We start from the raw sequence: 248739 nt of genomic DNA, 5'->3' as shown, positions 1-248739 counted from the left end.
ATCGGTCCCGTTTATATTCTCTATACCAATGACTGATGATTTTTTTCTATGTTTTTTTCAATCTTTTTTTTATAAATATTTTTTTATTGTAAAAAAATTTTTCCTAAATCTATTCTTTTGCCTGTTTATGTAATTCAAAATTACTTAGCTTTTTTCTTCCACATTGACTCTTTATTCTCTCTCTCATTTACTTTACGGAAGATCTCCGTTTCGCACCCATATATTAACAAGGGGCTTCTTCAGGAAAACACCAAAGGCCACTCGTGATGTCCTTAGTTTGGTTCTACTTCTTTTCTATTTTGAAAAAGAATCTCTTTCCTCGTGGGATTCTCCCAGCATACATAGCAGAGAAGAAAAAAGCTAAGTAATTTTGAATTGTAAAAGAAAAAAGCTAAGTAATTTTGAATTACATAAACAGGCAAAAGAATAGATTTAGAAAAAATTTTTTTACAATAAAAAAATATTTATAAAAAAAAGATTGAAAAAAACATAGAAAAAAATCATCAGTCATTGGTATAGAGAATATAAACGGGACCGATGATAGCTCATAACATCAGTCAGTGGCTTTGAAGTATATCTCAAGCCTCTGGCCGTGAGCATTTGAGACCCCTGTTTTTCTCTAAAATACCTATGCAAGATATTTGTGTGACAGCGTATTTATACAAGTGGTTAGTGTGATACACAATTTCAATTTAATTAGTTTACAACAAACAAAAACTTACAGGGCCATTTTACTAAAACTTGCACTTAATGCCGGGATTTCCCAAGTGCTAATTGCAAATTTACCACTTTCTCTTAGTTGGGGCATTTTTCTTTTTCAGGTCAAGCACAAAAAATTCCATTGGTTCACGAGACCTATTTAGGTGGTGCTAAGTGCTCCTACTTTAACTCTGCATTAACCGGTTATACTTGCGAATAGCACATTAGCTGCTTATTTATTCAATTTTCTATACCGTTCTTCCAGGAGAGCTCAGAACGGTTTACATAAATTTATTCAGGTACTCAAGCAGTTTTCCCTGTCTGTCCTGGTGGGCTCACAATCTATCTAGTGTACCTGGAGCAATGGGGGGGATTAAGTGACTTGCCCAGGGTCACAAGATGCAGCGTGGGTTTGAACCCACAACCCCAGTGTGCTGAGGCAGTAGCTTTAACCACTGCGCCACACTCTCATATACCCATTCCCCACCCTTGCTACATCCCTTCCCATAAGTATCTTTACAAAATTATTATGGCACAGCTTAGCATACAAAAACACACAGTGATTTAACATGCCTTGCAGACTAATTGTGTGTTAAGGGCTTAGTCCCCTTTAGTAAAAGAGCCCATACGTAAGTGCCTTACAGCATTTGCACAAAAGTTGATGAATAGCGGGATTGCAATTTCAACTGCCATTACTAATTTCTTATATGGAGCTTAAGTGCATACAGGGGACATTCAATTTACAGTGTTACAGATTGCATAAAACAGGTAACAATACAACAGGAACAATAAACACAACTACAAACATCTAGAACTCACTCAATTCAAAATATAGCAGTATAAAAGTACATAAAAATATAATTTTAATTTAAAAAATGCAATATAAGCAATGGCTCAGAAACAAACAAAAAACACCTCTATTATCTTACACCAGATCATCAAAAATATTTTTTTCAGCTTATGTTAAAAAAAAAGTGTTTAAACAGATGTTTAGGGATTAGTACTTTTGCAGCCTCACATTCAAAACATATGACCCAGCGTTCGGCTTTAAGTTCCATAAAGCTCCAATTTAAATCTCTGCTAGTGTTAGCAATTTTACCCCTTAAAATTAAAACACTGCAGTCTATTAATCCAATTATTCAATCTAAATGCAAAGCAAACAGAATGGAGAAGGTAAAGAGACCGTGCTCTCTGTGATAGCAGTCGACTACAAACTGGATATGAAGATGGGCACCACCCCCCTATTTCACTAAGCAAAAGGGAAAAGCAGCTACTCATTTAAAAAAAAGGAAATAGCTCACACCTTCATGAAGTCCAGACTACTGCTATGCAAGTTCTCTTAGTTCTTTATTTTTAAAAAAAAATATATCCTCAGAAAGCACCATTTTAAGGGCTGCAGCCAGCGCCATAGCCATGGGGTGGGCCTAGGTGGGTCTGGCCCGCTCAGGCCAAGCCACAGGCTGTTGGTGGATGACTCTGAAGCCTTCCCTCTGACACATTTGCATTTTTTGTCAGGGGAAAGGCTTCCTGTCAGCTGCCGGCAGCGTATAGGATCCGCTGCCAGCGACTTGAAGAGAAATAGAAATGCTGCATAGGCTGGGGAAGGAACGAGAGAGGCTGCTGCACAGGTGGGAGGAAGGGAGGGAGAGAGAGATATGCCCACCCACTTTGGGTTCAGGCCCACCCAAAATTGGCTGTCTGGCTACTCCACTGGCTGCAGCAGAGAGAGCAGAAAGGCTTACTGGACAGGTGCTATGAGCCAACAGCAGTGCTCTTCTTTTGGCCTTCCTGTCACCAGTATGGCAGTGGCCATGGATATAAGAAGATACTGTGCAAGAAGCAATGCTCTTAACAACAACAGGAATATACTACTACTACTAATAATAATAATAATAATAACAGCAGTTTATATACTGCAGGACTGTGAAGTTCTATGCGGTTTACAATGATTAAAAGATGCTACAAATTGAATGGAATTAACAAAGTTAAAAGCTAGTGATTAACATCTCTACGGATCAGTAATTGTGGAATAAGATTGTGCAGGTTAATTGCCTAAATACTTCAGGAACAGATATGTTTTTAGGAGTTTCCTAAATTCCCCATAAGTAGTAGACGTAAGCAATTGTTCCAGATCTTTACCCCATAATGCTGCCTGATGTGAGAAAAGATGTTGATGGTGTCTTTTAAATTTACATCCTCTAACCGGAGGGGAAACAAAATTCAAGTGTGAGCTTCTCTTATGTATGGTGGCTGAGAAAGAGAAAAGGTCAGATATATATTTAGGGGCTAAACCGAATAATACCTTAAAGCAAAAAACAACCAAACTTAAACTTCACACTTGCCTCCATCGGCAGCCAATGCAGAAGTCGGTTAGAAGGTGTTACGCGATCGAACTTCTTCAACCTGAAAATTAGTTTGACCGCTGCATTTTACACCAGTTGCATAGTATACATTTTTTTTAAAACTGGCTTTCAGTAGCAATCCATCTAGACATATTCCACAGATTAAACCTGTTTCATGCCACATATATCTCGTGCAATGGCTCTGTCCATTAGGCCAGTGTTTTTCAACCGCTGTTCCGCGGCACACTAGTGTGCCGCGAGATGTTGCCTGGTGTGCCGTACGGTGCAGACACTGATTAGGCCTCAGGCCGGGTCCCGCACGTGCTCCCATGAGACTCCCCCGGTCCCCGCTGCTGTTCAGTTTCGATCTTCTGCTCTGACACAACCGGAACAGGAAGTTGCAGCAGAGCAGAAGATTGAACACTGAGCAGCCGCGTGTGCGCGGCTGTTTGGGAAAGCGTGCATGTCGCCGAAAAACAAAACCTACAAACTAAGGTGAGGCGAAGGGAGAGAGCTGGCTAAACAGTAGGATCGATTGGGCAGGCGGGTGGTGGCTGCGGGGACCGTGCGATCGCTCGTGTTCCCGGCTCAAATTGGAAGGAGGGAGTGAAAGGGAAAAGGATTCTGGGCCAAGGGGATGAAGACGGAAAGAAAAACCCACAGCAGGAAAGAAAGGGAAGGACAGGCAGGTGAGCCAGATGCTAGAAGCAGGGGGGGGGGGAAGAAAGAGGGAAAAAAGCTAGATGGGGTTGAAAAGAAGAGACACACTAGTATGGAAGAGGAAGATAGGGGAAATCTGGACAGAGGAAGGTAACAGAAAGAGGGGAAATTATGTGCATGGGGCATAGGGACAGAGACATAAAGGGGACATGCCATGGGGATGGTATATGGACACAGGGGGGGGGGGCAATGGCAGATACATAGGGGAGATATTAGAAACGGGGAAAATAGGAGCACAGAAGCGAGATGGTTTATGGGGATGGGACAGGGACCGAGCTCGCAGGCTCCAGTGGCTTGCACAAATTACATTGTAACGTGCCATGAAAATAAGAGGGAGGAAGGTAGATAGATAAGCCACGTGAGAGGAGCTGAAGGGTAGTAGAAAGGAACAGATGGTAAAGGAAGGAGGGAAGGGTGGTGGTGGAAAGGAATAGGACAGACATTGAAGGAGGGTGGAGAGGAACAGACCCCGAAGGGAAATGTGGAAGACAGAGTGGGAAGAAGACAGATGCCAGACTATGGGGGAGCGGAGGGAAGAAGATGGGTGCTAGACCAATTGGGGGGGGGGGTGTGAAGGGAGAGGCACTGTAACAGCAAATGGAAGACGTAGAGAGAAGACACACAGTGGATGGAAGGAATTGAATGAGAAGATGTGGAAAGCAGAAACCAGACAACAAAGGTAGAAAAAAAATTATATTTATTTATTTATTTTTTGCTTTAGGATAAAATAGTATATTAGTTGTGTTGATAAACATTTATAAACAAAGCCCTGCCAGCTGAACATCTCTTTCTCTAGTTCAGCAGCAGGAACTTTGATTTATAAGAAAGGAATAAGCTAAATATTACAGTACTAAGGCTTATATGGATGCAGCGGGGACGGTGACGGGGCGGTGAATGGGATGGCAGTGGCGGTGACGGGGCGGTGAAAGGGATGGCGGTGACGGTGACGGGGCGGTGAAGGGAACGGCTGTTGACGAAGAGCTACGTGTGTGTCTTTCTTCGATTCCAGCCAGAATATCAGCTTTGTGTTCAGCCAAACAGGCCCAGGTTTCGCACTGAATAAAGTATTTTATAATTTTTCACTATTCTGTTTACTTAATATTTCATAATAAAGTAATTATAAAATACTTTCTTTGTGTTTATTTGATTCCTATTCAAGAGAATTACTTTATATATAGTCAATATAGGCACAGAGTTAAATTTTTTAACATTTTCTAATGGTGGTGTGCCTCGTGATTTTTTTCATGAAACAAGTGTGCCTTTGCCCAAAAAAGGTTGAAAAACACTGCATTAGGGCCTCAGTGTGTCAAAGCAATGAACAGCAGGCTCTGCACTGCCTTAGACATAAATCTGCTTCAAACCAGTCATGCTTTCACTATTCAAAGATTATGCTACCTCCAAATATATTCTGACTGGGAATCTCCATAGCTAAGAAATGAGGAAAAGAAACACGAGTGGATATTCTCATTGGAAGACACAGACTGCAAGTTAGACAAACAGAAATGGACGACTGTAGGAGGACTATGTTTACAGGTATAGCAGAACATGCTTTATGAATTTGATTTCTTTCTGAAACTATTAGTCTAATGCAATTTACTTCTGAGTGACAGGGCCATTGGAAATCCTGTTGTTTTACCTTGTAAGTAACATTAGTTGTTATAACTAATGTAAGAATCATAGGCAAACTCTGTTTGAATATATTATTGTTTAAGTAAAAGCTCTATAATCTTTTGGCGTGTTTAAGGGAACTGATTAATCTTTGCAAATCCTTGCAAATAAATGTTAATTAAAAATATATTTTATTGTATCGCATCTTTATATTATATTCATAGTAGTAATCTCAGGGACGAGCAGCTTCCAACAGGTGATGAAAGCAAGATACAAAGCCTCAAGCCTTTAGCGGGGCATACATAACCTTCAGAGTGTAAACCTTTCACATCAATTTTAAGGTAAAAGAAAGTAAAAGAAACAATTACACATATGTTATAAAGATGGTGATAATCATTCAATGTATTGGGAGCAGACCAATCAAAATGCAAGGTTCCCACCACAGCACTCCAAGCCAGAACCAGGAAGTTTATAGTAAGTAGGATATAAAGTATTTTACATTTAAGGGTAGGTTTTCCCTTTACTGCCCAAAAAAGAATCATGCCAACCAAGCAGCAAAGAAATCAAGAAAATACGTTGATTTAGAAAGGGTTTGTCCAGATAAATTTGTGACCACCCCTGGCCAGCTAAATTTTACCTGGACAATAACTTGCCCAGAGATAATCTAATTGGACAAAAACGTGATGCTGGGAGCACTCTTGGGGCCTAATTTAACTTTAGATAGTCTGCGTCAATATTCAGTTACCCAAGTAACTTTGAGAATATTTGGTATAGGTGCGTCAACTTTGTCCAGTTAATTTTAGAAAGGATATTCTGATCAAACTTACCTGGACTGAATATCCTGTTAAAAGGTAACCGAACAAAGCTGCAGGGTTATTTTTATTTATTTGGATTTTGGCTCGTGCCATTTTCAATTGTAGCTCAAGGCAAGTTATTTTAACCCATATATGTAATGAACCAATAGCTTTTAGAGAGATTACAAAAGGCCAAAAGAGATTTTAAAATTGGAGCTAACTGCATCATCTAAACTTCCTGCTCAGTATATACAATACACTGGGCAGGGACCTTAGATTGTACAGTTCTAATAAAAATAACTGTATATAATACATAATTATTCATTCATCAATCAACTGAATGTCAACAGGATACATACAAGGGGTTGAGATTGTTCAATAAGTCACTGCTATTGCAAATTAGTGTTTCTGCTTTAGTTTGACAATGCAAAAATTCATGTGTACATCACAGTCACACCCAGCAGTACTACAATATAATCAACTAATGTAGTATGAGAATTAACATTACTGCATTAGATAATCAGGGTCTTTTACTAATGCTGTTAACATGTTATTTGCTACAGGGTCCACTGTATTACTAGTATTAGCATGCACCATCAGCAAATGACCCTGGATATGTCTATACAGTTAATTACTCCCATAGCCTGAACTAGATACTTATAACTTTCAAGTACTGTAGTGTAGTGTAGCATTCCTACATGTAGAATATTACCATTGTTGTCAATAATTACCAGATTAGTAGTAAAGACAGGTTAACTATGCTGACATGGAAGAGTTAGATTCACATGTTCAAAATATACTACATAGTGAGGAAATTAACATATTCTTTACTAAAGTAGGAGATACAAGGATTTCAAGTATCATTGCTTAATCCTTTTAGGTCCTTTAAGTTCCAAATTCTTATAAACATTTTATAATTCATTTTTTAAAAGCTCCTTACTATGCCAGATGGCATTTAAAAATGACAGGGAACAATATGATACATGTTCCATGGCACTGGGCCTATTCTACAAATTCAAGTGATCTGTTAACACAATGGCCAAATGTATTTGTTCCTGTTGTTCTGAAGTATTTCTGTAACTTTAATATGTCAAATAACTAAGGGGTCTATTTATTAAGGATGCTAAAGATTAGCAAGTGCTAAATTGGTTAGCATGCCTTCGCAAAAGGACCTCTAAATGATTTTGTATTATGATCCGGGATCCACGTTTTATCACAGGTCCCTGCTGAAAAATCTGTTGAAGAAGCAGTGTTCATAAGTTGCTTCTCTTGCACTCCCTCTTTGACCTCTCTCCCCCCTCATCTCAATCCCTGGGCCAGTTTCTGGTGGGCAAAATGAGAACGGGTTATATAGAAACATAGAAATAGACGGCAGATAAGGGCCATGGCCCATCTAGTCTTCCCACCCCAATGATCCTCCCCTACCTATCTCTTTGAATAGATCCCACATGTCTATCCCATTTGGCCTTAAAATCAGGCACGCTGCTGGCCTCAATAACCTGAAGTGGAAGACTATTCCAGCGATCAACCACCCTTTCAGTAAAAAAGAATTTCCTGGTGTCCCCGTGCAGTTTCCCGCCCTTGATTTTCCACGGATGCCCCCTTGCTGCCGCTGGACCCTTGAAAAAGAAGATATCTTCTTCCACCTCGATGTGGCCCGTGAGATACTTGAATGTCTCGATCATGTCACCCCTCTCTCTGCGTTCCTCGAGTGAGTATAGCTTTAATTTATCCAGCCGTTCCTCGTACGGGAGATCCTCGAGTCCTGAGACCATCCTGGTGGCCATTCTTTGGACCGACTCAAGTCTCTGCACATCCTTGCGGTAATGCGGCCTCCAGAACTGCATACAGTATTCCAGGTGGGGTCTCACCATGGATCTATACAATGGCATAATGACATCAGGCTTACGGCTCTTCTCCTCCACCAATCCAGAGTTTGAATCACAATGCCTATTGCAGTTTACAGGGATCTGCATAGTTCAAACTGCAAAAACTAAAGCTCAAGGACAGAAGAGAGATACAGATAGGAGGCATCCAAATATCACGCTGGGGGGGGGGGGCAGGAGGAGAAATAAGAGAGGCTAAGAAGGAAAACAGCAACAGCAATATAGAACAATACTTCTTTCCCTAATAAATTTTTGGGCAGGAACATATGCAGATCACAACCCAAAGTGTGTCATCATCCAGCAGAGTGCTCTGATGTGAACAGTCAGTTTGAATTTTAATAATGGCTCAAACATTTCTTCTAAGTTTGCATTGTGGAGCAAGGTATTTCAACATAATACTGTATATAAGAGTTTTAGTATACTCAAAGAACAAGCCTGAGCAGCTTATAATTCAAACTTATTCACATGTGGAAAACCCTAATATAGAGCTAATAATATTCAAAACACACGGTTAGATCCAGGAAATGCTATATCTCTAATCCCTGATAGCTGGTTAGCTAACTTCAGCAATCACCGTATATTTCTCTGCTGCATAAACTTCTTTTTGCATCTGACTGAGGAAAAGCCAGTAAACTGGTCTCAAGTTGTCTCCATTAAAAATCAGAATTACTTAAAGGCCTCAAGGTGCTTTTAAGTACTACCGACTTGTCCACTCGTTGCACAAATCATTCTTTTTTGTGTCCTTCTCTTCAACTGCAAACTGTGGTTCCACGTTGCTACACCGGATGCTTTGGAAAGACTTCACGAGTCAGTGTATCATTGCTCCATCACTGTCTTTATTCAAATTCAGTCTTATGAGCCCGTTCCGAGGCTACTTTTAAATCTTAATCCCTGATTTTTATGCTCACAGATATGTATGATTTAACCTTTTTTTTTTTTTTTTTTACTGAGCTTCCCAGTCTCCCTTTAATGTATCTTTGTCTTAATTAGACCATAAACTCTAAAAGTGGGATTGTCTCTGATTTGTATCTGTACAGTGTTGCATATATCGAACAGCGTTATGCAATTAATAAGTAGCAGAAACAGAATTTAATCTTCTGGTAGGAAAAATAAAGACATTTTCACAGAATCTTCCGAACTGTAGTCTCTCTGTTATCAGACACATAGCAATACTGAAATGGAGACCAGGACACAAAACAGAAGGCTTTCTATTGTTCCAGCCAAATGTGAAGTACGTGAGAAAGAAGAAACTGTCACATAGATGCCAATATTTGATATTTCATCTCTAGTAAAAATCATCATTCATGTCTGGTAGTGCAATGGATACAAGTTTAAAAGCTGCTACAAAATAAATTTTAAATTATATTTTTCCACATGTTCCTTAGACTGGCTGTCTTTTTTAAAGGAAAAAGAAGGTGCAATGAAGGCGGTGTATACTTCAGTATTAGCTATAATTTGTGTGTGTAACATTCAACGTTAAAAAAACAGTCAAAAGAGTGAAGGTATAGCCAATTCTGTTGATACTTTTAACGCCCATCAATAAAGGTAGATGTCACATTGAAGAAGGATTTACAAAGTTAATCATCTGATTTGCTCTGAAACAGAGATGTGAATGACCATCCTACATGGGTAGGTTTGAGTACGTCCTGATCTTCCTCAGGAGGAATCAAAAAGTGTCTAGAATTAATAGAGCAGGGACTTCCGAAAGATGCATTTTCACTGTTACTATCGGTGGATGAAGCCGAACATGGAGATTCTACATTCCAAGTATTTACATTTGCTTGAGGCCTATAACCTGCACATTGTTCTAGCTCTTCCTGTGTAGGTATGTGGCTGTCTGTTTTCACAGTATTAACAGAAAGCTGCATTTGAGGTTTGTAGCCTACTGTGTCCACAAATTCATTTTCTGATTCTTCCTCAGACTTTGCTTGAGGCTGGTACATGGACTGAATGTCGAGATAAATTACCTTGGAAGACCCCACAGCTTCATCTATTGTTGGATTGGAGATTTCCTCATCCATGATTGGTGGACAGTATGATATGACAACATGATTTCCACTTTCCATGTCAGAATTATATTCAGGAAGGTGAGTACCTAGATCCTCGCTTTCACTGATAGGTGATATAATTTCTGTATCCATAACTTTAGGAACTGTTGATAGGTTTTCCACCACTTCTACAGCATTGGGAGTACAAGGGTTCATCTCCAGTGTTTTCACAGCAGCATTTTCCTAAAAATAAAGCAAACATGGATGTAGATGAAATATATTGCTCTGAACTCAGAAGATGACAAAGCAAATATCAATAAAAAAAGAACAGTCATCTACTCAAAAATCGGTACGTGAGACCACAATAAGTCAAATAAAGTGATTAAAAATCACTGATATAATATTTTACGACAAAAATACAACAAATATATATACCAGGATCAGAAAATTTCTAAATACAGGGGAGAAAATATCAGAACCCCTCCTCTACCCTACTGAGAACAGGTGGTAGGATATCTTGGATAAAAACCTCATTAGCATTAAAAAAACCCACAACTGAAAAAAATGCATCCAATGATCAGTGCAATAATTATGATTTACAGGATAGACCAAGAAAAAACATGCTTATCTGTACCAGAAATCAAACACAAGCTGTCTCAGGGTGTGGATGTGGTACACTCATAAGCACCAACAATGTGGTATCCCCTCTGTAGAGCACATCTACATCCCAAGGCAGCTTCTAAAGCGAAATGCTGGCCCATCACTGGGCACTTTTTGGGGCAGTCTATCCTGTAATTCACATATATTGCCTATAAATAGATCAGCTGTCACATAATATACAATAAAAATAATGACTAACCACCACCAAGTGGTAAGATAGTAATAACAAAAAAATCAGACCTCAGAATAAAATTATTCCAGCAATATAACATTGGTTGTTAATAATAATAATAATTTTATTCTTATATACCGCCATACCGAAAAAGTTCTAGGCGGTTCACAACAAGGTGAGCTATTACATGGGATACAGATAAAATACAAATTTAGAATAATGGACTTAAAAACAGATAAAGACAAAAAGCATTTACAATATAATGCAGAAAATACCGGCATGGCAGGGAAAGAAGTAATACATAGAACAGATAAACACTTAAGAACAGAGATCCCTTAGATTGAAAAAAACTGAATAACAAGAAAAGTTTAACAATTAAAAAATAAAATAAATTGCTTTGAAACAATCTCATGCAATCCTTACACCTCAGAAATGAATGGCCTAAGCCAGTGGAAAGACCCTCCCCCCCCCAAAAAAAAAGGATAGTTCATAAGATAGAGAATAGTCAAAATCTGACCAAACTGCAATAGTACATTTATGTTTCCAAAAAAACTAAGGGGCCTTTTTACTAAATCTTAGTACATGCTAGTGCACGTTAAATGCCAATATGTCCACAAGTATAAAATGGGCATCTTAGTATTTATTGCACTTTAATTCCATTAGTGAGAACTAAGATTTTAGTAAAAGGGCTCGTTTGGCAGCTAAATAGGAAGCCCATGGGCTTCTTAGCATTTAGCATGCACTAAATCCATATTAGCCCTTTCAGGACCATAAGGATCGTAGGCCAATTTTTGTGGTTTTGACGACATTTTTATGGTAAAAAGGGCTTGCAGATGCCAAAAAATTGATTTTTTTTGTGAAATATCATTATTTTTTTTAAAAAAAATCAAATTTCTGGCTTATGGACAGTGTGGCAAGTGAATCTTCTCGTCAATCTGGCAACGACGCTAATGAATGAATGTCGGAACCAGTTTGTTTACATAAAGGCAGTATCATATGGAATCCGTACATATCAAATTTAGAACTGTAGACTATCCCAATCAAAATTTATAGGATTTTAAAGTTATGGGACAAATATGTCCCTTGGTCCTGAAAGGGTTAAAGGGGGGGCACTTATTTACACATTTAATGAACATTTGCAATGAAAAAAATTCTCTCTCCAATTATCAGTTCCTAATTTTCACAGCAAATTTTAAAAATATAGGAAAGAAAATAGGAGAGAAAAAAACCCCAAAGTTACTTTTACCCAATTTGATGGCGGCACTGGTTCTCTATGCCAGCTTGCAGATAAACAGAATATTTCAAGGGATACATGGTTTTTCACCTCTATGTGTGTGTGCCCAATAATTCTAGAATAAACAAAGAAATGAAAACCTGCCTCGTCATGAGTACCCCACAAAACAAAAACACTTCTTTTAAAGTCCCCTAAAAATTTATCAAATGACAAAACTGAATGAACTGATCACCCCCTGCCAAAATATTTTTAGTTAATTGGACCCTTCTTACCTGGCTGATACTCTTCTGAAACTGTAGTGCCTTGCTGTTTTCTGGATTTGGAATATCAGGATAAAATGTTTCTTTGATCCTAAAAAAAAAAAAAAAGAATTCATTAAGGATATTTAATTGAAGTAAGAATACAGGTAGGGATGATTTGAAAAGTCTGGTAAAAAAAAAAAAAAAGTAAGTTAAGCAACGTAGCCTCCATTGAGGGCTACACATTTAGGCCCAGATCCTCTAAACCAGGGGTATCCAACCTTTTGGCTTCCCTGGGCCACATTGGCCAAAATAATTTTTTCTGGGGCCGATGAGAAAAAAAAATAGGTTGAGCAGGTCCCAAATTTGCAATCACTAATATAGAAGATGTACGTATCTAATAATAAACCTTCATTAAAGGGACACTGTGGAGAGGAACAGCAGCAGTAATATTTACCCTGACTGAGTGGTCCCTCCACGTGTACCGCTGACAGTGAGAGCAGCCACAGGCTTCCGCATCCCCATTCTGATGAGCAGGGATGGGTGGATGCGTGCTTCTGGTTCTCCCATTCACTTCTATTACAGCTACGGTGAGCCTCTTCAGAGGTGAGCTTCATCAGAGCAGGGATGCTGAATCAGCTGTCAGCAGCGCACAGGGAGGATCGTTTAACCAGGGTAAATATTACTGCTTTTTTGGGCCTCCCACTTTGAGCTTAGGCTCCCTCAAAATGAATATCTCCCCTGCTGTAGCTAGTAGGAATCCCCAAGCCTCACCAACTGACGGCCATCTCCTCCCCCTCCAACTTCCCAAGTTCTGCAGCTGGCAGCAATATTGTGGAGTGGCTGCCTTCCCTCCTCCCTGCCCCTCCTTGGCATTCATGCATGCATGAAAGCAGTGGCAGCTTGAGGATATTGCCATTGGCTGCAAAGCTTGGAGATTTGGAGTTGAAAGACTGGAGGAAGATGTCTCTAGTTGGCAGGGTTTGGGAATCCCCACTAGCTCAAGTATTTATAAACAGAACTCAGGCAGGGAGAAACTTTGGTGCCCATCCACTAATTATGGACTCCAGTCCGTCCCCCAAATCAGCTGTATATTGCCTCTGTCCACTCAAATCTTGCCTTCTTTCTCACCCTTCTTCTTTTTAAATGTTCAGCTTCCTCTTAATTCTCCATCTTCTCTCAGTTCCTAACTCTCCCATTTCACTCCTTTCCCAGCCTCCTATTTCCTGCTGTCTACTCTCCATTACCACATTTCTACCATTGTACTCACTGCTCTGTCACTCATCTTGTCATCTCCTTTTTGACCTCATCCATCTGGCTCACCACTTTAAGAATCCCCCTCCATCTCTCCTCTGGTCAGGCTATAATTCCCTGTCCTTTTCTTTCCATCTCCTAGCATCTTCTTATCCCAGCTCTCTTCCCTCCTGCCCTCCTATGGGTCCATCTCTGCTCTTCTATCCCCATGGTCCAATATTTTGCTCCCTCTCTTTACTGTTTTTCTTCTTTCCTCCTCCCCCCCTTGATGCTGAACAATGAAATGGAGGGGGGAAAAAAGAGAGATGCTGCATCTCTCTGCCTTCCATCCACAGGCCTAATATTTCTTCCTCCCTCCCTTCCATCCCCAAATCCAACTTCTCTCCCTTTCTCTTTCCAACTGCCCCCATCTCATCTCTCCCCCTGCCTGCCTGCCTTCCCCAGGTCCACCATTTCTCCCTTTCTCTTCCCAACAGTTCTCCCTTCAAGTATCTCTTTCCCTCTTCCTCCACACTACCCCAGGTCCAACTTTTCTCCCTTCAAACTATTGCCCACCATCTCTCTGGCCTGTTTCTGGCCATCATCTCTCTGTCATCTGTTTCTGGCCCTTTAAGCTCTCTCCCCACATCCAATCTAGCACTTCTTTTAATACCCTCCCCCTCTGTACTTAAAAAAAAAAGTCCAGGAATTCCACCCAGGAATCCAATCACCGCCCCCCCTCCCCTATCACCCCTCAGTTCTAGTACAATCCATTCCCTCCACTGCGAGAAATCGACCCCACACCTCCTCAAATTGCTGCCACCGCCAAGTTAGTAAAGCAGTTAGTCTATAACGCTCACAGACCTAGCCCAATTTCTCTTTCATCGGCAGCACCCCCAACAACGCTCGAGGGTGATGCGGTGTTTTCTGTCTTGCCGGCACCCTCCTCCATCTTCCTGCAGCGTTCGCTGAAAGCTGTGGCAGCGGCTTCCATGTGCCTCCTGCGGCTGATCTGGAAGCGTTCCCTCTGACATCATGATGTCATAGGGAACACTTCTGGGTCAGCCGCAAGAAGCACTTAGGATCCACTGCCCGCGGCTTTCAGTGAATGATGCAGGAAGATGGAGGAGGGTGCCGCCAAGACAGAAAACACCGCATCATCCTCGAGCGTGAGCGGGGCCGCACAAAATACTTCTTGGGGCTGCATGCGGCCCGCGGGTTAGACACCTCTGCTCTAAACCAATGGTTCACAACCCTATCCTGGAGGACCATCAGCCAGTTAGGTTTTCAGGACAGCCCTAATGAATATGCATCATCTGAATCAGCAGACTCCCCAAAACTGCAGCTTCAGGGAGTCTTGATAGCTCAGTTGATCAGGGATTCCCAGGCCACAATCAGCTAATAGCAGGCCCTGGCGTGATTCTCTAATAGGAGCTGTTGCGTGTTTGACACGCTATCTGATTTTTGCGCTGGTTAGAGAATCCAGGACATAGTAAATAACAAGTTTCAAGTTCAAGTTTATTAACTTTTAATATACCGACCATCAACTGGTATCTAGTCAGTTTACAATAAAATGTTAAAAAATAGAGATAGAAAATTATTTTATAAAAGGAGTTAATAAAAGTGTACATTAAGGACATGAACTGGACGAACTTGAGAGTGATGGTAAGAGGGGAAGGGAGGGGTAAAGTTACATAATTAGGAGAAGAAAAGAAAGAAAGGAGAAAAAAAAATGGAGAGTGAAAGAAGAATGTAGGGAGAGGATAAAACATGTAGGATGGGATCGCTTCATAGAAGCGGTTAGTTGAGTAACAGCAGATAAAGACACAAACCGTCCAACCAGTCTGCCCAACAGTCACACTCATTACCGATTCATGATTCCTATATAAATTCCGCCTCCGTGTTTCCTCGAAAATAAGACAGTGTCTTATATTCATTTGGGGCCCAAAAAAGGCACTAGGACTTATTTTCGAGTAGGGCTTATTTATTTGCATGTACATGATCATCTCTCCCTTCCTCTCCTTCACCCCAATTCTTCTTCTATGCTTTCCCCCACATGTGCAACATCTTTCCTCCCATCTCACCCATCCCCTTGTGCCTTCCCCTTTCTATCCCTCCATCCCCCTGTGCAGCAGAACCTTTGCCCAGCTTCCATCCTTCCCTCCCTCCCATCCCTCGTGCAGAACCCTTTGCCCAGCTTCCATCCTTCCTTCCCTCCCATCCCTCGTGCAGCAAAACCCTTGAGCACCCACCGCCGCACCCGCAGCGCAGAACTGCCGAACCCCCACTGACCCTCCATCCTTCCCTCCTGATTCCTGCCGACCGTGACCATAAATACCTTGCTGCAGAGGAGCGTCAGGCCAGCAGCACTCATAGGCTGCTTTGCAACCTTCTCGCTGGGGCCTTCTGTGTACTGAACTATATATGTCTTTACTAAGCCCATAATTGGAAACATACAATGCCAATAATTTTGAAAATTGACCTTTGTATGTATAACATCACAGATTTTGTTTATGAATACTATATGGTTCCTTAATGTTATTAATTCTCCAGAATGATTAATTCCATTAAGCTCTAATTCAGAAAGCAAAATACTCTCTCCATGGTTAGTTGCATTTCTAATATAACAATTCTAGAACTCTTCAATATAGAATGATACTAAAAACAAAATCAACATTTTAGAAGTAGTCTTGGTAGAAAACAGTTTACCATTCTCTCTTTCGATAGCAAATGGTACTAGTCACCACCGCAAACAATGTTGCCACGACTATTGGGATGAGAATGGCAAGGATTAATCCTATAGCTAAGGAGAAAAAAGAAAACCCAAGTTACAAATATTACAAAATAACAACATTATTTACTACTTTTCAGAATTAACCAGTGTCAATATAGGACAGACAGAAGAGCTGCAATAAGAAACATAGAAACATGATGGCAGATAAAGGCCAAATGGCCCATCCATTCTGCCCATCCATAGCATCCACTATCTCCTCCTCTTCCTAAGAGATCCCACATACCTGTCCCATGCTTTCTTGAATTCAGTCTTTGTCTTCACCACCTCTACCAGGAGACTATTTCACACATCTATCATTTCCTTAGATTACTTCTGAGCCTATCACCTCTTAACCTCATTCTATGATGTAACAAGTGACAAAGTAACAAAGAATAGGGTGCCACAGACAGCAAGGATCATCTAGTACGCTCATTTTCAGTGCCTGTACACCACAACCTCACCAATCGGTTTGACTGACAGTGCATCCATTCTACCATTCATATTACAACCGTGCTACTAAGAGATCCCACACTTCACTGAATTTGAGAATTGCTTCCCCTTTACCACATCCAGGTGAGAGATTGTTTACATACACACATGAGGTCTGACAATTAAGTTCACAAACTTGACTCTGTGCGCTTACGTTGGCAGCACTATACAAACAACTCAGTAAGGTTTCATAACCTTGGTATATGTGTCTCATAGCTGTGTTTGTGTCGACATGTGGCAGTGTCTCACTGAGTGGTGTTCATTATTGTTGTTGTGTGCCATCGCGAGAATGTAGAAACTTGAATTAGAGCAACAAACAAACTAGGCAAAAATGGAAGTGAAATCAGGGACATGTTAGTCCAAATTTATGGGGATAATGGCATGATGAAAACAGCAATGTACAAATGGATTAAACATTTTTCTGAGGGGAGAGAAAGTGTCACTGATGAAGAAAGGTAAGGGCGGCCAGTAACAAGCAGAACTGATGAAAACATTGCAAAAATTCATTGAATTGTGCAGCAAAATCGTCGGTTGACTGTGGGAAGCATAGAAGACCAACAGGCTCATAATCAAAACAGCCAGACGTCCAAAAACCTGCCTTGGATGTCCTAATAGTATCCAAATGTTGTATTATGTGGACATGTACAAAGCATGACATTTGTACTCTGGTTAGGTAAGAAGAAGAACATGGATATGGTCTGATGTGTTGTACTGCCACTGTCCTACTCCAAAATCAAACTAGGCTGGAAGGGTCAATGATGGTGTCAGGAACAGGGTTGTTATAGTTGCAATGGAGGAGAGTGAAGAAAAATTGAGAAGATGCAGGGGTGGAAAAGATGTAGGGACTATCTGGGAAGCAAAGTGAGTGAGAGGATTATGTATGAGGACACAAAGTGAACAAGAGAATTCTGGTTTGAGGAACTCAGGAAGAAAGTGTCTAAAGAGTGATTGGAGGGAGTACAGGCTACGAGTAATAAGATCAGACAGTATATGGGCTGAAGGAGTTTAAAACAAGTGATAGGATCCAAAGGAATGTGAAAGAGTGGGTGTTTGCTTGACCTCGTTTCTTCATATATTTTTTGTTGTATTCTTACTTTTGTTATCCCTTGGTTTACAATGTTGGTATATTCTTACCAGTGTTTTTTTTGCATCAGATATGGGTCGAATTATACTTACCCCACCGCTAAAAAATTCTTAGTTAGATCCAACTTTAGCCTCCCATTATTGTCCTGTTGCAAATATATCGTTGTTAACAAAGATCTTAGAATCAATTGTTTCTAGGCAACTTTCGGAATATTTGGATGAATTTTCCATACTACTTCCATTTCAACATGGATTCCGTCCAAACCATAGTATTGAAACTCTTCTTATTTCACTAGTGGCTAAAGCTCAACAACTTCTAGTCCATGGTCGTTGTGCTATTCTGTTACAATTTGACCTTTCAGCAGCTTTTGATGTCGTTGATCACGATATCTTAATGCAATTATTGATTAATATTGGCTTAGAGTGTTTTGAATTGGTTCAATGGTTTTTTGAAATTACAATCTTATCAAGTTCACACTGAGGGTAAATTTTCTCCATCATGGTCTTCTGTTTGCGGAGTACTGCAGGGGGTCTCCATTTTCTCCCATATTATTTAATATATATATGACGACACTAAAATATTTGAACTTATCTACCTCAGAATGGATTTTTACTTATGCTGATGATATTTTCATCTTACTTGATGTTGATCCATCATTGATGAATTTAACAGCAGATATCAACTCTTGCATTTCAAGACTTTAAGATTGGGCCTCCTCTGTACGTATGAAATTAAATGCCACTAAAACAAAACTTTTGTGGTTTGGCCCTACCTACAATTTGCCTTCTTCTGTACGATTAAATTCTGGTGATACTTTGAAGATTGAATTTTCAGCCAGAATCCTTGGGTTTGTTTTGGATTCTTCTCTTTCTCTGACCAATCAAATTAACAATGTATCTAAAAAATGTTTTTTTTTAGTTTACGGATGTTAAGGAGGGTTCGTTGTTTTTTTCACCAGTGTTACTTTGCTGTATTGGTCCAAGCCATTGTTTTAGCTCATTTGGACTATGCAAATTCACTTTAGATTAGTTTAAGTAAGTGTAACTTAAAGAGATTACAGCTTATTCAGAATATGGCTGCTAAATTGATTTTTGGAAAGAGTAGATATGATCACGTTACTCCATTACCGAGAACACTGCATTGGCTCCAGGTAAATTGGAGGATTCAGTTCAAATGTGCTAGTGTTGTATTTAAAAGTTTATATGGGATTTTTTTCCCCATTGCTCACTCTTTGTTTTAACTAATCTAAGGCTTGGCTTTATATATCGAGTCATCATTCCAAGAAAGCTTGACTCGTTTTACAATAGGTAACTTAAGAGGAAAAAAACCCCATAAGGAATAATGACAACCTCTTTCAACTAGAGGAATACATAAATTTAAATTAATATTTCCTTCAATTAGAGATACTCAAGCTTTGGGCAGGCTTTCACACTCTATGGCATATGCCTCGGTAAAAATTTGGAATGACCTCCCTTCAGAAATTAGACTTCTTTCCTCTCTGACATGTTTTAGAAAAACTCTGATGACGTATTTGTTTGATAAATTTTTAGCTGACAAATAAGAGACTGTAGTATATGTTCTTCTTGTCCAATTATTTTTTCCTATGCACTCTTGAGCTATCTTCGTTAACCGGTTCGAGTCCCATATGGGAATGACCCGGTATATAAGATTAAGGATTGGATTGGATAGTGTGAGTGAGATTGGGCCTAAGAAGAAGAGGGAAGTAAATAAGAGATGCTGTGGTGTGAGAGTTGGGATTTGAAGTTGCAGGTGGGAAAAGAGTCAGGGGATTATTCTTCCTATTCCAGAAGCACTGCTTTCTCCTCCAAATCCCTCTCACTCCTCTTTCTCTCTCCTTCCGCTGTGCCATGATTCTACCTATCCTCTCCCAGATACCTCTATCTGTCCTTCCACTCCTTCTCCTTCCGGCCATGCTACATGAGATCCCTTCTCTCTTTCCTTCCTCCTAGATCCCCTCTCCCTCATTTACTGCCTTCTTTCCTCCCTTCCCAGCACCAATCAATAGGATCCCCTTTGGTGTCAGGTCAAAAGCGCGCCGGGACAAAGGCGCGCCCAGACAATTGAGTGCAGCGCGGAGGCGCGCACCGCTCAAAATGACTGTTTTTAGGACTCCGACGGGGGTGTGTGGGGGGGAACCCCCCTACTTTACTTAATAGGCATCGCGCCGCGTTGTGGGGGGTTCCAACCCCCCACATTTTACTGAAAACTTAACTTTTTCCCTGTTTTTAGGGAAAAAGTTAAGTTTACAGTAAAATGTGGAGGGTTACAACCCCCCAAACCCCTCATAACGCCGGCGCGATGTCTATTAAGTAAAGCGGGGGGGGGGGGGGGGTTCCCCAACAAAACCCCCCCGTCGGAGCCCTAAAAACAGTCATTTTGAGCGGTGCGCGCCTCCGCGCTGCGCTCAATTGTCTGGGCGCGCCTTTGCCTTTCGCGCCGTTGTCTATGAACCATCCCCTTCCCCTGCTAAAAAGACAGCTAAATAAATTGGACTTATAAGAAATGCAAGAAAATTACATTTTTATGCAAGAAAATAAAATAGTATAATATGCAAATATATTTAAATCTATGGAAAACACCATATAACTGCTGAGGAATTTTGAAAAATATGCTACATTAAACTGGCGTGGCATCTATTAGCCTTCATCTGCAACTACTATTTGAGGATTTTTCTCAACTTTTTCCCCTTTCCTACCCAAAAGCTTCTAGTAAATACTATATAAAGAAGAGTGTAAAACTCAGTCACTGCACTTCCTCCTCACCAGCTGTCACTGCCAAGGGAAAATTAAATGTATACCACAATCTGCAATACCCCCACTTACAGTTATCATTTGTAACCACATACAGGGACTTCGATGGGCTTTTTCCACCTCCGGTATAGGCTTGTAATTCAACACGGTAACTTGTGCTACCTTGAAGATCAAGTATTTTAAGATCCTTTACCGAAATATTTGTAATATTCTCAATTTTTGTATTATAATTTCCTGTTTGTAAAAGAATGTAAAAAAATAAAAAGTATCAATACATATTCATAAACGCAGAAAAACAATGATATTCAAAACAGTTTAAGTGGCCATTTCACTTGTTCTTAGTGGGAAAGGCATTTTGGAACCTGCAAGAGAGGAGTGTTGCAGGGCAGAATCAGGGAGGAGACAGCAGTTATTCAGTGTGTCTGCATAGCTAAGCAGGCAGAAAGGATCACATGAAAAGCAGTCCTAATTATACCCAATTAGCTACATGGATGCCACCCTGAATATCAGTTGGCACCAGCATAACTTATTTATTTATTTGATTTTTTAGCCCGTCCATCCAAAGGAGAACAGGTTACAAATCAAGTACTCAAGCATTTTCCCTCTCTGTCCCAGTGGGCTCACAGTCTATCTAATGTACCCGGGGCGGTGGAGGATTAAGTGATTAAGTCACACGGAGTAGTGCAGGGTTTTAACCCACAACCTCAGGGCTCCAAGGATGTAGCTCTACCTACTACGCCATCTGATTTGTTAATTAATTGCCTCCAACTTCAATCTCTCCTCCCCAACCCCTTCACACTTATCCTCTCCTTTTCTGGTCTCTCCCAACCCATTAAGCTTCTAATTCCTTCGTATCCCCAAACCCCCTCCACCCTCCAAACCTGGATCTCTCTCCAAAGTGGAATCCCTTGACACAGTGCAAAACCTCTCCAAAACCCCTTTTTGCTCTCCCCCCCCCCCCAAGGAAGCAGGAAGAAAATTGCTGGTGCCTAGTGGGATGGAGCTGGAGTGGTCTCTTTTTTGGCACTGCCAATTCATAACCAGAGCCAATTGTCAGGAACGGAAAATGGCCTGCTCCAGCCCCATCCAAGGGATCTCCTCTGAGTAAGTCCTGAGGGATAAAGAAGGGTTATAGAAAGGTCTGGGTCTCAGATCTTCAGGCTTTATTTGCATGAGAAAAAGTTGTACTGAAGCAGAGAAACAAGAAACCTTTATTTTAAGTAGCCCCAAAAGCGACCAATGAGAAATTACAGTTAAGTAGGGGGTAGCTGGGATTGATAGCTTGCTCCCTGCCAATATTTCCATATAGCCTCATTGAATTTCACCATTAGTACTGAAAGTAGAGAATGATGCCAGGGCATGACAAAGAACAGTTTCATTTACTTTATTTACACTCCATTTGAATGAATACTGTACACTCACGACATTTGCTAATGCCCTTTTACAGTGTGCATTAGTATTGAGCAGTCAAAGGATAGTTACTTAGCACTGTTATTTACTTAGATCCGGAGAGCTGAATTTCACAGTATCATTCTCTTGTTTTGTCAAGTAGACCAAATAACCCTGCAAAAAGCCCTGCAAATCTTCTGCAGGAATGTCATCCCACTTTATCTGAATGGAATTTGAAGTGGTTTGCTTTATAGTAGCGTTGGGTGCAACTTTTGGAGCTAGAAAAACAAAAAAGAATATAACATTAAAACAATTAAAATGCATTTCACTTATACACAGCTTTGATTTGACAACAGAAAAAAAAGAGAGTCTGTAAGACTTATTTAGTCTGTTCATACACTACAGATATTACACAGAGATTTTAAAACAGGCCATCTGTGTGTGAAGGCTAAGTTGGTGATTATTTCAAGACTATTTTTAAAGACACATCTATGCCTTTATAAAAATGACCCCAGAAAGCTTCTGTGTTCTACTCAAACCTCTCCCCTGAACACCAGGTTATTTAAAAACTGACAAGAACTACTTTATGCCTAGGGTCATTTTATAAGAGGTCTTTTCTTGCATATAATGGTGGTTACATGAAAGAATCTACAATATACCACAAACATGAAACTATAGCCCAGTCACTCTCTACTAAGCTTAAGTGTGGTTTTCTTGTTTAAGTTCAATAGGGCTTTGAGGTTTTGGTAAATGGTACTGATCCAGATCATGATCCTCTAGATCTCTTTCTCTCTCACCACGTGCGTTTCTAATATCTTCATTTCAAGTACCTTTTATCTCTTTTTTTCCAAGTGTACAAGTATCTATCATCCTCTCTGCAATCTCATCCATATTCAACCTTTGTCTAGATTTGCTCCTAACCTTGTTACTTCATGTCACCTAAGCTTCTGACTTAGAAGAGTTCTGTCATAAATTCAAAATAAAATAAATCTTTCAAAACAATCTTGTGACATGAATATGATTCCAAAATGAGGTTCTTCTGTTCTCTGGACCAACCAATTATGTTGTGGATGAAGTATTCACAGTCCCTGGGGGAAGAGAGAGCCCTATTTGTCTTGAAATGGAAATACCCGGTAGTCAGACTGAGGGCTGATGATTAGAGTTTTCCAAAAGCAACAATGGTGCATGGCCCCTGGCTGAAGTCTTATATAATAACTAGGCTGAGTTGTGAGGGGGTATAAAATACTACCTCCCGCCCCCTCAGGTAATTGCAAATGAAAGCTCATAGAAGAAGCAGTGGCTGGACTTCCTATTTTTGTGTATAAGATGAATGAGAGATAAGAACATAAGAATTGCCGCTGCTGGGTCAGACCAGTGGTCCATCATGCCCAGCGGTCCGCTCACGCGGCAGCCCTTTGGTCAAAGACCAGCACCCTACCTGAGACAAGCCCTACCAGCGTACGTCTTTGTTCAGCAGGAACTTGTCTAACTTTGTCTTGAATCCCTGGAGGGTGTTTTCCCCTATGACAGACTCCAGAAGAGCATTCTAGTTTTCTACCACTCTCTGGGTGAAGAAGAACTTCCTTACATTTGTACGGAATCTATCCCCTTTCAACTTGTAAAGAGAGGATAATCCTCCTCAACTACATGTCTCATCAAAATTCACTTGACGGTTACACCCCACCAAAAAAAGCCAGCAAATCGCATAATGCAAACTTTCCATTAGAGTAAACTAAACTAAACCTTAAGTTTGTATACCGCATCATTTCCACAGAAGTAGAGCTCGACACGGTTTACAGGAATTACTAAAGAAAGGAACTCCAATGGGAAGAAGAAGGGCTTGGTAAAAAGGAAAGAAAGAGGGGACTAAGTAGAGTGGAGAGGGAGGGAGTGGTTACATTTTAGAGAAAAGCCAAGTTTTCAAATGTTTTCTGAAGTGTTGGAGGGAGGTCGAACTCCGAAGAGGGGCAGATAAGCTGTTCTACACATCGGTGATCTTGAAGAGGAGGGATGTTCCAAGTTTTCCTGTATGGGATATGCCTTTTAAAGAGTAGCTCTGAAAATAGACTTGTTTTATGAGTAGTTTCAGAATAAAGCAGTACCAAGCCAACAGAACCTATGGTATTATTAAAGCATGATTTTGATTAATTTATTCGTAATTAAATCACAAAGGGCTCCTTTTACAAAGCAGTGCTACCGATTAGCATGAGTGCACGTGGGAATTGAATGGGCTTCTTTGCATTAAGCAGCAGTAGTGCCGCTCAAAGTTTCTAGGAAACGTGCCAGCAAACATCTGCATACCATGAAACCCTACTTCCACAGAGTTGAGGATTAGGGTTGAAAATTTTTGTAACCCATAAAGAAGGCATAGAACTTGCATCAGTGCCAGAATTTAGCTAATCACACGAAAAACTGTGCTTTATGTGCTCTATCAAAGATCAATGGATGAGCCTGGAAGGCAAGAGTTCACGCCCTGGAACAGCACAGAGTGTAAAACTTGTTGCTTATTTTGTGCCAAATGCTGGCTCTGGCCACTTGCTCAAACCAGCTGTTCATTCTTCACTTAAATAAATCTTATATTAAAAGAAAATAATGAAGTTCAGTTCCCACAAGTATTCGTTTTCTTTAGTGGTTTAAAGTTACCATAGCTTTCTTTCCAATAAAAAAAAATAAGCCTCCGATTAATACAACAGCATATTTTATTACAAATACAAAACTTGAGGGCCAGAAACTAAATCCCGCGAATGTGATCTGGATCATATTGTAACCCTGCCAGCCACTTCCATCTAGCAGTAAAATCACTGCACAGTCTTTTGCCAGAATGGCACTCCTATGCTTGCATTTCAAAGTATTGAACATATTAACATACCGTATTTGCCGGCGTATAAGACGACTTTTTAGTACCTTAAAATCCTCCCCAAAGTCGGGGGTCGTCTTATACGCCAGGTACAGTTTACATGCCCTTACTTGCGGGGCTGGATGTACTCAGTCGCGCGGCTCTTCTTCTCCCTACCTTCTCTGCTTGCAGCACAGAGCCGAACGGAAGTCTTCCCGACGTCAGCGCTGACGTCGGAGGGGAGGGAGGGCTTAAACAAAGCTTAAACAAAGCCCTCCCTCCCTCCGACGTCAGCGCTGACGTCGGGAAGACTTCCGTTCGGCTCTGCTGCAGGCATGGCAGGTAAGGAGGAGAAGGCTCGCGGTACCAAGAGAGAGGGGCGGCCGCCCCGCCCCGGTTGCAGCACAGCCGGCCAGGTCCCCTTACTTTTGTGGCACTTCCCCGACCGACCGATAACAGCCCGGGTCCGACAATCCTCCCTGCCCTGTAGCCGCGAATCTAAATTACCTTCTTACAGCAGCTGTAAGAAGGTAATTTAGATTCGCGGTTAAGGGCAGGGAAGTTTGTCGGACCCGGGCTGTTGTCGGTCGGTCGGGGAAGTGCCACAAAAGTAAGGGGACCTGGCTGGCTGTGCTGCACCCGGGGCGGTAGAGAAGGAGGGGGGGAGAAGGACTCTGAAAGCACTTGAAGACAGAGGAGGGAGAAGAACGCTGAAAGCACATGGGGGAATACAAAGGGGTGGAGAAGGAAGAAGGGGTCGTCTTATACGGCGAGTATAACACAAAACTCTATTTTTTAACTAAAAGTTGGGGGGTCGTCTTATACGCCCAGTCGTCCTATACGCCGGCAAATACGGTAATCAACATATTAAAGTTACAGTGAGAGGTGCAGGGAGAAATGATACTGGAACTTCTGATTCTGTGTTTATGTGCTCTGTGGCTAAAGCCTGTAATTTTGAACTTACTGGGAGGGTTGTACTCTTCTGAAGCTTTCAATTACAATTTTATAACTGCTTTTCTGATTGTCATTTTGATTCTAAACAATTTATGATGAAATTTTCAAGGTGGTTTGAACAGCGACTGGCAACACATTAAAAAGCTTATGAACATAATGGAACATTCACAACTCTCTTTTGGGGGAGGTGAGAAGGATTACATACATTCCATTGTATATGCAACTAGAATCTATGTTGTGTACTTTGTTTTCATTTGCCAAAACGCTCCCTGATATTGGCATCATCAAAAAACATAATTGATTTTGGCCTGTATCAACTTGATTTTTATTACATTATTAACATTTAAAAACAAAGACACATAAACCCCAATACATTAATTTTGGCTTACAATAGCAGAGCAATATTCAAAGTTCAGTTGTGGATTAGGAATTGGTTATCGGATAGAAAGCAGAGGTTAGGGTTAAATGGTCATTTTTCTCAATGGAGGAGAGTAAACAGTGGAGTGCTGCAGGGGTCTGTACTGGGACCGGTGCTATTTAACTTATCTATAAATGATCTGGAAATTGGAATGACAAGTGAGGTGATTACATTTGCAGATGACACTAAACTGTTCAAAGTTGTTAAGATGCTTGCAGATTGTGAAAAATTGCAGGCGGACCTTAGGAAATGGGAAGACTGGGCATCCAAATGGCAGATTAAATTTAATGTGGACAAATGCAAAGTGATGCATATTGGGAAGAATAGACAATACGATGAAACCTTCTGCCCAATGTGCGGCGGCAGTCAAAAAAGCAAACAGGATGCTGGGAATTATTTAAAAAAAGAGATGGTTAACAAGACTAAGAATGTTATAATGCCCCTGTATCGCACCATAGTGTGACCTCATCTGGAGTATTGCATTCAATTCTGGTCTCCTTATCGCAAGAAAGATATAGTGGTGCTAGAAAAGGTTCAAAGAAGAGCGAAGAAGATGGTAAAGAGGATGGAACTCCTCTCGTATGAGGAAACGGTTAGGGTTCTTCAGCTTGGAAAAGAGACGGCTGAGGGGAGATATGATTGAAGTCTACAAAATCCTGAGTGGAGTAGAATGGGTACAAGTGGATCGATTTTTCACTCTGTCAAAAATTACAAAGACTAGGGGACACTTGATGAAGTTTCAGGGAAATACTTTTAAAACAAATAGGAGGAAATTTTTTTTCACTCAGATAATAGTTAAGCTCTGGAATGCGTTGCCTGAAGATGTGGCAAGAGCGGATAGCATAGCTGGTTTTAAGAAAGGTTTGGACAAGTTCCTGGAGGAAAAGTCCTTAGTCTGTTATTGACAAAGACATGGGGGAAGCCACTGCTTGCCTTGTATCGATAGCATGGAATATTGCTACTCCTTGGGTTCTGACCAGGTACTAGTGGCCTGGATTGGCCACCGTGAGAACGGGCTACTGGGCTTGATGGACCATTGGTCTGACCCAATAATACTGTTCTTATGTTCTTAATATTGTGATGGAGCATTTAATAGTTTATACACAGAATGAAGACATAGCACACATTTGCCAATAGGAAATTAATTCTCTGCATATAAATGGTCCATATGTGACTATTCATTAGCATTTAAACATATGGAGTCAGATTCTATAAACGGTGCCTCCATTAGGTGATACTAGGTGTCCTAATCAGCATTGTCTAACTTTGGAATGGGTGTAGAACTTTTTTAATTGATTAATTGGTGTGGTAACTGAATAGTTTTCAGTCAAGCAAAAAAAAAAAAATTAAATTAGCAATTAAGAGTTTGGTGCCAAACTCATTGGTTGCCTAGTGACACCTAAATGGAGGCACCCTCCGACACCTACTGATGCCCACCTGAAAAGTAGGTGTGGCTAGGGGTGGAGAATAGGCATGGTTTACTTAAGCATTTCTAGGCATCGGAATAGGCACCAGTAAATTAGGTCTGATAAAACCTGGCCTAATATACCAGCGCATACCTCACGGACTTTTAGCAACACCACTTAGATGCTGATAGTAATTCTATAAATGGTGCCATGTGGTTGATTGGCAAACAAGCCAGGCAGCACCTACAATGTAGGCACTGCTAGGCACCATTTATAGAATCTAGCCCATGGTTTAAATCTTATCCCATTTTTCTGTAAAAAATAAATAAATAAATAAAAAATTTAAGCTAAATTATTACACCTCTTATAGTTTCCAGATTTAAAAGGAAGGTACTTACCCAGCTCAGCCATATATCCAGCTAAATTATTTACTAACTGATATTCATCGTCTTTACAACCATAAACTGAAAAATTGTACCGCACCCCATTCTGAAACAGACCTATGAACAGCAACACAAATGAAAAATTCTATTACATTTAAAACATGATGATTAAAATAATGAAAATACAGTATAGAATGTGTAAACACTTGCAGGTCATTATGTTTCATACCAAGAATTACACATAGAACAGAGGCAGAGAGGTTCTCTGCTCTTCTAAAGAGAGGCTAGACAACAAGAGCTTTCAGCTCTCCAAAGTAGTCACAAATTTCCTACAAAATCATAAAACTATTACTAATCACTACTAGATTTATGTAGCGCTGTACGTATTATATGTAGGAACTTTCTCTGTCCTTAGAGGACTCACAATCAAAGTTTTGCACCAGGGGCAATAGAGAGTTAAGTGACTTGCCCTGGGTCACTAGGAAACGTAGTAGGAATTGAACCTGGTTCACCATGCACTATCCATTATACATACAGAAAATACCATACAATTGTAAAGAAAGGGCAGCCACTACAGATAAAAACCCAAAATTGTCCAAAAAAGTGGAGAAAGAGACCTCAGAACACTTAGGGCTCCTTTTTTGCAATGTTTTTATTTTATAATCTTTAATTTCAACATGTTTCATTCATTATAGTTTTACTCTGTTATTCACTGTTCATCACTCATTAATCCATACATAATTACTATTATTTTTTTTGCAAAACAAGACACATTTAATATCGTTTTGCATACACAAAGGTATATAAAGTCCGTTATTTTAGACAACTTCTCAACAATGTTTTAGTTTATAATATTGTCTTACATTTCTTCCCATTCCTTTCTTTTCATTTTCTTCCCTTCCCCCCCTTTTTCTCTTCCCTTTCTCATTTTTTATTTTTTCCTTCTGTTTTTTCCTTTTTGCTTATTTTTCCTTTTCTTCTTTTTCCCCTGTTTTTCTTCTGTTTTTTCCTTTTTTCTTCTTTTACCCCGTTTTTCTTCCTTTTTCTTTTTCCCTTACTTTCCTCCTTCTTTTCATTTTTCTCTTTCCCCATTCTACTTTGCTCCTCTGTTTTTTCTTCTTTTCCATAGTTGTATCCAATCACTTTTTTTTATATTTCTCTTATTTTTTTTTTTACACATGGTGTTCATTTCTCACACACATTGTATTTTTAAATATCTGATACACTTTTTAAATCTTTTTTCTTTTTTGATAATCTTATTATGGTTGATTTTATGTTTAGATTCATTACGAATTCATAACACTCCAGTTGTTGTAAGTACTTCTTTTCCTTCTTTCTTACTTTTTCTTTTTACTTTCATGAGGACCATTTATATATTAGTTGATATTAATTTTTCCAATTTTTATATATATAGACCCTCACATGATTATGTTCTTTTTCTAAAATGATTTCATTTTTACACTCACACACACATATATATATATCCGCTATAATAATTCCCTTAGCACGCATGCACACTTCAATTTTCGTGGCTTTGTGCGTCTGTAGCTCCGTGGCTGGCAGAATGTTAAAGGATGCGGCACATGCGCATGTTTGGGGCTGACATAGAGGAGAGAAGGAGGCGGCGGCGACCAAGCTAAGGAGCTAGGGGAGGGAAGGCCACAACCACTGGTGCTCTCTGGTCGCACGGCCTTCTCCTCTGCCTCCACTCTCCCCTCTGGGTCAGAGCACTGTTGCAGCTCGCAAGAGCCGCGCTCTCTGCCCACCCAGTAGCGAACCAACACCCCTTACCTCTGAATTTGTTCATTGAGCAAGTCAAGGATGAGAATTTGTTTATTTGCGCTGGAGGCTGGTGGCGCTATCACAGGGGGGGAGGGAGGGAAAGAGACAGAAAGACAGACAGACACAGACAGCGGCCAGGGAGAAAGAGACAGAAAGACAGACACAAAGACAGCGGCCAAAGAAAGAGAGAGAGAAAGACACACAGACAGCAGCCAAGGGGAGAGAGAGAAAGAGACAGAAAAACACACAGACAGCGGCCAAGCAGAGAAAGAGACAGAAAGACAGGCAGACACACAGACAGTGGCCAAGGGGAGAGAGAGACAGAAAGACAGACAGACAGCGGCCAACGAGAAAGAGACAGAAAGACACACAGACAGCGGCCAAGGAGAGGGAGAGAGACAGACAGACAGTGGCCAAGGAGAGAAAGAGACAGAAAGACAGACACACAGACAGCGGCCAATGAGAGAGAGACAGAAAGACAGACACACAGACAGCGGCCAATGAGAGAAAGAGACAGAAAGACAGACACACAGACAGCGGCCAATGAGAGAAAGAGACAGAAAGACACATAGACAGCGGCCAACGAGTGAGAGAGAGAGAGAGAGAAAGAGACAGAACGACAGACAGACAGCGGCCAAGGAGAGAGAGAGACAGACAGTGGCCAAAGAGAGAGAGAGAGAGAGAGAGAGAGACTGAGAGACAGAAAGACAGACAGACACATCTATTCTACCCGTTAATGTAACGGGCTTAAAGACTAATATATATATATATATATTTTTTTTTTTTTAAATCCTATACTCATTCTTATTTATTATAATATGTTCTTTTGTAACTAGCAATTTTTTATTTAATTTATTGTCCACGATTTTTGATTCATGTGTTGCCAGAGGTTGTGGTAAAAGTGGATAGCTGGTTTTAAGAAAGGCTTGGACAAATTCCAGGAGGAAAAGTCCATAGTCTGTTATTTAGACATGGGGGAAGCCTCTGCTTGCCCTGGATCGGTAGCATGGAATGTTGCTACTCTTTGGGTTTTGGCCAGGTACTAGTGACCTGGATTGACCACCGTGAGAACAGGATACTGGGTTTGATGGACCATTGGTCTGACCTAGTAAGGCTATTTTTATGTTATATATATATATATATATTTTTCCATTTTCTTATACTCTTTTTTATGCAGTTTTTAATATTCCATTTTATTTGCAGTATATTTTATGTTGTTAGTTTACATCTTTGTTCATTGTTTGTTTTTATAATTTTATAGACTCCTGATGCAGGCGTTAGGGGCCGAAACACGATTTGTATCGAGTCTTTTTAACGTCATCCATTGGTTTCTGGAATAAAGGCTTTTAACATAGTAGCATAGTAGATGACGGCAGATAAAGACCCGAATGGTCCATCTAGTCTGCCCAACCTGATTCAATCTAAAAAATTTTGGGGGTTTTTTGCTTTTTTTCTTCATCTCCTTAGCTATTTCTGGGCAAGGATCTAAAGCTCTGTCTTAGTACTGTTCTTAGGTTCCAACTACTGAAGTCTCCATCAAAGCTCACTCCTGTCCATCTATACCCTCCCAGCCATTGAAGTCTTCCCCAGCCCATCCTCCCCCAAACGGCCATATACAGACACAGACCGTGCAAGTCTGCCCAGTACTGGCCTTAGTTCTTCAATATTTACTATTATTTTCTGATTCTAGATCCTCTGTGTTCATCCCATGCTTTTTTGAACTCCTTCACCGTTTTCCTCTCCACCACCTCTCTCGGGAGCGCATTCCAGGCATCCACCACCTTCTCCGTAAAGAAGAATTTCCTTACATTGCTCTTGAGTCTCCCACCCCTCAACCTCAAATTATGTCCTCTGGTTTTACCATTTTCCTTTCTCTGGAAAATATTTTGTTCTACGTTAATACCTTTCAAGTATTTGAACGTCTGAATCATATCTCCTCATACGTCTTTTGTTGCAAACCTCCTATCATTTTCGTCGCCCTCTTCTGGACCACTTCAAGCCTTTTTGTGCCTTTTTTTAAATGTGACTCTTACCATCTAATTTGTGTGTCTCCATCGCTGCTGTTTTGTGTTGGATCTCATTACTACATAACCCATGGCGACTTAAATATTCCTTTTATTAAGTCAAGCCATGTTAAGACCCTTTAAGTTGTGTTAAGGGGCTTATAATGTGATTTACAAATGTGATTTACAAATGGAAGCTCAACCAACCAATTTCCTAAATTTTGAGCATTATTTTGGCACTGTAGCTGAAAAGAGTGTTAACTTATTTTTTTAAGTGAAAGTTTGCACAACAAAATTCTATGTTTTGACATGGTTTGAGATCATTGATTGAACCATATCCACATTCTCTTCTTGGTTGGGCTGAGAACTTTTCTGACCTCCCTCCCCCTCGGTTTAGCTCTAATATGGCTTGATAACTCCCCCTTCCAGTTCAAGAAAAACCAGTCAACTTGGGCAGCACATAAAAGCATTTTGGAAAATCTTTGCAAACAATAATAAAATTCTGTAACAATTCTTTGAAATATATAACAAATTTAAATTTTAAAGAAACATATAAATAAATATAAAGGGGGGAACAGTGAATAAGAATAAAAGAAAAATAATTAACATCCATTATATAAAACAGATGTCATTCTTAAGAGTGCTTAAACGTAACTAGTACACCATATTTTACTCCTTCTGCTGACTGTGAAACAACTCTATCCTTTCATGGTCTTGTTTAATAAGACTATTTTCCCTGTAAAAGAATTTCACTGACACCTGGCAATTGCCATAGGTTGCAATCAAAACAGATTTCTGTTCCATTGCCTCTTATCTTCTCAGTCTTACCAGAAGCTAGCAAAACACTGGTTCTGTTGGAGGAGAATATTTCCCACTGCAGGTCAAAGAGTTGATATCCAAATGAGGGCCGCCACTGAACTATGTAGCCACAATTCACATCAGCATCATAATGCCAAGTTATATTAATTCCATCTTTGTTTCCAACAAGCTTTTCCACTTTAACATCTTCTGAAATAGAGTTTAATAACACAAATTTTTTTAAAAAATGTTCTACATCTGGAAACACTGCAAATATTGCAATATACATGAGCTTGAATAAAAGTACTTTATACTACAAGTACATGTACATCTTGGATCTCTAGATTCTGGCTTGGGATGGGATAAAGGAGAGTGAGAGTGAGAGATGCAGACTTGACGGTGTAGGTGAGTGAGGCTGGCTCAGAGGTGGATGATCCTGCTCACCAACAGGCACAGAACATAGAGGAGAGATCCTAGATGGGGACTGAGTATAGAGACAGGGACATAGAAGCGATGCTGGGCATGGAGAGGGACAGACATGGAGAAGAATGCTTGATGAGGAAAGAACATTTAGACGGGGGCACAAAAGGGCTGCTAGATACAGGGACATTGTTTGAAAAGGGGTGATTCTGACAGAGGAATGATGGATGCAGTGAAATGGAGAGGGACACAGAGGGGAGGAGCTCAGGATAGAGACAGGGGGGACAGATGCTGGACAGGACAAAAAGGGACAAAATATACAATGGACAGGCAATCCTGGGAAGGCAGTTACGAAAAAAGCAAAGCAGAAAAGGGGACTCTGGGACCTAAGTGAATGGGGGGAAAAAAACCCTGCTCAAATAACAAAAGACAGAAAAAAGTTTTATATTCTGAATTTATTGAAATGTCAGCTTTCAGAAATGTTTTTCAACAACATAAAGGCAAAGTGAAGTACTATGAAAACAAACAAACTAAACTTCAGTAAGGTGGGGTTTTAAAAAGGTATGCTACTAGAAGAAAGTCACTAACCGAGAAAAACATGAAGGCTCTTCGTTTTCTCTAGTATAATTTAATGAAAATACTGAAATGTACCGAAATTCTGGATATAATAGCAAAAATATTGTTTAAATGTTGTCCAATAAACTTGCAGAATTTGGATGTTTTTTGCACAGAATTCCGCCAAGAATGAGATTTTGCAGTTCATCCTATGAAACTGGTATATGGCAATATAGAATGATTTGCATTTCAAAACATCTGCTGCTGCTGGTTGGTTGGGGATTAGTACCTGAGACCATTAAATTAGAGAGGGAGGGGGAAAGGTTGAGAAAGTCACAGAGAGGGGAAGAAGAAAAAGGGAAAAGAGGGAGAGGGAGAGATGGTACAGAGAATCTGGAGGGGCTATAAAAATATAGAGATGCAGTATAAAAAGATAGATGAAAGGAGACAGGTCTGTGAATGGAGTGAGAGAGTATAGAAATGGGAATGGAGAGGTGAAAGAAGGAAGCTAAATAAGGGGTAAAAAAAAAAAAAAATTCCAAGGAGAGTCTGAATGTCAGGGAAGAATTTGGAACTGGTTGGCGAATGAGACATGGAAGATGGCAGAAAGCGGCTAAGGAGAGGGGTAGTGGATATTAGGGAGTGAGTGAAAAGGAGAGAATTAGGAACCTGAAAAGCCAGAGGGGGAACAGTGAGAGGGCTAGAGAAGGGTGAGTGGTAGGTGAAAAGAGAGAGGCAGAGGGCTGGAAAGTGAGAAAAGCGTAGGACAAGGGAGAAAATCTAGCTTACATGGAGAGGCAGAGGAGAGAGAAACAGAAAAAAGGATGTAAGGGAAGATCAATGACAGGCAAATGTGGAGAAAAGAAATGGAAAGAAAATGCTGAAAAAAAGCTTAGAAGATTAATACAAAAAAAGTGGAAAATATACTGGCACCAGCCCAATTAGAACATTAAAATGCCCAAACAACAGGAGTAATAAAATAAAGATTTTCAATTTTTAGGGACTGGATTATAACACACTGGAGAAGTGTGGAATTTTATTTTTGCTAAGGTACAAATTTTGGGGTCCTCTTACTAAAAGTCATTAAGCCCTAAGGCATGCTTAGGATGTGGAAAAGCTTTTACCACGAAAACCGCATTAACCCTCACTTTTACAAAGCAGCACTAGCGGCTGCTGCTGCTGCGATAACTGCCCTGAAGCTCATAGAGATTTAAAAGGCTTTAGGGCTTTTGCCGTAACATAGTAGATGACGGCAGATAAAGACCCGAATGGTCCATCCAGTCTGTCCAACCTGACAGCTTTGTAAAGGGGAGGGGGGGACTTTAAACAGTAATTTTGCATTTTCCATTACACATTACTGACATATATTTTGGAAGAGGCGTGCCATGGCAGGGAACAAATATGCCTGCATTTACCAACTTGTTTTTTTTTTTTAACACCTTTATTTAATAGTCCAACTTAAATGGGAGCCCTTATCAAGGACCTAAATTGGTGGAACAATCACTTTTGGATTCACCAGTGGCTCTCATACAGATGATTTCATGTAGCAGTTTAATTGATCCTGAGAAACACCTCCACCTCCAGAGATAAGGCCTGCTCTCACCTAAAAATATAGCCCAATACTTTTCTATGGGAGAAGAATCTCCAACTTCTGCAGCATAAAAACTTATAAACTGTGAAATACAGCCATTAAGGAATTAATCCTTTCAAATTACCTCATCCCTGTTCTCTACTCCCCACCCTACTACTTCCCTTCATCTACCTCACCACCCCTATAAACTCTCTCCTCAACCACAAACATGCTTGCTTTACCCACTATTTTTGTATCACGTGAGGTTCAGTCCATGTTTAACATATGTGAACAAGATAAAGGATTCTGGTAATGCATATTCCTGTGTAGAGATTTGTAGGTCTTTTCCAATGGGACTGCCACAATGACCGAACGGTTTCCACATGGAGCCACAACACCTTTAGCACTGCACTGACTGACTTCAGATCCAGGATAGGTCTCCAGTCATCTGAGTCTTTCTTGGGCACTATGAAGCATACTGAGTATCTGCCCAAGCCCAATTCTGCAGGAGGAATGGGCTCTATGGCTTGAATGTCTATGTAAGAGTCTTTGTACTGTTGCTCGAACTCTAGCCATCTTCTCCAGCCGTCTGGCAAGTTCACAAAGTAATCCGCCAGGGAATATCTGAATCTGAGTTTGTATCCTACTCGTATTATCTTCAGCACCCAGCAGTCCGAGCTGATCTGCACCCATGCCTCCCAGTAGGCGTTAACCTCCCTCCTATCTGTGGAGGCACAGCTACTGACCTGGTGTCATTGTGACTTTTTGGAGGCTGCAGGGGCAAGTGGGCCAGAGGACTGAATATGCCTTGATAAGATGGATTTTAATTTATAAAATATGATACTTACCATTTGGAAGTTCATCACTTTTTATAGTAGCTGGTGGAGATAATCCAACTGAATTGTTTGCTACAACATTAATTATATATACTTTGTCATCATTATCAAGCGGTATCTGTGTCCTATTGTCAGGTGAAGGAACATTCTTGAATTGAATGTTCTCATCTGATACTTTCCAAGATACTACATGGGAATGCACCAGTCCATTAGCTTCATACTTGGACAAGGGCTATAAAAGAAAAAAAAAAGATATATTTTTTTATATATAGTACAATGAAAAACTTTTAAGAATTGGTAAAGAACTATTTGTTATTTAGCTTGGCTTTCAGTTGGGAATTTTTAATGCAATAAACTCACTAATGAATTTTATGCTAGTACATGACTCAACCTACATTTCTGACACACAAGCAAAGAAAATGATGGTAGGTAAGCTGTAAAAACCCCATCTGGTTTGCCTATTTGTGGTGTAATACTCAAGCTTTACCCTCACAAACATGTATACTAAGGGTTAATATGCAATGCAAAGTGACCAATAGTTATTAAGCCATATCCAGGCATCAGTATTGAATATCTGGGCCACAGGGGCCACCCAGAAGCTAAACATGTACCGGCTGATATTCCGACCAGTGTGTGGTTAAGCTTGGCAGATGAAGTTAGGACAGCCTTTTTGCCACTAACCAGTTAAGTAAAATTCCACCCAAGCTCTGCCCAACACTAATCAGACAGTGATGCAGAAATCAAGAGTCAATATTCAACAACATTGCCTGGTTAAGTGCTACTGAATATTGTCACCAGAGTGCTGTATGCCACTTTGTTATTCAATGTAGGAAAGATGCTTTGAATATCAGGACTTCAGAATCTTCTGTTCTTATCTCATGGCATTCATTTTCAAAGCAGACAGGCATCTCACAATGCCCAGAACAACATCCATTTGTCAAAAATGTCCAAACCTTGATTTTCAAAAGGCACAATTTGGACATTCTATGCTGCAAGTGCATCCAAACAGCAAGGGGGGCATGTTGTGAGTGAGTCTTGGCCAAGACTAGGGAGGGCTCAAATCGAGGCTGTCCAACAGTGATAATCAAACAGGAAGAAACATCCAAGTCAGTTCTGTTTGAATCACATCCAGAGTATAAAAAATTGCCCTGAATGAGTAGCTGATCACTGGAGGGATTAAGGCATGACCCCTCATAAATTCCCCATTGGTTACTGTTCCTCTTCCTCACACCTGAAAATGACACTAGAAAAGGAAACTAAGGCCCCTGACAACATCAGATATTTAGGTAGTCTGTAAACAGGAGCAAGTGGGTCTGAGGGGTAGCCCAGTGATAAGAGCAGTGGACTGTAAACCAGGGACACAGGTTCAAATCCCACTTCAGCTCTTTTTTTTTTTTACTTTGAAACTGTGAGCACTCCTGAAACAGAGACATAACTACTGTTCTTTAATTTTAAAGACATCTGCAAGTCTTTGGGCTGAGGTGGTGCACATTCAGAAACAGTAGGTATTCTAGTCTCTGACAGGCTCACAATGAGATGAGGAGTAGCATAGTGGTAGAGCTGCTGCCAGAGACTGTGGGATCAAATCCCAGGGCTGCTCCCTGTGATCCTGGACAAGTCACTTACTCCATTGCCCCAGGTATCTGAATATATATATAGACCATTTTGAGCAGGGATCTCAAAGTCCCTCCTTGAGGGCCGCAATCCAGTCGGGTTTTCAGGATTTCCCCAATGAATATGCATGAGATCTATGTGCATGCACTGCTTTCAATGCATATTCATTGGGGAAATCCTGAAAACCCGACTGGATTGCGGCCCTCAAGGAGGGACTTTGAGATCCCTGATTTTGAGCATGGTTGTATAACTACAAAAAGGTAGTTTACAAATCCCAATCCCTTTCCCTAAAACAACAGCATCGGAGTGAAATATGAATCTGGGTGTCCCAGATTAAAGTCCACTGTACTGACCAGTAGGCTGCCTTTCTGCTCTGCAAGGTCATCCATGTAGCCATTTTTGTACAAATGCTGACAGCCAGATGTCTTTGTCTGTAGTTTTTTGGCATTCATAATTTGGACATATTATTTTGGAAAATGATTTTCTGGATTTTCTATTGTATTTTTTGAACAATAAACCCCAACCTTTTTTCTGTTCAAAAATAGCTGCGAGATGGATAGTTTTTTTTTTTACATTATTGGTGGGATGTCCCGATTCTCACTTGGACATTCTTTCAATAAGAACATGAGAATAGCCATACTGGGGTCAGACTAATTGTCTATGTAGCCTTGTATCCTGTTTCCAATAGTAGCCAATCCAGGTCACAAGTAGCTGACAGAAACCCATGGCGAGTTTTAGCACAGGAATAACCTATAGTAAATTAATCTTGCCTAGATGAACAAAATTAATCACACAGCTCACAACTGACAAAAATAGACTGAATGAGTTTTGGAAAAGTGCTCTTCAATTTGGGATTCTTCGGTATGTTACCATTAACTTCTTTGAAGAGAAACAAGATCATATAGTAGCCTAATTAATAAATACCTTCCAGAAGATTATCAGTTTTCGTTCTTCCGAATTCCTCACATTTTCTCGCCATATGCTGAGCTTTCCTGAAGGAGCTGAATTGTTAAACAGATATTTAAAAGATGGCCATGAATCAGTGAAATGGTGCACTAAAACATTTTAGTCAAGTCTACATTTTTTAAATGGTTACTGATGGAATATAAAACATGAAATCTGTGGTTAAATTTAGGTATTGTTGATTATAGATGGGGGGGTTGTTTGTCTCTGTTGCTTTTATTATGAATGAATGAATGTTTGTGAGTTTTATGACCTATAAAATCAAATGCAATGAAATTACTGCAATTTCTGTTTACCTCTTATGGAATTCACTGTTAATGATATAACATATAAATTGGAAAGAGAAATCAAAATCTTTGGAATAATATTTGATAACACACTTTCTTTTGAGTCCCAAGTGAAAACAGTGTCTGCCAAGGTATACAGAGTTCTTTGGAAACTTAGAAGGTAAGAACCAACTTTGGGTCTGATATTTATCAAATTGTTGTGCAGTCACTTTCTTTGGCACATTTAGATTATTGTAATTCAATTTATGCGGGGTGCAAAAAGGATCTCAAAGAGATTGCAAAAATTTCAAAATATGGCAGCCAGATTGATATATCAGATACCTAAATTTGTTAGGATATCACTTTTTTAGTCAAATTGCACTGGTTGCCTATTGAAGCTAGAATGAGTTAAAAAACCTGTGTAATGGTATTTTTGATTCTTCATGGTCAATATATATGATGGACTAAATCCTCTTTGAAACACTTTCTAATCCTTCATTATACAGGTACATTGATTGTAAAATATAAGCACATCCTTTTAACTATTTTCACTTATCAGGCCACTAAGATATAGAACTCATTATCTCAAGTTTTGAAAAGTATATCTAATTATGGACAATTTTGTAAATCTTTAAAAATGCTTTTATATTAAAAATATGTCTTATCAGATATATGTGTAATGACAATAATATGGCTGTTAAGGCTGGATTGTACACATCATTAGTGTTATGTACTGAGACTTCTTAGTTTTTGTCTCTGTGAACTGCCTAAACCTGGTCTGGTAAAAGAACAGGGAATGGGGCCTTGTATACCGCCTTTTTGTGGTTACATATTCAAAGCGGTTTACTTATATACAGGTACTTATTGTGTATCTGGGGCAATGGAGGATTAAGTGACTTGCCCAGGGTCATAAGGAGCAGCACTGAGAGTTAATCCCACAATCTGAAACTATATAATGAACAATCACTCTTTCTTAAAAATAAAATTAATGATGCAAAAAAATCTTTCTACTCAAATAAAATTAAAGCAGCTAAAAACTCTTCAATATTATACGCAATCGTGAAATCTTTCTCTCCCGATTCGCAAAGGAATAACAAAAAAACAACCCTCTCAGCACAAGATCTAGCCGATGCTTTTTGCAATAAAATTTCGAAAATACAGGAGCAATTTGACACTAACCCAGCCACCGATCCTTCGGAAACATCAAGCAAACTTATACTCCCCTGCGCCAAATGTTCAAACTTTAGTATACCTACATTGACAGATATTAAACAAATCATCCAAAAAATAAACTTAAAAAGTTCTTCTTCAGAGATCATCCCTCCAGTTATTCTAAATAATTTTTTCCCTTGCTTTGGAAGGGAATTAAAAAAAGCCTTCTTACTGGGACTATACCCAACGCATGGAAATCGGCCGTAATTCTTCCTATAATAAAGGATCGTAAAATTAGTCCCGACGACCCTACCAATTATCGCCCTATTGCCAATATTCCTTTTTTAGCAAAAATCACAGAAAGGGTGGTATTCAACCAGCTCTCTGACTTTGTTGAATCTACAAACATTTTGCATCCCAATCAAACTGGTTTTAGAAAAAACCACAATACCGAATATTCATTAATAGGTTTGACTACTAAAATCATCTATAATCTTGATCATCACAATTCGGTTATTCTTTTCTCCCTAGACCTCTCAGCTGCTTTTGACACTATTGACCACTCATTACTATTAAACAGATTACAAAACATAGGCGTCCGTGACACATCATTGCAGTGGTTTACTTCTTTTTTATCCGACCGATCCTCAATGGTAAATTTCAATAATGAAAGTTCTAAGGCACTCTTATATAATTATGGAATCCCTCAGGGCTCCATCCTATCTCCACTTCTATTCAATATTTTTCTTTCACCCCTACTCATTTTAAGCCAATCTACAGGTTTCACTACTTACGCTTATGCTGATGATATTCAGCTGATTCACCCATTCAATTCCGAAAACTCTAATGAAATACTCCTAATTAATCAAAAACTAGACAAAATAAAAAACTGGCTCTCACAAAATAAATTAGCATTAAATATTACTAAAACCAAAGCCTTATTCTTTCCAATGAAGCAAGGACTAAAACTATCAGCGCCTTTCCTAATAGACAATTTACCAATCAAGATAGTATCTTCACTAAAACTACTAGGAGTCATCATTGATGACAAATTCACGTACCACGAACACATCAGCAACGTGGTAAAATGTTGTTTTTTTCGTTTACGTTTAATTCGCTCAATGTCTAAATTTCTGGAACCAAAATCATTGAATATTTTAATCCACTCTTTGGTCATATCCAAATTAGACTATTGTAATTCACTCCTATTAAACATTACTAAAAAAAAAAAACGTTTACAAATAATACAAAACACTGCAGTTAAAATCATCCACAACGGTAAAAAATACGATCATGTAACACCTTTTTTAATAGACTCACACTGGCTCCCTATAAATCAACGAATAACCTATAAAATATCACTTCTAACATTTAAAACTCTATCTAACAACGAACCCCAATTCATAGACCAACTGTTAATCCCACATAACTCGACCCGATCCCTAAGATCTACTACACAAGGGTTGCTTACTGTACCGTCCCTGAAGATCATCGGAACCAGACGTCACGATATATTCTCAGTCGCGGCCCCTCTTACCTGGAATGCCCTCCCTTTATATATCAGAGAAATCAAAGACTTGAATTTATTTAAAATCAATCTAAAAACTTTTCTTTTTAAAGCCTCTTTTAATATTTAAAACTTTTTCATTTTTTACAATTTTTACTTTTTAATTTTTAACAATCTTTTAACATAACTTTTTAACCCCCAATCCTAATGTTCTTTCCTCTACTATACTTTCACTTTCTTCTCTTCTGAGAAACTGTAATATCTATCTTTTCCGAAAACTGAAATACAATTAAATCTTTAACATACGTGCTGCTAAAGTTTGGTGTTCCTTTTCATGGCTCCACTCACTCCACTTCCAGAAATTCTCCAGAACAGAGCAACGAACAGAGAATGCATAGCCAGTAAATGGATGCAATTTATTCACTGAAGCCCTGTAATAGGCATCATCTGCCCCATCTTTAGATTCATTCCTCTGTTGAAAAATAAATTAAAAGTGATTAATTCTATAAGGCAAATCACAATTCAATGTTAAATTATGTAATTTATGCTATACATGAAGAACAAATATAAAAATGCAATGTGAATTTACAATTGTTTTATGTATGCTAGCATGTTGCTTCTAGTCAATATCTATATTTTAAATCTTGGATGTACATACCATATATACTCAAATATGAACCAGGATTCTTGGAGAGAGCAGGAGCTGGCAGGCACAGGCTCAGAACGGAATATTGGTGTTAACTTTTTTGAGCGCCAGAATGGTAAGGATCAATGCCGGGGGTGGGGGGAGAGGTTGAACAATAGTAGTGGCAGTCATCAGGGGGTGGGATAATGATGGTCATCGGAGGAGTTGAGTAGAGTGCAGGAGAGCAGCAATGGCTATCGGGGGTGGGGGGGGGGCAATGGGAGTGCAGAAGAGCATATTTGGCCACTGGGGGTGGGGGTGGAAGAGCAGTACCAATCATTGGGGAGGTATACTGGAGGAGAGCAGTGCTGGTCATTGCAAAAAGAAAGGACAAAAAAGTTGACCAGTGGGTGGACTCGAATATAAACCAAGGCCCCCCAATTTTGGGCCATTTTTTTGGTCCAAAAATCTCAATTTTATATTCAAGTGCATACAGTAATTACAACTTCAGCAAATCTGAAACCTGTCTTCATTACTCCACAGTCTTTCAGATTTTGGGGTTTACAGGACAGGTTTAGGAACCACACATTAATGTAATGTACATATTTCCCAATAGGCAAAATGGACAACTGCTCAGAGGCAACCATCCAGCCACTGAAGTTTCCTCTAGCATCATTTAAAAAGCTGCTACACAACCCATTGTTGTTTTGTGCTGACTGGCTACTCTATTTCATTAAGAGACTCCCCAGGCCTGCTGAAATATGCAGTTTCAGATTCCCTTCCCCTGCCTTGGAGCCTGCTGATTTTGGAGGAGCAGTTAGGGGAACCCAGAGGTTTACAGACAATACATAAAGATACAACTTTTGAGATTCAATCTACCATGACATTGATTGACAAAGCTATATAACACACCCATGTCCTCCCAAAGTAGGCAGACTTAGTTCAGTGGACAAATGTACACAGTACATTTGCATTATAAAATTGTGTAAATTTTCAGGCACATGCTTGTCAACTGTTTTAATGTGGCTAAATTTTTTTCATTTTGAGAACCAGCTTTCAACTCTATATTATGCTTAAGACAAACATCTTTTATTTTTCTTTTAAGGCAGCTGGAGAATATCCAATTTTTGTTGTTAGGTGGGAGGTTTTTTGGCCTAATAGTTTCATCCTAATCCTTTGGACATTCAACAAATTGAGATGCCTTGAGTCCAGTTATTACAGTGACAATCCTCAGTAAGGATGCCTCCTTCTGGAGCCCTGTAAAGCACAGCCCCTCATTCACCCTTCTAAGTGGTATCATTGTTTAATGACTGAGATGTCCCTTTTCCCTGAGGCTAGGAACACTCCCTCCACAACACCCCTTGCTTCAATTGGCCAGGGAAATGGAATACCTAACCAAGGAACTGAATCCAGGTCTTCTGACACCAAGCCTATTATTAAACTTAAACATCAAAAAGCCTAATTTCTTTTGAAGTGCAACAAATTAGTCAATAATGTCTACCTTCACAATAGGGTAAGCTATGCCATGTGAACATTTTAAAACTTATAGTAAATGTAATGAATTTTTCTATTTTTTTTTTTTTTTTTGGGGGGGGGGGACAATGCAGACAAAGAGCTGGTTTTACTACATGAAAGATCACATTAAAAAGTGTCCTTACTATTTCCATTTCTTTATTTGCCATGGAAATTTTAATTTGACACAGAAGCTTCATATGTGAAAATTTCCCGGATAATTTCCAAGACAGCTGGATGCTCCTTGAAGTACTGTCATCAACCATAATCCGATCAGTTTTTAAATGAACTACAAAGGAAACAAAATATGAGTTTATATTCAATGAGTAGCTTCTTATGATATAACCAGTGAACTTAAATATTCTAATCTTGTCTCTTTCTTTCTTTTTATAAAGATACTGTACTACTAAATAACTAATCTTAAGATATTTCCTTTTTGATTGATTGGCAGACTTCAATTTTTATTTTATTTAGATTTCCATTTCACTCAGCCACTATTAGCACTCATAGTAAAGCACAGACAGATTAGACATCCCAACCAGTTTACAACCAAATATGACCATAATGCATCATACCACTGCATGAAATTATTACTGATATTTTAGTTTAAGTTGCTGTAAAGTTAAAAATAACTATAATGCAAACAATTGCCATGACTTCTTCCAGTGATGTACCAAAGAGAGGGGAGGGGGTCCCGGGATTGGCACCATGGTCTGGGAACTTCCTCTTCCAGAAATGGCAACCTTCACAACTCACTGCTCTGCCAGTGTTGGCCTTCATCTCTGCCAGGTCCTGCCTTCGTCGAAGAAGGCAGGACTCAGCAGAGAGGAAGGCCCAACGCCAGCAGAGTAGCGTGTTGTGAAGGCTGCTGACAGAGAGAGAGGTACCCATCAGGTGGGGGGTAGAGAAATGCTGCACCATGCACCCGATTGGAGGGAAGAAGGAGTAAGGCAGAAAACCATCCAATTGGAGGGGGGAGGGAAAAGGAAGGAAGAAGAGAGAGTGATGCCAGACCAAGGGGAAGGGGGAAAGGAATGGGGACTTGTATGCCACCTTTTTGTGGCTTTGGCACTCAAAAGCTGACATTCACAGCGGTGGGCACTTGAGGATTAAGTGACTTGCCCAGGGTTACAAGGAGCAGCACTGGAATTTGATCTCACAATCTCTGGGTGCAGAGGCAGCAGCTCCACCAGTGAGCCACATCAAGGAAGAAGAGGAGATGCCAGAGTATGGCGTGGGAAGGAGAAGGAGAGATGGAAGGGAAGGAGATGAGAGAGATGCCAAAACATTGGGGTGGGGGTGGGGGGAAGAGAAGAGAAACATAGAAACATGATGATAGAAAAAAGCTAAATAGACCATCCAGTCTGCCAATCTGCAGTAATCATTATCTCTTCCTCTCTCTAAGAGATCCCACGCACATGCCTACCCCACACTTTCTTGAATTCAGACAGTCTTTGTTTCCACCACTTCTTGTGGGAGATTGTCCCACACATCTACCACCCTTTCTGTAAAAAAAGTATTTCCTTTGATTACTACTGAGCCTATCACCTCTTAACTTCATCCTATGCCCTCTTATTTCAGAGCTTCCTTTCAAATGAAAGAGACTCGACTCGTGCACATTTATGCCACATAGGTATTTAAACATCTCTATCATATCTCTCCTCTCCTGCCTTTCCTCCAAAGTTTAGAGATTGAGATCTTTAAATCTGTCCCATAAGCCTTATGACGAACACCAAGCACCATTTTAGTAGCCTTCCTCCATCCTTTTTATATCTTTTTGAAGGTGCGGTCTTCAGGATCGCACACAATATTCTAAATGAGGTCTCACCAGTCTTATACAAGGGCATCAATACCTCCTTTTTCCTGCAGGCCATACCTCTCCCTATGCACCCTAGCATCCTTCTAGCTTTCACCATCACCTTTTCACCCTTTTTGGGCAGCTTAAGATCATCAATTACAATCACACCCAAGTCCCGCTCATGTGTCGTGCACATAAGTTCTTCACCCCCTAAACTGCACCGTTCTCTCAAGTTTTTACAGCCCAAATGCATGACCTTGCATTTCTTAGCATTAAATTTTAGCTGCCAAATTTCAAACTATTCATCAAGCTTCACTAGGTCTTTCTTCATGTTAATCACACCATCTGAGGTGTCTACTCTACTGAAAATTTTAGTATCATCCTCAAAGAGGTAAATCTTATCCGACAGCCCTTCAGCAATATCGTTTATAAAAATGTTTTTAAAAATAGGACCAAGAACAGAACCTTGAGCACACCACTGGTAACATCCCTTTCTTCAGAGTGATCTCCATTGACCACTAGTCATCAGCCTTGATGAGACTCGGTAAGTTCTCCGTAACATCTTGGATTTTGGCACCAGGCAGACAGCATACCTACTGGGACATCATGTCTAGTCTGCAGACGCTTCTGTACCCTTCAGAAGGGAATCGCCAACCACCACTACATTATGCCTCCTAGTGGTCATGGATCCAGTAATTTTTGGAATTTCAAGCTTTAGTCCTTCCTCTTCCTGGGATGCTCTCATTTCCTCCACTTCCAGGGATGCATACCGGTTCTTCAGCTCAAGGTCAGGTGGAGTCACATTACCAATCTTGCAGCATTCTGTAATCTGAGTCCAGGTGCCTTCCCTCAGGCACAGCCTCTTCTTTCCCACTGCTGGAAATCTTTGTGCCTCATGAACCATTTCATCGATGTACCTCTCATTCTCACTTATGCATCTCAGTCTTGCCACCTCCTCTCTCAGTTCCTTTACTTTCTTAATGAGGGATCCAGGCTGAAGACAGCTTGCACATGGAACCACTTCCTCTACTTAGTAACATTTTCTATCTGCACAGAGACAAAAGCTGTAACCTGAGCAGCAGCTTTGGTGATACGATGTTTCCCAGCCACGGCGCAGCATAGCTTCCATGAGACGAGCATTCTACCGTCTGCCTGCACTGGAAGTCTTCATTCAGCAGTGACTTCCTGTTCCCACCTAGGCGGGCTGCCACTGAATGAAGAGTTCTGACCGGGGCAGGCCGACAACAGAATGCTCATCTCTTGGATGCTGCATTGTGCTGCCAGAACATTTAAAATAACAGTGACCGGGGAGGGGGGGAAGTCTGGAACTGAAGAGGTCATGCCACAGGGTTCCACTGGGGGGGGGGAAGGAAGAAGGAAAGAAAGAAGAACATAGTTTGTGGTCCCATATTTGCTAGGGGTTATCTGTGTTCTGCCTGTGTTACCAAGGCCAGATGTTCTGGTAAGAATGAATGTTAAGAAGCATACAGTGTGCTTTGTGTAGTTTAATTTTGTGGTTAACCATTATGTGTTGTTAATAAGATTATATTGTGTGTATATATGAAAAATGAATGGAAAAAAAATGGTATTGCAATTAATACTATCCTTATTATAGGGTGGGGTCTGACCGCTTTTGGGGCCACCCAAACAAAAAAGCATTCTGCTGCCTCTGCCTGGAAAGATCCCAAAGAATAAAACAGATTTATGCTACTTATCCTAGGAATATGCAGTGGTTTTTCCCAAGTCCATCTTAATAATGGACTTTTCTTTTAAGAAATTATCCAAACCTTTTTTAAACTCTGCTAAACTAAGTGCTTTCACCACATTCTTTGGCAAAACATTCTCGAGGCGTGGCACTGGCACTGAATATCTGGACCTAATACTGAGCACCATAAGCTGAATATAGGCCTATACATCCCTCCTGCCTCCAGAAATGACAACATGAACTGCCATAAATGCTAGGGTCTCGAGAGATATAAATTTCATGACTAATAAACATCTCTATATTCTTATTGCAATTACAGAATTCATCTTGGATGAATTTCTTCAAAAATTCCATGCTTCTTGTTGACATGGTTCAATCAATGATCTGAAACAATGTCAAAACATAGCATTACAATTCTATAATAATGCTCAGAATTTAGGAAGTTAGTTGGGCTGAGAACTTTTCAGCACCTTCTCATAAAGTGGTAAACTGGTTGTCTGACAGATGGAAGAGGGTAGTGGTTAATGGAATTTTCTCAGAGGATAGTGGTGTGCCTCAAGGATCAGTACTGAGGCCAATTCTATTCAACATATTTCTGAATGACATTGCTGAAGGGTTAAAAGGAAAAGTTTGCCTTTTTGCAGATGACACCAAGATTTGTAACAGGGTAGACTTCCTGGAGGAAGTGGATAATATGAGAAGGGATCTACAAAAATTAAAAGAATGGTTGATTGTTTGGCAGTTAAAATTCAATGTGAAGTGGTGCATAGTAGTGCTGCCCGATTCAGGAAAAAAAATTTCCATTCGATTCAGCCTACTGAATTGGTTTTTTGATTCGATTTCATTTGATTTTCCTGCCCAATTGGGTGTTTTTTTCAAACATCCTGGTGGGTTTATTTTATAGCCTCTTCACCCCCTTTGCCTTCTCCTAACCACACTGGCGCTGTGGTGTAAACAAAATAAACAAACAAAAAAGACTTTTCCTCTCTTTCTTAAATCCTAGCCCACGTTTGCGGTCTAACACCAGCTCTGGCAGGATACATGTTTCAAATCTGATATATTGTAATCACAAAACAGAAAATAAAATTAGTTTTTCTACCTTTTGTTGTCTGGTCATTATTCAAATCTTGTTGGTCCCAGGCTCTGGTTGTCTTCTGATAACTTGCTTGCCAGGGTCTCCTTTCTTCTTTCTCTGTTCTAACCATCCATCTGCCATTTCTGCCCTCCCCTTCTGTTTTCCTTCCCTTCTCTGGAGGTCTGGCATCTTTCTTTTTTTCATCTCCATCCACAGATCCACCGTTTCATCCAGCATCTCTCCCTCCTTCCCCACCACCCCAGGGTCCACCATCTATCCCTTTCTTTTCCCAACTACCCTCCTATCCAGTATCTCTATCCCCCTCCACACCATCCCTTGTGTACAACTTCTCTCCCTTTCTGTTCCTTCCCTCCCTAAATCCCATTGTTCATCATCTCTCTCCCTCTCCTCTACTTTTAGACCCATTATTTCTCCCCCCCCTCAAAGTCCGGCATATAGTTTCAAGTTTCAAGTTTATTAAAGTATTTTTTGACCGCTTATTCTAGTTTCTAAGCAGTTAACAAAATAAAATTATATAAAAACAAATTGTAAAATTACATTAAAACATATAAAGACAGGGAAAAAGGGTAACACACAAAGACATATAGCCACACAATGGGAAGGTAGGGAAGAACTACAATTGATATAGAAAAGGCGAGACATAAAAGGATAAAACAGTCGGTTGGGTAAAAATAACAGAAGTTTAAAATTTAAATTGTAAATTTAGCCCTTAAAAGGGCATTTTTAACTAAAAGCTTCTTGGAATAAAAATGTTTTTAATTTTGTTTAAATTGTTTTATATCGGATTCGTAACGTAGATGAGTAGGCAATGAGTTCCACAAAGAAGGGGCAGTAACAGAAAAGTTATTGGAACGCAGTGTATTGATTGACTTTAATGAAGGTATAACTAAAAGATCTCTTTGAACCCCCCTTCCCTCCCTCCGTGTACTTCTACACCAGGGCCCCCTCCCCTGAAGGTCTGTCCACCCCTGAATGCCTGCAGCCCTGCACCTCCCCCCTGAAGGCCTGTCCCCACATCCCTGAAGGCCTGTCCCCCCCTTAAAGGCCTGTTCCCCCCCTTGAAGGCCTGCAGCCCCCCAAGGCCTGTCCCATCCCCTGAAGGACTGCCCCCTGAAGGCCGGCCTGTCCCCCATGAAGGCCTATGCCACCATCCCTGGCCTGTCCCCCCCTTAAAGGCCTGTTCCCCCCTTAAAGGCCTGCACCCCCCCCAAGGCCTGTCCCACCCCCTGAAGGACTGCCCACCGAAGGACTGCCCCCCCCCCCCGAAGGCCTGTCTGTCCCCCCTGAAGGCCTATGACACCATCCCTGGCCTATCCCCCCTTTGAAGGCCTGTCCCCCCCTTTAAAGACCTGTTCTCCGTTAAAGGCCTGCACCCCCCAAGTCCTGTCCCACCCCCTGAAGGACTACCCCTCCCGTCCCTCCTCTGACATCAGAGGCAGGATCGCGGCGGAGGAAACATCTCAAAGCACTGCAGTGCAAAGACGCTGTAACCGCGATCTTCGGCTGCAGGCTGAAGCTGTAAGGTAAACGGTTCGGGGAGGCCAGGGGGAACACGGAGGCCTTCCCGGGGATGCGCAGTCTTTCGGGGGGGGGGGGGGCAGTCCTTCGGGGAGGCCAGGAGGGAAGCCAGACGCAGCACTTCCCGACTGACCCTCCCTCCTCGCAGCGCTGCCGCTCCTGCTTTAGGCAGTGAAGGGAGAGGGTCCGAATCGGGAAGCCGATTTTTTTTAAAATTTAAATCGATTAGAATCGATTCACTCAAAGTGAATCGGTGAACCGATTTGAATCGTGAATCGGGCAGCACTAGTGCATAGTAATGTGCTTGGGGTGTAGAAATCCTAGGGGGTGAGAGACTGACATGCACAGGATCTCAAGGCAGTGAAACAATGTGATAAAGCGGTGGCTGTTGCCTGAATAATGTTAAGCCGCATAGATAGGCATAATCAGCAGGAAAAAAAAGGTGTTTATGCCCCTATCCATGTCATTGGTAAGGTTCCACGTGGAGTACTGTTTCCAGTTTTGGAGGCTGTAATCTCTACAAGGATATATAAAGACTTGTGGTAGTTAACATAAGAACATGAGAATTGCCACTGGGTCAGACCAGTGGTCCATCATGCCCAGCAGTCCGCTCATGTGGTGGCCTTTAGATCATAGACCAGTGCCCTAACTGAGACTAGCCTTACCTGCGTACGTTCTGGTTCAGCAGGAACTTGTCTAACTTTGTCTTGAATCCCTGGAGGGTGTTTTCCCCTATGACAGCCTCCGGAAGAACGTTCCAGTTTTCTACCACTCTGGGTGAAGAAGAACTTCCTTACGTTTGTATGGAATCTATCCCCTTTTAACTCTCATTCTCTCTACCTTGGAGAGGGTGAACAACCTGTCTTTATCTACTAAGTCTATTCCCTTCATTATCTTGAATGTTTCGATCATTTCCCCTCTCTGTCTCCTCTTTTCAAGGGAGAAGAGGCCCAGTTTCTCTAATCTCTCACTGTACGGCAACTCCTCCATCCCCTTAACCATTTTAGTCGCTCTTCTCTGGACTCTTTCAAGTAGTACTGTGTCCTTCTTCATGAACGGCGACCAGTGCTGGACGCAGTATTCCAGGTGAGGCGTATCATGGCCCAGTACAGCGGCATGATAACATTCTCCGTCTGTTCGTGATCCCCTTCTTAATCATTCCTAGCACTCTGTTTGTCTTTTTCACCGCCGCTGCGCATTTCGCAGACAGTTTCATTGACTTGTCGACCAGTACTCCCAAGTCTCTTTCCTGGGGGGTCTGTCCGTGTACCGCACCGGACATCCTGTATTCGTGTATAAGATTTTTATTACCGACATGCATCACCTTACACTTATTTACGTTAAACCTCATTTGCCATGTCGTGGCCCATTTCTCGAGCGTGTTTATGTCACATTGCAGGTCTTCGCAATCCTCCTGCGTCTTCACTACTCTGAATAACTTCATATCGTCTACAAATTTAATCACCTCACTCGTCGTATCAATTTCTAGGTCGTTTATAAATATGTTGAAGAGCACGGGTCCAAGCACCGAACCCTGTGGCACTCCACTCGTGATGCTTTTCCAGTCCGAGTATTGTCCATTTACTCCCACTCTCTGTTCCCTATCCACCAGAAAGTTTTTAATCCATGTGAGTATTTCACCCTCGATTCCATGGCTCGCAATTTTTCAAAGTAGTCGTTCTTGCGGAACCTTGTCAAACGCCTTCTGAAAATCCAGATATGCAATGCGACAAAAATGGTGCTGGGTTTGTGCCATAAGACATTTAAGAGACTGTTGGATATGAATATGTATACACTGGGAAAAAGGAGAGAGAGAGAGAGATGATATGAAACAGTCCAGCGCCTCCTATACATAAGCGGCTGTTACCATCCAGACACGCCCAACACATGGGAAACATGAACGTTTTTAAACTCCACAACACAAACACCATACTTTATATTCTAACACAATATTACGCATTATTTCTTACCTCTTTGTGTCACATTTACTGACTCTGATGTTTCTGAGCTATTGAGGGGATTTGTAGCTCTTAATGTGAGGTTATACAAATTCTGATTATTTATAATATCAAAGAAGCATTCATATGATTCATTGGTTTCCTCAGGGCCATTGCATGTAGTATACAAACCAGAGATTCTAGAAGACAGCAAGAGAAATAATGATTTATAACCTACTTTACACTATTAAATAAATTTATACATGCTGCTTACAATTCACAAATTTCGCCAAAGACAAGAGATACTTGTCAGTCAATTTATCCATGTGAGCATTCATTCTGCACATCTACCTAGAGAACAGGGCTCTATGCAAGTGGCTGTCATCACCCACTTGCATGGACTTTCAGTCCTCCTTGTCCTCAAAGAAATTACTTTAACATGTCTTATGGTAAATAACCTTTCAGCCAGGCTATAATACCTAAGATTCAGAGTCCCATATAATATTCTATTTATCACAGTACACATTTTAAATTGTATCCAAACCTTAATAGCCAATCAATGCAATTCCACAAAGAGCAGAGTAGGTGGTGGTAGGGGCTCACATGGTAATGTTTTTATTGGTTGCACACTAATGGTAAAATTAGCACATGGCCATTAATTTGGAAAATGTGTCATTTTCCAGCAAAGGCACAAGTGGCCTTAGCGTGCAAGAAAGACCCATCATATAAGTGGCGCGCTTAGGCCACTTTTGCCATGGTTTTAGTAAAGGTTTGTCCGGTTCCATATGCTAGAGAGCCATATTCATTTCTCAGCGCTGCCCTTCAGTGTGACAATGGCACTTCACACCTTTACCAAAGTAATGGTGGTAGCAGCAGCATATCTGCAAACATCAGGAACAGGTCTTCTTGCAATCCAAGTTTATTAAAATTTGAAATACCGCTTGAATATTGTCTAAGCGGTGTACATAATTAAAAGGCTAAAATATAAAATTACTTGGGATATCACATTTAAATAATCAACCAGAATTCATTGGTAGACTTTTAATTCCTTACAGTCCTTCAAAATCGCTTCGTTCAATGTCACAGAACCTTCTTGTTATAACATCATTAAAATCAATCATCACGCTGCGTTCCAATAATTTTGCGGTCACTGCCCCTTCTCTTTGGAATTCACTAACCAATCAGTTGCACAGTGAATCCGTAATAAATCAATTTAAATCAAAATTAAAAACATTCTTGTTCCAGGATGCTTTTGGACAATAACTGCTCTCTTAAGGACAAAATCAAGCTTTATCGCTTTTTACCCTAACCTATTGTCTTTTTCCCTTTCATTGTGCTCTTTCTCTCACGATTATAGTTCTCTCCTCTTTTCCCTACTGTATGAAGTTAGTCCATAGGTCTTATTATGTGTCTTTTGGTATTGTTTAGTATCCCTAACTTTTAAATTTGTTTTTATGTAATTTTTATATTGTACACCACTTAGAAACCTGATTAAGCAGTTTTAAATTTTTTTTAATAAACTTGAAACTTGACAAGGAGAGGCGGGGAAAGAAATACAATATTCGATAGGAAAAAAAGACAATAAAAGGGAAACACAAAAAGGGGAAGGGGTTAGGGTCCTGTCTGGTAGGTGGATGCTTATGGCGATATTAACAATCAAAGGCATCCTTGAACAGAAATGTTTTCAAGTTTGTTTTAAATTTTGAGCGGGAGGAATCTTTACAAAGATGAGTTGACATATTGTTCCATAGCGTTGAGGAAGTAACAGAGAAAATTGATTTTCTGCTTGTATCATAAACTATGTGACAGGTTGAAGGGATCTCTAGTAATTTATGATTGCTGGATCATAAGGGAATATATGGAGTAAGATATCTGCTGATAAATCCTGGGTATTACATCATTTTTGTTTTGAAGTCTTTGCATGTTACAGCACATATGTGTAATAACACTTTTTCTAAAATAGCTCCTTACATATGTATGTTGATTTCTTTGAGTAAACATGCTTTTTTGACAGGTAGAAATAGGGTGAAGGGGATGGAACTTGATACACTGCTTTTTCTGTGTGGTTTACACAATCAGAGCAGTTTTACATATTTTAGACAGGAACTTATTTAGTACTTGGAGCAATGAACATAAGAACATAAGAAGTTGCCTCCGCTGAGGCAGACCAGAGGTCCATCTCGCCCAGCGGTCTGCTCCCGCGGCGGCCCATCAGGCCCACTGCCTGAACAGTGGTCTCTGACTAATTTTATAATTTACCTCTAATCCTGTCCCTATAACCTTACCTCTACTCCTATCTGTACCCCTCAATCCCTTTGTCCTCCAGGTACCTGTCCAGACCTTCTTTAAAGCCCTGTAGCGTGCTTCTGCTTATCAGAAGTCACAAGAAGCTGCAGTGGGAATTAAACTCACAACTTCAGGGTACTGCAGCAGCTGCTCTAACCACTAGGCTTCTCCTTCACTCCATATAACTTTTCTACAATTGTCATCTAAATACCATAAGCCTATAATTATACTATACCAGGAAGGTAATAGCATTTTAAAATATTACCTTTCATACAAAATATACTGTGTGTCACGTTTTCCATACAATCCAGTTGGTCGTCCTGGGTTCCAGCTACAAACAATTTTCCTTAGATCATGTGTTTCACATTCAAAGTTCTGTGGAATATCAGGAGGATCTGCAATAAAAAAATTTTTAAATGTGTAACACCATAACCCATATCTTACAGTGGAAAGATTTTCAAACAAAGTTGCAAAAACCATCAACCACGGCATAAGTGCAAACATTAACAAGCTGGACTTACAAATCAAAAAGTCCATTATGTTTTTCCAAAAGTATAATGAAAATTATTTAAAACATCAGAATTATGCTACACTCATCAAAATTAAATCAGGATGACATAAAAAAAAATATTTGTCATGAGGATCATAATGTAATGGATAAATTTCAGGCTGAACAAAAAATATTTGCACAGCATTTAAATATTCAAGCAAAGAATCATCATTGACAGTTTATCAATAAACACACACATTTCATTCTATGTCAGGGGTGTCAAAGTCCCTCCTCGAGGGCCGCAATCCAGTCGGGTTTTCAGTATTTCCCCAATGAATATGCCTGAGCTCTATTTGCTTGCACTGCTTTCATTGCATGCTAATAGATCTCATGCATATTCATTAGGGAAATCTTGAAAACTGACTGGATTGCGGCCCCCGAGGAGGGACTTTGACACCCCTGTTCTATGTGTATGAAACCAATTCAGCAGTGGGCTTTTCCCCTCAAAGGATTCCATTATATTTGATAGAACATCACAAAATATATATATATATATATATACATATATATATATATATAATATGACAGCAAACTACTCTTATAGCTTGTTTTTCAGAATAACAAGAATCTGGGTTGTTTACTTACTTCATTGAGGTTTTGTGAAAATTTGCCATGTTGAAACTTTTTTAATAAAGGTAATACTCCATAGAAGGGAAAATAAAGAAATGCCCCAAAAGATATTTCATATGTACATCTTGGAAGATACAATAATTGATTCAAGTAATTTATCACATAGACACATAGAAACATGATGGCAGATAAAGGCCAAATGGCCTATTTAGTCTGCCCATTCACAGTAACCATTATCTCTTTCTCTCTCTCTCTGAGAGATCCCATGTGCTTATCCCAGGCCCTTTTGAATTCAGACACAGTCTCTGTTTCCACCACCTCTTCCACGAGACTGTTCCACGCATCTACCACCCTTTCTGTATAAAAAGTATTTCCTCAGATTACGCCGGAGCCTATCACCTCTTAACTTCATCCTATGCCCTCGCATTGCAGAGTTTCTTTTCAAATGAAAGAGACTCGACTCCATGCACATTTATATTATGTAGGTATTTAAACGTCTCTATCATATCTCCCCTCTCCCGCCTTTCCTCCAAAGACTGAGCTTTTTAAGTCTGTCCCCATACGCTTTATCACGAAGACCACACACACCATTTTAGTTGCTTTTCTCTGGATTGACTCGATCCTTTTTATATCTTTTTGAAAGTGCGGCCTCCAGAATTGTACATAATATTCTAAATGAGGTCTCACCAGAGTCTTATACAGAGGCATCAATACCTCCTTTTTCCTACCAGCCATACCTTGTGACAAACCTAGCACCAGCACTAGTCTTACCCTTAATAGGATCCAGCGCAAAAGAGCTGACCAGGTTAACACTGGTGACCAACTTGAGGCTGACCTCCCTTGCCCATACGACCAGAGCAGTGGTGATCTGGATCAGGGACAGGCAGACTGACAGCAGCAGCATTCTGTGCATAAGTCAGCTAGGGCAGCCAAAGATAAACCAGTTGAGCCTAGGAAACCCAGGCAGTACAAACAAGGAAAGCCTGCAGTAGCACCAAAGCCCATCCCCCTCTACAGGCTGAAGGGGATTGACTGGGGGCTGATTAAAAGCAGGTTGAAGAAAACAGCAGGGGGAGGAGAGAGTGACGAGGGTGAGTAACTCCAGCAGCCCAAAGCAATGCAAGAGCCATGGAGCCAGGAAGCAGAGACAGAGGTTCCAGATTGGCCGATGCAGGAGGTGGAAGAAAGCCTCCCCACCTCTGACTTCCAGATCCCTGAAGGGGTGGAAGGAATGGAAGTGCAAGACGCTGGACCTATGCTAGAAAGCCAGGCAGAACTCATGGACACAAACAGAAAGGCAGTGAGTAGCTGGGAAATAGCTGGTGTTTTTTTTCTCTTTCTTTCTGAGCAAGAAATGCCTTAGGAATTTACTGCCTGTCTTTGAGCTAACCATTATTTGTGGTTTAAGAAGTATACTTACCTGAATGCTGATAACTGGCTTTCTTAAAGTAAAGTTTGGGGCTAAAGAACCTGGGAGCTGAATGAATGTTTTTTTTTAGTTTTGAAACCTTACTGTGGCTACCGTTTGCTAGTAGTGTAATCACATTATCTCCCACAGCTGTGCTGCCTTCCAGGAGGTAGCTGCAGTGAAAGTGAGCTCTTTGCAAAGCTGTGCTGTCGTTTACTGTCTAACAGAGGAAATAACCTTTTCTGCTATAAGAACTATCTGAACTTTATATGATTGCTGGAAGGCTATCTTTCATAACCCGGAGACAAATACTGCTAGGGGGAATATTAGTTTTTCTTTTGAATGCCAGTATAAATTCATTACTGAGCCAGAGTACAAGAACTCAAGCAAGACAAGCTGTATTTGGTTTTCTTTTGTACCTTTATTTTGCTTTGAAGATGGAATTTGTGACATGCTGCAGAGATGCACCTTTGTGTTACACTTTTTTGGACCACTAAAGTCAGAATAAAGTCATTATTCTTTCTTGAAGAACTCTGTCTGAGGTGTGGAGACTTGAAGCCAGTATTTACCTTGTTTTCTCCCAGGCCTAGGCAGTTTCCTAGGGCCAAGCAAAAGTCCTGAAGATACCCCTGGTTGTAGGGGACATGCCAGAGCACAAGGTTTGTCACAGTTGAGCTCCGCTCTGAGGAGTGTTTGTGACAACCTCTCCCTATGCAATAATAATCACATTTTAAAGATTATTATTAAGATATTAACCCCCTATTTTACTAACGTGTAGCACGTGTTTTAGCGCCAGCAGTAACTGCTCCGATGCTCATAGAAGGGGGAAAATTAGCATAAAAATTTTATTTATAAGTGACTTCTACACATGAAGTCATAATTTATCTAGTAACATGAGCAAACTTGCATGTGTAATTAAATACTATTCTGTACATACTTACATCCCACAAAAACAACCGATCCACCATAATTTTCCTGCAACTTGCAGTATACATTAGTTCCACTAGCTTCTGACATATTGACATTGTTGACTTGAATAGCCTTGCTGTAATTGCTGAGATGTATAGTTGAATAATTTCTGCTTCCATAATAAATAGATGCTAAATGCACTTCTTCTTCAGATACACAGCAGAACATCAAATTTGAGCCAACTGGTACAACTTTGTCTTCAGGAAAAACAGCAAGTTTTTTAAATGAGGAATGATAGCCTGTTGGAAGAGGAGACAACAGAGAGAAATGAAAGGTCAGAAAAGACTACAGACATTTTGGAAGCAATTCTATAACCTAGGTGCTCACATTTAGGGGCCCTTTTATTAAAGGACATTAAGCCTTTAACATGTGGTTAGTAAAATATGTTAAAGCAGTGTTCTTCAACCTTTTTACACCTATGGACTGGCGGAAATAAAATAATTATTTCGTGGACTGGCAAGCTACTAAGACTGAAATATAAAACCCCATCTTCGCAAGCTCGGTCCCCGCAAACCAACTGATCCCATCTACACAAGCCTCAAATAGTTATGATTTTATACTGAATGTATTTTAATAAAGTATAAAAAGAAACAATATTCTGTACAATTGTCATTTGATAAATACAGAGCAAGGATCAACAAAACCCCTGTCTTCCCTCCCCTTCACATATATCCCCTCTACTATCAAGAAAACTGAATAAGCCTAATTATTACAGAATGCTACACAGAAATATCATGCTAACAGAATACCGCAGAATAGTGTTAGGGGAGTGCAACTAGGGCAAATGCCTCCTGGTCAGAGAGAGCCCTAAGCCAGCTGGAAGCTAGAAGCACTGCCTGGGCTTTGCAGTCCCTAGTTATGTCTAACACCAGCTTTAGCAGGATACATATTTCAAATCTGATATATTCTAATCACAAAATAGAAATAAAATTATTTTTTTCTACCTTTTGTCATCTCTGGTTTCTGCTTTCATCATATTTTCACTCTCTTCCTTCTAGCGTCCACCCTCTGTCTCTTCAATCCAGCATCTGCCCCTTCCATCCACTGTCTGCCCTCTCCCCCTTTCATATGGTATCTGCCTTCTTTCTATGCCCCTCTCCCCTTTCCATCCAGCCTGCACCCTCCCCCTTTCCTTTTTGCATGATTCATTCAAGCTTCACTGCTCTCTTCATTTTTATCTCTCCTACACCTCTCTCCTAATTTCTCTGCTGACCTCCTTCCCAGCATCAATCCCTCTCTACTTTCTCATTCCTCTCTCTCTCCTCTTTCCCTCATCTGATCTCTCCATTCCACCCTGACCCCTTCCCCTCCTCTAATCTCCTTGCCAGCTGTTTCCTTCCTTTTTTCCTCCTCCCTTGTCCAGCAGTACCCCTTCTTCCTTCCCTCCTTCCCCTTATCCAATAGTAACTCTCTTCCCTTCCCTTTCCCTCCTCCCCTGTCCAGGAGTACCCTTTCTTCCTTCCCTTGCCACCAAATTTTTCCTCTCTAGCCTAGCGGCAGCTCTGTGTGCTTTTAACTTCACCACAGCTGCCGCTAGCAGTAGTTTAAATGCGGTTTCATCAGGCAGCCTTGGGGCCTTTGCTAGACTGGTCCACCTTGCATCATCGAAGTGCGCCAGCCTAGCAAAGGCCCTGAGGCTGCCTCATGAAATCACGGCTAAACTACTGCTAACAGCAGCTGTGTGGTGAAGTTAAAAGCACACAGAGCTGCCTCTGCTGGTCCTGGGGTGCGGAGACAACACGAAGGCAGGAGTCCCGGCGAAGTCAGGAGGCATACGCGGCAAAGGCAGGAGTCCCGGCATATGCGATGGCAACAGGAAGTTGCAAGTCAGTTGATGCCAGCATCGGAGCCTCTCTTCCTGCCCAGTGTGCAGTTTGCGAGGGGACCTGAATCCTTCACGGACTGGCGGTTGAAGAGCACTGTGCTAAAGCATTGTGCGTATTTTGCCAGTTTGCAAAGTTACCTCTTGTATTTACAAATATTTTTAGGAGGGAGTGGAGAATGGGCAGAGAGTGGGTGGTCCATGTTATCCAGATAGCATGTTAAGCATTAATGCATACTAACTGGACAATACAAGGCTAATGTGGTAGCATTTAGCATGTCCTACATTAAATGCTCCTGCATTAATTTTTTCCACAGCAGTTCATTGTGCTACGCTTTGGCAGGCTATTCATTGGTTTTGAATGTTCCTAATGCCAATAGCTTCTAGTTGTTGCTTCTTTGGTCTCCCGAAGATTTATTTGTCTCCGCTCTTGAAGAGTAGGAAATGGAGCTCTGTCGAAAGGAGACAAAAGGCTATGGGAGTTTTTGCCATATTGTTGGCATATCTAACACAGGACTCAGGATTCAGCTAAGTGAAATTATATTCATAGCTTTTTCAATGACTTTGAATGATTTTTCCAGTGATTTTTGAATCGAAAATTTGGACAGCTGGGTGAGTTTAGCACACCCTACTTTTTCCCTTCCATTTAGAATTCACACTGTGCAATTGCAGACTTTTTTTTACATTTTACAAATAAATATTTGAATTAAATTAAATTTAATTATATAAAGAAATTTAAAAGTTACAGTCAGAGACAATTTGTATGTACAGGGCAGGGCTTTTAGAGACTTTTCAGTCTGGTGCTTGTCATCTAACGAGTCCCTGCCCGGGGCTAAATCGCTTGTGCTGCCCGTACTGATGTCTCTATTACTTACTGATAATTAATCGATCTTTTCAGTATTTAGTCTGCCACTGTGTCTTCCTAGTGGGAGTGAAACGGTTTTCTTGCCAATTATTTTGTCTTTGTTTATTCCTTATTGGCATTTTCTAAGGTTTTTTCTTAGCCTAATAGAATATGACATATAAAAAAAAAGTTGTACAAAAATACTGCATTAAATCTGGGCTGAGCGTGCAGGAAAGTCCCACATTAAAACACACAAAGTCCAGATTTCAAGGCACCCTAGTAAAAAGGCCCCTTAATGTTTGGAATATTACCATATATGTGTTTATCTGCTAGCATGCTGCCTAGGGACTATTTGTAGAATAGCGCTTAACTTAACACACATTTTGCAAGTACAGTATACTCAGGATAGAGTGTATATACTTTATATACAGCTTTTCACTGTGCTGGTACCAGATTTTCATTGTGCTAACAACAGCTTTATTGGACAGTCTACCATAGAATTTCACTGAACCTTCCTCAGGTTTTGTACTGAAAAGCAGGTACTCCTCATGGCCATGCAGAGCTGAACTCATTGCATTTGGCTGAAATTTCTCGGAGAATCCCCTTCAGTTAACCATTACTTCTGTAACCTTAGTGTTATCAGCCAGACTGTAGTTTTTGAGCAACTTTCATTAATAACTTGAAATAAAAAAATTAACGCTCACAATTTGAAGATTTCAAGGCAGTCTAACTATTACAGAATCTTCTTATTCTACCAGCACATCCTATTCAAAGGGAAGCTGGGAGTGTGTCCACACACCTTATGGGAAATAACACTGTAATCCAGACTTAGATATTGAACCTAAGCTGTATTAGGCTAGCAGAAATAAAGGGTGAAAACCTGGTGAAAGGACAATACTAGATTCAAGTTTTCATGCAGCCATACAGTCTTACAAAATGGATACTATTCTGTCCCAGAAGATAAAGAAGGATGGGCTCAAGCTCTCTGGAGCAGGCTGGCTCTCTGGGAGAAGGAAAGCTTTCTGGGGAATTGAATCCACACAGCATACTTTACTTACATATGTTTTATACAAGAACTGAGAAACATAAACTAATGGGGGCAGAACAAGATATATAGATACAAAAAGCATGGTCTTCAATTCATAACCCTACTCCCCACTGCTCACTAATCTAGCCAGCAGACTAACCATCCCTCCTAACTGTATCCCCCCTACTCTGGCATCCAGTTTGTCTTGTCTGTTTAGATTGATGTTCTTTCGAGCAGAGACTGTCTCCTTTGTGACTCTGTACAGAGCTGTGTACATCTCGTAGCATTCTAGAAATAATTAATAGTAGCAGTAATAGAGCATGGAGGGGACAGAGGCAAAGCTCCAACTTATACATATGTGTAACTTACAGAATACTCTACATTGTCTGTGTCCCTGCCACTCCTTACACAAGTGTGAACATCTATTTATTTATTTATTTAATTTTCTATACCATTCTCCCAGGGGAGCTCAGAACGGTTTACATGAATTTATTCAGGTACTCAAGCATTTTTCCCTCTCTGTCCTGGTGGGCTCACAATCTTTCTAATGTACCTGAGGCAACGGAGGGATTAAGTGACTTGCCCAGGGTCACAAGGAGCAACGTGGGTTTGAACCCACAACCTCAGGGTGCTGAGGCTGTAGCTTTAACCACTATGCCACACTCTCCCTAAATGTTAGATGTATCTATAGGGGGTTACACTAGTATTTCATAACGGAACAAGAGTAGTTTTGGTTCTGTTGTAGATTAGGATTTCACATGTCTTCAGGGTGCCTAAAAGGAAGCTCCCATTTATAGATTAGCCCTCCATATGTGTATGCAAAGTATAATAAGTGATGAATTCTGTGCAAATTCTACACTGTGCAGAATTCCTCAGTAGCAGACTTGTATCATTTTTAAGATCCTTTGTCTGGACTGCCACAATATTGTCTCTACCCTTTCAGAGATACTGCCTCCAGAATTGAACACAGTACTTCAGATGAGGTCTAACAATGCTCAACGGCACTGTCATTTTTATTTGACCAATTATTCTTCTCTCTGTGCACTGAAGTTATTCTCTCACTCAGGCCAGTGCTTTTCCACAGTGTGTGTACTGATATCAACAGTGCAAGGTTTCTCCTGCTTGGTATACATCAGCTTCTCAATCCCCACTGTGTAGTGGTCCCTGGATTTCTGCAACCCAAACGCATGACACTAAAACTTTTTGTATTCAAACTTAGCTGTCAAACATTTTAATATTCCTCCATTCCTCTATTAAGTTTAATAGAATTTGCTTTACCACCTGGACAAATATATTTTGTAAACTGCTGTGATCATAACAACAATAAGAGCAAGAGACATCATATCACACAGCACAGATACAGGTTTACTAACAGCTTCACTCAAAATCCTGAGTCAAGATTCCTCCTTAAACAGGTACATTTAATATCCGAAAATCTTCCTTAAAAAAAGAAGGTTTTTAAATCTTTCTTAAATGTAGGTAACATTTCCCGCAATCTAACCTCCACTGGCAGTGAGTTCCACAACATCAGCACCAACAAAAGATGCACTTACGTGTGGAAATCCAACATGCAGACCTAAATGGAGGTATTGTTAATCTATGATGAGCTAAAGATCTCAGTGACCTAGTTAGGTGCCATCGACTCTTGTTCAAGTCCTAGCAACATTAAGTTTTTGTGGTCTAGTAGGAGTATACAAATTAACTAAAGAACCTACATATGGAAGAAAAGTACTCTGAACACTAAAACCAACAATTTAAATTTGATCCTATATACTATAGGTAGCCAATAAGTGAATAGCAGAATTTTTTTTTTAACATTTGCAGAAGTTTCAGACTTGATGTTGGCAATCCAGTATGTCCCACATTTCCATAGTCTAACTTTGAGCTACAAAAGTATGCATCAAAGTATGGAAGCTAGCTTCATTGAAAAAATGACTAACTGCAGAATACCTGAAATCTGTTCTTCACAATGACAATGTTGATCAATCAATATATCCAAATATCTAAACATACAGACTGGCATAATATACTTTCCCAAAAGTCAAGGAGCAAATGTTGAAGGGGCAAATAATGGTTAAAACCTGACAAAATTGAATACATTTCTCCTGCTAATTCAGAGACTGTGCCTGAAGCAGGGAAAACCTCTGGCCTACTTCTGCTCTTTAGGGGACTTATCAGTGACTCACTGAACTGATACAACGGGGGCTTGTTATCATCACATGTTCCAGCCTGGAGCCTTATCTAGGGCACGCTGGCCCTTTTAGACAACTTGGTGCCAAAACATTTTGGGGGCTACCAGCAAGGAGCCAAGGTTTCTGGAATTTCCCTGAGGTGATGTCAAGAGGATTATTGTGGAGATGCTCAGGTCAAGAGGTTGGAACAGGAGGGGTGGAAAATATCATTTTCCCACATAGAACCCGAGTCCAAAAGAATATAAAAATGAATTCCCAAGAGGGCTCATGGACCTGGCAAAGACTCATAGAAACATGATGGCATTTAAAGGTCAAATGGCTCATCTAGTCTGCCCATCCACAGTAACCATTATTTCTTTCTGTCTCTAAGAGATCCCACGTGCCTATCCCAGGCCCTCTTGAATTCAGACACAGTCTCTGTCTCCACCACCTCTTCTGGGAGACTGTTCCATGCATCTACCATCCTTATAGATGATCCCATGCTGGTTGCCAGACCCAGACTGCTACTCCCACACAGATTGTGTTGGGCGGTGTTCCTGCATTCCTGAACCATGCCAGAGCTCTAGCTGATCAAGACAGACCTCACCTGCATATACAGGTTGTATCAGCTTTTCTGTGTAATAATGGGAACTAGTCAGGAGGTCAATTCTTAGCCTATAGAGGGAACGTGTATTTGCTTCCCAAGTAATCAATACAATAATAGGCTCATAATCAAAACTTTAAAACATCCAAAAACAAGCCAAAGTTGGCACTTGGATGTCCTAATAGCAGGGACGTCCAACTGCTGATAATCAAAACCAACTTTCTGGACATGCAGCAGCAATTCAAAATTGCTGTGCATCCAGAGATCAAAGGAGTGTGTTGGGAGGTTTGTTATGGGCAGGAATAGGGCAGGCTTCAACCTGAACGTATCCTAGCCATAATCAAAGATTTACTAGAAGGAACTTAAAAACGGCAGCAGTTAGACCTGTTTGAGTTGCGTCCAAATTCCACAAAGGTGCCCAAACTGACAAGACCACTGGTGCATTTAATGCATGACTCCCCCTTACTTCACCAGTGATCATAACCCCCTCCCACCACCCAAAGAGTGAAAAAAAAAAAAACCCAAACCCGTAGGCTTCCCAGCTGATTGTGGCAGATGAATTCCCATCAGCAGAGCCGGTTTCAGGGATTCCTGGCAGCTCAGCTGATAGGGATTTCCCCTGCCAGGACCAGCTGATCCATGGAGCCCTACACCTCTCCCCGACATCTCTGCTGCCCCCCTCAATATTCCTGGGCCCTCCTTCCCACATCCCCAGACCCCACCCTGTACCTTCAGAAGAGAAAATGGCAGGAAGGAAGCCCACTCCCTCCTGCCTACAGGGTCGCGTGCTACAAATGACAGGGCTTCCCCCTCCCACTGCATCTTGAGATGAAGTGGGAGGGGCCAAAAGCCGTGATTGGCTCAAAATGGCAGTTGCTATTTGGGCTTTTGCTGTTAAACTAAGACATCACACAATTTGAGTGAAACAAGCCCAGCATAGAAAACTTGTAAATTTATATGCGGATCTCAGGTTCCGAAGACAAAAGTTTTACAATCCCCCTCCCTCCCACACACACTTTTTATGAAGCTGAGTTAGGCTTTTTTTTATTGCCGACCACAGCAGTATTAGCTCCAAAGCTCATAGGAATTCTATGAGTGTCGAAGGTAATACTGCTGCGGCTGGCGATAAAAAAGTCTAACACAGCTTCATAAAAGGGGGGAGGGTTAGTTTTTTCGACTCCACACAAAATGTGTTATACTCTTTGAAATCTTTCGTTACTATGGATTAAATTCCAAAATATCACATACTTACCAGGAACTGTTTTAACTAAGCTCCATTCACTCCAGTTTTTGTGACCTAGAAAGTGTTTTGCATCAACATAGCACCTAATTCTTACAGAGTGATTGGCACACTCCAAGGGAAGATCAGACATCCAGTTCCAGTGAACTATGTCTTTCTGTCCAGTCCATGTTATGTTGTACAGTTCCTATGATATAGAAAGAAAATCTACCATGTCATATTACTGAAACAATGAAATTCAAGCTGATTGCTACACACTGCAGGGTATACAAGAAATAATCTTTGAAAATGAAAACACGCACACAAAAAGTTTCTTCTCAGACCTACTTCAATGTTGTTTTCCAAAAAGTTTTAGAATCAGCTCCGTAACTTTGCATTTCTGTTTTCATTTAGCACTCTAACAAGGTTAACTGCTGCTTTCATTCTATCCTTAAAATTAATTTAAACTACACTACATAGAAGTTTCTGGACCCCTGTTTGTTTACAAAAATTAGATAGTTCTAAATCTAATAGATGCTAGCACTGTCATCTTGATGTAGGGATACTGGATCATCTGCTGTTCTATTGTCCTTTGATACTTAACTTTTGGAAGACATGTGGGGACAGATTATACCATACTGGAGACATCAATTCCATTGATGTATGAGGTAGTTATATGCGGAATGTTATTGCATATTAAGCCCTCCATGTACCACTATAAATGCCGGCTTTTCCTTATTATGACCGGGATAGCCTTGCAAATGATTACTCGCAATTGGAAGAATTGGGATCACCTTAGTTTTCCTTTTTGGTGGGAGAACTTATGTTTAACTTATAAATATGAGAAAATGAATGCTGACATGCTGGGGCATAATAAGATATTCAAATTAGTTTGGGGTTCATTGACGTCTTTTTAGATTTGCAATAGTTATCCTTTATCTTTATTTTCCATTGTTTTTTTACCCAAACATCTGGGGGGGGAGTAAGAGGGGGGTATATCTTTTGTTTTGGTATTATTCATGATGGTAATGATGGATGGGGGAGGGAATTTTTATCTTTTCTATAGATTCTGATTGATTATAAGTGCTTGGTTGATTATCATTATTTGTATATAAATTGTATTGCACTTTTCGTTGCCATTAAAAACTAAATAAAGTAAAAAAATAAAAAATAAAACTACACTACTGTAAAATACTTTTTCTTAATTGGCACATATGGTCCCTGGAACCAGAGGGCTCACTTGTAACTCAGAGTTTGATGAGTCTCTTTCCCAATGCACTGAGGAACAGCAATAAAGTATGGACAAGCTAGGAGGAAGAAACCCATAAAAAGGGCTATAAGGTAAAGCCCATTTTAAACGGTGCCAGTTTATGGCAAAAGTTAACTGAGGTACCTTTTGGAGTTAACAAGCTTAACCTGACTCTTTGCAGTAAGGGAAATATTAACTTGTAGCCCGTCATTGAATTTTATGGAGCCCACACCACCATATGAAGTATAGATCATTAACCAGAATTTTGGCAATTTTAAGTACTTTGTTTTGCAATTATTTACAGAATAGCCACTCTAGCAGTTTGTTTTCATTATTTTTAGTTACATTTTTACTTATTTATGGATCTATGGTGCTCTATGTATTTCTGGTTCTGACATTATAATAATAATAATAATAACTTTATTCTTGTATACCGCAATACCATGGAAGTTCAATGCGGTTAACAATAGAAGAGACTGTACATATACAGCGATGATACATATTACAGTGTTGTTACATTTACAGAGATGTTACATAAATAGCAGTAATAAAAAGGCATATACTAAAGAAGAGACTGTACGTATACAGCGATGTTACATGTTATAGCGGTGATACATTTACAGTGATGTTAAATGTGAGGCAATGAAAAGGCAGGGCAATTAGATAAAACAGAGATTGAGTAAGAGAGGCCATAGTGGCTTGGGAGGGGGGCGTAGTCAGAGGGAATGGAGGCATATCGAGGTCAGGAGGGTGCAGGGAAGGAGGGAAGGCAGCGTTAGCGGAATTTGTCGAAGAGGTAGGTTTTTAGTGACTTCCTGAACAGGTGGTAGGGCGGGGAGTTGGAGATGAGGGCGGTAAGGCAATTGTTCCATTTGCCCGCTTGGAATGCTAGGGTTCTATCAATGAATCTCTTGTAGAGGCAGCCTTTTAGGGAGGGAAAGGTGAATAGGTGGGCGTTTCGTGTGCGAGAGGGGCCTGCTATTTCAAGGTGCTCAGACAAGTAGATTGGGGAAGATCCTGTTAGAGTTTTGAAACAGAGGCAGGCGAACTTAAAGATGATCCTTGCCTCTACTGGAAGCCAATGGAGTTTGGTGTAGTAGGGGCTAACATGGTCGTATTTTTTTGAGATCATAGATGAGGCGGACGGCCGCATTTTGGACTGTTCTAAGACGTTTGATGGTATTTTTATAGGATCCCAGGTAAATAATGTTGCAGTAGTCTAATATGCTTAATACCAGAGATTGAACGAGTAGACGGAAGGCTTGGTGGTCAAAGTAGCGTTTGATGGTGCGCAGTTTCCAGAGGGTACAGAAACATTTTTTCACCTGGGCACTGGTATGGTCCTCGAAGGTTAGGGTGCGGTCCAGGATGACTCCAAGGATTTTTATGGTGGGTAGGATAGGGTAATCTAGCCCATTCAATCTGAGGGAAGTGTTTGTTAATTTATGGTTGGGACTCGCTAGGAAGATTTTGGTTTTTTCAGAGTTCAATTTTAATTTGAGTTTTGAGGTCCACAGTTCTAACTTGGTGAGGATAGATGCGATGAGTTTTTCCGTTTCTAGAGTGAGTGAGGTAATGGGAACAATGATGGTGATGTCATCTGCATATATGAACGATTTTAGATTTTAGGTTTGAGTTTGCTAGGCTTCGTGCCAGAGGGGTCAAGTAAATATTGAATAGGGAGGGGGATAGGGGAGAGCCTTGTGGGACTCCACAAGGGTTACGCCAGTGGTGGGAGAAGGCTCCATTACTGTGGACCTGGTAGGTACGGTTGGTTAGGAAGCCTGTGAACCAATCTATTACCTGTCCGGAGATGCCGATGGAGTCAAGGCAGTTGAGCATAATGTCGTGGTCGACCAGGTCGAAGGCACTGCTCAGATCGAATTGAAGTATCAGGGCGCTTTTACCCAGTAAGAACAGGTGGAGGAGGTAATTTGTCAGGGCAGCTAGGACGGTTTCGGTGCTATGATTTGGGCGGAAACCGGACTGGGAGTCATGAAGAATATTGAACTTGTCGAGGTAATTCGTAAGGTTGTTGTTGACAAGACCTTCCATGAGTTTTTGGAAGAGTGGTATGTTGGCGATGGGTCTGTAGTTGGTGATGGAAGAGATTGGCTCCTTGGGTTGTTTAGGGATAGGGGAAATGAGGATGTGGCCAAGTTCGGACGGGAAGTGTCCAGTGGACAGGCATAGAGATACCCAATTGAAGAGTTCTGCTTTGAATGATGGGGGGGCGCATTTCATGATGGGGGGAGGACAAGTGTCTAATAGGCAGTTGGAATTGGCGTATTTAGAATAAAGTTCGAGGAATAGATTCCAGTCAGGATTTTCAAAGGAGGTCCAGGACATGTCGGCTATTGAGCCTTCTGTATCTGCTGCGTGTAGGTTGAGTGGGGGATCGGGGCTGTGAGCTGAAAGAGACAGTTTTAGAGTGTGGATTTTGTTCGCGAAGTGGTCGGCTAGCGTGATTGCGGAGGGAGGGAGGTCGGAGGTGGGGCGTTTGTGAGAGTCTATGTCGAATAGGGAGTTAACTAGTCTAAAAAGTGCTTTGCTGTTTAGAGAAGGGGAGTTTACTAGTTGGGAGTAGTGTTTACTGCGCTTATCGATGATCTGTTTTTTGTATTCTTTGACTTTCAGTCGCCAGGTAAGTCTGTCTAAATCAGTCCCTGATTTACGCCAGATTCTTTCAAGTTTCCGGACTTCTCGTTTTATGGTCAGGAGGTCCGCGTCAAACCAGCTGTTTGAGGGGCGAAGAGTTTTTGAGCGAAGTTTAAGAGGGACAGTGGTGTTAAGAACCTGGTCGCTAAATTTTTCCCAATTTACCGTATTTTCGCGGATATAACGCGCGCGTTATACGTGATTTTACGTACCGCGCATACCCCTCGCGCGTTATATGCCTGAGCGCGGTATACAAAAGTTTTTAAACATAGTTCCCACCCCGCCCGACGCCCGATTCACCCCCCCAGCAGGACCGCTCGCACCCCCACCCCGAACGACCGCTCGCACGCGCTCCCACCCGCACCCGCATCCACGATCGGAGCAAGAGGGAGCCCAAGCCCACTTGCCCGGCCGACTCCCCGACGTCCGATACATCCCCCCCCCGGCAGGACCACTCGCACCCTCACCCCGAAGGACCGCCGACTCCCCAACAATATCGGGCCAGGAGGGAGCCCAAACCCTCCTGGCCACGGCGACCCCCTAACCCCACCCCGCACTACATTATGGGCAGGAGGGATCCCAGGCCCTCCTGCCCTCGACGCAAACCCCCTCCCCCAACGACCGCCCCCCCCCAAGAACCTCCGCCCGTCCCCCAGCCGACCCGCGACCCCCCTGGCCGACCCCCACGACACCCCCACCCGCCTTCCCCGTACTTTGTGTAGTTGGGCCAGAAGGGAGCCCAAACCCTCCTGGCCACGGCGACCCCCTAACCCCACCCCGCACCACATTACGGGCAGGAGGGATCCCAGGCCCTCCTGCCCTCGACGCAAACCCCCCTCCCTCCAACGACCGCCCCCCCCCCAAGAACCTCCGACCGACCCGCGACCCCCCTGGCCGACCCCCCCACCCCCCTTCCCCGTACCTTTGGAAGTTGGCCGGACAGACGGGAGCCAAACCCGCCTGTCCGGCAGGCAGCCAACGAAGGAATGAGGCCGGATTGGCCCATCCGTCCTAAAGCTCCGCCTACTGGTGGGGCCTATGGCGCGTGGGCCAATCAGAATAGGCCCTGGAGCCTTAGGTCCCACCTGGGGGCGCGGCCTGAGGCACATGGGCCAAACCCGACCATGTGTCTCAGGCCGCGCCCCCAGGTGGGACCTAAGGCTCCAGGGCCTATTCTGATTGGCCCACGCGCCTTAGGCCCCACCAGTAGGCGGAGCTTTAGGACGGATGGGCCAATCCGGCCTCATTCCTTCGTTGGCTGCCTGCCGGACAGGCGGGTTTGGCTCCCGTCTGTCCGGCCAACTTCCAAAGGTACGGGGAAGGGGGGTGGGGGGGTCGGCCAGGGGGGTCGCGGGTCGGTCGGAGGTTCTTGGGGGGGGGGCGGTCGTTGGAGGGAGGGGGGTTTGCGTCGAGGGCAGGAGGGCCTGGGATCCCTCCTGCCCGTAATGTAGTGCGGGGTGGGGTTAGGGGGTCGCCGTGGCCAGGAGGGTTTGGGCTCCCTTCTGGCCCAACTACACAAAGTACGGGGAAGGCAAGTGGGGGTGTCGTGGGGGTCGGCCAGGGGGGTCGCGGGTCGGCTGGGGGACGGGCGGAGGTTCTTGGGGGGGGGCGGTCGTTGGGGGGAGGGGGTTTGCGTCGAGGGCAGGAGGGCCTGGGATCCCTCCTGCCCGTAATGTAGTGCGGGGTGGGGTTAGGGGGTCGCCGTGGCCAGGAGGATTTGGGCTCCCTCCTGGCCCAATATTGTCGGGGAGTCGGCGGTCCTTCGGGGTGGGGGTGCGAGTGGTCCTGCCGAGGGGGGAGAAGAATCGGACGTCGAGGGGGGGCATCAGGCTTTCAGAATGGGGACAGGACTTCAAGGGGGGACAGGCAGATCTTCAAGGGGGACAGGCAGACCTTCAAGGGGGACAGGCAGACCTTCAAGGGGGACAGGACTTCAAGGGGGGACAGGCAGACCTTCAAGGGGGGACAGGACTTCAAGGGGGACAGGCACGGAGAGGCGGGGCAGTGCACCGAAAGTCAGGGCGGGTGAACGGTGAGTCGGGGCAACCAGAGGAGAGTCGGGGCAGTGCACCGAAAGTCAGGGTGAGTCGGGGCAACCAGAGGAGAGTCGGGGCAGTGCACCGAAAGTCAGGGTGAGTCGGGGCAACCAGATGAGAGTCGGGGAGGGCGAAAGGAGAGTCGGGGTGGCCAGAGGAGAGTCGGGGAGAGCGAAAGGAGAGTCGGGGTGGCCAGAGGAGAGTCGGGCAGCATGCGCGTTATATGCCTGAGCGCGGTATAGAAAAGTTTTTGTACATATCATCGTGATTTCTGCGCGCTATACCCCTGTGCGCGTTTTACAATGGTGCGCATTATATCCGCGAAAATACGGTAGGTGGAAGTTGGGGTCTACGTTGGAATCGGAGATGAGAGTGTACTGTGACCAGAAGTCTGCTGGATTAAGATGTTCTCTTGTCCAGATGAATTGCTTTGTATGGATGGGGTTACATTACTCGGTGCCTAAATTTTAGACACCATTTTTAGAATCAGGGCCTTTCTGCCCAAATATCCCAAATTCTCATTACTAGCTCAGATTATTGCTTTAGTATATTCTGAAAATTGCTTTAGTATATTCTGAAAATATTCTGAAACCATTGAAAATCAGTAAATCAGTAAAATGTGATGTACAGTAGATATATATTTTCTGGATACCCTAAGAACCATTAAGAATATATATATATATATATATATATATATATATATATATATATATATATATATATATATATATATATAAATATATATTAGTCATTAAAATTATTAACATGTTTATCTTTTAGTAGCCTTTAGCTCAGGATGAATAACTTATGGACGATTTTAAACTGCAATAAGCTTCTCAGCGATCTTCCTACGCTCCTGCCCCGTGCAGATCGCAATCAGGAAATGGCTGTAGGGAGTTCCCGACATAGTCTCGAGAGACTACGGGAACTCCCAGCAGCCATTTCCTCATGGCAATCTGCACGGGGCAGGAGCGCAGGAAGATCGCTCCTGCCCCGAAAGCCCTCTAGACCACCAGGTAAGGCCGGGAAGGCGGCAGGGAGGAAAAAAGATGGATTTTTTAACATTAAGACTGTTTTTTTTATTTCCCCTCTCCCCAGAAAAAAATCGCGATTATATGAAACCGCGAGTGCAGGAACCGCAAATGGGGAGGGGGAAGTGTATCTTTTGGGAATGTATGGCATGGTGGTTAAAGCTACAGCCTCAGCTCACTGGGATTATGGCTGTTTCTTCTGACCCTGGGCAAGCCACTTAGGACTCCTTTTACTAAGCTGTGCTAGCGTTGTTAGCGTGTGCTGAAGATTAGCCCGCACTAACCCCCACGCTACGCAGAAAATACTAACGCCAGCTCTATGAAGGCGTTAGCATGTAGTGCACGCTAAAACCGCTAGCGCAGCTTAGTAAAAGGAGCCCTTAATTCCCCCTTTGCCCCACATACATTAGATAAGACTGTGAGCCCCCTGGGACAGTCAGAGAAAAATGCTTGAGTATCTGAATAAATTCATGTAAACCATTCTGAGCTCCCTTGGGAGAATGGAATAGAAAACTGAATAAATAAATATTGATCTTGATGCAAATTGATGTTTTATTACCTTATTTTTGATGTATGCTATTTTGGCCATTCTGTGGTATATCAAATTTTAATAGCAATACAATAAGATAGTACTGACATTCACGTGGCCCTCTGTGTATAAAGGTTGCCCACTTCTATGTTGATGTATCAATAGCCAGTGCTAGATTTTATGTTTATTTATTTTAAAAAATTTTATGCCACCAAAAACTCAGTGGTTTACAGAATTAACATACATAAAATATAAAACACAAATAGAGTAAACAAAAACTCAATATCAACATACACATAGCTGCAACATCAAATGTCGCCCATGGCGATATTAGCAGTAAAACTCTATGGCAATACCCAGTAAAAATAAAACAGTTTCAGAATAATAATAGCTATAAACAATGTCAGAAATAAGCATCAAGAAATAATTTTGTCTTAAGCAATTTCTTAAAAGTCAAATGCTCAACGATAACCTTATTTGGCCAGATAACTTATTTCATAGGGACATCCCTGCCTCCGTAAACATGCTCTTTTCTGCTGACACATAGCTTGCACTCAGGAAACTGACATGCTAATTTCATACTACCATAAGAACATATGAAGTTGCCTCCGCTGAGGCAGACCAGAGGTCCATCTCGCCCAGCGGTCCGCTCCCACGGCGGCCCATCAGGCCCACTGCCCGAACAGCGGTCTCTGACTAAATTTTATAAATTACCTCTATCCCTATAACCTTACCTCTACTCCTATCTGTATCCCTCAATCCCTTTGTCCTCCAGGTACCTGTCCAGACCTTCTTTGAAGCCCTGTAACGTGCTTCTGCTTATCACATCCTCCGGCCAATATTTTATTTGCTGTATCTACCATTTTCCCTTCATGGCTTCCCTGCTGTTTTCCCATGCAGGGAACACAATCCATTTAAAGCAGCAACATTTGATGTGTTTTGTGTCTGGCCTGATTATCCAGGGACCCTAAGGAGGGACAAACACCTAGCACTATTTGATCTCCTAACAAGTGGGCTCCAGCTATACTTTTGTGTAAAAAGGAAAAAAGAAAAAGCACTGAGGGCAATCATCTGAAGAACAAAAATTACTCATTGCTGTCTTATCCCAGGCATTGTGCAACATCACAAAAAAAAAAACCCAAAACTAAAAATTGATCATGGTCACTTACTGCTGAAATCACATTTTCATTCTGCAGAATCTGAATTGTCCAACTGATCTGTGAGTCTATCATGAGATCAGTGAAGTTCATTCTCCATTCAATGAAGAGTGTGCTCGATTTAAAATCTGGAGTCACGTTACGAATTTCTGGTGTATCTGGAATGAGCACTTTGTGAAAAACATTTTAAAATGTTTAATTTTACTTTCAGGCTATATGGAAGTAGCTGTTAACAGCAGTGATACAGGTGCTATTGAACTTAAGCATTCTATAATTATAGTCTTAGGGCTCCTTTTACTAAGGTGCGCTAGAATTTTTAGCACACGCTAGCCGAAAAATTACTGCCTGCTTAAAAGGAGGCGGTGACGGCTAGAGCGCACTAAAACCGCTAGCGCACCTTTGTAAAAGGAGCCCTAAGCTTCTCTTATTGTTCAAGAGAAATCAGGATCAGGTGTTCAGTTAAAGTTAAAACATTCAAAAGACGTCATTTACCTACAGCAGGGGTAGGCAATTCCGGTTCTCAAGAGCTGGAGCCAGGTCAGGTTTTCAGGATATCCACAATAAATATGCACGAGACAGATTTGCATCTCAAGGAGGCAGTGCATGCAAATCCATCTCATATATATTCATTGTGGATATCCTGAAAACCTGGCCTGGCTCCGGCTCTCGAGGACCGGAATTGCCTAGCCCTGACCTAGAGCATGCACTAATGAAATTAACATGTGTAGGGCCTATTTTATGCAATGGACCATGCAGTTAACAGTGTTAACATGTAGTGAGGCTCATTTTCAAAACAGAAAAACTTCCAGAAATGGCATAAAGCTGCAAATAGATATTTTTCACGTCTAAATCGCTATTTTTGAAACCGATTTTGGAAACATTTATCTATGCAGTTCATCTAAATCTCAAGGGGTCACATTGGAGACTTTTCTATGATAATGGAAAATAGTAACAAAAAAAATGGCATCACTGAGCCTTTAACACACAATGGGACATTTTTGGCTACACCTGTTTTAGAAATGACTAAGGCCTCTTTTTATTGCGCTAGCAGTTTTTAGCGCGCTGAGCCGTGCTGAATTGCCTGCGCTGCTCCCAAAGCTCATTGAGTTCCTATGAGCGTTGGGAGCAGTGCGGGCCATTCAGTGTGGCTCCTGCGCTAAAAATTGCTAGCACAGTTTAATAAAAGGAGGCCTAAGTGCCAAGAAGGTGCCCAAACTGACCAGATGACCATAACATAATATTTGTATACCGCAATACATTTCCGAACTATGCGGTTTAACAAATAAAAGAAACTGAAACATTTACAGTGAAATACAAAATTAATCTTTCAAAAATTTTGCAAATAGATGTTTTTAACAAATTCCTGGAATTCAAATATGAGGTAGAGTTAAAAAAATAGTTTATGAAATTTAATATCCCAACTAGCCACCTGAAATGACATTAGTCAATTATGACATCTTTTGTAGCGGCAGCCCTTAATCGATGGAAAAAAATGCTAGTACAGTGGAACCTTGGTTTACGAGCATAATTTGTTCCAGAAGTATGCTCGTAAACCAAATTACTCGTATATCAAAGCAAGTTTCCCCACAGGAAGTAAGGGAAACTCGCTTGATACGTTCCCACCCACCCCCACCCCCATCCCCACCCGAGGCCTGCGGCGCTGCTCCACCTCCCCCAGCTCGTGAACCCCTCCCCCACCAAACCGGCACCCCCCGTCCGAACAGCATTCAGCCTTACCCCCCATCTGGTACAGCACACAGCCCACAGGACGTGCCAGTGCAAGAAGTTTCTGCCTCTTGCCTAGGCCTTGAGCATCTGCGCATGCTCAAGGACTTCTGGTTCTTGCTCTCGCCCAGAATCTCAGAAAGAGCGATAACCAGTAGGTTTTGAGCATGCGCAGATGCTCAAGGCCCAAGCAAGAGGCAGGAACTTCTTTCACCGGCATGTCCTGTGGGCTGCGTGCCGGTGCCAAATGGGGGGTAAGGCTGAATGCTGTTCGCGCGGGGGAGGAGGGAAGCAAATTGAGTCAACGCTCGGTTTGCGAGACAAGATTTGTGAGAATGTTTTGCTCGTCTTGCAAAACACTCGCAAACCGAGGTTTGACTGTATTCGCAAACAACACTGTTATTAGGAAATTTAAAATGATCAAGTAACCTTTATCTCACTGGATTGGGATAAAGGTAGGACCCCTCCAGTGGTCAATGACCCTCTTCCTACCCTCCTAAGCAGCGACAGTGAGAGTACATACCAGGCTCCACAAAGCTACAGATATAATGAGCATTCTTCTTATAGCAGTAAGCAGGTCCTTGGAGTAGCCTAGTAGTTTGTGAAGTGGACTATAAAGAAGGAGACCTAAGCCAATATCCCACTCTAACTGGTACACTTGTGATGGAAAGAGCACAAAATACTTAATGAACCTACATATAGGTGATACCTGCATGCATAAAGGCTATTGTAGTGGTGTACAGTTGGGTACAGTACATTTTTTGCTATTCCTGGAGGGCTCAACATACAATATAAGGGGGTTATGATGTGATGTGTACTAGTGCTGCCCAATTAAGAAAAAAAAATTTGATTCGATTCATCCTATTGAATCGATTTTTCGATTCGATTTTCCTGCCCAATTGGGTGGTTTTTTCCAAACATCCTGGTGGGTTTATTTTATAGCCTCTTCACCCCCTTTACCCTCTCCTACCCACACTGGTCCTGTGGTGTAAACAAAATAAGTAAACTTTTCCTCTCTCTGTTAAATCCTAGCTCATGTTCGCAGTCCAACACCAGCTCTGGAAGGATACACATTTCAAATCTGACATATTGTAATCACAAAACAGAAAATAAAATTAATTTTCCTACCTTTTGTTGTCTGGTCATTTTTCAAATCATGTTGGTCACATGTTGGTCTAGTTGTCTTCTGATCAGGCTCTCCTTCTTTCTCTGTGCTAACCATCCATCTTCCATCTCTGTCCTCCCCTTTCCTCCCGGAAGGTCTGGCATCTTTCCTTTGGTTCATCTCCATTTCCCCGCAGCTGCAGCAATGGATCCCACCATCCACAGATCCACCATCTCTCCTTTTTTCAACTACCCTTTCATCCAGCATCTCTCTTCTGTGTCTCTGTCCCTAGTCTCCTCTCCAGTACTGTCCCCCTTGTGTCCCTGTTCCTATGCTCCCTCCATGCCCAGCATCTTATCTCTCCCCATATCCAGCTTCTTCTTTTCTCTTCCTTACCTCCTATATCCCCTTCCCCAGGTACAGGCTTTCTCCTACTATCTCTCCTGCCATCCTGCACCCTGCCCACCTACTTTGGAGCAGTATCTGTCCCTCTTGTACCCTTCCCCTTGTGGTATTACATTTCTCTCTCCCTTTCTCCATTAGTCCAGCACCTCTCCTCTGCTTTCCTCCCCCTCTTTTTGGTTTGGTCTCTCTCTTCCCTTCACTTCACCCCAGGTCTGGCATCTTCCCTCCCCTCTCTTACTCCTTCCTCCTCCTCCCTCTGCATAGGCCTGCCTCCCCGCCATGAAGGCACTCTTCCTCCCTCTGCACAGGCCTGCCTCCCCACCATGAAGACCTGCTCCCCCCCGCAAAGGCCTGCCCCCCCACCATGAAGGCACTCTTCCTCCTCCACCCCGCCGCAAAGGCCTGCTCCCCCCCGCATGCCTGCATGTTCCCCCATCTTCCCTGTTCTTACTTTAAGCAGCTAATATAGCAGCCTGCAGGATCACTGGTGCTAAAACGATCCCTGCAGCTGCCCGTCGTCCTCAGCAGCACGTTCTCTCTGCCGCGATCCTGCCCCTGACATCAGAGCAGGGGCGGAACTGTAGCAGAGAGAACGTGCTTTTGAGGATGATGGGCAGCTGCAGGGATCATTATAGCACCAGCGATCCTGCAGGCTGTCGTATTAGCTGCTTAAGGTAAGAGCGGGCAAGCTGGGGGAACATGCAGGCCTTTCTGACTGACCCTCCCTCCTCAAGCAGGAACATCAGCGGACGGCCAGCAAGAGGCAGCGCTGATGCTTCTGCTTTAGGAAGGCACGGGGGAAGGATCGGTCATCGAATCAGGAGGCTGATTTTTTTGTAAATTGAATCTGTTCAAATCGATTCACCTGATAGGAATCAGTGAATCGATTCGAATCGTGAATCGGGCAGCACTAATGTGTACCTGAGACTTTGTATATGAAGTTCACTGCAGTGCTTCCTAGGCTACCCTACTCTCTGCTAGGATGTCTGTGTGGCCATTCTAATAAGGCTTATTTTTATGCATTTTCCCTTTGTTTGTTTTTTTAATGGCCCTTAAAGAACGATACACTGAGAATAAAAATGCCTTAAATAGGCCAAATTTTGAACCAAAAAGTAAATGTTTTTCCGATTCAAAAATGATCATGTTTGGAATTGGATTTTGAGAATTATTTTTGAAAAATGTTTGAAATCAGATTTTGACATCAACCACCCCCCATTAGTAAATTATTCCAAAATAATTAAGCTTATCAAATCTCTCATTTGTTTTCAGCAACTGGATACCTAAATAAGACATAACTATGCTTTCAATCACCCCCCTCCTTTTTTTTTTTTTTTTAACACAAAACCATAGCGTGGTTTCCAGCATTGGCCGCGGCGGTAACAGCTTGACACTCAAAGGAAAAGTCCATAGTCTGTTATTGAGAAAGACATGGGGAAGCCACTGCTTGCCCTGTATTGGTAGCATGGAATATTGAAACACCTTGTGTTTTGGCCAGGTACTAGTGACCTAGACTGGCCACCGTGAGAACGAGCTACTGGGCTTGATGGACCATTGGGTTGATCCAGTAAGGCTATTCTTATGTTCTTATGAGTGTCAGAGCTGTTACCACCGTGGCCTATTTTTTTGCACTGGACCTTTTACAAATGTTCCATTATCACAGAAAAACATCCTAGTCCTGTTCAAAATGCACCTTCGATGTGCCCCTTGATATTTAGATGAACTACACAGTAAAAAGTTTTAAAAATGAGTTTCAAAAATAGCAATTTAGACATTTTTGGGGGGGAAAAGTCCAATTGCATCTCTGTGCTATTTTTGGACATTTTTCTGTTTTGAAAATGAGCCTCTTAATATAATCCCCAGCGTAACATTCATAAAAATGCAGCTGCCATGACTGCACAATCCAACATCTCTCCCTCCAAAACGAACCTTACCCCTGAGCAGCCGTTCTCCCACCCTAAAGACCTCCCAACAAACTTCCTTAAAAGATCCCGCAAACAAATGCCTTCTCACCTAAGGGTCTCCCTTGTAATTATGTGGATAGGGCATAAGCGGTCCCCCTCTACCCTTCCCCATAGCTGCTCAGGATTCAAAATGGTGACTATTTTGAAATCAGAGCAGCAATGGGGCAGAAACAGAAGAGGACCATGCATTCCCTGTCCACTTGATTACCAGGTAGACTTCTTGTTCAGTCCTAGGAAGGGTCAGGAGGGTGGCACTTTTGGTTGGAGAAACAGTCCACTGAGAGGGGTACTGTCTGGGTGCTGTTCTAGGTCAGGGTCATGACCATGCTACCAGTTGCACTTAAAGCCATCTCTTGAGGTGGAATTAAGTACAGCCATACTGTTGGCAGTTCTGATAGCTAGCTTGCAGAAATGTCTCACACACTAGCTGTCAGTGCTAGTCTGCTCATCTCCATCCATAACCTGCCCTTACCACACTATACAGCTAGCATAGTATTTTTATAATGTTGGCTGGTTTTAAAATGTGATAGATAATAGCCCCCAAGTCCACACTAAACTACCACATGCTGACATCCTTGCTCGTTACTTAAATTCTTAGAAACTTCAGTCCGAGAATCCCCATTACATTAACATGAAGGCTACTGTTAATTGCCATGTTCAGTACTCACCAATATCATTTTCTAACAGTCGAAATGTTTCTTCAGAACTTCCTAACTTATTTGTAGCAGTTATCTTTACTGTCACTTCTCCAAAGATTATGGCCTCAATTTGTATACTGTTTTCCTTTTTGGAAAAACACTGTTCTGGGAAGCTTTAAAAAAAAAAAAAAAAATCCAAAAACAAAAAAGGAAAGATATCAGGACTTAATTAAACAAACAATACAGTGTACCAAATTGTAAAATTTATGAAAATATTGTTATGATGCTTGGAATATTTAGATTTGGACTCTTTCCATGATTTGTTCTTTTTTTCTGCCATCATTCTACATGGATGCAGTATACCAACTGAAAAGCAAATGAATTTCCTCTAGTACTGTGCAAAATTAGAAGCTGTAAAGAAATCCATTGCCCAAACAAGAGAAAATTGGAAGCTTCCCACAAAACAATGAACAGAAAAATGCTGCAGAATTTTCATGGCAACACGAGTGATTAGCAACTACGGTAGCAGGCAGAATATGCTGTAGCTTGCCACAAGACTATCCTGTCTGGTATAACTGGGCATCACCATTTCATTTCATTTATAATCTGCTTTAATTCGAAGCGAAGAACAAAAAACATACATAAAATCAACACACCTAAAATAATCAACAATACTACATCAACACAACTATCATACAATCCAAAAACATCACATACATTTTTCAGATCGCAACTACAGCATAAAATATGACCTCTCTAACACTATAAAATCAATTACAACCCAACTATTTCATTTGGTAAAACAGGTGATGTTTCAATAGGGGTTTTTTTAAACATCTTTACATTTTCCTGATTTCTAACATATAATGGAAGTTTATTCCATTCCTCAGGTCCTATACATGAGAAGAGCCCAGCTCCTACAGTCTGTAATCTTAAGTTTTTTCTCATAGATATTGACAAATCAGGATGAGTTGCAGACCATAATTTTGGTAATGAAAGGTGAGGAGTAATGCTGTCCACGAAATATTTGGGCAATAGATAGATAAGTAGCAGTAGTTTACATCTAATCCTACTTGTAGATTCCACCTTTAACAGAATTCTCACTATCGAGTTTTGTGCCACCTGCAAAAGAGTGTAAAATGGTTGCTGGAACTTCTAATAAAACAATATTACAATAATCCACAGTTGATAAGACAATTGCCTGGATGATAGTTATAAAATCATTCCATGAACCACAACCACAAATCCCTTATTGTTCTTTTGATACTTTGACAGCACAATTTCATAGAATTTATCTTGCCCTTATCACAGATTAGACCCCGGGTTCCAACACATATAAAAACTAATACCACAGCCTAGAGCTGGGAGAGGAAAAGGACACCCATAGGAAACCCTAGGGAAAATATACACAAGCAAGGTAGTACCCAATTTTCCTTGTCTAGTCCAGGGTCAAAAGAGACAATACTATCAGCAGCAGGAACCTTGAAGCTGAGGAACAGAAATACAGGGAACAACTTTAAGCAGAACACATCATGCTTTCAGCAGGGAACTAGTTTGGACAGGCACATAGCTCTCACCAGGAGACAGCTGATTAGGGAAACACCTACACCTGCCACTAGTTTACGCAAGACAAGTAAAGGGAAGCAAAGAGGAGGAGTAGAGAGCAGCAGTGAGAGGCAAAAACAGAATCTGAAGCCAAGCCACGTTTGCTGAGGAAAGGCATAACTCCACAAGAAAATCAGGTCAGCCAGGTACAAGAGTATGCATTTGAATATCCTGATATAGAGATGCAGGTAGATTCCCTGACAGAGTTTTCTGAAACCAGTGAGTTATTGGATCAGGAGGAGGTGGTGGAACCGTGGAATGTACTTAAGCCCATTTGGAGGAACGGCCTTATGAGAGCAAGATGGATTCTGACTTTGAAAGAATGTAAAGTTTGATAAAAGTAAAGCTTTGTGGCAGTTACAAAGGATGTGGCCCACCAGGATTGCTGGAAGCAGCAGCCTAAAGTTTAGAACACAGGCGTCAAACACAAGGCCCACGGGCCGAATCAGGCCCACCTGGCCATTTTTATGCGGCCCGCAGTACAATGTGGTGTTTTCATTGCCGCCCCCAGGTGTTTTAGCTTCTGGTTGGCTCCCTCCTCCTCATTCCCGCAGTGTGCACAAAGCCACGGGCAGAGGCTCCTTGCACGTCCCATGCCTCATCCGGAATCATTCCCTCTGATGTTGCGACATCAGAGAGAAGGCACAGGACACGCATAGGAGCTGCTGCCTATGGTTTTGTGCACACTGCAGCAGAAGGAGGATGGTAAAACACCCTGGGGCGGCAATGAAAACGTAAGACACCCGCCGGAGGGAGGCACCTAGTTGAGGCACAAAATGGAGGGAGGGAGAGGGGTATGTTGGGAATCCAGAGTGATTATAAGTGAAGCCAAAAGAATCAAATATAAGCTTTACTTCCTTTACAGTCCACAAACTAGCAGACATGAAAAAGACAGTTCTTAAATACAGGCTGGCTCAGCCTTCAGAATGGCTTCTAGGCACAGCTGCTGCTCTGTTCAAACGTGCCTCAATGACGAAACCTCAGCAAAACAAAAATAAGAAAAACCAAATGTTTTCTCTGAGCTAGTTTTGAAAAGACAAAAAAAAATCCAATAGCTCTGAAATGTTATATAGTTTATAAGCAGAAAAAACTTCTGCCAGCACAAGCCACTTTCTTCTAGGCAAAACATTCCAAACAAAAACACAGTTCAAAGTAATGTCCTCCTCAGAGAGTTAAGGGCAACAGTCCACACACTTTTACAGCAGTTGATTTCTATCAATTCGACACTAGATTCTGGTACACTCTCTGCTGTTTCAAAATCCTTAAGTTTCACATTATTCACCTGACCCAGTCCTCCAGCCTCTCACAGTCTGCCTCTTTCTGTCTTCTATTCCTTCTGCTGGGCCCCTCTCAGCTACTTCTTTTCTTTCTCCCTGACTCCCCTCACTGGCTTCCATTTTAGGGAGCTCAAAACCACGTCCCCTCTGCCTGGCAGGTGGCGGGGGGGAGGGGTGAATCAGTTCTCTAGAGCAGTGTTTTTCAACCGCTGTTCCGCGGCACACTAGTGTGCCGCGAGATGTTGCCTGGTGTGCCGTACGGTCAGGGCCGCCATCAGGGCAGTACCACCAGTCTAGGGAGAGGGGCGGTCCGCCCCACGTGGACAGGAGAGAGCTGGACGGGGGACCCGCGGAGTTCAATACATCTTGAGCCGCGAGGCTCGTCTTCTGTTCCTGCCTGCCCTGCAGCTAACATATAGCCGATCGCAAGCGTTCCCCGATGTCAGCGCTGACGTCGGAGGGAGGGCTTAAGCAAAGCCTGCCCTCCGACGTCAGCGCTGACGTCGGAGAATACTTCCGTTCGGCTATTTGTGTGCGGCAGGGCAGGCAGGAAGCAGAAGACAAGCCTCGCGGCTTGAGCTTCGTTTTGCTGAGAAAGTTGCAAAGATGGGCTGGGAGGCAAACACGGAACACAAAAGGGGGGAGGGAGTGCGTTTTGGACACAAGGCATGAACTTGGGAGAGAGGAAGGGAGGGAAAGAGATGCTGAGGTGGGGGAGGGAATGGGTTTTTGGACACAGAAGGCATGGACTTGGGAGAGAGGAAGGGAGGGAAAGAGATGCTGAGGTGGGGGAGGGAATGCGTTTTTGGACACAGAAGAAATGGACTTGGGAGAGAGGAAGGGAGGGAAAGAGATGCTGAGGTGGGGGAGGGAATGCGTTTTTGGACACAGAAGAAATGGACTTGGGAGAGAGGAAGGGAGGGAAAGAGATGCTGAGGTGGGGGAGGGAATGCGTTTTTGGACACAGAAGAAATGGACTTGGGAGAGAGGAAGGGAGGGAAAGAGATGCTGAGGTGGGGGAGGGAATGAGTGTTTGTACACAGAAGGCATGGACTTTGGAGAGAGGAAGGGAGGGAAAGAGATGGTTGTGTACACGGGGAATAGAAGAAAGGAGAATTTTTGGTCATAGGGAGGGAGTGAGGTACAGATAGTGGCATACCAGGGTGGGGGGGGGCGGACTGCCCCACCCCGGGTTTACGTCCCAAGGGGGTGCACAGCTGGCCACCCTCCAGTGTTGTCCCTAGGCCGGCAAACTGCGGCTCTTTAGCCACTTGAGTGCCACCGCCGCCAACGGTGTTGTTGGCGGTGGCAGCATTATAAAATACTTTCTTTGTGTTTATTTGATTCCTATTCAAGAGAATTACTTTATATATAGTCAATATAGGCACAGAGTTAAATTTTTTAACATTTTCTAATGGTGGTGTGCCTCGTGATTTTTTTCATGAAACAAGTGTGCCTTTGCCCAAAAAAGGTTGAAAAACACTGCTCTAGAGAACTGCTATGTCTGCCAGGAGTCAGATTTCCCTGCTCCTTTTTTTTTTTTTTTAAAGGAACAGCAAGCATTTCAGGAAAAAGTCTCCTGCCAGGATTTCAAGGCTTTATACAAGAGTGCAAGCTTTCCTGCCGAACTTTCCCTGTCTCATGCTGGCTATTCCAGATGTAGTCATTGCCTGCCTGTTCTAGGGCACTGACCTGGTCAACTCTTCTGCACTGGGGCTAAACTTTATAATTTTCCTAGGAACAAAACCACTGCAAGCAGTGGGTTTGTTGCAAAAGGGAGCAAAAACTTCGGACAAATGATAGAGGGGAGGGATAGGGTATGAACTTGGGACACAGAATGAAGGGAAGGAAAGAGCCATAGAATGGAAAGAGGGAAAGAGGGAGAGGGGAGAGCCATAGAATGGAAAGAGGGAAAGAGATGCTGAGGTGAGGGAGAGAATAGAAAGGGAGAATTGGGTGTCGGAGAGAGAAAGAGAGAAGGTGCACATGAGGAGATGAAGAAAAAGGAGAATTGTTGGGCAGAGAGAGGGAGGGAGAGAGAGCATTATTGACATGGTGGTGGGAGAGGAGTGAGGTAGAGAGATGCATGGGGAAGAGAGAGATGTCAGACCACTGGAATTGGAAGGACAGAGAGAGAGAGAGATAGTGGGCCACGGAGTGAAGGGGAGAGAGAGATGCCAGACTGCAGGGAGGAGAGATGCCAAACCACAGAAAAGAGAGGAGAGGAGAGAGATGTTAGACCTCAGGAAGAGAGAGGGAAGAAGAGAGAGATGCCAGACCATAGGAGAGGAGAGAGATTCCAGGCTATGGGAAGGAGAGGAGAAAGATGGTATGAGAAGACAGGGAAAAATCTATGTTGGAGTAAAAACCTCAACCACTCTCTAACAAGGGAACCGATTCTGTTGGAATTCTGTTGGAGAAAGACCAAGATTTCCTGATAAGTACAGTTCTCTGAAGGGAGTTGAAACAAGACTCTTTTGGTGGATGACTGGGAGGCTTTCTTCCCCAATGAAGGGCATAACCCTGCCGAATGATCTGAAGAACCCAATGGTCAAAGGTTATGAGAGGCAATCTCTTCTGAAACAATATTAGTCTGCCTCCGACCAGCATGGTTGTTTAGCATGGACAATTACACGGCTGCAATGCACTCTAGGTAAGAGTCCAAAACTGGACTGTTTAGGCTTAAAGGATGGCCACAACTTTTGTCCCTGCTGCTGTTTGGGGTGCGTTCATTGAGCAGAGGTCCTCTTAAAAGAAGGGATGGGAGGAGTATAACGATGCTTGGAAGAGTAATAAGGGCACTTTACCGCAACCGTATTTATCTTCTAGAAGTGGAAGGGGCAGAAGATTGAGGTCTAGAGAGAGAGTTTTAATAGTGTCTGTATGCTTTTTTTTTTTTTTTTTAATCAAATCAGCACCTCCTCAACCGTGCCACTGAACAAGTTGTCTCCAAAACAAAGAGACATCAGCTGGACATTCCTATATGGAAGATTAAAGATCTGAAACTCAGAGCCAGGCTAGTCAACGCCTGGCCACTGCTACAGTGTAGACTCTAGAAGAGACACCAAAAGTATTTTTTAAAATCCTTCTCGCCATATGTCTACGACAATCAAGAAGCTTCTTGTGAAGTTTGAGAAATCTGGAGGCCTTTTCAGAAGGAAGAAATTCTGCAAAGGAGAGCATAGTCTGCACCATAGATTTGAAATAAAATGGCGGAATAAAGCTGGTAGTCTAAAGTGTGATTAGTAAGCATCGAAGCCTAGTATACTGTACAGTATGTTTATGTTTATTATTCATTTGAAAACCCACCAATGCAAAAGGTCATAGCAGCTTACAATGTATTCATAAATACAAAGAAAAGGAATGCCAAAAAATAAAAGTAAAGTCCACAGCCAAACAAGTAACCAATCACACAAATATCCAATTGAGTCATCTAGTTCTAATCAGTCTTCCTAAAGACTGCCAAAGAGTTCTAGTTACCTGGAGGAGTAGATGAATGTGATCTTGAATTGCAAGCAAGCTTTAAAGCAGACTTCACAACCAATGAATGATGGGGCACTGTACATAGTATCTATTCAAAAGGGGATGGGATGGGACTTGATATATCACCTTTTTATGGTCACAATTAAAGCAGTTTACATAGTATATGAAGGTGCTTATTTTGTACCTGGAGCAACGGAGGGTTAAGTGATTTGCCCACAGTCACAAGGAGCTGCAGTGGAAATCAAACACAGTTCTCCAGGTTCTAACCACTAGACCAGTGGTTCCCAACCCTGTCCTGAGGGCCACCAGGCCAATCGGGTTTTCAGGCTAGCCCTAATGAATATGCATGAGAGAGATTTGCGTATAATGGAAGTGATAGGCATGCAAATCTGCTTCATGCATATTCATTAGGGCTAGCCTGAAAACCCGATTGGCCTGGTGGTGCTCCAGGACAGGGTTGCGAACCACTGCACTAGACTCTCCTCCAACAGTTCTTCTTCAAGATTCTTCCCAATGTCAGAGCAATTTCTTTCTGTATAGAAGGCATTAAGTCATGAATTCACTGGTGGGACAGCTACGGTTATGCTCTGATTGGTTACAATTTTAAAAAAAACTATTAAAAACTCAGCTGTTTGTTATGGCGTTTCTGTGTGGCATTTGACTTTTCAGTGGCACAGTGGGTTTAACTTAACAGTAACTATTTTAAGATTTTGCTTTGTGATGTTTCTCCTAATGTTTTATGTTTGTAAACCACCTAGTTGTAGGCGGTATATTACCATTTAAAATTAATAAATAAAAATAAATATGAATTTAATTTACGCCACTGTGTTTCAGTAATGTAGTATTGATTGCTGTGTTTTATAATTGCCATACTCCACTTTGTAGCACTCTTGGGAGAAGGCAGTTTATAATTTATTTAAAAAATGTATATCCTGCCACATCCACAGTTTTGAGCAGGTTACATAAAAACATACATAATAAAATAGTGACAAACAGAAAATAGATAAGAAGGAAAATCCTTATACAATTTACTTTCACCTGTCAAACCAGTCCTGCAACAAAAATATAGTAATATAAAATTAAACCTAAATGTCAAATATACATTTTTTTTTAGACTTTCATAAAAAACTAAAATATAGCAAATGGTCAAGCTACTATGAAGTCCTTTTTCTAAAATGTGATTAAGTTCTAGCACTTACTGTATATTAAAAGCAAAAATTAATGCACATTAAGTGCAAAAGCTGTGCAGTAAACGTTACAGGCATGTCCAGCATGTTCCCTGACTGGCCCACACAGAAAAGTTCCCTACTGTACATGAACCTCCTCTTCTACAAAACTGCGCTAGCGTCGGGAGTAGCGCGGGCCATTCAGCACAGCTCTCTATGCTCTCTCTCTGCGCTAAAAACTACTAGCGCGGTTTCACAGAAGAGGGGGTAAGTTTATTCACAATGAGCACACATATACACTCTCAAATTAGGTACCTACATCTAATCTAGCCAATGTAAGAACCTAATTTAATAGGCTTAATTGGCATTTAACAGCTCATATTTGGCTTTAATTCAACTTAATTCAAAGTTAGGCGCCTAACTCCAAAGCACCTACCTAAAAGTGGGTATGGTTAGGGGGCAGAACGTGGTCTTGTTTTGGAGTTAGGTGCCTGTTTGTGACTTAAGCGCATTCATTTAGGTCAAGAAAACCCTAGCACAAATATGGTCATTAATTGGATTATCCTTAAAGTAAGAGAGAAATTACTCACCCAAAGCACACTTTATAGACAGTTTCAGAGCTTGTGTTGGATGAAGCTTCCCAGGAACAGATCCAGGTCTCCAAATTATGTGTTACACATCTGAAACCCTTTGGAGCCTCTAGGAGTTCTAAAAAAGGACAGAAAGTTGCATTATAATAATGTCAATTGGCAAGCAAAATCACATCACACAGTACTGGCAATCACACACAAGCCTCTAAAAACCACAATGAGTGGGGGGGGGAAGCAGTTCTTAAACAAACAAACTGCTATTTAACAGCTTCTGATTCAGCACTTAATATGAAATCATACAAGCTGAATTCCAGACACTACACAAACTGGCAAATGAGAATTCAGGTCTATGGAGTTGTCCTCCCTGTTGGGATTTCAGGATATTCACATTAGAGAATGACACGGGGACCGTTTACTGCAGTAAACCGCGGGTCACCGCAGTAAATCCACAGGAATGGAGACATTTGCAACTGATTTACCGCAGGAATGGGGACAAGACCTTTCATCGCCCCGCGGGAATGGGGACAAGACCTTTTACCGCCCCGTGGGAGCGGTGAAAAGTCTTACTCCTGTGGTTAAAAAAATTGCGCCCATGTCAGACTAGGCATCTTCTCCCCTGCTCTTCTTGCGCCTTTTTTACCTTCAGGAGCCAGCCATGCTATGATGAAAACAGAAAGAACCTAAAACCAAAGCCTGAGACCAATGTGATTTGAAGAATAAAATTACCAGACAACAAAAAGAAAAAAATAAATTTATTTTATATTTTGTGATTAGAATATTTCAGATTTGAAATATATATCCTGCAAGAGCTGGTATTAGACATAACTGGAGACCCCAAAGCCCAGGCTGTGCTTCTTTAGCTTCCAGCTGGCTTAGGGCTCTCTCTCTGACCAGGGGGCAGTTGCCCTAATTGCATTCCCCTAACATTGTTCTTGCCATGTGTGACTAAAGTATTCTGTTAGCTTGGTTTTTCTATGTAGCATTCTGTAGTAATTTGGTTTGTTCAGTTTTCACAATAGTGAAGGGGATATTTGTGAAAGGGAGGGGAGATGGGTTTTGTTGAACCTTGCTCTGTTTTATTTGTGTTTATAAAATGACAATTTTCAGAGGAGAAGCTTCCGCCCACGCACAGGGTGGCACAGGCAGGCTTTGCTGGAATCAGTTTCTTTTCTAAAGCGCCACAAAGGTAAGGGGGAGGAAGGGAGATAGATTTGGCCAGAGGTAGAGAGGGAGGGAAAGGATGGCGCGCCATCCCTCCCTTAAGTTTCTTTACGCCGTGAAGATAAGGGGGAGGGAGATTCTCGGGCTGCTGAAGGGCGGTGAGGTGGTGATAGGGAAGGGTGGATGCTGCAAGGACAGGGCAGTGAAGGGGTTGGCGGGGACGGGGCGGTGAAGGGGACGGCGGGTTTGGAGAAGGGGCGGTGAAGGAGACTGCAGGGACGGGGCGGTGAAGGGGACGGTGGTCCGGTGACGGGGCAGTGACAAGGACAGATTTTTTTTCCCTGTGTCATTCTCTAATTCACATTCAGCATTTTCTTCCATGAACACAGAAGTATTTGTTCAGCATGTTTGCTTTTTCCTCATCACTCTCCCAACTTTTTTCAGTCTCGCAATTCCATTTTTCATTTTCCTTCTTTCACTAATATACCTGAAAACAATTTTTGTCTCACTTTTTTATATTTCTAGCCACTTGCTCTTCTGCCTTCGCTTTCACCAGATGTATCTCTCTCTTGGCTTCTTTCATTTTCATTCATAAGAACATAACATAAGAACATAAGCAATGCCTCCGCTGGGTCAGACCCGAGGTCCATCGTGCCCAGCAGTCCGCTCACGCAGCGGCCCAACAGGTCCAGGACCTGTGCAGTAATCCTCTATCTATACCCCTCTATCCCCTTTTCCAGCAGGAAATTATCCAATCCTTTCTTGAACCCCAGTACCGTACACTGCCCTATTACGTCCTCTGGAAGCGCATTCCAGGTGTCCACCACACAGTGGGTAAAGAACTTCTTAGCATTCGTTTTGAATCTGTCTCCTTTCAACTTTTCTGAATGCCCTCTTGTTCTTTTATTTTTCAAGAGTTTGAAGAACCTGTCCCTCTGCCCTTCATGATCTTGTAAGTCTCTATCATATCCCTCTAAGTCTCCTCTTCTCCAGGGAAAAGAGACCCAGTTTCTTCAATCTCTCGGCGTATGAAAGGTTTTCCAAACCTTTTATCAGATGTCTCGCTCTCCTCTGAACCCTCTCGAGTATTGCCATATCCTTCTTAAGGTACGGCGACCAATATTGGACGCAGTACTCCAGATGCAGACGCACCATCGCCCGATACAACTGCAGGATAACTTCTTTCATTCTAGTTGTAATACCCTTCTTGATTATACCTAACATTCTATTCGCTCTCTTAGCAGCCACTGCGCACTGTGCCATCGGCTTCATTGTCATGTCCACCATTACCCCCAAGTCCCTTTCTTGGGTACTCTCATTCAGTAACATTCCTCCCATCGTATAGTTGTACCTCGGGTTTCTGCTTCCCACATGTAATACTTTACATTTCTCAACGTTGAACTTCATCTGCCATCTCATCGCCCATTCCCCTAGTTTGTTCAAGTCCCTTTGCAATTCTTCGCAGTCCTCTTTAGTCCAAGCTCCACAAAATAGTTTGGTGTCATCCGCAAATTTTATTATCTCACACTTCGTATTTGTGTACCTCTTCTTGAGTACTTTTGCATTTTATGAACACCAACTCTTTTGCCTTTATTTTCTCTGCCACTAGTTTATAGAACAATATTGGTTTCCTTTTTCTCCTGTTTTTATTTTCCTTACATAAAGGACTATAGCCATTTATAATTACTCCTTTCAGCTTGGACCATTGCTTTTCAACTTCCCCTATGACCTCCCATCCTATTAGCTTCTTCAGACACTTCCCCATGCTTCAGAAGTCCACATGTTTAAAATCCAGGACTTTAAGATTTGTGTAGCTGTCTTCCATTTTAGCTGTTATATCAAACCAAAATATTTGATCACTACTGCCCAGGTGGGCTCCCACACGGACATTATAGATACTTTCCCGATTTGTGAGAACCAGATCCAGTATCGTTTTCTCCCTCATTGGTTCTGTCACCATTTGTCCGAGAAGAGCCCCTTGAAGGACATCCACTATCTCCCTACTTCTTTCCGATTCTGCAGACGGAACTTTCCAATCCACATTTGGCAGGTTGAAATCACCCAGCAACAGCACCTCTCCTTTCTTCCCTAGCTTTTGAATATCTGCAACAAGATCTTTATCAAATTGTTGTGATTGAGTCAGAGATCTGTAGACAACACCCAAGTAGATAGAAATTCCACCCTCTCTTTTCAAAGCTTTCCATAGCACTTCTTCTTGCCCCCACGCCCCATGCATTTCAGTCACTTGGATACTGATCTTTACATAGAGAGCTACTTATCTACTTTTTTGACCATCTCTGTCCTTCCTAAAAAGATTACAGCCTGGAATGTGTGCATCCCATCCATGGGAATCATTGAACCATGTTTCTGTGATCACTACAATATCCAAGTCTGCCTCTGACATCAGGGCTTGTAGATTATGATTTTTGATGCCTAGACTATTTTGTGGTCATTGTTTTCCAGCTACATTTCAGTGGCAATTTCATCTTTTGTCTAGTTTTTTGTTTAGTCTCACTTTCTGTTGGCTTGCTAAATAGTGTATTGCTAATATTGTTATTTACACTGTTATCTTTATTACTCCTTTCTTTTGCTGGGGATGACCACTAAGTATTCTGCATACGTATACCACCCCGACCTTCTAGTTTAAACTCCTAGAAATATATTACCTGAATTTCTCAGCAAAGATGTTTTTACCTGTCATAGTAAGATGCAGCACATCATTACAATATACACTTCTCCCTCAATATTCGCGGGGGATAGGGGCAGACCCGGCCCGCAAATATTTTTTTTTAAAAAAAGAATAATATTGGAGCCGGTTCTGACCCCACCTCCCTCAGAATTAAAGGTGTATTCCGGACCTTCCACGCCTCCCTCCCACTTTCCCCCGGAATCCCTTAAGCCTTATCTGGTGGTCTAGCGGATTTTCGGGGCAGGAGCGATCTTCCTACATTCCTGCCCCGTGCAGATCACTCATAGGAAATGGCTGCCATGAGCTCCCTATGAGTGATCTGCACGGGGCAGGAGCGTAGGAAGATTGCTCCTGCCCCAAAAACCTGCTAGACCACCAGGTAAGGCTTAAGGGACTTTGGGGGGAAAGAGGGAGGGAGGCGGGGAAGGTCCAGAACAGAGCTTTAATTTAAAAAAAAAAATAATAATTTTAAAAAAAATCGCGAATAATCAAATCAGCGGATGCTGAAACCGTGGATTCAGAGGACTCACTGTAGTCACTTGGTTTTTCATGTATTTCCCCATCCTCCTGGGTACCTAAAGCCTTCTTGATGACATCAGGCTCTGTGCCAGCTATTGAATATTTCTGTATTTAGTACTCTTTCCTCTCCTTTTTCACATTTAGGCAGTACTTTTGAGAAAGCTACAGTCTTCACAAAAGGTTTTAATCCCTCCCTCAGTTCCCAAAAAGCTTTCTGCCCGCAAGTGGGATGTGTTTACAAGTAGATGACAAACATCAGCTTTAGAATTCTTAGTTTTTTCCCTAATTAGAGACAGTATTTGTTTGGTACTCCTGGTAGCTGAGGATCCTGGGAGACATTTCACTATTTCGGGCTCCTTGTATTCCAAGATTAATTCCTCTGATGATGGAATCCCCTAACAGCAATAATTTTCTTGATTGAGCTTCCTTATTTTTCCTTTTGGGGTGCTTTTCTTCATGAGTTACGGTCACCATTTCTGCTTCCATCTCAGTTCTTTCTTGAGCATTACAATGCTGTAATGGAGCCAAAGAATTCTGTAGGTGCAATGGTAAGAGTGGATGTTTCTGAGTCACATGCTGCAATCTACCCGACTATACTGTGATCCATTTATTCCTGGATTGCTTTATTCTTTCAGGCAGTGATGGTAAATTGGTATGATTTTGTGGAGTAATGTAAGCCACTTTGATTGTCTCCAATTCCTGCTTAAGTTTACAGAGCTCCTCCTTAATACTAGAAAGCCGAGGACAGATAGGGCAAGCCCTAAGTCTGCAGATGGTGTGCCTTGGAAATAATGCACCACAAAGATTGCACTGAATAAAAGTCATCCTGAGTGGTTGGCATGAGAAGTATTTTTGATTATTGGGTTGTCTATATATCAGTAGCAAACCCAGGGATGAGTGGGACTTAAGTCCTTAATTCAGCAGAAAACCAACCTTCTCAAAAGGAAAAGGGTTTTTGGGGTTTTTTACTAGATGAAAGTAGAGTAGAAGCTTGAAAGGAAAGGAAAAGTATTAGATTCTATGCTTAAAGCAAAATTAGGGATATAAAATTCAGAATTACTTAGCTCTTAGAGCTGCTGTGCTACTAGTCACACCAATGGCCTTTAATAGAGAATCAATAGTATTGGGATAAGAGTCCAATGCTGACAAAGTAAAAGGATGTCATCAGCATAAGACAAAACATATTGACCTAAGGTAGTTAAGTAAACTCCTAATGATCTTAGGTAAATACTAAATAATAAAGGAGAGAGTGATGAGCCCTCCAGAACTCCACACTCAGGTTGCCAGTGAAAGAGATTTCACCCTTCTTCTGTACTCTAAATTAGTGCTGCCCGATTTCAGATTCAAATCGATTCACCAATTCACTTTGGGTGAATCGATTAAAAAAAAAAAAAAAAATCGACCTCCCGATTCAGTGACTGACCCTCCCCCCTTGCCCCCTAAAGCAGGAGAGGCAGCGCTGCTTCTTGCCAATGCCACTCCTGCTTTAGAGGGCGAGGATGGAGGATCAATTAGGAAGTGCCGCAGTGTCCGGCTTCCCCCTGGCCTCCCGCTCTTCCATTTACTTAATTACAGCAGCAGGGCAGCCTGCAGAGAGGATCGCCAGAGCTAGCGATCCTTGCAGGCTGCCATCAGCCTCTGCAGCTGTCGTTCCCTATTCCACGGTCCCGACCCTCCTCTGACGTCAGGAACAGGATCGTGGCAGAGGAAACTACAGCTCCAGAGGCCAACGGCAGCCTGCAAGGATCGCTAGCACCAGCGATCCTCTCTGCAGGCTACTCCACTGCTGGAATTAGGTAAATGGAAGAGCGGGAGGCTAGGGGGGAACACGAAGTGAGGGTAACACGCAGGCCCTCGGGGAGAGGGTGAACACGCAGGCCTTCAGGGGGGGTGTAGGCCTTCAGGGATGGGGTGCAGGCCTTCAGGGGAGGGGAGCCCTGGTGTGGAAGTACACGAAGGGAGGTAATGGGGGGTTCAAAGAGACGTGCATATGCCAGACTGAAATAATGGGTCTAAAAACAGAGGAGAGGGAGAGAGATGGTGGACAATGGGATTTAGGAAGGGAAGGAACAGAAAGGGAGAGAAGTTGGACACAAGGGATGGTGTGGAGGGATAGAGATACTGGATAGGAGGGTGTGGTGGGGAAGGAGGGAGATATTCTGGATGAAAGGGTAGTTGAGAAAAGGAGAGATGGTGGATCTGGGGATGGTGGGGTCCATCGCTGCAGCTGCGGGAATGGAGATGAAAAAAAGGAAATATGCCAGACCTCCGGGGAAGGGAAATGGAAGGGGAGAACAGAGATGGAAGATGGATGGAATATTCATTCAATCTCAATTTCATTTACTCTCAAATTTGAATATGAAAAAGAGCGAACAACCATTCAAGATCAATCCATTAGCAAAGCTGTATATGGCATGCTGAATAGAACAAGCAAAAAGCACTTATCTTTTCTAATCTAGGTTAGCACGGAGAAAGAAGAAAGGAGGAGACTCTGGCAAGCGAGTTATCAGAAGACAACTAGAGCCTGGGACCAACATTATTTGAATAATGACCAGACAACAAAAGGTAGAAAAAATAATTTTATTTTCTGTTTTGTGATTACAATATGTCAGATTTGAAATGTGTATCCTGCCGGAGCTGGTGTTAGACAGCGAACGTGAGCTATGATTTAACAGAGAGAGGAAAAGTCTTTTTTGTTTGTTTATTTTTGTTTACACCACAGCGCCATTGTGTGAAAGAGAGGGAAAAGGGGGTGAAGAGGCTATAAAATAAACCCACCAGGATGTTTGAAAAAAAAAAAAAAAAACACCCAACTGGGCAAGAAAATCGAATCGAAAAATTGATTCAATAGGCTGAATCGAATCAAAATTTTTTTCTTGAATGAGGCAGCACTACTCTGTATGACCATTTGTATAAAAATTATGTCAATCATTTCAGGACACAATCTGAAGTGCCAAGCAGAAATGTCAAATTGTAAAAGAATCATATATTTTCCTTTTCTGAGGTAAGATCTAATTTCTGCTACCCAAGTTAACAATAAAATTTCAATGCTATGAAGAGCACATAAAAACATCTTGACTAGATTGCAGGAGACTGAAATTAATTACATAGTTTAAAGGTGGTTGAATACTTCAAGCTCTAATAGTTTAGCAATCAAGGAACCATTGGAACTTACAGCAGCCATTTTTGTCCGTGGCTCTGCATGGGGCAGGAGCATAGGAAGATTGATCCTGCCCTGCTTCACCGCTAGACCACCAGGCTTTAAAAAGTGGAGAGGTCTGGTGGAGAGGTGGGTCAGCATGAATAATCGAAGTCATGAGTGCCGAACCCGTGAATATGGAGGGAGGACTTGTACATTTAACTAGCAAGATAGCAGCATAATAGCTAACATATTAGAAAACAAATATACGTACTTCATAAAAGATATATTTGATCAGGCTTTTATTTCAAAGGATTAAGATATAAAGCTTTTCATTTAGAGTTAGGAGCAAAAATATACAAATATTTTGCAAATTCAATTCTTGAGCACACTACATAAAGCAGCTCTTAAGGAAAGCAAGGAGGCCTGCTACCTAAAGTAACCATGTTTATAAAAAGACACAATTATGCTGGTGAGTTTTATAATGAAGTATAGAATTGGGGGCAAGGCACACCACATTGATTTTTTTCCTTGTTAATCTTATTTGTCAACTGATATAGGAATCAACCCAACTGTGAAAGGCAAACTTCTTGAATAATATTAAACTATCAGAGTGGGTATATCACAGTGCCTCTTTTTTGTTCAGATCATAGGATCTTTTATAACATTATGTTATTAGAAATCCCCATCCTGGGAACGCAGGTCTAATCGTATATACCCCCCTGCATTTCAATTACTCTCAAATACTTCATATTTGCAAAATCTAAACCATTTATGCTCTTTTTATAACATGTCATTCAAAATGTTAAACCCTTTCAATCTCCTGTCATTCTTTATGTTTCTTATGCTCAAAAAAAAATTATGGATCGTTTTTATGGTTGTTCTTTAATAAAATCAGTAGTGTTTATATTTTAAAGAATTAATAAGTTTTTATGTTGTTGTGTATTTTTGTAGTTTGGCAATGAAGGTAAAGTTTCTCCCCCGAAGAAGATCTTTAGAGATTGAAAGGGTTTAAGAATTATAGATTGTCCTTCATAGTTGGGTTGATCCCTATATCAATTGACAAATAAGATTAACAAGGAATAAATCAATGTGATGCACCTTGCCCCCAGTTATATACTGATATTTGAGCATGGGCAAGAATACTAATAAAACCCTCCTCCGATACCTATAGTTTTATAATGAAGACAGTGGGAATTTGGTGGTGAACATACAAAGGCTACATTGAGTGTGTACTCACCTCCCCCCTGGCAGTGTTTACAGTTCAGCAGACTCGAAAGAACCACAGCAAGGTAGAGCTGGAAGCATAGCTTATTCCACATTCTTGTTCTTGGCTTTGAAATCAAGCTGGGAAGAAAATTCCAGCCTCCACCAAACATTCTACCCTATAATTGAAAACAAAACTATCACTACAGTTTGCCCACACTTTTGGGCCAGTTCTGTATAGTAGGCACAAGCATTTACACACATATAACACACATTAAATATTTAGAATACTAGCATGCATGCTTGCATATGCCAGCATGCAGCCTAAGTGCTATTTTGCAATACCTGCTTAACGTACACAATGGATATTTGCAAAGGAGGTAGTGGAGTATGGGCAGGTTTCCCATCTACATGTATAACTTACAGAATCCTGTAAATTTTGAGAGTAGCTGCCACACAGGTGCTTTATGGCTGGTGTTAAGTGCTCGACCTTAAATGTTAGGGATGTATACTTGGTTACATTAATATTCCATTCAAGAAAATAGTCATTTGCTTTTCTTTATAAAATAAGCTCCTATCACAGAACCTCCAGACGCCTTTTTGTACCAGTATATAAGCATATTTATATCAACTGAAAGGAGGGCTCACTTCTAGTTAACTATGAAGAGGCATCACCCTCCTGCTATGCTTCTATAAAGAGATGAGTATTTGAATACTTATTAATAAGAATTAAATTAAATATAAGTATAAGACAGACCGATGAAGATTTTGGTGCTATTTGATCTGTGTTTGGAGTTTGACACATAGCTGCACCGCTGAGGTCTATAAACGATCCTGGATTGGAGTATCTAAGGTAGTGGTGTGTGATACTGTTTGATTCAGGCCAGCCAGTTGTTTCTATTTGACTCTTGCTTTCAGCAAACGGCATAGGGGAAAGTGTTAATTGTACTCTTGGGCCTTGTTTTGATTCCTTGTATGGCACTATCTGTGTCTTGTGCTTACATGGCAGATCGGTAACCGAGATCTGGTGGCACTAGCAAGATTTCCTTGTGATTAGCAACGAGGAGGTCTTTTGGTGCTGTTAGGGTTACCAAATGTCTGGATTTACCCAGTCATGTGTCTGGATGGATTTTGCAAAACCAGCACTTTGTTCAGGTTTTGTACAGTCAAAGCTCTGCCAGAGCTCTGGGCCATGTCTGGAGGGCCTCCAAGCATGGGTGGATATGATGCAATGACATTACACGCATGCATGTGACATCATCACGTCAAATCTGCGCATGCCCTGAGGCCTTCCAGACTGGCTCCCAAGCTCCAGGAAGAAGTGGAGATGAGGTTTGTGTAGGGATGGGACTGTGAAGTTAAAAAAAAAAAAAAGTGGCATGTAATCAACCAAAAAAGAAAAATAATCTTTTTCCAAAAAGTACTTGCTTTGCTAACTACTTTTACTACATTCTCTGGCAATGAATTCCAGAACTTAAAAATATTTTTTATAAGTTCTAAATCTACTACTTAAAATCCTAAGTCTGTATGCATAGGAAAAAGTCTACATATGCAATTTCAAGTGCAGCTACAATTTTTGTGCTTAGAGCTGTGCATGCATAAAATTCTCAGCAGTGCAAAGCTTTGCTCTCTGTTTCAACATAGGGTTACCAGATGTCCAGGAAAACCCGTACATGTCCTCTTTTTAGAGGACTGTCCAGATTTCCAAAACCATGCATGCATGCATGCATGCGACGTGGCCCCGAGCTCATGGAAGAAAAGATGAAGTTCGTGTTGGGGCAGAATAGGGCAGGGTCACATGTCCTCTTTATTTTAATTAGGAAATCTGGTAACTGTATTTCAGCATACATCCCTCTTAGTTTTTCTTGTTGTTATTAGCCCATTTGCTCTTTATAGAACCAATAAAAATGCTGCAGGTTCATGTGCTTGCAGTTAAGAAAAAAAGCAGGCATGAAATCCTGGCTAACACTGACCACCGAAGAACAAGTCAACCTTTTACTCGTCCTCAGACCTTGCATTAAAGCCCCAGTGTTGAGCTTAGCCTTTTAGCCTTCTGCATACACCTCTGCATCTGTGCTGAATATATTCATTAGCATGGAGTTAAATCTGCTCTGCACTGTCTACACAAGGCTTTACACACAGTTTACCTTGTGTGCAGAGCTCATTTTTGCATAGTGCACCCTTAAAATTGTGCACAAAAGTCAAACTACCTCTCACACTTCTTTGAATCAATTCCTATTCTTTAAAGAAGGGAAAATTTGAGAAAGGCAATCGGGAAGCTCAAGAGTAAAAGGGAAGAGAAAGTTAGGTGTACCTGACTAAAAAAAAAAAAGAGTGCATGCTGTGAAAAAGTTATGCAATCATTCTGGTCAGAGGACAGCTATTCATGTGGGGCAACCAAAAGTCCACTAAGCAAAGAACCACCCAGCAGATCCTACTGGGAAGATCCCTTCTTCACTACCAACTTCCAGCCACAAGAAGTAATGTTTCCCCTCACCTACTTAACAATTGTTAAACTAAGCTTATTTTTGGGAAGCACAAATATGATCATATGTCCCCTCTGAGAAAGCTTCACTGGCTCCCAGTCCGCTTTAGGATCCAGTTTAAATGTGCATGCATAATCTTCAAGCTTTTCTATGGAATATTTGACCTTTTGGTCCCCTTATGTTGGAATACCTTTAGATTTTGTCATTTGAGGAATACACAGAGATATAAGCTATCTTTCTCTTCCTTTAAGGGAATCAAGTCTGCTGGGAAGCTAAGTCAATCTTCTGTCTTCAAGTTGGTAGAGATCTAGAATGGATTTCCTGACTCTATTAGACTGATAGGCTAGCTACAACTATTTCATAAAACCTTGAAAACTTTGTTGTTCTCGCAATATTTAAACGGCTTAACTACAATATCATAATAATAATAATAATAATAATAACTTTATTTTTCTATACCGCCATAGTCAGGCGACTTCTAGGCGGTTTACAATGTAAGAAGGCTGGACATTCAGCGAATAACAAATGTCTTAGTACAGTACAATGCTAATACAATACAATAAGTCCACATATAATACAATACAGTAAGTCTAAATACAATACTATACAATAAGTTTAAATACAGTACCGAACAAAGAGTCTAGATGCCGTACAATAGTCTAAATGGTAAACTTACATATTAATTGGAGATCTAAGGGTAATGAGTGTCTAAAAGATTTAGAACATCCATGAGGGGGGTCTTAGTGGGGGAGGGGACCGTTTTAGTCAATGAATTTAGCGAATAGGGTGGTTTTGATCGATTTGCGGAATGTATTATAAGTCATATTTGGTTCGTTTATGTGGTTTTTCAGCCAGGTTTGCTGTCTGTTCGCTTGGAACTTAAAGGTTCTGTCCAAGAAGGATTTGTATCTGCAGCCTGTGGTCTTTGGGTATGCAAAGATGTTTTTGTTTCTGGTCGTTCTTGTGGGGTTGTGTAGGGTGAAGTGAGTTTGTAGGTATGAAGGTGCTAGTCCCCAGGCTTGTTTGAAACAGGTGCAAGCGAATTTGAATAGAATTCGCGCTTCTATTGGAAGCCAGTGCAGCTTTTTGTAGTAGGGGCTGATGTGGTCGTTTTTTCTAAGTCCGAAAATTAGGCGAACGGCGGTGTTTTGTATTAATCTTAGTTTTTTTATTGTTTTTTGTGGGATGCCTAGGTAGATGATGTTGCAGTAGTCAAGAAGGGATAGGATCAGTGCCTGTACCAGCAACCTGAATGATGAAGGGTCAAAGAATTTTTTTATGGTTCTTAGTTTCCATAGCGTATAAAAGCATTTTTTCACAAGTGAGTTTGTGTGGTCAGTCATAGTTAGGTGAGTGTCAAGAGTGATACCCAGTATTTTTATGTTTTTGGAAATTGGGTATTCGTGGTTGTTTATTTTTATCAATGTTTTCGTAATTTTGTCATTGGGACTAGCCAGAAAGACTTTTGTTTTCTCTGCGTTTAGTTTTAGTTTGAAATTAGTGGTCCATTTATCGATTGCGGTCATTGTGTTTGAGAGATTATCTACAGTTTCTTTTGTGATGTCGTTTAAGGGTATAAGGATGGATATGTCGTCCGCATAGATGTAGTATATTAAATTTAGTTTTTGTAGTAGGTGACCTAAGGAGGCGATGTAGATATTGAAAAGTGTGGGGGATAGGGGGGAACCTTGAGGCACGCCTGAAGGGTTTTTCCATGGTTTAGAGTAGTTTCCATTACTGATTACTCGGTAGGATCTGTTTGTTAGGAACTCTTGGAACCATTTCTTTGCCTTTCCCGAGATTCCCATTGCTTCAAGGCACAGTAGCATGATTTCGTGGTCTACCAGGTCGAACGCACTGCTGAGATCTAATTGTAGGATCAGTGCGCTTTTGCCTTTGCTAAAGAGATCATAAAGGTGGTTCAGCAAGGAGGCTAGGACAGTTTCTGTGTTGTATCCTTTTCTGAATCCTGATTGGTGTTCGCTAAGGAGGTTAAATTTGTCCAGGTAATTGACTAGTTGAAGGTTGACCAATCCTTCCTGTATCTTTGTGAAGAGGGGAATGCTTGCTATGGGTCTGGAATTGGGTGTCAGTGCTGAGGAGGCTTTTTGATCTTTGGGGATTGGAGTGATTAGTATATGTCCCATTTTTTTGTTTAGTGTTCCGTTTGCAAGGGCGGATGTTAGCCATGCAAAAAGTTCCTTTTTAAATTCTAGGGGGGCAATTGTCATGATTTTAGGGGGACATGCATCAAGTAGGCAGTTAGATTTGGTGTACTTGTTAAATAAATTTAGGAATTGCTGCCAGTTTGGGTATTCGAGGTGGTCCCATAGCATGTCTACTCTGGTGTCTTGGTCATGGGGGTCCAGGAATTGAAGAGCATTTGTTGTGGATGTGGGTAGAGTTGCTCTTAATTCGGTGATTTTGTTTTGAAAGAAGTTGGCTAGGGTTTGTGCCGATGGAGTGGGCTCAGTGTCCTTTTTCAGTATTTGTGTTGTATCGGTTATAGTTTTTACTAGTTTGAATAATTCTTTGCTGTTTATTTTTGAAGTACCGATTTTATTTGCATAATGCTTAGTGCGTTTTTCTTTGATCAGATTTTTGTATATTTTCATTTTTTGTTTCCAGTTTGACTTGTCTGAATCATTGTTTGTTTTTTGCCAGATTCTCTCCAGTTTTCTTAGTTCCTGTTTGGTGGTTAGAAGTTCACCGTCAAACCATTCGTTTGGTGGTCTATTTTTCTTTTTGTATGTTTTATAAGGTGCTATTTGATCTAAGAGTTCTTTGCTGTAGATTTCCCATGTTGCGGGGAAATCCTGAATTTCTGTGTTTATGGGTTGTAACTCGTAGTGGGTCCAGAATTCGGTTGGGTTAATAATGCCACGGGTGGTTACTGTGTTCATATTTGTGTTTTTGTGTTTTTGTTGTGTATTCTGTTTTTGCCAATGTAGATTGAACTTGCCAATGAAATGGTCTGACCAGATACATTTTTCCCAGGGGCCTGAGTGATATTGTATTTTGGGGGCTAGTATTTCTTTGTGGGAGAAGGTGATTAGGTCTAGTTTGTGTCCTTTTTCGTGGGTTATTTCTGTGTCTGGGTGTGGAAAGTCCAGTGACATAAGGAGGTTGGCGATTTCAGTTATTTCTGGTTTTGTCTTTTGTTCTAGGTGAGTGTTTATGTCTCCCAGAAGCAGGTTGTATGAACCTTTTAGGTTAGATAAGGTAAGGAATTCGGCGAATTCCTCTTTTGCGCTTGACCATTTTTTGGGTGGGATGTAAAATAGGGTTGTGGTTAATGATTCTTCTAACTGTGCGTTAGTGATTTTGCAAGTTAGTATTTCGAGATTATCTGAAGATTTGGAGTCGGTCTTGGTGTAGTTGTAGTGATCTTTTAGGATGATCGCTAGTCCTCCTCCTTTTTTCCAGTTTCTTGATAGTGGGATAATTTTATATCCCTGAGGTAGAATTTCTTTCATGATAGTGTCGGTGTCAGAGATCATCCATGTTTCTGTCAGAAACAGGAGATCAGGTTTTGTTTGTAGTATCCAATCATTTATTATGTGGGCTTTGTTTCTCACGGAACGGGTGTTTAGGTAATATCCCTTAATGTTTTCGTAACTGTTTGCTGTAGGGATTTCCGAATATGTTATCTTTTTTATGTTTCTGTTGCAGAGCTTGTTCTTGTGTGGTTTGCGGTGTTTGTGGGTGGTGTTTAGTACTGTGATTTGATGAAGGTCTTGTTTTGGCTGGTTTTGTGGGAGTTGGAGGGTTGGAGGGCTTAGTTAGTTTGACTGGTCTGAGCCAGGAGATGGGGTAGGTGTGCATAGGTTGGGGGGGGTTTTCTTCATTGCCCCAGCATTTAGAGCTTAATAGGTATAGGTATAGAATCCCTAAGAGTAGTTGTTGTTTGTTGTAGATTGCCATATTGTGTGATAAGGTGAGTGGTTCGGGTTGTGATAAGTAGGGACTATTGCCTGGCTGGGTGTGGCTGGGTCAGCAGACACTATAGTATTATCAACGAAATGATAATACTATAGCTCTTACTATGTACTCTAGTCTTAATTATATGTGAACCGAGTCGAGCTCCGTTGGGAGATGACCCAGTATATAAACCGAAGATTAGATTAGATTAAACCAATCTTGCACAAAAATTGTCCAGACCTTTTTAAAAGCCACCTATAGTACTAATGTTACTAACCTATATTCACTAACGGTGAAGGAAAAACAACTTATCTTAGATCTACTGGAATCCAGGCAGAAAAGTAGGTGTGCCTCCTTAAGCTCTAGCAAGCTTAGGAGGGGGTGTCTAAGACGATTCATCGTAGCCGTTTCATCACAGGACATTTCAGTGCTGGCACTTCAGCCCCGTCCGTTCCATCACACATGAGTTCACAACATCCTCTACGACCCGTTTTACAACTTTTCAACCTTAAATCTTTCCACTTTACAACTCTACTGCCCTGTTCCACTCACACCTCTATAGTCGGGTTATACAACTTTTCAACTTTAAAACAGTGCATTGCTACTTTAAAAGAGTTTCACTTCACAGGTCTATCTTTTCTTTTCTCCGCATCTGCTCATTACATCATAGCCCTTTCATCCAGGCATGGTGTGCAGGAAGTTGACTTCTTCATGTTAGAGGGGCTGGGGGCCAGTTGACATCTTATGTTAGCGAGTGTGCATCAGCAGAAGGAAAATAAGCTATATCATATCACATTTTTAATTATAATTACAATTCATGAATTTTATACTATATTGTATTGCCTATAAAAAGTCTTTGTTTATAATTAGTTTGCTTAGGGGAAGAGCAATTGGCCAGTACTCTCTTCTGCTTTTAGTACATTTCTAAATAAAAAAACAGATGTGGAGAAAAAAAGGTAGTGCTGTGAACTGAAACTGTTTAAAGTAGCGATGCGCTGTTTTAAAGTTGGAAAGTTGTAAAACGGGCCAGAGAGATGTTGTGAGCTCTAGTGCAATGGAACAGATGGGCAGAAAGTCTGGCACTTAAATGTCCTGTGATGAAAGGGCCATACTGAACTGGTTGGCTCTTAAATGGCCGCAATGAATCGTCCCATTCCGAGCTTAGGGAACCCACCCAGTACAACGACTTGAGTGTCAAGTCCTGTTGCAAAAGGAAGTCCTTTGTTTTAATTATCAGGTTGTTTCACATTTCCTCCTGCTAAGGATAGTTCTTGCAAACTTTAACGGGGTGAGGACAACAATGATCTCAGAGTAGAGGTGTTCTAACCAAAGTTAGCAGTAATGGTATGCAGGTTTCAGGGCTCCAAAATCCCAAAAGAGAATTAAACCCATATCAACATGTGAGTGTAGAGTTACCATGTTTGTGGGGGGAAAAAAGAGGACAGATAACCCCGTTCACACTCCACCCATTCCTCTGTCCACTCTCTTCCTCTGTACTCTTTTAGTGCTTCTCTCTCTCCCCTTCCATCCCTCCTCCTCCACAGATGCTTCTCTCTCTTTCCCCTCTCCTGTGGGTGCTTCTTTCTTCCTTTTCTCTCTCTTCTTCCAACCTCTTCTCTTACTGTTTCTGTCTCTCCCCTCCCATCCAGCATTACCCTTCCATGCTCTTTTCTCCAGTACTCTCTCCTTTCTGTAATGCTTCTCCAGCCCTCCCTCCATGCTGTTTCTCCAGTCCTCTCCCCTCCAAATGTTGATTCTTCACCCCTCCCTCCTCTGACCTCAGATGCTGCTTTCCCTCATGACATCTTTCCCTAGCTCCCCCATCGCTGCAGATTTGAATTTTTGTGCAGCCGTCAGCAGCAACAAGGTGAGCCTGTTTCCATTGGCTTGCCCCAGAAGCTACCTCTCTGCAGTTCCCATGTAGGTGGGACCTGCAGAGAGGCGGCTTCTGGGACAGGCCAATGGCAACAGGCTCCCCTCTTAGATGCTGCCAGCTGCCCAAAGATTCAATATTGCAGCGGCCAGGGAAGAGGTAGGTGGGGGATTCAGGAAATCCAGATAATCCTGGACAGATGCCCTCATTTGAAAAAAAAAAAAATGTCCAGACACCTGGGACAGTCTTCTAAAAAGCCTGGGTTTTCACGGATGTATGGTAACCCTATGTGATTGCATGCACACACTCACACACACCCCTCCTTCAAGCAAATACATTAGGTCAATTTTTAAAGAGTTTATTTCTTTGAACTCCCAACACAATATGATCCATTTTAGAACAGTGTATATTTTCACTGGTTCTTCCCCCTTGCCAAATTTTGGTCCCATGCCATTAAATTATAGAGTTTATTTGACCCTATACAGGTAGACAAAAAGAAAAATGTTTGGAGGCAAAATAATTAGATGGGGGGGAACTTAATAAGGTAAACACAATACAAAATTATTATTTTCCATTCATTTTCTATTTTATCCATAAAGAGGTTTCTTCTCCCATATTTCTGGTCGTCATATTTGTTTGTGTTGCAAGGAAAGATTTTGTTTAAACCTAAACATGGAAAAGAATTTTGTCTTAATTCTAGCCTATAAAGAATTTTTAAGAAGTGAAGATATGACCAGGTAGAAGCAAATGCATATAGGCAGTGGAAAACTATTCCTGTCCACGTAGAAGATTTTACAGACAACAGCTTTCATTTATAAGCTAAGATGCAATAGAAGACAAAGGCCACTTTATACCGACAGTGATATCCATTGTGCATTGTTTCACCTAGAGATAACTAATAGCTACAAACGTAATGGTTTTACTTATTAAAGGAACATTACAAAGACCATATTTTTAAAATGTGGTGCTAACAAACAGTGGCGTACCAAAGAGGGGGCGGGGGGGGGCGGTCCGCCCCGGGTACCAAGCCCTGAGGGGGTGCTCCCGGTCCGGTCCAGTTACCCCCCCCTGCGCCGGGTGTCGCGTCTGGAAACAGCCTGCAGCAAGATCGCGATGCCAGACATCTTTGCCTGCTTCGACTGTTTCCTCCGCCACGGTCCTGCCCCTCCTCTGATGTCAGAGGAGGGGCGGGACCGCGGCGGAGGAAACAGCCGAAGCAGGCAAAGATCTCTGGCATCGCGCGATCTTGTTGCAGGCTGTTTCCCCAGGGCAGTAGCGTACCAAGGGGGGCGAGGGGGAGGTCCATCCCGGGTGCCGCCTTAGGGGGGGGTGCACAGCTGGCCCGGTCCCTATCGCGCTCCTACCCTCCCAGCGAAAGCAGCATCGGCGCCATTATCGAAAAAGGTAATGGCGCCAGGCCTTGGAGCACCAAGGCAGACCGCTTCTCCCCTCTCCCAGCCGAAACCCCGCTGACCATCCTATCTCTCTCCCCCCCCAAGTGAACCTTTCTGACCCTCCCAGCGAAAGCAGCAAACCTCCCTCCAGTAGCGTCGGCTTTATCCTCCCTCTGCCGCATCACTGATGACGTCATCAGTAACGCGGCAGAGGGAGGAGAAAGCCGCGAAGGAGGTTTGCTGCTCTCGCTGGGAAGGTCGGAAAGGTTCACGGGGGGGGGGAGATAGGAGGGTCAGCGGGGGTTCGGCTGGGAGGGGGGAGAAGCGGACTGCCTCGGTGCTCCATTACCTTCTTCGGGCAGCAGCAGCGTTTACAATTCGCTGCTGTTGCCGGCTTCAGGCCTTGTTCTCTGCCGGGTCCTGCCTACTTCCAGTTTTCATGAAGACAGGACCCGACAGAGAGGAAGGCCTGAAGCGGGCAACATCAGTGAATTGTGAATGCTGCTGCTGCCCGATGAAGTTCAGGACATCAGGACATCGGGGAAGGAGCAGGGAGAAATCGGCTGCTGGCTTGGGGGTGAGGGTAGGGAAAGAATCGTGGAAGTGAAGAAATCGGCACGATGGCTTTGTGCAGGCTAGGGGGAGAGAGAAAGAAAGGAAAAAATAAAGAGGGGGGGCCAGGGGGAGAGAGAAAGAAAGGCAGAAAGAAAGAGGGGGACCAAGGGGAGAGAAAGAAAGGCAGAAATAAAGAGGGGGACCAAGGGGAGAGAAAGAAAGGCAGAAAGAAAGAGGAGGGCCAGGGGGAGAGAGAAAGAAAGGCAGAAAGAAAGAGGGGGACCAAGGGGAGAGAAAGAAAGGCAGAAATAAAGAGGGGGGTCAAGGGGGAGAGAAAGAAAGGCAGAAAGAAAGAGGGGGGCCAGGAGGAGAGAGAAAGAAAGGCAGAAATAAAGAGGGGAGCCAGGGGGAGAGAGAAAGAAGAAGGATCAGAAGAAGGACCAGAGACTCATGAAATCACCAGACAAAAAAGTAGGAAAAATGATTTTATTTTCAACTTAGTGATCAAAATGTGTCCGTTTTGAAAATTTATATCTGCTGTCTATATTTTGCACTATGGCCCCCTTTTACTAAACCGCAATAGAGTTTTTTTAGCGCAGGGAGCCTATGAGCGTCGAGAGCAGCGTGGGGCATTCAGCGCAGCTCCCTACGCTAAAAACCGCTATCGCAGTTTAGTAAAAAGGGAGGGGGAATATTTGTCTATTTTTGTATAGTTGTTACTGAGGTGACATTGCATAAAGTCATCTGCCTTGACCTCTTTGAAAACCCGCAGAATATAAATGATAATTAACATTTTCTCTGCGTACAGCGTGCTTTGTGTTTTTAAAATTTTATTGTTGGTAGATCATTTTGACTTGGCCACAAAGGTAAGGGGGAGGGAGGGAGGGGAACTGCTGAAAGACATCTAATAATCCTTGCAGGCTTGACTGCAGGGAATTATTTTTGTAAAATCATGTTTTGTTATGTGACTGGCATTATCTAGACTTTAATTTCTATGAATGAATAGAATGAAAATGATATAAAATTACTTGCTTGTTTTTATGTGCGTGCGCTGAAGGAAAGTGGAGAGAGAGTGGGCTGAGGATGCTGAATGGAAATGGGGAAGAGAGTGGGGAGAAGACGCTGATTTATAAATTGACAATTGTACAGAATATTGTTTCTTTTTATACTTTAATATAAACAATTCAAGGCTTGTGTGGATGGAATCAGGTGGTTTGCGGGGATGGGGACCGAGCTTACGGGGATTAGTCCAATAAAATTGTATTTTTTTATATCTCATTATTTGTTTTATTTTTATTTGTTAATTTATAAAGTGGTGATTGTTATGTATCAGTTTTTTCAAATTTACATCTACTGTCTTTATATTTTGCACTGTATTAGAGGACATGTGTTACTGTTTTTTGTGGTGTTGCATTGTATCCAGGGTCTGGTTTCTTGGCGGATCAGTTTAACTTTTGTCTACATATTTCTATTTTTAGTTTGTGATTATTCCATTTTGGGCGAGGGTGTATCTCTGTTCTGTGTGTATGAAAAAGACATAGTTTTCAGTTGGCATTAACTACAGGACCAATTGACTGTGCGGGATCTGGCTTGTTTAGTTTTACAATGTATGTGTTGGTGTTCTAGTGCTCACTGCAGTGTTTAAGATGCAGCCTTTTCCTAGGTACACTCTTGTGGTGCGATATGTAGATTGGTACTAAAAATCATATTTTTCATATAGATGGGGGGGGTGTCAAAAAATGATGGGCCCTGGGTGCCACATACCCTAAGTACGCCACTGCCTGCAACTACTCCATATGTACTTCTAATGTCATGACAATTTAGACATAATTTATGTTTTGTTATGTTTGGAATAATGGTTACATATATGAGGTTCAATAAAAGAAAATTTTCACTGCCTGTTTCTATTCTGACCATTTATTCCATTTCATGGTTATTGCAAAAAAAAAAAAAAAATTTTTTTTTACATGGGGGGGGGGGGTGTCAAAAAATGATGGGCCCCGGGTGCCACATACCCTAGGTACGCCACTGCTAACAAATAATGTACATCTGCCATCATTTCACTTCATATTTATATTTCATTTCCCATGTTAAAATAAATAAATACCTTCTGTATCTGAATTTAAACTATTACTGAAAAGGTATGAGTCAAAACTGGGAAAAAAAAATTGCTTCAAGGTGTCTGAAAGTTCATTGTTTAGCCACTCACTACTACAGACGTCAGCAGATCAGGTGACATGTAGGAGAATAGGTCATGTTCAGGAGTCTCTGCCAGTTCCACCTTGAGTCATGTACATTATGAATAGAATACAAAAAGGTGGAAGAATGGCAAAGGAACTTTAGAACAGATGTCCTGGCCAAAAGAAGCATGCAGTCTTATAAAATATATATTCAACAGCAAAACAGAATAAAAAAATAATCAATGTTGGGACCTATCAACCAATACATCATATTTACAACAATGCTCCTATACAGGAAATACAAGTACAAGGGAATCATAAACTTAAGGAAATGTAGACAAAAATCAAACTTAAACCTCAAAAAGCCATATGCAGTTCAACACCAGAGAAAGAAACAGCACTCTACACTTTGAAAAAAATAAATAAAAAGAAAGCAGTGTAAATTTACAGTAAAACTGCATTTTCTGTTCATGAAATTAAAAATGAAATTATTTTTTTTACCTTTGTTGTCTGACTATTTTTTATTCATGGTTATCCCAGTTTCTGCTTTCTTCTGTCTTTTCTTAATTTTCTTTCAGGGTCTTCAATCTATCTGCCTTTTTTCTCCTTCACTTCTTCTCCTACATCCATCTCTGATTTTAACCTTTGCCTTTCAGTTTTCCTCCCTTTATTTTTCTGCATCTCTATCTGCTTCTATTTATAGCTTTCCACCTCGCTCATCCTATTTTTCTCCAGTTTTTTTGCTAACTCTTCCCCTCTCTCCCCCTTCTCTTTCTCTTTTCCCCTTTATTTTCACTCTTCTTTCTCCCTCCACCAAGATCTCTCCCCATTACCGTTTCCTTTTACCACTTCCAGCAGTACCTACCCTGGGGCTGTGAGGAATGGAGTCGCGGGTCCAGGGCAGGCTCGAAATGCGAGGCAAGCAGCTGATTCCTCCAGGTGGCGGATGTCACCACCTGGTGGAGGAGGTCAGCGGCGCATCTGGATTGCAATGAGCCCTGCCTTCTGTCCTAATCCTGCTAAGCCAGCTAGCAATGAAGAAACCAGACACCACGGGGAGCCTTCCCTCTTGCCAAGTGGCACTCTTGAAAAAAGGGTCTGATAAGACTTAGTCTTCTTATATTGTAGAAGGTTTTCTTTCTTAGGTTGGATACTTGAGATTCATATGATAGGGTGGAGTCGAGCATGACTCCAAGGACCTTGGATGTCTTTGTTGATATCCAGTGTGGATCCTGAGGTTAGAGTTAAAGTGAAGGGAACTGTGTGTAGTGTTATGAAACCATAGAACTTTGGTTTTGTTTATATTTAGTACGAGTTCCCATGTCTGCATTTTGTCTATTCCATATAATATCATCAGTGTTGTATCATTAGAGCAGGGGTAGAGAACTCTGGACCTCGAGAGCCGTATTCCAGTCGGATTTTCAGGATTTCCCCAATGAATATGCATGAGATCTATTTGCATGCACTGCTTTCAATGCATATTCATTGGAGAAATCCTGAAAACCCGACTGGAATACGGCTCTCGAGGACTGGAGTTCCCTATCCCTGCATTAGTCACAATTAATTTGGATGAGTAGAAGGATGTCATCTGCCTAAGAGAATATGCATTCATTGTTGTTGAATTTGATATGGAAGAATGAGCTCATGAAAAGGTTATAGAGGATCAAGGATAATTGTGATCCTTGAGGTACGCCACAGAATGCTTGCCAGTTTCTTGAAAACACTTTCCCCCTCTTTTACGAAACTGCGATGAGCGTCGGGAGCAGCACAGGCCATTCAGCGCGGCTCCCCACACTAGAAACTGCTATTGCAGTTTCGTAAAAGGAGGCCTTTGTTTTTGTAGGAAGTTTTTGAACCAGTTCAGAATGGTTCCTACAATGCCTATTTTGTTGAGTTTGGGTAATCATAGTTGGTGGTCAACTGAGCTAAAGGTGGCAGATGTGTCAAATTGAAGGAGGGTTGCTTTGTGGCCAATGCTCAAGTATAGCTTGATTTTGGTGGTCAAGATGAATAAAAAGTCCTCTGTACTATGATTTGAGCAGAACCCAAATTGAGTGGGATGGAGGCAATCCAAATTGAGTGGGATCGGAGTGTTCTTCATTGTAGGCAGAGAGTTGTTTTAAGAAGTTTGGTTAGTAGTGGGATTCCAACTATGGATCTGTAATTTGAGGCTTTTAAGAGGTCTTCATTCTGGGCTTTGGGGATTGGTGTGAGGGCAATTTGCCCCATTTGGGATAGTAGTTGGCCATGATGAAGAAGATTGTTTAAGAGTTTTGTTAGCCATTCTATGATGTGGTCAGAGCCTTCTGCAAGTAGACAATTGGGGCATCAGTCAAGTATACTGCAGCCAAGTGGACAGTTTTTTCAGGAGAGTAGTAGTGGTTGTCTTGGATAAAGGCAGGAAAGTGTTCCAAATTTGTTTTGCTGGGTCTGATTCTAGAGGTGTATGATTTGGTTAGAGAGATATATGAGCAGTGATGGTAGTTTTTTTGACTTCTGATTGTACTTTATTAATCTTGTTTTGGAAGAAGTCTGCTAAAGATCTGTGTATTAGATTGGGAGTCAATGTCAAACCTAAAACCGTGGGTGAGGTCATGGTACACTTTAGGTAGAATAACTTTTTGGGTTATTGCTTTCAACTTCAAGGGTGTAATAGGGTTTTTTGGGCCTCAGCAATATGGAATTTGTATTTGTTGACAATTGAGCTCCATGCTGATTTGTGTTCTGGGAGATTGCTCTATTTTTTTTGCTTTGGGGGTATTTATGAACCTAAGTCAGAACTTGGTTGATTTTTGGTTTTTGCAAACCTAATGGAGTTGAGGGTTTGTTCTAATGTGTTGTTCCAGCTGTTGAGTGAAGTTATAAGGCTGGTTGAAGTGATATTTAGCATTTCAGAGGCCTTGCTCCAGAATTGGTTAGAATTAATCTTGCCGCTTGTTAGAAGTCTCCCAGTGGTAGTCCTGATATTAACTTTTTCTATCCAGTTAGTTTTTGTTACAAGTGTATGGGGGTTTGAAGATATGAATGAAGTCCAGGGTGTGACTTTTCTTATGTGTAGGTCCTGATGACTTCAGGTCTAGCTGGCTGTCAGTAAGAACCTGTAGAATTTGGTGGTGATTGGGTTGTCCTGAGAATCAAGTGGAATGTTTGGCTCCTGGAACAATCAGTCTGGTAAATTGCCAGGTTAGATTTGAGATAATTTCCTGTATTTTTGTGGCAATGTTGGGAACAGGGTCCTGGGGGGGAGGGGTCAGTAAATTAGTAACAATCCAATGCTGCTAGACTGTATGCTTGATTTATCTTCTAACTTGCAGATCATTCTAGTTCCAGTTGTATTGCAGAGTCAGATAGTGAGATGTGGAAGGAACTTTTGTAGACCAACGTGAGGCCACCTCCCCATTTGTTTGGTCTCGGTGTGTGGATAATGCTGTAGCATGATGGACATAGGTGGGGGTGTTCTGGACTTGCAGACTCTTTTAGCCAGGTTTCTGTGAAGAAGGCAAGGCCTTTGTTTTTGGTAGAAATCAAATAATTTATTAGTAGGAGTTTGTTGGTTACTGACCTGGCATTAATATAGATGCGCGGGACTGGAGCGATTGTTTTATCAATAAAAAGCGAAAGGTCTAAGGGGATTTTTCGCAAGTTGGTAATGGTTCGGTAAAGTGAGGGTTTGTGTTTCCTTTTATTAACTGGGTGGTTAACGGTGATTGTGGGGATAGTTTTACGAGTTGTGATGGGATTGTTCATGGTGTATTGGTTGATAGGTGGAGAGGGTCTATGTGTATGGTGGTTGTGATATGTAGGATGCCACGTTGGATGAGCAGTGTTAATTGGTTGGTGCTAGGTTGAATAATCCAAGAAGGAAAACAGGTAACACATGAAACCATTTCATGGTGGTGGTTTAGGCACTAGGAGACTAGTGGTTGCTATGCTATAGGGAGATGTAAGGCATCTAGTTGTAGTGTATGAAGTTTTGGTTTCTGCCTTCTGTTTTCTGGAATGGGAGGCTAGTAATATAGTAAATGATAGCAGATAAAGACCTGAATAGTCCATCCAGTTTGCCTAATAGTCACACTCATTATATATTCATGGTTCTTTAATATTTCTGGGCAATAGATCACAGAAGTCCACCCGATACCGTCTTTAGATTCCCACTGCTGGAATTGTCATTGAATCCCACTCCAGTCTATCCTAATCATCCTGTCACTCGAGCTTCTATCAAAGCCCTCCCCAGCTTATCCTAAACCAAATCACCATATATGAGACACATCGTGCAGGATTGCTCAGTGTGGGCCTTAGTTTGTTTTATACCATTCGTTTTCTAATTAGAGATCCTCTGTGTTCATCCCATGCTTTTTTGAATTCTGTCACTGTTTTCATCTCTACCACCTCCCTCAGAAAGGCATTCCAGGCATCCACCACCCTCTCTGTGAAAAAGGATTTCCTAACATTACTCCTAAGTCTGCCACCCCGCAACCTCATTTCATGCCCTCTAGTTTTACCATTTTCCTTTCTCTGGAAAATATTTGTTTCTATATTAATACTTTTCAAGTATTCAAAAGTCATATCTTCCCTGTCCCTCCTCTCATCTAGCGTATACATATTTAGGTCTTCCAATCTCTTCTTGTACATCTTTTGCCAAACATTAGACCATTCTTCTAACTTTTGCAGATCCTTTTTCATGTTTTCTACTCCCTCAGGGGTGTCCACTCTATTACAAATCTTGGTATCATTCGCAAAAAGGCAAACCTTACCTTCTAATTCTTCAGCAATGTTGCTCACAAATACAAACTGAAAAGAATCGACTCCAACACAGATCCTTGTGGCACTCCACTACTCACCTTTCTTTCTTCCGAGCGAATTCCATTATCCACTACCCTCTGGCATCTGTCTGTCAACTAGTTTCTAATCAAGTTCACCACTTTGGGTCCTAAATTCTGCCTGCCAAGAGGAACCTTGTCAAAGGCTTTGCTGAAATCTAAATAAACTACATCTAGTGCACAACCTTCCTTTAAGGGAATTAAATCTGCTGGGAAGCTCAGTCGATCTTTTGTTTTCAAGTTTGTAGAGAACTTCCTGACTCCATTAGGCTTTTAGGCCAGCTGCAATTATTTCATAAATTCTTGAAAACTTTGTTGTTCTCGCAATTTTTAAATGGTTTAACTACAGCCTCAACGAAATGATAATATTATAGTTATTTTTCTTATGTACTTTAGTTTTTAATTAGTTCTTCCTTCTCCTATGTTTTCTGCTATGTATTCTAATCTTAATTTTATGTGAACAGAGTCAAGTTCCACTGGGAGATGACCCGGTATATAAACCAAAGATTAGATTAGAATCTTGATCCAATTCTCTGGTCGCCCACTGAAAAAAATTCAATCAGATTTGTTTGCCACAATTTATCTTTAGTAAAGCCATGTTGCCTCAGATCTTGTAATCCATTGGATTCTAGGAAATTCACTATCCTTTTCTTCAGCAACACTTCCATTAATTTTTTCAACAACTGAAGTGAGGCTTACTGGCCTGTTTTTCACGTCATCTCTGCAACTTTTGTGAAGAGAGACCATATACGCTCTTCTCCAATCCCACGGAACTACTCCTGTCTCCAAAGAGTTAATGAATCTTTGTTATTTACTAAGTTGCGGTTTAGCACTTTTGATTTATTGCACACTTCTGGGTGCCCGATGATGGTGTGCGGGTGTGGGTATATTACCTTCACCTGGTGCTGTTAAGCGTTGGAGCCTTGTCTCCAGTCGCTGCCTCCCCACACTGAGGGCACCCTATACTCTATCTTCACTTAGTTGATATATATTAGGTGTGCAGGTTTTCTACTCTGAGCAACCACTCTCTGAACCTTGACTATTCCTGCCTTTATTGTAGTTTCTACAATGGAGGTAATGCATGCAAATTTTTCTTGCATATTCATTGTGGAAATCTTGAAAACATAAACGTTACTATACTGACAGACCGAAGGTCCATCAAACACAGTATCCTGTTTCTAACAGTGATCAACCCAGGTCACAAGTACCTGGCAAGATCCCAATGAGTAAAACAGGTTTTGTGCTGCTTATCCTAGAAATAAGTAGTGGATTTCCCCAAGCCATCTCAATAATATCTTATGGACTTTTTTTTTAGGAAATTATCCAAACCTTTTTGAAACCCTACCAAGCTAACTACTTTCACCACATTCTCTGGCAATGAATTCCAAAGTTTAATTAAATGTTAAGTGAAGAAATATTTTCTTTGGTTTGTTTTAAATGCTCCCTAGTCCTAGTATTTTTGGAAACAGTAAACAAACAATTCACATCTACTCTTTCCACGCCACTCAGTATTTTATAGACCTGTATCATATCTCCCCTGATGAAAACAAAAACAAAAACTGTGGATACAGATAATTTATTACACACTGACATATAAAACCATGAAAATTCAATTAAAGAAGTACAATGATAAAAAATACTGTGATAAAAATCCAAGTGGACCCTACACGGTCCGTGTTTCGGCGAACACGCCTTCCTCAGGGGTCCAATGGTTTGCAACCTCACATATAAAGAATTGGACTGAAAACATGTGAGCAAAGAACACTGCAGACAAGCTGAAGTATTTTTTATTATTGTACTTTTTAAAATGAATTTTCATGGTTTTATATGTCAGTGTGTAATAAATTATCTCCAGAACATCTATATCCACAGTTTTTGTTTTCATCGGTGGATTGTTTTCACTGTGGATCATCGGGTCTCCCCATTTTTCTTTGTCATATCTCCCCTGAGCCATCTCTTCTCCAAGCTGAAGAGCCCTAGCCATTATAAAATTTAATGGCTTAATGTCTAGAATCTAGCCATTCAAAAAAGTTGTGTTGAGTGCCATCGACTCATGTTTGAGTACTAACAATTTTGCACAACTTCGTGTCATCAGCAAATCCCCCCTCCCTCCTTTTTTTTACAAAACCACAGCTTGGTTTTTAGCACCGGCAGCAGTGGTAACAGCTCTGACACTCATAGGAATGAGGTTGTTACCACCACAGCTGGCACTAAAAACCACGCTACAGTTTTGAAAAAAAAAAAAGGGGGGTGTTAATTATCTCACTAGTTATTCCCATCTCCAGATCACTGATAAATATGTTAAAAAGCAGCGGTCCCAAGCACAGACTCCTGGGAAACTCCACTATTTAAACCAAATTAAACCATTTCACTCCTTCCAAAATATGCAATTATACAACACTTGAATATCTAATATAATAAAACCCTAAGCCGCGCATGCACACTCTTACTGCGTGCTCCCATTTTCCGTGAGCTGTAGGGCCCCAGCAGGCAACAGTACGAATGTGCGCTTAGGATTCTGTTTCCCTGTAAGAACACTCGCGTACCAGAAGGTGATGTTTTTAGGTGATATTTTCTATAAATAAATTGCTTAGGAACATCTTTTCTAAAGTTCTTTGTGCTCCCTGCTTCCTTAATGTCTTTTCGGATTGTATTTTTAAGTTCAAAGACGCAGTGGCGGCAACTTTAAACTTACTAATTCTACCAAGGTTTTCGTCTAAGCACACTCGCTGACCTAAAGAGATGGTTCAATCGGAAGCTAGACAACCTGGCGGACTGGTTGTCAATCAGAGGGAAAAGGAGGTAGGAACCCCTGACTGTTGTGAATCCTGCACCAATCAGGGCCAAAGAAGCAAGGAGAACCCCCAAGGGTCCCTGGGAGAGAGGCAGACCAGAAAGCAGCCGAGAGGGAAACCAAAAGATTGGATGAGGACACTGCGGAAGCTGCTGATGGAAGAGGCCAGCCTCGGCTGGAGGAGTTTCCAGCCTAAGAGCAGAGGTGAGTGGGGAAGCCCAGATAGAAGAAAGAACCTTGCTGGGAGTAGAAAGAGTGTCAGAAGAGACCCAGAAGATGCAGGACAAGCCCGGACAGGAGGGGAGCAGCCAGCTGGAAGAGAGAAGGGGATGAGCCGGGAGATGCAGCTGTAAGGAAAAGAGCACCCATGTCGTAGCCTCATTGAGGAGCTGGCAAGCCCAGGCAGGAAGGAAACTGCAGACTGAGGGAGCAGAGGCAATCCTGAAAGCCTGCCTCTGTGAGTCGACGCTCCTTCACTCAGGAGCCTGCCTCTGTGAGTATTCTCCCCTTTGATGCCTGTCTCAGAAAAGTTCTTCTGGGACGTTTACTTAAGAGCCTGCCTATGGGGAGTTTTAGTGGATAGCCAGTCAGTAAAAGTAGTGAGTGTAGGAGGGGCAGAAGAAGCTAGACTGAAAAAGAGTAAAGTCTCTGTTCTTGGAAGGGCTAGATAGGAACCCTCTTGCTTATCTTTTATGTTGTGCTTAGTCACGATCCCCGCCTGCGTCGGGGAAAAAATGCTGCTGCACAGGGAAATGGAGGGGGAGGGAATTCTGCTTCGGCTTCTGCACAGGGAAGTGGGGGGATGGTAAAAATGCTGCTGCACAGGGAAGTAGGGAAGGAGATAGGAAGAAAGACACAGGGGCAGGGAAAGAGACAGAAAGACAGACAGACAGTCAAAGGGGGCCAGGGAGGGAGAGAGACAGAAAGAAACACAGCGGGAGGGAGGGAGACAGAAAGAAAAAGACAGGGGTAGGGAGAGAATCAGAAAGAAAGACAGACATATATTCTAGCACCAGCGGGAGGAAGGGAGACAGAAAGAAAAGAAGAAAGACACAGGGACAGGGAGAGACACAGAAAGACAGACAGACAAAGGGGGCCAGGGAGAGAAACAAACAGAAAGAAAGACAGCGGGACAGAGAGAGAGACAGAAATAAAGACATTCAGACATATATTCTAGTACCCGTTAATGTAACGGGCTAAAATACTAGTTAAAAATATTTATTCAAAAATTCCTATAATACTAAAGAGAATATTCTTTATCTGAGGAGGAAAAGCCCCAGGTCACAGTCTGGAACCTTAAAAGTCCTCTCAGACTCAAACGTGCCTTCTCATGGGTAAAAAGACCTACTTACTTTACTCATATTTGCTAAAACACCAATTTTTTTCACAACAGAAATTGCTACAAAAATATCCTTAACAGTTCATAGAACTCCCAGCATATATATTTTCAGTCCATCTGTTCTGGTTAAATGTACAGAAATAAGGGTACCAAAGTAGACCTTTTCACTAATCAACACCAAGGGTTCCTTTTACAAAGGTGCACTAGTGTTTTTAACGCACGCACCGGATTAGCGCATGCTAGCTGAAAATCTACCGCCTGCTCAAAAGGAGGCAGTAGCAGCTAGCGCACGTGGCAATTTAGCATGTGCTATTCCACGCCTTAAGGCCCTAGCGCAGCTTTGTAAAAGGAGCCCCAAGTCTTAACTACACTGGTCCCCAAGAAACCTGTGTAGATCCCATCTCCCCAGCACTCCGCGCTGAACACTGGCTCCCAATTAGCCAATGCTGTGCATTCAAGGCCCTGGCAATAGCACACAAAAGAATTTATGCCACCACCCCTCCTACATAAAATCCAAGCTACCCATCTACATCCCCCATCTACATCCACCTGCACCCTCCGCTCAGAAACGGAGATACGCCTATGCATTCCCCCTGGAAGGTCCCTCCTCTCAGAAACTGCCCGCAAACGCTCCTACAGCCACTTCATTCCCCAACTCTGGAACCAACTCCCCCCTCAACTCAGACTACAGAACTCACTAATGACATTCCGGAAAATGGTAAAGACCCTCCTCTTCAACTAAAGGTCACCCTCAGTCTACACCCAACCCCTTAAACCCCACCTCTACCCTTCTTTCTCCATTCTAATCTTCTGCCTAAATTTCTGTATAATCCACTCTCAGCCTATACTCAAATAACTTTTTCTAAACTAAACTACTTATATTTAAACTACTGTCCAAGTAATTTGCTAAACTAAACTAAACTAAGCCTTAGGTTTATATACCGCATCTTCTCCACTGAAGTGGAGCTTGACACGGTTTACAGAGTTTAAAAAATATGGGAAGAGAGAAGAGAAAGAGTTTACAAAGCATAAAAAGAGGGGATGTAATCAGGAGAAGAGATTATTATATGCTAGAGAAAAGCCAGGTTTTCAGTTGTTTTCGGAATAGTTGGAGGGAGTTGAATTTGCTGTATAGTCCCTATATTTGCAGAGTCTCGTATGTCCAAGTACAGTGGTGCCTCACACAACGAACTTAATTCGTTCCAGGAGCAAGTTTGTTATGCGAAAAGTTCGTTGTGTGAAACGCGTTTTCCCATAAGAATACATGTAAAACAAAATAATTCGTTCTGCAGCCCTGTTTTCCCATAAGAATACATGTAAAACAAAATAATTCGTTCTGCAGCCCTACATTTCCCTCCCTCCACCTCACCTTATATGCAGAGTTTGCCAGCTTTCTTTTTCACCCAGCCGCACGCTTTCAAAAAGCTGTGCACGCGCAGCTGCTGGAGTTGATCAATGTTCTCCTCTCCTGCAACTTCCGGTTTCCGGTTGCGTAGGAGAAGATTGAACAACAGAGCATGCGCGCATGTGCTGCTCTTTGAAAGTGTGTGGCTGGCCGAAAAAGAAAGCCGGAAAACTCGGCATCTAAGGTAAGGTGGAGGGAGATGATGGAACACTGCATTCAGACAGGAGGGTGCTGCTGTTCCCGGCTCACATTAGGAAGCGGCGAGAGTAGTTCCGCCCCCCCCCCGGGCCCCTCGGGCGACTTCGTTGTGTGAAACGAAGTTCGTTATAGGGAGCAAGACAAAAAGTTCGTTATGCGCAGCGTTCGCTGTGCGAGGCGTCCGTTATGCGAGGCACCACTGTATTTAAATCTACTGTATAATCTTGTATGTCCAATTCACTCCATTGTGAATGTTTACTTGTAAACCGTTCTGAGCTACTGGGAGGACAAGATAAAAATCTAAATAAATAAATAAACAGTTACCTAAAGACTCAAAACAGCAACCTGTGTAGGGCATCTGCTTTAATTCTGAAATATATTAATTCTATAAAATAGAACATTATGCCAGTGTGTGAGAATCAACTGCACACAAACACATTACTATTTAGGAAACATCAATCCATCAAAAACTAACATCTGTTTGTACATATATGCAATAATGGCATATTTATGCAACAAATACTGAGCATATTTTTTTTTATGCTACAGGAATGCCAAAAAAATTGTAAAAACAAAGGATTATTAATGAGCAAATGCTAATGCAATTTACCATCTGCAGCTCCAGTGTGCCAAGTTTCTAACTCAGCCTTCAAGTATTTCACCAATAACTTACTGTCCGAACTGTACTCTCACAAGCTGCCTATATCACTTGTAAGCAGCTGCCCCTGAAATCTGCATTACCATTCCCTCTGTCTGATTACCTCTCATACTGCTCCAAAACTTGACATTACTAAGAAGCTTCTAACTCTCAGCCATTGCCCTAACAATTCCCTAAATTCAGTTTCCTCTCCTGCCTGTCTCTTCCCTCCCATCTAACTCCCTTTTTCAGATTCTCTCCCCCATCTACTTTGCCTGCTTTGTCTCCCATGCTGCTTTTGACCACCATCTCCTGTGATCCCTCCTCCACTGTCTTGTCTTAAAAATCCCTCATAGTAACATAGTAGATGACGGCAGATAAAGACCCGAATGGTCCATTCAGTCTGCCCAACCTGATTCAATTTAAATTTTTTTATTTTTTATTTTTTCTTAGCTATTTCTGGGCGAGAATCCAAAGCTTTACCCGGTACTATGCTTGGGTTCCAACTGCCGAAATCTCTGTTAAGACTTACTCCAGCCCAGCCTCCCAGCCATTGAAGCCCTCCCCTGCCCATCCTCCACCAAACGGCCAGACACAGACCGTACAAGTCTGCCCAGTAACTGGCCTAGTTCAATATTTAATATTATTTTCTGATTCTAAATCTTCTGTGTTCATCCCACGCTTCTTTGAACTCAGTCACAGTTTTACTCTCCACCACCTCTCTCGGAAGCGCATTCCAGGCATCCACCACCCTCTCCGTAAAGTAGAATTTCCTAACATTGCCCCTGAATCTACCACCCCTCAACCTCAAATTATGTCCTCTGGTTTTACCATTTTCCTTTCTCTGGAAAAGATTTTGTTCTACGTTAATACCCTTTAAGTATTTGAACGTCTGAATCATATCTCCCCTGTCTCTCCTTTCCTCTAGGGTATACATATTCAGGGTTTCCAGTCTCTCCTCATACGTCTTCTGGCGCAAGCCTCCTATCATTTTCGTCACCCTCCTCTGGACCGCCTCAAGTCTTCTTACGTCTTTCGCCAGATACGGTCTCCAAAACTGAACACAATACTCCAAGTGGGGCCTCACCAATGACCTGTACAGGGGCATCAACACCTTCTTCCTTCTACTGACTACGCCTCTCTTTATACAGCCCAGAATCCTTCTGGCAGCAGCCACTGCCTTGTCACACTGTTTTTTCGCCTTTAGATCTTCGGACACTATCACCCCAAGGTCCCTCTCCCCGTCCGTGCATATCAGCTTCTCTCCTCCCAGCATATACGTTTCCTTCCTATTATTAATCCCCCAAATGCATTTCTTTGCATTGAATTTTAGTTGCCAGGCATTAGACCATTCCTCTAAGTTTTGCAGATCCTTTTTCATATTTTCCACTCCCTCTTCGGTGTCTACTCTGTTACAAATCTTGGTATCATCTGCAAAAAGGCACACTTTTCCTTCTAACCCTTCAGCAATGTCACTTACATACATATTGAACAGGATTGGCCCCAGCACCGAACCCTGAGGGACTCCACTAGTCACCTTTCCTTCCTTCGAGCGACTTCCATTAACCACCACCCTCTGGTGTCTGTCCGACAGCCAGTTTCTGACCCAGTTCACCACTTTGGGTCCCAACTTCAGCCCTTCAAGTTTGTTCAACAGCCTCCTATGAGGAACTGTATCAAAGGCTTTGCTGAAATCCAAGTAAATTACATCTAGCATATGTCCTCGATCCAGCTTTCTGGTCACCCAATCAAAAAATTCAATCAGGTTCGTTTGGCACGATTTACCTTTTGTAAAGCCATGTTGCCTCGGATCCTGTAACCCATTAGATTCAAGGAAATACACTATCCTTTCTTTCAGCAACACTTCCATTATTTTTCCAACAACTGAAGTGAGGCTCACCGGCCTGTAGTTTCCTGCTTCATCCCTGTGACCACTTTTATGAATAGGGACCACATCCGCTCTCCTCCAATCCCCAGGAATCACTCCCGTCTCCAGAGATTTGTTGAACAAGTCTTTAATAGGACTCGCCAGAACCTCTCTGAGCTCCCTTAGTATCCTGGGATGGATCCCGTCTTGTCCCATCGCTTTGTCCACTTTCAGTTTTTCAAGTTGCTCATAAACACCCTCCTCCGTGAACGGCGCAAAATCTACTCCATTTTCTCGTGTAACTTTGCCAGCAGGATTTTCTTCTGTGAACACAGAACAGAAGTATTTGTTTAGCACATTTGCTTTCTCCTCATCACTCTCCACATATTTGTTCCCAGCATCTTTTAGCCTAGCAATTCAATTTTTTATCTTCCTCCTTTCACTAATATATCTGAAAAAATTTTTATCTCCCTTTTTTACATTTTTAGCCATTTGTTCTTCCGCCTGTGCCTTCGCCAAACGTATCTCTCTCTTGGCTTCTTTCAGTTTCACCCAGTAGTCCTTTCTGCTCTCCTCTTCTTGGGTTTTTATAGATTTCACGAACGCCAACTCTTTCGCCTTTATTTTCTCTGCCACTAGGTTAGAGAACCATATCGGCTTCCTTTTTCTCTTGTTTTTATTGATTTTCTTCACAAAAAGGTCCGTAGCCATTTTTATCACTCCTTTCAGCTTTGACCACTGTCTTTCCACTTCTCTTATATCCTCCCATCCTAACAGCTCTTTCTTCAGGTACTTTCCCATTGCATTAAAGTCCGTACGTTTGAAATCTAGGACTTTAAGTATCGTGCGGCCGCTCTCCACTTTAGCCGTTATATCAAACCAAACTGTTTGATGATCGCTACTACCCAGGTGAGCACCCACTCGAACATTAGAGATACTCTCTCCATTTGTGAGGACCAGTTCCAATATCGCTTTTTCCCTTGTGGGTTCCGTCACCATTTGTCTGAGCAGAGCCTCTTGAAAGGCATCCACAATCTCCCTACTTCTTTCCGATTCCGCAGACGGAACATTCCAGTCCGCATCCCCGCATCCGGCAGGCTGAAATCTCCCAACAGCAGAACCTCCTCTTTCCTTCCAAACTTTTGGATATCCACAATCAAATCCTTATCAATTTGCTGCGATTGAGTCGGAGGTCTGTAGACTACACCCACGTAGATAGAAGTTCCATCTTCTCTTTTCAGAGCAATCCATATCGCTTCTTCCTCTCCCCAGGTCCATTGCATTTCGGTCGCTTGGATATTGATCTTTACATAGAGAGCTACTCCTCCACCTTTATGACCATCTCTGTCCTTCCTAAAAAGATTATATCCCGGTATGTTTGCATCCCATCCATGTGATTCACTGAACCATGTCTCTGTGATAGCAACAATATCTAGATCTGCCTCTAATATCAGGGCTTGCAGATCATGAACTTTGTTGCTTAGACTGCGAGCATTTGTGGTCATCGCTTTCCAGCTATTTTTCAGTGATAATCTCCTTTTTCGTATGGATTTTTGTGTCGTTTCACTTTCCGTTGCAATACTAAGAAATGAGTTGCTGATATTGCTTATGTTGCAGCCTTTACTACTATCACATCTTTTCTTTTGCCGGGGGTGGTCTCTATAATTGTCCTTCGTACATACACCACCCCCAGCTTCTAGTTTAAATGCCTAGAAAAATATTGTCTAAATTTCTCTGCAAGGTTTCTTTTTCCTGCTGTAGTAATATGTAGCCCATCAGTGCAATATAGCTTCTTGTCCTTCCATGTATTTCCCCATCCTCCTATGTACCTGAAGCCTTCTTGATGACACCAGGCTCTGAGCCATCTATTAAAGTCCTCTGTGTTTTTCACTTTTTGCTCTCCTTTTCCATATGTAGGCAGTATTTCAGAAAAAGCTAAAGTCTTTACAAAAGGTTTCACGCCCTCACCAAGCTCCCGAAAAGTTTTCTGTGCTGCAAGTGTGGAGTTGTTGGCCAGGTCATTTGTTCCCAGATGGATAACAACATCAATGTTAAAATCCTTAGTTTCTTCCTTAATTATAGTCAGTATTTGCCTGGAACTCCTGGTAGCTGAGGATCCTGGAAGACATTTCACTATTTTGGTCTCCTCGCCCTGTGTTCCAAGGTTAATGCCTCTGATGATGGAATCCCCCAACAGTAATAGTTTTCTGTTTTTGGCTTTTTTATTTGTACTTAGGGTGCGCTTGTTCTCTTGAGTTACCTTCATTGGTTCCAGTCCCACCTCCCTTCTGTTTTCCTGAGTATCGCAGTGCACTAGTGGAGCGAAGGAATTCTGTAGAGGTAATATTAGTGAAGATGGATGTTTCTGTGTTACATGTCGCAGTCTTCCTGAGCCTACTGTGACCCATTTATTCCTGGGCTGTTTTATTCTTTGAGGTAGAGGTGGTAAGTTGGTATGATTTTGTGGAGTGATGGAAGCTGCTTTAATTGTATTCAGTTCCTGTTTAAGTTTGCAGAGCTCCTCCTTAATACTGGCAAGTTGAAGACAGATGGGGCAAGCCTTAAGCCTCCAAATAGTATGTCTTGGAATTAAAGCACCACAGTGATTGCATAGAATAAAGGTCATCTTGATTGGTTGTGAAGTGACTTGATTTGAGTAGTCCTGATTATATGGGTCTCTATATATGAATAGTGGTCCCTGGGGTTGGTGGGACTATAAGTAAGACTACTAGTAAGGCAGAAATATAGGCTCTATACCACCTAAAACACAGTGTTTTAAACAAAAATGCAGGTTCTATCAGTGCTACCCTAAAACACAGGATTTATAACAGGATTTTCCCTACTTTAGTCACCCTGAGCCACAGGCACCAGAAGTATAGGCTCTATACCACCTAAAACACAGTATTTTAAACAAAAATGCAGGAAGAGGAAATAAGATTTAACAGAGGAAAGAGAAGGATTTATTTTTTTGTGCTTTTTTATATTTTTTTTTAGTAAGAAACAAGGAGGAGAAGAGAAATTAAGCAGATATAATGCTGAAAACCAGTGAAAAGAGCAGAATATGAAATGCTGAGTAACTTAGCTTTTAAAAGTTCACAGGGCAGCCTTGTTTCAGCAATGTCCCAAAGATAATGCAATTAACCTTAGAAGTAAAACAGAGCCCCTCCCTTCTCCACCTAATCAGCAGAAAACAATGGCTGAATACTAGTAAGGCAGAAATATAGGCTCTATACCACCTAAAACACAGTATTTTAAACAAAAATGCAGGTTCTATCAGTGCTACCCTAAAACACAGGATTTATAACAGGATTTTCCCTACTTTAGTCACCCTGAGCCACAGGCACCAGAAATATAGGCTCTATACCAACCTAAAACACAGTATTTTAAACAAAAATGCAGGTTCTATCAGTGCTACCCTAAAACACAGGATTTATAACAGGATTTTCCCTACTTTAGTCACCCTGAGCCACAGGCACCAGAAATATAGGCTCTATACCACCTAAAACACAGTATTTCACCCTCTCCACACACCTCTCAAGAAGCCACATCGGTGGTTGAATTTATCCAGCTTGCAAATTGAGATTTTTATTTATTTATTGGAATTATTGTCCGCCTTTATGAAGAGATTTGCCCAAGGCAATGCACAGCAAATACAATTCAACATAAAACTTACAATTTTGTTAAAAGCGTAATAGTAAAATGACCAAACATAAATATTAATTTGGGGGAATTAGTCTGTCTGTAAGAAGAGAAAGAAGTAAAAACTCTCAATACTACAGTCCTCTCACGGAGAATCCTACCACAAACCTTATGATTCGGATTTCTGAGGTAGTGGACCAAGCTTATGCCCAGGACCAAATAACGAAGGCTGAATGTAAATTTTTGAAAGTGTCTTCACCAAGGATTCCAGTTTCTACATGGTTCCCAAAATTCATAAGGGGACTCTCCCTCCTCCCAGGAGGTCCATTGTGTCTCTTAAAGGCACCGTTCTGGAACCTCTCTCCAAGTTTACCGACTGGTTTTTGAAACCTTTGGTCAGCATGGTTAGGTCCTATATCAAAGATACTACCCATTTTCTCCAGCTGTTTCAAACAGGTCCCGAAATCGATCAAGCAGATATTCTCGTCACTATGGATTATATTCTAATATTCCGCAGACAGCAGCTTTGGAGTTGCTCAAAACTATTTTCAGGATTCAATTATCACATGCTCGAATATCTGCCGATTTTCTTATCACCCTTTCTGATCTGGTCTTAAATCACAACTATTTTTGCTTTGAGAAAAGATTATTTTACAAAAACATGAGGTCGCAATGGGCACTGCTATGGCCCCAAGTGTGGCCAACCTATACGTTGCCAACTTTGAGGAACAATATCTCTATTCCTCTCCATGGTTTAGCCATATTAAAATCTGGCTTCATTTTATTGATGATGTTTTTTTCATTTGGTCTGGCACTGAGAGAGCTTTGCATGATTTTTTGCAATTGATAAACACAAAACTGTAGTGTGGATTTTAGCCACGGTGGTAACAGCTCTGACACTCATAGAATTCTGAGCATCATAGCTGCTACCACCACGGCTGGCGCTAAAAAACGCTCCACAGTTTTGTAAAAGGGGGGATAAAATAGAAATACATAGACAAAGGTTAAATTGTCCAGCAAGAAGCTGAATCTGTATACAATGCAACACCACATAAACAGTGACACGTCTCCTAAAGCAATAAATAAATAGAAAATTTTTTCTACCTTTGTCTTAAGAACATAAGAACTGCCGCTACTGGGTCAGACCAGTGGTCCATCATGCCCAGCAGTCCGCTCATGTGGCGGCCCTCTGGTCAAAGGCCAGCACCCTGACTGAGACTATCCCTATCAGCATACGTCTTTGTTCAGCAGGAACTTGTCTAACTTTGTCTTGAATCCCTGGAGGGTGTTTTCCCCTATGATAGACTCCGGAAGAGCGTTACAGTTGGTCCACCACTCTCTGGGTGAAGAAGAACTTCCTTACATTTGTACGGAATCAATCCCCTTCCAACTTTAGAGAGTGCCCTCTTGTTCTCCCCATCTTGGAGAGGGTGAACAACCTGTCCTTATCTACTAAGTCTATTCCCTTCAGTACCTTGAATGTTTCGATCATGTCCCCTCTCAATCTCCTCTGTTCAAGGAAGAAGAGACCCAGTTTTTCTAATCTTTCGCTGTACGGCAGCTCCTTCAACCCTTTAACCATCTTAGTCGCTCTTCTCTGGACCCTTTCGAGTAGTACCATGTCCTTCTTCATGTACGGCAACCAGTGCTGGACGCAGTACTCCAGGTGAGGGCGCACTATTGCCCGGTACAGCGGCATGATAACCCTCTCCTGTCTATTCGTGATCCCCTTCTTTATCATTCCTAGCATTCTGTTCGTCCTTTTCGCCACCGCCGCACATTGCGCGGACGGCTTCATCGACTTGTCGATCAGAACTCCTAAGTCCCTTTCCTGGGAGGTCTCTCCAAGTATCGCCCCGGACATCATGTATTTGTGCATGAGATTTTTGTTACCGACATGTATCACTTTACACTTGTCCACATTGAACCTCATCTGCCATGTCGATGCCCATTCCTCAAGCCTGATTATGTCACGTTGCAGATCTTCGTAATCCGCCTGCGTCTTCACTACTCTGAATAACTTCGGATCATCTACAAATTTAATCACCTCGCTTGTTGTACCTCTGGCAGGATACACATTTCAAATCTGACACAAAACAGAATCACAAAACAGAAAATACAATTATTATTCAAATCATGTTAGTCCCAGGCTCTGATTGTCTTCTGATAACTCACTTGCCAGGATCTCCTTCTTTCTCCGTGCTAACCATCCATCTTTCATCTCTGTCCTCCCCTTCCATTTCCCTTCCCTCCCCTGGAGGTATGGCATCTTTCCTTTTTTTCATCTCCATCCCCGCAGCTGCAGCGATAGACCCCACTACCCCAGATCCACCATCTCTACTTTTCTCAACTACCCTTTCATCCAGAATCTCTCCCTCCTTCCCCACCTCTCTACCCAACTACCCTCCTAGCCAGTATCTCTATCCCCCACCCCCCTCCCCACCATCCCTTGTGCCCAACTTCCCTCCCTAAATCTCATTGTCCACCATCTCTCGCCCTCTCCTCTGTTTTTAGACCCATTATTTCTCCCCCTCCCCAGTCTGGCATATGCACATCTCTTTGAAGCTCCCTTCCCTCACTCCCTCCGTGTACTTCTATACCAGAGCCCCTGCATCCCCCTGAAGGCCTGCCCCCCTCCAAAGGCTTGCCTGTTCCCCCCTTGCCTCCCGGTCTTACTTTTACTTAATTACAGCAGCAGAGCAGCCTGCAGAAAGGATCGCCAGTGCTAGTGATCCTTGCAGGCTGCCACCCCTCCTCCGATACCAGGGACAGGATCATAGCAGAGGAAACAACAGCTCTGGAGGCTGATGGCAGCCTGCAAGGATCGCTAGCACTGGCGATCCTCTCTGCAGGCTGCTCCGCTGCTCTAATTAAGTAAATGTATGAGCGGGAGGCCAGGGGGGAAGCCAGAGGACAATGACTACAGCACTTCCCGACTGACCCTCCTCTCTCACCCCCTACCTAAAGCAGGAGTGGCAGTGGCCAGCCAGCAAAATGCAGCGCTGCCGCTCCTGCTTTAGAGAGGGAGGGGGGAGGGTCAGACACCGAATCGGGAGGCCAATTTTTTTACAAAAAAAAAAATTGATTCAAATCGATTCACCCAAAGTGAATCGGTGAATTGATTTGACTAGGAAATCGAGCTGCACTACTCTCCACCACCCCCTCCCCATACCTCTTTAAATCTTCACCAGTGGCAAGCAGTAGCGGGACCAGGAAGTCACATTCCCCATTGCCCTCCAACCCAGCCAGCAGATTAACCATTCCCTTTTAACTGTATCCATGACATCCTGTTTGTCTGTTTAGATTGTAAGCTCTTTCGAGCAGGGACTGTCTTCTTTGTGACTCTGTACAATGCTGCGTACGTTCGGTAGTGCTATAGAAATAATTAATAGAAGTAGTAGTAAGGAGAGCCAAGGTCGACGTGAGCAGCAGGTTGCAGATGCTGCTTGACGCTAGACTAAAAGATGTCGGACCATCCGTTCCTGGTGTACCTGTACTATGTATTTATTGCTTTAAAACTGAGCCTGTTCTGAATAAGTGTGTGCTAGGTGTTGCTATTTTGTTTATACAGTTGTTGTCTTGCATTACAGTTGACCATGAAAATTGGGGCTGCTGTGAAAGTAGTTCCTAGGTATAGCAGAACTGGGCCATGTTATTTTTCTGGATTAGCTCATGTAGGATTTGAACCCTCAATTCCCTGCTTTTCAAGTCTTTGTTCTAACCACTAGGCTACAACACTATTCTGTTTCTCATTACCTTACATTTACCCTTATAATTCTGACAAGCACTGTGGTTCACCCTCTCTTTGTCACAACAATTTTTATGAACATATTGTGAATACTTGGGTTCAACTGCTTCTCTCTGTGGAATTTTTATCCAATTCTGCAGCTTTAATTTTTCCACCTTCTAAATGCACAACATGCCATAATTAACAATGTTTTATTGTAATTTGCCCTGAGATAAGAGTGATAGATGTAAGTTCAAATTTGACAATAAACTAAATAGATGGTTATTATGGAATAAAAATCAACATAAGATATCCAATAAGAACTAGGCGCTTTTTATAAATATTGAAGTAAAAGCTAAAAGTAATTCTATACTGTGAAAAGAATAAGACCAAACAGCACCAAACATAAACTCTTAAACTCCAACTGACAAACGAGCAGGTTTCAAAAGATAGCGCAGATCTAATTCAAAAGCAAACCAGTGGTATCTAATTGGAACTGTCAGAAAAACGAAAAAATCTCAGGACAAGAAAACGTCAGATCACATCACTAAACAATATACCATAAGGGAAACAAAGAACAAAAGGAACAGTGAGAACTTGTAAGGCTGGAAAGAGGGGTTTGTTTGTACAGACAGTACACTGGAGGGAAAAATGGTTGTTTCATATCTATGTTCTTTCCCACACACAAAAACAAGACTAGCTAAGATTTTAAGCAAAACAGAAATATAGGACATGCATCTGGAAAAAATTCACAACTGGCAGAAATTTTACCAGATTAAGAAAGGCTTTGCTCATATTCTTATTGCAACAACTACTCATAAGCTTTTAAACCAACATAGTAAATCAGTAAGCCACAAGAGATTGATATCATGCTGTACGCCAGGATGCACAGTTTGTCTAAAAAAGTCAAGTTTCCAGTAGAGTGAATGTACTATACAAACTTGCTATGAGGTACACAGGAATAACCATAAGAGTAAATTCTTCAACATGAAGAATATGAGAATAACAAAGTTACTGAGTGCCATGTTGGTGAGGGTGCCAGCACCCCTCCTTCTCTCTGCCCCCCCCCCACCTCTTCCCATTCCTCCCCTTCAAGCACATGCCCTCCTTCCCTCATACCTAACGTGACCATTTATTTTTTTCATCAAAACAGGACATCTATTAATTGTCAGTCCTGCCCCCAATCCTGCCCTAGCCCCGCCCCCAATTTATTCCATTCATTTTTCATGTACACATCTTATTAATTCATAATGGTAATCATAAAATTAAAAAAAAACACAACACAAAGCATACTATAAGCAGAGAAAATGTTAATTATCATTTATATTTGGGGGGGTTTCAAAGATGTCAAGGCAGATGACTTTAAAATATGCAATGTCACCTCAGTAACTATTGTCACACAGCTATCCCCTGCTCAGGCCTGCAGGCGGTATAGCCGTGTTTTACTCAGACCTGTCGGCGTGGCTTCCTCAGGAAAGAGGAAGGCCTTTCAGGAAAAACAGACCTAGGCCCCTACCTAGTCTGCCCAGGCCACACTGAGATAAGTTATCAATAATGGGAGACACAGTTCAGGTATGGTCAAATTCTCATTCCTAGACTATTTTTGTTAGGTGGTCTGAACACCGTCAGCCACAATCATGACATGCATAAATCAGGCAAAAAGTAAAAATAGTTCACATGGTTGTCAGAAAGGTCCTCTTCACCAGGGTTCAAGTAAACAGAAATGCCATGAAAATAAATTCCAAACAAGAAAAGAAAAACTGCACAAACATAGCAGGCAAGTATATTAGCAAACTTTGGGAATAAAGCCACAAGCCCCAGCTCTGGTGTTCACTAGGGCTTATCAGTAACAGCTGAGCTTCCCTGTCAACACAGCATAGCAGGGTGCTTTAGATAAGTTGCTAGTGTTGCAGAGGCTTTACCACAGAGACTTCACAAGATGCAATTTACAGCTTCTTAGCAAACAAAACCTCCTGGACAGCCACAGAGCAAAACGGAAAGGTTTTCTTTCTCTCCCTAATTGGAGACACCTGGTCTCTGGTTACAGAGAGCCAGTACACAAACGCAGCTTAGTGAGACATATTCCTTTCTTCCCCTTTGGCTTCTGGACTAACCTCCACTCCCTCTGGGGTAAAGCTGGCATCTAGAGGCAATTCAGCAGTGTCCATAGCCTCAGCTCCTACCAGGTTCTCAGCAGCTGGGCTCAGGCTAGGAAAGTCCTCTACCATATCCATGTCCTCACTGCTGTGGGGTTCAGGAGAGAGACTCCTCCCCTCCCCTTTCTGCTTGCACTGCTGCTGGTGCCTTTGCCTTGATTCCCCTGCTTCTGTCTCTCCGTTCTCCCCATCTCCTCTACTGTGATTCAGGGCTCTGCTTTTACATGTGTCATAGTCCCACCCCTCTCGCCTAGGAGGAGGGGATTGGGCTGAAAATCCCTAGGGAAATAACGCTGGTTTCTCCTAGGCTGATAGTGTGAATACCTTGCAGGACTAGGACTCCACTTCTCAGTATAAGTCCTAACAGGCTTTCTGGTACATTTATTCTGGTATGGCACATTCTGTTGAATATCCTTAGGCTCATACCCTTCCTGCTCTATCTCACTGTCTGAGGGGTAGTCAGCCATTTCTATATCATTACTTTTAATCTGGTCAGCTCTCTTGACCAGGGACTGTATTCTGCTTCTATTCATCATAGGGACAAAGCTCGCCATGGGTTTGTCACACTATAGAAAAATAGACAAATATAGTGCAAAATATAGACAGCAGATATAAATTCTCAAAACTGACACATTTTGATCACTAAATTGAAAATAAAATCATTTTTCCTACCTTTGCTGTCTGGTGATTTCATGAGTCTCTGGTTGCATTTCCTTCTGACCGTGCATCCTTTCTTTCATTTCTTTCTGCATTCAGGCCCAACAATTGTCCCTTTCTATTCCCTCCCTCCTTCATTCCTATGTCCTTACTGCCCCCAGTGCCCCCTTCCTATGTCCTTAGTGCCCCGTACTCCTTCCTATGTCCTTAGTGCCCCCAGTGCCTCCTTCCCATGTCCTTAGTGCCCTTTCCTATGTCCTTAGTGTCCCCAGTGCCTTCTTCCTATGTCCTTAGTGCCACTTCCCATGTCCTTAGTGCCCTCAGTGCCTCCTTCCTATGTCCTTAGTGCCCCTCCCTTGCCAAAGCCAGCCTGCCTGCCTCCCCCTCACTGCTTTCCAGCCTTTGTCCCACCCCTCCCCCAAAGACAGCCAGCCAGCCTCCCTCCCTCCCTGCTTGGACGAATATGAGAAAGCTCAGCAACCAACAGCCTGCCTGTCTGCCTGCCTCCCTCCCTCTGAAGTCTGCCTCTCTCCTTCCAAAGCCTACCCGATTCTTCTGCTCCCCCCCCCCCAGTACGCCACCGCTGCTACTTCCTGCTCCTGCTGCAACAACAGCAGGAAAGGCATGTCCAGGTGCCGGCCCAGAAGCCTTCTCCCCGACGCCAATTCTGACATCGGAGAGGAAGTTCCGGGCCAGCCAGGCAGTGATTGGCTGGCCCGGAACTTCCTCTCCTACATCAGAATTGACATCGGGGAGAAGGCTTCTGGGCCAGCACCTGAACATGCCTTTCCAGCTGTTGTTGTGGCAGCGGGCGAGGAAGCAGGGAGAGAGTCCATTCTCCTGTGATCGCCTATCCCGTTGTCCCCACACACAGCTTCGGGACGCCATCGCTGAAAACGGGACATTTCAGCCCGAAGCTGTGCGTGGGGTCAACGGGAAAGGGGATCAGAAAAAGGGACGGTCCCGTTCAAAATGGGACATATGGTCACCTTACTCATACCTCTAGTTGAAGTTGTTATTTGCAGTGGTCAACAACATGGTCCTTCATGACCCCGTCAGCTCTCCCACTGACGTCACTTCTGAGTGTCGTGCATAGGAAGTGATGTTGGAGGGAGAGTCGACTGGGTCGGAAGGTACAAGTTGTTGACCTCTGCAAGCAACTTCAACTAGAGGTACAAGGGAAGGGGGTTTCGCATGGCAGGCGAGATCGGGGAAAGAGCAAGGGGCAGAGATGAAGGCAGGGAGGGGCACCATCACCCCAGGCACCTCTCACCCTCGGTACGCCACTGGCTACCAGGCTCACTGAAAACAATTGTCAATAGGGACTTGCAAAAGTAAAAACACTAACAACCAAAACAGTTTTGTTGTGAAGGTGCAACCTGCAAAAGAAACAAAATGGGTCTAGGAGGGTGAAATTGGATTAGGGTTGTCCAGAAATACCTAAAGTTGAAAACATTGTGCAAATTGAGGTTTTTCCCATGAATTTGATTGGCTTGATCAGAAAAAAGAGATTATGTACTTACCCTGGCAAGCTCTTTTCCAGTAGATAGGCGAGACATTCTAGATCAGGGCTGCCCAAGTCCGTCCTCTAGATCTACAGGCAGGCAAGGTTTTCAGGATATCCACAATGAATATGCATGAGAGAGATTTGTCTGCATTGCCTTCTTGGTATGCAAATCTCTCTCATGCATGCTCATTGTGGATATCCTGAAAACCTGGCCTGCCAGTAGATCTCGAGGTCCGGACTTGGGCAGCCCTGTTCTAGATAGTAAGGTTATTTCCCTTTAGCCACATGCTGAAGAAGGAATCCACTCTGGATTTTTCACTCTGCCTCTGTTATACTTCACTGGGCTCTGTAGCTCCACCTTCAGTTAGTACCCAAGCACGTAGAGTCACCCAATAAATGTGAAGGCTCAAACAAAGTGTTCTTCTCAAACAGTAACTAAACAGTACCTTGAACCGCTAACATAGGCTTCAAAGGAACTCAGAAACTACTCCCCAATAAATTGAAGCATATATACAAATTCTTCCCAGCCCCCCAAGGGCTGAAAGGCATCCAAGAATTAGTTTGAAGAAGCATAAACAGACTGAAAACTGTAAGTAGGCGCAATAAAGACAGGGTGGGAGTCTAGAATGTCTCTCTCACCTATCTACTGGAAAAGAGCTTACCAGGGAAAGCACATAACGTATTTTTCGCTCTATAAGACGCACCCGACCATAAGATGCACCCTAGAGTTAGAGGAGGAAAACCAGAAAAATAAACATTCTGAACCAAATTCTCCCTGCCAGGCTCTGCACCCAACCCCACAATCCTTGCCAGGCTATGCACCCTGTCCCCCCTCTGATTAGTCCCAGCTGACTAACAGTTTTTTATACCCCCAGTACCATTCATTTGTATTTATACCTGCCTATTAAAACATTTCTAGGCAGTTGACAAAACACTGAACTTCACTAGTACTGCCCACAGTACAACTTAATTGAAAGAGAGCCCTAGTTCTTTAATTTAAAATGTCTTTCCCCTGCCAAAGCGTATCCTCCAGGTTCAAAATCGACCAAAGCTCAGCCTTCATTCGACTATCTGCTTTGTATGTAGATTATTTAGGTTTTCAAGCAAGAAAGTTTGTCCTCCATCCTCTTCCTTAAAACCCTTTGAGAGTGCTCAAAGTTTGTAGCTACACATCTGAAGTTTAAGGAAAGGGAATTCGATCAGTGCCTCTAAACCCCTCATACTCTACTACTACTTATCATTTCTATAGTGCTGCTAGATGGAAGCAGTGCTTTATATAAAGCCCTCTCCTACTTTCCTAAAGTGATCATCCATCCCTTCACTTTTAGTATTTTTTAATATCAACTTTAAATGACTTTAAACCCACCTTGTCTGTCACGGTAGGTCCCATCTTCTTCAAACCCTGCGCCCCAATGAGATGCAGGAGGAAGAGGAGAAATAGCACAAACCACAACCGCAGCAGCCCAGTACTACTCTCACCCTTCATTTTTGCAAAACCCAGAACTCTGGGGTACTGGGAAGCTCTGGCCCTTTGCACATGCACCTCCTTTATTACCCAGCTTCTGGTCTGGAAAATCGTGATGAGGGCAGCGAGTGGGAGGCGAGGGGAGCCAATAATGAGAACGGCAATAAATCATGTCTTATTGCTCTCTCCTCATTTTAACCTGGTACACAGATGTTTAAAAGGATAGTTAAAATGATGCAGTGCTTAGATTGAAGTCAAAGCTTTGAGCGTTTCCTTCCACCCAACCCCAGATATTGCCAAAAGTCATCAGAACAACTAGGCACATCTAAATTATGTATGATGTTCTTTATTTATTTTCAATGAAGCAGATTATGTATTCTGTTCTACACAGAAAGGGCTATCTATGATCCCTCTTTAAATGGGAATTAGCTGCTTTTCTGTGGCTAATTCGAGCTCCAAATAAGCCTCTTAAAATATCACAATAGCCTCAAAATTATTTTCTAGAGCCTCAGAATAGCTTTGAACCACATAAGCCTTTCCAGGCTCTAAATGGTTGCATTTTTTTCCACAGCTATACTTATTAGGAACAATTGCTTAATCTTATAATTTGCTGCATTTGACTTGTTGAAAAGTAATTCCTAATTGTTTAAAATCATATAGGCTACTTATGTAGAAGGAAATTTAATAAGAGGACACCAACATCAAAGTAACAAAAAAAAGTAACTATGGTATTTTATGCTTTTTTATGCTGGCTGATATAACATCCCAAAAGAGGTGAAAAAATATAAAATATCAAAAACACCTTAATAAATACAAATACTGTCTCTCTGTTATTGATGGAGTCATTGGACCAAAGTGAATTGGGAATATGAATACAATTTGTTATGCTTCCTGCAGCCTTACCTTGGTCCTAACAGGGCTGTAAAATATGCTGCATGTAATTAAGTGTTGGTTTAGGACTTTATTGTTAGTTATTTTCTGCCAGGACATGTGAGACAAGGATTGTGGAAAATGTAGTCTGAGAAAGTGTATAAAGCACAGTTACTTACCGTAACAGGTGTTATCCAGGGACAGCAGGCATATATTCTCACACATGACGTCACCCATGATATTCTCACACATGGGTGACGTCATCTACGGAGCCCCAGCGCGGACAGCTTTTTCAGCAAACTTGCTAGAAGTTTCAAGTTTGCACACTGCACCACGCATGTGCTAGCCTTCTCGCTACTAGAGGGCGCATCCCCACCTCGTGGTCCTCAGTTCCATATCCAGCAAAGAAAAGCCATCCCCGGGGAGGCGGGCGGGTTGTGAGAATATATGCCTGCTGTCCCTGGATAACACCTGTTACGGTAAGTAACTGTGCTTTATCCCAGGACAAGCAGGCATGATATTCTCACACATGGGTGACCTCCAAGCCAACCAGAAAGAGGGTAGGTGGGAAGATGGCAATTTAGGAAAACAGGTTACGTAACACCGACTGGCCAAACCGGCCGTCACTCCTGGACAAGGAGTCCAGACAGTAATGGGAGGTGAACGTATGAACCGAAGACCAGGTGGCAGCCTTACAAATGTCCTCCATAGGAGTAGAACGGAGGAAAGCAACCGAAGCTGCCATCGCCCGGACCTTGTGCCCCGTAACTCGACCCGAGAGCGGGAGACCAGCCTGAGCGTAGCAAAAAGAGATACAAGCAGCTAACCAGTTGGATAAGGTACGCTTGGAAACCGGATGTCCTACCCGATTAGGATCAAAGGACAAAAACAATTGAGGAACCTTCCGATGAGACTTAGTACGTTGGAGATAAAAAGCCAACGCCCTCTTACAGTCAAGCGTGTGAAGCGCCGTTTCACCAGGATGAGAATGGGGCTTCGGAAAAAATACCGGAAGAACAATGGACTGATTGAGGTGGAAATCAGACACAACCTTAGGCAAAAATTTGGGATGGGTGCGCAGAACCACCTTGTCATGATGAAAAACAGTGAAAGGAGGATCCGCAACCAAAGCCTGTAGCTCGCTAATCCGACGAGCAGACGTGAGCGCAATCAAAAAGACTACTTTCCAAGTAAGAAACTTAAGAAGAGCTTTATCGATCGGCTCAAAGGGTGGTTTCATCAGTTGAGCCAGGACCACATTAAGATCCCATACTACAGGAGGAGGCTTGAGAGGAGGATGAACATTCACAAGACCCCTCATGAAACGAGAAACCAGAGGATGCAGAGAGAGGGAACGACCCTCGAGATGTTGGTGAAATGCAGCAATTGCACTAAGATGTACTCGAATGGAAGTCGTCTTCAGACCAGAATTCGACAGATGCAACAGATATTCCAGGACCGAAGACACAGGAACTGAACCGGGGTCCAAGTGATTAGTGGAGCACCAAGAAGAAAATCTGGTCCACTTCTGGGAATAACAAAGCCTAGTCGAGACTTTGCGAGAGGCCTCTAGAATTTCCCGGACTGAGTGAGAAACCGGAATCGAAGTCAAGGGGAAAGGAACCAAGCGGTCAGATGTAACGACTGAAGATTGGGATGTAACAGCGAACCCCGACTCTGAGACAGCAGAGAGGGAAAGACAGGCAGAAGCAGAGGCTCCCTGACACTGAGCTGAAGAAGCAGGGAGAACCAGTGTTGTCTTGGCCAACGAGGCGCAATGAGAATCATAGTGGCATTGGTCGATTTTAGATGAACCAGCGTTCTCAAAATCAGAGGAAAAGGAGGGAACGCATAAAGGAACCTCCCCTCCCAGTCGAGAAGAAAAGCATCGGCCTCGAGACGGTCCTGGGAGTACATCCGAGAACAGTAAAGGGGTAGTTTGCAAGTCTCGGGCGAAGCAAACAGATCTACCTGAGGAGTCCCCCATCGGTCGAAGACCTCGTGTAGAACTCGGGAGTTCAGCGACCACTCGTGCGGCTGGAGGAGACGACTGAGCTTGTCTGCCAGGCAATTCAGCTCCCCCTGAATGTAAACCGCCCGCAAGAAAATGTTCTGAGAGACGGCCCATGTCCAAAGCCGCAGGGCTTCCTGGCACAGAGGCCAAGAGCCCGTCCCTCCTTGCTTGTTGACGTAATACATTGCTACCTGGTTGTCTGTCCGAACGAGAACCACTCGATCGTGTAGGAGGTGACTGAAGGCCCGAGCGGCCAGATAAATGGCACGAAGTTCCAACACGTTGATGTGACACCGACGATCCGTGGCCGACCATAGGCCTTGCGTTCGTAAACCGTCCAGATGGGCCCCCCACGCATACTCCGAAGAGTCCGTGGTCAGGACCTTGCAATGCGGAGGGACGCGAAAGAGCAAACCTCCGGACAGATTGGTAGAGTTGGTCCACCAACGGAGCGAGCGTCTGAAAGACGGAGTCACAGTCAAACGTCGAGACAGTGGGTCGCGGTCCTGACGCCATTGCGAGGCCAAGGTCCACTGAGGAATCCTCAGGTGCAACCGAGCAAATGGGGTCACTTGGACCGTCGATGCCATGTGCCCCAAAAGCACCATCATGCGTTGAGCCGACACTACCTGCAGTTGCGAAACCTGCCGGCCCAGGCGAAGCAGGGCCTCCAGCCGTGGGGAAGGAAGGAAGGCACGGAGGAGAACCGTGTCCAGCACGGCTCCTATAAACTGGAGGGATTGAGTCGGCTGCAAGTGAGACTTGGGAAAGTTCACCTCGAACCCCAGACCCTGAAGAAGCGTGATAGTCTGTTGGGTCGCTGAAATAACTCCCTCCCTTGTCGGGGCCTTGATCAGCCAATCGTCCAGATAGGGAAAGACCTGTAACCCCCGGGAACGCAGAGCAGCCGCGACCACCACCATGCATTTCGTGAATACCCGAGGGGACGAAGCCAGACCGAAGGGTAGTACACGGTATTGTAGGTGCAAATCCCCGACCTGAAATCTTAAAAACTTCCGAAAGTCGGGATGCACCGGAACATGGGTGTACGCTTCCTTCAAATCGAGGGAGCACATCCAGTCCCCCTCGTCCAACAGGGGATATAGAATCGGAAGCGATAACATACGGAACTTCTCCCGGACCAGGAACTTGTTGAGCTTCCGGAGGTCCAAAATGGGGCGCAAGTCCCCGGTCTTCTTCGGGACCAAAAAGTAACGGGAATAAAATCCCCGGCCTCGCTGATCGAGAGGCACCCGTTCGACCGCCCGAAGGCTCAACAAGGCCCCGGCTTCCTCGCGGAGAAGGGTCAACTGGCTTCGATTGGACGGGCACGCCCCGGGGGGCATGTCTGTAGGCTGTCTGGAGAAGTTTAACGAATAGCCCTCTGAGACGGTCCGGAGCACCCATGCGTCTGACGTAATCCCGGACCAAGCCTTGGCAAAAGCCGTGAGCCGACCCCCGATGGGGAGGGGGTTGAGCGACCTCGCGGCGGGGGCCAGCCCCCGGCCGCTCATCCCGTCAAAAAGACGGCGCCGGCTTGGACGCCCCTTGCGTGGCGGGTTTAGCGGGTCCCCCTCTACCCTGTTGGGTAGGGCGACGGGGTGGAGGCCTCGAAAAGGCCGGTGTGGATTTTTGAGGGTACCGCCGAGGCGGTTGTTTAAAAGGCCTCTGAGCCGGCGGTTTAGGCTTTGGACGAACCAGAGACGCCAGAGAGCGTTCTTGCTCAGAAAGTCTCTTGGTAGCCGCATCCAGGGAGTCGTCGAATAACTCCGACCCGACGCAGGGTAGACTGGCCAAGCGCTCCTGCAGGTTGGGGTCCATCTCGAGGGTCCGTAGCCACGCCAGCCGGCGCATGGCTACCGCACAAGCCGAGACCCTCGAGGCAAGCTCGAAAGCGTCATATACCGCATGAAACAGATAGAATCTGAGCTGGGACAGGTTCGACGCAAAGGTGGCAAATTTATCCTTGTGCGACTCCGGAATCACCCCCTGAAAATCCGGCAGATCCTTGACCATGGACCTGAGGTAGGAAGAGTAGGCGAAAGCATAGTTGAGGACCCTTGTGGCCATCTGGGAATTCGCGTACAGACGACGGCCGAATTTATCTAGGGTCCGACCCTCTCTGCCCGGGGGGACAGCGGCCGAGACTCTAGAAGGCTGCGTGCGCTTAAGAGCCGACTCCACCAAGAGCGACTGATGGGAGAGTTGCCCCTTGTCAAACCCTTTAGGGGGAAGGGTCCGGTATTTGGATTCCATCTTGGTGGGCACTACCGCCACTGTAAGAGGGGTCTCAAGGTTCCGTAGCAAGGTTTGAAGGAGGACCTTGTGAAGCGGGAGGCGGGGGGATTCCCGCTGAGGAGCAGGAGAATCCTGTTCCTCCAAAAATTCTGTGGTATAGTGTGACCCTGCCGACAGGTCCACCCCCAAAGCCTTCGCCATGTCATGGACAAACTTTGAAAAAGAAGATGTCCGTGCGGGCGGGGAGGGTGACCGAGACTTCTCAACTGAGCCGAAAGGAGAGGCCTGGCGAGAATACCCGAACTGTCCCCCGGACTCCGAACCCCAAGAGGCACGCTCCCGTGACCTCGAAGGAGTCGGGGACACCGTCCGGCGAAGAGACCCCCGCGGGGAACCCCCCGGGGTACGGGGTATGGAGGCCCGTCCCTTCCGCCTCGGTGAGGAGGCACGGGAACTCTCCCTGATCGGAGACCGTAAAAGATCTTTGTTGTCGAGGCGGAGTTCCTCGACACGCAAGGCTCCGGTCTCGGGCGGGGTCGAACGACGACTCCTCAGAGGCGAGGCTCGAGACCGCTTAGCCTTTTTAAGGCGGTGCTTCGCCCGAGGCTTACTCGAGGGCGAGGAGCCCCGTGACGACCTCGGGGACGAGGAGGAGGAGATCCGGCGTACCCGGCGCTGCTTGTCTCGGGATCGCACACTGACCTCGGGCTGTCTCACCGGGGTCGGATCCGAGGGAAGCGTCGAGGTCGAGGCCGAGGGAGCTTCGGCCGCTGAGAGGCCGGTGCCCGAGGCCGAGGTCACCAACTGCGGGGCCCCAGAGACCGAAGGCGAGGCCGAAGCCTGCTGCAAGGTCTCAATGGCCCCGGAGAGCTCCGAGGAGATCAAAGCGCGAAGCAACTCCTGGAACGCCGGGATAGTGAGACCCGGAGGCAGCACCTGGGGGCGCTCCGCAGAGGGCGACCTCGGTTTCGAGTATTCCCTCGGGGCTAACCCCTTCGACACCTTGGGCTGGGTCGAGGTCGACGGTCCCGCCGACGACGAGCCCGAGGATGGCTTCCTGTTAGATGGAACTGAGGAAGGAAGTGGAGACTTACCCGGGGCTTGCTTCTGCGAGGCAACCGTCTTCGCGGGAGCCGAGGGGTCCGATGTCGAGGCCGAGGTCGAGGCCGGGGCCGAGCTCGAGGCCTTCCCCGTCGGGGTATCGACGGCAAAGAGATCAGCCATGCGGGCCTTGCAACGAGTAAGGGCCCGTTTCTGGAAGGTGGCACACTTAGGGCACGATGCTGTCGGGTGATGGGGCCCCAAACACCGAATACAACACCTGTGAGGGTCAGTGATGGACAAAAGTCTATCACACTTACCACACTTCTTAAAACCCGTTACGGGCCGGGACATGGGCCCAAAACAAGGCCGGGAACAAACGAGGTTCCTCGGCCACGGCTACCGGGAGCCCCCGGAGCGAAATCAAAATGAAATATTTTTTTTTTTTTTTTTTTTGAGAATTAAAGAAAACAAAGAAAGAAAATAAACGTAGCGCAGCGACCGCGTCGAATATCCGAACACAGCCGCGGCGACAGAAGGCAAAAGTAGCACAATTTTATCCACAGGGCTTCTGGCTCCGCGGATGAAAATGAACTGAGGACCACGAGGTGGGGATGCGCCCTCTAGTGGCGAGAAGGCTAGCACATGCGTGGTGCAGTGTGCAAACTTGAAACTTCTAGCAAGTTTGCTGAAAAAGCTGTCCGCGCTGGGGCTCCGTAGATGACGTCACCCATGTGTGAGAATATCATGGGTGACGTCATGTGTGAGAATATCATGCCTGCTTGTCCTGGGATAAACTGTATTTCCATTGGTCTTCATTCCTTCTCAGCTAAACTTGGACTCTCTTTGCTTGTTTTTTTACTTCCTGGCTATCTTTAGCTCTGATTGGTCTCTCTCGAGTGCCCCCCTCCTTTTTTCTGGTGGGCTTCCTGCTGTTCCTATGTGCCTCAGATGTCTTGCTGTTTTCCCTCTGCTGGAGCTCACCTCTAACCACACATCTGGCCACATGGTTTATGGCCGCATGGCAGTTTGGACCACCCTGATGCTTCTCTTTGTTTAGAACAAAGGTGTCAAACTCAATCACATAAGGGGCCGAAATCCAAAATATAGGCTAAGTCGCGGTCCAAATTTTTTATTAAGATACTTAAGGGGTCCTTTTATTAAGGTACGCTAACTGAATTAGCGCGCGCTAAATGCACACCTTAATAAAAGGATCCCTTAGTCTTAGTAGAAGTATAGTGTTACAACCTCAACAACCCCACACCGGCTCTGTGATATAAACAAAATAAATTTAAAAAAGACTTTTCCTCTCTCTTTTAGGTCCTAGTTCACGCCTACTGTCTAACACCACCTCTGGCCTGATACACATTTCAAATCTGACATATTGTAATCACAAAACAGAAAATAAAATTATTTTTTCTACCTTTTGTTGTCTAATCATTATTCAAATCATGTTGTGGTTCCAGGCTCTGGTTGTCTTCTGTATTTTGTATGTGCTTTGTTGGCTAATACATTAAAACCAATCTCAGATGGGAGCAAATACTGGCATTTAGAAAAGAAACACCAGAGAACAGAAAGAAAAAATAGTTTATGCTGAACCCTACTGCCAGTGCTCAGTCAGAGTTCTATCCCCGTGAGACGAATCACTAATTCCCTAAAAATAACCTTAAACTTACCAGCCTTTAGGATTGCCACTTTCCCCTTCCCGCTTAAATTTCTTACCATTACTGGCATAGAGGGGACTCCTATGTGCCCTCCTGAAGGCTCTCCAGGATCTGTCCTTTCCCAACATTGCTGTTTCCAAATAGCAAGAACTTGAGTGCATCGGGTTGAACCACACACGCCCCAGCCCAACCAACTTTTCCGTCACTTTCCGTTGTGTTGTCCCGAACAGTATAAAGCAAAGACCTACCAAGCACAGATACCTGCACTGACGCTTTTCATGCGAGACTACGACTGTGAGATCAACCCCAGAATACAAAGCGTTGTCACATTGCACTCTTTTCCTAAATGATATGAGCAAGATGCTGACGCTTGTACCTGTCGGCGGGCCAGAGTTTGACGTGTCTGGTTTAGAGGAACACCGTTTTCACCTCTCTGGCTCTCTCGCTCTCATTCCAACAGACCTTTCATAAAAATCAACCTGTTACCCTCTTTGGTTCTCGGACTTTCAGCATTTGCTTCTCCCCTTCCCTCTGTTCATCTAACCATATCATCTTACATCATACTGAATAAAGAAGCTGTACCCAGAGGGTCCTTTCCATCTATCCTCCGAGAAACTCCACAACTGTGAGTATCTGGTATATTTACTCAATAAAGTATATTTCAGAAAAACAGGAAAAGTATCTGCATTTGAATCTGCCTAGAGAGGTTTAACTCCTCTTACAATATGACACCTGATCTGGGATTGCATCGTATTAAAGCGGCAACCAGTTAAGACTTGAACGCTACACCCTGAAGCAGAGCTAGCACTCAAACCATGATCTCATGGATGCTACCTTCAAGGTAAGTCACAACATTTTAAGCAGTTCATGATTGAAGAATAATTATTTGTGCAATGAAAGACAAAAAGACATATAGACCAATGAGGACACTTACAGAATGAGCAATGGATACACGTGGGAAGTTGATTGCCTCTGTTGATGGTCCTATTTATATGTATTTTTAAAAAATATATAGATTTTTTTTCACAGTATATAGTAACAGTATTTATATTTCTTAATAAGGTGTTTTGGATATTTTTTTTTTTTATGTTGGCAACATAAGCACTTGTGCGTTTAAGAAATAAGCAGCCAGACCAGCCCTGATAACACACAAGACTTACCTGCTCTGAACAATGTGCAATTGTTTGTGCTTATGTGTGTGTGATAAAAAAAACACATGTAAGCCACAACTCTACCTTCACTTTATCCAAACTATCCCCATTTTACATGGTCATGCAATTTTATGGAACCCCTTTTCTGCATGTAAAACAGAAAACCCCCCTTACAATACCTTATCTGCAGTCTTTGTATTCCTGCTCAGCATTCTACCTCCAGAAATACCATGCCAGGTTTATTTATTTATTGACCACCTTTATGAAAAGGTTTGCAATAACTACCACATTCTTGCCAAAACAGAAAAACAAATGTTTGTCGAAAACCTTCCAACACTCAATAATTCAGCTTGCAAAATCACCTAATTTGAGCAGTGCTTAAGGCTTTAACATAAGAACATAAGCAGTGCCTCCGCTGGGTCAGACCACAGGTCCATCCCGCCCAGCAGTCCGCTCCCGCGGCGGCCCAAAACAGGTCAAGACCTGTCTGAATCATCAGAAGGGGCTCCCTTGCCACCTTGGTTTCCCATTTAAGTCCTGCCTTCCTATCGAAGTCCTAGCCCTCCGGTCTTGCACATGCACGACCAGGTTAGTTAATACTCATTACCTGATTTACTTCCTATACTTGTGTTACCTCCCAGCTCCTCCCTCAGTATCCCATGATCCCTTTATCCCTCAGGAATCCATCCAATCCCTCTTTGAATCCTTGTACCGTATTCTGTCTGATCACTTCCTCCGGTAGCGCATTCCAAGTGTCCACTACCCTTTGGGTGAAAAAAAACTTCCTTGCATTTGCTTTGAAACAAAAAAATGGGTTGGTGCTGCTACCTACTGCCTGTCACTGCCTTCAGGCTACAGAAAAAGGGAGACTGGCTGGCTTTGTGAATTTTCACATAATGTATAAAAATGAAGTCATGCTGCCTAAAGGTCTGGGATCTTCAATTCTACCACTATACAGAGGAACTGTGTCATCCTGATGCTATAAGAAGTCTATGCAATCCTAACAGAGTGTGCTTAAGAAAACAGCTCCTCCTGAGATTTGCTAATGCTGACCTTAATCCCGAGGGAAAGTACATTCAAGTGAAATGAGTGCAGGGAAAGTGCACTGGGTCACTAGCGGCAGCAGAAGAAAGAAAATAAAACCAGCTGAAACAGCATCAGGATCTTTGGTGTTAGGAACTGAAAATGTGCAAAAGGTCTTAGCCTAGAAATCAGTAGGCATAATAAACCTAGCCTGATTATTTACATGTGTGTCTGTGTTTGCCCTGGCAAGTCATCTGCTGCAAGAAAGAAGAGCGGAGGTGGGTCAGGGCACTGCCACTACCCATAGAAGTCTGTTTGTTCTCCCACACCCTATGCATTGTCTTCCAGTTGGCAGAAAGAGTTGGCAAGCAGTACTTCTCTACCTATTACCTCCTCCTCTGTTGACTTTTCTCTGTAGTCAGGACCACACAAATCCCATTTGTGAGAGTTTACAAAATATTTTATATTACAATGGGGGAGGGGGGTCCAATGCCATTTGTTCACCGGGGGCCTAACAGAGGGTTAATTCTGCCCTGGCTGTATGCTTATTCTTAGTAATACAATGCCCTAAGAGCCCATGCAGCACAGAGAGAAAAACATTCAAGTCTTTTTTTAGATTGTCCTATAACCACAGCTTCAAGTTTCTTGCTGATGAATCTACCCTTGAGTTGTTGCAAGCGTTTGAAAGTCCTATGGCAAATCTCTCAAATTCTGTAGCAGTGTGTTGTATATTTGCATAGATTATTTTTATTACGCAAAATACACAAGTAACATTTAAAGTATTCTGGTCAATGTTTTCAGTTCTTTAGGTTGTGTAGGAGTTGATCTTCGTGATTACTGCTGAGAAGGAAAGTAGACACAAGATTTATGAAACAGAACACAGCTAGGAAATGAAAGGGGGAATCAGGAAACACAAGGATTACAAGAACAGAGAAAGGGGGATCTTGGATCAGGAACAGAGAGGGAAGACCACTCTCCCACACTGATAACTTATCTCACTCTCATCCCCTGCATCTCATCCAATAACATCTCATTCTCCCCCTGCCCGCTTCTTTCCTTTGCACCTAGGGTATATAAGCCCCATCCTGGCTCAGAGCCAACAGTGCAGCACCTCAGTTCAGATCCTCTTCCTTCTCTGCTGCTTTGCTGCACTTTGAACCATATCAGGGGGTGCTGAAAAATTCTCAGCCCAACTAACTTCCTAAATTATGAGTGCTATTTTGACACTGTAGCTGAAAAGTGTTATTTCATTTTGCAAAGTGCCAATTTGCATAATCATAATGCTATGTTTTGACATTGTTTCATATCATTGATTGAACCATGTCAATGAAAAGTGTGGAATTTTCAAGTGTGGAACTCCATGCCATCAAGAAGTTCCTATTCCTGCAGAGGAAAACCCCAAAGGAAATCGATGAATGTATGATACAAATATTGAGTGATAAACACCCATCATACTCCACAGTGAAGAAGTGGTGTGCAAACATTCAGCATGGAGATTGAGACCGACGATGCAGCAAGGTCTGGGAGGCCTCAAACGATGTCAACTCCTGAAATTGGTAACCATGTCCATGACCTGATTTTGTCAGATCTGTGAATATTGGCTAGAACAATTGCTGAGATCTACAGATATACAAGGGAAAGTGTTGGATGTATAATCCAAGAGCACCTGGATATGCAGAAACTGTCAGCCAAGTAGGTGCCTAAATGTTTGAATGCTGATGCGAAACGACATTGAATGGACACTTCCAAATTGATTTTGCAGCATTTTTAGCAAGCTGATGCCAACATTTTGGAATGACTAGTTACACCACTATGATCCTGAGACAAAACAATATTCCATACAATGGCAATACTCACTCGAGGAACGCAGAGAGAGGGGGGTGACATGATCGAGACATTCAAGTATCTCACGGGCCGCATCGAGGTAGAAGAAGATATCTTCTTTTTCAAGGGTCCCGCGGCAACAAGGGGGCATCCGTGGAAAATCAGGGGCGGGAAACTGCACGGGGACACCAGGAAATTCTTTTTCACTGAAAGGGTGGTTGATCGCTGGAATAGGCTTCCACTTCAGGTTATTGAGGCCAGCAGCGTGCCTGATTTTAAGGCCAAATGGGATAGACACGTGGGATCTATTCACAGAGAAAGGTAGGGGAGGGTCATTGGGGTGGGCAGACTAGATGGGCCGTGGCCCTTATCTGCCGTCTATTTCTATGTTACTCAGGTTCTCCAGGGCCAAGGAATTTCATGACACAAAAGTCAGCAGGAAAGGTCATAGAAATAGTGTTTTGGGATCAGGAAGGTGTTGTAATAAATGACTTATCTTCCAAGAGGACAAAAAGTTAATGCAAAATACTACTGTAACTTGCTATGCCAATTAAAGGAGGCATTGCAAGAAAAAAGGAGAGGGAAGCTGCAGAAAGGAGTTCTCTTTTTTTGCAAGACAATGCATATGTTTACAAGACTGGAAAAACAATGGATGTCTTGATACAGTTAGTGTTTCAGTGCATAGACCATCCACCCTGCTCACCAGATCTTGCTCCATAGGAATAATTTCTGTTTCCAACCCTTAAAAAGAGTTTGAAAGGGCGAATATTTTTGAGTGATTGTGAGGTGATTGCAGCAGTGGAGGAGTATTTCAGTGACAAGATAAGAGTATTTTTTGGAAGGGTTACAGAAACTTCAGACAAAATGTGCTTCGTGTGTAGAACTTAGGGGTGACTATGTGGAATATCTTATAAGTTTTATGGCTCCACGTCATTCCCTTCTTGGTTGGCCTGAAAGAACTTTTCAGCACCTTCCGTACAGTGCATGGCTACATCTTGAACAATTTGAAGCAGGACACTAGCCCTAGCAGCTGAGGAAGTAGCCCGAGACATTACTGTGCCACAGACCTTCCTTCTAAACTCAGAACTGGATGGGAGGGAGAGACACAGGGAGGCAATTAAAAGTATGCACAAAGGATTGAGCTATGTAGCCTTACCATACCTGCAAAACAGCAGACAACCAGGAGTCCTGCATGCAAATCAGTCAGTATAACGGTAAAGATACAGGATACAGTCAATGAATGAGCATGTATTCACCTAAACTTATAAGTGGTACTCTTAATTCACTTAAGTGAAAACCAGAAGGCAAAATTCCGACACAACAAGGAAACGTTCACTGAATATATTTACTCCCACGCCTTACCACACAAGGAAACTATCACTGGAACTTAATTCATAACCAGCAAACTTTCCCTGCCATCCAAGTGTAAACAATCCACCAATTCTATGCACCACTAATTTCTGTAGCTGCAGTAAGGATCGCACCAGATTAATTGCTTTTCTAATAACAATTCTGACAAAGCTCAAGTTGAATAAAAGCATCTGGGGTGTATTAATAGCATTGTACCAAAGAAAGCTCAAGTTGAATGATTTTTTTATGGAAGGAAAGGGGGCAGAATCAACCTACATGACTTTATATCTGTAACTTTATCATGCCACAATCTGATATCATTCAATTTATTCCAATGTTCAAAATTAAGTTGAAAAATTCAGGCAACTATTCCTTTTTGCCTTAAGTGTTTTTACAAGCAATAATGCATGCAGCTTTCAGTGTGATTTATGGCCCACTTCTACCTTTAATACTTTGACCCAGATAACAAAATCAAAAGGTTAACAAATGAAAGAAAAAGAAAACATAAGGATTAACTTGTTGGATTAATTTATGGGGTCTTTTCTAAACATTAGCACACTATCTGCAGCAGTGCCCAAAATAATAAAATGGGTTCTGGGGCAGACAACGCGCGCTAATCATTAATAAAAGACCACTTAAAAAAAGTATTGCCTTTTTTGATTTGGTTTTATTTTCTAATTTATTTCTACCCAGTCAAGTGGAATAAACACTGTATAGTTCCACTCTGCAGTAAAGAAAATCTCTCCATTCCACGTTATATATATGATTACAAGATTCTTTGCCCGAATCACACCACTATCAGTTCTTTGGCATTTGAGCAGTTTTACACCACCTTTGGGTTCCTTGAAAAAGAACTTCGAAACATGGTCCATGTCGGGACCTGTTGAAATACTTGAAAGCTAAGTGGGAATTTCTTCCTTTCTTTTGCCATTGAAAAATAGTTTCATTGTTTGAATAGCACTTTCACTTTAAATTTTTTCAAAAAGTCATACACAGTGATGGGGCGGTGGGTTTGGCTATAGGAGCTACGGCTCTTGGTCAAATCTCACAATTCTGAGTGTATGTGAAAATCTAATTAATTTATTTCATAAGCCAGATATACATTTCATTTATCTACTTTTGTATTGAGAAGTCTTATCCAGCTATATAGTATTCAATTACTTTGACTTCCTAGTCTTTTACGTTACGATAGAACATACTTCTCCACTTAATCTACACATTGTGACTCAAATATAATGGGGACATGAGATGACTCTCTAAGATCAGCCAATCCGGAAGATTCTCCACAAGTTCAGGAAGGATCCAATACATACCCTGACGCAGAATGAAGGCTTGATACCTATAAAAATTTTGAAAATTTACTCCCCCACCTTGTGGTTTTTGCAAAGATACTAAGGCTATTCTAGCAGTTTTACACAGCCAAATAAATTTTGTAAGAATCCCATTTAAATTCTTATAAAAGGAACTTTGAAAATAAACTGGTAACATACTCATTTGGTAACAAACCACAGGCAAAATCATCTCCCCCACCAAGAAAGATGTAGTGGGTTCCAATGCTCACACATTTCTTTGACTTTTAGCAATAAAGACTCTTCATTTACTGTCATTGTGTCTTACAAAGTTCTTTGAATCATAATACCCAAATATTTTATTCCCTCTTCCTTCCAAAGAAATGGGAATGGATCAATTAAACCTTTTACATAATGCACAGTTAGTGGAAGAACCTCTGATTTGCTCCAATTTATTTTGTAACCAGAAAATTTGCCAAATCGACCAATCAATTCCAGTAAATGTGGTATGGTACATTCAGGATTCTTCAAATGAAGCAACATATCATCTGCATAGACCAAAACCTTATAATCTCGACTTGCATATGGAATTTTCTGTATCTCCTTTACCTGTGGAGTGGCCAATAACAAGGGTTCCAAAACAATATCAAAAAGCAAAGGAGATAATAGACATCCTTGTTTAACTCCCCTCTTCAGACAAAAACGCTCTGAAAATATATTATTAATATATAATCTGGGAGAAGGGGAACTATACAAAGTTTGAATCATTTGAATAAATCCGGATCCCATTCCAAACCAATCCATTGCTCGATACATGAAAGTCCATTCTACACGATCAAAGGCCTTCTCTGCATCCAAAGAAACAGAGAAGGCCAGATGATCCATTGTTTTTGCTAAATTTAGCACATGAAATTCCAATCTGGTATTATTTGAAGAATGTCTTTGAGCAAAGAAACCCGTTTGGTTCATACCAATCATATAAGGGAGAGCCTTGACTAATCTTAAAGCCAATAACTTAGCCAGGATTTTCACATCCACATTAAAGAAATAGGCCTGTAGTTTGAAACCAACATGGGATCTCAGTTTGGCTATGGCAAAACAATGGTTAACGATTCCGTCATAGTACCTGATATACAATCCTTAGTCGGTTGTGATTGATATAAATTTAAAAGATGAGTTAATAGTAAATTTTGAAAAGATTTGAAAAACTCCACTGTGAAACCATCACTGCCCGAGGCGGATCCAGCCCTGAGAGACTTCAATGCTGCCTGGAGTTCTGTAGTTGATACAGGCGCTTCAAGTTTTTCCTTTCTATGCTCGAGAATTTTCGGCCCATTTATTGAATTTAAAAATTCTCTACTGTCATGTTCTTTATCTGAATAAAGCTCAGAAGAATATAAAGCCTTAAAATAGTCCAAAAATTGTTTCAAAACATCACCAATATGGGTATGAATGTTATCTTTTTAATCTGTAATGGCCATAATATTTACTTTTCTTTTTGCTTTAAGATAATTAGCCAATAATCGTCCCGCTTTATCCGAGTTTCCATAATACGGAGCCTGCTGAGAAAACAAATCTTTCCTAGCCAATTGTGAGGAAATCTCATTATATTTGTATTTAGCTTTCAATAAAGCATTCAAAGTGTCTTGTTCCCATTTCGAGGCCAATTGTGACTCTAAAGTCAAAATAGTTTGTTCCAAATTGGAAATTTCTAATTTTAGCAGTTTCCTAATATGTGCTGAACACGAAATTATTTGCCCTCTCATAGTAGCTTTGAAAGCATCCCAAATAATTTCCAAAGAGATTTCCTCTGAGGTGTTAAATTGAAAATATTCATTCATTTTTATTTGAATTTCCTCAAGAAAGTTTGAATCTGCAAGCATTGCATTATTAAACCTCCAAACAGGTTTATTAGAATCTTCTTCAGTAAACTGATATTCTATCCAAATTCCAGCATGATCTGACAAAATGATTGGATCTATGCTATCCTCTGTGACATTTTGAATTAAATAATCCGAAACAAAAAATAATAAATTCTTGAAAACGATTTATGAACTTGGGAAAAGGAAAATTCCCTAGCATTAAAATAAAAAATCTGCTATATATCCTTTAAACCACATGTATGTACCAGATTATCCAGACCTAATGATTTTATTTGTCTACTCGGTTGTTTATCAATTATTGGATCCATGACAGAATTTAAATCTCTGACTACAATTAAATTAGTCATAACCAGTGATAGAATAATTTGTATGAGTGTTTTAAAGAAATCTGCCTGATTAGTATTTGGTGCACACATATTAAAAAGTGTCACAGTATCTTTTCCTGAAGCCATATTTACATAGAGCCATCTACCCAATGGATCAGCTCAAAAGTTATCGAAGTTAGCAGAGACAGTCTTGTTAATCAGAATTGCCACCACTGCCTTTTTACCTACTGCTGGGGCAAAAAAATGTTTTATCCATCCTCCCTCCAATTTGGCCGCCTCCACAGCGGATACATGAGTTTCCTGAATAAAACAAATATCTGCTGGCTGACTTTTCAAAAAATTAAGAGCCTTTTTCCTTTTGATAGGGTGATTGAGTCCATTTACGTTTAATGAGTATAATTTTAAAGCCATTTCCTTATATATAGGTACTATCAAATGAAAATATAACTTCTTTTTTGCTGAAATTATAACTAATTTTTACACACACATCCAGAATTCTAAACTAAAAGCCCTCCCTCCCCAATCCCATTAAGTATCTCAAAAACTTGGGTGTGCGCATACTGACTACCACTTGCTACCCTCTCCCAGGCATCCTAAATCTTCCCAATAATTTATCCTCCCCATTTTATAAATACAATAAATTATGATTCCCAACTATATTAAATGACTATATTATTAAGCATGAAATATTCAATATAATTCATTTAGCCCCTCTAGCAGTTTAAATTAAAATAATTCTTTGAACAATACAGAATTTTGATATTTGAATAATATAACATTCAATGTGCATTTTGTTTAAAATTACTCAACACCCCTAGATAATATGTATAAGTCTTACCAATCAATAAAGTAAAATTAAAACCTCCGATTTATCATAACTGAATTAAATAAACAAGTCAATTCATTCATAACAAATAAAATTCACCCACTCTCTCATAAATAATAGATATCTGTCAGAAATAATTAGAACGAAATAGTCATGGCTCCCTCCTGCCCCGATCCTGTCGGGAAGTTTGGAGGTGCTGCGGGGCAAGAGGGCTTGGGCTCTCTCTTGCCCTGATCTTCATCGGAGGTTCGAGGCTGCCGCGGGGGCAGGAGGGCTTGGGCTCCCTCCTGCCCCAATCCTGTCGGGGAGTTCGGGGGTGCCGCGGGACAAGAGGGCTTGGGTTCCCTCCTGCCCTGATCATTGTCGGGGGGGGAGGAAGGGTGGATCGCGGCAGGGGAGATGAGCCATCTCTCCTGCCGCGATCATTGCTGCAGGGGGTAGGCAGGTTGCTGGGGCCGCTGAGCTGATCACAGCAGCCACAATCAGCTCAGCGGCCCTTTTCCGGCACTTATGCCTGTTTTGACTTGGTCTAAGTCAAAACATATAAGTGCTGACTAGGCAACCTGCCTAAAGTTTTGGTTATACCTGCTGCACGCCTAGGTCTAAGTCGGCCCACCTCCCACCCAACGCCCGCCCTTTCCCCTCCTCTAAAAACGCCTCTTTTCTCTCTGTGTGTTTAGAGGCAGGGGAAAGGCCTAAGCTGGTTTTAGATACGTCTAAAACCAGCTTTGATTATGGGTACTTGGACGATCAGGCTTTTTATCATCCAAGTACCCATTTAGGCCACTTTTTAGATGTTTTTTTAAAATTGTTATTATGAGCCCCATAGCTTTCAAGTGTAAAATGTTACTACCTCATGACCTCTGTCTATCTCCCATCTTCTTTTACTTAGCTAAAATAGCATATACAGACAGCCTAAGACCTAAATGAAGCTGTACTGTCAAAACCAGTGTAACTGTGCTATTTCTTCACTAACCTGATGAAGAAAGAATAACTCTCAAAAGCTTGTAAGTGATACACTAAGCAAGTCCAGATTTGGCAGTTTTTCAAACTTAAAGAGTTGGCAGCTTAAAATCTAGTTCAACCTGCCAAATCTTTATTTTAGAAGGGGAAGCACAGTCCAGGGAATTAGTCAGTCTTCTTTCCATGTCTCTCTCTTAGATTGCTTGTACACTACCCTATAAAGAACCGAGGCCCGGATTCTCTAAATGGTGCCGATTCTTTAGGTTCAGGTAGGTGCCCGAACTTACTAAAAAAACACCTTTGAAATGACATTTTTAACTGAATTTCAAGGTGCCTAAAAAAAAATTTGTGTCAGAAGTGGTGTTAGGCGGCCTAAAGCACCTATTGAGGTGTAATTTACATCATTGGTACGCACCAGAAATCTAGGCCAGGAAAACCCTGGCCTACCTACCTTTGCTGGAGGCGCAATTCTACATCTGGCGCCATCACATGATTAAGCAGCCGCTGACAACGTCACTGGTTACAAAATGTGGGCCTGAGTGCCCCACCATCCTGCCTAGTATCTCCTCTCTGGGACAGTGTTTCTCAGGCTGATCCTGGAGCACCTTCTAGCCAGACCACTGTTCAGGATATCCTTAATGAATATGCATTAAAGAAGATCTCCAAATATCTCTCATAAATATTTATTGTTATTGCCTAAAAAAACAGACTGGTTAGGAGGTACACCAAGATCAGCTTGAGAAACACTGTCAAGGGCTATACCAAATGTTCATATTCGATTCAGCCTTGAATAGTATCCTGAATACGTATTCATATTTGGTCGAATAGTGATTTAAATAAAGAATATGAATAATTCAGGGTTCGACTGTGCTAAATCTTACAGAAATACATGATCTCCGATTTCACATTGCTTCTTTTATTATTTCTTTTGTTAAAACTCAATGCCCATTATTCATATTCAGTATTTGTGTTCAGTCGAATAGAAAAATGTGTTATTTGGTACAGCTCTAATTTACCACAATATTTTATCTTGCCTTAGCTACTGCAATTGTATGCATTTTTTCAAGGCATTCCTACTATTTTTATTGGAGGTTGCATGTTAATGTTTCCATCAGCGCACAGTTCCTACTAAGAACTCGGGACCAATTACCGCTCCTATTTAATGGTAGTAGTTCTGCATTAGCCAGATGTAAGAATAACATGCTCACCTGTTAATACTTCCATACCCATTCTCTGTCCATGCCATTCCAACAGAAAATATTAGAAAAATTCTGTAACGTGGATTAATGCTTGGAAATGGGCAAACTACTGCAAAGCCCCTTAATGTGGTCTAACTCAGTCTGTTAACCGCTTTAGTAAAAGGACCCCTTAACACATTAAAACATTTATAACCAACCAAAAGCAAAAATACAATGGAAAAAGTAATTTTATTTATGCATTAAACTAATATTTGCCATGAGAAAAAAATAACTTTAGATCAACAGGTTTAAAGCATCAATCGGGGAGAATCCTATGATTAGATCTCAAAGCCTACTAGCCACATCTTAGCTCAAACTGCTCAGTAAATGCAAAAGTAACTTAGCAGTTATAGTTATCTGCCAACGAGAAAAAACCTGCCAAATTTCTGTTTTTCTCCTAGTGTATCTCCTTGCCTCCATGTAAAAAAATGTTAACTGACCTTGAGCTCAGATTTGGGAAAAATAAGTAATCAAATCTTTAAAAAAAGAATGTCTGTAACCGATAAGAATAGCAGACATAATTGCTTACAGCGTAAAATAAAATATAATTAACTGAAAATAAAACGGTTTTCAGGAGGCATATAAAAGTTAAACCTATAATCCAATAAACTGTGACAGATCATTCCACAGTTGAGGAGTGAGTCCAAAGAGGATCTGGTTCTTACTACTCTCAGGCTTGGCGGTGAAAGTATTTTTAGGGGCACCTGGCAATGACCTTAAATGCAAAGGGGATTGATACCAAGTTAATGGTCTCTTAAATTCCGAGAGTGGATTCCACCTAGTGCCTTGAAGGTCAAAGCTACACATTTTAATTTGGCATGATGGATCAAAAGCAATCAATGAAGTTCCTTTAATAACGCAATATGAAATACTTGCACACAATGAAGGCACTATACATCTTACGTGTATGCATTTTAATTAAGCATTACTGTTCTATGGGCCCTGTAACAGGCAGATAAACATGACATGCTATGTATGACCCCCCTATTTCAAGGGTATCAAAACTGCAATTCTAGAGGGCTGCAACCCAGTCAAATATTCTTCATGAATACCTAATCAATATTCATGAAAAATATTTGTATAGGTTGCCTCCTTTGTATGCAAATATCTCTTAAGCATAGTTATTAAGAATGTCCTGAAAATGTGTCCAGTTTGCAGCCCTTCAGAATTGTAGTTTGGCATCCCTGGCCTGTATGTATTGTCTCTTTATCAGACTGCAAGCTTCACAAAGCAGGGACTGGTAGATCTGTTAAAATGCTGCTCCAACTATACCACTTAATTTATTTTTTTAAAAACTGCTAACCAGTGCAAACACTTGTATAAGATTTTGTTGTATATGTATAATATACTATTTAACAACCTGTGGGCCAGAAGCAGCAAGTAAATAATGCAATATCACTAGAGAATATTTCATGTTATTGTACATCACCTTGGATTCTAAGGCCGAAGCAATTAATATTTGAAATTAAGTACAATTTTAAAAGAGAAAATGTGGAAAATGCATTGGTACACAAAACTCTGTGCATATCATTGAACCTTTTCCCTAACTTTTAAGAAGCTGGTGTCTCTAATTTCTCTGTATTGTTATACTGTAACTATAATAGTCCTCTTAAATGCAACATAATAATAATAACAATAATAAAAACGAAGGTTACAGGTGAAACCTTTTATCTGAAATAGGAGTACTAATTTCCAAAAGAGTTTACCAGTTCAATGCAAAATGTAGAAGAAATAAGAAAAATCAAATTACATTCAGTTTTTACCTATAATTTTTCTTTGAAATCAAAATCATATATGAAACAAAATTATATTTTTAGTACAGTTTAAAGACTCATTTCATTAGTGTTAAATCTATTAGGATTACCAAAACAAGAAATTAGTTTACTGTCCACAAACACGCTACCATCATCTTTATTCCTCTAATATAAACAATGGTTATTATGATTGCGTAGCCCGAGGTGACTTGTTTCGGGGCAAAACTATTTAATATATTAATTTGGAGTCGTTTATTAAAGAACCAAAAAACCGGCAGAAGCTAAAAACCAAAATAAAACCCCTGTACCTACACTCAATGCACTTTCACGCTAGTGAATAAACAATTTCGCTTGTTGATGAAACCTCAGAAAGTCTGAGCTCCCAAGAGAGCCGGTCATAAAAATATATTCAGTTCAGTTCAAATTAAATGATAAATGTCACTGAACCAGATACGTAGAGCTTGCTGTAAGTCAAATTATTTGCTTAAGACAGGGGTGTCCAATGTCGGTCCTCGAGGGCCGCAATCCAGTCGGGTTTTCAGGATTTCCCCAATGAATATGCATTGAAAGCAGTGCATGCAAATAGATCTCATGCATATTCATTGGGGAAATCCTGAAAACCCGACTGGATTGCGGCCCTCGAGGACCAACATTGGACACCCCTGGCTTAAGAGATCTGAAAAGGAATGTCGAGCTCCCGCGCCCACTGTATATGTCAATAACAATTTTTTTTCTCCAGGCGATGAATGCTGGAGCCTGGGCTTGGAGGAGGAAGTCTTCTAGACTCTATAGTAATAATGCAGCAAAAGAGAAACCGTTTCCAATATCTCACCTAAAGCTCGAGTCCCAGCGGTCCATCCGCTATCCGGCAAAGGGGCGGGGGCGATGTCCGGCTCGGTCGCCTTCTCATTATAGAGCCAGCGATTCGGGCGACACTCGCGCTTTTCTCCGCAACGCGGGTCAGGTTCCCAAATCTACAGCACGACCGGAGGTTTAATCCCTCGACGGTGAAAATCCCCGGTCCCTTCAGCAGCAGCGATAGCCCACCAGCCCCGACCGCCTCAGTACCGTCCAGGACTCGCGCAGACGCACGGACGCGCGGCGGCTTCCATTCAGACCGATTCCACCCCGCGTGCGAATCAGCTGAGTGCAGGACCTCCCCGAGCCCTAACTTGGAGTTCCTGGGAAAAGCGGGCACGAGCCCACACGAGCACTAACCCGCCGCCGAGGAGGAGAAAACAACCGCAAGACCCTCCCCTCACATGCTGCAAGCCCATTGGTCCGCTGCTCTGACGTCACGCGTGAGTTAGCCTCGCGCAGAGGTTATGTGCGAGGCGAGGGTCCGGGACGTCTTCTGCCCAGTCCTAAAGCTAGAGTTTGCCAGACCGATGACACGCCTTCACAGGCAGATGTGGAAAGCAGAAAGGAAGCACTGGGATTTCATTTGGGTCATACTGATTTGTGAACATGAGTTTATTTGTTTTTGTGAAAATCACAGCGGTGGACTTGCTGCAAGCTTTGTGTTTGCGTTATTCTTTAAACGTGGACCAGTGCACTATGCTGCGTGACACTTTTAATGTAGTGGTCTACGCTGATTTGTTGGTGTTACTTTTCCTTTGGATACAAGACAGTGTCAGTGACATCTCTAGGCAGAAATATTTGGGGTGGCAAGCTAGGAATGTAGCGGTGGGGGAGACATTTCTGCACATCATAACCTCCTTTTCTGCCCACCTTAAATTAGCAATAAAACACCAGTAGCTTCTATGCATAAAAGAAACCCTCCAGTTATTCCACACTTTTCTTGACATTTTTTGTTTCAAAGATATGAAATGAAAAGTGTGGATTCATGGCTCTATATCATTCTCGGTTAGGCTGAGTCCTATTCTTTCCAAAAATACTAGGACTAGGGGGCATGTGATGAAGTAACTAAGTAGAAGATTTAAAACAAACCAGAGAAAATATTTCTTCACTCAATGTGTAATTAAACTTTGGAATTATTTGCCAGATAATGTGGTAAAAGCAACTTAGCAGGATTAAAAAAAAAAAAAGGTTTGAATAATTTCCTAAAAGATAGTCCATAAGCCATTAATAAGCAACATAAAATCAATTTTACTCCTTGGGATCTGGGTTGGCCACTGGTTGGAAACAGGATACTGTGCTTGATTGACCAGCCTGCCCCAGTATGACAACTCTTATGTTCATTTTGCAAAATAAGACAAAACCTGCAAAAAGACATTCAAAACTAGAGAATGTCAAAATTAATCACCATTCCTGTCCCCGCGGATAACCGCGGGAAACCATCTTCATGTCATTCTTTAAGAAGAGAGGGAAGAATCAAAGTATGAATGGCCACAACCACTGACCCACAAGCTTTGCTTTGAAGAATGCTGGTGTAGAAGGACTGAGGTTGAAATAAACACTAGAAAATGACATGGGGTTATTTCCCGCGGTTATCCGCGGGGATGGGAACGGTGATGAATTTTGTCACTGTGTCATTCTCTATTCAAAACGTGTATGGGAAACTTATCAAATCATAATGACCCTAACCCATCTATGAGAAGACAGTGCTACATTACACTGAGACCTAGAGCGCCAATATATGTTCCTGCTACTGGAAAATTGGAACAAGACACTCCCACTTCAGGAATTAGAGCAGATCAGGTATGGGATAAATTTGATGCCATAACTGTTGAGGATTTAAATCCTCTGGTAAAGAGCTTTTCTACATATTCTTGTGTTTTAGATAAATGTCCCTCATATCTTTTCTCTAAGATTCCAGATGCTATAATTTCATGGTTGTTACTTTTCTTTAACAACCTGCTATCAGATGGGTCTTTATCATTTGAAATGGGGAATGTTGTTATCACTCCTTAAACAACAAAATGGTGACATCACAGACTAAGCAGCTTTCAAGATTCATTGATTGTTTTTCCTGTCTACATGATACAAAGTTTGGGTTTTGACCCAAACACAGTACAGAGTTGCTATTGCTAACATTAACAACTAAAGTTAAGCAATGGTTGAGTCAAAGTTATCAATCTGTTTTGTTACAATTCGATATCAGTGCAGCTTTTGATTCAATGGATCATATTTTGCTGATCAACAAATTGAGTTGGGTGTAGGTGGCTCTGTACTTAATTGGTTTAACAATTTTTTTTTAGTAAACAGGGATTATAGCGTGCTGAAGGATGGAACCTTTTCTATGAGCTGGGCTTCTTTCTGTGGTGTGCCATAGGGCTCTTCCATTTCTCCTACGCTTTTTAATATCTTTATGAGTTTTCTGCATAAAGTACGTTTGTCAGCCGAAGTTTGTATGTTATGATTGAACTTAATGGAATTAATTTTAAAAAAACTAACAAGGAGGGAATTTCAGCTAAGATCACTGATTGCATGAATAGAATTGGAGATTGGGCTTCTACTAAGCTGAAATTGAATGTAAGTAAGACAAAGGTTCTTTGGTTTCACAAATTACTATCTTCTGTTCCTTAATTTCTTACTCTACAATCAGGTATTACCTTGCAAGTGGATAAAACGTCTAAAGTTTTGGGTATTCTTTTTAGATTCTTCTCTTACATTTGAAGATCAAATTTCCTAATTTATGGAGGAAGATTTTGTATATTGTGAGGAAACAGGCTAGTAGAGTTGTGCTTTTTTGAACATCATTTGCACTGTTGGTTCAAATGTTAGTGTTATCTTAACATGATTACTGTAATTCTTTATATTCTGAACTTAAAATCGAAACTGATCAAAAAAAATTGCAGTTGCTCTAGAATACTGTGGTTAGATTAATTTTTGGTCTAAAAAGATATGAAAGTGTTACATTAACGTATAAAAATCTTCATTGGTTATCAGTTGAGAGGCAAATAAGTTTAAATCAGCTTGCATAGTTCATCATATATTACAGACTAACTCTTCAGATAATCTGATTTTGCTTTTTTCTCATTTGCATTATTCTTCCACCAGATTATGTGGTACTTTATTACTTCATTTTCCATAGATTAGAGGAGTATGGTAAAAATGAAAGCTCAACTCCTCATTTGTGTACTCTGCCATTACAATCTGGAATAATCTACTTGTTCACAGTAGGACTGATATCAATTACTTAAGGTTCTGTAAAAATTTGAAAACTTATTGTAATATTCATGTTATGATGATATTTTAATTACTGATTGGTTTTGTATTTTCCCGTAGATTTTACAGCCTCTTTGAATATAAATCACCTTGAACCTCTTTGGTATAGTGTGATTAATAAATTGTGTATTGGATTAGATTAGATTCCTATAGACACTACATGCTAGCAAAATCCTTCACCTCAGTCATAGATGTTGAACATCACTTTCACCTGATACAAAAATACAGGACCACAAAAAAGCATCCAAAGAAAAACTGAAAAGGAGACAAAAACTGAAACCAGAGATACTAGACTCTGTATGTCATGCAACACCAAAGAAATAGAAATAAATGCATGTCCTCCTGTATAATGCAAAATAAAGTAGACAAATGTAAATTCTCACCAATGACATAATTCAGTTACTAAACTGAAAATAAAATAATATTTTCTACCTTTGTTGTCTGGTGTTTCTTATTCTAATCATCTTGTTCCCAGTTTCTGGTTCTGCTTCCCTCTGCCTGTGCTCTTAACTCTGTATCTAGGGTTTCCTGTCCGTTGCCTTTTCTCACCTTCTTTCTTCTTCACTTCCTGCCCTATGCCTATGTTTATTCCAAAATCAAACAAGGGGAAATCCAACTAAATGCAGGGGGAATTAGAAACAACTTCACTGAAAATAGCAACCCCACACAGATCCTGAATCATGTTTGTTTGAATGGCACAGATCTTATATAAGGTAATAATTACTTCATGTGCTGATAGAATGCTAGTTCAGAAGGTGCCAAGCCAGGGTTATTTCACCAAGCTAAGTGCCTTTTGCTATTGGTTATATGTTGATGTATTATACTAGTAGACAGTATTTCAAAGTACCTTTTGGCAATAGTATATGCCATGATTAGTCCACTATTTTGCACCACTGGTAGAAGATTTTTTTATTTTTACCACCTGGCGCCTTGTGAACTAGCATTCTATGAGCTCATCATGTAATTATTACCTTATATAAGATCTATGCCATTCAAACAAATGTGATTCAGGATCTATGTGGGGTTGCTATTTTCAGTGAAGCTATGCCTATGTTTGGCACTGATCTTTCATATTCAGTTTTCTTCCATTTTTATGCCTCAAAGTATCTAGTTTTCCATGTCCCATGCTGTCCCTTACTTTCCATCCATGTGCAGGCTTTCCCCTTCTCTTCTCTTGCTGTACATCAACTGCATCCTGCCCCTTCTGTCTTCCCTTCTCATCCCTTCTTGGACAGTATTTCTCCCCTCTTTCCTTCTCTTCTTGTGTAGCATTTTCTCTTCTCTTCAGGGGCAGCATTCTAACCCCTTTTTCCTTCACCTTTCCTCGGGCAGCATTTTTCCCCCCTTTTCCCTTCCCTTTCCACCCCCTCTTAGACAGCATTTCTCCCCCTCTTTCCTTCCCTCCCTCTCTTGTGCAGCATTTCTCCCCTCTTTCTTTCCCTTTCCTTCTTGGGCAGCATTTCTCCCCTCTTCCCTTCTTGGGCAGCATTTCTCCCCTCTTTCCTTCCATTCCCTCCCCCCTTGGGCAACATTTCTCCCCTCTTTCATTTATTTTCAATGTAGCATGTCTCCCTCTTTCATTCCCTGTGTGGGAATGTTCCTCTCCTCCTTCCCATCCCAGTTCTTTCCTGTGGGCCCAATATCTTTCCCTCCCCTCTTCCTCCTCCCCCCCCCCAGTCCGGTCTTCCTTCCCTCCACCATGAATTTACAAATTTCTAGCAGTCCCCAGCAGCGACTAGCTCAGACTTTTTTCTGGCCACCCTCAGGCTTTCCCTATCTTGTGTCACTCTTATGACAAAAGAACCCTTGGGCTGATATAATCACTGCTGGGAACCACAAGAAGTTTGTAAATTCACAGTGGAGGGGAGACCGATAGAGAAACCAGATCAAATGGATGAGGGATGGAGATAAGGAGGAAAGTTGGCATGTGATGCCAGATTAAACCGATTCAGGTTGAAGTGGCAAGGCAGTATCTTTTAGGAGGGTCACTTGCCACCCTGTAGTGACACGTATGATACAAGAAGCTATGGGTCATTTTAATAATTTGTGCTAAGAAGTGGGCTTACCCCCAAATTCTGTATATGGTGCCATAAGTTGCATGTGCAAATCAGTATACATGGCTGATTTGCACACACAATTGTTTAACAAGCTAATCAGTGCCGATAATTGACAATATCTGTGAGATATTGGCTTAATTGGAAATAATTTAAATTAATCTAATCTGATCTAATCTTCAATTTCTGGGTCGCTCTATGCCTATCTAAATTCAAGGCAACTTAACTAATGACCTGGATTAGTCACCGTGGGAATGGCTACTGGGCTTGATGGACCATTGGTCTGACCTAGTAAGGCTATTCTTATGTTCTTAACAAATCAACAAGTTTATATTACGTTTAGGAGTTACAACAATTAAATATAAAGTAAGTATATCATGAGGTAGTTACCAGAGATAGGAGATATTGTAATCATTCAGTAGAGGGAACATTGAACTGTCATTAATGCAAAGTTTACTGAACGTGCTTACTCTCCCTCCTATCCTTTCAAAACTGTAGTTTGCCCTCCTAACCTCACTTTTATATAGCTTGTGATTTCTATGTGTCACTAATCAACCCTATCCTTTTCCTACTGATTTTTTTTGTTAGATTCTAAGCCGCCCAGAAGGTTCACCCTTGGCGCGGGATAGTAAGAGTCGAATAAACTTGGAGTTTAATGTGGAAGAGCATACTTATTAAATATTAATGGACTATATGTTCTCAAAAAGGAAAATCTTCAGTTTCTTTTGAAATCTGGAGTAGCTAGGGGGTATGGGAGGGATAATCTCTTTTTAGTTATTGACCTCATTCATTTGTGGCTCATTGCTCTCATTTGCTGACATCTATCTTGTTGGGAAGCATTTTCTTTTATGTTCTTGGTCAGTACTGTCCTAATATCTTGCTGCTCCATTGTATTTATTTCTTCCTGGGGACATTCTCTTGTAGGTAGTATATTGTACATTATGATTTTCATCTTGTTATTATGACATCCCGTAATATAAGGAGAGTGTCTTGGAATGTATCTTGGATTAATTCACCTATAAATAGAAGCAAGATGTTGACCATTCTGAAGCGCAGTGGCGCTGATGTGGCATGTTTTGAGAAGATTAAACTTTCTGATCAAGAACATCCTAAACTTTGTAGGGATTGGGTATGGCAAGTATATTATTCTAATGTTCATAAGAAAAGTGGTATAGCAGTCTTGGTTTGGAAGAACCTTCCATGTCAAGTTCAACAGATTGCTAAAGATGACTATGGAAGATTTCTATTTTTACATTACCAACTCAAGTTTTTCATTTGTTAGTGGTTTATGTGCCAAATATATACAAGCTTGCATTAGAAGACACAACTACCCTCTAGCCTTAGTGGGTGATTTTAACTAAGTAATGGACCCTCAGATGGATAGATCCTCTTAGATCCATGCTCCTGCCATAGGTCCTAATAAGGGTTTCAAGTATTTATGTACAGCTTTGGATCCTTGGTGTGTTCTCCACCCATCTAAGGTTGACTACAATACCCATTGCAACATGTGTCCCTATCTCTGAGAATCTAGCATCTCTCTTCCCCCGTTTCCTTCATCTCCAACATCTTTCACTTCCACTCTTTTTCAGGATCCTCCTGGGAGGTTTGGCATCTCCAGGCACCTGACCCCCACCCTGGTATCTCTCCTGGCCCCCAGTCCCACATGTACAGCATCTTTCCTGACTCCCCTTCTCCCACACACTCATACTCTTGCAGGTCTAGCACTTTTCCAGCCCCTCTACTCTCACTAGTTTGCCAGGCCTCTATTTCCCTCCCTTCCACGAATCAAAGCACTTCTCCTGCATCTGCCCCCCTCTCCCACACACACACACACACTTGTCCCTTCCCTCTTCCCTGGTGCTTCTGATCTGTTTCGCTGGCTGCAGCAGTGATCAACACATGCTGTCTGCAACCAGCCCTCAAACCTTTCCTCTGCTATGAATCATCCCTATCCAATGAACTAGAGGGGCAACAGGTGGAAGCTATGGCTAAGACCGTGAGCTCCAGCAGCCACAAGAAGAGCTTGGTGCTGTTCACCACCAAGTTTGTGTTGCTGCTCATGGGGTTGGATGAAAGGAAAGGTGCTAGACAATGGAAGAAAGAAAAGGAAAAGAGAGAGAGAGAGAGAAAATAGACTCCAGGAAAGAAAGAGGTAATGGACCTGAGAGAGGAGGAAAAAAACAGAAGGAAGAGAAAGAGATATGGGATCTGGGGGTGGGAGGGAGGAATATTATCAGTCCTTTAGGGAAAGGAGGATGGGATTTGATATTCTGCCATTTTGTGGTTACAATCAAAGCTGTTTATGTATTGTATACAGATTCTTATTTTGTACTTGGGGCATTGGATGCTTATGTGACTTGCCCAAAGTCACAAGGAGCTGCAAAAGGAAATGAATAAATAATACATTTACAAAATACTTCCTTTTGGTTTTTAATCACAGGATTTATTGTGATTACATTTTTTATATCAAAATGCAGCCCTAGGCAGGAGAGATGCCCATTCGCACCTGCCTTCATGTCTTCATCTTGAAAAATAGTACCACCTGACGCTATGCAGTGCATTTTGGAATGCATTGTGTGGGGTCAGTGTGTCAAATAAGATGGTGATACAGAGACATAAGTGCATGGGCATCATTCCTGCCCCTTAAAGGTATATAGTGGGAGTGGTTTGGGGCTTGGTTGGGTGGGGGCTGCAGCTGGAGGATTGGGTCAGGAGGTTGGGAGTGCCACCAGACAGATGCAATGCAGAAATCTATTTCAGATGCTGGGGCTTTAGCTCAGGGGGGGGGGTCTCTTAATCTTCCATACTGCCTTAGACCTTCCAGTAGATTTCTCACATTGTGCTTACCTGGTAGATAGCACACAGATCTGCATTGCTGCAGAATGATTAATATTCTAAGTACTAATTTCTTCCTTGCAAATTCAGTGCTGATATGCGTTCTAGATCAAGCACATAGATCGCTCATTAAGCAAGAGTTTCTGCCCGTGCTACATAAAGATTCACTGTGTGGAATCAATCTGCTAAACACCGGAATCATCACTTTATTTGGCAGATTCCAAATAAGACAATGCTTTCCTATTGCAGACTGATCCCCATGCACTGTACAAAGTCAGATACAACCATTTTCCAAGATAGCAGCAAAAGCAAGTGGATATTGCTTTTGCCTCTCAACTCTGGAGGTATACTGAGGGAGGCAGGGGTATCAGGGTCAATTTGGGCCCTCAACACATATTTGGTACGGTAGAGAGATGGGGGTTATGAATTCATGGGTCCTGGGCCACTAGGGTCATTGTCGAGGGGGCGGGGGGGGGTACCAGGGCCATTGGGGATCTTTTGCAGAGTGGGTTGGAGAGGAGGCTAGCCTTGTTAGTTCATGTACCATTCCCTGCTCACATTCTCACATGAAGGATGATATTTATTCCCGATACAGTTTTTAATGTTGCAATAAATTGCATGCCATTAGTTTACTGTATCGGAAGTAACGTTTGTTTTAGCACATGCATTAGAACATTGTGCACTGGAACTAAGCACAAAGTTCTAAAGCTTACTGCATCAAGGCCACAGTGTGCTGTACTTTAGCTAAGTTGCCAAGTTATCCAGGTTCAAGGGTACTTGCTGGCTAGTTCTGGTTTTGAATTCATTTCCTAAAACAGTACGGTATTTGTAATTCCTCATTCTACCCACTAAAATAAATGCATTAGAACTGGTTAAAACAGGTTTGCAAGCTTCTGGAGGATAAGTCCATTAATGCTCATTAGCCAGTTACGAAAGAATGCAGAAAAGTTCTCAGCCCAACCAACTTCCTAAATTCTGAGAGCTATTTTGCCACTGTAGCTGAAAAGAGTCAAAGAGTTATTTTATTTGCATAGTGCCAATTTGAAGAATCGTAATGTTATGTTTTAACACTGTTTCAGATCATTGATTGAACCATGTCAACGAAAAGTGTAAAATTTTCAAGTGTGGAACTCCAAGCCTAAATGAAGTTCCTATTCCTGCAGAAGAAAACTCCAGAGGAAAGTTATGAATGTATGATGCAAACAGTGAGTGACAAATGCCCATCATACTCCACAGTGAAGAAGTGGTGTGCAAACTTTCAGCGTGGAGATTTCAAGACTGAAGATGCAGCAAGGTCTGGGAGGCCTCAAACATTGTCAACTCCTGAAATTGTTGACCATGTCCGTGACTTGATTTGGGCAGATCAGTGACAATCAGCTAAAACAATTGCTTAGGCACTACAGATATCCAGGGAATTTGTTGGGTGTATAATCCACAAGCAGCAGGGTATGCAAAACTGTCAGACAAGTGGGTGCCCAAATGTCTGAATGCTGATAAGAAACGATATTGTGGACACTGCCAAGTTGATTTTGCAGCATTTTCAGTGAGCTGGGGCCAACGTTTTGGAATGAGTACCTACTGTTGATGAAACATGGTTACACCACTGTGATCCTGAGACATAACAGGATCACACTCAGGTTCTCCAAGGCCAAGGAAATTTAAGACCCAATGTCAGCAGAAAAGATCATGGCCAAAGTATTTTGGAATCAGGAAGATGTTGCAATGAATGAATATCTTCCAAGGAGCCAAACAGTTAATGCAGAATACTACCGTGTTTCCCCGAAAATAAGATCTACTCCGAAAATAAGCCTTAATATGATTTTCAGGGTAGGTCTTAATTTAAGCCCTACCCCAAAAATAAGTCCTAGTTAGAGAGCTGCACGGGAACGGGGACGACGGGAATCCCGCGGGACCCGCGGGCATCCCGCGGGTTCCCCCTTTGGGTCACGGGGATCCCGTGGGGACGCCCCCTAGGGTCGCGGGGATCCCGTGGGGATGCCTCCGAGGGTCGCGGGGTTCCTGCGGGGCTGGATGTACTCAGTCGCGCGGCTCTTCTCCCTTACCTTCTCTGCTTGCAGCACAGAGCCGAACGGAAGTCTTCCCGATGTCAGCGCTGACGTCGGGAAGACTTCCGTTTGGCTCTGTGCTGCAGGCAGTGCAGGTAAGGAGGAGAGTAGCCTCGCGGTTCGAGTGGCTACCAAGGGAGGGGGCGGCACACCCCGCCCCGGTTGCAGCACAGCCGGCCAGGTCCCCTTACTTTTGTGGCACTTCCCCGACCGACCAACAACAGCCCCGGTCCGACAATCCTCCCTGCCCTGTAGCCACGAATCTAAATTATCTTCTTACAGCAGCTGTAATAAGGTAATTTAGATTCGCAGTTAAGGGCAGGGAGGTTTGTCGGACCGGGGCTGTTGTCAGTCGGTCGAGGAAGTGCCACAAAAGTAAGGGGACCTGGCCGGCTGTGCTGCACCCGGGGCGGTAGAGAAGGAGTGGGGAGAAGGACGCTGAAAGGCCATGGGGAAGACGGGAGGGGGGGGGAAGGACTCTGAAAGCACTTGAAGACAGAGGAGGGAAAAGGGCGCTGAAAGCACATGGGGAATTCAAAGGGGTGGAGAAGGACGCTGAAAGGCCATGGGAAAGGCGGGGGGGGAGGACTCTGAAAGCACTTGTGGAAGACAGAGGGGGGAGAAGGATACTGAAAGCACATGGGGAAGACAAAGGGGTGGAGAAGGACGCTGAAAGGACATGGGGAAGACAAAGGGGTGGAGAAAGACGCTGAAAGGCCATGGGAAGGGCGGGGGGGGAAGGACTCTGAAAGCACTTGTGGAAGACAGAGGGGGGAGAAGGATGCTGAAAGCACATGGGGAAGACAAAGGGGTGGAGAAGGACGCTGAAAGGACATGGGGAAGACGGGGGGGGTGGAGAAGGACGCTGAAAGGCCATGGGGAAGACAGAGGGAGAAGGACGCTGAAAGGACATGGGGAAGCAGAGGGGGGAGAAGGACACTGAAAGCACATGTGGAAGACAGAGGGGGGAGAAGGACGCTGACAGGACATGGGGGAGAAGGACGCTGAAAGGAAATGGGGAAGAGAGAGTAGGGAGAAGACGCTGGCAGGGAAGAAGACAGATGCCAGACTATGGGGGGAGCGGAGAGAAGAAGATGGGTGCCAGACCAATTTGGAAGGGGGAAGAAAGGGAGAGGCACAGTAACAGAGCAAATGGAAGATGCAGAAGGAAGAGAGACAGTGGATGGAAGGAATTGAATGAGAACATGAGGAAAGCAGAAACCAGGCAACAAAGGTAGGAAAAGAATTATATTTCTTTTTTTTTATTTTGCTTCAGGATAAAGTAGTATATTAGTTGTGTTGATAAAAATTTATAAACATTAGAGGCTCTGGTAGAAACCCATTTCTGTCCCCGCGCAACTCTCTAATCCTAGTCCCTGGTTTCGCCAACAGCAGCACTTTCCCCTGTCCCCCCCACCCCGCCCTCCGCCACACAGCTGAACACCTGCTGACCCTCCATCTAAACCCCGCCGACCACGATCCCTACATAACTCCTTCCAGAGCAGCGTCAGACCGGCAGCATTCTAAACAGGCTGCTTCGCGGCCTTTTCTTTTCAGGGAATTTCCTCTGCCACATCACTGATGATGTCATCAGTAACACAGCACACAGAAGGCCCAGATGAGAGAAGGCCGCAAAGTAACCTGTTTAGAGTGCTGCCAGCCCGATGCTGCTCTGGAAGGAGGTATGTAGGGATTTGCGGTCGGTGGGATTCAGATGGAGGATCAGTGGGGGTTTGACAGGGGCCGGTGCTCAATGCTTCTGCTGCACAAGGGATGGGAGGGAGGGAAGTTGGGCAAGGGTTCTACTGCACAGGAGGACTGGAGGGAGGGATAGAAAGAGGCTGCAGAGGGTAGGCACAAGGGGATGGGTGAGAGGGGAGGAAAGATGCTGCATATGTGGGGGAGAGAAAAGAATTGGGGTGAAGGAGAGGAAGAGAGAGATGATGGTGTACATGAAAAAAATAAGCCCTACCCCGAATATAAGATCTAGTGCGTTTTATGGGCCCCAAATTAATATAAGATCCTGTCTTATTTTGCGGGAACAGAGTAGTGTAATTTGCTGTGCTGATTAAAGGAGGCATTGAAAGAGAAAAGGAGAGGGATGCTGCAGAAAGTTATCTTTTTGCAAAACAAAGCACCTGTTCACAAGGCTGGCAAAATGATGGATGCATCCACCCCACTCACCAGATCTTGCTCCATCCATTTTATGTTTCCAAACTTTAAAAAGAGTTTGAAAGGGTAACAGTTTTTGAGTGATTCAAAGGTGACTGCAGCAGCGAAGCAGTAGTTCAGGGAACACGCATTGGAGTATTTTTTTTGGGAAGGGTTACCCAAACTTCAAACATGATGTGCCAAGTGTGTTGAACTTAGTAGTGAATATGTGAAATAACTTGTAAGTTTTATGGCTCCACATTATTCCCTTCTTGGTTGGGCTGAGAACTTTTAAGCCCCCCCCCCCCCTCCCGCTTAGGTAGGGCAATTACTTCCAGCCCCTTGTGATATTTTGCATTGCTGGGACTGGGGGGGAGGGGTGACTGCATTCACCTTATCACTTCCAAAAGAGACATTATCAGCAGAGTTGCTTTTACCTATACATAGCAGGGGTGACGGGACTAAATCGCGCGAGACAACGGCGCACCGACAACTGAGCGCAGACAACTGAGCGCAAGGTTGACGGCGCGCCGAAGAAAAGCACTATTTTAAAAGGCTCCGACGGGGGGTGTGGGAGGGGAACCCCCCACTTTACTTAACAGACATTGCGCTGCCGTTGGGGGGGGCTTGGGGGTTGTAACCCCCCCACATTATACTTAAAACTGAACTTTTTCCCTAAAAAACAGGCAAAAAGTTTGGTTTCAAGTATAATGAGGGGGGGTTACAACCCCCCAAACCCCGCACAACGCCAGCGCGATGTCTGTTAAGTAAAATAGGGGGGTTCCCCACCAACATCTCCCGTCGAAACCCTTTAAAATAGTGCTTTTCTTCGGCACGCCGTCAACCTTGCACTCAGTTGTCTGCGCGCCGTTATCGCACGTGATTTTGTCTATGAACCCATAGCAGGTGGTCCATTCTTTAGTATACAAGCCTCTGTCCCTGTGTGACTATTGACCAGTTTCCCCAATCTCAGGGCCAATGCGGTAAGCTGCATATTAGAACCATGCACTGATAGCTAAGCACACACACACATACACCCTCCCCTTTTACTAAACCGCGAAAGTGGCGCTGAATGCCCTACATTGCTGCCGTTGCTCATTGAGTTCCTATGAGCATCAGGAGCAGCGCGGGGCATTCAGCGTGGCTCCCTGCACTAATAACCGTTATCGCAGTTTAGTAAAAGGAGGGAATGGTTGGGGTATTTTTTTTAATTGAATGTTTCAAATTAAACAATTAAATATTGTACAGAGAAACTCAAGGGAATAGGAATAATGTTACAATAAATTTAAATCTTAAAAGGAAATAATTATCCCCAATATTAGACCTCATAAAGGTAAGGGAGGATTACATAGCGGAGTTCAATATAGAAGAATAAAATAAAAACAAAGCAAAAGTCAAAGAGCAAAATATCCCAGTACAACCATTCATCTCAATATTAACAATCAGTTGAAACTGTCTTAGAGGACCTATTACAAAGCTGTGGCAAAATGTGGCCTTAGTGTGCCCTTTTGCAGGTCTTTCACACATGCTAAGGCCACTTTTAGCCATGACCAGGAAATGACCAATTTTCCATTTTCTGATTTAATGGCCATTCACTAACATTGCCATTAGCGTGCAGCCATTAACAAAAATTAACGTGTGAGCCGTTACCTTCACCTATTTTGTAGGCGATAAGGGCTCGCACAATAAACTTGCGCCGACCAACATGTGGCAGTGCCGATGCACTGATTAGTGCAGAAACACCCATTCTCCATCTTCACACATGCCGGGGGTGTCAGGGGTGTGTTCCTTGGTGGCAGGAGGGAGTGTGTATTTCTCCTACTTCTACTTCTGGGGGGTTATAGGGGGCCGTTGCTTGGTGGCAGGAGGGAGTGGGCATCTTTCCCGCTGCGGAGGGGGGGTAGTAGTGTCAGGTGATTGTGCAACATGGCAGGAGAAAGCGGGCATCTCTCCTGCTGATCTTCAATTTGTTTTTTTTAATTATTATTATTATTTTAATTTGCGGGGGGGGGGGTGCGGTAGGTCTGAGCAGTCAAGCTAATCTGGGCCTTAGATTCCTCCCCCTTGTATCATGGGATAAGAAGGAGGAGCCTAAGGCATGTGGGGCCTTAGGCATTGGGCCAATCAGGGCCTTAGGCCCCTCCCCATTCATCACATAATGCACCAGGGAGGGAAAGGCCCACCATTTTGGAGCAGCTAGCCAACGAGCAGGACGGATTGAGCTTCTGTCCTGCTCCAGTGTATCTAAAAAGGTATTAAGGGGGGTTCAGGGGTGGCAGGGGACCTCCAGTGGCAGGAGAGAGTGGGCATCCCTCCTGCCCTTTTTTCAGGGGGGAAAAGTAGGAGATGTTCAGGGGCGCATGGCGTGGGAGTGGGCCTTTGGGCCATCCTGCCATATTGCTGCCATTTGGGGGGAATTGCATTGGCAGGAAGGAGAAGGCATTCCTTTTGCCAAATCATTACTGTTTGAGGGAGAGAGTTTAGCATGGCAGGAGGAAGTGGGAATTCCTCCTGCTGTTTTCGCTGGCGGGGGGAGGGGGGGGGGGCAAATGACAGAAGGGAATGACCATCCCTCCTGCCATTTTTCATTAGCGCGGGGGTTCTTCCCGGTGCTACATTCATTGGTTCGTTTGAGAGGGCTGTCATTGACGGGGAGGGGAGGGGGCTTTTTTATTTTTCTTTTTAATGGGGCAGATATTGTGCGTGTGTAACATATGCAACACCCTGTGCCCATTAAAAAAAATAAAGGGGAAAAAAAGGTTTCTTGCCCGAACGGCTGAGTGGCAAGAGCCTGCTTATGGGCTTCCCCTGCCTCTCAGCTGTTTGGGCTTCCCCTGTTGGCTCTGCATCTGTGTGAGAATCACTCTCACAGCAGTCAATTGGATGGCAGAGTCAGGGATTATGCCGAACATCTGCGTGAATAATTTGCATGCAAACTTTTTAGTGCATCAGTAACACTTTCTGAATTGACCAAAAAAATCGGATCGATGCAGACTCGCACGGTCTTATCAATCCTCTTAGTGCATCCAGCCCTTGGACTTTCTCCCCATATGCAGTCAGTACCTCAGGACTCTCCATAGGCTCTGACACTCATAGGACTTCTACGAGCATCGGAGGTTTTACCGCCACCGCCAGCGATAAAAAAGCCTAACATGGATTCATAAAAGGGGGGAGGTTGTTATTGCTACATCATAGATGTTACAAACAAATACTAAAATGGTCTCCTTTATACTTTCTAGCCTCAGTGGGTCCTGCGTGACTCTTGTACCTTATGTTGCTATTAACATCAAAATAATCCTGTAACTATTGATCACAGTAGTTTGTTACACTAGAACAAACAGATGCAAACAAACATTCTCGTAGAGACAGGTAATTAGAGCAGATTTATCAAGTAATCTCCTGCTTTAAACCTATAGGGAAATTCTTTGTAAATTAGGTCTCATGTGCATGCTGACATGTTAGAAAAACAAAGTTGGACATCAGATTCTACCACCAGAGCTGTTCTAGTTGAATTTGAATTCAGAGGAAACACACATTTTATTTATTTATAGAATTTATATAGCACTTATAGCCTGCCCTAAGTGGTTTACATTCAGGTACTCAAGCATTTTTCCCTGTCTATCCTGGTGGGCTCATACTCTTATCTACTGTACCTGGGGCAATAGGGGATTAAGTGACTTGCCCAGCATCACAAGGAGTAGTGTGTGATTTGAACCCACAACCTCAGGGTGCTGAGGCTAAATCTCTAACCTCTGCGCCACACACTCCCCCATAATAATAGCAGTCGGTCAGGTACAGAAATACTTTTCTGATCCATTTTTGGGGGTGGGCTGGGAGTTTCCTGTTATAATATTTTCCAGTTTGTAGATTATGTTTACTGAGGATTCAGTTTCATCCTTTTGCAAAACTTGCATAAGTACAGTGTTTGAATTGTTTAAAACTTTTTCATTCTTTTTTTTTATATATTCTTTATTCATTTTCAAAATTACATTAAGTGTAAAATATATTCATTCACAGTAACAATAAATATATCACTTATAAACAATCATTGGTACATTATATAAATTTTATCCCTTCCCCTTTCCCATCCCTCCCATCCATATCTTCCATTATTATATAATATATGTAATAAGAAAAATACCCCCTCCCTATATCCTGAATTGATAATTAAAAGGGAAATAATTTTACTTAATCCTTACAATATTTTGTTAATGGTTTCCACACATCCTGAAATTTCTTAAAGTATCCCCTTTGTAAAGCAATAAATCTTTCCATTTTATAGATATGGCATAAAGAATTCCACCAAAAGTTATAATTTAATCTCTTCCAATCCTTCCAATTATATGTAATTTGCTGAATGGCAACCCCAGTCATTATTAGTAATAATTTATTGTTGTTAACAGAAATCTGACTTTTTGCTCTCATTTCCATACCAAATATCACAGTATCATAAGATAATGCCACTGGGTTATCTAATAAATTATTAATTTGGTCCCAAATTGATTTCCAAAAATTCATAATATATGGGCAATGAAACAATAAATGATCTAAAGTTCCTACTTCTAGATGACATTGCCAGCATCTATTAGACAAAGAACTATCTAAACTTTTTCATTCTATTAATATTCCTTTTTCTGATTTTTGTTGTTTTAACAGGTGGTTCGGTTCTTACACTTGATCAGAGTCCAAAGGATTTCTCATCCCTAATGGAGCCCACAGGTACAGGCAGGGAATTATTCCCACACCTCCTCTCCCATCTCATAGTATATCTCATTTGATACACCAAGCTGGAACCATCCTCAGCTCCTTATACTGGCTTTATATTTTTAATTTAACCAACTTAGGGTCTCTTTTATCAAGCCGAATAGGGTGGGCCAGCATGGTAAATGCTCCGAAGCCTGTAGGAATTGAATGGGCATTGGTGCATTTACCGTGGCTTTGTATAAGGAGCCCTTAATTTCTCAAATGCTTAAACAAGCAGAAATGTGATTGCAATGCATTAAGAGCACAAAGCTGTAGAGCTACTACAAGAGAAACTGAGGGAGAAAAAGCATTTTACCAGAGGAAATTATCTTATTTGCAGCAAGGGAAATTGAAGCTCTTTCTAAGGAAAATACACAATATTTAGGTTTATTATTGCATGATAAATCAGAGCCAGGATATAATTATATTCAAACTTCCTCTAATTAATATGTTCTTTTCAGCACTGAACATTTCTCAGAAACTTAAAAGCAACAGTCCATGTTGTTTACAGTAAAGGACGCGATACAGAAGCAGATAAATTTGACTGGACCTGACCTTATGCCCTCTTTTGTCCTTGACTTTCTTCTTTATTTGCCTATCAACTATATCTGTTTTAGAGCCAAAACAGTCTATAAATAATTCTAGCACCTCATATTTGTATTGGCTCTTATTCAACAAACTGCATGAAAAAAATCCCAACATTAAGGAAAATTTGACTGTTCTGGTTAGCATCTGTATCTAGGGCGTAGCTTTGTCATTCAGACGCAGTAACGCAAATGGTAAAAAAAACCAACAGGATATTCACATCCTTCAGCCACAATTATTCATTCTGTGCACCAGGAAACAAAAAGTGCTAAATGGTTGTGACAGATTCTGTTACCCAACACATGCTTTAAAAATCAAGTTTCTATTTGGACATACAGAATTCATCTCATCAATTTGAAGATTGTCTGTTTATCCTTCTCTCACCCCACTGACAGCAAATAACACAAGCTTGTTTGAGCAGAAGGTTCACCGTCTGGTTCTTTATTTCTACTTGCTGGTTCTTCTAGAAATTTCAGTCAATATTCAGCAGCACAGCAGCTGCATAACAGTAAGTGGATGATTTACCTATTAATCTTTATGCTGGATTTTCAGCTGTTTCTGTGATGTTATCCACATTTATTACCCATTTAAGTGGGACCACTGAACATGCAGTCCTAAAATTGATATTACATTATACTAAAAAGATCTTACGAGGGGGTGCTGAAAAAGTTCTCAGCCCAACCAAGAAGAGAATGACTTGGCTATGGTTCAATCAATGATCTGAAATAATGTCAAAACATAGACTTTCATTTCTGCAGATTGACAAAATAAAATAACACTCTTCAGCTACAGAGGCAAGATAACGCTCAGAATTTATTTATTATTTATTTATTTTATTTTTAAAAAATTTCTATCCCGCTTATCTACTAAGCGGGTAACAGTTGGTACATGCAAAAAAATAACAGACATTACATATACATTTTCAAATAAAAACACATATTAAGAACCATCATCTTATTTCCAAATCACATATCAGTGCCATTTTCTTTACTGGTTTCAGATCGATCAAGTAAGGAAAGCTCTCAGAAATAGACTGGTCTTTAGCAATTTTTTTAAAAGATTTGAGGTCTCCACATAATCTAACCCCCTCTTCTACAAAACTGCGCTAGCAGTTTCTAGCGCAGAGAGCCACGCTGAATGGCCCGCGCTGCTCCCGATGCTCACAAGAGCTCTATGAGTGTCAGGAGCAGCGCGGGCCATTCAGCGCAGCTCCCCGTGCTAGAAACTGCTATTGCAGTTTCATAGAAGAGGCCCTTAGGTCCGGATTCTGCAAAGTGCGTCCAGATTGTAGGCCAATCAGCCAATCGGGAGGCACGTTTTCTAAAAAAAAAAAAATGCTCCCCAGGCAGGCCCCCATATATTGAAGGTGCCTCCGGGAGCCTAGGGAGGCCCGCGTCTCCCTAGTAGAGTGGGAGAAGCTTACAATGTAGGCCAGCAAAATGCTGGCCTACATGGTAAGTAGATGCGGCCACTATAATTAATCATGGCAAGAGATCTCCCTGCCGCGATTAGTATAGTGATTGCAGCTATGGCTGCCAGTCTCCCCTCCCCCCTGATGATCGCGGCATGCCTAACCCCTCCTGCCAAAAGATCCCTCACGGTCACCGGCATGAAGGTACTCAACCCATCCTGCTGGTAGGCCCTGCCCCCAAAGATCGCCGTCAGGAGGGTGCCCAATCCCTCCTGCCGGACCCCCCCAATGACACGCCCCAACCCCCCCTCCCCGGCCCCCCCTACATATACACAAAACCCACTACTCCGGACCCCACCCTCAGGCTTACCAGCAAGTTAGCCGGACGGTTCCTCGCACCGTCCGGCCAGCAGGCCCGCCTCTGTCCACATGAGGCAGACCCGCCCCTTCCCTGCCCAACCCATAGGATTCTAGGGCCTGATTGGCCCAGGTGCCTAAGGCCCCTCCTATGGCGCAATTAAGTATAGCAGCCGCATCTAAAGTAACCCGATTCTGTAACCGGTGTCTTCAACATGGACATAGGGTTACAGAATCGGGTTTAGTTTGGGCATTTAGTTTGGGTGTCCTATACAGAATCTGGGCCTTAGTGTCCCTTTCATTAAGTTCCAAAGTCTTGGTACATTCTGAATATTTTCCTCAATTAATCTCATAGTTGATTCTGACCGTAAATTTCAGTTTGGGATATAGCTCCTCAAAATTTGAATCAGGAATTTGGTTGGTTGGGCTGAGAACCTTTCAGCACTCCCTCTTATAATTCGCAGTTATGTAACATTCAGTTTCAAAGCTAACAATAAGAGCAACTAGAAAGTAACTAGGAATTATATAAAAATAAAAATGATTAAAAAATCAGTACAGCGACAATTAAAAGACACCAACTAAAATGACATCAAATACCCTAAGATCATTACAGGTCTAATACATATTTTTTAAACATAAATAATCTCTAGTTCCCCTGATAGATAAAGGAGGAGCATTCTAAATTACTGCTGCCTGCTAGGGTAATCAATTACCTAGCAATTTATGAGATTTTACGGATTTCAGCGATGGAAATCCTAGCAGTAGTTTCTTTCTCATATTCCTTGAGAGTAGAAATGACTATATTTGGAAATGATCTGCCATATATGTAGGTAATTATCCACATAAAAATTTATAAGCCTAACACACAAACTTTAAAATGTGATCTAGATTTCACAGGAGCAGAGAATGCCACAGTGGTAAGAAATCCAAGAGAGCATGGAAAAACCACAAAGGATCCTTATCAGTGGGAAAAAAGAATAAAACAAGAGATCAGCCATGTCTGTAATCATGTGGCAGATAAGAAACTGTCATCTTCCATCTCCTGCTTCCTTATCTATCAACATAGAGTGCAATAGCTGTCATTGAAAAAATGCAGAGAGCCCAGTTTCAACAAGGGAACTTTCAGATACACTTATATTAAACCTAATTGGGACAAAAAGGTATAGGGCTCTTGAGACGTTCACAGTTCGTCTGTAATAACCTAGAATCATCTACCTTGAATTTACATTTAGAAAGATTCATGAAGGCTGTCTTTAAAATACACAGGGTAATTCATGATCCTACTGGCGTACATATATTAATCATACTGCTTTGAATCTGAGTTTTAGAAATCCCCAGGCAACAAAGTCAAACTTGTACCATACTTTGTAGTGCTCAAGTGCTCTTGACTTTTGTCTGAAAGTGAGCTTGCATTCTCTGTTTATTGGCAAATGCAAGCAGGGCAGACATTACTGAAACATTTAAAATTCATTCTTCAGAATTTCTGCAAGATGCATGTTATAAATGCCAAAAAGTGTATGGCAAAGTTGTAAACAAAATATACCAGGTACAATGCTTCAAAATATACTGATGTGGTGTACCCAGATATAAAATTTATTAGAATCTTTCAAAACGAGCCTCAGCCCCACCACTCCACCGCATATATTTAGTTCATACCGCGGGAAGTATGTTGTGGTGCTTCATCATTGGCTACAAGTTATGAAAAAATATTTTTTAATTTTTTAATTTAAATTTTTTTCTTTTTTTGTTGATTATATGAAAACTCTTAAAGAATAAATATCAAATGGACTTCCCATCATTATGTCACTTTTAAAAGTAAGTAATACTTAGCTTCAGCCAAAAACCCAGGGAGTCAGACCCGACATGTTTCACACATAGGTGTTTTCTCAAGGGTCTCCCAGGGGTGCCACTGTCATCCGACTCCTATCGTTTATGGGGATAAACGATAGGAGTCGGATGACAGCGGCACCCCTGGGAGACCCTTGAGAAAACACCTATGTGTGAAACATGTCGGGTCTGACTCCCTGGGTTTTTGGCTGAAGCTAAGTATTACTTACTTTTAAAAGTGACATAATGATGGGAAGTCCATTTGATATTTATTCTTTAAGAGTTTTCATATAATCAACAAAAAAAGAAAAAAATTTAAATTAAAAAATTAAAAAATATTTTTTCATAACTTGTAGCCAATGATGAAGCACCACAACATACTTCCCGCGGTATGAACTAAATATATGCGGTGGAGTGGTGGGGCTGAGGCTCGTTTTGAAAGATTCTAATAAATTTTATATCTGGGTACACCACATCAGTATGTTATAAATGCCAGGCAGGTAACAGCAAAATGTTTTAATGTGCAATATTTAAGAAAGATTAAAAAAAATATACAGGATATGAAGCAGGATTTGGGAAACGGTGACACGAAAGGCAAATATTCTGCTTAAAACTTGGCTAAAATACAGCACAATAGGGTTATGTTATGCAATTTAAGACTTAGACGTCACTTAGAAGTTCTCAGGGTCCTCAGTTGTAAATTAGTTTGTACTGCATTGTGTGTAAGGGAACATTATCATATTTCTAATACTTGGGGCCTTTTACAGCCAGATAATCTGCAAGAGCTTTTGAGTCATAGCACTGAAAAACAAGCACACAGTCTTAATTATCAATTTCTGTGCTCGGAGCCACAGCCACTGGTCTCACCTGCAATGTTGAGAGTGATTGAGGAGCAGAGAGGCCAAAAGGAGAGGAGGCATTCAGGTCACAGATTGTGCTGGTGTGGGAGTTTTTGGGAAAACAGCAGAGGAACTAGACAAGTGTTGAAGGTACATGTTTGATATTTATTCAACTGCTTGTGAATCAAGAGGATATAAGCTTGGCTTTAATTGACATGTGGTTTAATGCCTGAGGAGGGGGGGAGATCAGCAGCCCAAGGCTCAGGGAAGGCAGATAGACAGCAGAGCACATTTTTCTTTTTTGTTTGGGAGAGTTCATTGTAATATGTTCCCATTACAGACCAATTGTTAAGAGATAGCTGGCACCTAGCTCCTCACATATTTATATATTTTGTCTACTTTATCTGGGAGAGAGAGGGAGTGAGAGTAAGCAGGTGAGGAATGGCTCAGTGTAAGAGTTGAAGGGAAGGAAATATGCCTATTGTATCTCCAAATATCCCAGGTCCTTCTGTACTGTAAATATGTTCTTTTCTGATTGGGAGTATGTGGTGCAGTGGTTAGAGCTACAGTCTCAGCACCCTGAGGTTATGGGTTCAAATCCCTCACTGCTCCTTGTGATCCTGGGCAAGTCAGTTAATCCCCTCATTGCCCCAGGTACACTAGATACGAGTTTGAATCCACTGGGACAGATAGGGAAATATGTAAGCTGAATGTAAAATCCACATAGGTTATAAGTGGTATATAAATAATTAAAAGATAAATAAATAAAATAGTGGTGCTCCTTGGGGGAGGAATAGCCTGGCAAGCAGCCTGGAGTACCCCTCTGTAAAATTGGGCTGCCTCCTGCATGCCATTTTACTGCATACAATTTTAATGTAAAAAAAAAAAACCAGCATAAAATTGCCATTTTTATGACGTCATAATGCTAAAACACGATAACATCATAGACGCCTAAAAGGCAATTCTACAAAAGCACGCCCAAAACACCACTCAATTCTATTAAGGCCGTCTAACAATATAGATGCGCTTAAATTCACTAAGAGCTGCTGAGCGTGATTCTCTCTTGTGCATCTATACATAATAGAATTGCGCTGAGCGTTGTAGTGCTGGATGTCTAAAGGACGCCTAACTTTTAGGTGTCATTTATAGAATTTACCCCAGAATGTCTATTTACTAAGGTGCAGTTTATGTTTATCAAACTTCTCATTATTTCTAACAGGGTCTATTTACTAATAACATGCAATAGCATAGACCCCAGCGAAAGACGGAAGGAGGTAAAATGACTTCTCGAGATCTCCCAGGTAAGGGCTGGACCAGAACTAGAACTCGATCATTCATTTTCCGCGTTGCATTTTTCCATGCTCATAATCCCTTCCCCAGTGCTTCTATGTACAGACCTGTCAATATTCAAAAGCACATATCTGGATAACAGCACACCTGAATGCTATTCTACAAATGTCCACCTCATTTACATAATGGGTATTAGCAAGAGGGTGTACATAGAGGTGGAGCATGGGCAGACACAGACAGAGCTCCCGTTTACAAAAATCTGTCAGTTGCACGGGCACCTGCTGCATTTAGGCACTTGCACTTACATCAGCTCTATGGCTGGCATAAGAGATCATGCTTAAATGTTAGGAGCGTTGATACCCAGTTTGGCTGGTATTCTATAAAGGAACATATGTGCTAACATTCCTTTATAGTAGGGGTTCTCAAGCAAGTCCTTGGGACACGCCCAGCCATTCTGATTTTCAGGATTTCCACAATGAATAGGCATTATATAGATTTGCATACAGTGGAGGCAGTGCATGCAAATTTATCTAAGGCAGTGCATTGCAAAATGTGTGCCGCAGCAAGATTCTGGGTGTGTCGCAATACACTGGTGAGGTGCTGGTACTAGCTGACTACCTACAAAATGTGCTTCTCGTGGCAAGAGGCACGTCCTGTTGGCAATCAGCCGGCGCTGGCCCCTCTCCTCCTCGTCGGTGCCTCTCCTCCTACTCTCTGCACGCACCCCCCCCCCCCCCCACACACACACACACACACACTAACATACCAATTTCAGGTTGAGCAAACTCAGGGCCCCGTCTGGAGGGCCTCCGCGCACATGCGAACATCAATGTGATGACATCACACATGCGTGTGACTTAATCGCATTGACGTCCGCGCATGGCCAGAGGCCCTCCAGCCGCGGCCCCGAGTGTAGCGAGCTGTGGCTTGAAAAAGTTTGCGACACACTGATCTAAGGCATATTCATTGTGGGAATCTTGAAAACCTGACTAGCTGGGTGTGCCCTCATGAGTTGAGAACCCCTGTTCTGTAGAATAAGCTGGTACTGCACCCTCCAGATTACTGATTCTAGACATCTACTGGTTGATGTTCAGCTGGAGGCAGTCACTGGATATTCAGTGGTGAGTCATGTTTGGACACCAGAACGGAATATCTGGGGCTAATTGAAAAGGTTCTGGCTGCCAGTTTATGCAGGTCCCAGCCAATATTCAGCCAGAGTCTGCATAAGACAGTTATGCAAATCCCTGCTGAATATCAGCCAGGACCTACATAACCTGTTTTTGTTTTTTTAAGATCAAAAATAACAAAAGACCTTAGATATACATATACTTTGTCCCGTTTAAGACCTCAGCGGTGCTAACTGTGAGAAATTTTCATTCACAGATTACAAGCACAAAGATCTTCATCGGTCATAATTTTTCATAGTTTTTTCTATATAAATAAATATTTTGAAAAAATACTCATCTCTTTGTTAGAAAAGCATAGCAGGGGTTCTTCACCAACATAGGCTATGTTTCGCCCAGGGGGCTTTATCAAGGTATTTCCCCTGACAAAAGAAGAGAGAGTTTTACTATATATCACTTCAACTATTATTCATTCTACAGAACTAACTTATATAAGCATAACTTAAAGCTTATATCGGTAGTCTGACATAATTTAGAAAATATTCAAAAATATTTAAAGCCCGTACCTTTAGTATGCCTGTTCCATGAGTGCTGCCGAAAAAGTTTTTTAGAGCAGAGACATGGCGGCGGCGTTCTTTTAACAAAACTGTCAACGTAATGACCTCATACAGACGTACCCTATCAGAATCAAAAAACGAGCATGGAGACATTTAAACCAGTGTCATCCACTCCACTTCAGCATTCAGCCCGTTCGGTTTAACCGTATTAAGTGAAAAAATCATCTTTTGTTCCATAAAGTTTAGACGTTCTACATAATTTCCACCCTCCCACCCTATCTCCATGCAATCAATTATTCTCCATTTTAGATCACTAATTTTATGCCTCATAGTCTGCCAATGCTGAACTAATGGTGCTTCTACACTTCCAGTATTAATTTTAGACTTGTGCTCTGTTAATCTAACCATAATTCTTCTATTAGTTCTCCCTATATATACCAAATGACATGGGCATTGTATTGCATAGATAACATGCATACTATTGCATGAAGTGTTCATCCTTGATTTAAAGACTTTCTTAGTACCTGGATGGATCCATTCTGGGCCCACCATTGCTTGAGAGCACCACTGACATTGTCCACATATTTCCTGTGTATAAACTTGCTCAATAGGAATAGCTTCATATTTTTCCTCAAACTTTTGAAAAGCCAAAAATTCACCGATAGTCCGCCCTCTCTTAAAAGAAGCTGTCGGGAGTTGTTGAAAACATGGATGAAGTTTCAATATTGACCAATGAGATTTTATACTTTGAAAAAACGTATTGCTTAAATCGTTATAGGGAAGCACACAGATTAGATTTTCTTCTATTTCATTATTTTTATTTTCCTGAATCAGCAAAGATCTTTGTGCATATTTCGCTCGAAGATACGCTTTCCTAATAGATTTTTTAGGATAATATCTGTCACAAAATCTCTGGGTCAGAATTTTAGACTGTTTCTCAAATTCTTCTCGATCTGAGCATATACGTTTTATCCGTAGGAACTGGCTAACCGGTATATTATATTTCAAAAAATATGGATGGTAACTCAAAAAGTGCAAAAAATTATTTCGTTCAACTTCTTTCCTATAGAGAGTAGTTTTCACAACTTGATCTTTAATTATCATTATATCCAGGTAGGCAATCTTGTAAGGATGAGATGTCATAGTAAAGGTGAGGTGTGGGTCCAAGGTATTAATCCATGTAAAAAAATTTTCCAATTCAGCATAAGATCCTCCCCAGAAAAAGAGTACATCGTCCAGATAGCGTTTCCATAACTTTACATTATGTTTTTTTAAGCCCACCCATCCTCCATGCAGCCTTTCCTTCCCTCTTCCCCTAGCCCGTGAGTCACCTCTCCACCTTCTTTCCCAGATGGGCTGCCCAATCCTCAACCCTTCCCCACCCCCAGGCCTACTTGATATCCATAGTGATCCAGTAAGGTCTGTGGGGCAGGTGTGAAGCCCACTGCAGCTTTGCCCCTTGCAGCAGAAAAGAAAATTGCCCTCTCTATAAATAGTGCCTGGACAGAGCTAGAGCAGTTCTGAACAGTATCTGTACAGTAGCAATATTCAATTGCTATTTGGGTGACTTTGAACAGAAGGTTCTCCTGAGGTATCCAGATAAGGCATAGAGATTGAGACCTGTATACTGCCTTTTTGAAGTTATACAACCACACTCAAAGCGGTTTACATAAAGGTATTTCAAGCATTTCCCCTATCTGTCCCAGCGGGATCACAGTCTATCTAATTTACCTGGGGCAGTGGAGGATTAAGTGACTTGCCCAGTGTCACTGGCAGAACTGTGGGATTTGAACCCACAAGCCTCAGGGTGCTGAGGCTGTAGTTCTAACCACTATACCACACTCTCCTCCATAAGATATTTGGATTGCAAACTGAATATTGCCACTATCTGGATAAGTTCAGACCAACTGACCAACTTATCCACATATTAAGCATTGGTCACTATCCTCTGGATTCTATATAGGCTGCCCAAAGTTGAATACTCAAATTTGAGTGTGGAGCCCAGATGTGCATGCAAGCTAATTAGTCAATTGGTTGATAACAACTAATTATTGAAGTTCATTAGATTAATTGGCAGTTAATTGTCACTAATTTAGATTTCTATATGCATCTGCCTATGCACTATTCTATAATGCTGGGTGCCCAAGGTGTCTTCCATGCAACCCAAAAGGGGGTGTGGCCATGGGCAGGTTGGAGCATTCCAAATATTTATGAACCTATACAACTGGTCTCAGAATTGAGACTTGCTTCTTTTTATTCACTGTGATGAGCTCAATATGTATAGTGGGGGGAGGGGGGACGGGGGGATTCAGTGTGGTCCCAGAACTTATCGGGATAGAAGTAAGCTATCAGTCTGCTATTCAGATTAGAGAATGACACCAGAACTGTTTACCGCGGTAAAACGTGATCACCACAGTAAATCCGCAGTAATGGGAACATATGCAATTGGTTTACCGCAGGAATTGGGACAAGACCTTTCACCGTCCCGCAGGAATGGGGACAAGACTTTTCACCGCCCCATGGAAGCGGTGAAAAGTCTTGCTCCTGTGGTAAAAAAATTGCGCCCATGTCATTCTCTGCATCTTCTCCCCAGCTCCTCTTGGGCCTATTTTACCTTCAGAAGCCATCCATGCCACGATGAAGACAGATGGAACCCAAAACCAAAGCCTGAGACCAATGTGATTTTAAGAATAAAATTACCAGACAACAAAAGGTAGAAAAAAAAATTATTTTATATTTTGTGATTAGAATATTTCAAATTTGAAATATGTATCCTGCTAGAGCTGATATTATACATAACTGGGAACCGCAAAGCCCAGGCTGTGCTTCTTTAGCTTCCAGCTGGCTTAGGGCTCTCTCTCTGACCAGGGGGCAGTTGCTCTAGTTGCTCTCCTCTAACACTATTCCTGCAATGTGTGTCTGAAGTATTCTGTTAGCTTGATTTTTTTATGTAGCATTCTGTAGTAATTTGGTTTGTTCAGTTTTTACAATAATGGAGGGGATATTTGTGAAAGGGAGGGGAGACAGGGTTTTGTTGATTCTTGCTTTGTATTATTTGTGTTTTTAAAATGACAATTGTACAGAATAGTCTCTTTTTATACTTTAATAAAATAAGTTCAGTATAAAATCATAACTATTCGAGGCTTGTGCAGGTGGGATTTGCAGGATGGGGACCGAGCTTGCGGGGCGGGGACGGGGACTGAGCTCATGAGGACGGGGCAGGGATGGGGACAAGCTCACAGGGACGGGGTGGGAACAGTGATAATTTTTTTCCCCATGTCATTCTCTAATTCAGATAACTCAGGACAAATATAGAAACATAGAAATGACGGCAGAAAAGGGCCACGGCCCATCCAGTCTGCCCACACCAAGACCCACCCCTTATCTACCTCCGTGAAGAAATCCGACATGCCAATCCCATCTTTTCTTAAAATCTGGCACACTGCTGGCCTCAATTACCTGTTGTGGAAGACTATTCCAGCGATCAACCACCCTTTCGGTGAAGAAGTATTTTCTGGTATCACCATGAAATTTGCCACCCTTGATTTTCAACGGATGCCCTCTTGTCGCCGTGGGTCCTTTAAGAAAAACGAGATCTTCTTCCACCTCGATACGGCCTGTGACATATTTGAATGTCTCGATCATGTCTCCCCTCTCTCTGCGTTCTTCGAGTGAGTATAGCTGAAATTTATCCAGCCGTTCCTCATACGGGAGATCCTTGAGTCCTGAAACCATTCTGGTGGCCATTTGCTGAACCGACTCGACTCTCTGCACATCCTTTTGATAATGCGGCCTCCAGAATTGCACACAATACTCCAGATGGGGTCTCACCATGGATCTGTACAATGGCATAATCACCTGGGGCTTACGGCTGATGAAACTTCTACGGATACAACCCATGATTTGCCTAGCCCTGGAGGAAGCTTTCTCCACTTGATTGGCAGTCTTCATGTCTTCGCTAATGATCACACCCAAGTCGAGTTCTGTTACAGTCCTTGCTAGGATCTGTGTTCTGAGTTATCTGGATAGCAAACTGAATATTGCCACTATCCGGATAAATTCCAGCATTGGTCACTAATCAAATAAAGTTGCTAAATATCTGGATATATTTGGACTGCCACAAACAACATGTAAAAAATACATCGACCACAGAGGCTGAATATTGATCTAATCATTTTCACAGCCTCAATAGTCCTACATGTTTTGCAATGATTTGCAAGAGTAGTGATCAGCACCATCTGGTTTACATTTTCTGTTAGACGAGCACTCAATTACCATGTATTAAATAAAGATACTTTCTAATCAAACCTGTGATACTGTACTGTTAAGTGCCTTGATTATTGAAGCAAATTGTTTGCATATTTGATTCTGTTGTTTCATATTCTTATACTTTGGTCATTTTTTTATCTTTATTAGCTCATTTATGTGCTAACATTCAGTGGTGCAGATATGATTAAACCTCAGACTGATAGAGAATTTTATCTTTTCTAAAGTGCTTTGATAGATTGCTAGCTATATCCTCTGCCACTGTGAGAACTAAAGTGCTCTTATTGAGATCTGAAATGCGATTGTTGAGTTCATGTGTTAGATGAAAAGGCTATGTAGAGGCAGTGTGATGATTATTTTATAGCAATGAACAAATGCATATCATTTAATGTTACTCAGCCTTGAAATGTTAGATAAACCATCTGGTGGCTCATGTCACAGCCCTAATCCATCAGCGCTCTTCAGTGAATAGCCTGGATCAGAGGTGGACAAATTGTTACTCACAGAGGATCTCCATTTGGAAGGCAGACTTCAAAAGTATATATGACTATAAGCTTTGTCACACTGGGATAAATCAAAGGTCCATCATGCCCAGTATCCTGTTTCTAATACAAGTACCTGGAAGAGTCCACTATAACATCAGAAACACTTTCCCCATTTGTAAGCACTAAGTCCAGTATGACCCCATCCCACGAGGGTTCTATTACCAACTGCTGGAACAGTTCTCCCTACTTCTAGAAGACCCTGCAATAGGCATACCCCAATCAACATCTAGCATGTTAAAATCACCTATTAGTAAAACGTCCCTTTTTTAGATATATTCTGGATGTTCTATTAAATCTCTATCTACTTCCATCTGTGAAGGAGGCCTGTATATCACACCAATGTAAATATATTCACCATTCCCTCTTTCCAAATTGATCCACAGTGCCTCTTCCTTGCCCTGTAGATCCTGTAATTGTGTGGCTTTAATATGATCTTTAACATATAACACTATTCCCCCCTCCCTTTTCTTCCTACCCTGTCTTTCCTGAACAGATTATAGCCCTGTATAACTACATCCTAGTCATGGTTCTCCATGAACCATGTCTCTGTGATCGCCAATATATCCAACTCATCTTCTTCTATCACAGCTTCTAGATCCAGAATCTTATTTCCCATTCTTTGAGCATCAGTATACTGTATACTGCTTTCCAGACATTACCCCCTTTTCCCATCTATGTAGAGGTATTCAGTGATTTACTTACCTGAGAGCTTATACTTACCCAGGGGCTTTGATCACCCTGTCCCATCACTTCTAGTTTAAAGCCCTCTTCAGTAGATTAGCCAGCCTGCTGCCAAAGACACTTCTTCCCTTCTTTGATAGATGCACACCATCCCTACTCAGCAGCCCTTGGAAAATCATCCATGATCCAGGAAGCCAAAACACTCTCGACACCATTCACATAGCCAAGCATTCATCTCCAGGATGCAAGCTTCTCTGTCCTGGCCTTTACCCTTGACAGGGAAGATGGACGAGAATATCACCTGTGCACCTGATTGCTTCACCTTCCCTCCCAGAGCCACAAAGTCTTTTTTGATATGTTCACAGGGGTACCTGGCATGTTGCAAAGTTGGTGCTAGGACCCTCATAAGAAGATCCCATTTTCGCCTATAAGCGAGCAAAAAAAATGTGGGTGAAATCATCAACCACAGACGTAGACCTATTCAAGACATGTATCAACAAAAGGGGCACGTAAGCTGGTGTCCATATGCATTGACAGGTGATACTAGGGTCCATCCCCATACGGGAAAAATTTATCAAGCCAAGACTAGAACAGATTGTAAATCTTCTCATGTAATATATATTATTCAATGCCCCGACTGAGATTATATGTGGAGCGTACTACCCATTCTATTAATGTCAGGTTGAATTAACATAAATCTAGGGTGCATACTCTTAAGGAAACTGCACCATTAGTCCGTCATTGGATGTTATTTAAACACACCGTTGCAGATTTAAAATGGAGAGTGAAAGACACTGTATGCATCGGGTGGGAGGGTGGCAATATGGAGTGTATTCTAAATTGTGTAGGCTTCTGTATGCAAATGCTAGAAGCCTAAAAAATAAAATAGGAGAGTTAGAGTATATAGCACTGAATGGTGAGATAGATATAAAAGGCATCTCGGAGACCTTGTGGAAGGAGGACAATCAATGGGACACTTTGTTACCTGGGTACAAATTATATTGCAAGGATAGAGTAGATCAAATTGATGGGGGGGGGTTGCGCTATATGTTAAAGAGGGAATTGAATCAAATAAAATAAACATTCTGCAAGGCATGGATAGAGATGTGGAATCCTTATGGATAGAAATTCCATGTGTGAAGGGAAGGAATATAAAGGTTGGATTATGCTACCATCCCCCGGGACAAAATGAGCAGACAGATGAAGAAATGTTTTCAGAGATTAGGAAAGCTGGAGAAATGGGCAACACTATAATAATGGGTGCTTTCAATTACTATATATTTCAATAGAGCATAATTCAATTAACAAAGAAAAAACAAAAATTATGCTTAACACAGTGATGATCACTCCACTGACCACTGTGTAGTACAATACAGGGTGAGAGAAAATCGCAGTATATTGCACTCAGCTAAACATAGCATATAAATATGTGGAGAAAAAAGCCTCAGTTACTGCTTCATGGGCTCAAAAAAACTCCACAGTAATATTTTCTGCAATTCTATCACATTGTCCATATCCTGTTTCATCCACAGGATCAGTCAGCATTAATTGATGCTGACTGATTCTGTGGATGAAACAGTATATGACAATGAAACAGTACATGGACAATGTGGAGTGATCATCACTGTGTCAAGCATAATTTTTGGGTTTTCTTTGATTTTAATTATCCCAACATTGACTAGTTAAATGTTACATCGGGGAGTGCTAAGGAGGTAAAATTCCTAGATGTCATAAATGACTATTTCTTGGAGCAACTGGTCCAGGAACCAACAAGAGGGGGTGCTATTTTAGATTTGGTCCTTAGTGGAATGCAAGACATAGTACGGGAGTTAACTGTGTTGGGTCTGCTGGGAAACAGTGATTATAACGTGATCGAATTTGAGCTGATAATGGGAATAACGTCCCAAAAGAAATCTACTGTAGGGGCATTTAATTTTCAAAAGGGCGACCATGATAAAATGAGGAAAATGGTTAAAAAGAAGCTAAAAGGATCAGTTGCAAAGGTTAGGACTGTAAACAAGGTGTGGATGTTATTTAAAAATACCGTCATGGAAGCCCAGACCAGATGTATTCCACGTATCAGCAAAGGTGGAAAGAAGAGGAAATGAGAGCCGGCGTGGTTAAAAGGTGACGTTAAAGAGGCTATCAGAGCCAAAAAAAACATCCTTTAAAGAATGGAAAAAAGATCCGAATGAAGAAAATAAGAAGGAACACAAGGACTGGCACGTTAGATGCAAAACATTGATAAAGACAGCTAAGAAAAAATATGAAGAGAAACTTGCAAAAGAGGCAAAAATTCATAGCAATTTTTTTTAGAAGAAAAAAACCTGTGAGGGAAACTGTGGGACCATTGGATGATCAAGGAGGATAAGGGGCGCTCAGGAAGGATAAGGCCATAGCAGAAAGACTGAATGAATTCTTTGCTTCGGTCTTTACGGAAGAAGATGTAAGAGATCTACCTGAACCGGAAATGGTTTTCAAGGGTGATGATGCGGAGGAACTGAAAGAAATTGCGGTCAATCTGGAAGATATACTGAGCCAAATCAACAAGTTAAAAAGAGATAAATCACCATGACCAGAAGTATACATCCCAGGGTATTAAAAGAACTCAAAAATGAAATTGCTGACCTGCTATTAGTGATCTGTAACCTGTCGCTAAAATAATCTGTAGTACCTGAAGTTTGGAGGGTGGCCAATGTTATGCCGATTTTTAAAAAGGGATCCAGGGGAGATCTAGGAAATTACAGACCGGTAAGCCTCACTTCGGTACCGGGCAAAATGATAGAAACGTTTATAAAAAATATTTAAAATTCTTTATTCATTTTCAAAATTACATTAGGTGTTAAATATATTCATTCACATTAACAATAAGTACATCACTTACAAACAATCATTGGTAGAAACAATTATAAAAAATAAAATTGTGGAACATGTAGACAAGCATGATTTGATGAGATGGAGTCAGCATGGGTTCAGCCGCGGGAGATCTTGCCTCACAAATTTGCTTGACTTTTTTGAAGGTGTGAATAAACATGTGGATAAAGGGGAGCCGGTTGATATAGTATATCTAGATTTTCAGAAAGCTTTTGATAAAATTCCTCATGAAAGGCTCCTGAGAAAATTAAAGTGTCATGGGATAGGTTGCAAAGTTCAGTTGTGGATTAGGAATTGGTTATCGGATAGAAAACAGAGGGTAGGGTTCAATGGTCATTTTTTTCAATGGAGGAGAGTAAACAGTGGAGTGTCGCAGGGGTCTGTACTGGGACCAGTGCTATTTAACTTATTTATAAATGATCTGGAAATTGGAACGAGTCAGGTTATTAAATTTGCAGATGACACTAAACTGTTCAAAGTTGTTAAAACGCAAGCGGATTGTGAAAAATTGTAGGCGGACCTTAGGAAACTGAAAGACTGGGTGACGAAATGGCAGATGAAATTTTTTTAACTCTTTATTAATTTTTCATTCAAAAACAATGCATTAAAATATACATTTACATATAATTAATTTCAAAATTGCATTTACATCAGTCATAGAAATACTTCAAAAACTTTTCCCCTTCCCACCCCAATACAAGAATGAAAACCAAATGCATTGTTTCAGATATATAGTGAAAATCATATTGAACTTATTGATCAATGAAAACATGTGCTGGCCCTGTGGACCGGAAGGAAATTTCTGTGGACCGGCACTGGTCCATGGACCGGTGGTTGAAGAACACTGATCTATAGTACGTATACCTGCCTGCAGCCAATGCTTCCAGAGGATCTTAGACTCGCTTATTTGAATCTTAGAGTTCAACCTTAAGGATTGACACGTGGATTGTTGTACTGGTATAGATGTTAAATTGTTAATTAATTTTAATGTTTTCCAGGTGGCACAAAGAATAGTTTCAAGTTTCAAGTTTATTGGTTTTTTATACCCCGATCATAAAACAAATATCTGACTGGTTAACAATAAAATTAAAATAGGGAAGAAAGAAATATTTAAATGTGTTTAGAGAGATTAGTGAGAAAAATAGAAACATATATAACGTATGGACAGACCTGACGGTGAGGGTAAGTGGGGAGGTTGGGAAAAAGTTACATAATCTTAGGAGAAATGAGATAGAGGGAAGGGATATAACACAGGGGGCGGGGATGCCTGGTATGAGTGATATGCTCTGAGAATGATGATTAGATGGAAAAAGAAATCAACAGGTAGACGAGGAAAAGATTTAGATTTGGCATAGGCATCTTTAAATAGATAAGTTTTAAGAATAGTCTTAAATTTTGGTAATTGGATTTCGTCCCGAAGAAATTGGGGGAGAGAGTTCCATAATGTGGGTGCAGTTATTGTCCTTATAGATTCGGGACAACTTGATAATCAAAATATGGCTTAACATAATGGGGATGGCAGATGAAATTTAATGTGGGCAAATGCAAAGTGATGCACATTGGGAAGAATAACCTGAATCATGGTTACTGGATGCTAGGGTCCACCTTGGGGATTAGTGTTCAAGAAAAGGATCTGGGTATGATTGTAGGCAATATGATGAAACCTTCCGCCCAATGTGCGGCGGCGGCTAAAAAAGCAAACAGGATGCTGGGAATTATTAAAAAAAGGATGGTTAACAAGACTAAGAATGTTATAATGCCCCTGCACGCTCCATGGTGCGACCTCATTTGGAGTATTGCATTCAATTCTGGTCTCCTTATCTCAAGAAAGATATAGTGACACTAGAAAAAATTCAAAGAAGAGTGACCAAGATGGTAAAGGGGATGTAACTCCTCTCGTATGAGGAAAGACTAAAACGGTTAGGGCTCTTCAGCTTTGAAAAGAGATGGCTGAGGGGAGATATGATCGAAGTCTACAAAATCCTGAGTAGAGTAGAACGGGTACAAATGGATCAATTTTTCGCTCCGTCAAAAATTACAAAGACTTGGGGACATTCAATGAAGTTACAGGGAAATATTTTTAAAACCAATAGGAGGAATTTTTTATTCAGTCATAGAATAGTTAAGCTCGGGAATGCATTGCCAGAGGATGTGGTAAGAGTGGATAGCGTAACTTGTTTAAGAAAGGTTTGGACAAGTTGCTGGAGGAAAAGTCCATAGTCTGTTATTGAGAAAGACACTGCTTACCCTGTATTGCTAGCATGGAATGTTGCTACTCCTTGGGTTTTATCCAGGTACTAGTGACCTGGACTGGCCACCGTGAGAACGGGCTACTGGGCTTGATGGACCATTGGTCTGACCCAGTAAGGCTATTCATATGTTCTTATGTTCTTCGGCAAGCCACATAAAAGAGATGATGAGTCTCGGCAAGCTCTGTATAACATCTTGGATTTTGGCACCAGGCTTCCTGGTGACATTTTGGATTCTAACAAAGAGATGATTCTGAGAACAATGTTACATTGCAGAACTAATATTTTCCTTGGATGTAATGTATAAATTCTCAGATACGTGCCAGGGAACTAATCTAGGCATAAGAAATTTACAGCATTGCATCAGAAAGTGTTATCATATGGAAGGGTAGGATTTTTTTTCAATTGTCAAGCAAGTGCCTGGTGACATTACAGAGAAATCAATATACAGTATTTTATGCCTTTTCATCAACTAGACCCTTTCTCAGAAAGCAAGACAGTGCAGAATGCTGTCTTTAGCTTAAAGGGCTGCTGAATGTTCCCTGAACTGTCCTTGGGAAAAAGCATTAAAAAGTAATTATAAACTGTTAAAAATATTTCCCCAAATTCTATATATGGCGCTCAAAATTGCATGTGCAAATTTGGGTGCATGCCCAGTTTGTGTATGCAATTGATAATGATCCAAATAGTGCTAATAATTGGGTGATAGGTGATAGATTTGTGCTAATTGTCAATAATTAGAATTTAAGTGCATATCTTTATAGTTGCTAGTCTATAAAGATGTGCATGTAAATTTTTACATGTGAATCTGAAAAGGGGCATGGCCTTGGGAGAAGTATGGGCGAGTCAAAGGCATGCCTGGAATTTCAACGCACTGTTAGAGATTAAGACAGACCCATGTTGTCTAATCCTTGCACCCAAATCTGGGCGCAGATCCCAGCACCCAAACTCAGAGCAGTGTCTCACAAACTTTTTCGAGCTGGGGCACACTCAACTTAAGTGTCCCCGGCTCGAGACACCCGGAATTGTGCTAGCATCAGCGTTATCATATCACACGCTTGCATGATGTCAGTGTGTCGACGTCAGTGCATGCGCAAAGGCCCTACAAATGGGCCTTGCACTGCGAGGAGAGAAGGGCTGGCAGAGAGAAGGAGAGAAGAGCCGGCAAGAAGAGAGAAGAGCTGGCAGAGAGAAAAGGTGCCGGCGTCGGGAGATTACTTACAAGACGTGCCTCTCTTTGTGAGAGGCACGTCCTGTAGACAGTCAGCTGGCGTCGGCATCTCTCCTCTTTCCCAGTGTACCGCGGCACACCTGAAATCTCAGGAGGCGCATTGGTGTGCCGCAGCAAACCGTTTGCGATACACTGGAAAAGAGTTTAAATGTCTATTGTTTGCAGTGCTGATTTTTGGGTGCTATATACAGAATCTAGTCTATTATGGGTACTGCAGGGAGTTTCTTTCTTTTTTGATATGCTAATTTTCTTTTCTTACCAGAAAACTTGATAAATGTTAGGAGTTTTGTATTCCTTCTAAATTGGGAAATGAGGGGGTGGGGGTGGGGGTTATATACCTGTCTATCAAGCATTGCTTACATTTGTCTAAGGCATGGGTGTCAAAGTCTCTCCTTGAGGGCCGCAATCCTGACGGGATTTTGGGATTTCCCCAATGAATATGCATGAGATCTATTTGCATGCGCTGCTTTCATTCTATGCTAATAGATCTCATGCATATTCATTGGGGAAATCCTGAAACTCAACTGGATTGCGGCCCTCGAGGAGGGACTTTGACACCCCTGGTCTAAGGTAAGCAAAAAAACAAGCAGAGAGGACCATGCCATTAAACTGCACAATGCACTATACACTATAATAGGGTACATGTATGAAGTAGAACCAGAAACAGGACCCGGCATGGTCTGTGTTTCGGCATACAGAGCATCTTGTAATTCAATGGCGTGATCCTTTCTGCTTGTGTTTTGCTTACCTTGGCTTTGATGCAGAGTATTTTCTCTACATTTGTTTAATATTTGTCTGATGTTCTTGCTTTTAAACCATATACTCCTTCATTATATAAATTTGCATGTCCAACTTTATGCTTAGAAAGGCATTTTTGAAAGGATATCCAGTTCAGAATTGAGAAGTCTTACAGCCATTTTTGCACAAGAAATATGTCTGGGTTTCCTGTTCAGAAATGCGTGAGAAAGGAAATGTGGAACCAGTTCCTGGACTTCCAAGAGTTTAAAACCGCAAAGTTTATTGGTGTTTTTTGTACACCGCCTAGAAGGCTTGCTTAGGCAGTATAAGAAATTTTAAATAAACTTGTGTATAAGAAAAACAGAATATCACAAAAACTTTTCAAACACTGTAGTAATGGCACTGCAGTATCTGAATCTGGAGGATTCTGTTTATGGACCATTTTTTTGTGGTACCAAGGGCCACTTCTGTGGCAGGTAGGACCGTCTTTGTGACGTAGATCTACCCCACAGTGTTGTTCTGTATCTGCAGAAATGCATGAGAACATCTAAAACGACCAACAATTTTGTAAGTGAAACATCCTATTTATGAATGCCAAAAATCCAGGGATAAGAATGGCTGTCTGGTAACATTTTTTTTTTTTTTTTACATCCTTGCACAGCAGAGGGGCAGCTTAATTAGTTTACTGGACTGTAAACCAGGGCACTAAGGTTCATATCTCCCTACAACCCTTTTTATTTTTAATTTATGCTGAGTTCTCCAGGAACAAGGAAATGCCTATTACATCTGACTGTATACCACCTTAATAGCCTTCAGGCTTGCAGGTGTCATAAATATTTAGGTACAGTAGGTATATGTCTGATTCTGAAGGACTCACAATTTAAAGAAATAAAAAAGAGACTTGAAGTGACTGAAACAGGCTACTACATTCACTGAAGGAAACTCCTGGTAATATTTACATATCCTTCAAGGCATTTAAAAGTAGACAGTGTCCTCATTTCTCCACATAATGTTCCAATCACTGGCATACTTGCTTTCTCTCATCCTCTTAGAGCTCTTGGAGGATACCTTTTCTTCTTGGCCACAGCTGCATCAGATCTTTATTATTATTATTTAAGTATTTATATATCACTTATAGTCCACGTGGTTTACATCAGGTATTCAAGCATTTTTCCTTGTCTGTCCCAGTGGGCTCACACTCTATCTAATGTACCTGGGGCAATGAGGAATTAAGTGACTTGTCCAGGGTCACAAAGAGCAGCACAGGATTTGAACCCACAACCTCAGGATGCTGAGGCTGTAGCTCTAACCACTCCCCATACTCCCCACCCTTCCACTTAGCTCCTTTCCCATACCACTGGACTCCTCACTGGACATCAAGTGCCAGGAATAGTCTCTGGGGAAAAGTGATCAGTATCTCATATTCCCCTGAACCTTCTGGTCCAAGCTAACAACAAACCACTCCCCTCCACAGGGAAATATTATGCCCCGGCAACTGTCCACAGTAATCCATGTTTTTATTTTGCTCTTCATTGAGGTTATGCGTCCTTCAGAGCCCAGCCTGCTTGTTGGGAGACAGAAAAAAAGGACTAAAGATGCTTTTTCCTCAAAACCTAAGGAATTCCTAGCTAGAGACCCAACTGGAACAATATTAGGTCACACTCGGCATGAGAGAGAAAAATAATTTTCAGCTGCAAGGCTTTATGAAACCCAGAGCACCAGCTGTTTGAGCAAAATGATTTCTTATTTTTACTTTCCTTTGGTTCCCTTTACTGAGTCTCATTATATTGGAAAAAGATGACTATTTACTAAGCGTCCAAGTGGCAGATGAAATTTAATGTGGGCAAATGCAAAGTGATGCACATTGGGAAGAATAACCTGAATCACAGTTACCGGATGCTAGGGTCCACCTTGGGGATTAGTGTTCAAGAAAAGGATCTGGGTATGATTGTAGGCAATATGATGAAACCTTCCGCCCAATGTGTGGCGACGGCTAAAAAAGCAAACAGGATGCTGGGAATTATTAAAAAAGGGATGGTTAACAAGACTAAGAATGTTATAATGCCCCTGCACGCTCCATGGTGCGACCTCATTTGGAGTATTGCATTCAATTCTGGTCTCCTTATTTCAAGAAAGATATAGTGGCGCTAGAAAAGGTTCAAAGAAGGGTGACCAAGATGGTAAAAGGGGATGGAACTCCTCTCATATGAGGAAAGACTAAAACAGTTAGGGCTCTTCAGCTTGGAAAAGAGACAGCTGAGGGGAGATATGATTGAAGTCTACAAAATCCTAAGTGGAGTAGAACGGGTACAAATGGATCAATTTTTCACTCCGTCAAAAATTACAAAGACTAGAGGACACCTGATGAAGTTACATGGAAATATTTTTAAAACCAATAGGAGGACATTTTTTTTCACTCAGAGAATAGTTAAGCTCTGGATCGTGTTGCCAGAGGATATGGTAAGAACGGATTTTAGCTGGTTTTAAGACAGGTTTGGACTATTTCCTGGAGGAAAATTCCATAGTCTGTTATTGAGAAAGACATGGGGGAGGCCACTGCTTGCCCTGTATTGGTAGCATGGAATATTGGTACACCCTGGGTTTTGGCCAGGTACTAGTGACCTGGCTTGGCCACCGTGAGTACGAGCTACTGGGCTTGATGGACCATTGGTCTGACCCAGTAAGGCTAGTCTTATGTTCTAAGCTACCATAGAACAGCATGCCCCCACACTTTTACTATGAGGAAATTTCTGCAGGATTTCATAAACTACAGTAATCGAGTGCCACAGTACAGAAAATCCTGCAGCAATTCTCTTCATATTCCTGTGGTCCGAAAAGCTTTGCATTCCTAAGCACAGAAACATATGAATGCAGCCTTGACCTGTGATATTTACACGGTCCTCTGCTCTTCCAGCAAATATCAACAAATCCCCCTATCCCATCCTAATCCCCTCCAGTCACGCTCAAAATCCTCAACGAACTTTCCCGCTGTGCAGAGTCAGGGGCACAGGGGGAATTGGGGAGGGGGGGCAACGGCAGGAGAGAGTGGATATCTCTCCCACTGCCAGGCAGGGCAGGATTACTTCTTCGAGGGCTCCTAGGCACACAAGTACAATGGGCCCCCTTGGGCCTGCCCCGCCCACACCCGCCCCCATTTATCTGTTTTCTTATGTACTTCTTTATTTCCACTTATATTTCTTTTTTAAAAATTCAAAACAAACAAAGATTAGCATACCAGTGCACAGTTTTTCTTCTATGCAACCCCCAAACATCTCTGTACAAATCCCCCTTCCTTCCCTTTCTACCTACTTACCCAGGACATTAACTCTGAACCCTTTCAATACATATATAAAAGCATTCAAATATATTGTAAAGCAGTAATACTATCCGAAATATAAGTCTATATTAATAACCAAGTTTACATCGCCTAACTGCCTTACTCTACATCAGGGGTGTCACACTCAATCACAAAAGGAGCCGAAATCTGAAAAAAAGGCTAAGTCACAGGCCAAATTTTTAATTAAGATACTTAGGGGTCCTTTTATTAAGGTACGCTAACCAATTTTGCGCACGCTAAATGTGCACCTTAAGAAAAGGACCCCTAAGTGACTAAGGCTTAGTCTTAGCAGAAATATAGGGTTACAACATCTCCAACTCCTCACCGGCTCTGTGGTGTAAACAAAATAAATATTGTAATCACAAAACAGAAAATAAAATTATTTTTTCTACCTTTTGTTGGTCCCAGGCTCTGGTTCTTCTGATAACTCGCTTGCCAGGGTCTCCTGCCCATTTGTCATTTTCTTCTTTCTCCATGCTAACCATCCATCTTCCATCTCTGTCCTCCCCTTCCGTTTCCTTTCCCTCCCTCGGAGGTATGGCATCTTTCATTTTTTTCGTGGCCATATCTGCAGCTGCAGCAATGGACCCCACCATCCCCAGATCCACCATCTGTCCTTTTCTCAACTACCCTTTCATCCAGCATCTCTCCCTCCTCAGGTCCATCATCTCTCCATTTCTCTTCCCAACTACCCTGTCCTAAGCCACTTCCAGAAACTGTATGCCTCCCCCTTCCATCTTTCCCTTCACCCCCATTGGTCTGGCATCCATCTTCTTCCATTCCCTACTTCAATGATCTGACATCTCTCTCCTCTCTTCTTCTTCCCTTCCCTCTCCCATAATCACACCCCCATGGTCTGGCATTTCACTATCTCCTCTCTCTTCCCCCCACTTCCATCAGCATCTGCCCCCTTTCTTTCCCTCCAACCTAAATCCATCCAGTATCCTTCCCCCTTGTTTTCTCCCTTTCCCTGCACACCAATTCCATCAACATTAGCCCCCTTTCTGTCCCTCCAACCTAAATCCATCCAGTATCCTTCCCCCTTGTTTTCCCCCTTTCCCTGCACACCAATTCCATCAGCATCTGTCCCCTTTCTCTCCCTCCACCACCCTTTCCACAACGCATCCCCTCCAGCAACGGCAACGGGCCCCCCTAAGGCAACGGGCCCCCATCCGGCATTGACGATGACTACAACTCTGCCCCCCCCCCGGCATCAATGGATGTCAACGCGTCCTTCCCCTGGCATCAACGTTAACACGGCAGGCTTAGTTCCATGAAGATCTCGCGATGACTGCGTCTGCCAGAAGAAGTAAGTGACATCGGAGGGGGATGGACCGGCAGACGCAATCATTGCAGGACCTTCTCGGAGCTATGTTGGCCGCGTTGCCGTTGATGCCAGCGGTTGGCTGCATTGCCGTCCGTCGATGCCGGAGGGGGCCAGCATTGTGGTCGGGTGGGGGCCTGTTGCCAGGGAGGGCCGGCATTGTTGTCATCGGGTGGGGGCCCATTGCCGTAGAGGGAGGAAAGAAGGGGGCCCCGTTGCCGTCTGAAAAAAAAATGGCATGGTACGTCGTCCTTCAGTGGGCCCCCCTGACTATTTCGGGCCCTAGGCATATGCCTACTGGGCCTATTCATTAATCCGGCTCTGCTGCCAGGGGGTGTCAGGATGTTGTGCAACCTGACAGGAGAGTGGGCACCTCTCCTGCCGATCTATAATTTGGGTTTTTTGTTTTTTGTGTATGTGGAGGGGGGGTAGTTATGCAGTTGTATTCTGCATATGTGCTAATCACTACCACCATTGATTCATCTCAAGTAAATTTAGTGAGCCTACACTCCACTCCATGAACCTCATTTGCATGCGCTGTTTTGGAAGAATGACACACTTTTTTAACATCGTTACAAGAATGGCTTCAACAGTGGCCTGTCGGTTTTTACCGAGAAGCTATGAGAATCTTCTCCTAAAAAGAAATCCTTTCCTTCCCAAACCCCACTTCCAAGCTGCTGTGGCAGCTCTGTGGTAATTCTGCAGCAAAAACTTAGAAACTGTTGCAGCAATTATCTGGCACATTTGCATAGGTTTACTTATTAAATTATATAAAATGGTGACACTGCTGTTTTCAAAGAGTACCTGAATGTAAACCACTTCAAACAGAAGCGGTATATAAGAAATGTGAATAAATAAATACATTTTGTTCTTTTTTTTTTGGGGGGGGGAGAGAGAATGGAGGGGGAATAAAAGGAGTGGCATTAATAAGAAGACAGCAAGGTGATTGCCTGGGTTCCAGTGTTACAAGGGTCAACCTTGCTAGATCTGAATGATTTCACTGAGGCAGAGCTTCAGGCCATCTAGTACTGGCCCGACCCAATCTATAGCTTCTGTCCTTGCTCCATTGTACCTAAGTTCCAACACTGATCTTTAACTTCTGTCTCTCTCGCTCTCGATCGCTAAATAACCAGCAGGTTTAATTTTATTTGAAACCATGCCAGATTGCAAATCACCCTTGACTTATCTAATCAGTGGATAGGAAGGAAGAGACATTTTGCACACAGCACCCATGGTTTAATTTATAGTTTAGAAACCCCCTGCTTCTATCGGTCTTTGTCTACCCCATGCTATGACTCTAAGGACATTTCTCTAAGTAATATATGCCAGCTGCTGAAATCCTACTTCCTGAAAAACAAATTCTTAAGTTTGGAACTAAACATCTTACCAAAGTAACAGTTCCTTTCCCACTTTTTGGCTGTTTCCTCCCAGTGCTACTAATTTCCTAAACTGGAACTTAGCTTCAGAATCAGAGGAATTTAGTTGCCTATGCCAGACTAAAAACAAAATATCTGGACCAGGGCCAAGAGCACAAAGGGTCCTGAACAAGGAACAGACAGAAAAAAAAAGACAGCTCTTAATAGAAAGTAAGAGGCAAAGTTTTAAAGCTTCATCATTCCACATCGTTCATATCCTGAAAAGAATTTGGCAGGACCAACTTCCTCTTGACTAAGAATTTTTATATAACAAAATGTTTATATGACATTAATTCCCATCACCCGTTCAGGACTGATCTTTGAACATGGAATGATTCCTTTGCAAAAAAGTTTTGAACTCTTTCTAAGCAGTAGTACTAGTAAATAAGAAAAAGTCCTCTACACTCTCTACCTTAAAATGTAAACCAAATACATACAGATTAAAGAGTTGTTTAAACAGGTTATGTTGAGGAACTAAAGATGACTGAATGCTCATAGCTGCTTTTCTGTTAATTCCTTTATTCTTCTGTGAACTGTCCACCTTCCTTTACCTGTTCTTTGAGCCTTTGTCAGGGAAAAAGCAGTTTCAATTCTAGCCATATCAGTGACTGCATGAGTCCTATGGATTGGTTTGTGATTACAATGGTGAGCCCAGTAGTGGCCATGGTGTGAAAGGCTAGGTAGCGGGATCCCTGTCAAATGGGGTACCCTTTAACCCAGGCCTGGATAAAATGCAACTTTGGTTGCCTTTAAGGTCCCACTAGTGCCAGACCAGATTTAGACTTCATGAGGCTTGGAGGCGCCTTGTTAATAAGTTACACCAGGCAGTCCCCGAGTTACAGACACACGACTTAAGTATACTTAAGAATGCGGTCGCAGCTTCATTCGATTTCACTGAGCAGTATTTCCAGTAGCCTACACTTCTCCTGCAGCAGATTCGAGAATGGTGCATGGCCACATTAAGAACAATGTGTGACTGTGAATGCTTAAAACCCTACAAGGAGACAGCCCATCATACCTGAACAATCGCCTCATCCAAGCACCCAGTACCAGACACAGAAAAACGCACTCCCCATTCATACCCCCCCCAATCAAAGAAGTAAAAAGAACAAAACTACACGACGGCCTCCTAGCCACTCAAGCCGCAAGACTGGACAACCAGATCTCCAACCTTCTGATGACCACCCCAGACTATAGGACATTCAGAAAAGAAATAAAAACCACACTTTTCAAGAAATTCCTGAAACAGCAATAACAACACGACCTCTAAATGCTCTTAAGATCTACAACTTACCTCTCTAGCTAATCATTGTAATTCTGTCTTTTTTAAATTAACCTTTTGTAATCCGCCTTGAACCGCAAGGTAATGGCGGAATAGAAATCCCTAATGTAATGTAATGTAATGTGATACTTAAATACTGGCATGTAGCCAGGTTAGCTGTTCCTGACTGCCCTGAAAGACCCATTTTTTTCTTTTAAACGCACTAGAAACATCGGCGAGTTGGTCAAAAGCAAGTCTATGATGGGACCCCGGAGGTGGGGGTTGTGGCAGATGTCAATGGTGTAGCCTGGCTATGATAGGTCAGGGTTCGATACAGGTATCAAATACAGTACATATGTCTCCACTAATTGCGATTCCACTTGTGTGATATATTTGATCCAGTGTCCTTGTGATAAAATATACATTGGACGCACTATGCGTTCCATCAAAAACCGTTTAAATGAACATAAGTCTCGGATTCACATTTAACATGACACTGCCCCTTTGGTTAGACATTGGCAGTTGATGGGACATGAGTGGTCGGATATTAGGTGGAGGATTATAGATTCTGTTACAGTAGGGTGGGAGGGTGGGAACATTCAGAAAGCCTTGGCTGTTAAAGAACAGAAATGGATATACAAACTTAAATCCTTGGTCCCTGCAGGTCTAAATGAGGAGATCAAGTGGCTATCAATTCTTTGAGTATTCTTGGTTCTGCTCATGTCGGGTTAGATTGGAGCTGTGCCGCGCACCGGTGCGTTGATGATGTCATACGTTTCGTGATGTGCATCAGGCCAGCTGTATTTAATGCCCGAAATGACAAACGGCGGCCATGTTTATAGCCTGTGACAGCTCCCGCAAATGGTAAGCAATTTGGTTCTTTCTCCCTGTTGTTAAATAATTTATGAATATAGCAGAGGCAGCTTCTGTTGTTAAGTTGTCAGTTCTTTATGAGAAAGCAAGGCAGAGATATTTCAATATTTGTTTTGCAGTTTCCCTCGACCCTGAAGAAAGGTTTCATTCTGAAACATGCATGTTACAAAACATTAATAATGAAGAGAAGTAAAAGTATTAAAGGTGAAAAGAAGAGATAAGTTGTATGGTCCGCCTTGGGTATGGCATTGATAAGATATAGACAACGGAATACATGATTTGATTGATGGCACAACAGTAGTGTTCATATATAGTAGTACCTTAGAGGGAACACTGGGACAGTTGGCCCTTTTATCAGCAGGGAGCAGAGGTAAGCAGCAAGAATCTTAAAATCTACAAGATCTGAGTTACACAAGCAAATCCAGCTTAAGAATAGCTTTAAAAACGTAACTCATTCTTAACCCAGGGACTACTTGTCTACCATCTAGATATACAATGCTGACAAAATTAGTAATTTGGATCACTTTTATTAATATAAGTAATAATGAATTGTTTGCAAAATCAGATAACTGATCGGATATAACTTACAACATTTTCCTACTCGATTTCGCATTTTCCTTTTTTTTTTTTTTTTGCAATGTATATTGTTTTATTAAAATTAAATTAAAAAAAATTGAAATGGGATATTGTGCTAGATGAACCACTGGTCTGACCCAGTATTGCTATTATGCTCTTTGCAGGGTTTAGTATTACTTCTTGATGTTCTTCTTGTGCATTGAAGGTGCGTTTTCTGTAGCATCTGCCTTGACCTCTTCATCTGTGTAATCTGGATGACTTTGGTATCTCTCCAATGCCAATGGTTCAGATTCAGGTAAAATCATTAATTTTATCCTCAAATGATCGCTTTCTATGCACATGATGCTAAGTGCATACTATTTTTCTTAAGACATGGCTGCTCTCAGTTCATTTTTGATCCTCTATAGCTGTGAAAATTACCTTTCTCCTGAGCAATTTATTACCATTAGACATTTAGAAATAGTCAAAGAATTGTTTCCATATTAGGGAAAACTAAATGAATCTTGTCTTAAAAGATGATTCGATACAGATCTTTGTGACAAATTTGTTCTTTTCCTGGATACTTTTGCTTGACATAAGCGTGGAAGTGCCTCAATTCGCCTGTATGACTGATGTCAACTAGAGAATGACACGGGGACAAATTTGTCCCTGTCCCTGCAGGAACTCAATTTCCCCATCCCATCCCCGTGAGTTTTGTCGCTGTCCCATTCCTGTAAGCTCTGCCTTAACTACACAAGCCTTGAACACTTATGATTTTAAAGTGCACCAACTACTAAACTCTACATAAGAACATAAGAATTGCCGCTACTGGGTCAGCCTAGCAGTCCGTTCATGTGGCAGCCCTCTGGTCAAAGACCAGCGCCTTAACAGAGACTAGCCCTACGTGCGTACATTCCGGTTCAGCAGAAACTTGTCTAACTTTGTCTTGAATCACTTGAGGGTGTGTTCCCCTATGACAGACTCCGGAAGAGCGTTCCAGTTTTCTACCCCTCTCTGGGTGCAGAAGAACTTCCTTACATTCGTACGGAATCTATCCCCTTTCAATTTTAGAGAGTGCCCTCTCGTTCTTCCTACCTTGGAGAGGGTGAACAACCTGTCCTTATCTACTTAATCTATTCCCTTCAGTACCTTGAATGTTTCGATCATGTCCCCTCTCAATCTCCTCTGTTCGAGGGAAAAGAGGCCCAGTTTCTCTAATCTTTCGCTGTACGGCAACTCTCCAGCCCCTTAACCATCTTAGTCGCTCTTCTCTGGACCCTTTCGAGTAGTATCGTGTCCTTCTTCATGTACGGTGACCAGTGCTGGACACAGTACTCCAGGTGAGGGCGCACCATGGCCTGGTACAGTGGCATGATAACCTTCTCCAATCTGTTCGTGATCCCCTTCTTTATCAATCCTAGCATTCTGTTTGCCCTTTTCGCTGCGGCCGCACATTACGCGGACGTCTTTGTCGACTTGTCGATCAGAACACCCAAGTCTCTTTCCTAGGAGGTCTCTCCAAGTACAACCCCGGACATCCTTTCCTCTTCCTCAGAGATTCTCTGTGCTTGTTCCATGTTTTTCATGTATTCAAATACTTTCTTCGTCTCCACGACCTCCACTGGGAGGCCACTCCATGCATCCATTACACTTTCCATAAAGAAATATTTCCTTAGATTACTTCTGAGTCTATCCCTTGCATCTTTATCCTATGTCCCCTTGTCCTAGAGTTTCATTTTCATTGAAAGAGGTCCACTTCCAGTACACGTGTACCATGGAGGTATCTGAATGTCTCTATTATATCTCCTCTTTCTTTCAAAGTACTCATACTGATATCTTTAGGCCTGTTTCAATAATCGTTATGAAGAAAAAAAGACCACTGACCAGCTTAACAGCCACCCTCTGGCCCAGTTCCATCTTGTTCATATCCTTCTAAAGATGCAGTCTCCAGAAGTGTACACAGTACTCTAAATGAGATTTCACCAGAAATATACAGAGACTGTCACTTCCTTTTTTTGTCTTTCTGGCTATTCCCCTCTTTATGTACCCAAGCATCCTTCTGACTCATGCTGTTTTCTTTTCTACCTGATTGGCTATTTTAAGATCATCACGTACAATCATCCCCTGGTTCCATCCTTCTCAGTATGAATGAATAGGTGTCTTAATCATTGATTTTACCTTATTAATCTACTTCACAACAAGAGTACTATTGATTTCTTCAATATTATTGGATAGTCACATGAAAATTCCTTTTCCTCAGTATTTTGTCATTCAAATTTTATAGCAGTTTTTCCACTTGCCTCCTCAATCCGTTCCTCCCTCCCCCCAAAAAAATAAATAAATATATATATATATATATTTAACAGATGAAGGAATATAAAAATTTTTAGCTATAATCAGGAGGGACGAGGAGTTGAGAGAGAATCTCAATCATATACTATTTTAACATCTGGCATTGAGAAATCATATTATTGTAAGGAAAATTCAGAAAGCGTAAATTATTAGCTATCATCTGGTTCGCCATATTCTCTAATTTAACTTCCAGTAAATTGTTACCTCTCATTAGTGAAGCATTTACTTTTTCTAATGATCTTATTTTCTCAGAATGCTCATTCAGTTGGCCACTATATTGGTTGATTTCAGACTCCAATGTTGATTCTTTAACAGCTGCTTCACCAGAAAACAAGTATATAGTTGTGATAAGCATGTAAAATTCCTTCCATTTTAGAAACTTAGAGCTCTGGCTCCTAATTAAGATGTCCTTCTCCTCTAGTCCACAGCAAAATGCAGGGTACAATCACCTCTCTCCTCATAATATTGACATTTTTCCTACAATATCTGACTGCACTGGGTCTTCTTGTACCTCATGCAGCCTCTAGTCATCCCACTAGGCCAGGGGTAGGCAATTCCAGTCCTCGAGAGCAGGAGCCAGGTCAGGTTTTCAGGTTATCCACAATGAATATGTATGAGATAGATTTGCATGCACTGCCTCCTTGAGATGCAAATCTATCTCATGCATATTTATTGTGGATATCCTGAAAACCTGACCTGGCTTCGGCTCTTGAGGACTGGAATTGCCTAACCTTGCACTAGGCAGCGCCTAGTTGTCTTTCTACTGTAAGGGGTCTCCTTTCAGGACACTTGTTATCAGAATGGGTATATGTGATATCCTCGTGACTCAGCATACTTGTTAGAGAAATGGATCAGAGGCCAATGGGGACACCCTACCTATCACTGACAGACACTACTTTTAACCCCTTGCTTACCCAGATACTGGGAAGGGACACACAAAGTTAATTTTATTTGTTAGGATCAGAACTGGGACCAACTTATCAGCTGGAGTTCCACATCAAACAAGCATCAGACATTCCTCTCACTCCCTGAATAATCCAGACCATACCAAAATGTAACATCCAAAGCCAAATCCAACTTATTCTTGAAACCAGGAAGAGGCACACTCTTAAACAGTGAACAGTTGTTTTCAGAACACAGTCCAACTGTATACATATTCTCCCTCCCTTTCACTCCAAGATGTTATTTTTAATTTCCAAACTCCAGTTACAATGATAAGATGGTGGGTTCTGACTAACAGAAGACAAACCTCTTAATCGGATTTTATACTGGTCAGTTGGTGGAGTCTGACCAAAAGATAAATATCCCATCCAGATCCAGATCTTAAATATCCTCTAGAGTGAGGTCACCCAACTTGAAACCACCTTCCAGGAAGACCAAGAACTGGCCTGGCTTCTCTATAGGTTTTCTTAGGCTTCTAGAAACTGCTGGAACTCCTGTCCTGAATCCCTGGCAGTTTCAAAGGAGTCTGCCTGTCTGTAGATAGTCTGTGATTCCCATGAAGACCTTGGTACATGAGCTTTTCTCAAACTCCCTATGTCACAAATTTATGCAATCCTGTTGTTACCAATCATTACATGTTGTTCTACCCCAAACAGCCAAACTCCTTCATGCACTAGTACACAGCAAACAGCACTGATAATTTTCTGGAAGGGACTGAGATATTAAGCCTTACTTTCCTGTCAGTGCCTGAACCAGAAAGTAAGGCTGCAACAGCTCAAACACTGCTGGAAAATTTTGCCCACAAATGTGGCATAACGAGGTTAGGGAATCACCTGGCGATGATAGAGAATCGCACGGAGTGCTCCTTTAAATATTAATGAGCTCCTTTTACTACCATTTTAATATTAATTACCTCATTGTACTACATTTGCATGGCAGAGTCGGAGACTGCTAGGAAGCTCAGAAAAGATCACAGTGAAATACTGGCATGCTAAACTGGCTGGAACTGGTTTAGCAACCATTATTAAGGACATGGTAAGTTTTGAGAATCCGGCCCTAGCTTTGCAGTTCTGGGAAATAGATGCACCCCCCTAACTCCTCACTTCAGTGCATACAACTTACCCAGGGCTACATAAAATATATTCTGCATTTAGCCACATATAGCTCAGTATGGATTATAACAAGTACACCTAATGTTGACACGCTTTGTTTAAGAGTGGTAACAGTCAAAATTCCCTTCACAAAGACAACCGATCTCCAGTGTGTGCAGTCAGAGCTCAGAGCTGACTGCAGACACTGGATATCGGTTGTCTTTGTGAAGGGAATTTTGACTGTTACCACTCTTAAACAAAGCGTGTCAACATTAGGTGGTTTAGTGTGATTCACATAGTATTTGAAGGGTTTTTATAACAAATACAACCATCCATTTCTAAGAATTACAATAAAAGACTCATAACATCAAATAACAACATAGTTAAAAGATCATTCAATCAAAAAATAAATGTGTGCATCATATTATTCCTAATCAACAGATTAAGATTACATTTCAATAATCTTCTTAAACTTCTTAAAATAGATATAGGTGTTTAAGGCTAATCTCTACCTCTAACTCTCAATTCTGAGGTTAATAAATGTGCTTTTCATCTATCAATCTATCTGTCTATCTAGACAGAGATTCTCAAATCTAAATACAGTTGTACTCACAAAAATTATCTTTCCTGCATACTTTTGAACTTACTCCTATAATCATAATTTCTGTATTTCTGTGAGGAGAAACAAAACAGATTGCCATTCATCTACATGATATTCTGCAGCTGTTTCTGCCAATTATCTTAAATTCAGTTTGTAAAAGATTTTCCAGACCTATGATCTAACTGCCATCCAGCAATGATTGACTGATGTTTAAGATTTAAAATAGCATCTGTTTCTTAATGGCATTTTGGACTTCCATAAAGCTTTGATAATGGTGTAAATAGAAATTGGCTATGCAAACTTTTATGAGTAGGTCAGAGAGCTATTGTTTGTGTGAGGCACTGATTGACTAAAAATGAGACAATGATGATCAATAGAATCTTCTCTGTTGCGTGCAACCTGTCAGGGAACTTTGCAAGGGTCAGTTTTCTTTAACACTGTATTAGAGAAATTGTACAGCAGTGGTCTTCTCTAATTTTTAAGTCAAGACCACTTGGAATCCAAATGAGCAGGAGAACCACAAAATATCTTCCCATGTGGGACCAAAACACTGCTTACTAGTGAGTAAAAATGACATTTGTCTCTTCAAGCCCACTTTTAAACTTTTGGGGGGGCATTCTCAAGGAGGTAGGCATTTCCAAATGCACTCTCTTCTTCTACTGAGAAATGTTTTGGCCTTCATGCTCTTTCTCCCCTCAACTTCCAGCCTGAGTAGGGAAGAAGAATGATGATGGGGCTGCCCAGAAGTCTCCAGGGGCTGATATTGGCTTCCGGGCTTTCCATTACAGAACACTTTTGTAGCGGGACTTGATGAAAACTTTTCTGCTTTACAGATTTACCTACACCAAGAGCTAGGAAATGTTAGGGACACTTTAAAAAGCTGGACAAGTAGCTATACTTCAGCACAAAAATAGGGAGAAAAATCAGGTATTTGATATGCAAAATTTTATTAACCACTTTCAAATTGGAAAAAGAAAAAATGGCAGCTGTTATACAGGAAAGAAATCTTGGACTTGGAAAAACCTACTATCAGAGAGAGAGGTCAGGCAGACAGTGGAGAGTTAAAAATAGGTACAAGCATAAATGTCTGAATATATTGTTCAATCAGGAAAGGCAGGGGTAAATTTTCTTCATCTATGATAGTAAGAACATAAGAATAGCCTTACTGGGTCAGACCAATGGTCCATCTAGCTCAGTATCCCATCTTCGCGGAGACCAATCCAAGTCATAAGTACCTGGCAAAAACCCAAATAGTAGCAGCATTCTATGCAACCATCCCATATCTGTCTCAACAGCAGACTCCAGGAATTTATCCAACCCTTTTTTAAAACCAGCTACATAAATGCTCTTACCACATCCTCTGGCAACGTGTTCCAGAGCTTAACTATTCTCTGAGTGAAAACATTTTTCCTCCTATTGGTTTTAAAAGTGTTACTCTGCAACTTCATCGAGTGTCCCCTAGTCTTTGTAAATCTTGAGGCAGTAAAAAATTGATCTACTTGTACCTGTTCTACACCACTCAAGATTTTGTAGACTTCAATCATATCTTCCCTTAGCTGTCTCTTTTCCAAGCTGAAGAGCCCTAACCTTTTTAGTCTTTCCTCATATGAGGAGTTCCATCGCCTTTATCATCTTGGTCGCTCTTCTTTGAACATTTTCTAGTGCTGCTATATCTTTTTTTAAGACAAGGAGACCAGATGAGGTTGCACCATTGAGTGATACAGAGGCATTATAGCATTCTTAGTCTTGTTTACCATCCCTTTTCTAATAATTCCTAGCATCCTGTTTGCCTTCTTGGCCACCGCTACACATTGGGTGGAAGGCTTCAGCATATTGTCTACTGTGACACCCAGATCCTTTTCTTGAGTGCAGACCTCCAAGGTGGTCCCTAGCATCTGATAACTATGATTTGGAATTTTCTTCCCAATGTGCATCACTTTGCATTTGTCCACATTGAATTTCATCTGCTATTTGGACGCCCAGTCTTCCAATTTCCTAAGGTCTTCCTGAAGTTTTTCACAGTCCACAGTCCATGCGTTTTAACAGTTTCAAACAGTTTAGTGTCATCTGCAAATTTTATCACCTCACTCGTTTGATCAATTAATAATTCTCTTCTAGAAATTAATTTCCTGAAGTCCATTCTCAAAGTATTGTGGTCTATATAATTGAATAGAAATTTCTTTTTGCTTCTTTTTCCTTTGGAAATTATTGATCTGATTCAAGTTGTTATATATTATACTTGATTGTTAATAAGAAATGTGATAAATAAAGAAATAATAAAAAAAGAAAAGCCAAGTTAAAATCATTCCTTGTCACTCACCTATGTCCTGTGTCATTGGATCTAAATGCTGGTTAATGTATTCCTGCAGTTTGATCATCTGCAAACAGTTCATTTGCCTATTTATATAGACACATATCTTCAGACTTATGCTTGCATGCTGCTACACAAATAATGTACAAGCTTCTGAAATGCTGAGAATCTGCAACAGCCATCTGTAAAGAGGTCACTGCTCTCCTGGTTCAAGCAATCTACTCTTTCCCCACCAATAACCAGAACATTTTGGCTCTATTCACTGCCACTGTAACAGCATTGTCTCTGATGCCCATACAATTTCAGCAGAATAACACCCATCCCAAACAAACTGAAAGCTCACCTGCTTTGCCAACTCCATTTCCATGGAAACACCATTCAGAATATGTGAGCTGAAGCTGAAAGAACAGGCAATCCTAGGAGATTGACATATGCAGTTCACTGTTGTTATAACAGCAAAAGCACCTTGAAGTTCCGCCCCTTCACTTACTCTCCTGTAATCCATTGGCTCTCTGAAAACCTATTACAAGTTTATCAACAACTCTTTCATTAGAAAAAATAAAACTAAGTTCCAAGAAATTAAAACAAATATCTTGTCTAGACCTTTGTATGATCTTCCATTAAAAATCCAAATTAAACAAAAAGATTTATCACTTTTGATGGGGGGGAGTCGTTGGGAGGGGTCCGGCAGGAGGGGTTGAGCACCTTACTGCCAACGATCATGGGGTTCTGTGGGCAGGAGGGGTTGGGCACCCTCTTGCCACGTTCATTGGGGGGGGGTAGAGGGGAGACTGGCGGCCGTAGCTGCGGCCATTATACTAATCGCGGCAGGGAGATCCCTTGCCACGATTAAGTATAGTGGCCACGTCCACTTACCATGTAGGCCAGCATTTTGTACATTGTACATTGTAAGCGTCTCTCGCTCTACTTCTGTTGTTAGCATCCTCCAATTCTTTAGTTAGACGTGCCACAGCTTTATAATCAGTTTGAATTTTATTCAAACTGCCTTCCACCTCAGAAAGCCGGTGTTCTAACTGTCAAGTCCTGGCATCACATACCTTTAACTGCTGTGAGAGATTGTGAACTTCTTTTAGTGTCTTTAGTTCAATTGTATTATCTTGAAGCATATCTCTGATAGATTTCAGCTCCATTAACACTTGTTCAAAGTATCTTTAGGAAGTGGTACTTTAGATGGGGTTGGTGGGTCTGGCTTAACCCGTTTAGCTGAGGCCCCCGCAGCGAATGCTGTCTCCAATCTGGACTATCTTTCTGAAGCCATATCTGCTGTAGAAGATTTCATAAATCAAAATATTTACTTTTTTGAGAGTAAATTTGACCTATTGTGCTGACAAATTAGCTGAGTAGTGCTGCTGAGGGAAGAGCTGTAGAATCACCCATCCATCTTATATTGCAGCCAAGCCACGCCCCCCCCCCCCCCCCCCCCCCCCGCTAAGTGCCATTCTGATTTGTGCCGATTTTTAGGTGCCAAATATGGAATTTGGGCCTTAGTGCGTTAATTCCCTTAATGCATGTTAAGGCCTTAACCCCTGCATGAAAGCCCTAATGCTGCTTCATGAATTCCCCTCTATTTTGTTCATGTTGTTTCATGGATAAAATTATTTAAGAATTACATAACGGAATGTCCATCAGTTTCACAGGATAAGCTGCACCCTGTAGTAAAGGTTTTCTTTCTGTCTAAATCTGGAATGATGCAAGTTAGTAGGAACATGTATTTTTTAGTTTTGAAACCAGATTTAATCAGAATTGAAGCTACATTCATACTGAAATATCCTGCTAGAGATAAGGTTACTTATAGAAAAGGGGAATATATATATATATATTTTTTTGGGGGGGGTCGGACGATCCTTTCAGTTAGCTGAGTTCATTACTAAGTCATTCAGTAGCCAGCAGTAAATCCTTCCTTGAGTGATATTTGTTCTATTTCTGCTGAATAATTTTGAACAAGCTGGTTTATTTCTGTTTGGAACTGTTTACTCTATAACAGGGGTGTTCAACCTTTCGGCTTTCCTGGGCCGCATTGGCCGAAAAAAAATGTTTCTGGTGCTGCACAAACGCGCAAATGCTGTAGCAAGACAGAGGAGGGAGTCGGCAAGACGGTAAACACCCAGGAGCAGTAGAGTAAAACACTGCATCGCCCTCGACCAGGGCCGCACAAAATACTTCACTGGGCCGCAGGTTGGACACCCCTGCTCTATAACAACTGAGGTTGAACTCATTTAGAGCACTGGTCTTTGACCTGGGGGCCGCCGCGTGAGTGGACTGCTGGGCACGATGGACCACGGGTCTGACCCAGCAGCGGCAATTCTTATGTTCTTATTCTAATGGCTAAAAATAAGAGAACTGTGGAGGAGATGTTCAAGATGCAGGCTTTGGGCTAGTTTTACAAAGCCCTGCTAGCAGTTGCCGCGCAGCAACAGCCCCGAAGCCCTTCAAATCTCTACGGGCTTCGGGACCATTACCGCACAGCAGCCGCTAGTGTGGCTTTGTAAAACAGGCTCTTTGTGTGTCTTCATCTCTGTGGAGCTCCAAGGATCAATTTATGTTTGTTTTTGCAATTCTAATGGCTGTCATAGCTTTTCTTTGTATCTTTCTTTGGGTTTTCTTTTTCAGAATTTTGTTTAATGGAGGGGAGTGTTTGATTGTAACAAACTTGTGGAATTATTGTGTTGAACAGATGCATGGTTGGCAAAGAATACTAAAAAAGATATATACTAAAATTGAAAACATATGCTAGCAATTGATTATGTAATTGGATTCTGAGAGTAAAGATCAGTAGGGCCTACTTTAGTGAAGTTAAAAGTGCATCTTCAATGTCTTTATAAATAACATTGGGAAAATGCTAGAAGAGTGCATGCTTGTTTGCAAATGATATTTATTTATTTCTAAAAAATTTTAACTGCCTATAACTAAGCGGTTTATAGCATAAAACATTCACAATGATTTAAAGAGTAACATATAATGATACTTTCAGTACACACATTTAGCCCACTAAAAATAGCAGGGCACTACAGTAGGATTACCTATCATCAATCGTTAATGAATCAAGAGCATTATTCATAGTTCAGATTCCTCTTTAAACATCTCCCTTCCACATAGCATACGAACCTTTGCAAAAGATTACATATGACAGAGGAGCCAGATAAAATGTGTTATTGTTATAAATCCTATAAATAAATAATAATAATAAAAAGATGAAAGATAATTTTTTAAAATTAGAAAAAAAAAGCCCTCATTTGAAGATAGAGCAGCTACTATTCAATAAAAAAGCATAATGCATTTGGGATGCAGATATCTAAGGGCCAAATTTCTTTTATGGAGAAGAACTAGCAGTCACCAAACATGAAAGAGACTTAAGGATCATTACATCTGAGAGTGCAGTTGGGAAAGGCAATGGTATATTTGGATGTGAGATTATTACATTGCATTATATTTTCAATACATGTGCTGTCTTCCTGCACAATGAATCCAGAGCAGTTTATAAGATAGTAATAGCATAAATTAACCAATATGTAAGACATAATAACAGAGTCAAACAACACAATTTTTACAACCAATCCCATCCATGTTCCCTTCTTACAAGGAAAAGGACATCTGAACCCAGTATCATTCCCACTTCAATAGTCCCCTAGAGGCAGCACTAGATTGGCATCGGACTTCATGTTGATAGTGGCTCTGGTTTATCTTACTCACTTAGGGCTAGATTCTCAAAAAAACATGTTAAAAATCGATGGGCCACTGTCGCAGCAGAAGGAATATTTTATGATTTATTATGCTTAAGTAAAATTGTTGGATATAAGGGGGGGGGAAGGATATTTGATGTGAGTTAAACTTTGATGGTATTTTAAGTGATGTTTTAATTCGGCTGCCCAGGCAGAGGAGCCATCTTGCAGCCATTGCTGCCTGAAAAATCCACAGCCCTCGCGACCCCGAACCAGTACGACGGGACACCTCATCTCAGCGGCTGCCTGCCCTGCTTCCAGCCAACCGCACCGACGCTGCTCTTACTGCTGGACCGGGCGTGCGAGCTTGCTCCGCCCCCCAGCCCCTGCCGGGAAACTTGAAATTCGGCTGCCCAGGCAGAGGAGCCATCTTGCAGCCATTGCTGCCTGAAAAATCCACAGCCCTCGCGACCCCGAACCAGTACGACGGGACACCTCATCTCAGCGGCTGCCTGCCTTGCTTCCAGCCAACCGCACCGACGCTGCTTTTACTGCTGGGCCGGGCGTGCGAGCTTGCTCCGCCCCCCAGCCCCTGCCAGGAAACTTGAAATTCGGCTGCTTAACGGCGCGCCTTTGCGAAGCGGCGGAGTGAAGCACAAACAGACCACCTTATAATCCAACTGCCAGAACCGATCCTCCAAGACTTCACAACAACCGAGGAAACCTCCTGCAGACAACAAATTTCAAACCCCTCAATCCAGACCAACATCAGCTAAGTATTTGCATGACTCTATCTGCCTGCATGCCCCAACTACCAAGCTCTTGCATGCCACAACCCCCCTGCTTACCTCACCAGCCTGCATACCTTACCAACCTACATACCTTACCAACCGCATTCCACAAACCAAAATCTTCCCACGGCTCGCCCGGCAACATGTCCAACTTCACAAAAAAACTTCTAGCCCTCCTCCTCCTCTATCTTCTTAGCTCAAGACAATGGATCCCCAAAGCCTCAGCATTTGAACCCATCCCTACCTACTACACCTGGAACAGAATCGCCAAACCAGGCAAACTACCTCAATCCTTCAGCAACCTCCATGACTACAAGGAATCAGGCCCCTTCCCAATCTCCGTGATCAATACCTCCAGACAATTCCCTAGACCATCACAAAAAAGAAACAGACTCCTAAAAAGCCTACCAATTACCCAACACGCAACTCCCCCCGACCACTACACAATCACTGGTGCATATCTAAACATCCGCTCAGCTAGAAACAAAACCCAATTGATTAAAGATTGGCTAGAAGAAACCCAACTCGACATTCTTCTCCTAACTGAAACATGGCTAATTTCCGATCAGGACATCATCATTAGAGATCTTCTCCCTACAAACTACAAAATCATTCCGCTATCACGACAAACCAGGAGAGGAGGTGGCCTAGCAATAATCTTCAAAGATCACTTCCAATTCCAAACCCTAGACTCCAAAATGACCAAAGACCTGGAAATCCTCTCCTGTAAACTATCCAAAGCAGACTGCAAAGATTACCTGACCATAACAGTATTCTACACCCCCCCTAATAAATGGAACCAAGCAAAAGAAGATCTCTATGAACTCCTCCTCGCAAATTCCACCGCCGGCACCCACACCCTTCTCGCCGGCGATGTAAATCTACACCTGGAACAAGCAGAGAATTCCAACGTTTCAGATCTTTTCTCCTTCCTAACATCTCTAGGATACTCCATACCACCCCCAACCAAAACACATACCAAAGGACATCACTTAGACCTGATCTCATTCCTCCCCTACTCCCCCCAGCATAAGCTTCAAAGACGAAACCTGGACCCCCACCCTTTGGTCAGATCACCACCGATGCAACTTTAACTTATACTGGCTCAAAAAACAAAACCAAAGGACCCCAAGAACTACCCACAAAGAAAAAACAATATGGACTAGAGGTCAACTAAATCCTGAAAAATTCTGGTCCCACTACAACCCAACATCCACCACAGACCCAAATCCCAACTTCATCCCAGACTGGAACAACTTCAGCACCCAGGTTCTAAATGACCTGGCCCCATTAAAACCCCATAAGAAAAAACACCGCACATCTACCAACTGGTTTGACCCCCAACCTACTAGCTCTGAAACGAGAAGTACGCAAACTCGAAAGAGTCTGGTGCAAATCCGGCACAGATACAGATAGGTATGCCTGGCGTACTAAAGTCACCGAATACAAAAAAATGATCAAGGAGAAACGCTCCAAATACTATGCCCAAGCAATCAACACCCCAACCCTAAACAGCAATAAACTCTTCAGACTTAACAACTCAATATTTGACATCAACTCATATAAAAGCTCCCCCACAGATCTTCCACCCTCTCCAACAAACTAAGCTGACTACTTCGCTAACAAAATTCACAACTTAAAAACCTCTCTCGCAACAACAAACACTAGCCCATCAACCCTTCTTCTCACCCCAAACAATGATGGTATTACCGCTGACATGACCTGGAATCACTTCGAGAACCCAGACTGGAACATATTCCTACAGCTATATTCTAAATATGCCAAATCAAACTGCCTTCTAGACAAATGCCCTCCCCCCATCATGAAAACAGCCCCCCCCCCCCTTTTCAAAGTGGAGCTCTTCAACTGGATCACCTTCTGCCTATCCACTGGCAACTTCCCACTGGAACTTGGCCACATCCTCATATCCCCAACCATCAAAAACCCCAAAGAACCACTCTCCACAACCACCAACTACAGACCCATCGCCAACATACCCTTCTTCCTCAAGATTATGGAAGGCCTTGTAAACCAGGACCTCATGTCCTACCTCGATAAATTTAACATCCTTCATGACTCCCAGTCTGGATTCCGCACAAACTACAGCACGGAAACTGTCCTAGCATCTCTAACTGACTACCTCCTCCAATTATTCTCACAGGGAAACAGTGCCCTATTACTCCAGTTTGACCTCAGTAGTGCCTTTGACCTAGTAGACCATGACATTCTACTCAACTACCTCGATTCCATAGGCATTTCGGGACAAGTACTAACCTGGCTCACAGGCTTCTTAAAAAACCGCACCTACCAAGTACAGAATGAGGGAACCTACTCCCACACCTGGTCTAACTCATGTGGAGTTCCACAAGGCTCCCCCCTATCACCTTCCCTATTCAATATCTACATGACTTCACTGGGACGCATGCTATCTGACCGAAAGTTGAAATCCTACATCTACGCAGATGACATCACAATTGTCATCCCCATCTACTCATTCTCGCAAGCGACAGAGCAACACATATCATCAATACTTACCATGGTCGAACACTGGACAACCCAGTCCAAACTGAAACTAAACCCAGAAAAGACCAAACTCTTCCTAGCGAGTCCCAACCACAAATTAACGAACCCCACCTTACAGCTCAATGGCCTAACTTATCCGATTAACCCCACCATCAAAATCCTCGGAGTCATCCTAGACCGCTGGCTGACCTTCGAAGACCACACCAACGCCCAGGTCAAAAAATGTTTTTATACCCTCTGGAAACTCCGCACCATCAAACATTACTTCGACTTCCCCTCCTTCAGACTGCTGGTCCAATCCCTAATCCTAAGCACACTGGATTACTGTAATATAATCTACATGGGCTCCTACAAGAAAACCATCAAATGACTGAGACTTATCCAAAACACCGCGGTCCGCCTAATCTTTGGTCTCAAAAAATCAGACCACATCACCCCTTATTATAGAAAACTGCACTGGTTACCAATAGAAGCGAGAGTTATTTTCAAATTCGCCTGCCTCTGCTTCAAAACCTTAACTGGCTTATCCCCGACTTATCTGTCTCACCACTTCGTGTTCCCTGGAATCACCCGCACACGCAATGCCAACCTGTTTACCTACCCTTCCCCAAAAGGATGCATCTACAAAAGATTCTTCAATAGAACTCTCTCATACCAAGCTGGCAGATGGACAAACTGCCTGACCACCCTCATCTCACCTGCCCCATCTTACTCATCCTTCAGGAAATCTCTCAAATCTTTCCTCTATGACAAATTTCTTGAACATCCCCCATCACCAAATAATCAATTACTTCCATCCTATAACTGATACTGGTAGTCTTCTTGACATTCACCACCCTGCATTGGTTTTTGTACACTGCTTTGTTCATTATAATGCTCCTCGCACTGCCCCTCCACTATATATATATATCACTGCTGTATATTGTGACCATCAAGGTATGTTCCCAGCCTTGAATCCTCTTAAATCAACCAGAAAAGTTAAAGAAAAATCCAGGGGAGAAAGTTTCAGGATTTCTCAGGATCATAGTTGGGAAAATAATGACACCGACCACTGGGGGAGCCCAAGAGGCCCTTGGAACACTGCCAGGGCTGACAAAGCAGGGTGTCGCCCTAAGGTATTTAAACCTCTTGCAGAGAACAGGCAAGGAAGCAAGCTAGGGAGGAATTTTAAGCCGTTTCTCCCTAAGGAGTCCCCTCAGCCAAGCAGGGCCAGCAAACCCATTCCGATGGAAGTGTTAGAGGCTGGTCAGGCTAAGGAGCCAAATTTTCCAGGAGAACAGCCCATGGAATATGAAGAAGGTTTGGCAGAGTTTGCTCCTGAGATTGCTGAAGCTATGCAGGTGGACTTGGCTTCCACCCTCAAACAGTGAGTGGAGTTTGTTGGTGCTGGACTGTGTGGGGAACATTTTGTTTGCAAGCTAGGGAGTGATTTTGGGGTGAGGTTTTGCTTATATCTTGGGAGGGAATTTTGAAAGTCAAGTTAAGGACTTTACTGTGCAAAACCTGTCACTCCCCTTTACCTGGCAGTGAGTGAAACTGGCCAGAGGCTTGAAGGAACTTTGGAACACTAGTGCTGATAAATAAGTGCCTTGAACTGTTTTCAGTGGCGTATCTAGGGGGGGTCGGGGGGGCGGGCCGCCCCGGGTGCCAGCCCTAAGGGGGTGTTCCCGGCCTTGCCGTTCAGTCCCCCGAAGGACCGCTCGCCCCACTGACCTTCCTGCACCACCTGTGAAGCAGCCCGCAGCAGGATCGCGAAGTCAGCGTCAGCATCCCTGCGCTGCTTCCTGCGCCGCGATCCCGCCCCTCCTCTGACGTCAGAGGAGGGGTGGGACCGTGGCGCAGGAAGCAGCGCAGGGATCGCTGACGCTGACTTCGCGATCCTGCTGCGGCTGCTTCATAGGTGGTGCGGGGAGGCCAGGGGGGCGAGCGGTCCTTCGGGGTGGGTCGGGGCATCAGGCCTTCAGGGTGGGGCGGGCGGGCAGGCAAGCGGGCTTTCAAGGGGGAGGGGGTGACAGGCAGGCAGGCAGGCCTTCAAGGGGGGACAGGCCTTCGGGGGGGGTGCAGACCTTCAAGGGGTGCAGGCCTTCAGGGGGGTGCAGGCCTTCGGGGGGGGTGTAGGCCTTTGGGGGGGTGCAGACCTTCAAGGGGGGGTGCAGGCCTTCAAGGGGGGGTGCAGGCCTTCAAGGGGGGTGCAGGCCTTCAGGGGGGGTGCAGGCCTTCAGGGGGGGTGCAGGCCTTCAGGGGGGGGGCAGGCCTTCAGGGGGGGGGCAGGCCTTCAGGAGGTACAGGCCTTCAGGAGGTACAGGCCTTCAGGGGGGGTGCAGGCCTTCAGGGGGGGTGCAGGCCTTCAGGGGGGGTGCAGGCCTTCAGGAGGTACAGGCCTTCAGGAGGTACAGGCCTTCAGGAGGTACAGGCCTTCAGGGGGGTGCAGGCCTTTGGGGTGGGTGCAGGCCTTCGGGGTGGGTGCAGGCCTTCGGGGTGGGTGCAGGCCTTCGGGGTGGGTGCAGGCCTTCGGGATGGGTGCAGGCCTTCAGGGGGGGACAGACCTTCGGGTGGGGGGTACAATCCTTCGGGGAGGGTGCAGGCCTTTAGGGGTGGGGTTTAGGCCTTCAGAGGGTGACAGACCTTCGGGTGGGAGGTAAAGTCCTTCGGGGGGGTGCAGGCCTTCAGGGGTGGGGTGTAGCCCTTCGGAGGGGGGACAGACCTTCGGGGGAGGGGGGTCCTGGTGTAAAAGTACACAGAGGGAGAGAGGGAAGAGGGGGTTCAAAGATACGTGCATATGCCAGACTTTGGGGGTTAGAAATAATGGGTCTAAAAACAGAGGAGTGGGAGAGAGATGGTGCATAATGGGATTTAGGGAGGGAAAGAACAGAAAGGGAGAGAACTTGGAAACAGGGGATGGTGTGGAGGGGGGATAGAGATACTGGATAGGAGGATAGTTGGGAACAGAAAGGGAGAGATGGTGGATCCTGGGGTGGTGGGGAGTTGAGAAAAGGTGAATCTGTGGATGGAGACAAAAAAAAGGAAAGATGCCAGATCTCCGGGAGAGGGAAGGGAAACGGAAGGGGAGGACAGAGATGGCAGACAGATGGTTAGCACGGAGAAAGGAGACCCTGGCAAGCAAGACAACAAGAGCCTGGGACCAACAAGATTTGAATATTAACCAGAGAACAAAAGGTAGAAAAAATAATTTTATTTTCTGTTTTGTGATTACAATATGTTAGATTTGAAAAGTGTACATGAGACAGCTTGAAATGGGAACTTTTCTATTTTTGTGAATGGCAAGGCTGAGTTCAGTTAAAATATATGCTTTATAAGAAAATATAATAATGTGTTTTATAAAGTTTATAAGCATTGCTGGCATACTCGGTGAGGTGTTCCTAGTGTTGGTGGTGGTGGTAGCATGTCAGTGTGTTGAGAGGAAGAGGTAGTCTGGGAAATTCTGCTGAGCAAACTCTGGGCCCATTTCCACCCCCAGTTAGTCCACTCCACTCAACTGGTTCACACACTGAGTGGGTCTTTGGGTGTTATTTCTGGGTAGTTGTTTTAGAATCTCTTCCAGTGGTTTGTCAGTATCTCCTTCTGGTCCAAGGAAGGAAACTTTGTCAACCTTAGCATTGACCTTCAGAATATGTTTGTAACAGCGCTGCTTGTGTGGCATTAGGCTATGTAGTGATCGAAAGAAAAAAACAGACCTTTGCACATTTTTGCACTATATGGTGGGTGTATGAGGAGATTCATTTCCTGCACAGTTAAGTCCGTGTGAAGTTACCTTGTGCTGTATTTGACATCTAGCAAGGTCTCTGTTTGGAAGGAAAGATCTAAGCTTAAAAATGAAGTGGCCAGAAGTTATGTTAAAAGTAGATAGCGTAGCTGGTTTTAAGAAAGGTTTGGACAAATTCCTGGAGGAAAAGTCCATTGTCTGTTATTAAGACATGGGGGAAGCGTCTGCTTGCCCTGGATTGGTGCACTCAGCAGCAACAAATACTAGTTTTGGCTGGCTCTTTCCCCGCATTTCTCCTCTCTTCCCCACGATTTAATATCCAGTTCAGGCAGTAAGTAAATACATCGGCAGGGGGGGGTCTGGTAAGTCTTGGGGGCTGGGGATGGAAGGTGAGAATCAGTTCTGTAGGCTATCAGAAATTTGCTTAATTATCTACTCACACAGAAAAGCAGTAAAGTCAATAGGTTCTCTGAGTGGGAACAACCTGTTTGATCTTGCACTCTTGTGATTGACCAATTGTTTATCACTGTTTAATTTATCACATTGATTAATTTGAGCATACCTGAGGTGTCCTATGATGGTGTGCACTGCAGGCAGAGGGTGATTAACCTGTGCCTTATTGTGTAAAGCGCTGGAGAATTCTCTCCTCTCGCTTACCTCTCACGCTGAGGACACCCTGCTTCAGTATAATCATTTATATGATTTATCTTATAAACATTATTACGTGGTCTTTTCCTCAAGTGTTGAGACATCAGGTTGTTCCCACTTGGAGAACCTATTGACTTTTACTGCTTTTCTGCTTTTACTGCTTTAACATTTTTGCTATTCAGTATACCTAAACTATTATTCAGTAGAAAAATTTGGTTTGTTCAATCAAATCCTGTGTGGACATTGGACTTCTATGAGTGAATGTTCTGCTTGATTGAACAAACTAAATTTTTTCTACTGAATAATAGTCTAGGTACAATGAAAGTAAATAGCAAAAATGTTTGAGTAGATAATTAAGGAAATCTTTTTCATATTGCTTGCTTATGGACTGGGAAAAAAGACTGTTCAAGCAAATGTCTCCAGAACTGCTTTAGAGGAAAAATGTGATTTTTTTTTTTTAAGTACTTTGTGAAATTTATTGTTGTTGTGAAATTTATTGTTGTACTTTGTTTAAACTTAAAAAGCTGTGTCATTAACAGTGAATCGAATCGAAAAATCGATTCAACAGGGTGAATCGAATTGAATGAAATATTTTTCTCTGAATCGGGCAGCACTATTGGCTACCATGAGAATGGGCTACTGGGCATGATGGACCATTGGTGTGACCCAGTTAGGCTATTCTTATGTTATGTTCTCATCTGTAGGGGCCTTTATTTTCACTTCTTATTTTAATGTATTTTTTTCCTGGGAACTTATCAGTGTTTTTTTATAATGGGAACAAAAATGGAAGAGAATTATTGTGTGTGGAATGGGGGGGTAACTAATTTCTTCAGCTAAATAATTCAATCCACTTCAAACAGACATAGGAGAACTCATGCACCATTCACACACCCTCCAACCAAAAACGTCAAAAGAAAAAAACTGTTTGACAACCTCCTAGCCATTCGAGCTGCAACACTTGACCCCCAACTCTACAACCTATTGACCTCGACCACAAACTACAAAACCTTCAAAAAAGAAATAAAAACCCTTCTATTCAAAAAACACATAAAACCGAACTAACATAATCAGAACTGTCCCAAGCATCACCTGCAACTACTCCATATGTACTTCTGATGTCATGACAATTCAGACATAATTTATGTTATGTTATGTTTGGAATAATAGTTAGAAACATAGAAACATAGAAATAGACGGCAGATAAGGGCCACGGCCCATCTAGTCTGCCCACCCTAATGACCCTCCCCTACCTTTCTCTGTGAATAGATCCCACGTGTCTATCCCATTTGGCCTTAAAATCAGGCACACTGCTGGCCTCAATCACCTGTAGTGGAAGACTATTCCAGCGATCAACCACTCTTTCAGTGAAAAAGAATTTCCTGGTGTCACCTCGCAGTTTCCCGCCCCTGATTTTCCACGGATGCCCTCTTGTTGTCATGGGACCCTTGAAAAAGAAGATATCTTCCTCCGCCTTGATGCGGCCCGTAAGATACTTGAACGTCTCGATCATGTCTCCCCTCTCTCTGCGCTCCTCGAGCGAGTATAGCTGTAATTTGTCAAGCCGTTCTTCATATGGAAGATCCTTGAGTCCCGAGACCATCCGGGTGGCCATTCTCTGCACCGACTCCAGTCTCAGCACATCCTTGCGATAATGTGGCCTCCAAAATTGCACACAGTATTCCAGGTGGGGCCTCACCATGGATCTATACAATGGCATAATGACTTCCTCCTTACGGCTGACGAAACCCCTTCGTATGCAACCCATTATTTGTCTTGCCTTGGATGAAGCCTGCTCCACTTGATTGGCAGACTTCATGTCCTCACTGACGATTACCCCCAAGTCTCGTTCTGCTACCGTTTTTGCTAGGATCTCGCCATTAAGGGTATAAGACTTGCATGGATTTTGGCTGCCCAGGGTGCATAATTTTGCATTTTTTGGCATTGAAGTTGAGTTGCCATGTCCTAGACCAGCGCTCCATACATATATGAGGTTCAATAAAAGAAAATTTTCACTGCCTGTTTCTATTCTGACCATTTATTCCATTTCATGGTTATTGCAAAAAAAATAAAAAATAAAAAAAATTTTACATGGGGGGGGGGGGTGTCAAAAAATGATGGGCCCCGGGTGCCACATACCCTAGGTACGCCACTGACTTGTTTTGTTTTTTTATTTTTGAAAACTGCCTGCTTGGGAAGCAGCTAGTGTTTGTGCTAAAGAAGCTGAACTCTCTGACACAATTGAGAGTAAAGACTTTGCTGAGGTCAAGCCACGGGGCTTGATTATGAACTGTTATTGGTTTGTGTATTTTTCTACTGTTGGTGTTGTTACCAGTGGGACATTCTGACAAGTTTAACAAATATTTTGGAAGGACTATCTCACCTTTTTTCCAGAAGGAAATAAATGATATTGTTTTTCCATTGAGAAATAATTGTGGTTTTTTCTTTTGGTTGTTTGCTTTTCTTTTCCTTTTGATTCCTGTTTGGGAATCCGGTCCTACAGGGTGACTCCGTTTCGGGTCACACGTCAACGTGCTATTTGTGGGTTACCGCTGGAAGAGCTATTGAGCCTTGTCTTGAGCTACAGTGGGCCACATAATGTATAATCTCCTGCATGGTAAACCTACACTGCTCTTTGATGTATAAACACCGTTTCTGAATTTGTACAGTTCACATTGTATCTTTGCTGTTAATGTACAGTCTCTTACACTGTAAACCGCTCTGAACTGTTTGTGGTACTGCGGTATATAAAAATAAAGTTATTATTATTATTATTAAAGTATAAAATGATTGTATCAAGTGGACTCCCCATCTGACACCCCCCCCTCCCCCAGCAGCAGGAGAGATGTCCACTCCCTCCTGCTGCCTAGCGGCTGAGATGCATACGCTCCTGTCGCAAAGCAATGCACCCTCCTGACACCTACCCACCCCCCGGCTGCCCACTCCCTCCCACCATCAATACCAAGTGATACCCCCCACCCGACACCCCCTAGGCAGCAGGAGAGAAGCCCACTCCCTTCTGCTGCCTAGCAACGACCCTCCTGTACCCAACCCATCAGCGATAGAGATGCATACTCTCCTGCCGCCAAGCAACACACACTCCTGACACCCACCCATCCCCCGGCTGACCACTCCCTCCCACCATCGACGCCAAGTGACACCCCCCACCTAACACCCCCCCAGGCAGCAAGAGAGATGCCCACTCCCTCCCACCACCACATAACCCTCCCCGTGCCTCCAACAACCTCCCTCCCCCTTTACTAATGATGGCTGGTCGGAGGGATGCGTATTCCCTCCAGACAGCAGGCCTGCCTCTTCAAAATGGCAGGTCTACCCTTCCCCGGTGCATCCTGGGATGCACCGGGAGGGTCAGCTCTTCTGATCAGGGGACAGATGTTTTTCCTTACTCTCCCTTCGACAAAACCAGAGCTGGCATTGGGTTTGTCACATAGAAACACACACACACACACACACACACACAGTCTCACAGAGGGAAAAGAAAAGAAAATATAACCCTCTCTATCTCTAGCTAGTCAGTTGATTTTGAAAAGGTCAAAAAAGTCAGATTAAGCATAAATAAATTATTAAATTAAACATGTAAGAGTAGAGAGTAAAAAAGAAGGTCTGGTTGATGAAAGATAACCGTTACCACTAAAAATTTGGGTGAAAACTCATGTGATCCCTAAAGTGGTGTTCTGAGACACATTCCTTCATATAGTTAATCATCTTCATTAATTTGCATTTTGTGTGGATCATTGGTATGGTTAAAGGCCATTCATGAATCTAGACACCAAGGGATGTACAGATTTTTTTGTCCAGACCAGAGGAGTATGAAAAGCACTAATAACACTAAGGTGAACTCTGACTGAAGCAGTTTTCAGACCAGAGTTAGAAAGGTGGAGGAGATAGTCTAGAACTGATGGGAAAGGAGAAGTGATTGCGTTCAGCGAGTGGAGAGTACACCAATTTGTGAAGCGGGTCCATTTGAAATGGTAGCAGCACTGTGAGGAAGGTTTTCTAGATGCTTCAATGATAGCTGACACTGGTGCAGAGAATGCGAAAGCATCTTCTTGTTGGGAGAGAGATACCATGCTGTGAGTACTAGGGAACAGAGATTGGGATAAAGAAGAGAACCCTCACTCTGTTGTCAGTAATGTTGGAAAGATTTGGAGTACGATAGTTGCTTTATGCTGAGTTGTAGGAGAGGGAACCATGGTTGACTTGGCCCCTGGGTGCTATTAGAATCATGATGGTGTGATCTTGGCAAAGTTTGAGTAGAGTCTTCCCGACTAGCGGAATTGGAGGGAACGCTTATGGAAACCTGCCCTTCCAGTCGAAGAAGAAGGCATACATCTCTAGATGATCCAGAGTGTAGATTCTAGAACAGAAGATTGGAAGTTTGTTGAGTGGGATTGCAAAAAGGTCTACTTCTGGGTTCCTGAGAATATCTGACACAATATAGTTTAGTTGAGTGACCATTCATGTGGTTGAAGTAGTTTACTCAATTTGTATGCTAAAATGTTCTGCTTTCCTGCTAAATAGACAGCTTTTCAAAATATGTTGTGAGAAATCTCCAGGACCAGATCCGGAGTGCTTTTTGAAATAGTGGGCAGGATCCTGTGCCCCCTTGTTTGTTTACGTAGGACATGGATACCTAGTTGTCTATTTGAATGAGCACTACCTGATTGATGAGGCGATCTTGAAATTTGCAGAGGGCATTGCGAATTGCTCAAATCTCTAGAAGACTCTAGAATTGCTCAAATCTCTAGAAGCTGTCTTGAGAATGGAGGCCATCAAGATGACCCAGCAATCATGGACTATAGATCCAGCCACTAGAAGGACACTTCCTTTGTAACATCCTTTAACCCAGTCAATTCAGACAGTATAAGACCTGCTGCAGAGTAGTATTCTTTGATACTATCTTGTTTAATCTTCACTAGGGATGAAACTATCCATAATGCAGCTTGAAAAGAATGCATGGATCTTCCCAGCTTGTATGAAAGTAGCTAATTGGTCCAAGTAAAATGTCTGATAAGCTAATATTAAGATTTTATACTTTAGCTGCTATACTGTTTAAACAGATAGATGACCTCAGTTGCACCGATTGATTTGTTACTGTCACAAAACAGGAACTTTTGCCTTTCTTACTGAAAAAATTAAATGGGTTACTCCACAAATTAAGTCAAAAAAGTTTAACCAGGCAGATACCCAATAGTAATTAACCAGACAATGGCACTGAATATCCCGTCTAACTGCCAAAGCACTAACCAGTTTGGTTAGGAGTGGTCTGGGGGAAGAGAATGGACAGAGCCAGAATTCAACCAGTTAATGGTTATATTCAGTCTGCTAACCAGTTACGTGAGTGGACAAAGTTAATACAGTCAAAACTTTATCAAGTTAACCAAACCCCAGTCTCAATATTGGCCAGTGCCCAGTTAACTTCCTGGTTGCCACACAGCCAGAGGCCAAATATGCCCCATTACTGAATATCTGAGGTTACCTCAGCCAGAAGCTGCGAGTAGCCTACCGTGACCATTTATTTTTTTCCTCAAAACAGGACATCTACTAATTTTTAGGTAATAACATTGTAGATATCTGTCTTTCTTTCTTTCTCTATCCTGCCCCCCTTTCTTTCTTTCTTTCTTTCTTTTTCTCACCCTGCCCCAGCTCCCCACCACCACCGCAGATTTCTTCCTGCTTCCCCAATGCCGACGAAGCAACAGGACAGGTTCGTGCAGTGACTTTACAAGCGGCAAGCCCACAAACCTTCCCCCCCACACTGATGTCAATTCTGATGTCGGAGAGGAAGTTCCAGGCCAGCCAAGCAGTGATTGGCTGGCTCAGAACTTCTTCTCCAACGTAAGAATTGACATTGGGGATGGGGGGGAAGGCTTGTGGGCCAGCCGCTTGTAAAGTTGCATCCTATTGTCCCCAAGCACAGTGCCTTTTTAAAAAATTGTTACAGTGGGTTGTTCTCTTTTTGAAAATGGGACATTTTGGTGTCCCAAAGCTGTGCTTGGGGACAATGGTATAGGCTCCCTGGAAACTGGATGGTTGCATTCAAAATGGGACGTATGGTCACGTTAGAGTAGCCCCATATCTTTATTTTTACGTACTGTGACAGGGAAGCTCCTGTCACGGCTTCAAAATCTGCTTTAAACCCTGCCACTAAAGCAAATGTGCCTTTTCCTAAGCCAAGGAAGCTGCCCATTAACTCTATTCCCAGTGCTAAGATCAGACAGGCAGGGCAGAACAAAGAAGGGATGGCAGAGAAGAACAGACTACCTGTTCCAAGCCACTATAATCCCTTTTATAAACCATCTGTTAAGTCTCCAATAAAACATCTGGTCAGGCAATCTGACACAGCAAGGGTTAAGGAAAGGGGTGGAGCTGACAGGCAGAACATGGCTAAAGCACCAGTGAAAGTTACACAGCAGGATAAATCAAGGCCAGCTGAGAACGTACATAGGCAATCAGGAACCTGGAGGGAAGGACGTTTCTCACAGAACAGGGAACTGAAGACTAGGAGCTCTGTCTTACTGCCTTATGCTAAGAAACCTCCAGTCCCACAGCACTGCCATGCTGACAAAACTTTGCTTTCCAAACAGAGGCTAATTGGAAGGGAGAAGCTTCTTGAACAGGGCTGGCTACATGCTGCTCCAGAGGTTAGCTTGTACTCAGCTTCAGAGAGTGAAGAGTCTCTTATGGAAGTAGAGGGATATATTTCTGAGGGGAATGAAATGGACTGCAGCCCAGAATCCCTAGACTATATGTCTGAATGCAGCATGAGTCAGTAAGGTACTGTGTGGGGGAAGGAAATGAAAGTTTGTTCTATAACAATGGTCTAAACTACTTAAAATAAACATTTTTGTCCTTATGTGGGACTAATGAATGAGAGTTTGAGGTATGAATGTGAGGATTGCCTAATAGCAGAAATTAAACCAGAATCCCTGTATGCAAGCAAAGCATAGTGAGTGGGGGATGGGTAATGCTAAGTAACCTTAGAAGGAGAAATAAAGCCTGGAGTGGATTCAGTGACCTGACATTGCACATCCCTGATAGTGGGAACTTTTGGGAGGGGAATCTTAGACCATTAAAATAAGGGTGGATGGTTCCCAACCCACGGCCCAGAAATAAGAAGGGTCAGTGGGATATTCATACTTCAGGCAATCAGGTGGGGAGAACTTCCTGAAGAAACAGTGGGCTCAATACAGTAATTGTGCCAAGCCTAGAAGGCATGGAGCTAAAGCCCAGGGCCAGTGGGTCCACAGGGGTTCTTGTATATAAGGTATTGAAACTAGAATGCTGCCCATAACTGTGCAAAGCATGGCAGCAGAACTGTGAGGAAGATCCCCTGTTTAAAAAGGGGAATGTTTTGGGGGGGGTTCCTTTCCTGATTGAAGCAAGGACTTGCTATAAAAGAGAACTTTTGTTGGTGATAAATCTTTTCCAAGTATCAGCCAGTGTGGCTGCAATTGAACTGGATAATAAAACTTGGAACTGGCAATTATTAGTGGAAGTTTTTGGTTTTCTCTTTTCTTTTTCTCTGCTGTGCTTATTCCAGAGTGATCCTCCAAAGAGTGTTAATACTTACGCCTGGGGCGGGAGCCGGGTTGCCAGCAGGAGCCGGGTTGCCTGGCCCCGTCACAATACCTTTCCAAAGTTGTCACATCCAGATAAGATCTTATGTTACCTTTTGAAGAATGGTTTTGTCTGACCATTCAGCCTTGCTTTTCAGCTCTTTTTCTGGTCTCGTAATCTATGGATTTACAAATTCTATGTTTATATCGCTGTTTCATTTTTTTAGAAATTGCCATGCTAAGGGCAAAAGATGTAAATAAATGAACTTGTATTATTGATGTATCACTGCAAAGTTAATTAATCTTGTCTTTGGCATCAAGATACCTGAACAAAAAATTATTGTGCTTTTCTTCTTCGTGGTGCCTTTAGAGGAAATTTTTGCTGCAGGCTTTTTAGTTAGCATTTGACAAACAAAAATGATCAGTCACTGATAGAAACTCGTGGGGGGGGAGGGGGAAGGGGGGTGCACTGAGAAAGATCAAAAGCTAGATACAAAGGAGGGGTATTTGAAGCAGGAAATGTTAAAACAATGACATTTTAGCAAGAATTATAGATTTTCATTTTCGGGAAGCTAGCTGCTTAATTCCCTTATTCCCTGCTTTACCAGAAGGATCAATTGAATTATCGTAAATCATCTGTTTCTGAAAAATGCTTTCAAAAGATATAATGGCATGGGCATTGAAATTTTTGTACTTTACTATTAAGCATCTATTTGTTACATTATTGGACAGTGAATAAATTGCACACTGAAAAATACAATTCATCTACTTATTTATTTGATGGACAGATCTTTATTTTTCTTCCTTCTGTTTAATACTCAGGAAGCTCATTTATGAAACAAAAACCCATCAGGACTCTTCAGCCCAACTCTGCATACAATCATGCTTAATCTACTGTATTTTGCATTGTCTCTTGTCCTCTACATATGAGAGAAATGTTCTAAGCCATTTATTTGGGGGGAATATTTTTTCCTGTGTAAATCAGCTGTCTAAAAACTTCCCTTCCTCAGTGTAGCTCAAAACTGCACACACAAACACACCCAATTTGTGTGCACAACTCAATTGCATAAAGAGCTAATTAGTAGTGCTGCCCGATTCGGGAAAAAAAATTTTGATTTGATTCAGCCTATTGAATTGATTTTTCAATTCGATTCGATTTTCCTGCCCGTTTGGGTGTTTTTTTCAAACATCCTGGTAGGTTTATTTTATAGCCTCTTCACTGCCTTTTCCTTCTCCTAACCAAAATGGCCCTGTGGTGTAAACAAAATAAATAAACAAAAAAGACTTTTCATCTCTCTGTTAAATCCTAGCTCACATTTGCGGTCTAACACCAGTTCTGGCAGGATACACATTTCAAATTTGACATATTGTATTCACAAAACAGAAAATAAAATTATTTTTTCTACCTTTTGTTGTCTGGTCGTTATTCAAATCTTGTTGGTCCCTGGCTCTGGTTGTCTTTTGATAACTTGCTTGCCAGGGTCTCCTTTATTCTTTCTCCGGGCTAACCATCCATCTTCTATCTCTGTCCTCCCCTTCCGTTTCCCTTCCCTCCCCCGGAGGTCTGGCATCTTTCCTTTTTTTCATCTCCATCCACAGATCCACCTTTTCTCAACTACCCTTTCATTCAGAATCTCTCCCTCCTTCCCCACCACCCCAGCGCCCACCATATCTCCCTTTCTTTTCTCAACTATCCTCCTATCCAGTATCTCTATTCCCCCCTCCACACCATCCTTTGTATCCATCTTCTCTCCCTTTCTGTTCCTTCCCTCCCTAAATCCCATTGTCCATCATATCTCTCCCTCTCCTCTGTTTTTAGACCCATTATTTCTTCCCCCCCCCAAAGTACAGCATATGCACGTCTCTTTGAACCCCCCTTCACTCCCTCCCTACATGTACTTCTACACCAGGGCCCCCAACCCTGAAAGCCTGCACCCCACCCCTGAAGGCCTGCCTGTCCCCCCTGAAGGTCTGTGCCACTATCCCTGAAGGCCTGTCCCCCCATTTGAAGGCCTGCACCCCCTCCGAAGGCCTGTTCCCCCTGAAGGGCTGTACCCCACTCCTCAAGGCCTGCCTGACCACTAAAGGCTTGTGCCACTATCCCTGAAGGCCTGTCCCCCTTTGAAGGCCTATCCCCCTTTGAAGGCCTGTCCCCATCCTTTGAAGGCCTGTCCCCCCTGAAGGCCTGCACCTTCCCCTGAAGGCCTGCACCCCACCACTGAAGGCCTTCCTGTCCCCACTGAAGGACTGTGCCACCATCCCTGAAGGCCTGTCACCCCCTTGAAGGCCTGTCCCCCCCTTTGAAGGCCTGCACTCCCCCCAAAAGCTTGTCCCCCTGGAAGGCCTTCACCCCCCCCAAAGGCCTGACCCCTGAAGGCCTGCATCCCACCCCTGAAAGCCTGCCTGTCCTCCCTGAAGGCCTTTAGCCCCCCCTCCCGGAAGGCCTGCATGTTCCCCCAGCCTCCCGTGCACCATTTACCTAATATCAGCAGCCTGCAGAGATCTACTGGTCGATCGCGATCGACCATTTGGGCACCCCTGGTATAGACTAACTTGCAGGAACACAGCTTAGCTCAGGGGAGAGTGTGGCACAGTGGTTAAAGCTACAGCCTCAGCACCCTGAGGTTGTGGGTTCAAACCTACACTGCTCCTTGTGACCCTGGGTGAGTTACTTAATTCCCCCATTGCCCCAGGTACATTAGATAAATTGTGAGCCCACCAGGACAGACAAGGAAAAATGCTTGGGAGAATGGTATAGAAAATTGAATAACTAAATAAATCTCAGCTCATTCCCACTGCCTGGGCATATGAAGCCTCTGTTGCTGCTACTTTATCTTTCTGCTCAGCTCTTTTACTCTTCTGTATCTTGATGTTTTCCTGCCAATCTTGGTTCTTCTTTGTCCTTTTCTATCACCTTGGGGGTACTCATTTTGCTCTCTATGCCTCTTAAACTACAAGCCACAATCAGAAGGGCTTTCTGCCACATTAAGGATCCATTGCCCCTCTTCTGGCACTGTGGAATGTTATAAGACACTTGATGGCATGCAGTGTTGTAGCTTCTATTATGGATGCCTGCCATCAAATTTCAAGCAGGATTCTTTAGAAATGAATGAAAATCCACACTGTTCTCCTATATTCTAAAACTGATTGCCCTATAGACTTCAGTGAGGATGGACGAGACAAATGCATGAATGATTCAGTGTATGAACGGCACTTGGGAATGAATATTAACAATACAACATTTTTTTGCATACACATTCCTAAAATTTTACACTAGTTAGCTCATTTTCTGTATACAGTAAGATAAAAGCTAATTTACTCCCTATCTCCCCATTACATAAGTTGCATGCAGGGCTTCATCCAAATGATTCAGCACTGATTTTTTTTTTCCAGTACTAAGCAGTGCATAGCAGGAGTGCTAGCATTTATGTTAAGAGTTGGTACAGCATGCGCCAGTACTCAACATACTTCAGTGCATCACTCAAGTGGTTTGTTTACCTGGTACTGGTTTGCTTTCTTATCTTTTGCAATTGTAACCCTACAGTTGGGTAAGACCATAAAATGAGATGCACAAATATATATTTTATGAATTAATTGACAATCAGAGCCAGGGCTAGCAAACCTAGGATGTTGCTGACACTTTAATCCATTCAATCTATACTCCTCTCAATCAATCACCCTAAGTAAGGGGTATGTTAATATGCAATAACACTGAGAATCATTCTAAATTTCTTGTAATGCGAACATACAGATTTAGGGACATCATGAATATAGCAAAAAATGAATGTTTTGAGACCTGAGACAAGCATACCTATAGACGTGGGTTTTAAATGATTTTAATTGAACTGGCCAATTGTGAACTAGCAATGAGTAGTTTACTATCTTGCATTCTAGAATCCAAAAAAGCATTTTGGATTTGAAACAGGACTGTGTACAGGGAATTCCCAAAATTTGTTTTCAGTTCTTTTCAGTTTCATTTAGTTCAGCGGTCTCAAACACGCGGCCCGCAGGCCACATGTGGCTCTCCAAGTTTTAATTGCGGCCCGCAGTCTGGACTGGATCATTTCCTTCCTTTTGGAGCAGCAGCGGGTCTGGCCGGTTCGTTCCGTTCAAAGCCGCGGGTTGGCGGCTCCTTGCGCTATTCACTCCTGCATCGGAAGCCTCTCTGACATCACAACATCAGAGAGGCTTCAGACGCAGGCGCGGATCTCGCAAGGAGCCACCACCCGTGGCTTTGAATGGAATGAGCCGGCCAGACACGCTGCTGCTCCAGTGGCGTACCAAGGGGGGGGGGTGGTCTGCACAGCTGGTCACCCTCCACTGTTCTTCCTAGAGTGCAGCTCGCGGCTCATCTAGAGCAGGGGTGCCCAACTGCTTCCCTTCCCTTCTCACCGCTGCCATCGGGGAACAGGCCGGCACCATGCTCTTTGATCTCCCTGCTTCTCTCGCCGCCCGACCTCAATTCTGACGTTGAGAGGAAGTTCTGGCTAGCCAATCGCTGCCTGGCTGCTCGGAACGTCCTTTCCGACGTTAGAATTGACATCGGGCGGCGAGAGTTGGTCGGCCCCGTGGAGATCTCAGCCTGTTCCCGATGGCGGCAGCAGCAGCAGCAGCCTATTCCCCGGCGGCGGTGGCATGGGGGAGGGCAGGAAGGAAGAAAGAAAGAAGGGGGGGGGCAGGGAGCCAGAAGGAAAAAAGAAAGAAGGGGGGGGACAGGGAGCCAGAAGAAAAAAAGAAAGAAGGGGGGGACAAGGAGCCAGAAACAAAGCAAAAAATGGGACAAGGAATCAGAGAAAGACAGACATAGAAAAAGAAAGAAAAAGTTGGGGGAGGGAATGAGGTCTGGAGGAGAGGAAGCATACAGGAGGCTGAAAGAAGAGAAGAAATATTGGATGCACAGTCAGAAGAATAAAGTGCAACCAGAGACTGATGAAATTACCAAACAAAGGTAGGAAAATGATTTTATTTTCAATTTAGTAATAGAAATGTGCCAGTTTTGAGAAATAAAAGATATTAAACTTTAAATGTGAGTGCTGCAGAAAAAATAGAGTACTTGGAGGGCCACAGAAAAAATAGTTAATGTCTTATTAAAGAAATGACAATTTTGCATAAGGTAAAACTGTTAAAGGAAAGTTTTATAAACTATAAAGAGTTTAACCTCATGCAAAATTGTCATTTCTTTAATAACATAAAAACATAGAAATAAACGGCAGATAAGGGCCACGGCCCACCAAGTCTGCCCACCCCAACCTTTCTCTGTGAAGAGATCCCAATGGCGATCCCATTTTGACTTAAAATCAGGCACGCTCCTGGCCTCGACCACCTGCAGTGGAAGATTATTCCAGTGATCAACAACCCTCTCGGTGAAAAAGTATTTCCTGGTGTCACCGTGTAGTTTCCCGCCCCTGATTTTCCACGGATGCCCTCTTGTTGCCGTGGGGCCTTTGAAAAAGAAGATATCTTCCTCCACCTCTATACGGCCCGTGAGATATTTGAACGTCTCGATCATGTCCCCCCTCTCTCTGCGTTCCTCGAGTGAGTATAGCTGCAATTTTTTCAGCCTTTCCTCATACGGGAGATCCTTGAGCCCCGAGACCATCCGGGTGGCCATACGCTGGACCGACTCAAGTCTCAGCACATCTTTGCGGTAATGCGGCCTCCAAAATTGTACACAGTACTCCAGATGGGGTCTCACCATGGATCTGTACAATGGCATAATGACTTCGGGCTTCCGGCTGACGAAACCCCTACGTATACAACCTATGATTTGTCTAGCCTTAGATGAAGCTTTCTCCACTTGCTTGGCAGTCTTCATGTCCTCACTGATGATCACCCCTAAGTCACGTTCTGCTACAGTCCTTTGTAGGATTTTACCATTAAAGATGTACGTCTTGCATGGATTTTGGCTGCCCAGGTGCATGACTTTACATTTTTCGGTATTGAAATTGAGTTGCCAGGTCCTGGACCAGTACTCCAGTAGGACATTAACTATTTTTTTTCTGCGGCTCTCCAAGTACCTACAAATCCAAAATGTGGCCCCGCAAAGGGTTTGAGTTTGAGACCACTGATTTAGTTGGTATACAAAGTATTGGCTCACAGAAACACTTGGCCTACTTTGTCTGCCCATTTGTACAAATCTAGAGTGCTGGTCCTCAGCTACACCACTCCAAATTATCCCAGCTAGAGGATAACACGGGGACAAATTTTTCTCCATTCCTGCAGGAACTCAATTTCCCCGTCCCATCTCCGCGAGTTTTGTCACTGTCCCTGCCCCATTCCTGTAAGCTCTGCCTTGACTGCACAAGCCTCAAACACTAATGATTTTAAAGTGTTTGAGGCTTATGCAGTTGAGGATAGGGCTTGCAGGAACGGGGCAGGGACAGGAAAAATCTGATTGGGATGGGACAGGAAAATGAGTTCCCATGGGGTTGGGAAAAATTTGTCTCTGTGTCATTCGGGCCTGGCTAGTACTTGGATGATAATCTGCCTTGGAAGAGCAGGTGTCATAGGCTGTAAAAAGCAACGGCAAACAACTGTAGTATTTTGCCAAGACAAATCATAGTCATTAGATGGAACATGATTGTAACATCTGTATAAAATAAAGCAAATGAAATCATACACTGTACTTTTACAGTTCTTACACAGAGAACAACCTTTGGGAGTTGAAAGTATGGGAGAAAATAGGAAGCGTCTGAATGATTCATTGAAGATGGTACCACAGAAAGAAAGGGATCAGGTGTGCATGAGAGTAAGATCAATAGTGTCAGTGTTTGGGGGAGAAGTAAAAGATCTGTGGATGAGATAGAGGATGAAGGTACAGAGAAGAGAAGGCAAAAGACTGTCTGAATAATGGGGAGATAAAGAGTAGGAGGTGGCAATATATATTAAGGATACAAGTTCAACAGAAATTTTTTTATATAGCATATGCTTGGTTTTTAATGTCTGATTTTCTGGTTTGCTTGTTTAATTTTAACATTTAGAAATCAAATGATGGGTGAGATAGAAATGTATTTGAATGACTTGTGTTGCCCTTCTCTGCACGTTTTCTGGTTCTGTATCATTCTGTGTGGAGACTGCAACTGCATAAAAGACTCACGAGAGGTTGATAAGGAGACATTATATTCTCTGTTTTATTTTCTATTCCATTTTGAATGATTTCTCCCATTTTAGTATAGGTCCTCCCAAAACAAGCACAGCATTTTGAATAATTTCTAAAATTCTCTTTGCTTCAGTACAGAACTTGCAGCCTGCCAGACAAATCCAGCTGCTAGTCAGTTCTACCATTGCAGCCTGCCAGACAAACTTGGTCATGCGATTGCTTTGGTTTTAGCAAGGACGTCTAACATTTCATATTAGCTACTTTGTAAACACACAAAAAAAGAGCCAACAACCCCACAGTAAGTAACAGCAAAAGAAAAGTGGGGAGGGAACTGTTTGTGAAAGGCCCAGCTACATGGCTCCTTGAGCAATACGCGACCGTCCAGTATTTTTTCCATAGATGCAAAGGGGCTCATAATCAAAAGAGAAAAACGTCCAAAAACCGGCCTAAGTTGGCACTTGGACGAACATTTCTCAAACAAGTCCAAGTGCCGATAATAAAACGGGTTTTGGACGTATTTCTTAATGACCTAGGCCTTTATAGTGCCGCTGAACGACCAAAGCTAAACGGGGCGTTTTGGGAGGCGTGTCGAGGGCGTGAGTTGGGCGGGACGTGGGCCGGCTTAGACTTAGTCGTACAGCATTTATAACCGAAAGTTTTACAACAGAGCCCAGACGGATCTTGGAAGTCACAAAATCCCACCTAAAGTCACCAGATAAGCACTGCAAACGCATAAAACAGACCCCCACACACTACCCCAGTGACAACCAACCCCCCCCCACCCCCATAAAAATTTTAATCATAACTTTAAAATTCAGCCTTCAGACCATCATCACCTGGCCACCTGGCATAGGAATGCCTAGTCGTCCAGCACAGAGGCGGCTTAAGTCATCTTGGGGGTGGTTTAGGGACCCATATAGAGGAGGACCCATGCCCATAAGTCCCTGTAATCACTGCATTGATACTGAAACATGTGCACTGCCCTATACACCCCCAAAACCCTTTTGCACTGGCATATAAGTGGCTCCTGCAGCCATAAGGGCTATTTGGGTGGTAGATAAGTGTGTCTAGGGGATTCTGGAGGTGGTTTGGGGGGCTCGTCATGACCTATAAGGGAGCTGTAGGGAGGAGAAGACATGGCATCCTTTTTTTGTGAAGTTCACAGCAGTGCCCTGTAAGGTACCCCACTATTTAGATAGCATGTCTGGGTGTGCAGTCCATCACTTTGCAGACCCCTGCCATGTCCAACAGGGCTTGTTCTAGGCGTTTTGGACTTGGATGGAAAGTTGGACAGAAATGTGGTATAAAGATAGACAATTTAGTGGCTTGGACGATCAGATCGGCAGGACGTATAATTAGACGATTTTCGAAACGAAAAAAAAGTTGGACGTATCTTTCGAAAATATGTCTTAAGCTGTTTTTTACTTTGGATGCCTTGCGAGATGGACGTAAATGGACTTAGACGTCCCTTTCGATTATGCCCCTCAAAATGTTTTAAAGTTATCTAGCGGATTGTTTACCCACACCTCTGATGCAGGCTTCAGTGTTATAGCCAAAACATGGACCGTGTTGGGTATAAGAGTTCAAAAGGATTGACAAGACAAATTAAGTGGCTTAAAGGATATGCCATATGGACTGATACATATTTATTTCATTTGTATATGTGCATTAGCTACTTTGCCATTCATTCTGACAGCCCAAACACTCAGGGCCAGATTCTGTAATCAGCGCCATTATCAGCGGCCGCCTAAAAATGGCTGCTGATTGCATGTCAATCACGCATTAGTGCTGTTTACAGAATCGCAGCTTTTGGCAAAGGCAGGTGCCGTAAATGCAGGCCAGGGTTTAAAGACATAAATTTCTGGCACCTATCTATCATGAGAATTGTATCTACAGAGGCACCTTAGAATGCTTAATGTCATTTCTGGCAATAACCATGCCTACTTCTAAGATGCTTCCGTAGACGTGATGAAAGTACCATTTTTCTAGACGTCTACATTTTTAAACAATTTTTAAATGGCTTTCACCAATTAATTGAGACACTCGAAGGACACGTACCAGCTTCTAACTTAAGGCGTCATTTATAGAATATGAGCCCCGTTGTTTAATCAGGCAAGTTCAGCTAAGTTTTGCTTTCTGCTCTCACTACTTTTAGGAACCAGCCCTGTGGGTGCTATGGGTGCTTGAGCACCCCTAATATTGAACAATCTCCTTGACCGTGTCCAGGAAGAGAAACAAGTGGCCTAGTGGTTGGAGCTACAACCTCAGCACCCTGAGGTTGTAGGTTCAAATCCCATGCTGCTCCTTGTGACCCTGGGCAAGTCACTCAATCCTTCCTTATCCCAGGTACGTTAGATAAATTATGAGCCCACCAGGACAGACAGAGAAAATGCTTGAGTACCTGATTGTAAACCGCCTAGATCAGTGGTATTCAACCCAGTCCTCGGGGACCACATGGCCAGCCGGGTTTTCAAAATCTCTGTCATCCTGAAAACCCAACTGGCCAGGTGGTCCCTGAGGACTGGGTTGAATACCACTGGCCTAGATAACCTTGATAGGCAGTATATAAATACCTAAATAAAAAACAGAGGTAATATTCATTGTTCCAGTCATTTGAAAAGCTGGCTATGCACTCTTTAGCTCTGGTTACTATCCATGTTTTCCTTGAAAACTATTTCCTGATGTTTCTCTTCAGTTCACCCCATTGGAGCTTCAGGACAGGATTTCTATTTGGAGTAGCTATAAGCGGGGCAGAGAGAATAGGTGTTCTGCTTCCCTTTCTCCTGTCCTCCAACCCTCAACATTTTTCTTATCGTGCACTAGAAACATAGAAACATGATGGCAGATAAAGGCCAAATGGCCCATCTAGTCTGCCCATCCACAGTAACCATTATTTCTTTCTCTCTTCGAGAGATCCCACGTGCCCTTTGAGAGATCCCAGGCCCTTTTGAATTCAGACACAGTCTCTGTTTCCACCACCTCTTCTGGGAGACTGTTCCATGCATCTACCACCCTTTCTGTAAAAGTATTTCCTTAGATCACTGTTCTTCAACTGCCGGTCCGTAGGAAATTTCTGCCGGTCCGCAGAGGGCCGGCAAGATTGCTGCTGCTAAATCCGACAGGAAATCTTCTTACTGACGTCGGAGAGGATGTTCTGGGCCAGCCATCACATACAATCACACCCAAGTTCCGCTCTTCTGTCATGCACATAAGCTCTTCACTCCCTAATCTGTACCGTTCCCTCGGGTTTTTGCAGCCCAAATGCATGACCTTGCATTTCTTAGCATTAAATTTTAGCTGCCAAATTTCAGACCATTTTTCAAGCTTTGCCAGGTCTTTCTTCATGTTATTCACTGCATCTGGCATGTCTACTCTATTGCAGATTTTCATATCATCTACAAAGAGGCAAATCTTACCCGACAACCCCTCAGCAATATTGTTTATAAAAATGTTAAAAAGAACAGGCCCAAGAACAGAACCTTGAGGCACACCACTAGCAACATCCCTTTCCTCAGAGCGATCTCCATTGATCAATACCCTCTGTTGCCTTCCACTCAACCAGTTCTTGACCCAGCCTGTCACTTTGGGACCCATCCTGAGAGCACTTAGTTTATTTATTAGACGTCTGTGTGGAACACTGTCAAAGGCTTTGCAAAAATCTAAATACACCACATCTAGCGCACATCCTCTATCCAATTCTCTGGTCACCCAGTCAAAGAAATTGATCAGATTTGTCTGACAAGACCTACCTATAGTGAATTCATGGTGCTTCTGGTCCTATAATCCACAGGATTCCAGAAACTTGACCATTCTCTGTTTTAAAAGTGTTTCCATTAATTTGCTTTCCAAAAAAGTCAGACTTACCAGCCTGTAATGCCCTACTTCTTCCTTACTTTTGTGGAAAGGAACCACATCCTCCCTTCTCCAGTCCTCCGGTACCACTCCTGACTCTAGAGACTCATTGAAAAGGTCAGTCAGTGGAGCTACCAGAACTTCCCTAATTTCCTTCAGCACCCTAGGATGTACACCATCTGGCCCCATTGCTTTGTCTACCTTTATTTTAGCTAGCTCCTCATGAACACAACCCTCTGAAAATCGATCAGGGTCTATTACTCCTCCATCCCTATTCACATTTGTCTTCTGCGGTCCCACTCCCAGCGCTTCAGCCGTGAACACAGAACAGAAATATCTATTTAGCAATTTGTCCTTTTCTTTATCAGCTTCTACATATTCCTCCCCTTCACCTTTGAGTCTCATAATGCCACTTTTGTACTTCATATCACTAATATATCTTTTAAAATATCTTGTCTCCCTGTTTTACTGTGTCAGCTATATTTTCTTCCATTTACATCTTTGCTTTCCTGACTACAAGTCAAGCCTCTTAACTTTTCCAGATATTTTTGCCTGTCTTCCTCTTTCTGTGATCTTTTGTAGTTTTTGAAAGCTAACCTCTTATTCCTTACCTTCTCAGCTACTACTTTTGAGAACTAAAGTAGCCTTCTTTTCCTCTTACTTTTACTTACTTGCCTCTCAAAAAGGTTTGTCGCCCTTACAATCACTCCTTTCAGTTTTTCCCACTGCATTTCCACTCCTTCCATCTTAATATTAAACCATACCATGAAGTGATCACTGGATGCCAGATGATCACCTACTGTAACATCAGAAACACTTTCTCCATTTATAAGCACTAAGTCCAGTATGACCCCCATCCCATGTGGGTTCCATTACCAACTCCTGGAACAGTTCTCTTTGTAGAGAATCCAGAATCTCCCTACTAGAAGACCCTGAAATAAGGATACCCCAATCAACATCCAGCATGTTAAAAATCACCTATTAGCAAAACTTCCCATTTTTTAGATATATTCTGAATGTCTACTATTAAATCTCTATCTACTTCTTGCGTCTGTGAAGGAAGCCTGTATATCACACCAATGTAAATATATTCACCATTCCCTCTTTCCAAATTGATCCACATTGCCTCTTCTTTGCCCTGTAGATCCTGCAATTTTGTAGCTTTAAAATGATCTTTAACTCCCCCTCCTTTTCTTCCTACCCTTTCTTTCCTGAACAGATTATAGCTCGGTATAACCACATCCCAGTCTTGGTTCTCCATGAATCACATCTCCATGATCACCACTATATCCAATTCATCTTCTTCCATCACAGCTTCTAGATCCAGAATTTTGTTTCCCATACTTTGATCATTAGTATATACTGCTTTCCAGACATTGCCTCCTTTTCCCATCCGTGTAGAACAGTGGTCTCAAACTCAAACCCTTTGCAAGGCCGCATTTTGGATTTCTAGATACTTGGAGGGCCTCAGAAAAAAATAGTTAATGTCTTATTAAAGAAATGACAATTTTGCATGAGGTAAAACTCTTTAGAGTTTATAAATCTTTCCTTTTGGCTAAGTCTTAATAATAATATTGTCATTTATAGATAAAGAGATATATGATCAAGAAACTGTTTTATTTTACTTTTGTGATTATGATAAACATACCGAGGGCCTCAAAATAGTACCTAGTGGGTCGCATGTGGTCCCCGGGCCGCAAGTTTGAGACCACTGGTGTAGAGGTATTAAGTGATCTACTTACCTGAGGGCTTATACTCACCCAGGAGCTTTGATCATCCTGCCACATCACTTCTAGTTTAAAGACCTCTTCAGTAGATTAGCCAGCCTGCAGGCAAAGACACTTCTTCCCTTCTTTGATAGATTCACAACATCCCTACTCAGCAGCCCATGGTAGATCATCCCATGGTCAAGAAAGCCAAAACGCTTTCGACGACACCATCCACGTAGCCAAGCATTCATCTCCAGGATGCGAGCTTCTCTGCCCTGGACCTTTATCCTCGACATGGATGATGGATGAGAATACCACCTGCGCACCTGACTGCTTCACCTACTCTCCCAGAGCCACAAAGTCACTTTTGACACATTTGCAGGGTTACCTGGCAGTATTGTTAGTGCCAATGTGGATGAGCAGCATCGGATAGTAGTCATCAGGCTTGATGAGTCTCGGCAAGCTCTCTATAATATCTTGGATTTTGGATCCAGGCAGACAGCATACCTCTTGTGACATCATGTCTGGTCTGCAGATGGACACTTCTAACTACCACTACCTTACACCTCCTAGTGGTTACGAATCCAGTACTTTTTGGGATTTCAAGCTCTGGTCCTTCCTCTCCTTGGGTTGCTGTAATCTCTTCCACTTCCAGCACAGCATACCGGTTCTTCAGTTCAAGGGCGGGGGTAGTCACAGTACCAATCTTGCAGTGTTCTGTAATCTGAGTCATAGAAAAATAGAAACATAGAAAGATGACGGCAGAAAAGGGCCACAGCCCATCAAGTCTGCCCACTCTATTGACCCACCCCATTGAGTCTGAGTGCTAGTGACCTAGTCCCTTAACTTGACCCTCGTAGGGATCCCACGTGGATGTCCCATTTATTCTTAAAATCGAGCACGCTGGTGGCCTTGATCACCTGCACCGGAAGTTTGTTCCAGTGATCTACCACCTTTTCCGTGAAGAAATACTTCCTGGTGTCACCACTAAATTTCCCCCCTCTGAGTTTGAGCGGGTGCCCCCTTGTGACCGAGGGTCCCTTGGGAAAGAATATATCGTTTTCCACCTCGACACGACCAGTGACGTACTTAAATGTCTCAATCATGTCACCCCTTTCTCTGCGCTCCTCCAGGGTATAAAGCTGCAGTTTGCCCAGTCATTCTTCGTATGAGAGACCCTTGAGTCCGGCGACCATCCTAGTGGCCATCCGCTGGACCGATTCAGCTCGAAGCACATCTTTCCGGTAATGTGGCCTCCAGAATTGCACACAGTATTCCAGATGAGGTCTCACCATGGTTCTGTAGAGTGGCATTATGACTTCAGGTTTGCGGCTGACGAAGCTTCTATTGATACATCCCATCATTTGTCTTGCCTTAGATGAGGCCTTCTCTACTTGTTTGGCAGCCTTCATGTCTGCACTGATGATTACCCCCAAGTCCCGTTCCTCTGAAGTCCTAGCTAGCGTTTCTCCATTCAAGGAGTATGTTCTGCATGGATTTCCGTTGCCGAGATGCATGACTTTACATTTTTTAGCGTTGAAGCACAGCTGCCATGTCGAGGACCAGTTTTCCAACGTGATCAGATCCTGCGTCATACTGTCCTTGAGGTTGCTTTCACTTACTATGTTACACAGTTTGGCGTCGTCGGCAAACAGTGATACTTTACCCTGAAGCCCCCGGGTCAGGTCCCTTATGAATATGTTAAAAAGGGATGGTCCCAGGACTGAGCCCTGCGGCACTCCGCTAGTCACCTCCGAAGTCTCAGAGAGGGTGCCGTTGACCACCACCCTCTGAAGTCTTCCACTCAGCCAATCATTGACCCATGCAGTTAGTTTCTCACCCAACCCCATCGATTTCATCTTGTTTAATAGTCTACGGTGTGGGACACTGTCAAAAGCTTTACTGAAATCCAAGTATACTATGTCCAGAGCCTCTTCTGAGTCTAGCTTTCCTGTCACCCAATCAAAGAAGCTTATAAGATTAGATTGGCATGACCTGCCTCTGGTGAATCCATGTTGACAGGGATCCCTTAGATTCCCTTCATCCAATATCGAGTCTAATTTACCTTTAAGTAGAGTTTCCATGAGTTTACACACTATTGATGTGAGACTCACTGGTCTGTAGTTCGCTGCCTCTGCTCTGCAACCCTTTTTGTGCAGAGGAACGACGTTTGCTGTTTTCCAGTCCAGGGGTACTCTCCCTGTACTTAGGGAGAGATTGAAGAGCAAGGCTAACGGTTTTGCCAGAACATCGCCTAGTTCCCTGAGCACTCTTGGATGCAACTCGTCCGGTCCCATGGCTTTGTTCATCTTGAGTCCTGACAGTTCTCTGTAAACATCAGCTGGTGTGAACTCAAAATTCTGAAATGGGTCTTCCTTGCTTTGCTTTGCTTCCAGCTGTGGCCCGTGCCCTGGTGCCTCGCAGATAAAGACTGAGCAGAAGTAATCATTCAGTAGTTTGGCTTTTTCAGAATCTGTTTCCACATAATTCCCGTCTGGCGTTCTAAGGCGTACTATCCCGTTTGCATTCTTTTTCCTGTCACTAATGTACCTGAAGAATGATTTGTCCCCTTTCTTGATGTTCTTTGCTAGAGTTTCTTCCATTCGAAGTTTGGCCTCCCTAACTGCCGTTTTGACCGCTGCAGACTTTGTCCTGTATTCAATGTTTGCTTCTTTTTCCCCGGTGCGTTTGTACGAGAGAAATGCTCTTTTCTTCTCCTTGACGAGGCGCAAGACCTTATCAGTGAACTATTGGGGTTTCTTTCTTCTTTGTTGTTTAGTTACTGATTTTATGTAGCGGATAGTTGCCTCATGAAGGGTCGATTTCATGAGTGACCACATAACCTCCACATTATCCGTTCCTTCTTGAATCTGAAGCATCTGATGGACGAAGTCTGCCATGTGTGCGAAGTCAGCACCCCGGAAGTTGAGTACCCTTGTTTTTGTTTGTGATCTAGGAAAGCCTTTCCTAAGGTTAAACCATACCATGTTATGGTCACTGGTGGCTAGCGGTTCTCCCACCGAGATCTCTGAGACACTTTCCCCGTTCGTAAGTACCAGGTCCAGGATGGCCTGGGCTCTAGTACCAATTGTTTGAGCCGTACTCCCTTCATGGACGTCAATATCCTCCTGCTATCACAAGTTGTCGCTGAGAGTGTGTTCCAGTCTACATCAGGCATGTTGAAGTCCCCCAACAGAACAACGTCCCCCCGTAAGGTGATATTTTCAATGTCATCAATTAAATCAGCGTCCTTGAGCTCCGATTGTCTTGGAGGTCTGTACACCACACCAAGGTACAGGCATTTTTCTCCGCCTCTGGCCAGGTTTACCCAGATGGATTCCCCAGTATACTTGACATCCGTGATCCTGGTTGTTTTGATGTTTTCTTTGATGTAAAGTGCTACCCCTCCTCCTAACTTACCCTCTCTGTCTTGCCGAATCAGGTTGTATCCTGGTATAGTTATATCCCACCCGTGAGAGTCTGTGAACCATGTTTCGGAAATCGCTACTATGTCTAGGTCTGCATTAACTATTTCTGTTTCCAGGTCTAGAAATTTGTTCCCTAGGCTGCGTGCGTTAACATACATAGCTCTCCACTCTTTTTGTTTATTAAGCTCATGTAGAGAGCAACCCATTTGAGTTAAAGTGTCCCCTAGCGATTCTTTTGCAGTGAGGGTACTTACCTTAGACTTAGAAGCGGAGTTTTGGTTCGCCACATCAGGATTGTTACTTACTGCTCCGGTGTAAAAGTGGGTACCCACCCCCGACTTACCTAGTTTAAAGCCCTTCTAAGTAGGTGGGCTAGTCGGTGTCCGAAGACGTTCTTGCCTCTGTTGGTCTGGTGGAGTCCGTCTGGTCCCTGTAGTCCCTGTAGTGTCCCTCCGTGATTCAGGAATCCGAAGTTCATTTCCCGGCACCATCGCTGTAACCACTCATTCGTGGTCCAGCTGTCTTCCCTCAGCACAGCCTCTTCTTCCCCACTACTGGAAATCTTTGACGCCTCATGAACCATTTCATCGATGTTTCATTCTCACGGATGCTTCTCAGTCTTGCCACCTCCTCTCTCTGTTCTTTTATGTCCTTCATGAGGGATTCAAGTTGAAGACAGCTTGTACATGGAACTACTCCCTCTGCCTGGGTAACATTTTCTGTCTGCACAGAGACAGAAGTTGCAACCTGAGCAGCAGCTTTGGTGATACGATGTTTTCTGGCCATAATGTGGTTCAGAAGAATTTACACTTAGAAGAAAAAAAATTAAAAAAGAATAGAGCAGAAAAATCCTACCAAATTAATGCCCTGTTCCAGAGGCAGACAGTAGTTCACAGATTGCTATAAGTAAAGAAATGAGCTAGGGGGTGGGCTGATCCTCTACAACCTCTCTCTTAAAACCAGGCTTACTGAGGGTTGGGCACTAAGCCAGTATTCCTCCCCTCAAGGGTCACCTGTGAAATCTGATCTCTTAAGAAAGTCCTCAGAGTTCAGTCTCAAACTAAGAGGCTAAAACCAGCTAGAGGTCTCTCCTCAAGGAGCACTTTCAGGTTAGGGTGAGAGGAGTCATGCCTTTGTGAAGTATAGCGTGCTTGGCCTGACTTAACAGTTTTTCCAGACCTCTCTCCCACTTGCTACTCCCCAAAGTCTCAAAAAGGTCCTAAACCGATCCAAAGAAGCCTTTTTATAAACAGTTCTCTCCTCAAGCAAATATATGCAAATTATATATGCAGTTCACAGGCTGCTGTGAAAACTGTCTTTAATGCTGATCCTCTACAGCAGGGGTGCCTAATAGGTCGATCGCGATCAACCGGTAGATCGCCAAGGCAAAGTGAGTCGATCGCAGAGCCCATGATAGACTCACTTTGCATTGGCGATCTACCGGGCCGATCAGCCTTCTTCTCCCTGACGTCAATTCTGCTGTCGGAGAGGAAGTTCAGGCCAGCCAATCGCTGCCTGGCTGAGCTGGAACTTCCTCTCCGACGGCAGAATTGACGTCGGGGAGAGGAATGCTGGTCGCCCCGACGCAGGGAGAGCTTGGGGCAGTGGCAGCTTGGGGCCTGTTCCCCGATGGCGGCGGCAGTGGCTTGGGGGAGGGCATGAAGAAAGAAAGAAAGAAAGAAAGAAAGAAAGAAAGAAAGAAAGAAAGAAAGAAAGAAAGGGGGCAGGCAGGGAGACAGAAGGAAAGAACGGAAACAGAAAAAAGAAAGGGAGGCAGGGAGAAAGAAAGGGCAGGGAAAGAGGAAGAAAAAGTTGGGGGAGGGAATGAGGTCTGGAGGAGAGGAAGCATTCAGGCTGAAAGCAGGGAAGAAAGATTGGATGCACAGTCAGAAGAAGAAAGTGCAACCAGAGACTCATGAAATCACCAGACAACAAAGGTAGGAAAAATTATTTTATTTTAAATGTAGTGATCAAAATGTGTCTGAATTTATATCTGCTGTCTATATTTTGCACTATGGCCTCCTTTTACTAAACCGCAATAGCGGTTTTTAGCGCAGGGAGCCTATGAGCGTTGAGAGCAGCGCTGGGTATTCAGCGCAGCTCCCTGCGCTAAAAACTGCTAATGTGGTTTAGTAAAAAGGGAGGAGGGTATATTTGTTTATTTTTGCATGGTTGTTACTGAGGTGACAGTGCATAGAGTCATCTGCCTTGACCTCTTTGAAAACCCCCCGGAATAGGAATGATAATTAACATTTTCTCTATGTACGGTGTGCTTTGTGTTTTTTAAAAAATGTTATTGTTGGTAGATCATTTTGACTTGGTCATTTTAAAAGTAGCTCGCAAGCCCAATAAATGTGGGCACCCCTGCTCTACAGCCTCTTTCTTAGAACCAGGCTTACTGAGGGTTAGTCACTAGGCCAGCATTCCTCCCCTTAAAGGTCACCTGTGAAGTCTGATCTCTTAAGTCCTCAGAGTTCACTAAAA

At 42.5% G+C, this 248739-nt stretch overlaps 1 protein-coding gene across 2 annotated transcripts; it reads right to left on the bottom strand.

Moving 5' to 3' along the window:
- Nucleotides 1-7942: 7942 nt before the first annotated feature.
- Nucleotides 7943-157896, bottom strand: LIFR (LIF receptor subunit alpha). 2 transcript variants are annotated; one of them, XM_033932603.1, is made up of 20 exons: nt 157441-157896; nt 96569-96713; nt 87821-87938; nt 79730-79872; nt 73878-74035; nt 65239-65413; nt 57491-57757; nt 54287-54416; nt 51769-51935; nt 43828-43970; nt 41851-42016; nt 38581-38657; nt 36055-36274; nt 32692-32868; nt 28094-28195; nt 22192-22359; nt 20765-20926; nt 16285-16378; nt 12376-12454; nt 7943-10280 (listed from the first exon to the last, which is right to left on the bottom strand). In XM_033932603.1, exons 2-20 carry the CDS (start codon nt 96705-96707, stop codon nt 9627-9629), a joined length of 3339 nt encoding a protein of 1112 aa, XP_033788494.1. In that variant the 5' UTR covers nt 96708-96713; nt 157441-157896; the 3' UTR covers nt 7943-9626. The 2 variants fall into 2 exon arrangements, with proteins under 2 accessions (XP_033788494.1, XP_033788485.1); XM_033932594.1 differs by having other exon boundaries at nt 32692-32871; nt 157441-157895.
- Nucleotides 157897-248739: the final 90843 nt, after the last annotated feature.

Source organism: Geotrypetes seraphini, chromosome 1 (genome assembly GCF_902459505.1).
Source record: "Geotrypetes seraphini chromosome 1, aGeoSer1.1, whole genome shotgun sequence".
Lineage (NCBI taxonomy): Eukaryota > Metazoa > Chordata > Amphibia > Gymnophiona > Dermophiidae > Geotrypetes > Geotrypetes seraphini.
The sequence above is the reverse complement of the archived record's forward strand: the minus strand, read 5'-3'. Positions and strand labels throughout refer to the sequence as shown.

Bases quoted from the DNA above. Each gene is read 5' to 3' on its own strand.
- LIFR (XM_033932594.1), bottom strand. From the start codon at position 96,707: ATGTTTGGTGGAGGCTGGAATTTTCTTCCCAGCTTGATTTCAAAGCCA. The intron at 65,414-73,877 runs GTAAGTGACCAT...TCTATATCATAG, and splicing joins ATGAAAATGTGATTTCAGCA to GAACTGTACAACATAACATG. The intron at 10,281-12,375 runs GTAAGAAGGGTC...CTTTATTTTTAG, and splicing joins TTCAGAAGAGTATCAGCCAG to GAAAATGCTGCTGTGAAAAC.